The sequence below is a fragment of the Atractosteus spatula genome, chromosome 14, assembly GCF_055471065.1.
Source record: "Atractosteus spatula isolate fAtrSpa1 chromosome 14, fAtrSpa1.hap1, whole genome shotgun sequence".
NCBI classification, from domain to species: domain Eukaryota; kingdom Metazoa; phylum Chordata; class Actinopteri; order Semionotiformes; family Lepisosteidae; genus Atractosteus; species Atractosteus spatula.
Window position 1 is genome coordinate 17,947,485 of NC_142719.1, and position 260,554 is coordinate 18,208,038.

Sequence of the window (260,554 nt, forward strand, 5' to 3'; positions counted from 1 at the left end):
CCCTCATGCTCCGCTAGGCCCTGCCGAACGGCCGCTCAGGACTGTGGTGGGCCCCAAGCCCGAGCCGGCTTTCCAGCTGACGAGCACAGCGAGGCAATTCCCACCTTCAGTGCCTGGGTCCTCCCTGTCAAGCGACGGCAACGGCTGTCTCAAGTGTCCACGGCCATCGGAGGGGATGACTGCAGTCAATACCTGGGAGAATAATCACACTGCATGCAATCAGGACATGCACAACTGAAATAACTACTGTCCACCATGATTAACCCATTATAAGGAAGACTGTCAAAAAATAGGTTTCTTTAACATTCTTTTACCAAACTTACAACTAAAATTATTTTAAACATCTAATATGCTTCAATCGTTTGAGAACAGAAGTCCCCTTTATCGATTAACATCACTAATTTAATCAATCTGTTGCAAGGAGTCCCAGCAGAAACAGGAGATGCTTAGTGGAAAGGCTCTCTAATGGAGAGCTGCCTAAAAGTGTGTTTTTTGCATGGAAAGATAACCAACAAAAATGTAGAGGCAGAAATTTAAAGCACCTGAACAATTAGATTTGCACAGGTTTTATTAGCAGTCAGCTTCAGGAACTAATCGTGAAACCTGTATTTTAGGTATCTATACATTCAGAGGCCTGTTAAAAAAACAGCCTTGTAATGGAGCTTTAATGGTGAGACAACACCTTACAAACCCAAATGTGCACACAATTATCTGCTACCTTACCTTTCAACATCATACAGAGTCCAAGATACAGTGAACGCCTGTTCTAGTGTCTGTGTACACAACAGGCTTTAAGTGATGAAAAGAATACACTTCACAAACAGAAAGAGGTCTCGGGGTCTAGATAGAGAAATCTCTGTCACACACACATTTGCAGTAACTCCTCCCCTCAGTCCTTCTGATGAAACATTTCTGTTCAAGGATTTTCCAGTCCTGGTCCTGGAGAGCCAGTGTGTCTACAGCTCATCTCTTAACAAGCTACGCCAGCTGCTTCTAGGTTTAACTGAACTCACATCTAACAGTGTCTCCCAGTTCCTCAGGTGCCGTTGGTTCATGGAGACCTAGAAAATGGAAATAATTAATAAATGATAATTCACCATTGGGCTGCTGGGCTTCATTTCCGTGACAGGGTGTGGAGCTCAGCCCTCCAGGAGGACCTTGGAGTAGAGTCTCTGCTCCTCTGGATCGAGAGCACCCAGTGGAGGTGGTTCGGGCATCTGTTGACCCCCAAGCATCTCCTGCTGGAGGTGTATGGGGTATGTCCCACTGGGAAGAGACCCCAGAGCAGACCCAGAACATGCTGGGGGGATTATATCTACACTCACTCTGCAGGCCTGGACCAACCTGGTCTATACAGGTGAACCCCACACCTGAAATCGCTGTCCATCAGTTTTTAATTCACATTGTGCTCACCGTGCAGGTATTAATCTTTCTCCAACAAAATAGTTAACCTTCAGATAGCTAAATACATTTCTGAAGGCTCAATGAAAAAACAAAGAGGCTCTGTAATTTTCACTCCCGTTTTCGAACTTAATAAATTTATTACATCAAAACGATACTCATTTTTGGAGGAAATACACTTCATAAAGGACCTAAATTACTGCATTAATACTGGTATTTATTTTTAAAACTGCAAGATTTTGCCTTGTTTTATTAGAACGCAATATAATACCTTTGCATTTAAGAGGAAACACTACCCATAGTAAGACACAAAATGTCTAATGAATTGTCCTGATAATACGTCAGTTCGAGAGAATGTAAAAATAAATGCAGAACATGAAATACTCGTTATTTACAAGTGAAACGGTGAAATCATGGCGGCAATTTTAATTTACCCTTGGTATAGCATGATAATGCAATGTTTGTCTTAACGGAAGCTTAGAAAAGGCGGGAACCTACCGAAGTGACGTTACCGAGATGACAAGGCTGGTGTCAAAATAATTTGCCCATTGAAATTTTGGTTCGTGGCGAGACAAATATTTTTCATAAAATTCTGAAATTCAAAAGGACTGGTATGATACTTTGAGGTCAGGAAACGGTCTTTTTTGTTTTTGAAATATTCCAGTTGAACTCCTGATAATATGGCGTCCTCGCAAGGCATTGTGGACCATTTTTCCTACTCACAACACCACCAAAAGGAGAAGCTTTTGTTGTGTCGACTCAATATTTCACTAAAATATCTATTTTTTAAAAAAACTCCAGATACTGAGACAATTATAATATTTAGGTTTTGAGGGTACTTTTCGATTACCGTCTGATTAAGACTTGAAAAAACAGCGGATTTGATGTTTTGGTCACATAATTAATGTAGTTCTAACAAAAGTTCGAGAGATTAAGGCAGCCGAACTAATTAAGCTCTACAACCACAACTCACAACTAATCCCGACATAATTACCTCAGTGCACCCTCTCCTCTTCCTCGCTCGTTTTGTATCCTCCCTCCAGCTGAAGAGTTAGCCCTCAGCCAAGCGAGTTAAGACAAAGATTTCACTAAACCCAATGAACGCTTCTACTCTCCCACAATCTTAAACAATTGACCACAATTGTACAGGTCACCATTAGGATTTGGAAGATGATCTATTGAATAGATTATCTGTGGAATTAAATAATTATTAAGTCTTTTACATCCACACCCAAGTACCCTTCGGCTTAAATAAATGCCGGTCACTCGGAGGTGAGTGCGGTCTTTAAACGTGCGGTCTTTTAAAGTGAGCGATGAAGCCCTGTTACTGGTGATGGCTTTTTCCTGAACGTTGGCAATAATAATCAGTGATTGTAACAAGAATATCACAACAAGGTCAACAACGTTAATAACTTCATATATTAAAATACCAATGGTATGCCAACAGTGCAGTGTTGAGCGCTGTTGGCGTCTTATCTCTCACCGAACTGGATCAGTCTTCACGGGCGCCGAGCGCGGGGTCAGGTGTGGTGGAAGCAATGCGCACAGCGTGCTAATGACTCGTTCCGAAAATTAATAACGCCGTTATCACTCCTGGAGAATTCCTCGTGATACCTCATGTGACCCGAAAGTCAAGCATCCTTCGTTGTTTTGAACAAATGGTGAGAACGTGATGCAATTGATTATGATGATGAACCCAGTTCAGCTCTGAGGCTGGTTGATCGCATTATGAATTACATTACTCGTACAGCTTTGCTTTAAACCATTCTACAAATTGTTTGTAACTCTGGATAAAGAAACCATATAAGAAATTGCTTTTATATTTGACTCTAATTCTCTCTATTGGAACACCACACCAATTCGTTTTTAAATGAATGTGCTTTATTTAACAAGACCTTATATTCATATAAGACCTATATTTCGTAGTCCTTTGACACACGTCTTAAGAACAAAGTCATCTTGAAGAACATTAAAATGTGCTTTGCGTTGGCATCGACACAACATGACAAACAATGCATTGCATTTTCTTAACATTTCAAGTACATTGCCAAAACATACAGACGGAACTCAAATTCGGTACATTTTATATGCAACGCTAAGAGCCTACACAGGGGGGCTCTACAGTTACGCTTTCATAGAACCACACACAGGAAAAACGCACAGTATTACACCTTAAGCTATTAAGGCACTCCATTAAAGTTCACAGCTTATCTCCATCAAGCTGCAAGTCATGAGATCATTAAAACATACTGGATAAAATATCCATTGTCAGTACAACTTTAGACAGCACCTAACATAAAACACATTTAAGACAACAATTCCGAGAACCTACTCGAGCAGGATCAAACGCACGGACGGTCAAAGCGTTAAGGTACAGAATGAAACACAGTCAAAAGTGGACACCTGTTAGCCGTGTCGCTGGACTTCAGTTTGAAATGAATTTGCTCGGAGCAGTTCGGGGCTGTTGACTGTTGATAACAGGAGCCTTTCCTCCCTGCGGCACAAGCGCGCGTCGCCGAAGCCGTCTAGTGCAGGAGGTGAGGGGTCCCGAGTGACGTCACGCCGTCGTCCGCGCTGCGGGTCTCGCACCTGCACTCCTCCACCTGGAGCACGCGCCGCTCCCGCTGGGCGACCGCCCCCAGGCACCGCAGCGGCACGAGCACCAGCCGGCTCTTCGCGGGGCCGCAGCGCGAGCAGGCCGCCGAGAGGGGGCCCGTCCCCGCCGCCTCCCCCCCTGGCGGGACGTACAGCGAGGTGCACTGGCCGAAGCACAGCTGGTTGCGCACGGTGACGGTCTCGCATCCGGCAGCTGTCACCCGCTGGCAAGAGTAACGGTTCAGACATACAGTACCATCACTTACAATCCTAAACACAGATCGTTTTTACCCGTTTGCTTTCATCTTTAAGGTATGGATTGTGAAATTTCAAGCCCCCACTTCTGTTTAGAGCGCTTCATATCCATCCATAACTGTATTTCTGCGGTATGACCATTGCTGTAACCCATTCGCCAAAATAGTCTAAGGTTTTGCAGCACAAAACGTTTTTAATCTAATTTTGGGGGGTCTTTTTGAATTTAATTTTAAACTGAACACTTATCCGAATTTAGCCCACTCGTGCATTTCTATAGGAACTATATTTCACTTTTTACAGCACAGCGTGACTGAGCTTGACCTATAACATTCGTCTCAATAATAAATATTGAGAAATAAAAATTACATTTTAGCCTTTCACCTCTTCAGCCATTTACTAATCTAACGACAAGGACCCCCCATACCTCATGAATTACTGTTTGCAGAAGCACGATTACAAAATAATTTAGTCACTGTTTTCCTTTTAATCAGTCAATCTATTCCTAATAGGGGACTATCAACAAGCACTGTGCCTTATGAAATTCAATTCGAAAACAAAGACGTTCCCATGATAGGTCCGTGTAAACACCGCTATTTCCACATTGGGAGCAGGCTTGGTGTTCAAGACCAGCGGTTACCTGAGTGAAGGGCACGGCGGCGCAGCTCTGCTTGGTGGGCTCCTTCAGGTTCACAGGCAGCGCCAAAGTCTCCTTCGCGCTGTCGCCCTTCTCGATGGCCGCTCTCCACATGAGGAGCCCCTGCTTCTTCCTGTCGTCCGCTTCCGCGCTGACGCCGGTGCGGGGCCGGGGACCCGGAAGAGCGCCCGGGCCGGGGGGGACAGCGGGCCCCGGCCGGCCCAGCGCCAGGAACGGAGGCAAGGCGCCCCTGGCGTGGGACCCCCTGCGGAAGAACTCCGACTGCCGGAGGAGCTGGGGACTGACCTTCACCACTCTAACGGTCCCGCGAACGGCCCCGTCTAAGCCCGGGCCGTTTCCCGACGACTCCGGTTCTCCCTCCCGGGCCAGGAGGCTTTCCAGCGCGTTCGGGGGGAACCCGCCGGCCGCAGCGATCAGGGAGGCGCAGAGCAGAAAGTCAGCGAAACCAACCATGTCTGTCTTATTATATTTCCCGCGTATTCTCGGGTTCACCCTGTCTTTACACAAATAGATTCTCTTTTAAAGCGTAGGAAACGCTAAACCGTTTTTTTTTTAAATATTAAATAAAAAGCTTTTTGTAATATATGCTCTAAGATGTACGGGTTCAAGGTTACGTCAGGAGGTAACCCTGCTGTCGGCTCTGGCAGAGACGCGGCCCAAGGCGTTTATATACAGTCCCGCTCAGGAACTTCACCTGACTTGTCATCCGGGGTGTCGATTTTCCCATCCTTACAGCTCAGGCGGTAGCAGGGACTTCACAGGCGACACCTGCTTAACAGGTAGACATGAAGCCGATCAAAAGATTTTATATTTTAAAGCCCATTCTTTATGATTGTTGGTTTTTTTTATGGGAGACAGATTTAAGCGCCTGGTCTCTGACAGCTAGATCACAGTAAATATTGTACCGAAAACGTTGACCAAACGATACGGGCATTTTGCGTGGCAGCTGTACATTTTTTACATTTTTTGCCCTGTATTAGGCTTGGCAGTTGTCTCCGATTTCACTGTGCCTACTAACGGTTGAAACCCGGTTTCAGCGCGTCAAAACACGACTTTCATATCGATGCGATAGATCATAACTGAAATAATCTGTGCTGACTTGTAAATTAGATTTCCCTCTGTGCCATTTCAGGCCTTCGCTATGATGAGTGATTCTTGCTGAACAAGAATTGTAAATGAACGTCGAAATCGCAAGGAAGCGACATCTTATTTTGAGGAATATATGAAACACGCTGAAATACCTGGAAAAATTGTAATCATGATCAGTTTAGTTTACAGAGAAGCGAAACGGGCAATAACGGAACGCGTTGTTGTCATTAGTCACAAAAAGAATTAATTTTTATGCTAAAAGTTAAAAAAAAAATAAGCCAGGAAATTGTAAAAAAAGACCAGTTGCGAAATTTAAAACAACCTGGAGAGAGTGTAAATGAAGTCAGTCCTAAATACTGACGGTGACGCTTGTTCCAATACGACATGACAGAGCAACGGCAATTATTTGCTCGCTTAACTGCCTCAGAAATACGAATGTCACATTTTCTTTCATGAGGCGATTTTCAATCTGCTTTTCCTGTTTTCTGAGGCCGCAGGACAAGTTTAAAGACCCAAATCGAAGGCGAGGGAGATGGGAGAGAGAGAGAAAAATGTCATTTTTCCTCCGACTGAAATAGACCCGAGTTGATTTGTAGACGGAATAACGTGCAGCGCAAAGGAGGAAGGGAGAGGCGTGAGAGAGCGAAGAGGACAATGAAAATTTAAAATCTTAATTTGAACATGTCCCGTATTCTTAAATTACTCAAACAAGACTTAGGCCTCCTTGTTTCGAAACAGAAAGCTACAGAAACGAGAGAGAATGTATGAAACATGAGAGAATTCAGGATCCCCACATACACAAGTAGCTACAGCAGGTGTCTCAAACTCCCTTCCTGGAGAGCCCAGTTATCTTCTAGGTTTTCAGCTTGATGGCTCAATAAAACAGTCCTCCAAATTCCTTAGTCAGGACTTTCCTTAAGGTTTAGAGTTGATGAATAAAACGACATTCACGTGTCTTCATTACGATTAAAACACCTCGGAGCCCAGTGAGAAGAATTGGAGTTCTGTAGTTAGTTAATTAGATTGGCTGGGAAACAGCTCTCAGTCGGAATAAATCTCATAAGACGGTGGGCCTGAGAGAAAATGAGTTTGATATCTCTGCCCTAGAGTTGTTTTTGTTTATTTTCTAATCGCAGAGCTTAGATTTCCTTTGTTTAGAAACATGACAGTAATGTTAGGGTGATTGTTTTTTATCCGAAATGTGCATTAGATAGAAGAACTGACGGGGTGGGAAGCTCATCACTTCTCAAACTTGCCCTCAACTAGCTGTGTGCAGTGCAAGGATTTAACACAGAAATTACATTTTTCACTTCAGCACAATTACAATTTGGGGGGGGGGTTAAAATGGCTTATTTTGAGTAAGAAACAACAGGACAGCTTTTGTCCCAGAGCAACGCGGCTTTGAAACGGGTCCTGCTAGCCCTGCACTTTCTGTTTGATTCTGTGCTTCTGCAGGGGTACAGAGGTACACAGCCCTTCAGCATCAGAAACAACCCAGTGGCGAGAAGGTGGGAGCACTGCCCTCCCTGCTGGAGTTTCCCAAGCTCAGGGTGCTGGTCCCGCAGGTGTCTGGACACCTGTCAGTCCCACGAGGGTGTTAGATTTAGAGATTCTCTCTACTGTACGTCTGTTCCCAGGCTCTTCTGAGCTCCGGGTCCGCGTGGTGCCGACGGGACTCCGGACCCCTGTATTCCGCACTCCGAGGCGACTCCCCGGAGGAGTGCCAGTCTCCCGAGGGCACCCCCGCCCCAGAACCAGAGCGCCCTGGGACAGTTTCACCAGCCGGGCAGTGACTGGCGCAGCTCGGACCCCGGGCAGGTGTGGGCATTGAGCAAAGAGCAGCGCGAACCAGGAATAAACTGGTGGCAGTCAACAAATAAAGGGAGCACAAGCCCCCTGCCTGTAACTTGTTTTCTTTTTAACCCCCCATCCTCACAAACTGAGGGAAGGGGGTCATTTGCAACCCTCTGACTGTACCAAAAGCAACGCTAAATTTTGGGGTGCCGTTTCAGATGAGAACCTTCGTGATTTTGCGCTCGCAAGACCCAGCTGCCAGAGCGAGAGCACCAAGGCGACCCAGGCTGTGCCCAGAAGAGGCCCAGAATGCAACAGCGATGATGCATCTCGTGGCCGTATTGGTGAGACAGAAGGGAGGAGCGACCAATGAACGGTCCCTCACCCAGCAAACCGACCCTCACAATCAGGGTTGTGCAGAGGCCTGGTCTTGGAAATGAAAGCTGTGATCCAGCCGGAATGGAGAATATTGGGAAACAGGACGGTCAATTTGTCTGGCACAGCTAATTATGAAAAGGAACAAGAAGGGCCTACCATAGCAGGGCGGAGCGGTGGCTCTGTGGCTAAGGATCTGTGCCTGTGGCTGGAGGGTTGCCTGTTTAAATCCCGCAGCCAGTAGAGGAATCCTACTCCATTGGGCCCCTGAGCAAGGCCCTTAACCTCAGCTGCTCCAGGGGCACCGTATAAATGGCTGACCCTGCGCTCTGACCCCAAGCTTCTCTCCCTGTCTGTGTATCTCATGGAGAGCAAGCTGGGGTATGTGAAAAGACAAATTCCTAATACAAGAAATTGTATATGGCCAACAGCTCCCTGAGGGACTCACTCACTCACAGCTGAGGTCAGGCTGAAAATTCACAGCCTTGCAGGAGCCACGTCTGATCAGAACTGCGAGCTGATATTGGAATAAACATTATTCAGATCATTAAAGCTCGAACTGGAATGTGTGGTATTTGAACTGGTGACAGATGCTCATTTTATTATTCCTTTGTCTTACCAGAAAAAGTCATGGAAATTTGAAATTCTAATGAGGACCTGTAGACCCATTTGTACAACAATGTGTTCACAAGAGTGGACTGAGAAAAGTACCTGCCTCAAGGATACCACGGCAGTGACCCATCTGGGATTCGAACCCGAGACTATCCTAATCAGACCCTAACTGCTGCTCCCCTGATCAGTTACCCATGTCTGATGTAGGAATAATATATTTCACATGTCTGTCTGAGCAGTTTGTTTTATCTTATTCCTGTGAGAAAAAAAGGGACAATTTGCACTTCTCAAACTGTCACTGCACATTGTAAAACTTAGACATTGTGACTAATTATGCTTATATAAGTAAAAAAAATGTTTCCTACTACTTATAACACAGTTTCTGTACAATTTTTGTGTCACCTTACGGAGGTTAGACAAAAATCATATAGGAAATCATAATATACTATCAAATACCCTGAAGTAGCAATATTATTTCGGGTGAAACAGTTGACTATTAGTCTGCAAACAAATAATGCACTTTATCACTCTCAGCAAAGCATGGGACTTTTTATAACTATCCCTGACAGGATTAGGTTTCGTATGGCTTTCAGGACAAGCGGGGGTGTGTGACAAAGACACTTCAGAGGAAAACAGTTTTATGGTGCAAACCATTACGAGCCCTGATGAGTCTTTAGAACTCACACACCCAGAGAGTGAGAGCGTCGTTAGAAAAGAGCGAGACACCTGGTCCAGAGGAGCGTAGGTGTTTTACAATCTGATTGAAATGGTAATGATTCAGAATTGTCTTAAACTACACATTGTTTCCACGGAATTTACCACACTTCCTATTTTACACTTCAGCCCATGAAATCAAGGCATTCCACTTGCTTTAAGGTGGATTACCATGTACATGGGAATACTACTGCAGTTCAGGGGCAGCATAGCGTATCTAGTGGGTTGTGGGTTTGAGTCCTCACTGCAGGCACTGCTGAGGTATCTCTGTACTTCCACCCCAGTTGCTCCAGTTCACCCAGCTGTATCAGTGGCAATCTGTATTGCTGGGGGTTTCTTCCATGTGACAGACAAGCGTCCTGTGCAGAGGGTGAGAGGGGGGGATAGTCACATGCTCTCTTGAGAATCAGGATGAGCTCTGGCCCAGTGAGCCGGTGAGGCTCAGATATGGATCACATCACCTCCACCTTGTCCCCCTTTCCCCATGGGCCTTGATGGCCTGAAAAGGGACCTACCTACCTATCAGTGCAGCCCTATTAGTATTACTAGAGTTATAGTGGTTAAGTGCCAATAATATGACGTTCACCTCTGTGTGTTTTATGTATACCTTATACCACAGTTTGTATTTCAAGACTTCAAACAATGTAATAATAATTAATACAAAATAAAAATACTTTTCAATTCTGTATTTCAATAATGAAACGCAGGCATCTGACTAGTAACCTATCGTTGATATCGTAGGACCTAGGCCTGTCGTGTCACATGACCTTGTAAAGATGGCGGCCTCCGTGCTGGGCAGGAGGACAGCTTCGTTATGGGGTGTGTTTCGAAGCATTTCGTCCCAAAATACCCTAACACCTGAGCTCTCTAGATGTGGGTCCTTCTTGCAGGTCGCCGCCTATAACCCCAAGCCCCTAAAACTCAACTTGAAGGACCCATACATTCCGGATCGAGACAGCGACAAGACTCCGGAGTGGCAGAAATCCGAGAAGTATGACCGCAAGCTGTTCGCCCGCTACGGGTCGGCTTCGGGGGTCGACGCGGCGAAGTTGTGGCCGAGCCCCGAAAAGCTGAAGGAGATAATAGCCGAGGAGCAGGAGTGGAACCCGTCGCTGCAGGAGATGCTGAACAACATCGCCAGCAGAGAGAAGGAGAGAGCTAAGATACTCCAGGCGAGGTGAGCGGGGAATCGAGTCGCTAGTATTAGTAACTGGGAGGTCTCAATTTTCTAGCGTGTCGCGTACGAAAAAGATCAATACACTACAACAAAGTTGTACGCAAGAGCATACATAAAGTAGCTTCTTTAATCGATCACTTCATGTTAAAAAGATAATAAATTGTCTTCTTTCTATGTTTAGAGTAAGGCTTGCGTAGATCGTTTTTACAACAGGTTTCCGGACAGAACTGTAGGTATGAGAGATCATATTCTTTTTTTTTTATTAAACGTATAAATAATTTACAAATACACCTACAACCAGAGGATCAGAAACAGGTACAAGAGAAAAAAACACAAACAGAAAAAAACATTTAACCGCCAGAGGTAATGAAGTAAATTCTGTGATCAAATTGTATTTTTTACATATATCATATGTTTTCCTTGCTTTATTATTTCTCAGTTTTTTATAGAATTTAAACAGTGTTTCAGGTCCACCTCAAAAGTACTAAAAAGGGGAGTATTATTAGACCATTTTGATTTATGAATGTGAAATTTACCCAGAATGACTAATAAATTTACTAAATAAATGCTCTTTTCCCAGATTTTCTATTAAACAGTACAATAAAATATCAAAATCCTGAAATCTAAAAAACACCTTTAACTGCCTGAAAACAAAACTCTGCAAGTCCGTCCAAAACAACTTCACAAACCTACACCTAACAGATAAATGCCTCAAAGATTCCCTTTCAGCCTGACAAAAAACACACAGATCATCCTGCTCATGCTTAAATTTAGAGAGCACTAATTTAACTGGATAAAACTTATGAACAATTTTAAACTATCTCTTTAACTTTATTTGTAATACAAAATCTATCGGGAGTTATCCAAACTAACTTCCAGTTTATATTTTCAAACATTGCATTCCAAAAAGATAAACAAGGAGGGATAAGATGGGGTTTACAAAGATTCCTTATATGAGTATTGTTACATTTCTTATCCTTTATTTCCACGCCATCCAAGAATAAGTCAGTTGTAAGACCAGAAAGGAAGTCAGTCCTTATAGCGCTTTGATTTGCTTTTAACAAGTTCACTACACCTTCCGGATTGGCATCAAAAACTTGCATATTCCTTAGAGGTGAAAGGGAGCTGAAATCTCTCTAGGAATTCAGGATAAGTAAACAATCTACCATCTTGATTCAACAGTTGAGCCACTAAATAAATTTTGTTGTTATACCAAGTCTGTAAAAAAAAAACTTTTATTTTTAAACTTAATGTTTTTATTATTCCAAATATAATATGTATGTGGTGAAAAATTGTGTTTGTATAATAAAGTCCAGTATCATAATACTTGCTTATGAAAATTAGATAACTTAATTGGGATTTTTTTATATCAAAGTTACATTTTAACAAAAAGTCAAGATCCCCAACATTCAAATTATGTTTGGAATAAAATTCCAAATATTCTATTTATTATGAATATATTTCTTATCCAATTAATTTTAAATGTTATATTTGACATATAAAAGTCTATAACGTTCCTGCTACCTTGATTTTTTGGTTTACTCAGAAGGTGTTTTCTAATATAGTGAGGTTTATTCTTCCAAATAAAGTTATATAATAGTTTGTCAAACTCATCAATAAGATGCGAAGGACCATTCAGTGAAAGCGAAGCGTACACAAAGCTTTCGACAGTAGAACCCGACCTGCCAACGATAGGTCTCTCATTAACCAAGACTGGAATCTTTTTTTAGTTTTATCTAAAATAGGTGTAAAGTTCAATTTACATCTTTCATCTTGGTCTTTACAGACTATAATACCCAGATAACAAACCACTTTCTTCACAGGTATATTCACCATCGCATCTAAATTAGAATCCTTAAGTGAAAACAGTTCACACTTGTCAACATACACTAAGACAATCCTGAGACTGATGAGAACACATTTAAAACCTCAGTTGCTTTAGAGACCTCTTTACTATTCTCAAGAAAAACAGTAGTATCGTCCGCTAGTTGACAAATCTTAATTTCTCTTCCCAAGATACTAATGCCTTCCATAATGCTATTATTAATATGAAGAGCCAAAGACTGAGTTACTAATAAAAAAGAAAAGGAGATATGGACATCCCTGCCTAATACCTCTGCCAATTTCAAATCTCGGAGATGTCCTGTTATGCAATGTGACTGAGCTATTACACCCATTATAAAGAGTCTTAACAACATTCTGAAAATATTTGCCTAAACCAAAAAATTCTAAACACTTAAAACTAACTCTACTGTATCAAAAGCTTTATTGAAGTCCAAAATAAAATATAACTATCATCTTCTATAAGATCACTATAATCTATCACTTTACCTCCCACCTCATATTCGATTGCTCATTCCAAGTGACACCTGGAGGTGCTGTGCAAGAGGTCAATTCGAATGCGCTTCTTGTTTATTGGGTACGAAGAACCGCAATGCAAAACGGAACGGCATTTCAGACCTAAATAGTAAAAACACCTTCATTCAAGGTTCATTTTTAACCGTCATGAAGTATTTCATTTTTACTAGCCATTAAGTATTTGGTGAACTTGTTGCTAAATACGGTTTTGAAAACGTGATTTCCCCCCTTAATTTCATGGCCACTTATTTTACATTCAAAAACATTACTTTTCTTGGAATACTTGTGGCAAATTAAAATAAGGATCCTTTAGCTGTTTCATTGTGTTTTGTGATTGGAAAACGTAAGAGGTGTGACAATCGTAAAATTAGCACATTCGACAGCCTTTAGTAAGATAATTAAATACAAACTCCGTAAAAGAAGAAGTTGCCAGCTTGGTGTAGAAAATTGAAGGTTGGTTTAGCAATACTTACACCATCTTTTAAATGAACATCATTTAATAATTATAATAATAATTGCTGACACTTACATAGCGCTTTTCTGGACACTCCACTCAAAGCTCTTTACAGGTAATGGGGACTCCCTTCCACCACCACCAGTGTGCAGCCCCACCTGGATGATGTGACAGCAGCCATAGTGCGCCAGTACGCTCACCACACACCAGCTATCAGTGGGGAGGAAAGCAGAGTGATGAAGCCAGTTCATAGATGGGGGGTTATTAGGAGGCCATGATTGGTAAAGGCCAGGGGCAATTTTGGCCAGAACGCCGGGTGTTACACCCCTACTCTTTTCGAGAAACACCCTGGGATTTTTAATGACCACAGAGAGTCAGGACCTCGGTTTTCCGTCTCATCTAAAGGACGGCGCCTGTTTACAGTACAGTGTCCCCGTCACTATACTGGGGCATTAGGACCCACATGGGCCGCAGGGTGAGCGACACCTGCTGGCCCCACTAACACCTCTTCCAGTAGCAACCTTAGTTTTTCCCAGGTGGTCTCCCATCCAGGTACTGACCAGGCTCACACTGCTGAGCTCCAGTGGGCTGCCACCTGTGCATTGTGGGGTGATATGGCTGCTGGCTTATTTACAGAGTTGTACCTTTTTACTTCGCTTTGTTAGAGAGAAGCTCATCGCCGCCAACATGGCCAAGATGCCGCAGATGGTGGCGGACTGGCGGCGGGACGTGCGGACGCTGAAACAGAAGCAGCGGGAAGACAAGGCCCGGCGGGACCGGCTGCTGGCGGAGGCGAGGGAGCGGTTCGGCTACGCGCTCGACCCCCGCAGCCCCAAGTTTCAGGAGATGGTGAAAGAGATTGAGAAGGAGGAGAAGAAGAAGAAAAAACTGCTGAAAAGGAGGAAAAAAGAGGAAGACGCGCGAGCGACGGAGGCTTCAGGAGCTGCCGAGCCCGCCTGAATTTTGGCCTGATGCTCAAAGCGGACTTGAGGGTTTTTTTTAATGAGCTAAAGCTTTGAGAACACAACTTAATCAAATGAGGCGCAAACAAGGACATTTTCTGAGAAGTTCAGTTTCACTTACCAGTTTTCACCCCATCACTCTTGTATAGAACATTTTGCTGCGACACATTAAGGCTGCTGTATACAAACAGCACTAACATAAGGTAGAAAAAAAACAAATAAAATAATATTGAATACTTTCTTTAGACTCTGTATTTTATTTTATTTACCCGGTTGCGTCTTTGCTAGCTTATGCGTTTTTATAAAACCCATATGTACCCCCCAGCTGTGAAAAACCTGACCTCTTGAAAATTTGGATAATGTCCAAAGACTAACCAAAGATTTATATACAAACAAGTAGTTAAAAACTCTCTCTTGTGTGGCTGAGTCTTTAACAAATGATGGTGAGATTCTGTGGTATAAATAACTCCTCTGTATGTGTAGGAAAGAACTTTAGGAAAATAATGCATGAGAAGGAAGTATACTTTCAGAGAAATGTTCGCATTCCAAAATGTAATAATGTCAATGCAGCAGGATCTCTGTCACATAAACCAGCTGAAGGCTTCAGATAAGGCTTCACCCTTTATTTAAGTGCCATAAAAAAGCCACAATGCCACAAATTTAAATTTAATTGACTTTAAGAGTATAGCAATGTTTTTTGGTGTAAAAAAAGAAAGATCTTTTAAAACACAAAATATGTACAGGATATTTTACGGTTTAAATATTAGCATTTTAATTAAAGCAATTTATCTTCACTTTGTTGTAAATCACTTCCATTGATACAGAGTTCTTAAAAAAAAAACCAGTGTAAACGCTTGAGTCTGATCACAGCCCCGGGTCTGGTTACACGAAGCACTGATTTGGAGGGGTCTTACTGCCACTCCAAGTCCCAAGCTCTCACTGCTGCACAGCACTGGGAGCCAAGCGGTACACGCAGGATCTTGTTCGGGTGGGAACGTCCGACTCGCACAGTGAAAGATCTCGGGCGAGCGCTCGGGCTCGTCAGATGTGTCGGCTGCGACACCACAGTTAATGGCGTTGAACAAGTTTACCTTTCCTGCCCCAGGATCCCACACCCACTCTTTCACTCACAGTAATTTAGCACTGAGGTGGTGTTTTTGCTTAACACTTCAAACTCTCTCTCGTATTTCCTTGGCTTCTTGGCTTTGATAACACCCCCCATCCGCCAAAACAAGGATGGGCACAAGGGCTTTGGTTTTTATTCCATCTGTCCTTGGCCATGCATTCCAAACTGTAATCCAGAGCTGGCACAGCAAAACGTTTAATCTAAACCGAATACAAGCCAGAATGATCATGATGCTCTTTGAGTTACTAAACAGCACCTGACATGCAGACTACCTGACATGCAGAAAAACTGTTTATGCGAGCCAGACTTGTAAAACGTTGGGTTTACAAGCAAACGCTGTTCACTTCATCACTAAAACAGAAAGCATTCACCTACCACATGCCCCAGATACAGGTGACACCCACAGAATATAATGTAGTGTGACATGAGCTGCAGAAGACCCAGAGCTCTGAGCCACCCCAAAAACATGAAACATGTAAACACTGCAAAAACTTTAAAAAAGTCAGGCTCTTAGCACGTTCTGCAGGGGGAGCTGACATTTTTTCCTCCACTAGCCTGTAGGAAAAGGAGGCTCTGCAGACTTGGGAGTTCAGGTGAATCAATCTCCTGTTACAGCTGCTGGGAACAGAATCCATATTGGCATATCTAAAGTCTGGAACTGAAGACTGGAAGGAATACTGACCCAACTCGGCTAAGCAAACAAGAGCTCTGTTCTTAAAACCAGAACCTGTGCAACCTGAAGAAATGGTGCCATCAAGCGATGTAGAAATGAGACAGGAGACCTGCAAGAAGGTGCTCAATGAATGAAGACTATCCACACTAAAGGAACAAGTAATAGGTTTATTCCATGCCGAAACATTGTGTTTTCTTTCTGCTCTTTTCAGCATGGAACAAACCTATTACTTGTTCCTTTGCAGCCTACACATCCTGACGCAGCTACCCACCTGAACTACCTATCCACCCTAAATTCTACCATCCTTGCCACCTCTGTACTCCATTCTAAGGATATCATACAGGTTTTCCACACTGTACAATACCAGTGATACAAACTGTAAACATGAGATGCATAAATGTGCAACAGACAATAAGGAAGATCTGTCAGAGTAAATCACTAAGGAAGAGGAAAGAGAGCCTGTAAAACACAGGGCTGAGGTGTGAGGTGAGGTGTGGTGTGGAGAGCTGTCACTCGCAGGCAGGCCTTTCATTTGCTGACCAATCAAAAGACTTCAGAAGGCAGCTCCCACCCACTAAAAGAGGTTAACCAGGCTCTCCTTGGATATCTGGTCTGCTGTATCTCTGGTCAGGGAGCCACTTCTGTCCATCAGAGCTCAGTGACCTCATCCACATCGTTGGCTTTTAGTTTGGAGAGAGCAGCGTGAATCCTGAACTGCGTCCGGGATTCCATGGAATACTCCTTGTAGTTGTTTCTGCACAAGAGCCACAGAACAAAATGATCAAAAAATAAGGATGGGCATTGGGGATTTGCAAAGTGGCCTCACAAAGTTAGATAAAGAAATAGCTCATCTGGGACGGTACTATTAGTTTCAAAAGAAAAACAGGATAAAAAAATCCACTTAAAATGGTATTATTAATGAATAGGTGAACAGGAGCATTGTAGGCAGCAAGTTGTAATTCCAAATGTGTCCAGCAGGGGGAGACGCACTGAGACTCACTTGGCACGCTGCAGAAGTTTGATAGCTCCCTCCTTGCGGCCTACGTCAATATACAGCAAGCTGAGCTCCAGCATGGCGTTGGGAACCAAGTAGTGGTCATATTTGATCTTCTTCTCACTGCAGGAACATGGAAGACAGATGTTCTATGAGACAAAATTCTCTTTGTCTCTGTATTCCTTCTCGTTTTGGAGATGTAATTCTTTAATGTTGTATAAACACACATACTAGCAGGCATATTATAAAAGATTACAAATCGTACTGCAAAATCAAATTTAAATGTAAAGAAATGGAGACCAAAGTTATGATACTGTTTTTAGAAAAATACTAGCAGGTAATAAACAATTTTTCAGATTAGGTACTAGATCTAGTAAAAGACCTTAGTCAGGGGGGTAGATCAACAGTTTAGATTAAGAATGAATCTACAACTTGATTTCACCCAGCCAGTTTTACTTATCTAATTCCCCCTGTTGCTTCATAGACAATAATAAGATTGTTACAGCGATTGAGCAGCGTGGAGACATGGCATTTAGTGCTGATGCATCACAGCTCTTGGAGACATTCGATTCTGGACTGGAGAGCCTAACCTTCTGTGTGGAGTTTGCATTTTATCTCAGTACTTGTGTGGGCTCCACTGTCTTTCCATGTTCCAGAGACATGCCAGCAAGGCTAATTAGTGGGCTGTGTGTGATACATGTGTGTGCGCTACGAGTGGTATGTACTGCGTGCTGTGTGCTGTGAGTAGTGTGTGCGTGTGTGTGCTGTGATGGACAACCAGGTCTTCTAGGATGCAGATCCAGTTGCACATCATGCTTTCACGAGAGGTGCTGGTTTGTCATGACCCATGCCAGTAAGTGTCCTTCCCAGGATGGATAGATGGCTGGAGGCAGCAGTTAAGGTACCGGTTGTGTTAAAGGTACCGCAGGGCAGCAGATTACAAGGCTGGCCAGGTTGCACACCCTTGTTTGCAGTGATACGGTGGGTGCCGGAAGGGTGGCAGTCACCCAGAGCCCAGGAGGAGCAGGATTACCTCTTGCAGACCTGAGAGAAGCATTCCTCCGCTGCCTCCGTATGGCCCTGGTTCTTCAGACACAGTCCCTTCAACAACAGGATCACAGACCTGTCGTCCACCGTGTACTCGTTCACTGGACACAGAGAGAAGCAGAGGGCCTTGGTCATGAACTATTTCCTGCTTGGCACAGTATGTTAATGAAGGCTTGTGTTGACATTTTTTGCTTCCCCCCCAAAAAAATATTTGGACCTGTCGGAGCCTTTTATATCAGCATTCAGTCAAATCTCAGTCATGCTTTTGAACTACATTGGAGGTGTACAGAGTTGCTGTCCTCCCAGAATAATTATAAAATGTAGCCAGGCATGGTCATAAAATAGTTTAATGAATAACACCTGGACGGAGAAAGAAAGACAGGGTAATATCACAAGGATTCTTTTAGATTCAAGTACAAAATGCAACATGTAACATGAAAATTATGCTGATGACTCCACAGCAAGGAAAGTCAAATGTTCTCAAATAAAACAATGTGCCATTTTATTTCAACTTTATTTTCTAATACTGGCCTGCTGGCATTCAGTACACTCACTGAGATTTGTGGATACTGAGGCCTAAGCAAGCTGACATTTTTGCATGCTGAGGCCTGAGCATGCTGGCATTGGTGTATCCTGGGGCCTGGTGTATGCTAAGGCCTGAACATGCTGGGATTGGTGCATGCTGAAGATGAGCATGCTGGGATTGGTGTATGATGAGGCTTGGAAAGTGCCTGTACCTGGTGCCTCCTGAAGAGTGCGCTCTGCTTCCAGGAGAGTCTCCATCATCCCTGCCGTCAGCTCCGGACGTTTCCTGATCATGGTGAAGCCGTTCCACATGTACATCATCTCCTGTAGACAAAAAGCACAGTACAGTATCTCCTGTACAGCAGACACCGTACACCCTACTCCACTTCTGCACATTTGTCTGGTTCTTGATACTTTCAGTTATATAATGATTACTAAACTTTGTCTTACAGCCAAAATCCAGCAGGTTTTGAACTCTGTGCAATTTCTGCCCCTTTGTGAAGTATTAAGCCTTATTTGACATCCCCCCTCAAGCCTTAAGATATTGATAAATTAAAAAATAACTAGAAATCCTGCTGGATTTTGGCCTTAAATTTGAATGTTCCCATTTCAAAGAGCTGCTGGTGACATCTACAAATACTTCCCCTGAAATGTTTGCATATATTTAAATGTTTTCTGAACATGGGCATTGATGCATCTGTTGGCTATACTGTATTCATATCTCAGCTACCGTTAAACAATGGGCTTAATTATGCAGCAATTTCACATAAACATGAACACTCGAAGACACCACCCAAAGCTGTCAAAAGTAATGGACTTGACTCTGTTTCAGTGATGATGCTTTCTAAGGATCACATAACTAATTATCTGCAATATCAGGGCTGTTGTGTTCATTGTTTTGGCTCTTTTCACCCTCAAGGTATCTCAGTCTTACCAACACAGGAACGGGCAGCCGTACGGGGTTGCTGGCCTTGTAGCGTCTTGCCTTGCGGATGGCGAACTTCTCTGTGGGGGGGGATTTGCCTGCAATCTTCTGCTTGAATGAGGGCACCTGTCTGAGATATAGTCAGGGACAAACAGAGACCAAGACGTGTCAAGTTCTGGTTCCTTGGAACAACTGGACAGACACACATATTTCTAGGTTACTTAAAGCAGAGGTGAAAATACTGAAGGAGAAGCATCATGGATTCCCCAAAAAACTAGACACAAAAAACACCAAAACAAAACCAATTTAATTTGCTATACTAAAATAGTCCAATATATCTCAATGTGTCAGTGTGTTGGTGTAGAGTTCAGTATATCTCAAGAGTGACACAGTGTGCAGGAGTCGTGTTCAGTATATCTCAACGTGGCAGCGTGTAGGTGTAGTATTCAGTATATCTTAATGTGGCACAGTGTGCAGGAGTCGTGTTCAGTATATCTCAATGTGGCAGCGTGGAGGTGTAGTGTTCAGTATATCTTAATGTGGCACAGTGTGCAGCGGTAGTATCTCAATGTGGCACAGTCTATACAGTTAATTCAGTGCTGTAAGTGGATGGGAAAGTCTGCAGTCTTCCTACCTGAAGAGCTCCACTTCATTGTCCCCAAAGGGCCTGGCTTCATCCCGGGGCAGCATGCTGAGGTAGGCAGCTTTCATGTACACATACATGGCCTGCAAAGACACAGTGGAGTCAGTTCCAACCTGCCAGCACACACTGGGAGGCTGAGCCCTGCTCAGAGAGATGCTGGGTCCCTTTTAGTAAAGCAGATTGCGTTTTCTTGAAGTGTGCTGAACCTGCAGACTTCAAATTGAAGTGTGCAGAATGAATGAATGAATGAATTCGAAGCATCAGGAAACATCAGAAAGGCTACAACCCAGAGGAGGCAATTTGGCCCATCTAGTCTTTTTTTAGTAGATAATGTATCCAAGAATCTCATCCAGCTGTTTCTTGAAAGAAACGTCCCTCAAACGCAACATCCGGTCAGATCCTCAACAGCATCCTCTTTTTTCACTTTATGGGCGGAATAAGTAATCGGGGACAAACTGCAAAGTAAGTTCAGCACACACAGTATTTCAGTCCTGTGCCTTTACTCCTCAAGTCACCCAGGAGCATTGTGGTTCTTGTGCTGACATTAACTCTACAAGCCACGGTAAGTAAGCTCACCTTTGACCAGCGGCTCTCCTTGCTCAGCAGGTCGGCAAAGAAGTAGGCCATCTTCCACACCCTCTTGTAGGCGTGGCACCACATCAGCTCCCAGTAGCACATGTGGTGGAACTGCTTCCAAGCCTGCTGGGCCTTGCAGCCCTCCTCAAACAGCTCCACTGCCTGGCGACACAGACACAGACCCCTCGGGTCAGGATGAATGAGAAAACACTTCACTGCCAGACACAGTTCTGAATCAGAAATCAGTAATCGGCATTCAAAATTACAGCAATTGTTACCTTTTTTTTATTTTGACTTAGATATCCCCATCTCCCATACATAAAAAAGACCCACCCACACCTGAACGTCAGAATAGAGTGTGCGTTCAGAAAACCCGTCCCTCAGGGCACCAAGACTCACCTCATCTATGTTCCCCTTGATCTCCTCAGTCCGGCCTGCAAAGAACAGGAAGATGGCACCCTAAGACATGTAGAAAGAGACACAAGATGGGAGATAGTGCTTTAAAAAGAACCCTTATGATCACAGCTCCCTAAGAAAAAATCGGTAGTGGTGTGAACAGAACATCATGAGAGAAAGGGCTAATGTAGTCCTTATTGGAGCCATAAGAATACTAGAAAAATTAGCCTTTTCTGCACTCTCTACTTAGCTTGTGAGGGAAGAACTCATGTGAATTTGTGTATTACAGACTTGTTCTTCTGACTTACCCGTGGGTACCGAAGCAGGAAAGGTTTCAGCAGCTTCTCAGCATCAGCTACCTCACCCTCCCCTGTACCTACATTAAGGTCAGAAAGAAAACACAGATTTCACACATAATGTCGAAACAGCCCTATCACGTACACACCATCCTTGCGCGTTCACCTAAAGTTACACAAAGACTAATGTGCTGTTGCAGCGTCTTCCCTCCAGGAAAAGAAGCACAAACCAAACAACACTCTCACCCGCTCCCCAGCAAACAAAATTCCCCACCCCAAAAGGGTTTATTTAAGTAGGAATCACCGGTAGCCTGTTTTGTTTGCTAATTTTCACGCCCAGCCACTTCAATCAGGAATCGGCCACTGTTTAGGACTTGACTTTAGAGCTGTTCCACGTGTGAGGAATGACGCCTGCAGACACGCCCACTTGTCAAACCCATTTGCCACGTGCATGCGTTTCAAGCCTGCAGTCTCCCAGGGTTCACCACTGCACTGCCAGGGGCCCATGGCATACTAACGAAACGCTGACCGGCGGCACCCAACCAGCTGTGCCCGCCCACCTGGGGTATCTAGCTATCACACTCAGGTACGACACGGCCTGGGCTGTAACCAGGCATGCCTGGACTGCGGGTCCCAACTGGCCTTCGATGGCTGAGCAGCAGAGGAAGCACTTCCGAGAGGCGACAGGTTACCGAGTATGAAGGTGAGGAAGGTGTAGTAGCAGAGCAGCAGCAAGGCGCACAGCATGGAGCGCAGGTTCAGAGAGGTGGCTCCCTCCTGCAGCTGGGTGAGGCCGTATTCCTGCAGAGAGACACCGCGAGTCAGACCCACACTCCGTTTCTGTCCCCGGACCGTCTTGCCCAAGGACTGCGTTCCTGCCCCAGTCTGTCCCCTGTAGGACCTCTCTCCCTTTCCCAGTCAGCGGCTTTCAGGCTTGGATGGGGCAACATCTGATCTTCTTTTACAGATTGAAATATTTTTTTTAAATCTGCAACATTTTTCTACAATAGACTCTGGGGGGCACTGTGCATGGCTCTTCTGTGGTTAGCTCACATTCTGACAGCTTGGGGCCCTGCTTCACCAGACAAACATCCTGTTCACTGGTGGTAACTTCACTTACTAGCAGAGTTAAAACAATCCACAGGGTCCCTGCCAATAAAAAGTCCCTATCCAACACCAAACATTTATTTAAGTAAATATACTTATTTCTATCAGTCATCAGGGCAAGACATTCCTTTAGACCCATAAGCACACTTGAGCTGATTGTAAGGAACATCTTGCCTTGGCTGCTGCGATGATTAAGATGATATTTTACTTGGTTTTGAGATGTGACTCAGGTTTCGAAGCTGACAATCCTCTGTTTGAATACACCTCCAAATTTTAAAAATGCGGCATCTGTACTGTGCTTCAGCAGTAAAGACATTCCAGTTGTGCCAGCCAGCCCAAAGTCACTACCTTGTCCCCAGAGAACCCAGCGAATTCCAGGAGCTTCAGAATCCGAGCAGGAAAGAGAGAGAGCGTCTGTGGGAGGCAGAAATAACATGGTAAAGGACAAGGATAACAAAACAGTCAGATATGAACAAACACAGTATTTTCCACAGCATGTGATGCAGCGTTCAAACCATCACCCCTGGAGCCTGGATCTTCTTTTACCAGCCTGCAAACTGCTTGCAAACAGCCAGAAGCACTAGAGGCAGCCCTGTGGCAATGGGTTCAAATCCCAAGTACAGTTGTTGTTATTAAGTGGTGCTCCATTCAGAATTACTTCAGCAGTTACCTGCTGTCTAAATAGGTAAATCAAGGTTGTTGTTGTAAATGAGAATTTGTCATTCACTGATGTATCTGGTTAATCACAGGCTTATTATTTTTACCGAACAGGCTAGATAGGTAACAAATGGGAGAAGGCCACTGGGCCTTTCTGAGGTTCTTTCCTTTTCTGTCATTGCACTACAATGTCACCCTAACTCTTCTGGATTCTGGACCACAAAGACTGCAGCATTTTCAGGTACTTTCAGACTTCAGCAGCCCTGACCAATACAGGACCTCCCCTGAACAGAGGTGAATTCCACACCGCAGAACAATTTGTCTCTGTCCAGCTTCCGAAGGGATTACTTAATCTTGTAACAGGAACACATCTGCATCTTGAAAACCAAGTCACATGATTAGAATCAGGTGACTTGTCAGACATACCAGATTGAAGGCACCGATCCCCAGTGACACTCCTCCTTCCAAATGGATGTGGCTGGGTCCCTTGGGGAAATTGTTTGCCTGGATGAAGCTATGGAGCTCCCTGGGGGAGAAGGAAATACGATTATTACACAATAAGAAGAGCGTATGATCACTTTTATCCAGTTTAAACTGGATATGAACAATTTTGCGTGTTTTCATCACCTTTGTTTCCTGCAAATCTAATAGCTGGTCTTGTTGCTGGGTCAGAGCAGTCTTTTTGTCAGTTTAGTAAAAATTATTATCTTAAGAAAATAAATTTTCTTTAAAAATTAATCTTCGCTTATCAAATTAAGAAAGAAAGTCTGAATAAATTTAGTATCTGATTGATTCTGACTGCCTCTTCCTTCAAAAGTAGTGAGCAATGTCATTATGCAAATATTTTGAATATCAAAGGCTGCTATGATGTATTAATTTGTTGTAGTGGTTCAAAGCCACTGGGCACTCATTGGACAACTTAAAACAATTTAACTCTCGAGTTAAAGGAGCTGGGAGGTAACAGACAACTCCAGCAACTCATTTTCCTCGTTTTCTAGTTTTAAAAGCATCACCTGCTTTGAACAGAAATATGGTAAGAACAAAAAGGGTTTCAGGGCCACTACAGAAAACTATCTGTATTGTCACAGTCTGTCTAATATCACACTGGTTCAAATAACTACCCTTATGAGCCACCCTGCAGCTCAAGATCACAACAGCAGTTCAAACACAGTAGACAATCAAGCAAGAAACATTTGGAGAGATGTAATCTTCAGACTTACTGCACTTACAGTACAGTGACGATGCACAGTCACTTGTATGGATTTACAGGGCGCTCTATCAATAAGGCGTCACGGTGGCGCAGTGGTTAGTACTGCTGCCTCGCAGGACCGAGGCCCTGGGTTCAATTCCAGACCTGGGGTGTTATCTGCATGGGGTTTGTATGTTCTCTCCATGTTCATGTGAGTTTGCTCTGGGTGCTCCAGTTTCCTCTCATAGTCATAGTCATACTGGTAGGTAAACTGGCTTCTAGATAGACTGGCCCAGGGGTGAGTGTGTGTGTGTATACTGTGTGTGTCTGTCTGCCCTCTAGTGGACAAGTGGCTCATCCTGGGTCTATCCTGCCTTGCACTTTTTGCTTGCTGGGACAGGCTCTGGCTTCCCTCAACCCTGTACTGGAAAAAGCCATTAGAAAATAGATGAAGGTTAATGACTAATGGGTACAACAAGAAGCCAATGTCACTGCACACTTACCTGTAAATCATGTAGCTGTTGCGCACCTTCATTCCTCCTTTGATAAAACTCACCATGTTCTCATCCTTTGAAGAAACAAAATACAAACTGATTTCTTCTTTCCTGTGTCAGCCTGCTTCAGTACAGCACCCATTTTAGTGATGCTTCACTTCAAAGGTTTATGTTGTAGTCAGCACAAAGCAAGTGCAAACCCCTCTCTGAAGTGAGGTAAAGATACATTGCCATCACAGATACCAACAGATACTCTCTGTTAATTAACCTTTTTAAACAATACATAAGTGCTAATTGTTATTCCTTTTATTCCCACATCTAATCAGGAGTCACCAGTTTATAATAAACCTCATTTCTCTACTGTGAGCCTTGCTTGCAGCAACATGGGAATAAGGTTGGAGAGCAGCTGAGGACTATGCACACAATCCCCCAGAATGTGTACTTGTCTGAGCCATCCACAGTTCTGCTCACTGGGAGCCCCATAGTTTGTATAGCTTTCATACTTTCCAGGTTTTCCGAAACATCAGTACCTGGATGGGAGACCTCCTGGGAAAAACAAAGGTTGCTGCTGGAAGAAGTGTTAGTGGGGCCAGCAGGGGGCGCTCACCCTGCGGTCCATGTGGGTCCTAATGCCCCATATAGTGAAGGGGACACTATACTGTAAACAGGCGCCGTCCTTCGGATGAGACGTAAAACCGAGGTCCTGACTCTCTGTGGTCACTAAAAATCCCAGGGCGTTTCTCGAAAAGAGTAGGGGTGTAACCCCGGTGTCCTGAGCAAATTTCCCATTGGCCTTTACCAATCATGGCCTCCTAATAATCCCCATCTATGAATTGGCTTCATCACTCTGCTCTCCTCCCCACTGATAGCTGGTGGGTGGTGAGCGTTCTGGTGCACTATGGCTGCTGTCACATCATCCAGGTGGGGCTGCACACTGGTGGTGTTGGAGGGGATCCCCATTACCTGTAAAGCACTTTGAGTGGAGTATCCAGAAAAGCGCTATATAAGTGTAAGCAATTATTATTATTATTATCAGTGTCTAATAACGACTTATGAAGAAGCACAGCAAGTTAAAATTGTGTTTCATGTGTATATGCAAAGCTACTCAAAACCTCCGTTTTAGGCTTAACAACCAGTCTGATGTTCATAAAACCTGAAGTGGAGTCAAATCCCAGTATTGCATAATTGAAGTGATTGGCCTTACCTGTAAGAAGGTTAGCGCAGCTCTCTGAAGCAAACACTCTGCGTAACAAGCCTCAGCATGGATCTCCTCTGGAAACACATACACACAAGGCACAGCTTTTAAAAGCTTCATGTCCATGCTGTTCTTTTTACAGGCTCAAATACATTACAACTGGGACAGAACACCAGGCACGAAAGGGACCGGGCACATACACACTTGTGGTGGTGGCTTAGACGTCTGCATCTCACTGATGCTTCCTGTCCTGCTACCCCAAACACACTCACCTTCCGTAAAGGCATCACCAGACGACTTGTTGACCAGACCTGTAATGGAGCCAACTACAGTGGACTTCTTCCGAAACCTGGGGAGGGGATGGAAAAGATTACTCTGCATTTCTGTTGTCTTTTGCATTGTTGAGTCTGCAATGCCTGTAGCATTGATTTCCACATGCAAAGGGCTTTTCCCATTTCTGAAACTTACAGCTCCAGCACTTCCTATCGCCCACTCAACAAGCCTACGATTAGCATGAATTGTTGCAAACTGTATCTGCATTAGGAGCTTTGTCAACGCTGCACTCCTCAAAGGGCCCACTGTAACAGGTGCGCTGCTAGAATCACACGCTGCTGAGCTGGGATGCAAATACATTCAAATCCCTCCAGTTGAACTGAGAGAACGAGTTTGCATGTAAATGTACTTATCTGCCTGAGATAATAGGGGTCAGAGAATTTAGAAGGGCTCAGCTGGAAATTCAATAAAACCCCAAGAAAAAAACCTTTTAACCATTCATTAAAATCCTGAAGGTTGTTCCACTGTTATTTTAAAATTCATTGCATCTTAATTTGCTTTCTGAGGCTTTTCCATCATCATTTTATAAGCAAACTAACTCTCCGCCACCCGTTACTACTGTAGTCTGATGACATTGCAAAAGATAAGGAAGTGATTCTCAGCAATGTATTGGCTAACTGCCTGATTGGCCACGTGAGCCCCAGACACAGGCTGCAGTTGGCCGTGTGGGTCCCAGACACAGGCCCTGATTGGCCGTGTGGATCCCAGACACAGGCCCCGATTGGCTGCGTGGGCCCCAGACACAGGCCCTTATTGGCTGACTGACTGCACTGTTTGCTGCCATGCACTCTGGGGCAATGTTCGTTTTATTTTTTATTTTTGACCAAAGTAAACGACTTTCTCCTGAAAAAAGTAAAAAAAGAAAACACCAAATCTTACACAGAAAAAATAGGAAATTTAAATGAGACTTTTTTTAATTATTTTGCAGGTGTGAGGCTACCAAGAAAACAAATAAGACTCCCCCTGTATGAAATAGCTGAGAGTCACTTTGGGGTTCACAAGTAGTAGGTCCTATCCAGCACTCAAGCCCTTCATGCTTGTTGCCTTATTTTGGGTACATTTGCATGTGTGCATGCAAAGGTGTTGCTGCACTAGTTCACACTGCATTTTGAATGAGAGCCAGCAGCTCTCAAAAACCTGAAATGTATCAGACTGTGCAATGGGAAGTCGTATCCGTTCCCTCATGGTTAGCATGGTAAGACCAGGGCCATTTGTTGATTGCCCATACCTCTGGCACACCTCCTGCGCGCTCTTCATGGTGCTGCCAGCGTTGACGATGTCCTCGTGCTCGAAGGTCATCATGGCCTGCATTTCCAGAATGGTGGCGTAGATTAGGGCATGGTACATGCTCTCTTTAAACCTGTAGACGACAGGCCACATGGGTCACACTGCAGGGGTGGAAACAGTGTGGGGAAGTTATATATATATGCAGTAGTACTTGGGGCTCTGGACTCATAACGGGATCGTTGTGGGTTCCCCAGTTGGGCAGCCACTGTGATAGCCTCGTGTAAGGTACTTCATTCAGATTGCTCCAGGAAAATTCCCAAATGCCATGTGCCCAGAAATTGGTATGTTGTGTCAGATAAAAACATCAGTCAAGCAAATAAGAAAGGTTACAAATGAGAAGTCACTCAGGCCATCAAGCCTGTTAGGTATCTGGTAGCCAGTTAATTAAAAGATCCCATCTAGCTGTTTCTTGAAAGGAACCACAGTATGGGCTTCATCACCAAGCCTGGGTAGCTTGTTCCACACTCCCACATCCCTTTGGGTAAAGAAATGCCTCCTGTTTGTGGCTTTAGATGCACTGGCACATGGTTTTCATTTGTGTGGTTTGTGTTAATGTATAATAGCTATTATTAATAACAGCCAATGGGTGTGGAAAAAATGGGCCAAATGGCTTTTTCTCATTATTTACTTTTCTTAGGTTGTGGCATGCTGCTCTGTGAGTTGTGTTTGTTGGAAAGAGCTGCAACAACCTAACTGCTGGCTTCCTTGCACTGCCCAACTGCCTGGCACCCAGGCAACTAGTCCATTATGCCATGGGCAGCTTCCAGGCCCAACACAACCAAAAAGGTTGTTGGGTCAGCCTGTCAGTTCAGTTCAAGAACAGGAAATTGTTTCATGCGTGTGTGTTGGAACTGTATTGCAAAATGTTTTGAATTTCTGGAACTTTTCCCCATTTGGTCGTGCCTTTTCATTTTAATTTGTAATAACTAATGAAAACCACCGCGTCACAGGTCAATATGTCCAGCCATCTGTCACCTTCTTACACAGATAGCCAGGTCCAGGTCTGTCACATAGCTTCAGAGACGACTGCGCTTGCTTGCTCATGTAATGTTAGAAGTAGCACACACCCATCTAAGAAAACAAAAAGGCGAAACTGCCCCATTCCACCCCCTCCCCAGCTCCACATTCACAACCCACAGTATAAATACCACCTGTTTGCGTGCACATCTGTGTCAGGCCCTGCGTGATTAACAAGGACAAACAACCGGATCTTCCGCGTCCATACAGCCTATATTCTGCGCTTAGCCTGTTTTTGCAAAGGCTATCCTACATTTCTGTACCAAGACATAAATACCAGTTTCCTCCAGGAGCATCTGCATCTGGCCCTGGTGATGAACAAGGACAAGTTAGCAGGTATGGACAGGAAAAACTATATATCCTTTTCTTTTTATCACGGAATAATACCATGTTTCAAAGGTATGATTAGCACACATATGAAATGAGCCACAGTACTTCTTGACATGCTGCCAACAAAAACCTGCTGGGCTGTGATGTCACTTAGAGCACACCTAAACCTGAACTGACTTACTGCTGTGAAAACAGGGTGGTGTTCGGTGTCTCTAATGTGGATACAACGCTTGTCATAGTGTCCATGTGTCCAAAAGCACCTACACGTTTTATAATCACTTTCTGGGGTGTTGGGCTGCCTCAGGTGACGTCCATGTTCTTGCCATCCAGTGTGATATGAATCATGATGATATGATGGCCACACCTCCAGTTCTAACTGAACTAATGATTTGCTTAAACTGACAAACTGAAGCCTTGTTCTTTAGAACCCACTCATTCTTGGCAAGAGTTACACCAGCCTGACGCCTATCCTGAATGCATAGGACAGAAGGTAGGACCATATCAAATTAAAGTTTATTTATCTGCATTTGATAAATAACTTTGATTTGATTTGATTTTGATCCGAGTCGGGACATAAGGCACAGCAGATCTAGGACTAATTGAGAGCCACTAATTAACTTAGGCAGCATGTTTTTGGAAAGTTGGAGAAGGCAAAAGCATCTGCAAAAAACCCATTGAGACAGGGGAGAACATGGGAACTCCACACAGAAAGAGGACCAGTGCAGAATCAAACCCAGGACCCATCAGCTGTGAAGGAGCGACACACACGGCCACTCCCATTGTTTGCCTCCGACAATGCAATTCAGGCTGAATCTATTAGGTTTACATGTAGAAACCACAATCACAAACATTCAGACACATAATCTACAATATAATCATATTGAATTCTGTGGACACAAACTGGTTAATGATCTGTCCTTTAATTAGTGAGAACTGTGACAACATTTTTCCCTACTCAAAACTGAAAAAACAATTACTGGAAGGATTGTGTAACCAAGAATAAATAGGAAGAAAACTAGAACAGGCTAATCTTGTGACATTATTAATAGTTATCTTTTCCTTTGTGAAGAAACTACAGAGTTTCATTAAATATCAAATCATATATATTCACACTGTAGTGTCCCCTGCTCTGCTATTTTATCATTAACCTTATTCACAGAGAACTTGAAATATTGGATGAAACTGACTATAAAAATCCATTACAAAGGGATTTTGGGAGTGAGAGGTACAGTAGTTGGTTTTTAATTGCTAACAAACCAGATCTGCTCACGTTTGAACCTTTGGCTTACGATTTAACCAGGTACAGTACTCACTTGTCAGGCAGAACAGCGGCTCGGTCGTTAGCACTGCTGACCTGTAGAGCTTTGGGCCGCTATCTGCGTAGAGTTTGCATGTTATCTCCCTGGCTACATGGGTTCCCCCCCACAGTCCAAACACATACTGGTTTATTGGTTCTGGGCAAACTGTGCATGCCTGTGTCCGCACGGACCCTGCGATGGACTGGCGGCCCATACAGGGGGTACCCGCCTTACACCCGTTGCTTGCTGGGATAGGCTCCAGCTCCCCCGGGACCCTGAATTGGATTAAATGGCTAGGAAATTATTGAATGGAAATCGCTTTTCCCGGGTCGGGAATGAGTGCCACCCCATGCGAGGTAGGGGAGCTGCCTGGTTCAGGGAGGCGATGATGTAAACAGGACACGCATGGGGCTTCCAGCCTGCCTGGGCAAAGGGCTGCCGAGCTCACGAAGCAGGGCACTGTCGCTAATCCACCCATGTTTGCCTCCTGCTCCGCGCAGAGTAAGCAGAGAGCTAATCTGTGCCGCTGGCCGGCACCCTGAGCAAACACTCCGCATCCTGGTGCCGGAGACACCTTCCCTCGAGACCTGCCACCCCACCTGACTCCCTGACACCAACAATTAAGCAGGCAAACACCTGGGCGACTGTGCAGCAGGACAGCGGAAAGGCAGCATGCACCCGGGATGTGGATTCAACCTTTCATCAGCTCTGCTCAAAACAAATGCTTCCAGCGTTGCAAACAGGCAAAAGATCCTGTGAGATCAAATTTACCACACAGGTGCCTTGCACAGAGATATTCATTTTCCAAGGAACAAGAAATTGTAATGCTAATGCATTTTGTAAGTTTTTCCCATTTTCCATGCACTATATTAGACTGCAATGATATTTTGTACAAATCTGAACGGTTTGTCTCACAAGTGATTGGGAGACTGCCTGTGTTTTGACTTTCTGCTGTTGTTCAGTAGCCATACAAATCAAGTGAATGTTTAAAATATTAAGAGGTTTGAAAACTACTAAGACCATAAATCAGAAAACCAGCATGAGCCTCCATCCACTCCAAAACCAGGTCAAACACCTCCTCTCTCCTTCTCCTTATGAAGTCCCGATTTATTGGTGCAGATCCCTGCTGCGTCACTCCAGCTCCTCTCCAGCTAATTGATCCTGAATAATTATATAATAATTTCATGTGGCTCTGCTTATCTGGTAAGCTATTGGAACACCCTAAGGGCTCAGATCCAACTAGTCAAAGCAGCAAAACCAGTCCTAATCCTGCAACCTAATCTGCGCAAGCCGGCCTGTAAATCTACACTGGACGACACAGTCATGGCTGTAGTGTGTTTCATTTAGGACATCAATACAATATTAAAATACGCATAACAAACCAGTTCATACTTAGCTTGTGACATATAATTGTTTCACAAGTAAAAATAAAAGTGCTACTGAAGTTTTCTAGAGCAGCCCAACATCACGTGCATAATGATCCCCGAAGGTGTGTATTACAGATGTGGGACAAAGGTAATTTCTAGTAAATACTTTATTACAACAAAAATAACCAATATCTTCATTCTAGAGTTTATCCACTTTTATAATAACATGTAAAGTAAAAAAATCCCACTTATTTGTATTCATTTATTTATCTGATGCTTTCATGCAAAGTGACACTTACAGTTGCACCCATTTAAATAGATGAGCTTCTCAATGGAGAGCTTTGAATGAAACACTTTGCTCCAGGATACAACAGTGAAGCTCCACCTGGGATCTGAACTCACAACCTTGCAGAAATAATTAGTTCAGAATTACTCTTCAAAAGTACTCAAAGACAGAGGAAGCAATGCAATATTCATCACTCATGGCCGTCAGTATTGTTGGCGAGCTTGAGGATGAGTCTTAAAGAGAGTATCAGCCATCAATACAGGCAACAACACAGAGCAATATTTCAACTTTGCGACCTTATTTTCAACATGGCCGGACACAAGAACCTTAAGACAATTACATGTAACACCTTTCTATTTTGCACAGAAGAGCCCAAACCTTTTAAAACCTGAAGTGTATCACAGTGCCAAGCAGCTGGATTCGCTTGTGTCCCTGAAAGCTGAAGATGATTGGGAAAGGAAATAATTTATCATCACCAGCTTATAGGCTGATTATAATCACTGAGCAGAATACTAAACTGACAGATAGTCAATTCCAGCAACAGCAAATATAATGACCCCATGCTTTCTCAGATACAGAGAAACATAATAGTACAGTACACAATGTAGACAGTTACACAATGTCGTTACCAAGGATGCACTCACCATCAGAGCACCAACTATGTCAGCACTAGGCCTAAATTGTCACTATGGTTGTGGTCCAACCTGGAAAACAGAGACTAAACTACAACTCTCATATGGACATGCATGGCCAGGCCTGGGAAAGACTGAACTGAACTGGCCGGGATACCTTTGACTTGCCAAGCAAGAGCACCTCCCGTGACCTTGGAGCTTCATGACCTTAGATCAAGCACCATTTCAGATCATAAATCAGTTGTCAGCAACCAACTTGCACTGTCCTGGGTCAAGTGAGACAGTGAAAGATTCAGGATCACACATAATAAAGTTCATATTTCATGTGTGATAGATCTACAACTGTTTTATGCTTTCTTTCTTTCTTTCTTACACAGCACAGTAGTTTTTACAAAGTTATTTGTGGAGAGGGGGGGCAGTTTTGGGTGTAAGTAATAATGCATCTATGCTTGAAAAGGTCTTCAGTTAAATATTCAGAACTGTTAAGCTTATACTGTAAATGTGTAATGACAGTGACACAAAAAAAGCATTTTGTATACTCATTGTATGATGTTACAGTAGTTCTATGTCCACAGTGCAGATAGGAAAGGCTAATTATTATAATAATTTATTATTAATTATTAGAATAATTTATAAGAAAATTCCCGGAACAAAGCAAACCATCAGACTCAAAATTGTTCTCTTTCTCTGGTTAAACTGCAACTGCAGTGCAAACACCTGAGCTCTGCCTACCCGTGTCGTGACCTCCAGGAATCGAACCTGCTCCCATGAGTGGGGAGAGAAGAGGACCCCACATGTACACTCAAGGAAGAGCAGGTCCAGATTGCCAGGCGGGGGAACAGGAGGGCAGGGGAGGAGAGAGGGGGTGTGGCCAGAGTAGGAAAGGTTGACCCCGCCTCTTGGTGGGAGGCGGGGCTATTCGTCAGGCTTTGCTCTGGTGCTCACCGTGGCCGCAACTTGTCCAGGCTTTCCGTGAACTTGTTGTTCAGGAACAGATTCAGGGCCTCCATGCACTCCTCCAGAGCTGTCTGCAGGCTGATCGGAGGAGAGCTGTGGGGAGAAAAGAGCACAAGCCAGCATGAGCAGGATACACACACTGGGAACAGCTGCAACAGGGGCACAGCAGCCGAGCAGCCGTTTTAAGCAGGCTGTTTTTGGAGGGAGAACATGTGGAGCACAAGGAGCTCAGATCTTCAACAGCTGAACCTTGTATCACCTGAAAACATCAGGATTTTGAAACCCCTAAAGGAATGCACGGAAGTCAAGAGGAGAGGCCAGAGCAAGACTGTTAGTGGCCTGTGGAGACACCAGAACTTACAAGTCAGCTCCTGCAAGGCCATGCAGAGTACCAGGAAAAAGAAAGTTCTGTGCACTTTGCTCACTTTCACCAACACAGAGCAGGAAAAGCTCACTGAAAAAGTCCTCTGTGGCAAACTCAGCTCTGCACACTCTTTCACAGTATAGCTGAGCCACAGCGAAACGTCCCCATCTCTCCTCCATCCCAAGCGCCTCTAACCACTCTCCAAAACACAGTACAGCTGTTCAAACTGTCGAGATTTCTCTTCATTCCGACACTCTCCAACACAGTCAGCAGCCTTCTCTCCTTTCATGTTTCTGTTTCATGGTTTATTGAGTTACCTGTCTCCCCCTCCAAAGGCATGAACAGCTCCTGCCTGGGGAGGTCTGCATCGAGCTGGAGGCTCTAGAATGTGGAAAGCCTACCAGCAGGTCTACCCTTCTGCCTTCATCATGATCAGGTCAAACATTTGTCTGTGCATACGCACACACCTACAGTATATTCCCTACTCAAGAACCGTGCTTGTTCATTCTGAATTCCTATCTGATTCCTGCGAGTGTCTCACGAGGGGGAGTCTACACATGAGAATTATAATGATCCTGTGGCTTGCACCCTTAGAAAGAGCTCTCTGTTCAGCCAGCTGTTATCTGCAGTGCTGCTCTGGTAAGAGAACTACCACTGCTGGGCCTACTGCAGAGAAGAGCAGAAGCCCATTTGACTATGAACACACACAGAACGGCACTTCAGAACGAGCTCGGCAGGAAGGGGTCAGCAGATCGCAACCGAGCCCTTTACTGCCCACACCAAGAAAAAGAAGAGAGATCAGGCACAACACCAACGGCTCCGGGAGACGGAATCCCTCAAGGTGTAGCTGGTAGCTAGTGAGGCTGCTCCCTGCTGAGAAACTGCAGACAGAAGCTGGAATTCCCCAGCGCCGAGACACACGCTGCATAGCGAGTGATCAGCTGTTAAAGTCACAGTGTCCAGACACAGCACAAGTGGCACCACAATGGGAGACCTGATCCTAAAACAGTACAGGGACATCAATGCATGTGGCCACTCACTTCCTCTCCCTCTCGCTCTTCCCATGATAAAAAGCAGCATTTCAAACAAGACACATTTATTTTCTTTGGAGAGAGAAAAAGCTGCAACCACAGAGCCACAGTTCGGTTATAGCTAGCAGCAGGGCTGCGTCCTCAACCCATCAAGCCTGCCACCAAGCCCAAAGGTATTTTACATTTAAAGGAATGACACAAAGTTATTCTTGTTTTTCATGGTGAGGGGGGTGAGAGATGGAGCGTAGGAACTTTTCTTTCGCCAGTGAATTCAACTTCCTTTTGTTCACATGGCTGAAAATGGAGGAAGGGTTTGTGACACTGGCTCCCGATCCGGGTCCTGGTGACCAGCCCACCTGTGGGCTTTTGTTCCAGCTGATCTCTCCCTAACACAATCAAACCCTTCATTGACTTCATAATACGATTAATGCGAACTCTCTGTTCCCGGATCTTAAATGCGTTGGAGCTTTAACTGCTGTGTTTTGTAAGTGAAATAAAATCCTAAACTTGTGACAGGAAACCAAATGCAGATTTTCCAATGAAGCAACTTCTTACATCGAGCGGGGCTTCAGTTATCTAAGATGGGATGGAATGAAAACCAGCAGGTGTATGGGTCACCAGGCCCAGGACTGGTTAATTATTAATTCTTTAAGTATTTTCATGCCTTTAACATGCTGGAAGTTTGCCTTCTTTTAACTAATGGATTTCACAAAGCCCCTAAAAATCTCCAACTTTTAAAGAGACAAAGACAAAACGCTCAATTAAGTAGAGAGGTCAGCAGATGAGCGGGCCTCCAGGACCACAGCTGGCTGAAACCCTTCAGGAAACTTCAGGAAGCAGCTGAAATGGTTCTGGCTTATGATATCGTTAATCCCTCCTAGTAACTTTTCTTCATCGTAGTATGTGGCTACAGGAGAACACGCAGGCTAGTCTTCATCTTGTTTTGATTCCAGTTCCAATTAGGTTAAATTCCAGAGCATCCTCTTACAGCACCTGTGAAGGGTTGCATGAGAAACAGTGCATTGAGCAAAGGATTTACCAACTGGCTCGTCAGAGCTGGAGAGCAGAACAGTGTCGTACTGTTGCTGAAAGACAAGAGTTGCCTGGTTTCTTGAATGCCACCTAGACTACCAGGTTTCTGCAGAAAGGAGCTCACACACATACATCCTGCGGTGTGAGTCCCTGCACTGATCTGCTCTCTCCGCTCTTTGGTTTGCCTTTTTAATGCAGAAACAGTTTCTGGGGCGAGAAAATTACTGACGATCACACATCAAGGACCAAAGTGAAGTATTAAATTACGATTTCAGTCAAGTGTTTACATAGGAAGGGAACAGACACAATGCCTCTTGCAGATTGAAAGATAAAGCTCCCTATTAAATATAAATATTTTAATAACAGACAGAAGTGTTACACAGTCTAGAACTAGGATACAAAGATCTCTGGGGCTTTAAGGTATTTTACCAATTATCAGCTGGACAAGCAGGTAGCAAAAAGACAAACATATAAAAATATAAATATATAAAATGTGAAACCGTTAAAGTGAGAGGCAACTTGTGAAAACGACTTGGGTGTCTATGTCAACACATCATGTACATCTTGTAGACACTGTGGGTTAGCACTTAAAAAGGCAAACAAAATGTAAGAATACAGGCTGCTCTGGAATCAGTCTGCAGGAGAGCAATCAGGTGTATTCTGGGGCTCGAAGGAATGTCCTACGCTGAAGGGATAAAACTATTCAAGCTTGTCTTGAACAGACAAAGACAACAATGGGTCCTGTTTCAAATATTCAAAATCCAGAAAGGCATTGATAAAGGTAACCCAGAGGACTTCGTCAGAGTGCAACTTGGACTAGAGGACATGAGTGGAAAGGACATGGAAGTGCATTTAAAACAAGAGGCACCTCTGTACACAAAGGGTTGTGGGGGTGTGCAACAAGCTGCTCAAGCCTGGCTTCTTTCCCAAAATGACATGAGATCCTGGGATCCAACAATTAACTGAAAAAAAACGAGAGTGGACTAAATGGGCGAATAGCCTTCTCTCGATTAGAACACATCTTATGTTGTCGGCAACACAGAATATTTCACACTGATACTAAGACCAATGTCTTACTATTCGTCGGCCTATTCAAAACTATTTCCAGCTTCTACATTACAGGCTCGCAATCACAAATGTCTGTTTCGACATTTACCAACAATGTTATTTGGAAAAGGCGCTTTTGACATTAGACGCAGACAAACATACATTTATTTCAGCCCCAAACTGAACTGTTAACTGTTGTCTCAGCCGCTCTGACTATAGAAAACACAGGGCTGTTTATAACTCCTGACCGTGACAGATGTCGTACTTACTCGTTGACAGGTGGTTCTTTCCCGTCGAGGGACATTTTCACTGGGCTGGTCACGGTCGTCCCGGGATGATGAATTTTGTTTCTGGAAACGAACACGCTTCAACAAAAGTCGGACGACAGGAATGGGGCAGCTGGCAACACCGAGGAAACTGTTAAAACCTCCGTCAGGCTATTAACCCTTCAGGACCGTCCATCAAACATCTCAGAGGAGAAAACGGAAAACTAAACTTGTGGAATCCGAACAAACCGCAGCACAGCCAGGCAAATCCAACTTCCTGCAGCGCGTAGGGACACAGAGCAGCGGAGCGTAATGGCTCCACCTTAGCAACCGCTCACGAGCGTGTACACACACACCCCCGTGAGCTTCCTCACCTGTATGGAAAAAGTCCATCGCGCTTCCCATGTCGTTACAGCCAATTGTACAGCCCATTAAGGACGAGAACTCGTCGAACCCGGCTAATTTCGCAAAAACTGCTCTCGTAGAACTCAAAAATATAAATAAATTCCGTTTGTCATCACAACTCCAGACGACAGAATTGATGTAATGCGTAACTTTCCGGTGTCCTTCTACGGCCTGAACCAGACCAAGATGTAAAATCTGCTCCCCTCCCGCTAACTTATTAATAAGGCATTCCCCCATATTTTTGGTCATTAGTTATAGCCTTTCTGGGCAGTGTGAACGTCATGCCGAAATCACTCATGTATTGGGGAGACTGAATGTTATTCTCACTCATCCTTTAAGATTGGAGGCTTTACAAAGTGTTTATCTTTTCAACAAAACACATATAGCACACATATAGCAGCCTGTATTCTTACATTTTGTTTGCCTTTTTAAGTGCTAACCCACAGTGTCTACAAGATGTACATGATGTGTTGACATAGACACCCAAGTCGTTTTCACAAGTTGCCAGAGGACACAGACCTTTACAAAAACAGGATAATAAAATTCAATATTTTCTACCCTTTAATAAGAAGGAGGTAAAGACTGAAATAGATTCATGGAGTTGGATCTTAAGGTACACTGCAGATAAATAAAGCATGAATATTGGGACAGTGAAGTGAAATTTGTCATTTTGTTGTGTACTAATGAAATTTGTATTTCATATCAAAAGATGAACATGAGACGAAAGTATAGAATTTCAGCTTTTGTTCTGGGTATTATTTTGCATACATTTTTAGTCATTGGCGATTAGGAATAAACACAAAAATTGATTTTTTTTCTGTGCATTTTTGTTAAAGACGTTGAGCGTGCTCAAATCCCTGTTGCAAATACCAGTGTGATTGGGCTCACCTTGCACCTACTGTACATCATCGGCTGATCAGTTGTGCTTGGGTTAGCCTGCTAATCACACAAGGCACTTACACACTCTCAACCAGAACACGAACATAGCTTTCTGGAGATACAGCCCAGGAATTCCACTCTGGTTACAATAATAATAATAATTGCTTACACTTATATAGCGCTTTTCTGGACACTCCACTCAAAGCACTTTACAGATAATGGGGTCTCCCCTCCACCACCACCAATGTGGAGCATCCACCTGGATGATGCGACAGCAGCCATAGTGCGCCAGAACGCTCACCACACATCAGCTCTTAGTGGGGAGGAGAGCAGAGAGTAATGAAGCCAGTTCATTTTTTTTACATCTCATCCAAAGGATGGCACCTGTTTACAGTATAGTGTCCCTGTCACTATACTGGGGCATTAGAACCCACGTGGACCACAGGGTGAGCGCCCCCTGCTGGCCCCACTAACACCTCTTCCAGCAGCAACCTTAGTTTTTCCCAGGAGGTCTCCCATCCAGGTACTGACCAGGCTCACACCTGCTTAGCTTCAGTGGCTTGTCAGTTGTGAGTTGCAGGGTGATGGCTGCTATGGTGATATGGTGATAACAATGCAACGGACACACTGTTTACATCTCTTTTCAAGAGATCACCCCATAAAAGAAGACATGCCAGAGGACTCCAGCATAAAGGTAGTTTTGCACACATGAATAGACACCTCATTTACAGGAGGAAAAGCCCACAAGTCAAACAGCAGTAAATTGTTGTTAGCTAGTGTCACAATTGCTTTGCTCCCTGCCCTGCACCCTTATGAAAAGCCTCTCCTTTTGCATGGGCAATCACATGCATTGTTTTTCTTAGAAGCAAGTTCCATTGCTGGGTGGCTTCCCGCAGTCCATCTAGCAGAACAATCAGAAAGATTCGACTGTTTTTCCTTTTATTTTGGTTGTATGCACAGAGCAGCTCTGCAAAGCTTTGGTTGGGACTCTGGACTCCAGTTGGTATTTGGTTCAATTCTCAGATGGGACACTTTACCCTTGAGCAAAGTGTTCATGCCTTTGGGATGAAATGCTCTTTGTAAATAAAAGGGATTACTGTTGGAATGAGTATATGATTCATTGTGTGTCCACACCCCTACTCTGAATGAACTACCTCCTCTCATTGGGTCTTTGAGTTTGTGGTGATGTCCCCCTCCTCTTCTCCAGTAAGGATCTCGCTTAGGCACCAGCACTACAGCTTGTGTTTGACTGCCACAGCCCTGACCTTCACATCCACAGCCTGGCCAAAAGAAAGCAAGCCTGCTCCTGGCATTGTTTTTTTTCAGGGCTGGGATAGTGAAAGCATCACAGTTAATATATAACCCAGAGACAGGATACACCCAGAACAGCTTGAGGAACCCCACATGAATAAGGGGAGAACATACAGACTCCACGCAGATAGCACCCCAGGAATTGAACCCAGGACCACAGTGGTGTGAGGCAGCAACGCTAACTGTGCCGCCCACCTATAAAGTCATCACTGACTTATTGAGGTGGGCATTATAACTAAAGCAATATCGAAAACAAAAAGCTTTAGAAGAGAATATTGGCTATTCGAAGTGGCTCAACAAAGAAAAGTATTTATTGTACAAGCAAAGTCTATAGTCTAGACGGTCCTGTGCGTTCTAGGCTATGCCATTAACCAGCTGAGACTGGGATAACTGGACAACTGTAATACATATGTACAAAGCAAAAAAAAATGGTAATTTAAACATTTTTTAAAAGTTAACCATTTTTGTTAACACAATAATGTGCACTCTTTTTGCAACATTATTCCAACTAAGCAGTGTGATTTATCAGTACTTTATATTTACATTCTCACTGCTTGCTCCTTCATATACCAGAACACCAGAAGGCTATTTTATGTTTTTAGCAATCTCTGATCAATACTTAGTTATAACCTCCCCCCCCCCCTTAAATATTTTAATCCATTCTTATAAGAGGCAGGAAGTTTACTGAGTGAAAAGTTAATGTGCTTTCAGGTGCCAGGTGTGTGATTACTGCTCTAACAATTAAATGTGAGAAGTGAGCAATTCTTGAGACTGGATCGACTGTGTGAAATACCACAGCACAAAGACCTGGTCTCAAGGACCTGTGACACACCCACTCCCTTTGCATTTGCTGTTACAGTTTAAAAATGTAAATGATTAAACCCAGCTACAGAATCTAAGTGCCATTTTATTGTTAAACATACTTGTGACTTCACAAATGTGTAATCATTTGTGCTGTTTCAGTGAGTCTCCTTTAGTGTTAGGAGCAGCTAGCAAAAGCTTATCGTGATACCTGGCATTTCAAAACCAGTCACTGTTCCTTGCTTCAATAATGCACTAATTATGCTCTTTTTAACCAAGAAACTGTTTTACTTTAATTTATCAGTCCAGACATTCATTGTGCGTTGCTTTGAACAGTTTGAATAGTTCAAAATCTCAGTTTGTTTGAATTGCTATCCCAAAAGGACTTGATCAAGCATTACAGTATAATGTCTACAACCAGTCTGCAGTCTTGTAAAATAATTCCCAGTGTTGTAAATAAAAATGAAGTAACTACAAATATTATTTTGGAAATGCATTTTTTAAATTAGCATTTAATCTACATATTGTAATTTTGTTAATAAGGTAATCACAGTTTCTCCTAGCTAGGGAACACAGAAACCACATAAGAACACAGTCTGAAATCTAGCTCATTTTTACAGTTACACCTGAAAAATCATTAAAAGCTAACTTTACTGTTTAGAGTCCAGCTCTTTTAAAGTTGTGATGTAAAAATTGTGGATGCCAGATTTAACATAATATAGAAACAAGTATATTTTGTAATATACATATAGTATCTATCCACCTACATTTTTAACAGTAATACTAAAATCGTTACAAGTGAGGTGGTTCAATAGTGTATACCTTATTATTTTAATAAGAGACTGCAAAAATATTGAAGTGCTCAAGCGAATTTTTAGTGACGAAAACTAAAAACTGCATATTAGAGAAGAAATGGGTGACGAACGCAATTACAAAAAAGTAACACTAGAGGGCAGTAGTGTCATATGTTTTGAGTAAGTTGTCATCCATTATTTTTGTAATGATTTCACACTGTAACACTTAAAAAGCAAATGAAAATTATGGAGGGCGTTGTAGAAATATAAGACCTCTAAAGTTAACTGCTATTATTTTGAATTATTACTGCAATGAATTTGAAAAAAATCATTGCAGAAGACTGGCATTATTTAGGACATGACTCATATTACCTGAGCTCAAGACTATTATTCTTCTGATTGTATCAGAATTTCTAGAATTTTGAATGGATTACTGAAAACCAAATACTGCTTTTTAAGATAACTGGTTATTAACAAAATAAACATAAGATTATCTAAACCAGACTAATAAAGATATGAAAAGATAATATCCACTAAACCTAAAAGGATGACGATGTGCTGTATATTATTTAGACAGATTATTTTTAATATTGTTTCAGAATTTCATTTAAATATAACAGTTAAAGAAAACCAGTAAATATATACTTTATACATATGATTTTCATATAAAAAAAACCTAGATCTCAAACTTTAATAGTCGTGAGACAAATACTAATTATTGTAAACAGATTTCAGGGCTGAGAAATCTGTAGACCCGAAATATATGTTATTAATGATGTAAGTAACCTCCATCTCCAGATTACAATATATTAAGGCTGTTTCTAAATGCACTGACTGTGCATCCAACCTGGCAGAGACATTTATAGATATATAAATCTAGGTGTTAATCAAATATAAAATGATAAAGTGAAATTTTAGAGACGTAAATCATTGTAGAACATCACCCATCAATTTTTCAAAGTTGTTTGGCAAAAGAATGTACTATTTATTGGAGGGGATACTTTTTATTTACATTTCAAATGTATTTAGAGATGCCTTCAGTGTTACAAGCACAACAGTGTTTTTTATTAATCACAAAAATGTAAAAAAGAAATGTTTTGTAGTGATACACTGAATATTGATACCCACAATTTTGCTTTGCATTCAAGGAATCGCAGTGTTGGTCTTCTAACCATTATTTTGAATTCCAAGCTTAACAAACAACACAACAGAAACAATCATGGCCACAAGCTGAAAGGAAAATGAAGAAAAGAACAAAAGTAATATATTAGCATCAATTCAAAAAACATATTGTGATTGTTTCCTAAATCACAAGGTTGCAAGAACGTTTTAAACCATTTGGCCACGCAGAGAATGCCTGAAATGCAAATTTCTCGCTTTTGTCCAATTTCAGGAGTTGTGAATTTCCATATTTTGAAAGTTGCTGGCAAATCATGTATATATAAACAGAGCAGTGTATTACATTTAACATATACTGAACTCCAGAAGGACTCTATCACTATATTTGCACTAAACTCAGAAAGTTATTATCAGGGAAATGTTTTATGTGCCAAATGCAATAACATTTCATTGAACAGACATGACACGAAAGCCATTGTTATACTAGCAGCATGAGGATGTGAGTTGTCGTGCTGGAATGGTCTCTCGGATCATGGCATATCATTGACAGACAGACGGCAACGTCTTGCCAGGTTAGAAATTCTTGGATTACCCCAGCACTGTGCTGACTTAGTCCAGCCTTCAATATTCCTGTGACATGAAGGTATTATTCTTGATAAGTGGGATATGTTGGTTTTCTTCTGTGTTATTCTTGATTTCTTGATTTTCACCAGTCTTGACATTTCATTTAAAGTCACTGTAATGTGATGATATAGCGCTTATGCAACAACTGAGGTATATCATGATCAGCCATTGACTCAACGTCTAAAATCTCTATACATTTTCTAATAATAATAAGTTTCTTTTGATACTCAGTATTTAGAATTTTATACCTAAATGAAAATAAGCATTTAAAAAATATTATTATTATATATTATTAATTATTATAACTTGTTTTGTAGTCCCAATTGACAACTTGCTGTGTTTAATTTTGTTGTGCAGTAATAAACTAAAGAATATATTAAAACAATCTTGACAAAAAGTAGAATGTGGGTATGTAAATGTTAATAGAGATCTTTATGCACTTCAGAACAATGTACAGTATTTAGTGCCAGTTTGTACCAGTTTATTGATGAAGTGTTTAGCTGAGAAACCATTTGTCTTTGCATGTCACAGGTCCTGGTTTCCCAAGCAAAACAGGAAAACAGACCAAAACCCAGAATTAGCCATGTTAATGCAGAACAACACAATAAGGTCCCTGCCTGAATCATCATTCTGCTAGACCTTTCACAACCCCTTATCTGTGAGTAAACCTCTATGCTTGTGTCCATATATGTTTTAGAGAGGTTCTCTTTTGTAGATGTCTTCAGTACTATGGAAACCTCTCTCACAGTTGTGGAAACAAGCTCTTGCAAATCATCTAGGATGTGAACACCTTCTGGTGAATGAGAGTGGAACCCATTGCAGGCCGGTTCTGTCTGAGTGAAACACTCCTAATCTAGGACCCACCTCTAATACACAAATGCCAGCAGCTGTTGATCCAATAATGACACTCTTTTCCTGAACCAGTGAGATCAACACTCGGAAACACCCCTAAAAAAGAGGACAGTGTAAACAGGGAAACCTGGCAAGAACAAGAACAGCCTGCTGAAGGAGATCCCTAGTGGATCCGAGTTCTGTCAGAGCTGAGCGAGTCGGACTCTGCTAGGGATTAATAGCCCTTAGCCCTTGCCTGGCCCTTGTGATGTAGTGCTGTCAGTGAGAGGTGCATCCCATATCTAATCCAGTGTTTTTCAACCTGTGTGCCTTGGAATTTTGGAAAAGCCATGTATAACAAATTTAAAACCAAATATGTTAAGCAGCTCATATATACTGATGGAAAAAAGAAACGCAACATCTCCTCCTCCACACTCTGGCCCTCCCGTCTGAGTGGAACAGGCTGAAGGGCGACTCATCCGTGAAGAGGACCTGATGGCACTGCTGACGAGTCCATCGCAGCCTCTGTCTGGCCCAAGCCAGTCGGGCGTGAGCAGAGGGCCTCTGACAGGTCACCTTGCTCTAAGACCAGCAGTATAGAGTCTCACTGTCCTGTCACTGATGCGGGCATTGTGTCTGCCGGCAGTTTCAGCAGCAGTACAGGTGGCAGATCTGAAACGATCTCTCAGATGGACCAGTCTGATGTGTTGGTCCTGCTCTGGTGTGGTCACTCGAGGGTGACCGGATCTTGGATGGTCATCTGTCCTGCCAATCTGCAGAAACCTTCTCTGCAGTCGGGACACAGTGGAGCAGCTTACTCCACACTGTCGGGCAACGCTGGCACATGACATGCCTGCCTGCAGCATGCCAATGGCCCTCTCCCTTGCTTCTGGTGACATTCGAGGAATAATGGAATTTACATAAAACTGACTAAGTGAGGCCTTTTTCTTGCAGTGCCATAAGCTTTGAATTAAGGCCTTTTTAAAGATGACCTGATCAGGCATTGTTCAACCTGGACCTTGTTGGGTAAAAGTGCACCAAACAAGCTTTTGTGTGATTGGCAAGTTGCGATGCCTCACTGTACAAGCTGTATTGCTGGTCAGAGGGCTTAAAACAAACAATTTTTTGTGAAAGTACATAAGCTATAAATATAGTATTCTCTTTCCAGAAAATGTTGGGTTTCTTTTTTCTATCTGTATATAAATATTTGTTTTGCCGAGAAAGCAAAATGTTGTGTTGTGCATTCAATGTATACAAGTGAAAAATGACTTAATATTTTTCTCGATTAACACTATAGATTGTGAAAGGAAATAATTATTCAACTGACCTAGAAATTCAGCCAGTCAACAATATTCACTAAGTTGTTTTTTGAAATAATAACATTTTAAATTAGACACATTTCTTCTATAAAACAATATCTAAAAAAATCACAAGTTTGCTAAATGTCCAAATGCATAGCCAGGGAGAGAGAAAGAATATTCCAGCAGGAGAGATAAATCACATCATGAATTGGACCATGTCAAGTATACTCTAATCAACAGAAGGAAAGCTCTACAGTAAAGCAGTAAAGTAAGATCTTTTAACGGCATGATCAGTCTCTGTTTATGAATCTAAATTCAACTTCTTAATTTGAAACGGACACTTCTACAAATTCAATTCCTGAAATAAGGCTGTATGGCCTTTGACAAAGACATTGGTATGAGGTGTCAGAACTCATCAACTTCTATTCCAGACAGTGTCTATTTACTTAATTCATTCTTTGTAAATAGGTGATTATTGAGCATTACATTCAATTGTATCATTAGCCTTCAAGGCCCATCCTTCCTATCACCTCCACCCCTCCAGGTAACAATTTGAACCCTGCAAGGCTAACTTAGCATTAGTGTGGACTGGTGTTTAGGACTTTGGATTCTAGGGGGTTATGACTTCAAATCCTAAATAGAGACACTGCTGCCGTAGCCTTGAGAAAGGTACCCAGATTGTATTAACTGTATATTTTTCATCTGCTTTTATCATATTTCATGAGCAGGTTTTAATTGTGATGGTTCTCCAATTGTCCATTTGTATGTCAAAAAGTGTAACCTCTGTTTTAGATAAATATGTCCGGACAGGAGCGCTTTTTTGGATAGGGCCAACAAATGTTGAGTTTTATTGATAGTTTGAAGTAGCTATAAATATCTCTTCCTAGCCAAGTCATTGGTTGTTAGTTAACAGACTAGAGTGCTAGTTACACATCTGGTGGAATGATGACATACGCAGTATGTTAAGTGGTGTGAAGTTTCATGGGCTGTGTTTTGTCATTTGAGTCTCAAGCAAATAAAAAAATAAGGTCCCTGCCTGAACCATCATTCTGCTAGATCTTTCACAACCCCTTATCTGTGAGTAAACCTCTATGTGTCCATGCATGTTTTAGAGAAGTTCTCTTTTGTAAATGTCTTCAGTACTATGGAAACTTTTCACACATCTGTAAAAACAAGCTCTTGCAAATCATCTAGTAGGTGAGTACCTTCTGGTGAATGAGAGTCTTGTTCATGTCCAACCCATTGCAGGCCGGTTCTGTCAGGACAGCACAGCAGCTCTTTGGATAAGACAGCCCTGTGTTCACACTGAACACGGAGCCAGAGAAGTCTGTGTAGTTGTCGAACCCACAACACTTAAACTGCAAAGCACAAGGAAAAAAAAAATCACTACTCATACAGGAGCACACCTGACTGAAAGGCTGCCCAAGCACCCAGCACTGCAAGATGAATTGAAAAAGTACACATCAGCTGAAGTTTCAGCAATAACTTTAATTAACATTTTACAAACTACTAATGCTTTGAGACCAGACACTTTTCTGAGATAAATCTTTGTCATCCTAGTTTATTTTCATTATCAAACTTCTCCTAATCCCCTTTATTTGGTATTGTATGTAATTTTTTCAATCATGTACAAGCTATGTGGCTGGATGTTTATTTCCTGGAGTGAGAGGTTGAACATGTCCTCTTCAATGGCATGACTGTTGGCTGATAACTTACCCCAATCATAATGGTGTTCCAAGCCTGGGACACTGTGTCTGAGGCTGCAGGACCCATATAGCCCTGCATCAGAGATTTCTTGCTAGTGTCACGTACAAGAGCCTCTACCTAAAACAACAAAATTATTTTTAAATGCTGTACTATGCATAACCAACCCAAACCTCCTTGTGAGTAAATTGCCCATCTGATTCTCTTACAGAACTCTAAAAGGGCTGTTTTACACAGGACTAAGGATTCATCTATTATTTCTTTATAATGTACTGTAACAAAAGAACTATCCATTTTTTGCACAGTACTTCTCTTAAAATAAAAAAAGTCCTTTTTCAGAAAAAAATTTAATGGTGGTTAAAATGTTTAGTACTAGACCAGTTTTAAACCAAACATGTTACAAAGATAAATAAAGCTGATATAGAATAAACATGACACTAAAGAAACAGTACATCGGTTTAGACTTCCTTAATGGGCTAACTGATGCCAAATGAAGATAATTTTTAAATTTTATTATAATTTTGATTTCTTTTTAGTTTTACTAAAATTATAGTATATAGTAGGATCCATCTATAATCTAAACCCTTTCATCAGAAGAGGAGATCTATTTCGGAATGCTAGGAAAATGAACAGCCACAAAAATATGCATAATGATGTGTATACACGCATGGTAAAAAGATCAGGCTTTAAAGCACCTAATAGGAATTTCTTTTAAAACTGGGTGGGGAGAAGTTTAGAAGCATGAAGAGAGCAGTCTCCTTACCACCGCCCTGTAAACAAGGACAAGAATGGCTCCAACAACCTCGGCCACGAAGATCAGTGTCACAATTGCAAAGAACTGTCAAGGAAAAACAATTCAGAGATTTAAATAAGAGATCTGTACACCGATCCACACACATCTTATGCACGAAAATAATGTAATTCACAGTATTCACTCGACATCAACAAATTTTAAAGAGTAATGGAGGTTTAAGGATAAGTTTACTTAAAACATGTCACAGATCTAACAGCATATTCCTAATTTTCAGAAGCACATCTATGTCATTGCAATGACATGTCCAGGGAAGACTCAGGTACAGCAACCGATTTCTCACATTAGCGAAGTTATTTAATTAAAAGCAATTGTTGGACATAATGCCTTGCAAAAACAGGTTCAAATCTCTAATTTCAGATATGGTTTGATGTAAAATACATTCTCAGAGCATCAAACTAACTGATAAATTATTAAAAGATGGGAACATAAGAATGCAAAACCCTTCTGTAGGTATGATGCGTTTGTTCTGTCAATGCTGTAATCTAAAAGCATTTAAAGTATTCAGTTAAACAGCTGTATATGCTTCATGCATTTCTGGGTGTGAAACAGAGCTGGACAAAAAGTAGCACCAAACAGCTCCACAATCCTCTTACCAACAAGAGAAGACATCTGTTCTCTTTCCAAGCTCCACAACATCCAAGGAAGCCAATCAGGGCCAGCACAGCTCCAGCGCCAATACAGATATAGCCAATATTGATGAGCTGGGCTGAGAACGGGCCCATGACCTGAACAAAGGATGCTGCCCCAAACTTGATCCACAGTCCCAATCCTAGAAGCACAAAGCCCCCGGTCTGAAAAAAAGATGGCCAAATGAAGTCATCCAGATCTTTTTATAATAATAATAATTGCTTACACTTATATAGCACTTTTCTGGACACTCCACTCAAAGCACTTTACAGGTAATGGGGACTCCCCTCCACCACTACCAATGTGTAGCATCCACCTGGGTAGCATCCCTTTTGCACTAATTTTGTGCTACATCAAGTAATTCAGTAACCTCCACCAAAAGGCTATTCATTCCGTATGCAGCATGGAGAAAGAAAACCAGGCTTGCATATTTCATTGTGTATTTGGAACAAGTTACCGAACCATATTGTTGAAGCCGGTACCTTGGCTTGTTTCAAGAAACAGCAGGATGTGGTTCTCAGGTCACTTCATTACTACAAACCAATTGAGCTACATATTGATTAGAAGTTCATACACTGTAACTTTCGTACTTAATTCTAAGTAATTTAAAAAATAAGAAGATTAGATTAGAAATTAATATAGAACACAACACTGTCAGAAATACCTTGAGAAACACAGCTAGAGATCATTGAAATGTGGGGAATCTAGCCCTTCCGAACACAAAAATAAAAATACATATACGAATTCGAAGTACTGGCATTCATGATTTAAAATTTGATATTATAACAACCTAATGCTGGAAGAGTGTTCAGTGAATTTAAAAGAGGCTGCAAAAAGGTAGGCATTTTCTAATTCAATCTAAAATTAATGAATATCCAACATTCATATCTTGTTGAAGGCTGCAGCTGAATATATGATGTAGCCTTACAATAAAAGAACTGTTCCTTATGTTGCGCGATTTTTGTAGTTTAATTATAGCGTTTTATATTTTTTCACTGCATAAATTTCCAGGCAGAGATGCATCCTGATCTATGGTGGTAATGTATCTTAATCACCACCCTGCATTCACTGGATTTTACAGCACCACCTATTTCAGCATGAGGTTTAAAGGTTTATTGTCCTGTGAAACTATACTTACGCAGATGATCCCATTAACGAAGAGCATCAGATACCGCAAGCAAGCATAAATCTTTTGAAGTCTGGCCATTCTGACTGTCCTCGATAAATCAAAAAACATTAACCTGTAGCTAGTACTGGACTGGTAGATATACAGGTTCGCTTATAAAAGTAGTGTTAACATTCAGATCTACCAAACAACCGATACAAAAGAGCATTAGAAAAATGTCATCTGTTTATGCACAATAGGCTATAGGCCTCCAGTTGTAGGACTTGTTTTCCATCAAAGCGACATTACGTTTTAGTAGCAATCGGCTACTTTCCAAATTCAAGGTTGTAAACCGCATATCTGTTGTTTCTTTGTGGTTTTTTTCTCGGGTTTTGTAAGGGCGGAAACATCTCAACATCTTTATATAGCGCCTTTAAAATCATCTTCTCAAAGCGATTTATGGGAAAAGTAAAGAAACGAAAACAGTACCATAGGAGATAAATTCAGCACAAAGAAACAGAAGGGATTAGAAATATAGTGGAAGATGCAAGACACTGACATCAATTACATAAAACTAGCCTTTCTGAAGAAGAAGGTTCACAGCTACGATGACAAAGACCATTTTATCTCCCGGTATATTTTTAAGTAAAAGGCACCCATTATAACAAAAGTATAATTTTAATAAAACTGTTCCTCTGTAATAAAAAAAATCACAATGCTAATTACATTTTCCTGATTTAATCAATTATCGTACGAGTCACTAGACCCATAGCTCCATTTTATTCATACTTACATTTAAGTTAAAACAATAAACCAAGCAGATTTAACTGACGTTATCAGTAAAGGGCTCAACCTTTATCCCTGACTAAACGGTTTTTGTTCTGTACCGCTCACCTTCATGTACCGTACATTTACTTAAGTTAATAAATGTTTATTTTAAGACACATGTCCGTATTTTCAAACGGGTCCGGCTCGAGCCCAAACGGCCGCTAACCGACTAGCACCCCGCACCCCCGCGGCCTCGAGCTTGGCCCGTTTCCCGGAGCAACACAACCAGTAGTCAAGGCCGACGAGTGGTAGTAATTAAATATACCATAATTAACAGAACAGTCTCGTTAAATATCAGAATATTACTACTATTTTAATAATATTCAGAGGTTTGAACCCACCCCCCAGAAATCTTAACACATTTCCATTATAAAACTGGATGGCTTAAAAACCATTAGCAAACGTGGACAATAGGCTTTGATAACATTTCTCAATTTGGTTAATTTCCAACCTATGTGGTATCCTGAGGCACTTCTAAAGGTAAAAGAGAGAGAATGGCAAATCACATATTGTACACATTGCCGACATCTTGTTACAATGATACAACTTTCAGTAGAACAGCTTTAAATACAAATAGTAGAAGCGGGTGGTGAGCTACACTTACAGAAAGTGTAACGCACCATTCTTTTTTGCATATCCGAGGGTTGGAAAAACCTGCAGTGTCGCCTCGCATCCAAACATAAATACCCTCACAGGCACAGTCAAGTCACACAGTGGTTCCCACCAAGAAAGGTCAACAACCATTTAACCACGTCTCTTTATTTTGGTAAAATAAATAGTAATTCAAAATTTATATAACAACTTTATAATCCCAAAAGAATTTTATGAAAATGGTATTGGACCCGATTTAAAAATCTTAAAACGCATTCGTTTTATAGAAGCTTGATGTCAAGTACATTCTGGAAGCGTTACTAAATGTTTTAAAGTGTTTTTAATTGTACAGCAAAGCCTTGGTGTATGACTTCAACACCACAATTTCCTTCATTTTCTACATAAACTCCGTAATAAAAAGCAATATTAGTATTTGACAAATTATAAAAAAAACAATTCTAATAACTAGTAGGAAAATTGAAACATCACGTTGTAATTCGAACATCACTCATAAGGTGGATCATTTAAAAGCAATAAACGTGGAAAACACAATTTATATAAAATTCTCCATTGCTTACTCTGTAATGATGTCTTTTATCGTCTAGTCACAACAAATACTTTTTTTAAAAAAATACACATCCCTGTGAGCCCGTCATGTATTCCTTGTGAATTCACCCAAATGGAATTGAACAGAATCTTCACAAAATCAAAAAAGTTTAAAACAAATTATAAAACTTTAGAATCGTAGTGCAATTTTTTTTTTAAAGTGAGAACAGTGCGATAACAATGATTCTCACTGTTGCGAATAGTTTATCTTCAGAATCCAGACGGACGTCCGGTAAGAAAAAAAGTTAAAACATGTAGAGGCGTTGTCTAAAGAAACGTTGACCCTTTTACAAAAGAAACACGACTGGCATCGGACTTCCAGCTCCGAGTTAGCAGGGTAAGATGACACAAAAGCAAATTTTACACATCCGAAAATCTATCTAAAGCAGGAAAAATGCCAAAGTACGACCAAACCTAAAGAGATGGGCCTGCCTTCCCAAGAGAGTACAGAGCTGCCAGCCAAAATAAAGCAACAAGAACACATTTCTCAGGAGATGCAGCATTTAATTGTAGGTACTTCTCATAAACGGTTAAATTGAGGGTGCCGGTCAAACTTAATTCGCTTTTTGGATTCCTGTGATGACTGTTACCCACCCCTCTCCATTTTTTGTTCTGTCGGGGATTTGGTTATTAGAGAGAAGAAGTCTTTGACTCGTTTTTTTCCCCCTGGCAATTGGTAATAGAATTGAAATGAAGTGCGAAGCGGTCATTCAGCAGTGCGGAGTGGGAGAGGAGAGGCGTAGCTTCATCCGAGCCTTTTTCCTGAAAAGGGTCTGTTCAGCCTAGCCCGCGCTGAGGAGGTGAAGAGTCAGTTCTGTGGTTCATTCTTGGGTGTGACAAGGGAATTTGGAGGCAGAGTCATGCCCGTGGACTCCCCCTCCTTCTCAACATCCCTACCGCCTTGTTACTTCGAGGATATTTTGCAGTACATGGTCATGGACGCCACCATAGCCGCAATCTGCAACAACAAAAGCCACGGGTTTGACTGGCTGTCTGTCTCTCGCTGTATCGCTGTTAAATCAAACCATCCCCTTAGAAGTACAATGTAACAGGAAACACCAAACACCAGTGCTGCTGCAGGTACTGGTAATCCCAAACAGAGTAATAAAATCATCACAGATGATCAAACAGCCAGGAAACATCATTCACCCTTCCCACCTCGCTTTGAGTTTTGTGAATAGTATAACATCAATAATGATCACTGAGCATTTCCTAAAACTATTTAAACACCTAACACGTATTGGCCCAGCGGACCAGCTTTTAAAACTGAGAGCTAGAGGGAGCAATTGAAGGCTGTTTTGTTTACACAAAGGGTTGTAGGGGTCGGGAACATAATGCCCAGACATATTCTTGAAACCAATTCTTTAAGATCCTTCCAGAAATGTCTGGACAAGATCTCTGGATTAATAAGATACTAGCAACTGAATGAGCAAGATGGGTCTGAATGAACTAACCACTTCTTATGTTTTTATAACAGAGGCTAAAAGATAAAATGTGGTTGATGCTGGAGAATATTTTAAATATATGCACAAATATCATGTGTTTTCTAGCCAAAAAAAGAAATTAGGTTTTATTTGCCCCCTCCACTGCATTATACCTGCAGAATAAAATGCCAAGATGGCACAGCAATTTCTACAAGATTTCAATTTGGTGTTCGCTTATACTCGGCGGGGACAACGCTGTTGTGTTTTCTGCCGTTTCTTTGCTTTGCCAGATTCGGAAACTTTCCATCCTCTCTTGAATAAGCCCTGGCTTATCAGTGGGCAGAAAACAAGCCGGCTCCCCAATTTCACCCGATTTCCTACAAAGCGAGAGTCTGAGCTCCGGAAGTGGGGAAGGCCGGCGCGCGTCTCCGTGGCAACGAGGCTCCTACCTCCAGAGCAGCGATGCCCAGGGCGACCGCCCCCAGGACGACAGCGTTCTTCTTCACAAACTCCACCAAAGCAGTGAAACACCCCTTCACGGCCTGGGGGCGCAGGGAGAGGTGGTCAGAGAGGTGGCCAAGTGGAGTGTGGGAGCGAGAGAGAGATGGAAAGAGACCAAGAGAGAGGGAGAGAGGGAGTGGTCTAAGTGTTGACAATGTCCCATGTGTATGACATTCCCTTGCAGTGTAAATATCCGTAGGTGTTGTGTCGATTGTATGCTCTTTGGCAACACTGTAATTCATCAGTCATGCCAATAAAGCTGGTTGAAATGAACTGAATCGAGAGAGAGAGTAACAGACCGAGTGAGGAGTGGGAAATCTGTACTCTGAACTCCGCTAGTCTCATTTATCTCCTCAACTTAAAATTAAACCAACTATGAGGCTTCGGAGCTTTGCAAAAAAAAAACTTGCACTGCTCTTCAGCACAATTTCTGCTTTTTTTCTGGTTTGCTCAACTAGATAACAGATTAAGTAGACAAATACTTAAGTTAATTAAAAATGAGTCTGTCGTGAAACTGCTTTCCGTTGCAGACTAGAATTTACTTGAGTGAATCTGGTCAAAGACAAAAGAGCGCGGTGGCAGAGAGGGCCGTGGGGGGGGCGTGTGTGAAGGAAGGAAAAACTGAGAATGAATTACCGAGCTGGACACGGTACTGCTGTCGCACGGCTGAGTTTCGCAGCACTGCTCCGGATACATTTTGTAGGCATTCACAAAGGAAGAGTTCGTGAAATCGGTGTAGTTATTGAATCCGCAGCACTTAAACTGAAGAAAGAAAAAAAGAACACTTAAGACTTTTTACTGCCTCTTTGGTAAAAAAAAAACCTTTAAAAAAATTGTTTCTTTCTAAGACTGCAGCCAAGCATCTAATCAATAGATCTATTCCAGAAAAAAAATATTTAGTCGGTAGTACTAATGTCTCTATATAAATACATGTTCAGTTTCTGGAGAAATTAGAGCCATATATTTTAAAAAAGGTGTTTTTACAATCTTTAACATGTCACTAAATTTTATTCGTCTATCCATCCTCTAACCGACTTATCCAATACAGCCTCAAAAGGGAACCAGAACCTGTCCCAGCAAGCAACGGGGCGCACCCTCAATGGGATGCCAGTACATTGCAGGGCACACACAGACACAGACACACCAGGGCCAGTTTTCAAGGAAGCCAGTTAACCTACCAGCGTGTCTTTGGACTGTGGGAGGAAACTGGAACAACTGGAGCAAACCCACGTAAACATGGGGGGAACATGCAAACTCCACACAAATCCAAGATCTCGAATTGACCCCAAGGTCCCAGCAATGAGGCAGCATCGCTAACCACTGTGCCACACTGCCCCCTCAAATTACCTTTCATTTATAGTCTTACTTGCATTTATAGGCACTAAATTCATTTTTATACTTGACTTAGCTGGAGAAGGTACTTAATAAGCAAGACTAATGAAGTTGCCATGGTCATTTATGAAGATATTAAAACTTAAATAGTTCCTTGGCCCTATCAGTACCTCTTTCATGGTGTTGTTCCAGATGGTGGTGATGTCCGACTGAAATCCATAGGTCTTCTTGAGATCCTTCACCACCTCTTCACCTCCCTTCCTTATCAGCTCCTCCGCCTGCCATCACAAAACACCACAAACAAGCCATTTTACTGTCATGGTAACAATCTCAATTTAAATTAAGAATGAATAACGAACCATTTCAATTAGTTCGAACTAGCGCTTTTCTTGAAAGGCTACAGGCACCCTTTGTGAACTCACTATGTTGTTTAAGTTTTAAGTTACTAAAGAATAAAGAGATTGACCGAACAATGGGACGGTCCAAAATGACTTCTTATCGAGACAATGAGGCTCCTACCTTCTTCCAGATATTTTGTTCTTCACCCTTTTTCTCAGATATTCCTCTCCCCCACAGCGAACAGTTCACTATAAACCCCAGACTGAAATCAGTAACTACTCGTAGTTGACTCACAGGCCAGCAGATTGGCCCGCAGGGCTGCCAGAGCTCTTTATTGGTGGGATGCAATTACAAATCTTGGGGGCACGCACATATTTGGGGCCCCCTTTGAGATCAGCAGTTCTCAGCTATGGCCCAGGGCAAGAGTCAAGTGTCCTGTGATTGAAATTCCAAATGACCTCTTACATAACTGGGCAGATTAAAACTCTTAACTAAACCTCTATTTCAAACTGAAGTGTTTTTTTCCCTGTTACATTACTTTGTGATCCTGATTACATTTTAAGTTCTGGTTGTGTTTGTCTTGTTAGTAATAAGGCACATCTCTCCTTTAGTCTCAATTTATGTGATAATTGAACCTTTTTACATCCGTGAGATACGCTCTACCTGCAATATTGGGCTGCAAAAAATGGAAAAATCTCAGTATGTTAGCATTAAAACCTTTATTAATTCTTTGTAGATAGTGAAATAAATCTTAGTGGAGTTGTAATACAAGTGGAAGGCTAAGTCTGTCCCTAAATCTGGGCATATTAAATGTTTCCAGGATATGAATAAAAAGTTTAAATATAACTATATAAGTGAGTTCTAGCTTTGATCATTTTTTTATTAAAATCCTTTCTCCTCTAGTTTCGGTTTATATTAAAATTGAGACTTTTTTAGTATGTTGAAATATTTCTATTAAAGGGCATGACATACGCTGTGTCTGCAATATTAGGCTGCAAAAAGATTAGACCAAAACAGAATTGAAACCCATCATTTAATTCCTTGCAAACAATGCATCTCGTTTGGGTTTAATCTAACCTTTTTACATCACTTAGTGAAAGTGCTAATGATGGGCATGATATACACTGTATCTGCAATACTGAGCTCCAAACAAAATGGAAAATACAGAGCCTGTTGGAGTTGTGTTTATTGCAGGAGTTTCAGATTTAGGGCTGTTTCCTAGTGTGTCTGGACTTAGTTACTGTTACCCTGCCAATTTACAGCCCTTATGAGGTGACCAAATAAAGTTAACCAGCTGATGAGTGACTGATCTGGGGTTTTTTTTCTAAAATTTCTGATTTAATAAAAAAACAACTTAAAGCACATTCCCAGAGGTCATGTGAAGAATCCTTCGATCTTCACCGGCTACGTTTGTCTGTCCACAGTCTAAGACTCCCTGTAGGCCTCCGATCTGGTATACAAGCCTGCGACAGGACCCATGAAGGACAGAGCAGGACCAGACGGCCGATCAGAAGACCACTCACCAGGGGGGAGAAGACGAGGACCACCACAGCGCCAGCCACCTCAGCAATGAAGATTATGAGGACAATGATGAAGAACTGGGGAGAGACGGGAGGGAACAGAGTGAGAACCGTTCCTGATATGTACTTATTTTTGTTACATTAAGTGTGCATAAATAAATGAGTGCAATTTTGGATGTTACACAGTGTCTTATAATATAAAGCACAACTTTAAAACCTGTGGGAAAACTGCATAGCCACATCTCAAGGCATATTTTTAAATGCTTATATATGGCCTGGCCACCACTTGAGCAATGCGCAGTACCTCTTAGTAAGGGGCGGTGCCAGAAGATGAGGGGTGGAGCCATGTGGGGGTAGGGGGCTGTGCCAGGAGACAGGAATAGGAGGGATGATGAAAGGGGCGGGGCTATGAGTTAACCGGCAGCAATAGGGAGTTAAGGGGTGAATTCAGGGGGCGGGGTCAGGTTTAAGGGGTGGGGCCAGTAGGTAAGGGCTTCCCCATACTCACCAGGAGTAGCATACACTTGCTCTCACGCACAGCTCCGCAGCACCCCAGGAAGCCCATGATTAGCAAGATGGCCCCCACCACGATCAGCAGGTAGCCCACATTGAGCAACTGGCTCAGGGGGGAGGAGCCGTTTCCTATGCGCTCCAGGATGCCACCCAGGGAGCTGCTGTCCACCTTCACCCATATCCCCACGCCCAGGATCACCGCGCCCGCCAGCTGAGGGATGACACCAGACAGAACAACACCATTTAACCCATCTCGTGGCAGCAGAGACACCTGCACCGGACCTGGCCCAGAGAGCCACTGCGGGTCTACAGATCATTCGGTGACTGGTACAGCGTGCTCTGGGGAGAATGTACTGATTAGGGGATGAGAGGCCTGACATTAATTAGGAATTCACTAATTAGGGATCAGGATCTGACATTAAAACAAAGGAAAGGTAGGAAGAGTTTGAGTGAGTCAAAATCCATGGAGTGGAAAGACTGAAAGCAGAAAGAGGAGATTCTGAACATCTAGAGCTGAAAAATGTCACAGAGGTTGGCATCGGGTCAGGAGGTAATCATCGTGGTTTTATAAACCCAGGACAAGGAAGAAGGAAGGAGGAAATGTGGAAAAAAGAACAGTGACCTTAAAACCATGGCAGCTGTGGGTTTTTTTGTTTTCTCCCCTTCTCACGGTTCACTGGCCGGTTCACTGACTCAGCTAGAGTCAACGCGTCACTGTGGACAACACAGGCACATACACACTCGCCCAGAACCGAGCCACGTTTCTGTTTGTGCTTTTCAGTTCTCAGAGAAGACCCCCCCCCGGTCCAATGTTCCCTCTAATTTCTAATGGCCTGAGTGCGCAAAAAAATTCACGTTGTGCAAATTTTTTCCCCAGTGACAAACACTTGTGTGCACTGAATTGAGTGGATGTAAAATTGTAAACCTGAAATTATTTTTTGTTAATATAGTCATCCTCATATAAGCATAGGGATCCAAAACACTGAGATAGAGATTCAACGAGCCCGGTCATTGAGACTGGGTGTCGAGTGACCATGAGGAGTGAGGTACGAGAAGACGAGAGCATAGATATCGATGATCGAGTAGAAGTAATAATGCCCACAGCCAAGTTGGGCCTCTCACAGCCAGTCTCATGTGGTCAATTGAGCATTTTTCAATTGACGACCGTGTTTGTTTTATTATCATTTATTTTTCATTTTTTGTGCGCAGTACAATTTCCTATGTGCGCTGATTTCATAACCTGTGTGCGCGCATTGGCTCTGTCCCCCACCTCAAGGGGAGAATGGGGATGTCCAGACAAGCTGGGGTTCGTCAACACAGGAGAGCTGGTGCCAATATGAGTGCATGAGAGGGGCTACAAACAAAAAGAAGCGATCTGCCTCATCCAACCTGTCTGGAAGTTCAATAGCTAATTGACCTGAGGATCTCATTCATCCTTTCTTGAAAATAAAAGGAAACCGGGTATCATCTTTAACAATATGATTCTGAAAAGTCCATTTGGTTGACTCCGTCAATGCTCTAAGGATCAGGTGCCCTCGTAGTCTCCTCTCTTCAAGACTAAAGAGACACAGCTCCTTAGTGCTGGACATTCCCATAAGTTCCAGTATGCAACTGGCTCCTCTTCATCTGGACTCCCTCCAGAGCAGAATGTGGTGCCCAAAACGGTAAAAGTATTCAAAACGAAGGAGTGGCCTGGCTCTCACTGACATCACTGCCAGTCTGGGGGTGTTCAGGAAGCTGCAGGGGTGACTAAGAGCTGCATTGTTGATCGTAAATGATCCTAGCGACTTCCTGTTTTTTTTTTCCCACACCAGCTAAGCCCCAAATCCGCTATCAGGATTGCTCATTTGGTTGATTTGCACACATTTACAGAAGAGAACACCTGACCGGCCTTATCTCTCCATCTTTCCAGGAACAGGAGAGAAAACCCAAGTTGCTTCCTGGAGACAGCCCTTTGTGGAGCAGTTAAACAGCTCAGGAGCACATTAACCTTGACTGGTGGTGATAACAGCGGGCACAAACACATGTTCCACAGCTTCTCCAGCCCAACCCTTTCCTTCCAGTCCCAGCTGATGTCATCTGCACGATTCCTGCTGTTAGAAAGTTTCTTTTCTTGTCCCTTATCTTTTATGAGAGTGGTTAAAAATAGCCCGGTATATCTGGAGAAGGAGGTCACAAGCAATGTCTACATTCATAGTGCATTTTAAGTGACCTTAAACGATAGCCAGGCCTCAAAATATTACTGCACTCCATCTAGTTCAAGTCACATTTATCTATATTTACAGAATATCACAAAATGTCTTTGGTAGTTTGTAGAATTGTATTTATTTCCTAGTAATCTCAGCAATTTGGCAACATACCATCACTGAGTCTTGGGTTTTTAAAGAGCCCTGGATCAGATCAATATATTTTAAGAACACATGTTGAAACTGATCTCTAGCATCTAAGCAATAGATAATAGATATTATCTGGGCAAGGAGAGAGGTTTTGCTCTGAAAGATGCAATTAGCGCTAAAACCTTGTACTACAGAAATGGGCTCCAAACTATGACAGCTCCTCGAAAAAACATTTCAAGGACCCTGACCAACTGCAATCTTTAAGTCCTTTTGGACATGGAAATCAAATAAGTCCAGTTTGTTTCCTTGCTTTAAAAAAACTAAGCATCTTTACTTAAAGGGGGAGCTGTGATTCATCTGACTTCTTGGAAGAATTGTTACTCTACAGAATCAATACAATGCCTCATAGGAGCTTCTGTATCGAGGAGCTTTGCAGTTTCAGAGAGAGGGTCTTATAAAGACCCGGGTCCAAGCTGTTCCACCAGAAATAAACACAGTGGGGCAGCTGACCACATCACTACAAAAACAAGAATCACAAAAAAAGTCTGAGTGCATTTGCATTGTCTTTGCATGAGAGAAATAAACAAGAGTACCTTTGTTATACTCGTTAAAACAAGTTTACACATATACTTCTGCTCTGGAAAGAAGTCAGAGAAAATGAAACAGAGTTTTTCTCCTCCACCTAATAGAAACGTCTGACTGTCAGGTTAAAAAACATCTCTCCAGGCTTGAGGACAGGAAAGTATAAAAGGAAATTGACTGAAATATTGTAAATCGTATATGGTTGGCCCCAAGCTCAGCAATGGGCAGTGCCAGCAGGATCACAGGCAGTATTAAAGAGAAGGGGTATTTAGGACTGAAAAGTGGAGGCACTTCATTACACAACAAGTGGCAGATGTCTGGATCGAGCCGTCTAGATAAACTGTAGATGCCACTGAGTCCGTGGACAATGTTATTCAAGAAGGTAAATGGATGAGACTGGAGGCTTGATTGGGATCGTTAAACTACTAGCAACCAAACTAGTGAAAGCTAAGAATTCCTTTCTCTGGGTCACTACCCTTCTAGTGTTGCGAGTTCTGGATGAATCAACTTAAAAGTAATCAGTTGATGTTTTTCCCATCTGAGGCTTGACAGAAATCCTCCATCTGTTTGCAGTGGCCTGTTTTACTATCAGAAGTGTTACAAATAATTGGAACTTAAAGATGAAAACATGGAGCTAGGCTTAAACAAGTGGAAGCACCCAGAATTAGAGAAGGAAGATCTGATCAGTGTAATAAAGGGACTGCCATATTGCTTACGCTATAATGCAAAACCAAGAACACTGCCCAGAAAAACCTTAACATTTTCACCACTTTCCTGTTCATTTAACCAACCTGGAACCTTATGTGAAATGTGGCCTGAGAGCTAACACTCCAGACATGGAAGATTCATGAGAGATTTAACTCCAGCTCCTTCTAGAAGTGACAATTTAACACAGCCAATCAATCTATAACCGTGGCTTTTGTAAGGTGTGAGACAGCGCAAATACCCAGAGGATACCCACATAAATATGTGAGAAACATGCAAACTCCACACAGAAGAAGCCTAAAATTACACCCAGGGCACAAGTAATAACACAGATGAACTCAGAGAAAATATTTCACATTAGCCCCCCTCACAAAAACAAACAAACAGACGTTTTGGGTTTCAAGGACTGGAAGATCCGATTGTCTGGCAAGGCTTAAAAATGTAAAACAATTCCAGGCTTACAAAAATGATGCCATTGAAGATGAACATCATGACCTTCAGGAACCCAAAGCAGCCCATCTTTCAGTCTCTTTCTCGTCCTTCCTAAAAAGGGAATAAAAAAACAAACAGGAGCTTAGTTTACCTCTTCCTAAAGACAGACACTAACGGAAAAAGTTCTGACCAACTCTCCAGGGAAGAAAACAGAGGCTCTATACATCCTTCAACCTTAGGAGTGGAACAGGGGGGAACCATTTGAGCGCTGGGCAGGCCTCTGTGCACAACATGCTGCAGAAGGGATGCAGACAAGTGTGCAACAGCAATTTGAGCCCCCCTCCACCTCACCCGCTGACCGACAGCTTCTCAAAAATGACTTTGAACGATCAGCATTTCGTTGTACTGTGAAAAAGAACTGATGCCCATTTAAGAACCCAGAGGGAATACAAAACTGGATCCCCACCTGATACAGTCGACATCCTGAAATATTTTAAACTGCGAGGTGGGGTTAATAAAGATGCTAGTATATACGAGAAGCACGTGACCAAGCTTTAAGGCACGTGTTCAGGTGGTATCGTCATTGCAAAGCTTCTGCTGTTGCTCCAAATGTCAGACCTGAATTTACATTGCATTCAACTCCATCAGCTTGTAAAAGAAGCAGACAGCAGCTGCCCTGTGGACACCCCTCCGACATACAAACTTAAAGCTTTTGGTCAAGGTCCATGAAGGTGGCATAGTGAGAGAAAGAATATGTGAATCATTAGCTCTGCCTTCCTAAGACTGATGCTCTTCCTACTTGGCCCACAACATCATCTCCCTGTGATCTATATACTGAAGCCTTGAAGTCACCCAGACATGACGCAGACCAGGGGTTCGCTATTAACCCAACACTGAGCAGCACAGCTGCTGTCAGCATTAATGTCTAACTGCCTTTCCAGCCGATAGATTTCTGAGGCTTATTTTTAGAGCATGCATGAGGAAACTGTCACTTTCACATTCTCTCATGAGTGTGTACACTTATTTTTTGCCTCGCTCATTTTTTTTTAAATTGTAGAGTATAAATGAAGGTCAAGCATTGATCTAATTGGCTGATCAGCGGGCAGCTTTTCCAAACTGGTCCACGGCAGACTTTGATACCCCCAAACTTTGATCCCTGTACTGATCCTGTTAAATATAAGTAATCAAAGATCTGGCTGCAGCAAACTTCTGCGGCAGACCGCATTGCTGAATCATAAATCTCTCTGCTTTATTAGAGATGTTTTGGGACTTGATGGTTGCCTTGCAATTCTAAAAAAACCATAAAGAAAATATTAGAAGCTGGGGCTACACAAAGCATAGGCAGTCAGTGAGTCACAAAGACCCCACACACATTATCACAATCACACACAGTGATTGGCAGGACCTTAAAAGACAATGTTTCATCACAAGCACACAAGGTATTTTCTCATTAATTAGTGATCGGTTAATGAGTGTTCTCCAACACTGCTTCCTGGCTGCATGCTACAGACTGTTGCCTGGCAACACCAAGCACAATGTTGCCAGGGGTGAATATGTCTGAAAACAACTGATGTTTAAGGCTCAGAGAAACGCACAGTACAACAACAGGGACTGAAGACCAGGGGAATGTAGGGCTGTCATTTATAGTATCAAGGTTGATGAACTGGGCTTTGTGTCCAATAAACTGAGTGTTAATAAAGCTTGTACCTTCAGGTATTACATACAAGTAGTAAAGGAACAAACTGTAATTTGCTTCACTATTAAAACTAAAGATGAGAATGAAATATAAATGTTTTCAGCAGCTTGATAAGTAGTTCATACTTGATTATGTATGAGAGAGAGGGAGGAAATGTTACAATAGTGAGCTGACAACACCAGGCACAAAAGGGAGGAGGCAGAAATACACAAGCTCCTTGCCTTAAGGCCTTGAAGGATCGTGCAGGGTCCATAAAAAGAGAGAGGTGGAGGGCTATTGTTTGTAGAACTGGTGTAAAAGTGCTGCCTGTAAACCACCGAAACCAAGAAACACTATGTACTGATACTAACAAAAGTGCAGCAACACAGACGTGAGCACTGAGCAAGATGACAACTTGGAAAGAACTGGGGATCATAAAACACAAAGCATGCAAATAAAAATGCAAAGCAATTCCAAAGTATAACAGGGAAATCACATTGACCCATGTATCACACAAACACCAACTACACATGCAACCTATATGTGCCCTGTAAAATTTCAGAGTGATAGCCCAGTCAAGGACACTCTGTCCTGACAACTTCATAGAGGGCCGGGGCACATTTATAGTCTTGCTACCTGCCACTGCGCAGTTTGTGTGTCAGTGTGCAGCTTGCAGTCTTGACAAAGAGAACCAGACACTAAAAAACTGTATCAGATGTCCAATTCCCCATGTCTCAGAACAGTGCGCTGTATCTGACCTGTCAGAATGTGAAATGGTGAATCTACAGGCTGTAGTTCCGGCCCTGATCCAAGAGAGCCCCAGTCCAGTAAGCCTTAGGTCACCTGTTTAAGCACGTTTGATCAATAACGGTAGAAGTCTGTCTATGAAAGTGAGTGTTAATAATCATGTTTAAGTATTGTACTTTGGCATGCAAGTAGTAAACTGACTTGAAAACTAAAGATGAGCAGTAAAGACTAAGCTGCTAAGCCTTGCCCCAGTGTATATCGTCCTTCTCCAAGCCGAACTAACGTCTCCTTGTTCCCATGGTTCAGTCACATTTTTATTCCAAATGGATTCTACACCTAGTTAGCAGAAACACGTGTTACAAATGCAAGGTGGGAGGTGATGAACTTGAAGGAGTGGAAGTACCCAGAACAAGATACTAACCACGCTGTCAAAGCACATTCCCTACCTCCCCGAGAAAAAAACATGGAAATCGATATTCTGTTAGTGTCCAGCTGTGTAAGACGGGCCACATGGGCTCCCAACATTTTTCATGTGCCAGGAAACTGCCTGCAGACACTTGACTTGGAATGAGAGCTGGGATCATGTTTTAAGGGGGGGGGGGGGGTTAGTCCTGTGATGCTCTGATGTTCTGTCCTGTCCAAGAGGCGTGTGTGTGGTTGGGGGGGTGGGGTTGACATACTCTGTCCACTTCATTTCAGCCGCAACCCAATTAGCTGCTGGTTCATCCGATGGGCTTACCCTCCTCTCCCTTATAAAGTCATTCTTTGTGGAGGCAGTGTGAGAGCACAGGGTTGTGCTGAAAGTTAAACAAACCAACCGAATTAGCTAACTGTTCAGACAAACCTGTGATTAATTGCCTTCTCCCCCACGCTCTTACATTCAGAGAGAGGGAGGTGGGGGTGGGGGGAGTGCAGCAGCTAAATAAGATAAGGAAAGGGCTTGTTTACATAAAGTCCCAGATAAAAAGTATTAGATTTTTTCATGATTGAGCTGTGCCTGGTCACCTGCTAGCATGGCTTGCCTCTAACACTGCCCAGTACAGATAAACCTCAACAAATAGCCTGTATTCAGACTTATTTACTGGCAACTGAGCTATTGTCTAATTTTGATCTTGATCTTAATCCTGTCAGCTGGGTTACTGATCTTCTCACAAGCTGTATTCTTCCACTGGTTCTCCCCAGGGATGTGCACTGTCTCCCTTAATCTTTGTTCTGTACACAAATGATTGTTATCACCACCCTAGACACAATTAAACTTGCAGACAACTCCCTTATTGTTAGTTTGGTGCAAGCAGATGAGTGGAGCCACAGGCCAGTTGTAGAGGAGTTTGTCACCTGGCCTGAACTATTTGAAGTTGAAACCAGAGACTCTCAAACCCACATTCAACCCTGCATCAGTGCTGAATCAGTGGAAATGGTAGATAAATGTAAGTATTTGAGACAGTTCTAGACTGCAAGTTACTTTTTAGGCAAATTTGGATTCTATTTTCAAAAAAGTGGTACAGTGTCCATTTTTCCTCAAGAAAGATTAAACATTTTAAGGTCAATAATTTGTTGCCGATCATCATCAGTCTTTTATTGAACCAACCTGAACTTCTACCCTGATTTGCTGGTTTGGGAGTCTGAATCTGAGGAGTAAGAACAAACTGGGGACAGCTGTCGAACTGTCAGAAAGTCACTGGTGCCGATCTTTCGGCTTGTCGTACATCTATCAGTTATGAGTCTTGTATAAAACACATTTCACTCAAGAGGAGCCTTCTCACCCCTTGTTTACTGAACAAGTGAAGTCAGTGAAAAAGTGCCATTTTTTAAACACTGGCCAATGTGCCCCAGAACCTGAGAGGGATCCATATTCCTCCTGTGTGTTAAACATGGGTGGTGCAACACTGATCAGCTGCCCTCCTCCTCACAAGTCATGTCTCCAGGGCATCCTTTTCACAAAGTGTCCCGAGCAATGGGGAATCATTTCACCTTCGCAACCGTTTTCAGTGGAATGGGCAGAAAAGCGTTATGTAACTGTAAGGAATAATAATAATACCTCTTTCTCCCAACTGGCTATCCTGTCGAATCCTGCACTGCGGCCGGTCACAAAACCTCTCCAGCAACAGCTTTATTAATCATTAACCAGCTTTCACACGGCCCTGCTCTCCAATCCCAGAGGTCTAGCACACAAGGAACATAGTACTAAGTCCCTCCTGTTATTTTATAAATACAGCTCCTTTCCCCTGACCATGACATTCATCTGTGTTTTAAATGTAGTTGCCTTTTGATGTACCAAAGGTAGAGCTTAAAAACTGTCCTGTACTTTTCCCTGGACTTCAGTAAGAAACACTGATACCTTATCTTTATCTAAGCAGATGACTTCAATTTTAAATACAATTGGTGTTTTAATTCCTTAACTGGTAGGGACTCAAGATAAAACAGCAGCACCTTTTCCCTTAACTTCACGCCAGTGTGTTAAACTGTCCTGTCACACCGGCTCACAATGGAAGATCGACCCACGATGCATTGCAAGTGCTACACAGATCTGAGCTTTGTGAAGACTCAGTTGTGTTAAAAGTGGGAGTGGAGGTGGGGTGGGGAGGATGCAAAAAATGCCCAAGTGCCTGGATCCCAAAACAGTTTATTCTGCCCCTTTTCAGGTTTTCTGTACTTTCCAAGAAACAAACAAGCTTTTAATGCTCACGCTGTCGGTAGGGTCTGCTAAATGGTCTTTACGATTTACGTGCAAATTAAGCAGTTGAACATTTGAATAAGAATAAAAAAAAGCAATGACTTTCACCTGCTGATGTAAACAGAAGCAACCTGTCTGAAATGCTCCTGCCTGAGCTCTTTTCAGCCCGTGGGCTAACTCAGGCAACCCCCAAGAACGTGGGCACAGCTGGTGAAGGGCTGTCCTTGGGGGTTGTGCCCCAGAGCAGATGTTGCCAGAAAAGCTCACCCTCCAATGGTGCCAAAGCGACAGTACAGCCCCACTACAAATAGCTCCCCCCAGACCCGACAAAATAAAGGGAGATCAATAATCACTTCATAATTGGTTATTCAGCAAATTATCAACAGGGGTATTAACACCTGCTGGTGCTGCAGGGGCACTGACAACAGCACCACAGGTCAGAGAAGGAATCAGTTGAGTTACACAGGCATTCCTAGGGGAACCAATTGGGAATCCCCTTATAACAGGGCCCGGAGGATGCTCAGATGCTAAAAAACACAGGGTTGAACCCATCAAATCAGAAGACCTGGACTAAGCGCACGTGGATACAACTAGCTGATGTGCTGAATGTCATTTTATGTAATGGCACAAATTAAAAAACTGAACAAATTTTTCAAAGAGTTCCCAAACACTGTGCTGCCAGAAACAATTTGGCTGATCTCGGCTGCCAAACAAACACTTTAAAAAAAAAACGGGCAAGATCTGAGAGATAACAAACTGGTTCACAAATTCATCAACACATGTCACTGAAGGCCTAATTCTGAAAGCGCACAGAGGAGGTACAAGCAATGGGCATCTGTCCCTCAACACTGAAGTAGAAGAAATCATCACCTCTTCAAGCCAGTTAGAAACCTTTTAACACACACACACACTCTGGATGCTGGGGAAATAAAGTAGCAAAGCAACATAACATTAGGAGCCATACATCCATGAGATTAAGTAACCCAGCAACTCCATCTCAAATAAAAAAAGTAAAATCAGTTTCCTAATCACTAGATTTCTACAAGATAAATGATTTCTCCCCTCCACCAACACCCAGACCCTACTCAACCTATTCCACCAAATCTGGTTCTCAAACACCAAAATCTCAAAGCTACCCTAAACTTCAACTGTCTTACCTCAGTTCAGATCAGGTGCAGGTGTAGCGCAGCTCTGTTTGTGCCCTTTCGGACAGGATCTCCTGATCTTGTATGCTCAGCTACCCACCCCCCCTCTCCCAGGAAAGGAGTGTCTGACTCCCACTTTGTCCCTCCCTGGCAGAGGCGGAGACGAGGGAGCAGGTAGCAGTGAGGTCATCTCCGAGACTCCATCACTGTGGAAATCACTCCCCCCTCTCCCAGCCCACCCCCCCCAGAGAACTGTGCAAACACACTCATTACCTGCGCTAGAGGAGCACTTAACCCATTCAGCCCCTTAAAGGCTCAAGATGAAGTGAATTTGTTGAACCTCAATTAATCCTAGCTTGCTTTCCAATCAGCCTTAGCTAATGGGTTTCCCTTGTACAGGATGCTGCAAATAAAAAAAAAAACAGTTTATTTAACATGAATAGCAAACTCTAATCAATACACAATCCCCCAAAAAATAAAAAGTGTTAATGACTATAATTCCTCACAGTTATATAGCTCTTTTCTGGACACTCCACTCAAAGGGCATTACAGGTAATGGGAACTCCCCTCCACCACCAATGTGTAGCCTTATCTGGTGTGACAGCAGCCATAGTGCGCCAGTACACTCACCACACACCAGCTATCAGTGGGGAGGAGAGCAGAGTAATGAAGCCAGTTCATAGATGGGGATTATTAGGAGGCAATGACTGGTAAAGGCCAGAGGGACATTTGACCAGGACGCCAGGATGACACCCCTACTCTTTTCGAGAAACACCCTGGGATTTTTAATGACCACAGTGAGTCAGGACATTGGTTTTACATCTTCTCCAAAGGACAGTGCCTTTTTACAGTACAGTGCCCCCCGCATTAGGACCCACACAGACCACAAGGTGAGCGCCCCCTACTGGCCCCACTAACACCACTTCCAGCAAGAACCTTAGTTTTTCCCAGGAGTCTCCCATCCAGGTACTGACCAGACTCACACCTGCTGAGCTTCAGTGGCTGTCAGTTGTGAGTTGCAGGGTGATATGGCTGCTGGCTGACTACATTAATTTCCTTACAGTTGTACACAGTAGCTTCTTTCATCTAGGAGGATCCCAAAACACATTCCATGGAGGAGGGGACCCACTGTATCTCCCACTAAAGTGTAGCCACCAACCTGGGTGACACACAGCAGCAGCAGTGCACGGCAGACCAGGTGGAGGAGTGAAAAACTGCAGTGATTGCACTGAAGAACTTTAGAAAGGCCAGATTGTAGAATCCCAGGGTGGAATTTAGCCAGGACTCCAGGGAAACACCCCTTATCTTGGGAAAAACAAATGGCATCCCCAAAACGAAAGGAAAAACGCAAGCGTCAGCATGACAATGAACAGATTCCATTGCTTCATCTCCATGTCCACAGACCCCCGGAGAGAGATCTTCAGGGATTTGAAAGTCAGTGTGTTTCTCTAATTATATGCAGTGTGGCCTGTGAGCTCTCCGGGAGTCAGGGAAGGCCAAGAGCCTGGGACCGCGTGGGCAAAGCCGTAACTAAAACAAGGGACTTCTCTGGCCAGACGAGCACAGCAAGAAACAAGGGGATGAGCCCCCCAGCTCATAATTTAAAACTTGACACAAAACCAAAAATCTACGTAACAAGTGGTTACAGCACACAAAACTGTGCACAAAGGCTTCTCTCACACTACATGGAAAATGTTAAAAAGTTCCTGAGAACCTCAACCTGAATCGTCAGTTAGACCAGTGGAAACAGGAGTGAAACTTTAAGACTCACCTTAAACTCAAGGAGAACAAATTAAAGGTTTGAAAGAGAAGGAAACAACGTTTTGGCTGTGGCGCCTTCTTCGAGTGTTAAACTCCAAGATACATCTTCCAGTCCCTGGTGACCCCAGTTCCTGCCAACCTGATTCAACCAAGCTCTAAACAGAATTATTTATTTGATTGATTAGGACTACTTTATACCCTTAAACAGCAATGAGTATAGATTAACTTGGAACTGCAACTCTTCAGCTGAAAATAAAAGTACAATTACACAATTAGTCCAGTTAAGAGTTTCGTTCACCTGCAGATACTGGAGCCTAGACTATCCCACTCCGAGGACAAAACGGCAAGTTTCAACACATCTGTGGCTGGAAACACTGCCACCTGGTGGCCATTGACACAACAACAAGAAACAGCACAGCAAAAACTGGCTTTATTCCATCTTGGGTGTATTCTGTACAGTTTTTTTTTTCTTTTCAATGTAATATTAATATATGTTACATATTTAGTATTAATATGATACAGTAAACAAAATCTGTAACTTTACAGCGCTTAGTTAGTGCATATGCCCCTTATGGACAAGCTTCCAAAGAGAAGATTGAAAGGAATAAAACAAAGGAGATGGTTTGGTCAAGCAGCAGCTCAAATCCACGCTTCCTGAGACAAGCACCCCAATTCAATTCGCTCCCGTCTGAAGTGTCCACATTCCGCTTAAACCACTGTTTAACTCCTCTCTCGTCACCCGCAAGGCCGCCTCAAACACTCGCTGTGCGAGAAGCGGCCCTTCGGAAACGGATCGCTCGCATCCGCGGTGCTCCGAAAAGACCAGATTTTTTTCACCTTTTTAAAAAGGACGGGAAAAAGTTCAGTCAGTTCGGCTCTGGTTTGCCCAGAAAAGTCCAGACATGGCAAAAAAAGCCAAGTCTTCAAAACGTCCTTCATAAAGTGCACATTTTCTACCAGCATAAAAAAAAGTATCTGACTGAGCCAGAATGTTAGGCCCTTTCAATCCCTTTCTCACTTCTTATCATGCGTTTGTGTCCTTGAACCCCCGAACCCCGGTTAACTCGGGATGTCCGCGCTGGCCCTGCACTAAAGCAGAAGACTCTGCAACAGGAGAGGACGTTGATGATGCCCTTGAACTGGAAGAAACACAAACTTGTCATTTAGGTGCTTCACTGCGATGCGATCGCGCTGAGCGCTGTTCCTGCCGAGCCCGAGCGAGCCGCTCATCGGTGCTGATCTGCGGGATGTCTGCACGTGGGGGTGACCATTTCTTTAATCGCAACCAAAAACCAGGCAGTATAGGTGCTCCCTCAGACTGGAGGTTGGCACCAAAATGTCACCTGCCTGCTACAATCAGGACTCTCCTGGTGGTGGTGGCGGCACAGCACAACTGGGAGCCCGAGTCAGCCAGGGTCCCCTCAGCTCCCAGTACCTGCAGGCTTTCCCAGAGACATGCACGCCTCCCCCGTGGACCGCCTGGAGAAATAACAGGCTCTGACAGGCCGCCTCTACAGATCCTCACCCCCCCTCAACTCTGTGCAGGAACCCGTGCCAGAAAGTTGAGCCCTAAAACAAATAGTCAGTATGCGTGTGGGGAACAGGGGGTATAAAGAGGGTAGGCAAAACTTAAAAACTCCAGTTAAGCTCAGATCTTAAAATATTAGATACATTTTTGCAGCTCCTTGAAAGAGGCCTTCTACTGATAAACTAACTTGGCCAAACTATAACGTTCGCCTCCCAGACCAGTTCACCTTTCCGTGATTAAAATCCAGATCACTCTCGAGTGCCCAAGGCGGGGATCCCAAAGTACAGGCTTCAGGAGCAGCACAGCAGTCAGTTTGGAAGGTGTTCTTTAAATCAGGGGTCTCCCATTCTGTTCAACCCAGCTCTTAATCACCTAAAATCAGCTCATTATTGGCTTCACTGGTCCTATGGAATAACTTCAGCCAGTTCTTCTGGTACTGGTGCTTTAAAAGAAGCAGGACACCTTGCAGGTACACAAGGCCTGGACTGAAGCCGCTGATTTAGTGAGGATTTGTACGAAACCTGCTGGATCAGCTATGCCTTTGAGAAGCAGACATGGGACGTCCTGGTCCAAGACATGTTGAGGAGAGCAATGCAGGTAAATGGGAAGTCTTCTCATCTCTGGCCCATTCCAATAAGGATTTGGGACTCTGGCAGGAGACCAGTTAGCATATGCTGAGTCCTGCTGTGTTAAAATGAGTCTTCTCGAATCATCAGTGAAATTGGTTGTCCTGGAGCACTTCTGCAAACATGATGTGCCTTCTGGAGCATCGATCTGCCTCGCTCCCTGATTGTCTGCTTTTACAGAAAGCAGAGCTACCACATGCCCCTCGGAAACTAACTAGAATTCCACGCCTGCGAACAATTTAAGATGGGCCAGTAATATTACAGCCTAGTTAGGCATCTGTGCATTAGTGCATCGGAAATTTCCATACGTTCTGTCTCAGGAATGAGATGCCTTTACCCCCACAAACAATCACTTCACCTCAAACCAAAAAAGGTCTCAAAACACATAAGAAGGACCCAGAACATGCTACCCTCTCCTGGGCGTAAAACCCAACATGTCACTGTGCCCTACACCACCATCCCCGGCCTGCTTCACTAGATGTTGTGTAAAAAAAAGCGTCCACAGATTTAAGCACTATGGGCTCTGGAGAGGACTTTCCAAAAGCACCGCCAGGAGAGGAAACGCACTGCGCAGGAAGATCGCCAGTGCCAGAGAGCAATCAGGCCCAGTCACCACAGAGCACCTCATTTTCAGGGCGCTGGCCGAGAACCTACAGGACACGGCTTCCTTGCTGGGGCGGGACAGGAAGTTCACCCCCTCCACGTTCATGCCGCCTGCTTCTCCGGGTGGCTCTTGAGCTTGTGGAACTTGACGCTCTCCAGCTTCTCGAACCTCTTGCCGCAGTGCTCGCAGGTGAAGTTGTACTGCACCTCGGGGGTGTGCTTCTTCATGTGCCAGTTGAGGGAGGCCCGCTGCCGGCACTGGTACCCGCAGATTTCACACCTGGGCGAGGGGGAGGGGGACAGAGCGAGCCGTCAGGGGTCATGGTCGCTACAAGGCGGAATGTGCTTTGTAATAACAGCTATATACGCTCAGATTTGAAACAAAAAACAAAAGTAAATAGATCATAATTATGTATAATTAATATACATACATTGATATGAAAAAATTGAAAAGTCCCAACTGCATAAGTATTCAAAACCTTTCCAGCTGACAGATCTGAAAGTTTTGAGAGCTTTGGGGGTACAGAGTTACCTTAATGAGCTACACTATAGGTGAAGTGACAACAGTCTGTGTGCAATAAGAGCAGCTCACATGGTTACAGACTAAATACAGCTCTCCCTGTAAGGTCAGGTAATGAGTTTCTCGTTAAGATTCCACCATGAAAACCAAACCTCCTGCGGGATATACTGGGACTCTCAGAACGGCTTCATCACTGTCAACAGAAGACCTGACTGGCATTCACAGTTTAAATATTTTTAGTGTACCACCTGAATGACCATATCCAAACTTCCATCACCTTATCATTTTTAACTGGAAGGAAGTTGCCTCACTCACATTTGTTCAATGGATCAGGAATATGATGCTGCTTCTTAAGTTGGAGAAAATCAGATTTTTAAAAGCTTTGCAAACATTACTGAAATATTTTGAGACTTTGAGCTTACCTTCTACACCCTAGATCTTAATCTGTCACTAACTGGCCACACAGATGATATCCGTTAGGACTGGCCTTCCACTTTTTTCACTTCCTAGAGAGTTAGTGTAATTAACTTGATTATGCTCTTTTTTCTTTTTTGGGTCTTCTGTCTCTTTCTCTTTTAGCTCAACTAAATGTGGAGGAATGTGGGAAGACGATGAGAATTCTGTATTTTTCTTTCTCATTAATTCTTCCTGGATAATACACTGTACCAACAATCTACATGACCTCTGACATTAGTTTAATATGCAACATGCAGCATGTATTTTCGCTGGTGTGAAAAACAATAATACGTGTACAAATTACTGGGATGACGATTTTTCCTGCTTTAAGATTTTTTTCATTGCAATTATTTTGCAGGCATACACAGAATAGAAGGTACACGGCCTTTTACAGAGAAGGTTTATGTCTGTTTCAGCTCAACTGGATAAAGTGGCTAACTGCAACAACTTTTACATTTAAAGACTGACAGGATATCAGCTGAAGCAGTCTTTCCGGGTTTTAAACTATGGAGTGTACATGCTGCCGGGTTTTCGGGAATTGAGGGATACTCACTGCAGCGGCGTCTCTCCAGTGTGTGTGCGGCGGTGAACCTCCAGGTGGTTTTTTCGCTTGAAGGACTTGCCACAGGTCTCACAGATGAAATCCCGCACACCTGGGGGTGGAGGAGGAGGACTGTTACCAGGTGCCACATGACCATAATCTGATTGTACTCTGGTCCTGGAGAGCCACAGTGTCTTCTGGCTTTTGTGCCAGCTCAGCTCTGATGTCAGTGACGTCATTGGATCGATGAGTTGCATTAATAAGAAGGAATTAACATGCTATACAGATCCTGCACTTGATGGGGAATTGCAGTCCCAATTTCTCAGACCAGTTAATAAATCTCAGTAACAAAATAAATTAATTGATAGTATAGAAAAAACCTAAGCATTTTGAATTATGCACGAAACCATGAACTTTGTGAAAGTACTGTATGACTGCCATTGCTGTCACAAACCCCTGGTCTCACCACGGGCAAAAGTGAGGGTGTGCGACAACTGTGACTTAAACCGGCCCTTCCTGCTCACTAGTCACTATAATGACTAATGTAATGGGATGAACAAGCAAATTAAGTACAGGTTGTGTACCAGTCATTTCACTGCAGAAAGTTTCCAACGTGATCTGTATGCAAGCTTGTTAGCTTGTTAACAAGTAGTATTTGCTGGCAAAACCATCCCAAAATCAAGAGTAATATTTGTATTGGCTTCAAAGAGATGGATTAACAAGCCTGCTTGTTTACAATGTAATAGAGCTGCATCATCTCACCGAATGTTTCATTGTCTCATTTCTGAATTTGCAGACAATTACAGCAATATGATGCTGTGCATACCTGGAAATTTGGTCTATTTTGCGATGGAAATTGGAGGTTTTACATGTTACTGTGTACATTTTACTTTTATTGAAGTTTGAAATGCACTCATCACTTCTGATTCTTTCTAACCCACAACGATTAAAATAGTGTTGCAGTTGCCCTTTTAGTTTACCCATAAAACCTGCAGGACTGTGTCTTTACAGTAACTCATAGTTCCTTGTGTAGTGCAGGTATACAAGACTTGATTTTAACATGGAATAGATCTTTGCATCTCATTCTTCTTTTCTTGTTTGTCCCCATTGATTGGCAACACCAAGAAGCTTGCCTAAGATCCGAACCACAAAAACAAAGGTTCAAAATAGGCTTGCGAGATTTGACATTTGAAAGATAACAATTTAGCCATCCAAGAATCTCATTAAGACTTCTTCAAAGTTCCACAGAAGTTAAACATCAAATCAATGAAGAAAAAGGATGGTTGTTCCTGGTCTTAAGGAAATGGCTGGAACTCTAGGCTGCACTGCTTGACTGGGAGAAACACCCACGTCGAGGGCACTGCAATGAATGCCTCTGTGCGCGTGCTCTTGGGGTTACCTGAGTGAATGATCATGTGGCGGTGCAGGTGATTGGAGAGGTAGAACTTCTTCCCACAGCCAGGGTGCGGGCAGACCTTCGTCCGGCCCTTCCTGTGGACCAGATTGACGTGGTTCTGAAAGGGAGGAGGGTACAGGAAGTGGGTCAGACGTCCAGTATGGTCACAAGAGGCTCTGGACACAAGAAAAAATACAAGGTCAACATATGGACACAAGAAGCTGCTTCTGGAGGGTCGGTCACTTATGAATGGGTGCCTGGGTGAAAGTTCTAGTTTTATATACAGTTCCTGTTGTTGGCAACGCAGTTCAGTGTAGTTTTTAAAACAGGTTTATTACTCAAAGCTCTCTAAAGAAATGAGCACGGAGGCACTAACATACCCTCAGCTCAATAGTGGATGTATTTGCTTTTATATGTTTGACACAGACTTTCAACATTCTTTTTTCTAAGGAAACTAAGCCATTTCAAGGTAGATAGAACCACCTCAACACTTTTCTACAAGTCTTTTATTGCAAGTGTTATTAACATACCGTCTCACATGCTGGTTTGGTAATATCAGTACCATTGATTGCAACAGGCTTAAAAAATGAGTCAAATTAAGTAACAAATTAATTGGGGGCAAATCAAATCGCCTTACAAACAGGAGATGGCAAAGAAAGCAATGTGTATTATGGAACAAGTAATAGGTTTATTCCATGCTGAAAAGAGAAGAAAGAAAACACAATGTTTCGGCTGTGGATCCTTCTTCGGGTCACACCCTCACACATTAGCCTATGCATGCTGACGCAGCTCCCCACCTGAACTACTTCAATGTGTATTATGGATTGTTTCTCACCCCCTTCACTGCGGGTTCACACTACTCCCATTTGGGAGACACCTCTGTGTCCCCAGGTGAAATACTAATAGACACAGGAAATCTTTCATCCCCAGTGCAATATCTCTTTCATACAATGGATCGTAACTGTCTTCTGCCTGATCCCAGTCCTATCCCAGAAGTGCTCAAACTCTCAAGCTGCTGCTTGTGGCATCCCGGTCAGGAATCTACCCGTGACATGAAGCTGGAACTAACGACAATGAGATTACAGGGCTCACCCTGCTCTCCCCCGCACCCTGCTCTCCTTCCTGCTGGAAGAGGTATTAGTGGGGCCAGCAGGGGGCGCTCACCCTACAGTCTGTGTGGGACCTAGTATAGTGGGAACCCCAGTATAGTGACGGGGACACAATAGTGTAAAAAAAAAAGCACCGTCCTTTGGATGAGACATAAAATTGAGGTCCTGACTCTCAGTGGTCATTTAAAATCGTATAGTGCTTCTTGAAAAGAGTAGGGTATTACACTGGTGTCCTGGCCAAATTTCCCCCTGGCCTTTACCAATCATGACCTCCTAATAATAACCATTACTCTGTTCTCCTCCCCAGTAATAGCGGGTGTGTGGCGAGAGGACTGGAGCACTATGGCTGCCCTCGCATCACCCAGGTGGGGGCTACACACTGGTGGTGGTAGAGTGGAGTACCTGTAAAGCACTTTTTTGTGGAGTGTCCAGAAAAGCCCTATATAAGTGTAAGGAATTATTATTAATTATAACCCCCATGAAACAATAAATTATAAACTGTTGTTTTGCATCACAGACATGTGCGTAAAATAAGGTTCCCCCTTACCCAGGGGGAGTGACAGGCAGCCCGATGGAAGTACATGCGCCTTCACTTTCCTCACCTGGAAGCTACTGATGGCCACGTACACCTGGCTGCAGCCCTCGTACGGACAGTGGAACATCTTCAGCATCCCGTCTGCCTCGATCACAGGCCCCCGCCGGCTCCTCTTGGACCTGCAGCAAACCACAAAGGGGACGAGGTCGTGCCACTTCCACAGGCCAAGACACACGCGCCACCAGAATCCCCTGTCTCCTGCCTGGCAATCCCAGCACCCTTGAACATTTCCATCAAGATGGCAGATAAAAAAAAATGCCCTGCCTTTGAAAAAGCTAAATAAGTCATATATTTATGTCAGACAAAAATCAAAGAGTAAGCAGAAGCCAGACTCCTTCTCTCTGGACTCAGATGGAGAAGTATAACAGCCCATTTAAAAAGCATGTCTTCTTCACTCCTGATCCCTGGCACAAGATTGCCCCGGCACTGTCTCTTAATTGATTTCCTGCACCCAGTCGATATCCCAGAGAGACATGCAGCCCTGAGCTGGGGTCACCCAGAGGCAAAGCCCCTGCCTTGTCGCTCATCTCTAAACTAGAAATATGGTTTGTTGGGGTGCCATTGGCGAAGCGATCTGAGGGTCTTTAACAACCAGCCACTTCTTGAAAGAAACCGGGGCATCGGTTTCATCCACATCAGAGAGACAGCCTGTTCCGGACATCGGCCCCCGTCAGCGTTACCCACCTCTGAAGCCCGCTCTGGATCTCCTTCTCCTCAGACGGCACGCCCAGGCCCTCCAGCTCCAGGTTACTGTGCACCGTCTGCCTGCTGCCGACAGCTGCAAGCGCCAAGGCCACATTTTTACTCCCCCCTCCGTCATAACCACACAAGTCGAGCAGCGTCTCCACAAAGATTTTGGAGTTTTGAGAAAAGGCCACAGACGGACAACTGTTTTCAGAAATTCATTAACTTGGGTTTGCTAAAAAATCAGATGTGAGGTAATGTAGTTAAAGGATGGGCACAGTTATGCAACCAAGGCATTGAAAGCTTTTTTTTGTTTTTAATTATTTGTTTGTCGCTTGAATATTGTGGGTTACGAGAACTAATTAAAGGTGAAAAAAGGTCTGAAATGATTTTGTCTTGATTTCAGCCTTTACATCAACAAAAGCTGAAATCTCAATAAGGGTGGGTAGACTGTTTTTATATCCTCTCTTTTAACCAGATTTTCCTCCAGGTTTGATAAAGAGAATCCACTAGCCAGATCTGTGCAGCAGGGATTATATAGTCTACAGACTACTCTAAGACCAGCTGTTGATAAAAAATTGCAGAATTTAGATCTGAACCCACCCATCACTAGGATAAATTAACAGCTCATATGATTTCTCCCAATACATTCATTGTTTGTTCACCTTTTCTGTATCCCATCATAGTTTTACTAATTCTATGTTCTTTCTGCCTAGGCTACTCACGTTAGCAGGTTGAACACCTTATTTAAAGAGAGAATTGCTCTTTGCACACTGGCCTTCAATACACAGACACTGTGAACTGAAACACCTGCAGCCAGATGCACAGGCAGCCAAGATAAAGATCTCATCTACATAAACACACAAAGGAGCTGCAAGGTGATGACCAGCAAAGACTGACCTCTAGCAGTGTCCAAGCTCTGGACGACCCCCCTGTGCCCGAGCCCAGAATCGCAGACCTGGTTGTACGCCACCCCCTCGATGACCGTGCAGGTCATCTCTTCCCCCACGCTCTCGCCCACGTTCAGCTGCAGGCCCTCTGTGGTCAGGGCCTCGTAGCTGGGGCCTGTGATGATGATCACCTGCCAGGAGAAACAAGGAAACTGACTGCAGGGTCACCACTCCCGCTCCCCGTAGAAACAGAATATTTAAACCCACTTGGAGGTGGGAGGGACAGATCAGCAGTCTAAGACTGGTACAAACAGTTACAAAACCCAGAAAAATACTGAGCTTAAACAGAAGGATATTTTAGGACCAACAGTGAATCAAGGAGACCACTGATTAAATTAAAGAACATAGGCTTATAGGCTTAAACAGGGATTATTATAGGAATCTGGGCAATATAAGATACCCAGTAGTGTTATTACAGCACATTGCTAGGGACCCTAGAAGAAAAGCCTGGATGAGATCCTCATATCAATCAGCAAACCAGAAATAGGTGGGCTAAAGCTCTCCTGTTTGCATCCTTCCTTACATTCCACAGCAGGCATGCAATCAGAAGAGGGAGCGAGCCAGTAAAGAAGATGTGTCGACTACGAGCTCCAGAACAAGAGGAGACCAAGATGTTTCGAGTTCCCTCGTTTCAGTGGATCCAGCTCTGATTGACGGAAATGGGAAGGCCCTGTGTGGGGGTCCTACCTGGGATCCCTCAATGGCACCCTGGGCGTCTGGGATCTGACAGCTGGCCACCACGGTCTGCAGAGTCTGCTGGTCGTACAGCTCCCCGCCGCCGGTGATGTGCATGGTGGCGGGGGGAGGAGGGGGCACAGGGTGGGACGGACCCCGCTCGGAGTCCTCCGCCACCTCAGCCCGCCCGTCTTTGACCGCCCTGTCTGTGAGGGCGGCCGTGACCACCATGCACTCGTAGTCCGTCTCAGCGGCCAGCGCGCCCCCTCCCTTCTCCTCCTCTGGCCCCGCCGCAGGCCGGCCCAGGGCTCCGGGATCCGATTCCAAAGATGCCCCCGCGTTTTCTGGCTGCCCAGGGGGCTCACCGGCCTTGTTGCCCTCCAGCACGGCCTCCCCCTCCTCCAAGACCACCTCCATGTTCCACAGAGACCGGGACGCCGGGGAGTCTGCATCGGCCTCGCCGGGATGGCCCGGCGGAGGCCCCTGACTGTCCTGCGCGATGGGCTCTGTTCTGGCCAGCTCGCCATCGCCGCCATGCAGGTCCTCCGACACCTCCTCGGCCGTCTCTGTGGCGTCTGCAGCAGGAGAGCAGGGAAAGAAACCGTCACGTTCACCCACGAAGGATGTACACGCAGAAATGTTGATTATTGTTGGCTTTTAGCATCGGCTATAACCAGTTCGGCCATTCACCCAGGTGGCACGCAGAGACCGTTTTCCTCCTGGTGCATGGTGCCACACTGTCGCATGGCGGCCTGTCAGGCTCGGGCTCGTTCTCCGACTCGCTGGCATCCTTGCTGGGAGAGACCAGGTGCTGCATGTAGCCGTGGCCGGCCTGGCACTGCCACACCGCCGTGGTGGAGAAGCCCAGCACAGGCTCAAGGGCGTGCAGCTGGGGCTCGTGGGGGCAGGACTTTTGGTGCTCCAGGTACCAGCTGACCAGACTGCTCAGACAGTTCACATTGCTCTTCTTCCCTGTGGGGACACAGGCACAGACAGTAAAGCACACGGCATCACTGTCAGTACCAGGTCTCTCTACTTCTTACCCACAAACACCTTTCATTAGCATGGTTCAATTCCTGGAGTGCTATCTGTGGGGAGTTGGTATGTTCTCTTTGTGTTTCCTCCAGGGACTCCGGTTTCCTCCCGCAATCCAAAGACACGCTGATTGGTTAATTGGCTTCCGGCAAAGTTGACCCTGGTTCAAGTGTGTGCTACTGTGTGCGCCCTGCGACGGACTGGTGTCTCGTCCAGGGTGTGCCCTGCCTTGCAACCAGAGCTTGCTGGGATAGGCTCCTGCTACTCTGTGATCCTGTATTGTATAAAGTGGTTAGAAAATGGATGGATAGATTAATGCTTCAAGAGTCACAAGATTAGATGCAGGGTGTTTTGAGGGCTTAAATCTTAAACAGCTTAAATATAGGTCTTTGTAGCTTATTTTAGATATTATTTTAAATAAGAGTGTCCTGATAATACTAAGAACAATGTGCAAATCATACAGGGCTTCTATTATTGTCTCACTTCAGCCAGTCTCATCATCTAAAAAGCTTCAAGACCATGTTACAAAAAAAGATGAACTATTTTAGCACTGAAATGTGCTCATTGAAAGCAGTTTGCTTTTACTTGGAAAAACAAGAGAAAAAATTTACTGAAAAGTACGGGATACATACAGACATCAAATTAAAACAGCAACAGGCTTTAGGACGCTTCTACAGTTCAACTACCTCGTTACCAACTGTTTTTACTAACCCCTTTTTGGTTTGACACAAAACTCCGCACTCAGCTTCTTTCTGAAAGACAAGAAGAGGGTTATGATACAGGCTGTGGTTTAGACAGCAGTAAGTAATTGAAATCATTCAAAGAGGTCATTGCATTTTCCTATCTCCTTGCTGTAAGGTCAGTAGGACATTTTTTTGACATCTGATGCATCAAAACAGCTAATCCGACTCCCACTACAGAGCAATTTAATCCAACCCATGTTTTATAAGATGCAAACACCTATACTAGTACCAGCTGTTGAATTCAAGCCTGTTACCTCATTCTTTGGAAATCTGAACAGACTAATGTGTTAAAATACCACAAGAAAACCCACACTGATCAGCAAGGCAAGATGAATAAGATTAAACTCAGTAAAATTAGAAATGGCTCAACGTGCAATGCAGTTTGGACATTAGTTAGCTCGCTCTAGCAATGTTTTACGGAACATTTATAGCTGTACTGCAGGAGTTACATATGCAGATATCAGTGAGCAATTTTTCCTGGGTGAGTCAAAATTCGGCAATCGTGAATAAGCGATTTAGGCGAAATATTTCAGTGCATTTGTAGGGAAATCTGGAAATCACTAGATTACGCTTCAGATCTAATCCATGCGTTTTGCAACATAACATCTGAGCCAAAACATCTACATAAATAAGACATCTACAGTAATAGCACAGATGGACAAAATACCACTGTCACAACAACTAAGGATAGATTAGAATTGACTGATTGCGAAGACTTCTCTATGCAGAAAAAAAGACTATACTGAGAAAATACTTATTGAAAAAATAAATTATCATATTGCTGGCAGCCAAAGTACCTGATCGAGAGAGCACCGGGTTATTAAACCGAATATTAGCTTTGCACTAGTTGTGGTCGTGTACCATTTAGTAAGCTAACCCTTAAATGAAGCATGTTCTGCTCACAGGAATAAAAATATATATTTTTTTGTCAAGGGCTTACCCGCCGTATTTCTGCTGGTACCTCTCGCCATAAATCGAGTCGAGCAGGATTAAATACTCGGCTAGTCCGGCGTCGCTTAAACTGGTCCGCTTCCGAAGTTCGCTCCACAGTTTGTGCGACTCCCCGAGGTACACTCGCCGCACGTCGTACTTTTTCCGGGACTCCAATCGCCTCTTAGCTCGGTCCGTGTCAGTGAGGCGAGGACGTCCTCGACAGCGGCGCAGAATCGCCGAAATTTGGTCTCCAGGCTCCTGGTCCAGAGACGTCTCTTCCTCGGCACTCATGTGCGCCATCTTGGTCAACAGCTGTGTGTATGTTTCTGACCTTACCGGAAATAGTCAAGGCATGCGACTTGACCTCACCGGAAACACTGCTTGCAGAAAAATGATTGGATAGCAACAATATCTTTATTCTCTTTACTTTATTTCACTACACATATTCAGTGTAATCACAAAATTGAAAGAACAGCATGGGACAAAACCAATACCTCTGGCGCTGTTTTTAAAAGTGGCAAAGGCCGAGAGCGCTACAATACTGTTGTAGGCCAGAGACTGTTTTTTCTTTTGATTAATCGAATCATTTCGCTCTAGAATTGCTGTAACAACGGTATTTCTCCTTGTAGCAGGTTAGGCTGTAACATTAGTTTCTTCTTCGACGTTTATCTTTATCGCAAGCACACATTAAGCGTAACAAAAAGTTCGAAACCGACTTTACTTATTATTAGACTTTTAAAGCAGTCTGTCTGGATAACTTTAAGTATTTAATGTCTTTCAACCCTAAGCAAGGAGCTACATTTAATCAAACCATAGAGATTCAACAGATCAACGAGATAACTGCATTTTTTTAATGTCAAAAATAGCTTGCACTTTAAAATCTCCGTTATCAAGGTGTCGTGGATACCTCTTCAAGCAAAAGGTGGTACGGTTTAACCCTACGTTTCTTTTATCCAATGGGAACTCAGGACACCTGACATACGCACATCTCGCCCTATAACAGCTCGGGGGCGGGGCCTGACACAGCGCGGGAAGAGTTCACGTGTGGGTTTGTTTTCGGACCGAGCGGAGACAGGAAGTTGCCCCCTTGGCGGCTTTGTTTCCATGGTAATGGCAATATGGCAGAACTCTTGACTCGGGTCTTCGACCGCTACAGTCCTCGGAGACGCGAGTCGTCTCCTTCTCTTTCTCCTCCCGAGGGAGAAACCCGCTCACTGTCTTGTATCCTGCTGGGGGACCGGGGTTGTGGCAAGACGTGCCTTCTGTTTCTAACAGCGGTGATGGCGGCTTCCGAACTGGGGCGGAAGGTCATCTTTCTGAGCCCCACTCCGATCCAGACCCTCCCTGCTCCGCTGCAGGAAGCGCGGGCAGGCTTGGATCCCGCTAGCCTGAAAGTAGGTACCGTGAACATGTCTGCGGGGGCATAAAACTTCACTTTGGCGCTGTGTAGTCAAGGATATTGAAATGATTAACACCGGCTCTTACCCACGTCTGTAACAGAACTCTCAAATTTATTTTGATTTTTACAGAATGTAGAACGGGTACTAAATACTGATAGACTGTGTCTATTAAATATTTTTTGTCTTCAGTCTGTTTTCAGTCTTCAGTGTATTAAGTATCTTGAAATCACTCGATATAGGTTTTTCTGTCTTCAGTCTATTAAATATTTTAATAGAAAAGCCGGTGGCATCAGTTTCCAGCCTCCTTGGAGCCACCCTGGAACTAAACAGATGAGAGCAGTCTCTGTCCTCTGGCGCCATAGCTCAGTCTCACCAAACGTACACGTCTGTGTCATCCATCCAGCCATTTTCTAACTGCTTACTCTAATTCAAGGTCGTGGGGGAGCCGGAGCCTCTCCAGGCAAGCAATAGGCACAAGGCAGGGTACACCCAGGACGGGACGCCAGTCTGTCTCAGGGCACACACAGACATAAACACAGATACACACTCACACCAGGGCCAGTTTTGCCAGAAGTCACTTAAACTATCAGTATGGTTTACGGGTCATTGTGCAAATCTGGACCCGCCATCCACTTGCAATGAATGATAATGGACACCTGACTGAGAAAGTTTTCATTTCATGTTAGTTTGTTAATTTGTTGGGATCTATACTTATTGTGAGATGTTTTCTTTGAAATAAAGTTTTGATAGAAAAAAAAATCAGTATGGTTTTGGACTGTGGGAGGAAACTGGAGCACCTGGAAGAAATCCACAGGAACACAGGGAGAACATGCAAGCTCCATACAGACAGCACCCCAGGTCCAGAATTGAAGCCAGGGCTTTATTGGCAGCAGTGTTCACCACTCTTCTACCGTGCTGACCTACATTTCCTAACCACAACAATAATAATTATTATTCTTATTATTACCATTATTATTTCTTACACTTATATAGCGCTTTCATCTCATGATGTCCCCTCATGTGTTTGCAGAAAATCAAGTTCGTGTACCCCCGGACAGTGGAGGAGCTTCTGCGGGACGTCGCGTGCCTGCACGAGGCAGCCGGAGCGCCGCCCTCCCTCCTCATCGTCGATGGCCTGGAGCGCTACCTGCGCTGGGGAGGGGAGGGCGAGCAGGCGCACCAGACAGCCGCGCGCCTCTCCGCCCTGCTGTGCGACACCGCCGCCTTCCTGAGCCGGGCCCGCGCCGGGGCCCCCGGAGACCCCCCCGCCGAGTGCCAGCTCATCGTGTCCTCGGATACCCACCCGGAACGCGGAGCCGAGGCGTCAGGTAGCGATTCGGTCCTCTCCATCTTCGAACGCTACTTCCCCGTCAGGTGCACGCTGGGAAGAGACGCCAGCTGTGCGGGGACAAGAGCATGCCGGATTTATTTCTCTGGTTTCCAGCAGATGGAAGGACGGGACTCTGGACTGAGACGCCAGTGGGAGCTGGTCTATACACCAAGCGGAGCTATGGAGTTTACCCCAATCTCAGAAAAGAGCCAGGAATGAGATTCCTCTCTCCCTTGTGGCTGGAAATGCACAAAACATTTATTCACTTACTTGTCTTAGAAGCTGAGCGGGTGGATTTTGGAGGAGGTTATGGGTTTTGTGTCCTGTTGGGTGTGGGCAGACTATTCAAACTGGGCAGTCGAGCACGAAAACAACAGACAAGGCTCAGAAGTCGGTTTATATGAAAAATCACTTTCCTCTCATCTTGTTCTCAGCCAGCACCTGATTGATCATTCCAAACTTTCCTGGCTGTTCTCTTCCATCACCTAAAAATAGAAGCCTATAATGGTTCACCTGCGCAGATTCCCAGGCTAGGAATTCTGGACCATAATCCTGGAAAAGCCACAGTATGAAATAACTGAGTCGTACATTCAGGCTGGGGAAGTTTCAGATCCATACGGGCCTAAAAGAACTCTTACAGTGTACTTGAGTCATCTGTTATTCACACAGAGGGGGTCAGGCTTCATTTCTTTACTTCTAACAGAACGATCGGTATAGATAGATACTTTATTGATCCCGTGAGGGAAATTGCAGTGCAACAGCTGCTTTACAGACAACACAGCCACAGTGTAACGAATGATACAATAATAATAATAGTACAATACATACAATACAATCAGTACAGTGAGGGGTGCACTAAAAGAGTTACTCACAGTCCAGAAACATAAAGAACAAACTAGAACAGAACAGTACGCAGAAAAATCGTATCACACATATGAATATAGATATAGATATAAATATAAATGTATTGCTTATACATAAATGTATGCACTCAGTGGGCGATGCCTCACCTGAAAGTTCTCTGTATTTCCTCAGCAATGTCCTCCCGAGTTTGTTGAATATGTTGGTCTGAAGAGCTACTACATCCTTGAACTTAAAGACAAAGGAAAATACAGTGTTAGTCAAAATGCGGTCAACAACTTTGATATTTACGCTTTCGTTTGAAACCTTTTTTGTCACAGTAACCCATGTAATTAATTTGTAATAAACGGTCAGAGTTTCTAACAGTTACCTTACAATCCTTCACCATCTGTGGAGGAGAAAACAAAACTTTAGTAAAACAATTGACATTTATACTCGTCTACAACATTTTGACTAACCCTGTATATATTATAGAACTTCACATACATCAGCGCGGTCTGACATCAGTCAGTCTCTGGAATCACGGCTTAACTCCATGACACCTGCATAAGCTCTGGCCCAGAGATTCATTGTGGTTCAAATAGAGAAATGAGCTAACAACTCAACATCCAGCGCATTCTTAAAACTCCCCTGCCATCGATTACTCGGCTCATTACAAGCTTCTCTTCTCTCTGAGTACTCTTCTGTACAGACCTCTCTGCCACCATCAGTGTGACTCTCTCTTTGATGATTAAGATACTGGATTATCCTGCTAGGGGTATTGAACAGATAATGTCATCATTTTTGAGACAGAGTTGCATATATTTAGTATTTACTCTCTACCAAGTCTTAAATATAATGCCACTACAGCAAGGCAATGTAATTGTTCCTTGCTAGATTAAGAGAGTGTCTTTGAAGAGAAGAAGCATAAGTTACAAAGTGTTGTTTAATGCATTTTTTTGGAGACAACACATCGGTGAATAACCTGGCAGCGGGCACAGAATTGCAGCCTTTCTGTCTGCAACTTTACTGTGCATTCGATGTTGAAATGGACCTGGGTCTCGACTGTGAGACGCCATTCTGCTTTTGTACTGAAATAACCAAGTGATGTGCAAAAATTGCAGAGCAATAAAAACAATGCATATTGCCTTAGAAGAAAGGGTTAGAAGGATGTCAAGATCCTTGCTTGGTCAAACCAGAAAGGACTCATTCATGCAGATGTGTCTGTGAGGTGTGTCCATCTTGTCCAGCAAGGCCTTATAAAGGCTTTGTCCACATAGATGGGAAAGCATTGAATAAAGACTGCTCGATTCGTCTTAGGTGCAGCAGTGGTTCTTTGGGAGGGTGGTTTCTGTCCCCATACGCTCGACTTGTGAGTGTTGTGCCACAGCACGCCGGCAGAGGGCGCCACAGTAGAGAAATTTGCTTTCTGAAGCTGTGTAGTCCTGACCTTGTTTTTCATTAAGGCACACTCCCTGGACTTACAGTATGCTCCCTCCCTCTCTTGCAGATAAGCCGGACATGGTCTCCTGCTTGCGCAACAGATACAGTTTTATCTTTCCAGAGAACACAACCGCACGCTCTTGTGCCAAGAGACTCTGTTAACTGAAACATCCTTATAACCTCCAGTTTAACAAGCATTAGAGCTCAGGTCTACAGTGTAGACATCTGGCACCAATAGCACACAAGGAGAGTATGAGCTTTTGAAAAGCTAATTGTTTCCATTCCATATAGAAGTTTCTATCTGTACAGTTTTAACAAATAGTCCCTCTAGGCAGTTATTTCACAGAAACTTTATTTCAAGTACAACCATTTTTTTATTTTTAGATATAAAAAAATAAAACATCTTGAATAGCCTGAGCCATGCAGTTTTGAACAGACATACAGGTACACTCCTGCTTTTGTTTGCAGAACGATTCATTTATTTACCCAAGTAACACCTGTTTGTGTTCAATGCAGTAGAGAATACAGAGACCTTACGAGTTTGAGGTCAGCAGTTTGTGAAAATTGAAAGGCTTGGCAGTGATCGTTTAGGGACAAACCCAGCAGAGCAGGAGATGAGAACGTATTGCTTTGGGAAGCTTAGAGATCTGGGAGATTTATCTGGGTTTCGGGTTGCGTTTTCATTGATCGGATTTGCCGTTTAGCCACAAGTAAAATTATAACACGTAGCCACAAGTTAAATTGTCTGTCTTGAGGCTAAGTATTAGCGGAGGCTATAAGGAATCCTCTGACAGTTTTACTAAGAATCTTTTTTTTTACTTTTTTTTAATCTGGCAAGTCCCTCTTTTTTTTCTGAACCCTTGGTGAGACCTACCAGATTAAAACGAACACAGCCCTCAGAGAAATCAGAAAGAGAGCCCTTTTCTCCCACATGACCTCCTTGTCATAAACAACCGCCATCTGCACCAGGTGCTGCATGTCTGGCACCACCAAGCTACAGCTGCAGGGGTTTGTGCCAGCTCTGTTTTGTGCTTGGTGTTGTTCTGTCCCCTTTGAATAATGTGTGAGTGCGATCATATCATGAGGAAAGGCACTGCTTTGCGAGGCGCCAAACAACATTGAAGGACTACACGTGATGATACAAAACAACCCTGCTGTGAATGTAAAAATAAAATGACAAAAAAAATAACATGATTTGTTATAAAAAAATAAAAACTCTCTATAACAGAAGGGATGAAGCTCACCTTCATCGATTTCCTTACAGTTCGTGTTTATCGTGTTTATCTTGTCAGAGTGGGTTTTGTAGCAGACAAACTGCCACTTGCAAATTCCTCAATCCCTAAATGAACTGCCCTCTTTTTGAAAGAGACTCGTGTCTTTGCTCCCACTGGAGCGAAGGCGTGGGTGCCCATCTCTCACGTCCGTCCATCTTCCATCTTGGTCTGTCCATCTGAGCTCAAAGCTCGAGACCAGCGGAGCAGTCTGGCTCCCTGTCCTATCCTTGTGCCCAAGCTGTCACGGACAGATTCTGGGCAGGGGAGCACTCTCGTGGATCACCCTGCATCGTCTTTGCACTGATCCGAGTGTCCTGTCCGCAGGTCAGCACCCGGCATGGACGGCGCTGTAGAGGCGGGGCAGCTGGTCTGTGGGCTGGCGGATGTCGTTGCGGTACAAGTTCGTGTACAGCCCCTCGGTGCTAGCCGAGCCCATGGGGACGTAGTCTATAAAGATGCCCGAGTCGGCCACCGTCAGGTAAGCATAGCTGGGGTTCTTGGGGGTCCAGGATTGGGGGAACAACAGGGCACTGCTGGGGTCGTACAGAGCGTAGTCGAAACTGGAGCCGGAAGACAGCCGGTCTCCGGATCGGGATTGGGAGCCGGAGCCGGAGCTGTGCCCAAGGGAGCCCCGGTCAGAGGAGGAAGTGGGGGCGCCGGTCTCAGAGGTGGCGAACAGGACCTGGAAGGGGGACTCCTCCTCTGAAACATCCCGCTGGGCGCTGTCCTGCGGGGGGTCCCCCTGAAGGAAGCTCGGGTTCAGGATCACGTAGGTGTCCTTTGACTCGGCGGGCCCCAGCTGATCCGTACGGGGTGCCGGGGACTCTGGGGAGCCCAAAAGCCAGAGGTCACACAGAGGAGCCCTCAAATGCTCTCCCGGCCCTGGCCGAGCCTCCCCTCGCCCCTGCCCCTCAGCACCCCCCTCCCACTTGTCCTCCTCCTGCGGGAGCAGGTGCCCAGCTCTAGGGGGCGCAGTGACGCCGCCGCTGGGGTGAGCGATGGGCTTGACCTCGGAGAGGACCTCCAGCGGGGAAGCCAGGTCCTCGATGTAGAAGAAGGCGGGGCTCCACCACAGGTTGGCGTTGCTCTGGCCGAGCCACTCCTGGAGAGCAGAATGGCGCAAGCCGAGACGCACAGGCGATGCTTTAGCAGGGGGCCACAAGGGGACCGCCACCGCAACGATAGAGCAGATCTGCTCCAGCAGTGGGGCCTCTGTGCCATCATTTAATCAACACACTACACTGCAAGCACAAGAAAAGCTTTAGTTTTTAAATGAATGTCAATTACCCAAGTGGAAAGCACAATCTGAGCTGTGCCTAAAAAAGACCCCCCCCCCCCGGCATCAGAAACTATAGCAGGGTGTCTGATCATGGGGGGCCGGGTGCATCCGCAGTGTGTCAAGGCCTGTGTAAAAGCAGCAGCACCTGCAGAGCTGGGACACCCAGGTATTTTGCCCAAGTTAAATCAGTCTAAACTCAGAGCTAAACTCTAAAATCAGAGCTAAACTGGAATAAAAACCTGCAGATACACTGGACTTCCAGGACCAGCATTGGACACTCCTGATTTAGAGTGAGCAAACCAAAAAAGGGTCAAATAAACAGAGCTTGATGTAATAAATAGCACAGGATACAATAGTAAAACCGTATTATAACCATGTTAAACTGTATACTATATTATAAATTCATTTTTTTTGGTACAGCTGGCTTATTCTCGACAGTAAAAACCTGCAGTCTGGTTTGTGTACACGTCTCCTGGTGATCTGTACCTGGAAATTTCCTTTGTAGACTGTGAACAGGCCAGGGAATCTGGTTTCTGGACTGGGAATGAGAGGCCACATTTTCTTCAGCAAGAACCTGGAGAAGAGAAGGATACAATCAGTGAGGAGGCAAAGTGGTTCTTCATTCCAGCCGTCACGTTGAAGATGGATGATGACCTTCCCTAATCGCGTCCCTGGATCTTGAAGTTAAATTGCACTGGGATAACTGCACATTCCAAATGTGTTCAGCCTTTTTACTCTATTTGGGGTGGCGGGGAAGATGGTCGGACTTGAAATGTACAATTTCATCTGACACAAAAGAGCAAGCCCTCTATTTCACTCTTAAAAGATGCACTCTAGCAAACTTCCACATTTACAGTTACAGCAGGGCCCTGCCTTCACCGAGCAGTACTGACTGAGACCTGGTCAAGCTCAGTGAAGAGCTTTTGAAATAAAGTCCTGCGCTCAGAAATTAAAGTCTGAGTGACCTGCCAATGAGACAAACACAAAGATTGCGAATCTTCAGCTTAAGAAAAAAAAGCTTTTCAGTACCAGATGTTTAACTTTCATTATTGCTATATGCATCCTTCTAAATTAAAAGAATTGGGCTCCCTCTAAGAACCAAGAACTGGTCAGGATTGATCTAGTTCTTAATCATTATCAGTTACCTCTGGGACCCTGAGATACAAGTGCTAACTGAGACCAGGGGCCACACCTTGGATGAGATCTTGAGATTCAGCATCTAATAGGAACCAACTGATATAGAAATGGCTGAAAGAGAGAGGAGCTCATTCAGCTCATCTAGAATAAGTTAGATGTAGTTCACTGAACCGAGGATCTCATCCAGAAACCAGGGTATCAGCTTCAGCAAAACAGCTGCTTGTTCCATGCTCCCACCGCCCTTTGCGAAAAGAAGCGACGCCTGCTCTTGGTTTAAAATGCACTTCCATGCTGTTTACACACAGATGGTACTCACAGCCTCTTCTCATTGAAAGCTCCTCTCTTCATGTGCTTAACTTTCCAGATTCTCAGTCTTATCACCCTTGTTTCCCATGACTAGAATCTGTAAGCACTGTAAGCACGTGTTAAACCGTCACCCCTAGGTGAGTGCTGGTAGCTGTAACCACACGATTCAGGCCCGGGGTGGGAGTTAAGATCACTTTATTAGCCGTATACAATTTCTTGCATTAGGAATTTGGAGAGGGACACTGACCTGCGGCTGGAGAGGAGGATGGGGAGAGACAGCAGGACGAGGATCAGAAAGATGATCAGGCAGAGGGAAAGGATGAGGGGGTCCACCTCTGGAGAGACAAGAGCACATATCGATTAAACAGTCACATCTGCCCCTCCCCTGGGTTTCGCCTGACCACAAATACCATACTTCATGCTGAGGCAGCAGTCCCCAAACTGTTTAACTGTGGCCCTAATCCACGTCCTACATCCGTCTGGACCTTAGGTACTGAGAAAGTGACACGACCCCGAAGAAAAAATGGCATTCCTTAGCGCGTTGGAATTGAGCTCGTGTTGCAGGAAGACAAAAGGCCCGTGCGGGTTTGGACCGGCTCACACCCGCCAGGCCTAACCTACCGGCGGGGGATGTTTCCGTGGCGACGGCATCAGACCAGGCGCTCCAGTAACCACTGTAGGTCTCGCCATCGGGCTTCACGCGGACGCGGACTTCGTACACTGTCCGCGGCCTCAGGCCCTTCAGCAGGTAGCTGGTCTGGACCTTCACGAGCTCCGTCTGCAAAGGAACACACAAGGGGTGAGCCTGGCACCGCGGCCTGGACATCGGGACTCTTGCACACAGAGCCGTTGGACAACGGCAGGGCGGACTCTCAAAATCCAGGCCTGCAGCCCTTCAGCTGAAGGATTCGCTGCTCCCTGCTAACCGACGGGACTTCAAATGCTTTTCTGTGCTTCTAAAACCCAGCGTCTTTTCTTCTTCGACATTTCTCAATAGGGAATTCGCCCTCTTATTAGGCCTTTTGAGTGGACACAGCATGTTGGGGCATCAAGGTGAAACACAGAACCAGCCATGCAGCCATGCAGCCGAGCGAATGCCTGATGGTCCTTTCATGCCTATAGACAATGGCACGTTTCTGCAGAGAAAAACCGGGCCCATTCGGGGGGGGGGGTTAGTCAAGGCAGGCCGTCACGAAGGAGAAGCTGCTGACCTTGCGCAGCCCGGAGCCGACTGCCGAGAAGCTGACCTCGTACATCAGGCTGTTCTCCATGTACTTGAGCTCCGGAGGGACCCAGCGCACGAGCAGCTGGCTGGGATTCTCCAGCCGGGAGAGGCTCAGGTTGGCTGGGGGATCCAGGAGAACTGGGGCAGAGGGAAAACGGGAAAAAAAAAACGGTCACTTCCGACACTGAAGAGAGACCTTTTACTTAGAGCGCCCACAACTGGCAGCTCCAGGCTCTTCAAATCATTCCGAATAGGGCTAATTGTGGGGCGAAGAAAATCCACATCACCTGCTTCTGTTTCTGAGGCCATAACTACCAGCCGCTGGTGGGAAAAGACAAGTAGGAACGCTGCCAGCCAGCTTGGCCTGGATCTGCCACTTGTTGAAATGAAAAGAAAGAGTGAAGCAGGGTCTCATGTACCCTTAGGAAGCAGCCGGAGACAGCCTTGCTCCTGGGGGGCCTTGCATTCCAGCTCAGCTCTTAACGAGCTCAATCAGCTCATTAGTGGCTTAATGGGACCAGTTTACTAGCCTCTCCTGGCTTGTCACATACCAACACTTGAGTCACGCTGGCCCCCACCCAGGACCAGGACTGCCCACCCTGAGGACCATAGTGGGGGGACCCCAGGAACCCTAAAACAAAATCACATGACCCTCCAAAACAACTGCACTGAGGTCACATTTACATAGCTTACAAAATACACCTGAACACCACCGAATGTAACACTGCTGGGTACAGTACCTTCCACAATCACACCCATCTCTTCTACTGGGGTCTCCAATCCTGCAGTCCAGCAGGTTTCACAGGAGCCCCTTAAATCATGGATATCTAAAAGCCTGGGGCAATACAGCTATGATCAATTAAACAAGCAGTGTTCAATGAAGTCATTTAGAGATTATTTTACGGGGAAAAAAAAATCAGTATACCCTTCAGGCGTCCGAGACCACTTTGCTTCATTAACACCTTACTTGCCAAACCGACTGATTGCTCCAACAGGCGCCCTGATCTTGAAAGAAGTGGGCGTGGCCCTGCAGGCCCAGGTACTCACAGACTTGGTCAATGAACAGGCTCCTGTTGTACAGCAGCAGCCCGCCGACGTGGACCCAGATGTCCAGGGTGGCGAAGTGATAGATGTCCGGAAGCTCACACATGTAGCGGGTCCTGTTGCCCTGTCTGTGTGAGGTCAGGCTGCAGCTCCTGCTCTTCCCGCTCCTGGGGGTGTTCGGTTAATGAAGCTTAGACACAGTACACACCCACACAGGCGCTGATTGTGGCAGTAAAGCAGGCGTCAGGACACTAATTCAATATGGCTTTCTGAATCGGGGGGAACCTCTCGTGGATTCCGCTGCCGAGATTCTGGGGCTCCTGGAGCTCTCCCAGATCTTTTTACCTGGCTCTGACAAAGAATACAATTTTCCACTATGGCCATTCCTCTATCGCCATTTTTAAAGTCACGAATCCATATAAAAAACTCCATGGTCTACACCGCAAACGTGGCTCTTCCTCCGAGTAGCCTTTGTTTGCGTCTGTTCTCACTATTTCAGGAAATCCCCTTGCCAAGACCTGGTGACACAGTCTTGACTTTAAATCCCCTTTTTGGGGGAGACCCTCTTTCTGGGTGATATGCAGGTGTCCCTTTGTACGGGCTGTTCGCATAGAGACAAACAAGGAACGTCGAGGTTAGCTCACGCTGCAAGGAAGTCTCTAGAGCCAAGCCAGCGAGAGAAACACAGAGGAACCCCAGAACACTCCCCAGACGCCCCGGAGCCACTCACTCGTATTGGTAGGTGAAGCCGTAAAGACCGGCTCCTCCACCGCCACTGTCTACATCCCAAAAGCAGGTGAGATCCTGCTTCGTCTCGGCGAAACACTTCGGATTTTCCGGTTCCGCCGTCAGCAACAGCGCCGCTGCAGGCCAGGGATTCAAACGACAGAAGTTTAAGGCGCTGGTAGCTGTTTACGGCATTAACCAGACAGATACGAGGACTTTTTTTTCTGGGGGGGGGGTCAGGTTGTATGAATCGGGTTTGTCCACCAACCCAGACGTATGAAAACACTTTTCGGAATTTGAAAGGGCTGACACCTTGTCTCGGTTAGGGGCTCAGAAAACGAATCGACCACTCCCCAGAAGCCTTGATGTATTTTTTTTTTGCTATAAATAGGCATCTGATCGTCCAGTGCATTTAAACTTTTTTTTCTGATTCGAGACCTAAAAGATACATCACATTTCATCCATACGTCAGTGAAGTTTTCTTTCAAATGGTAATGTTGCATTGCAATAAACACTAAGATTGTGGGGTTTATAACTCTGAACTGACACGGATTCTCCATCCTAAATCGGCTACTCTCGACAGTACGTATTCAGCAGTAGTGGTAAGTGGTAAGGCTAGCCTCCTAACTGTCGGGTTGTGAGGTACTGTATTCTAGTCGCTCCATTATGACGGACCGGAGTTACGCGTCTCTAGTCGGTTTAACGCTAAAGGAATCCAGGATGTACCGCTACGGCCCTGGTATATATTATTTAAAAACACAAAATAATCCAGACCTGAAACCTTACACACAACGGGCCAGACCATCATTACAGGTGTCTTTACTTCCCTCTGTGCATAGAAAACACATTAGAGGGAAAAAAAAGGAAAAAAAAGTATTTTAAAACAAAAAGAAAGAATTATTTGGTTTAAAAAACTCCGTTCCCAGATCCAGATTCCCCTCGTGTTAGTATGATGGACTGTGTTAGAGCGGTGGCCATGAACAGAGAGCAGAAGGCGCGACTCCAAAAACCCGGGAGGACAGAGAAGGGAGAGAGAGAGGGAGACTAGTGCTTTCCTACCTTTGGTATCGATATTCCGAGCGCTCACATCATGGGAAGCCGTTTTACCAAGAAGGAATAAAAGAAATACCACGTTTCTGAGGGTTTCAACTTGTTTCATTGCGCCAGTGAAGTGGGGCCACTTGTCAGTTCGCCTACCATAATCCGCGTCCAACCTGCTAGCCGGCCAGCTTCACTGCGAGATAGGCACGGGGGCGTGAGCCGCAGCAGATAAGACCGCCGACTTCGCACGCTGTGCAAAATAACGTTTTTTTTTCTTCCCCCTCTTACTACGAAGGAGTGGCTTTAAAAGCCCTACTGGGAGGGGTTAGTTTACTACTTGCGTGTTTTTTTTTTGTTTGTTTCACAAAATATAAGCCGGGGTTTTTATGGAAAAGTCTGAGCAACAACAGTGACAGAAATGTCTACAATCCTGTTTCACTCGCGGGGTCCAGCACGGTAGAAATACACGAGGCATCCTGTTTAACCACCTTTTCTGGTGGATAAGTGCGCTGGGTAAGGAAAGTTAGGATACTGGTGTACTTTGACCAATGTTCGTTATGAAATACTACATGAAACCGTACGGTGTATTCGTTTTTCCATCTCATTTTGCACTTGTTTTAGTTCAGAGAAAGATAGAGGGGCACTTCGGGCAGAATACTAGCTGTAGAGAAATTCAGTCTTGCTCATCTGCAGAACATACTGTAAACTAAAGAAACTTTTCTGCAGCTTCAGCTTAATAGAGCCGCCCGTGTTTGTGCCCCAAGAGAATTTGACATTCAAATTGAAACAGAGAGAGCAAGATTGCAAGCTGGCAGAGATAACATGAATAGCTGTAGGAGCCACAGATACACCAAGAGAGTCTAGGGGAAGAATTAAGATATTGATTCAGTTTATTATCCTTCCCCAGCCCACCTCCAGACCATCAGAGGACTCTCCTTGTTGAGATCAGCAGGAGCCCTGCACACACGCTCAAAGGTACAGGCTGTTCCAATACATGCCCATCTGTGTGTGTGGTGCGTTTGCCTGCGGCTGGGAGGTGATTTGACCCAAGGGGCTGGCCTTATCAGTGCTGCAGGGCCTGTTTTCAGCAACCCAGGCCCTTATCAGCCCTCGGTCCCCTCTGTGTTGCACGTTCTTCGATAAGCCAGGCTGAGAAAATGTTTTCTTTTTTTTTCCCGCCTTGTGAGCGCTAAATCCTGCTCATGCGTCTTTTTAAATTTAAAGCCTTGTATGTGTGTATGTGGGGTAGTTTTAATGGGACGAGAAGAGAAGGAGATCAGAGAAGATCAGGGAATGGCAAAGACAGTCTAGAAGACCACCAAACGCACAGCTTACTTCGTGATGAAGAAAACAGGCTCTGTTTAAATATTTTATGCTGGCACATTTCATGGGTCACCCAGAAATGACTAGTTTCTAAACCATAAGGTCAGATCACTTTATTGGCCATATACAATTTCTTGTATTTTCACATACCCCAACTTGCTCTCCATGAGACACACAGACAGGGAGAGAAGCTTGGGGTCAGAGCACAGGGTTAGCCATTTATATGGCACCCCTGGAGCAGTTGGGGTTAATCCTACGGAGTAGGATTCCTCTGCCGGCCGCGGGATACTAACCGGCAACCTTCCAGGCACAGATCCTTAGCCACAGAGCCACCGCACCATATTGTGATGTTTACAAAAACAAATGAGTTAATCACTTAGGTAGATGAGAGTGAATTTCAGATGAGAACACCCACAGCCTATAGCTCTGAAGGACCACAGCTGGTCTTCCCATCTTAACTGAATCAGAGGACTACATGGATCGACACTCGCATGACTTAACTTGTCTTATGTAATAGCAGCCCTCCATGGTTAGGTGTGGCCAACCCAATACTGCCTCTAACACTTCAAAAGCAACACCCCCCCCAAAAAAAAAACAAAAGCCAAGAAGCTGCACTACACAAGCCTACAGTAAAACACAACCCTCAGGGCGCTGTGTCCCATCAAACACCAGGCAACCAGGCTGATGATGTTGCTAGGTTACAAAACAGAACACCAGGAACTGCAGGGCCCTTAGTTATTGTTTACCAAGAAACAAATGGCTCTTGTGGTTATCTGGTTATCTGAAAATACCCCCTCAAACCCATACAAAAAAAGCAGGGGACCGGAGGTGTGAAACTATAAATCTTTCTATGGTACGACTAGGTGGAGCAAATCTCTTAAATACACAGATCAGGGTTTTACAAAAGAGAGAAGCTACTTCCTGACCTGCTCTAATCACCCTCCAGCAGGACCCTAGGTCTGAGGAAGAAGGGATCTGGATTGTAGTTGTAGCTGAAGCAGGTGGCACAGTGGTGAAGTGGAAAGCTTGCAAAGCTGGGGACTCTGGGTTCAATTCCTATCTGTGTGGAGCTTGTATGTTTGGAGAGGTTTCTTCTGGGTGCTCCAGTTTCCTCCCACAGTCACACAAATATTCTGATAGGTTATGTGAATTCTGATGAAACTTCGCCCCTGGCGTGTGTCTATGTGTGTGTGCCCTGTGAAGGACTGGCATCCCATCCAGAGTGTACCCTGCCATGCACCCGTTGCTTGCTGGGATAGGCTCCGGCTCCTGTGTAACCCCCGAATAGGAAGAGGCTGTAAGAAAATGGGCAGATGGATGTAGTTGAAGCACAACTTACTGGTCGATTAAACAACATTTCATCAGCTCTTACCACAGGAGATGTGATGCCCATGTTTACTGAACTGCAACATTGTATCATGCACAGTAAGCAGCCGCACAAAATTCTACAGAATAAAAGTCTATGTAATAACAAGAAAAGATGAAGAATATGAAGGAGACTCGCCCATGTCCTCTCCTGCAGGAGGCCAGACTGTGACTGCTGAGCCCAGGGGAGGTGAAGTCATACTCGGCCCAATGGGGGACGATCAGGCCTAGGGGTCCCCCACATAATTTGAGGTGTCCTGTCACCACGCTTTAACCAGGAAGACTTGAAGGAGGTCAGAATCTAAACCCATTCAGCTGCACTGCATTTGAAGCAGAATTGCACCTCTTTAATCTGTACTGAACATGTAGCACCTTAAAAAGCGAGGCTCCACGCATTTTTTTTTTCCCAACCCAACGTTAATAATAGAATAGAAATAAACACACAGGCCTTTCATGAATGCAATCTTTTATTTTTTAAACAAATCTTTCAATATATCTTTATGTATATGAATAGACACTTTTTTTCCCATCTCTTAAATGAACAGACATTCGTGACCTAAAACAGACAAATGACAAGACACAAGGAACCCAGTGTTGTAGTGTTCTTTTTTTTGGCATTCTCAAAAAAACAACAGAAACAAAATACGAAGGACACGAGCACATCAGACTGAACCCGACTTGTAAACTGTTCTGAACCTGAGGCCTCCAGGATCACAAGCTCTCCTCCTCCCCTCTTTCGCGGTGAGGAGCTCAAGAGACCAGTTAACTCCCCCTGTGGTGGCGAGGGAGGAGGTGGGGGGATTCAAAAATAATAGTCAATCTCGTTTTGTATGATTTTCAGATGGCGCAAACAAACCCTGAAACCTAAGTGTCTCCGATCTGTAAAAGCACTGGACGGTTTTTTTTTTCCTTTTTAAGAGTCTGGTAACTACATTTTACACTGTTAGCTTTCTTTCACTCCGTCGCTCCTTCGATTGTGTTACGCGTTACAACATCTGATTGCGATCGTGCTGCACTTCACTGGAAGAAATTATGTGGTCTTACTAAATCCTTGATGAACATGATGCATATCAGGAAATAGTCTGGTGTAGGAAAGTATGGAGGGGAATAAAAAAACAGCTGAAAGGCCTGATCTGCGATTGTTACTTTAGCCTTCAGTACGGTACAAGACATACAGTGTACATCAGGGCCAAACAGCCTGCCCCCCCCAGAGAAAGTGGGCAAAGCCCCCGCCAAGTGTTATTTATAGTGAAGCCAGTGCTCAAGAATACATTAGTCCCACCCAGTCATCTTAATATGGCCACTTCACAGACACCACTTAACAAGCATGGCCTTTCTCCCTTTACCATGCCACTGATGGATTACCAAGGCTGGAAAGGCAATACACACCCCATCGCATTGGGTTGACTTGCATCGGCTTCAAGCAACTTACAGACTCCGAAGCTAACCGGCCCTGCCTCGGGCATATAGTGTGGCTTGCAACAGAACGTTCTGCCTTGAACCCCCGAGTCTCCTGTATAACAGATTATTCTCAGGGGACAGAGCGTACAGCTCTGGCCGGCCAGGACAAGGACAGGGCCTATAGCTTATGCCGAGGCCGCCTCTATCAGAAATCCTCTTGTCGTAATAAACCGTCTATTGGGCACCCGCAGCGCACAGCTTGCGAGAACTCAGGGACGTCCGGAAGGCACGATCTACACCCAGGCTAGAGGAGGTGGGCTCTGACTAAACACCGTGGCCTCCTATGGCCGAGCACACCCACGATGAGACCACCGTGAAGCTGGAGGCTCCTGCAGGCGGGAAGGGCTGCGGCTGCAGTCCACACTCCGGCCAGCAGGGGGAGCCTCTAGCAGCCTGAGCACCGCCGGATTCCGCCAGCTGCCTGCCAGTGCAACAGCTGGAGGTCAGGAGCCTAAGAAAACACGAGGCTGAAGGGCACCAAGAAGACGCAGGCTTCCATCATTCTCCACCGAGGCAGCCAGGAGAGGACAGTTCTCCTGTTTACCGCCACTAAACCTCCATCCACAACGTTCATCCAACACGTTAAAGCTACTTCGCTCTCTTACAAGTACACAGCCATCATGGCAGAAGGTAGCACAAAACACTGAAATATACCCACTGTTAGGGACATAAATACTAGCACCCTGTTACCTTTAAACAAACGTATACACTAGATCATCTAATCTCCCTTTTGCGTGAGTGAAAACATACTGAGTATTTCTGATGAATACTTGGTTTAATAACCAATATCTTACATACTTCACAAATTAGTGAACTCACTGCTTACAGTACAGGATATCAACAGTAATGACTATTGATACTAACATCTGGATAACAGGATGGCCAAAGCCTCCGTTTCTTCATTGTATATTTCTGTTTATTAAAGAGAATTGGGGGGAACACACCTGGGGATAGTGACGTTTAAAAAACTCGTGGAGACTAAGTACTTGCACAAAAAATATTTAAATATTAAATCCTAAGTAGTACCAACTACTACTACAAACTGTTACAAAGAACCTCCAGGCACCCTGGACTAGGAAAGTACTGACCGACTCCAGGGCTGTAGTACTGCGTAACGGCCGCTGGGTGGCAATATCGCGCTGAGACAACTTCCGGATTAACAAACGCGACCTCCCGGCCTTTTGCAAAATTCAGGTTTACTTTAAAACATACAAACTACGCACGGACTTAAAAATATCGATGCACTTCTATAGACATTCGGACATGACCCGTGACATCTACAGTATCAATTAGGACTATATAGAAATTTACCCCCGTGCCGTTTTTTTAACACGGCTTGTTGGTCAAATTCATTAAAAATCTGGGCTTCTGGCCTGGCAGGCCTGCGGTCAAGTAACGAGACTGACTGCGGGATCGAGGCGCACGCTGGACAGAGGTGATCTCTCAATTCTGTGCCACTGAAAAGAAAACCATCACGGTCTCATTCAGGGTGTACTGTTTTTTTTTCCTTTTGAGTCACTGGAGCTAGATCATTATTCTATCTCTCCTCATCTTTGGAATACATATATAACTTAATTTTATGTATCTAATAAATTAATGCATGCACAGTTTGTATAACACAATCATTTGACGTCCTAATCACACTAGAATATTCTCCATGAGTACAGCGAGACCTGTCTAGACTCACAAGTCTGCTTGTAAATGCTGTACAGCAAGAAAAACAATAGCATTTCTCTCTCCAAGGAAACCTTCCTAAACAAAATAATGTGTATTTGTTTACAGAATATCACAGATTTAGGCCTTAAAGGGAGAAATGACTGGGGGGAGGGTTCAATGCTAAAGAATGAGATGCATATGAACCTGAAACAAGAAAGTTGAGAGGCGACTTCAACCCCTCCTGCGACCCCAGCTGTAACCCTGTGCTGGAAATGTCGAATCCCATCAGACACAGGCCAGACCCACACTTGCAGGCGTGACAGCACAGCCCTGCCAGACTCCGCAGCACAGATCTACAGTGCTCACACTCTGGTGTGAATTAAAACACGCCGCCCCCAAAGAACACAGGCGACAGGAGCAGCTGTGCCCCAGAGGGATCAGCCAGCCCTGGGGCACGGACCCCAGCCAGGCCCCCGGCATCCCTGCTGGCACAGCTCCCGTCAGCAGGACAGCAAAGAGCCGTCCTGGGCCGCCGGACCTTCGGAGTTGAGCCCTGCTTTCTTCCCATAACCGGGATGTAAAAAAAAAACCTGGGGCAGACAAGTCCTTCCAGAGATTCTTTTCCAAGGTCTTCATTCGCTGCCCTGATCCCAAATCGCACATCTCTGTTCTGAACTCAAACAAATGCAGCATTTTTACTAATACTGAGGTTCACAACTGCGCACCTAATCAGGTCCAACTGTGTATAATAAGGCCCCTGCCAGCCATGTGGCGCTGGAGAGAAAAGGCTTTGAGTGGGCAAACAGGAGAGGGGTGTTGCCGCTGCTCTCAGGGGAAATCTTTTACACATAACTGACCTTCAACCCCCCCAGTCCCACCACCTCAATCACATGTGAGAACTTCCACATGAAGCACAGAACACTGATATCAGCCATGGCACTGCCTGAGCACAGGAGTCCTGACCATCACCCCTAGACACACCACCTCTGTGCTCCTCCTGATCACTTCTCTGTCTGCATGGCTGTGAAGAGAAGCACCCCCACTCCGAAGCCCACAAACACTACGGTTTCCAAGCTGCAAAGTGTGAAGCAGCCTAAAACCAGGCACTAAGATGTTACAGTTAAGTGAAATTAAACAGCTACCCCCCCCCTCCCGCCCCCACCACCTCTAAAAAATGATAACATTTTCTAGTCAGAACTTCAGCTCCCTACAGAACTAAAAGCAGGTGTGGTTTGTACCTGCTCCGTTTTGTGCTTGGTGCTGTGTCACACTGTCTGCCTTGAGGCTCCTTATGAAAATACAGCAGGGCGTTGAGCAAGCACACTGCAAGCATGCAGCAGTAATCCCTCTGACTAACACAGCCATGCGGGGCGTTACTCAGTGAAAACAGAATAATACCTCTTAGAAGTAACACAAGGCACAACAGGCTATGATTTTCTTTTAGAATGGGGTTTCCTGCTTTACAGACAGAACTCTCGTTAAATGAGCCAATCAGCAGCCTGCGATGGTGAGATGTTGGTCAGCCACAGGCGAGTTTTAGTCACTGGCAACAGTTTAAGGCTAAAGCAAGCTTCGGAGTTCTCTCTTAGGTACAATAATTGCCAGCAACTGGGCAGTTTAACATGGAAGTGTGTGCATTGCTGTGAAGACTGTAAAGAGTAAAGACTCCCAGCACGTAGCAGCTTCAGGAGATACGTTCATGAACAAGCCGGAAAACAAGTTCTTTCAGCACTGAGGCCAGGTGTTTGCATATGCAGGTTCAACCACTATAAGGTCACACTTATTACGCGTCTTGCACCTGGTGCGGGCATTTCCATAAAGCCTGAAGCTTGTGGGAAATCTGTCTTGCTACACAACGGGGGGGGGGGGGGGGGGGTCTTTAATTTCAGTACTGACGTAGATGCAGAATGGATCGAAAACCTTTTTTCTTTTTTTTTTTAAAAGAAGGCAATTTGCCAGTGGGTTCTGGGGGTCAGTGATGGGGCACTTCAGAGTTATGGAACCTAAAATGCCAAAAATACATCTATTCTAATATTTGCAGCTATCAAAACACTTTAAACTTAGTAAACCACTCCTCATGCCAATTGCTTTAAGGTGCCCAGTGGCCCCAGGGCACATCAGCTATGCTTAAACCTGGATTGAGCGAAACAGTTCTAATTAACACGTATGTAAATGAGGGTATCCTGAACAGTAAAAGAGGATGAGGAAGGGATGTGGAGGGGGGGTTATAGAAGGCTAGGGCTGATGGGGAAATGTGTGGTGGGGGGTGAGACAAGGTGACTCAAAGGAAAGGTTTGCGTAGAGCACAGTAATACGAAGCAGGGAAGGGAGATGGTGAAGTATTGGCAACGTTTCCTTAAAACAGTAATACAGATGTGCACTGAGCTGAATACAGTGTTTTGGACTGGGGCAGAGGCACAGCAGAAGCTGCAGGAGGCGAAAGGGACTGCAGCACCTTGGCAGTACAAATGGCTCCACCGTTGTGCTGCAGTAACTGGCGCTGTTCAGTTCTCTTATGCAGGAGCCAAAAATAAAGCGCATAGTTCTTTTTTTTGTTTGCTGGAGCAGTATACTACAGGGGAGGAGGGCTGGCATGGAGGGGCAAATTAAGGCTCTTCTAATAGCATGATCATCTAAGGAGTGCTGTTTGAATAACTCTTCGTCTATGCACTCTGTTCTTAAAGGCCTTGCGCCAAAACTGTCCTGCGCGGTTCCGTTCCCCTGCTCTCTTTTCATACCCACCTCCCTCGGGAAGCCCTGCACTACGAAGTGTGATTTCCGCGCGGCTTCTATGAAAACGCACAAGGCACCAGCGCAGGGGCTCCATTCCGGAGCAGTGTGAGCACTGACAGACGCCGGCCCGACTTGTCACGCGACGTCTCGGGTGCCGTTCTACTTTGGGTGCCCCACAGTCGGGCCGACCGGGCAGGAGGAGAGACGGGAGCACCGAGGGGGGTGTTCCCTGCCGGCACTCTGGGCGAAGTGTCTGCTGCTCTGCTCTGCCTTGACATCGGCCACAACCCCGTCGGGGAACGTCAGGCTGGGGAACACTGTGGGGAAGGGGTCACGTCACACTTGAAGAGCAGAGCAGGGGCGGTAGGCGTGTCCACATTTACAGAGGGAGAAGGACAAGGAGCCTGTAAGGGCAGGCATTAGCTCCAGACCGTCTCGTAAGCAAGCACTGGCTGATCAACCCAATAAAGCCAATCTGGTACTGTTCGTAACGCAGCATGATTAATGCCTCTCGGGGCAGCTGTGGGCAAGGAAAGCTTCTCCAGATCACCACGAGGGGGACTGGGGAAAGGGGGTATGTGGTCTTGGAGCTTGGGGGACTTTTCGGTGGCTGAACCTGCAAACCTGATTGAGGACCAGCCAGTTGTCGCTCAGGAACAAGCGCGGGGACTGGGGGGGGTTCTGGTGAAGAGGGAGAAGGCGTGGGAGCGTGGATGTGATCGGGCGGCGAGGGGTCAAAGGGCACGCGGGGCCTAGCAGGCGCAGCCCCCCTGGCTGGACGGCGGGCTCTCCTGCAGCGTGGTGGCCTTGTGGTTGCCCAGCATGTTGGGGTCGCTGTCCATGCTCTCGTTCATCTTCTCGCAGATGATGTCCACCAGCCGCTCGAAGACCTGCTTGACGTTGATGTTGTCCTTGGCGCTGGCCTCAAAGAACTGGAAGCCTGTGGCGACATGATCAAACCTTTTATTGAGCTCCAGAGCGAGCTCATCTACCACCCCACCTGACCTTAAGAGATCCCCTCCCTCTCTCATTAATAGGACTCATTCATCAGTTGTTGCTTAAAATGGAGAAGTTCCCCAGCCTCTGCTCAGACTGAGAAAGGAATTGCCAGGCGATAAAATCAGCTGAAACTGAGCAATTATCTTTACTGCACAAAACTACTTTGTACAAATTAGAATCATGCAGAAGAAAACCAAGTTTACCTACAATGTACTGAAAAATTCACTTAACCTAAAACTCTTATTCAAACCAAACAGGCTAGATGGTCTCAGGATAAGAATGTTTGTTTGTTGTTTTCTTTACTTTCATTTCTTTGAAACTCAAAGTGCGGTTTTTACTCTGATGCCACAGAGTTAATTTGTGCTGACTGCAGTTCCTGTCTGATTGTGAGGGGTGGGGGGGGGTCTCCAGGCTTTCATTACACCTCTTGATGAGTAAATGGAATGCATGGACTTAAATGGAAGAAACACTACTGCTCCCAGGTCTGTAAAACCCCGTGAGGAACCGATCCACAGAAACTTAACGCTAAAAAGGATGAAACATGCCTAAACCTTCAGAAAAAAAATAACATAACCAAGTTGAATTTTCACCATATTTTTGAAAGGCATTGTTAGTTTTAGTGTGGTATTATTATGCTTACACAGCATATTTACCATTATTACCTTAATGCGTTTTGTAGTAAACTTTGGTAAATAGAGGGGTATGATACAGCCAACAATTCACTGTGCTTTCGTTATGGTTTAACTCCTTTCGATACTAATATATTCTAGTGTAAGATTACTAAAGACTAGGAAGATGGCCTTAACCTGCCACCTTGTAAACAAATCGGTCTGTTCCTGTATGTCAGGATTCGGGACAGGGAGTAGCTTGCTCTTTACATAAAGGGGCTGGTGGGAGTCTGGGGAAAAACTGATTCCAGAGGATCCTTCCGGAAGCTGTAGGGCAAGATCTGTGGGTCAGTGAGCTGGCAGTGACCCATTGAGAAACAGAAGCGGAATGGTTCCGACCGAGAGGAGACGTTTCTGACGTCCTTGGGCCTGGAGGCCTGGTGCCACCCGCTCACCTAGCTCGTCCGCCAGCCTGCGCCCCTCCTCCGTCGGGATGATCCGGTCGTCCTCCAGGTCGCACTTGTTGCCCACCAGGATGACCTGCGCGTTATCCCAGGAGTACGTCTTGATCTGCGTTGCCCTGTGGAGAGATTGGGGAGAGGGTGGAGGGTATCAGTGGGATGTGTCCCCAGGAGCAAGCGTCTCCCCAACTGGGGGGCAGATCTGCACACTGCCCCCTCTGGGCCCACGGCTGCTGACATACCACCTCTTTCCTGCTCTTGCGAAAGGTTTGCTGCTCCTACTTACTAATTACAGAACACGCCCCTGCTGCTGTTTATTTAGTGGCCTTTCCTACTCCATCTAGGTCTCCCTAAAAACATACACTAGGAAGTATCTCTATTTACCCAAGCCTGTTTTTGTAGAAAAGACGTGCAGCCGATGGATTTAGATTCCATGCTTTAATGATATTTTGATCACTCCACTTCACTCGAGCGAAGAACTAAATCGCTTCACCGGGCGTGAGAGCTGACTGGACACGGGCGATGAGTTGATTTTATCTGTTGAATGTCAAGCCGGGTGGAAATCAAGATAAGGAAAACGCTGCCAGCCTTCACGACACGAGTGCTTCAAAGGCTAAACGGAGTCGGCACACTGTCCTCCTCTAGGGAGTGCGCCGCCATCGATCTCCAAGCTGTCAGTGATGAGCCACAAGTCCAGGATCAATAGGGAGGTTTTAGAGTAACGGTCTGGCCAGGAGTGTCTAGCTGCTACAAAACTCCACTTACAGTGATTGGTGACAACCTGCCTGCAGAGTGCTATACCGATCAAGTTCTGGGTTCTCATCTGATGGCCCTTCTATGGGCTCAATACTGGGCGACAAAACTCCAGCAGGACAACACGCCTCTTCACAATGGCCATGAAACAACAGTTTTCTTCCTAGATGAGAATGTGACACTTTGTCATGGTTCCCTTATAAGCCTCATTGAACATTTATGGACTCAACTAGGAGGATGAGTCATCTAGGGCTCAGAGACCAGTGAACAGGCAGACACGCTTGCCCAGGCAGGGAACAGATTCCCAAGAGACAGCACCTGCAGCCTGTTGCAATGCCAGATGTGCAGCTTGTGATCTTCCAGCAAATGTGTCAGAGATCAATGTTAATCAGCCTAAGGAATTTACATCACCTGCTCAACAAAACGTCATCACGTGGTTTCAAGAGAGATTTTTCCCCAACATTGCACAAATTTCTAGTCATGGGATCCATTTTTGACGCTCAGTATATACATGTTCCAACCTCCCTCTGTTACTAATCACTCTTCTCCTCTTCTGCTGACCTCTCCGCTGCTCTGTGGCTGTTCTGACAGTCTCCCTCCCTCCCCCTGTCACTCACCAGTCCTGCACGGCATTGAAGGAGTCCTGGTTGGTGATGTCGTACATGAGCAGGAAGCCCATGGCTCCCCGGTAGTAGGCTGTGGTGATGGTCCGGTACCTCTCTTGGCCAGCCGTGTCCTGGAAAGGCACAGACGCACCCACATGAACACGCCCACACGGACACACTCCCCCAGAACTTATCAGGTCCAGCTCGTAAAATTCTTTTACGAAGGATGGCAAAACTTACGACTTAAATTAAGCACGGAATTGGAATATGTCCAGCCAGCCCCAGTGTGATCTTAAATGATGTCCAGTTGTGCAGGACCTTAAGAAAAACACTTTATGTGTTTTTAAATGAGGTTAATTGCCTAATTGTCAACTGAGACTGGAACAAAAGCAGACTCCTGTGCTCGGGAAGGGCGTTTATTCTGACTGATGCAAGAGGATCAGCAGTAGCCTGTGGAAAGAGAGTGTTATCTGGGATACAAGGCACGGCTCTAGAGCTAGAGGAGTTAAATTGAATTTGTTTTTGTCACTTGTGTTTGGTTTTCATTAGTCATCCCTAGACTGCCACGACACAAAAGGACAGAGAGGGAACGCGTACGTGCGCATCTGTCTCCCTCTGCTCGCATCCATTATTTTAATTAAGGGCAATGACGTCCGAGTGCTTTCTTTATCAACGCTCCCTGGCGCTCATAAAAAAAAAACGCATTAAAAAGATCAAACAGCCAAAAGTGGCGATGGAAGCCCGTCGGCATGGTGATCCGCCCTGTCTCCTGGTAACCGGGTCCGAGGCTCTGTGTTTAAAAATATAGGGGCATGACATCATAAAAGGTTGCCCGGGTAACAGAGGTGTGTGTGTGGGGTCACTGAAGTTTTCCAGGGGAGGATGCGCGCGTGTGACGCGAGACCTGACAATACCCGTCAGTTTTTCAAAACACACAAAAAAAAGTCACGGACCAAAATATATTCATGGCAATGGAACACTGAAGCTTTCATCCTTCTTCTGTGTTGGAGGCAGCACAAGTTTCAAACAACACTATTGCATGAATTGTGGGTAGGTTTGCACTAGATCAGGCCACCGAGTGCACAAGACCCCCCCCCCCCTCCCAGCAATGGCAACTGGATCCGTACAGGAGTTCAGTCAGGAGGTAACAGCACAGTCAGCGAGGGGATTGCAAACCTGCAAACACACTTGTTAGACACCAGGGAGAAGGCAGTCTCCACTTCTTTTCAAGATGAGATCCTTGCAAGTATGTAGCTTTGAACAGAAAACTGCTAGCTACCTCGCAGTTCCGCTTTTAAAGCCTTCGGCAGCTGTCGTCACCACGTCTCAGTGGCTCAGGCCCTGGTACTCCCAGCGCCCCTCAGAGCAATGCCCACCGGCTACAGACGTGGCATTCTGAGGCCACCTGACACACACACTCCAGCTCTCGGGCAGAGAGGTAGCCTTATTCCCCATGCAACACCCCCGCATCAACAACCCATCCCAGCAGAGGACATCAGAGTGGGCGGAGCTGAAGAGCAGCACTGTAACTGCATCTGCTTCTCGCACAAACCTGAGCCCCCCCAAAAAAATCACAAGCCCCATTTGCAAATCCTTCACCGTTAAAGCATTGCCTACGCTGTCATCTGCAGAAACTCAACACTATACATCCTTCACACCATCACACAAACTTCCACATAGCTTCCACTTGTGTCCTCTGGTTCATCATTCGCTGTTGCTTCTGGGACACGGGACAAGTTGACTTTGTCAAGGCCTTTGAGGACTTGGAATAAATCAAAATAGTTCATCAAAGCTGAACTGGGCCAGCGGTGAGTACAGTGCCGTTCAAAGGCTTGCAGAGAGAAGAGAAAAGTCAGAAGGGAGAGCGCTGATGTGCTCTTCTGTGCTCCAGTCACTTCAATCACCCATCTACTGGTAACAGAGCAGCAGCCCCTCCTGCAGATGTGGACGAGGACACGTGTTGCAAGAGAAAAGGACAGCCTATCTGCTCGTTGCTCCCCAGCTTGTCACATCGCTGGGAATTTGTGCAGGTTAATAATAATAATAATAATAATAATAATTTCTTACACTTATCTAGCGCTTTTCTGGGCACTCCACTCAAAGCGCTTTACAGGTAATGGGGACTCCCCTCCACCACCACCACTGCGCAGCCCCACCTGGATGATGTGACAGCAGCCATAGTGCACCAGTACACTCCCACACACCAGCTATCAGTGGGGAGGAGAGCAGAGTAATGTACCCAGTTCATAGATGGGGATTATTAGGAGGCCATGATTGGTTTTACGTCTCATCCAAAGGATGGCGCCTGTTTTACAGTATAGTGTCCCCATCACTATACTGGGGCATTAGGACCCACATGGACCGCAGGGTGAGCACCCCCTACTGGTCCCACTAACAGCTCTTCCAGCAGCAACCTTAGTTTTTCCCAGGAGTCTCCCATCCAGGTACTGACCAGGCTCACACCTGCTGAGCTTCAGTGGGTCGCCAGTTGTGAGCTGCAGAGTGATATGGCTGCTGGCTAAAGGTTAAAGCGTCTCTAGCCTCCACACGGGGTCCTGCCTTCTGTACGGACAGCGTAATTCCTGGGGAAAAAAGCGGCGCTGGCAAACAGGAGGAAGTAGTGGAGGGAGAAAGGGGCGGGGCTCTCTCACGGGACTCCGCCCCATCCTGCCCCACCCCCCTTCGCTCACGACTCCACCGAGCGACCGAGGCCTGCCCCCGCTCTTGCCCCCAGAGATTCAACAGCAGAGGGCGGGTAGCAACCAGCTGGACTGCCCTGCCCTGCCGGTTGATCATTAACTCCTGTGTCAACTGGGTCACTTTGCTAAGGGAGTCCCCCCAGCTAGAGGGCAGGATCTTTTCCCACACCAGCTTATTACACCTGGCGCAGAGCTCGAAAGGCAAGCACAATCAATCACATTCCTGCTGGGACAAAACCAAATCACCTAGATCCTGTGCAGCGAGTTCAGTTCAGCCACATAGAATTTAATAATATTAAACACTATTCATTCAATAATCACACCCATATAATAACATGTTCACTTTAGTTTTATTTCATCTTTAGAGCTTCTGTGTGCGTAATAATACTGAGGTGTTATGCTGTACCCTCTCATTTTCACCAGGAAATACAATAATTCTACTAAAAAACTAAACTGATCTTTCAGTAGATGAAACATGGCGAGATTAAACATCAGGGCTTTCAAATCCCAGCTGTAGTCAAGTTAGTATCTGAAGGCTCTCAAATCTACTATTATGTCACTGAGTCTTTAATGAACTGTTATTATTGTTATTAAATAACTGTTTTACTATTATATAAAACTACTACTAGTGGTTTCAGATCCTAAAGTACTACGGTTCAGGTTAAATGTTTTATTTAGTCCAAAATCTGCAACTTTATATTAAACGGAAATGACAAATATCTAAAACAGTTTTGAATGGGTATAATTAAGTAGAGAAGAGCTTAGAAGGACAAAAACAAGGAATCCTGATGAAGCTCAAGTGCTTGTACAAGCTTTCTCTAGCAGCCCAATGAACAGACATTTCCTGCACACCACAACACCCTCCCTGATGTGACATGCAGGTTGTCCAAAAGCACTGTAAAAGCCTAGATGCTCATTGTCTGTGGTTGTGCCACACACTGCTACATTTCCAAATGGCAAATGACTAACAAGTCTCTCTTTTCCAAAACTCAAACTGGCAGTGCTTTTAAGAATCTGTTCTCCACAATCACGTCCTCCACACATACTCTGCTGAAACGCCCACATGCAGAGTTGCTTCAGCGTCAGATAAGCTCCATGGTGCCCAACAGGTGAGGTAGTGACAACTGGAGGAATGGTGAGTCCCTCACTGACATCACCGCACACCTGCAGGGCCTGGCTCGGCACAGGAGACACTGTCTACTAGCAAGCCAAGCGAGTGCCCTGTTGTTCTACAAACTCCCCCCACCATCCTTTTTAAAGCTCCTCCAGCAGGACTGAAGCAGCTTTAATTGAAGAATCCGCCGTTTCCACCTTAAACAAAGAAGTGCCCACTCAACCTCTGGTCAGGCCGTAAGCTCAACTACCAGGCGCCCAAGTTACTGTATTTTTTATGTCAGGAGCACAAACAATATACTGAACACGAGAACGGTCCCAGCTGCCAGCCCCCTCCCACCCCAGGGACCCCACGCTCACCCAGATCTGCAGCTTGACCCTCTTGTCGTTGCGGTAGACGGTCTTGACCTTGAAGTCGATGCCCACGGTGCTGACGAAGGCGGAGGTGAAGGAGTCGTCGGCGTAGCGGAAGAGGAAGGAGGTCTTGCCCACGCTGCTGTTCCCGATGATGAGCAGCTTGAACATGTAGTCGAAGTTCTGGTCGGCCGCATCCTTCTGGGACTGCCGGGAGTCGTTCGCCGACGCCATCTGGTGGTGGGAGGACAGATCAAAGAGAGAGAAAGGAGAGGGGGGCAGAGGACAGAAGGAGGAGAAGAAAACAGAAGGATACAAGAGTCAGGGGAGAGAAAGTCATCCAACCGGTCGTAGTAGCACAGTCAGCCAAGAAACCCATCAAAGCCATTAAATGTTTCCCCACACAAACATGCGGTTTGCTGCGGGCACCTGCCACTCTTTGTGTAATCGGGATCCTCCAGCTCTGCCCTAACCCCAGCTCCAGCCTTGGCCTTAAGTGTCGAATTTATTAAAAAGGTCTGGTTCATGTCCAGCCAGCCCTTGCAGAATGGTTACACCTCTGGTTCTTAAAGCCTTTGCGCAACTCTGCGAGACAGGGTAGGAGCTGGCTCAGACGTCTCTTGAAGTTGGACCCCAATGGAGCTTTTAACCCAAAGAACAGACAACATGGATCCATCTTTAAAAAGGAGAGATTTTGAGTGTCTGTTATTGGAAGGTTCTTGTTAGAAAGGGATGCGGTAGGTTTTTGATTGCCATTATTGGCATTTTAAAACAGTATCCTGATCCGGGGGGAGTGGGGGTGGCTACCTTTAACTTCTCTTTTGTTGTATCAACACTCCCCCCCCCCTTCCCCTCCAGGCTCTGGGGCCATGCAGACGCATCAAAACGGCTCCTCGCTCTCTCAGACGAGCCGCCGAAGCCCGTCGTCGTGGAAACCAGCCCAGCAGCTTCTCCCTGTCCATTAGCGAGAAAGCCGACTGAAACTGCTGAGTGTGTGTTCTGCTGGGCTGACTTTATTCGTTTTTTTTTTTTTAAAAAGACTGCTGCAGTCATCTTCCCAAATTGATTTCCCACCCTCCCTTAACACCACAGCCAAAGTACAGAGCTATTTTTCCTGCAGGGGAGCTGGGGGGGGGGGGATTGCTTTGAAAGGTTCTCTGCCCTCATATAGATGGGAACATCAGTGCCTGCAGTAGTTACTGCTGTCCATGTTGAGAGCACTCAGTCACAGCATCCTCGACTCCTTCATTCTTTATTCCAGCTTTGTGTTTTAGAGACAGATGCAACAGATCGCCAACAATGGGCCATCATTGACAACATAAAAAACTTTGCAAATTCATTTTCAAACGCCCTACTAAGGATCCCAAAAAGCACAGCACTAACCCGCCACCCCGCCATTTTTCGTGTTAAGTCAATTTGAACTCAGCGGCTCACAGCCGAAACACGCCAAGATCGAAAGAATGAAGGTTAGGCGCTGATCCGATTAAATAAACTGACTCACTGGCGCATCGCTGAATCAGAAGAACACAAAGGCAACTCTGTGATGAAACGTGGGCCATTCTGCCTATCTGGGTTTGCCCTTCTCCCAGGTAAACAGCAGAGCTGGGGGGCAGCTCCAATCTCGAAGGAACGGACAAGAAGAAACACGCTGCCTGCTCAGATCTTTTTCACTTCTGTGCGGCGATCAGGAAGGGAAGAGGTGATCAGACCCATGGGGCCAGGCTGATGTGTCCATCTGTGGGTCTCTGGATCACATCAGCGGTCAGGCAGAGGCAAGAGGCCCTAAGAAATGCCACATCGGAGGTGACCCCAACCCCACGCTGGACAAGGGTGCCAGTTCACCCACTTTTAATAATAATAATAATAATAATAATAATAATTCCTTACACTTATATAGCACTTTTCTGGACACTCCACTCAAAGCGCTTAACAGGTAATGGGGATCCCCTCCACCAACACCAGTGTGCAACCCCACTGGATGATGCGACGGCATCCACAGTGCGCCAGAACGCTCACCACACACCAGCTATCGGTGGGGAGGAGAACAGAGTGATGAAGCCAGTTCTTAGATGGGGATTATTAGGAGGCTTTTAGCCAGGAACGCGCTCCCCAGCCTAGCCATGCCGAAACTGGGGGAGGGAGGCATAAATACATCAGAAACAATGAAACTGGAAAAAAATACAAGCTACCGGCTTCACTTGATTACAATTGATTTTAGGCAAAGGGCAAGCGGCCCACTCCTGCAGAAAGAGGAGTAATGAAACTGCAGCTGTGGAAGACTCCAGTCTGATCTGCTCTCTCTCACCGTGCTAAGGGTCCATCCATCACTTCTGTTGTTGTGTTTTTCAGCTTCTCTGGCCCAGTGCCTTGTAAATTGGAACGAGACAGTCGTGAGGATGGATTGTGCGGCGGGTGACAGCGCACGACTGTCTGTTTGGGTTTCCTCGGACCCAGCCCAGGCGGAAACGGGTCCTGGCGGAACCGGGACGGCCCAGAGCTGACCTTTTTAAATGGGCCTCCCCACATGCTAGCCAACGGCCCGGGATTTGGGCTGGCCCTGTATTGCTTTAATTTCTCCCAACACTTCTTTCATCGATGAATTTAACTCTTGCATTGCGCCAAAGAGGGGCGCCCCAAGAAACGGACTTGGAAAAAGTCAGGAAGAGGTTTTAGACTCCCGGTGCGTGGCAGCCAGATCTATTTTGTGTTTTATAAGCTGCAGAGATCTCGCAAAAAAAGCCCAGTCATGTTGCACTGCCTTGTTTTGACATGGAAACCATTTCAGCTCCACATGTATTTGTGTCTGCACACTTACTCAAAGTAGGAAGCAGGAAAGCCACAGCAGCTAGTGAGGGCTTGTGACCCAGAACCTGCTCTGGGCAAAACCCGGCGTGGCTTAGGACTCAGGGCTCAGGTCTGCATTCCTTCCTCCCCAGCAGTTACTCAGCAGAACATTGCAGAAGCACAGGGAACCACAACCGGCCCGACTGTAAACGAGCATCATTTCACAATTAACAAGGAGACACTTAACTCCCATCTGCGAGGAACCTAACAAATAACAGTGTGTGTGTGTGTGACAAAACACCAAAAACAAAACATCTGTATCTGCTAAGTCAGTCTAGGTGTGCAGCCTAATGCTGCTTTTATTTAATCAGAAACAGCCCTGTGTATGTGTCAGACCAAATCTTATAAGACTATGTGAAGAAGCTTTCCTCTCTCTCCAGGTCAGTCTTTTCGACTGGGGAACAATCAGCTGTCCCTGCAGGGGGGGCAGATCCCCTCCCTCACTGTCCCCCAATTTTCTCACATAGCTATCAAATGCAAAAGGACAATAAATATTAGGCTTTATCCCCAGTAAAAGTGTAGGACTCAAATCCAAATCAAAGAGCATTATGTTAATTGATAAACCCAAACGGGTCATTTCAGTCGGTGTTGCAAAGATTTGCTGCAGTGGAATTAATTAAAAAATGGTTAATTTTGTTAAGAAAAAAAAATCAGCTGATGCTTTCAAGAGAGGGGCGGTGGTGCAGGAGTTAGTTACCGCCTGACAGCACTGGGGCCCTGGTCCAATTCTTGACCTGGCTTGCTGTCTGCGTGGAGTTTGCATGTTCTCCCCATGCTTGTGTGGGTTTCCTCTGGGTGCTCCAGTTTCCTCCCACAGTCCAAAGACATGGAAAAACTGGCCCCGGTGTGAGTGAGTCTGTGTGTCTGTCTGCCCTATAATGGACTGGCATCCTATCATGGGCATATCCTGCCTTGTGCCCATGATGCTTGCCAGGATAGGCTCTGGCCCCCACGCAGCCCTGGGCTGAATAAAGAGCTTAGAAAATGGGTGGATGGATGATGCATTTGAGCTGGAAGAGTTTCAAGTACACCCCTCCCCCTTCTTCTCCAGTTCTCCTCCTGCTAAACAGAGGCTGTCATCGGTATTTAATTGTTCATAAAACATGGGGAGAGATCGTTCCATGCAGAGCCACAAATGCATTTTTAAAACCATAGATCTGATGTTGCTGCAAGACAATGCATTCCACTCTGCAAAGCGTCTTCCCCACTGACAAGTTTAAAAGGCTGCCGGACAGCAGCGTTTTGCTTTTTAGAACCAGCATGAATCAGGATCTCTCTCTTGGAGTAGCTCATCTTATTACAAGCATAATCAGTGAGGGAGCTGTCCGATTACATACATTACTGCCTCAAGACCTCCTGCGAAAAAAATAAGGCTGCTGCAGGAAGAGGTGTTAGTGGGGTCAGCAGGGGGCACTCACCCTGTGGTCTGTGTGGGTCCTAATGCCCCAGTATAGTGACGGGGACAACCGTCCTTTGTTTGAGACATAAAATTGAGGTCCTGACTCTCTGTGGTCATTAAAAATCCCCAAGTGCTTCTTGAAACGAGTAGGGGTGTAACCCCGGCGTTCTGGCCAAAATTACCCCTGGCCTTTACCAATCATGGCCTCCTACTAACCCCCATCTATGAATTGGCTTCATCACTCTGCTCTCCTCCCCACTGATAGCTGGTTTGTGGTGAGTGTACTGGCGCACTATGGCTGCTGTCACATCATCCAGGTGGGGCTGCACACTGGTGGTGGTGGAGGGGATTCCCCATTACCTGTAAAGCGCTTTGAGTGGAGTGCCCAGAAAAGCGCTATATAAGTGTAACGAGTATTATTATTATCAAGACAACTTTAGCATTACACCCTGATAACCCCCCCCATTATAAATGAAAGTAGTTCACCCTGACTGGAACACCATGACTTAATATCAATATACACGTTTTAACTCACAAGGGGACCCACTTCATCTTCCACCAAGCTGGGGCCCCTACCTGGGTGACGCACAGCAGATCGGGCAGCAGAAGTGAGCAACCGCTCCGCCGACTGAAGCAAGGGGGATGTTTTGGGAGGCTAAGCTGTGCAAGCCCCAAGTGGAAATTTAACCAGGACACTTGGGAGAACTGTTGAGTTCCAAGGGCCCGCAGACAGTTTGTGATGACAGAAGCCATAACTGTTTATTCTCTAATCTTGTTCAACCTACCAGGCCCACAAAAACAGCGCCGGTCTAAGAAGCACCAGCATGGCCGGCCTAAAGGAAAGATTTGTCCTGCTACGCCACAACCTGACTGTCGATCAACCTCTGTAGGACGTCATTACCAATAGGGGTGACAAGACGCTATATGCTGTTAATTGACCCAGGTCGATGAGACAACACGCAATACCAAGACTCCTCGCTGTTACCTTAGACAGTGCAGAAGACTAACAGGCCTGTTTCATTTCATGGTGTACAGAAACCTCAGCTGACCAGGCACCATGCTGAGTTTCAATGTTTGATTTAAAGGTGGTGCTCTTGTACTGGGAGGAGAATCTGTTTACCCAATGAGTGAGAAAGGCATTTTTTCCGACGTTCCAAGACAGGCTTGGGATCCGTATTACAAACAGCCACGAGAAAACCACAAAACCATCCAGCTTTCCAACAGGACTGCTGCGCTGTAGCATAAACTGCACGTTTCTCCACCAGGGAGCTCACAGAGTACACCCAGGACATGCTCTCACGTGGGACGTGTTAGGGTGTGCTCCATTTTGTGCCAGGTGTTGGACCACAGTTGTAGATTCTCCAAAACCTACAAGGGATCCAGGCCTTAAGAGGATACGGAAGTGCAGGATTACAGACTGGCAGATCGCAAGCTCCTTTTGCTGGAGATCGAGCCGAAAAGGTCAAAAATGAAACAAGCTACCAGACTCATTTGCCAATTGTCAGCATACAATCACTTGCTCACTTTATCAAGATTAAACATAAAACAGATGCCATCCTACTGACAGGCCATGTGACAGCTGGCAATAAAACAATGTCAACAGGAGCTACACTTTGGCTTTACCTAGAAGCTTCCCCCATTATCTGCTTTTCATTAAACTTGTTAGCACTTTGAGGGACCCTTTCCACAGTATTTCATCACCATAGAAGCCACTGTGGCAAAAACCCAGAATTCCTCACAAACATCATCAGATAAACAGCCTAAGCATATAACGGAAACAACCAAGTGCTGCTGCATGGCTTAACCACGAAAAGTTTCATAAAAGAGCCAAAGAATCTCTGTGTACCACACAGAGATCTCCCATCTGTGTACAATAATTATATGTGGGTATTTTTTATAAAAGCACAGACCAATTTCCCACACCATAAGATCTTTCTTCTGACAGCAGAAACCAACAGTTTTAAAACCATATCACAGGCTACAGAGTCTACAGAGTTGAAGGTAAGGTTTGCTATGCAGGTTAATTTTACAAGTTGCTTTCCAAGGGCTACTTAACACAGACTGTAAAGGGCAGTACAAACTGACTTCCAAAGGGTTTAATGCCAACTTGACTATAGTCAGAATAGTCATGGGAGACGCACTAAAATGCAAATCAGCCGCATTTAGATTAAAACATAATGAGCAACTAGCATCGACTGAGGCAATTTAAAACAAAAATAACAGTGTCATCTACTCCTGAACGTCAAAGGTGTCGAAGAACTTCAGCTCTGTTTGGTGCCGCAGGGAATTCGTGGACGTCAAAGATAAATTGCTGGGCTTCAAAAAAAAATCCAAAAGCTGTTTAACATTTTGGGTTTTAACACGACATCACCACAATATATCGCTGAAAACCGTTTTCAGGTCTCTTGAGTTTAAATATTCTTATTGGACAATATTATATCCGGTTCTTCCGAACGGGGTTAAAAAAGAGTCGAGTTGCTGTTAGGAGGGAAAAAAACTACCAAGAGTATCAGTATAATTAATCTCTCCCACACGGTAACGGATTTCTGTAAGAGTTTGTGGCGCTAATCACCTCAAAACAAAAGAGTTTCAGGGTGGGAAAAAACAGCAGAGATTTGTGAAAAATGACTGCTCTGGCGAAGAAAAAAAAGCCGGCTCTGGACTGCCGTTTCATCATACTACGGGAAGTTTGGGCAACACAAAAGGACGGTGCAATCATTCATCCTGTATGTACAGTACTGACGATGCAGGAGTCGTGTCTTTTCCCCTCGCCCACAGCTAAAATTAAATTACACACCTGTTATTTTTTTTAAATAACCGCCCACAGGCACAACAGGCTGGGTGTGTTTGTCTCTTTGTAGAGAGTTGACTGAATTTGTTTTAATGCAGGGCGATGGATCATCAGAGCAGACTTACCGCCAGCTCCCCGAAGAAGACAGCTGTACCTACGCCCAACCAGGCCAGAAATTACCCGGTCTACCGTCCGTTTCACCTTAACTTTGCACTGACAGAACCAACTCTTTTCTTATTATATTTTCGAACTACACTCATACGTCGCTATATTCACAACTACGCCCTTATCATCTTATATTTCTTTTTCAACAAAACAATCTTAAACGATAGTAATGTAGTTGGGGCGTCGTCATCTAAATGGATTTACAGCTATAATCCTATGACCCAAGGGCAGAGGTACGATACGAGGATGAAGAGGGGTATATTCGTTCCGTTTCCTCGAACTGAAATTCGGCCAAGCTGTAGTTTAAGGAAAGAAGGGGGGGGGGAGACTGTACTTAGTCAACACTGCAACAACATTTTATAGGACCGACACCCGATTGCATCCAGGTAGGACGCGTTCTCATTAGATCTAGCGAGGCACGTCTGCCTTGCTACACAGCAGCCCAGCTCGTCAAAAAACAAATTCATTTTCTCCTGCGCCAGCTTCTGGGCTGCACAATACCACCAGTGTCCCATCCAGTAACATCTCGCATATCTCAGAGCGTTCATAATACTGGTAAGAAATTAACAAATGTCATCATCACACGCACACTGCAGTGCTTGGCGTCTCCACGGTTACCATATGAGCTCCACCACTGACTCCCTGGAAATACAAACAATTGACGACACACCGCTTTGAAAAAAAAAGTTTTTCCCCCCTACTAATCCGTTTTCCATTCTTTGACGATATTCAAGTTACTGGACAAATGTTTACAACATACATCATCCGGCATAAACGCTATTGTATGTATATATATTTGAAAGCTGTCAAATAATTACTTTTAGGGTTTTTCGAACACGTTTCCTTGTATCCACTGGGTAGAAAACGTGATATGAAAAACATTGCTAGTTTCCTGTACCACCTAATTTCAAGACACATGGCGATTAGATTTAACCCTCGACAGTCTATTTCAACCTCTTATTGTAAAACTTTATTTAAAAATATTTTATTATTGCGAGAACTCCGTAATATATTCATATCTACAGTATGTGCACGGTGGCGACATCAACCGTTTGCATTGAAATAACTACTAAGAACTAATCCAAAACGCAAAGGCGAGACATATAACTGAAAGGAAGTTTGCACATATATGCCTATTATGAACGTCTCGAGCCAATATAACATACTTGCTAAGAACCGCAAGAAGTTGTTTTTAGACAGAGCATTTCCTAACACGTCACTTTTAGATTAGCAATCAGGAAAATAATGGCAATTTTTCAGATTCCCGGGTTGTAATGACCTTTTAATCCGTTTGCGCGGATAAAACTGTTAATGCCGGGTGCGATTTTAATAGCGGATCGACGACCTGGGCGCAAAGTTGTGATTTTTCCACCTTAACCCACTCAAAATACGTGGATCTTGCCTAGCAGCCTAGAGCGTCCAGATGTTACAGAGTAGCACTCCGGACAGGATGGGAATAAAGCAGGAAATATAAACGGAGTGCAAATCGCAGGAAAAGGGTTTTTTACACGACAGGAAAGCCCCCAAACTTCACAGTGAATCCCAGTCGCACCCTTTCCATATGCAATCATCGCTATAATCCAGAGGAAACCCAAACGCAGTACGACTTCTACGCCCAGCTGGAAAGAAGATAACATCGGAAGCTCCTACCTTGTTTTCGCCTGTTAACGCTCTCAAGACCTCCTGCTTCGCTGCACTGTGTGTTGTCTTTTTCTTACGGCTTTTTAACCGACTTGAGTTACTTTCGGGGAGAGAGCTCTTTCTCTCCCTCCCAACCGGCCAGCACGGTGTTTTCGGTCTCCTGCTCCGCCGCCCTCTCGCCACCCGGATCCAGGAGCTCCCTTTGCAGCCGCGACGGTTCAAGGAAACCAGCGGAAAAGCCGTGCAGCGCCTGGAGGTCCGGATTGTGAAAGACACACCTTCTGCGGCTGCTTTTCTTTTTTGACTTGGCCTGCTTCCCTTTCACAGACCTTAACAATCAACAGCCCGCCTCATTCGCCGAGGATGGCTGGTGCGCACCCCTGCCAAACACACACGGTTACCGAAAGCGGGTGTGTGCGCGGCGGGGAGTAACTCACCTCAGGACGTTATTTTACTCGCCGGTTTTAAAGGGCGTTAACTGTGAACAATATTTCATGTCCAACACCCCCCCCCTCCTTTTAATTTTTTTTTTCACTGCCCAACCACTTTCGGAGCTTTCCCCGTGAGGTCACTTATAACAGGACGAGCCGGGAAACGCAGCTGTTTTGCAAGTCAATGGTTAACCCCGCTGGCATCGGGAGCAGGAGAGAATGTTTTTTATATAAAAAATTAAATTGTGAGGTAAATGGCATCAAAATCAACAGACACACACAATATGACATACACCAACCCAGACTGTGTCTAAGCGGGTTTCAGCACTAACAGGACCGGGGTGAAGTGAGCTTTTCTCAGATCAAGGGAAAGAATTATATATAAACCCTTGTCAGAGGAACTCGCCTTTAAAACAAACCTGCACTGCAGGCCTTCTGCCTTAATTTGCACAGAACAACACCCCAGTATCTGATGAAACAACAAGTGGTGGTTACTATAATAGTAAAAATATTAAATAATACCCAGTTGTGCCCCCCTCCATGTGTATTGACTCCATTAAATATCCATAATTCTACTTTTTGCCTGAAAAAACAGTAGGCTAGGGTTACCTAATCAGTTATGCTTAGCCTTTGAGCTGGACCATTGTATGGGAATATCTGCAAACCAGCTTTAACTATCTACTAGACTTACTGCACCTGTTTGCCCCCCCCACTCCAGAGTGATCCTGCGATTTGTAAATGTATCAAATAAAAAACATCAAGCTGGCCAGTGATCCTGCAGGCTACAGTAAGCAAACTGCTTCTAATGGGCTCCTCTAGGTTTTTGGACGCAGAATTTCATCTGCCCCGACCAAACCCATCAATACCACAGTGCAGGGGGCTCCATCTTGTATCAGCAGGCTCGGCAGCGCCTATGTATATTTCAGACTCTCTTGTCCTGAAGGAAACAAAGATGTGTATTTGCACAGAGGCCTTGTCACTTTAAAATCATTATTAATCATCTTTGCTCACACAGACACCCCCCCCCCCACAAAGCATAAAGAGACAGCTGGACTGTATCTGGTAGCACAGTCTGCTGCCGCACATCCAGGCCCTAATCCAGAACAATACAGTATTTATACATAGCTGTGGAATATGATAGTTAACGGATTCCCTGTCTGTAATGGATTCACACCCTGTTCAAATGGCTTTCAGACAGAATCAAGACTGATTCATTCAGCTCAAGCACCCCAGAGCCTGATCTTCTCAGCCTTCAAAGACGCCAGCCCTGAAGCGTCTGGTAAAATCCAGGTGAAACTGTGCTGTGCGCATAGCAGCTGGCTCAGATGTGACTGGAGGGTTTCACTTCGGTGAATGGCTGAATATTGCCATCATTAGACACTTTGGACAGTGTTGGCACGTGCATTGGAATAATATGGAGAATATAGAATAATGTAGAAACAGAACTAAGAAAAAACACTGCACATATTTGTCCTCTGCTTGTTCTTCCTCAGCCTGAGGAGTCCCAAATACAACAACCAATCTGCTCATGGGTTGACTGCTTTTTTAACTGCTGTACCTCACGATAGGTGCATCGCAATGTCTTAGCTTGCCCGTCTCTCTGAAAGGAAAAGGACAGAACCTGTTACTGCACACTCTCATACCTCCCTTCCCGTCTCATTCTCTCCCTCGCAAAGACCTGCGGTGATCATCAAGTTGATGCGTCACCGTTAATGCGAAAGGCTGGCTATGCCACCTGTTCTTATTTTACGAGACTTTTCCTCTTGTTTAATATCCTGTTCGACACACCTGCAGCTCCCACAAGTTGCACCAGACGCTTTCCTCTTCCACTGGGGGCCGGAGTGTTTGCTCTTTCTTAATGGTGCCTTTGCCAACTATTAAGTCTCCCACTGCAAGAAAGCGGTCTTAAGCAAATAATGTAATCCAAGTGGAAAGGATGACCTATAATGCACAAAAGAGGCAGCACAGCATTAAAAAAAAAAGTCATGATGCAGTTTTAGGCAGTTTCTGGAAGGGAGTTTACTTTTCTGCTGTGACACTACACAGTCATAAGCTGAAGACACATTGATCCAGAACAAGAGGTCCCCACTGGGCTGTAAATTTCTTCACTGGCCAATCTGAGCAAGAGTAATGTAGTAATAGAACAGTGATTTAAAGGGGAACAGCAGTCCCTCTTTCTCAAACCGCTTATTAAATCTTAGCAACAAAATAAATTGACAGGATTGTGAAATGTTACAAATTCTGAATTTGAAGCAGGAAATCCCAATCTTTGTGAAAGTCTAGTCGGCGTGTTGTCACGGCCTGCTGGTCCCATCATGGGGGAGAGCTGGTGTTCTGGAGAACTGGAACGTAAACCGGCCCCGTTCTGCTCACTAGTCACTGTAAAGACCAAATTACAGCCATGTACGAGAGTATGTACAGATTGTGCAGCAGACATTTCACCTCAAAAATATTTCAATATGATCTGCATGCAGTTAGCAAGTAATATGACACTGCTCATACCTGGAAATTTAGTCTATTTTGTGATATAAATTGAAGGTTTTACAAGTTGCTGTCTACATCTTTCTTTCACTGTGGTCTGAAATGCACTCATTAATGCCAATTCTTTCTATCCCCAGAATATAAAAATAGTGCAGGAGTTCCCCTTTAACACCCCTATTCAGCCCAAATTAGCGAGACTCGGCAGCACCACAGCAAAGAGATCTGTGGTTGGATCACGTCTTTTCTTCAGTGTGGGATAAAGTGGGTCCTCTTCTCCTAAATAAAGTGCTTTGAGATGGAAAACGTTATACAAACACAGTATAATGATATTAACTCAGAAACATGGGATTAGTTAAACATCAGTGTGTAAAGACCATTCCTCATTTTTCCCCCCAAGTCAGAAATGGGAAGTTTCAGAATTGGGATACCCTGCCTGTCACTTTGTTTTGTCCACCCCCACCACAGACCATGCACACCGAGTGGGTTAGATTCTTCCCCCAGGTCAGCTGAAAGAAAATACTTCCAGTGCTGCCATCTGCTAAGTACAAAGGCTGGAAATCTGACATCTGGGGAACAGTGCTTATTGTTCATTTCCTCCACAAATCCTGTTTTTACCTGAAAGATCACTGCCCAGGGCGAGAACACATGGGGTTATCTGCCAAGATGAGGGAGATGCAAGATCACAGATATTTTGTCAGGACTCCCTGGCTGGAGGAAAGTACTTTTCAAACTGCACTGAAACCACTTTTACTGCAATGGGGAAAATACAAACTCATACAGAAGAGCCAGGCGAGGTGAAGTCTGTGCTGAAAAAACAGACGTGGAGCCTTCTTCAGCTCCAGAGAGGCCACCCGACCCATATAGATTGTTGGGGAGTTCGTTGTTTACCTACCCACGGATCTCACCCTGCTGTTCCTTGAAAGGGTATCGACTTCATCAGCATGGCTGGGTGGCTTGTTCCACACTCCCACACCCCTTTGTGTAAAGGAGTGCCAACTGTTCTTAGTTATAAAAGTAGTGGCATAGTTTCCATTTGAGTTTTCATTTGTTTGTGTTTCACTGCTCATTTTCAAGACGTCCTCTAGGTTTACTTACGTTAGTAAACTAAGGTTTATTTTGAAAACTCGAATGCTTGTTTGTGGTCCCTATTCAATTGTCTAGGATGTTATATACATCCTGTACAGATGTTTTGGATACTTCTCTTTTAATGGATTTAATCTGAATTTTTTCCTAGATTGATACAAAACAAATAAATCAGGATATATTTGCAATGCTGTTCTCCATCATATTGAGGTGCTGACTGATTAGGAACGCATCTAAATGCCTGAAACACCCTATGAATGAGGAGGCCAGTGGGCTAGACGAGCAGTAAAAGGTTGAATCAGCTATAAATGGTCACTGCAGCACCTTGACATAACTTGAATGGGATGGGGGACATTTGAGAGCCAGGAGGAAAAAACAGAGGGATGTGTTGAATGAGGCTCATGGAAAGTTTTGAAGTCATGGGGCACAAAATTCCTGGAGAACCACGAACACCAACACAGAAACACCAAGGTGCAGGACGGAAATCCATTTTAACTTTGAAACAAACCACTTAAGTTCCGCTACTGGCGGTGAAAACGAGCATTTTACACCAAGAAAGAACACCGCGAGAGGTTACAAATGAGAGGAGGCAATTCGGCCGGTCTGACTCATGTGGTTGCTCCATTTAATAACCATTAAGAAATAAGAAAATGTAATCTCAGCTCTGGTCAGTCCACGTGCGCGAGTCCCGGCGCAGGGCCGAAGGAGAGCCGGGCAGGATCGTTGGCGTCCCACAGCTCCTCGAACTCCCGCAGGAAGGGCCGGACGAAGGCGGCGTCCTCGGTGACCAGGACGTTCTCCTTGTTGCCCTGCACCGCCGTGGCCGTCCAGTTCAGGGAGCCGGTGATCAGCAGCCGCCGGTCCGCCACGGCGAACTTGTGGTGCATGTGAAAGCCCCCCGTCTCGTGCCTCACGGCGATCCCTGAGACACGAAGACATGCCAGAGGGTCAGAGCAGTAAGCCATATCACCCCACAACGCACAGCTGGCAGCCCACTGAAGCTCAGCAGGTGTGAGCCTGGTCAGTACCTGGACGGGAGACTCCTGGGAAAAACTAAGGTTGCTGCTGGAAGAGGTGTTAGTGGGACCAGTAGAAAGCACTCATCCTGCGGTGTGTGTGCATCCTAATGCCTCACTGTAGTGACAGGGACACTGTACTGTAAAAAGGTGCTGTTTGGATCAGATGTAAAACCAAGGTCCTGACTCTTCGTGGTCATTAAAAATCCCAAGGCGTTTCTTGAAAAGATTAGGAGAGTTACCCCGGCATCCTGGCCAAATTTCCCCCTGGCCTTTACCCATCATGGCCTCCTAATAATCCCCATCTCTGAATTGGCGTCATCACTCTGTTCTCCTCCCCACTGACAGCGGGGAGTGTACTGGTGCACTATGGCTGCTGTTGCATCATCCAGATGGGGCTGCAGATTGGTGGTGGTGGTGGAGTGTTCAGAAAAGCACTATATAAGTGTAAGGATTATTATAAAGAGCTGCGAGCTTTACTCCCCGAGATCAGAATGCTCTGGCGCGGGGCAACTGCAGCCAATCCCGTTACAGAAGCCACGTCGCCCTTGCTGAAACACTGTAGGACTCTCTTGTGCACCCCAGTCATGGGGTGTTGGGTGTTGCTCCGAGCCTGACCGAATCCTGGCTGGGCACGGCAGAGCACAGCTACGGCCTGTTACAATGGCACTCGACAAAAAAAAAAAAAACACACCGTGATGCTGATGGTTTACACATCCACCACACCGCAGGGATTAAGGGTCTACAGTTTGTCTTAGTTCAAACAGGGAGTTGTGTCAGTATGTGTAGGCCACAAACGAACAAGAAAGGCTTATTCCATGCTGAAAAGAGAAGAAACACAAATTCTTCGTGTGTCACACACACCTAAAGAAGGCTCCACAGACGAAACGTTTCTTTTCTTCTCTTTTCAGCACAGAATAAACCTCTGCTTGTTCCTTTACTGTTTGGCATTACTGGTAGTGGGCATGCAAAAAGATCCAAGACCTTCACTTATCCAAAACGGCTTGGCTGAGGGGGCCAAAGTCTGCCCACGTGGATAAAGTGGAGGGACACACACATGCACAGATTGAAGAGGCCTAAGGGTAGAAGCTTTTGCTTACAGCTGGGATATCCCAAGTCTGGTTTGAGGGCTGCTTGTCTTTCCTAAACTACAGTTTCTAAATTCCATGTACTAAAGCAGAGACGTGCAATTCCACTCCAGGAGGGCCAGAAGGTTGCTCGCTTTCTATCCATCCGAGCCCTTGATCACCTAATCAAACTCATGATTTGCTTCACTGGACAAGCTGAAGCCTTTCCTTGTTCTCTAAAAGCCGGACATTTACAATGACCAAGAAAACCTGCTTTAACGCTGGCCCTCCTGGACCAGGACTGGACATGCCTTGCGCCCGGGGCCAGAGCTGGCTCATCTCTTCTGTTTGCACTCAGCTGGGAGTGGAATTTTCCAGCCCTAGGAAAGGGAGGTAGGCTGTTCTCTATGGGCCTGGTCATCCCCTCGATTGATGACTCTGGCGTCAAAAGGCCGGTGGGTATCCAATCACTGAAGTTTCAATAACGTCACAAGGCAGGACTCTCAAGGTTGCAGAACTCACAAGCATCAGCCAAAGCTCTGTCTCTCTCCCGCCGAGATTGAATTACTGCCTTGTGTTCTGTCCAGCTGTCCATTAGTGCTGATTTTATATCCTTAATTAAACAGAGAGCAGGACAGAACAGCATCCAGCATCTTCATTTCCTATTCTCAGAGCTTGTCAGCATGTATTTAGCATCAAGACATTTTTGTAATACACTCATGCAGCTAGTCCATTAACCCTAAGACTTCCTAGAACTTGTGTCTGATTAAGCCCACTGGAAAATAAATGGCTTTACTGCAGTGACATCTATCACTTGTGTTTGAATCAATTTCACTATAGCTAATGCCCTTAGCCTTGGAAGAAGGACAATATGCTGAAGAACAGGACCCCACAGTATCTATCTCAGGATTCACTATACTAAAATGGACCTATTGATTTCCCCTTTTATAACAATACCCTGGTCCTATTGTACCCCCTCTCTGCCGTCTCTCCTGGTTATACTTAAACTGAGCTCTTAACCAGTAAAGCTGACTGGCTGCTTTAATTATCTCCTTTTTAATGTATCTGCACTCCATTATTGGGTTCATGATCATCCTGCTGCAGGTGTACTGTTGTACACAGAACACTTTTCAGTCTCTTCTCAGCTTGCTTTCCTAATGACTTCTGCCTTATCACTGTCTGAACAGCTCTCAACAATGTGCAGGCACAGGCCAGAGTAACAGCGACACTCCGACATTAAGCATTCATTGATGGGCATGTTTCCAGTTCGCATTCCAGACACCTGAACGAAAGAAGTTCTGAAACCCACAAACCAGTACAGGCTTGACACATAATTATGTTTTCTTTTTTTTAGAGCTGAAAACATTCTGGGGGAAAAAAAACATCTTGGCAAGTTCAGTAGAGATCACATCATGCAAAACAGAAGAGACTTATGAAAAGCACAGTGATGGCCAACTGTGACCTTGGGTACCGCAGCCAATGGAATCCAATTTGCTGAGTATATTCAGTGGGTGCAGGTCAACTAGAGCTCCCCCAGTTTACAGTGCAGCAGTGACCCCTGAGGCCTGCCAGACACTTGTGAGGCTGCACCTGTCCTCCAGCTGATGCCTGACCTCTGCCAGTGATATTCTGGGACTTCCAGAGGAAAAACCTAAGGAGTTGCCCTGCCTGCACACATTGTACAAGTTGCCTTGATCCGTTTTGTGCCAGGAGGTGGGGCAAGCCGAGAAAATGAAGGATTGCCTGCTACAATTTACACACCTCAGAGCCAGCGCCAGCGCCAGCTATTACGCCAAACAGCCAGACCGAGGGGTTACCTGCTTTGCGGAGGGAGCCGATCTGGGAGCCATCGATAGCCATGTAGTCCTTGTCTGTCAGCACGCGGACCACTACCCCTTGCCGGTGCAGCAGCAGCACGGCGCGGCACAGCTCCTGGCTGGAGAAGGCGAAGATGCAGAGGTCCAAGGTGAAGCGGGTAGACAGCAGGTGGCGCAGCAGGCGGGTGAAGGGTGTCTCCAGGCCATGGGGCAGTCGGCAGAGGCAAGGGGAGACCCTGGGATGGGGCTGAAAGAGGTGCTCAATGCAGGCGACTGTGGTGGGGAAAAACAGGACTTCTTTCAGGGGACGCCCAGAGCAACGTTGGCGCAGGCGGAAGTAGAGCCAGTTCAAGCCTTCCAGGCTCAGGATGGCAACCAATATCCCAATTCCCAACAGCTTCACAGAGTGAATCACAGACATCCTTACACTCCTTCTTACAGCAGTGCCTGGCAAGACTGTGAGGAACCTGGGGAACACAGTAGGACACCAGTGAGGTTAACTGTGAGGAACTTGGGGAACAGTGCAGTAGGACACCAGTGAGGCTGACCATGAGGAACCTGGGAACGGTGCAGTAGGACACCACTGAGGCTGACCATGAGGAACCTGGGAACGGTGCAGTAGGACACCACTGAGGCTGACCATGAGGAACCTGGGAACGGTGCAGTAGGACACCACTGAGGCTGACCATGAGGAACCTGGGAACAGCGCAGTAGGACACCAGTGAAGTTAACAATGAGGAACATGGGAACGGTGCAGTAGGACACCAGTGAGGATGATTGTGAGATCTCACACATACTGGAAAGTAACGATGAAACAGGCAAGAGCTATAAAGGAAGAGAAAACAAAACGTTTTAATCCAAACTCATAAAATCTTTTGTATACAGAAAACACCCCCAACTCTTTGATCCTGCTTTCATGTCCAGCCTGGGAACCTTTCTGTGTGGAGTGTGCATATTCCCTGCAACTGCATTTTCTCTCACAATGCACCATTTTCAGTTGGTAAAGTAGCACAGTGGTCAGCATCGCTGCCTCGCAGGACTGGGGCCCTGGGCTCAATTCTGTACCTGGGGTGCTGTCTGTGTGGAGTTTGTATGTTCTCCCTGTGTTCAATGTTCGCTCGGTTTCCAAGTGCTCTGCGTCGTCCCTCCCACAGTCCAAAGACGTACTGGTAGGTGAACATGGCCCTGGTGTGAGTGTGTGCATGCCTGTGTCTGTGACGGACTGGTGTCCCGGCTGGTATATGTGTGCTTGTTGCTTGCTAGAACAGGCTCCCCTGCAACCCTGTATTGGATAAAGGTTAGAAATTGGAGGGATGGATTCACTGTTTGAAGGAAGGTTCCACAAGCTGTCAAGGTTGACTGGCATTTTAGGACTGATGCTGTATGCCAGTGTGCCTGCTGTGTACCCTGTGATGGACAGGCGGCTCGTTCAGGGTGTGCTCATACCTTGTGTCCTGAGCTGACCCCGACCAGGAATGAGCAGCCTCTCTGATGATGATAATACTGTTTAGTTTAGTGGAGCATGAAGAAGTCACAGTAAAAGTTAAAATACCTGTAACAGAACAGGCTGTCTGTCAGCAGGACCACCTAACCAACGTACAAAGCTCGTACAGAAGTGCTCGACACTTGGGTCCCAAAATTATCATCTTAAATTTGGAGTTATTAAAAAATTTAAAAGCGCAACGAAGGTACGATTAACAGTTGGAATTCATTTGCACAACACAGTGCTCCCCCCAAAAAAATATTTTATGGCGTAACTTTTACAAGGGCAGTCGAGCATTGTACATCCGAGATATCCTGAAATCGCCTCCTCCAAACTGCGCGCGAATCAGATTTTCACGTCAACAGGGGGACCCAAAACGAACGAACAGGACGAAAACTATCAAAACATGTTGGAAAGGCAGATTACGGGTGAATATCGTCCTTTTCCTGGTCAAAATAATTTAGACTACAACGCGAAATAAGAAGCTTTGACAAACCTCGATCGTATCCAACACGCGTTTCACGCAACACTGAGCGAACGGTTCATCCTCTCGCGAGAGAACGAGGAAAATCTCGTCTAGCGAAGACGCACCTTTTGTTCTCAAATAATAGAGGGTTTATGAAAGACGTAAAAATGCTTGAGAACACGTGCTGTAGATGCCAAAATCAAACCCCTTCGTGCAAATTAATAAGACATAACGCCATTAATTTCGTTTGAAGTCGATTTTTTCACAGCAGTACATGTGTATTGTTTATGAGGTTTCTTTATATTGTCTGCTAAGGCAAAACGGTAACACATTTTCTCAATTGAAACAGGTTTTCCAAGCCCCAAAACTAACACTTTATTCAACAAAATGTGAGTGGCGAGATTACAATTTAAATACCTTTCATAACACCTACATGCCTAAATACTAAACGTAATCAAGTAATGACATTCTTCATATCTATTTATATTGACATTTTTCCTCAAAACTATTCTGAATACTCACCAAATCTTTCTTTGACGAAGTTACCGAAATACACAATGTGGATAAGAATCGTCGTTTTTAAATGTTAATGTATACTTTTAAATTACGTGATACCCCTTTAAATGCACCATACACCGATTCTGTTTCCCAAATAAAAACTACAGAAAATGCAAAATACGAGCTGTGTTTCACTTCGCTAATGTTACGACCGTCGGAGCGTTTTTGCCTCACTTGTTCGTCATTCGGAGCCCACAGGTGATGCCGATTGCTAAAACCCCAGCGCCCGTTTTTAACTCGCATTTCAGGCCCTCTGCTGCATACTTCAGCCCGGATTGTCATTTTATCTAGATTGCTGGTTTATTCGGCCCCAGCAGTTAAGATGAGACGTCGGGTCCAGGAGGTATTTCAACAAAATGGAGAAGTAATGTAGCATACAGCAATCACCAGTGTACTGCTCCAAATCAGTACAGTTCACAACGATAAAAGACCATTCTGAACTCAGAAGGCAATGAATCCTTTTCACTAAAGGTTCGGCTACTACTTGGCAAGTGTTAGTGGAACTTTTCTTGGCTGCTACTTGGTAACCATCATCAGAAAGCCCTAGTCCTGGTCATGTAAGGGTGTCCAATCCTGGTTCAGAGTTAATCCAGTTCCATTACAACTCTTAACGAGCCAAATCAGCTGGTCACTAGTTTAACCAGACCAATTTAACAGCTTCTCCCAGCTCTGCAGGAGCTTAAAGAGACCTTGAATGGCTGCAGACACACCGGCCCTCCAGGACCAAGGCTGTAGATCACATAACTTGTGATCAAAACATAACTTGTGATAAAACATAATAACCAGCAGCCATATCTCCCTGCAACTCACAACTGGCAACCCACTGAAGCTAAGCAGGTGTGACCCTGGTCAGTACCTGAATGGGAGACCTTCTGGGAAAAACTGAGGTTGCTGCTGGAAGAGGTGTTAGTGAGGCCAGCAGGGGGCGCTCACCCTGCGGTCCATGTGGGTCCTAATGCCCCAGTATAGTGACGGGGACACTATACTGTAAAAACTGAGGTCCTGACTCTCTGTGGTCATTAAAAATCCCAGGGTGCTTCTTGAAAAGAGTAGGGGTGTAACCCCAGTGTCCTGGCTTCCCATTGGCTGTTACCAATCATGGTCTCCTAATAATCCCCCTCTATGAATTGGCTACATTACTCTGCTCTCCTCCCCACTGATAGCTGATGTGTGGTGAGCGTTCTGGCGCACTATGGCTGCCGTCGCATCATCCAGGTGGGGCTGCACATTGGTGGTGGTGGAGGGGATCCCCACTACCTGTGAAGAGCTTTGAGTGGAGTATCCAGAAAAGCGCTATATAAGTGTAAGCAATTATTAATTATAATTATTATAACTTAACTATCACCAGAAGCTGGGTAGCCCCACTGCCTGATGGCTTTCTCTCCAGTTGAATTCTTACTTAATTTTACCATATTTGAACTAGAAAGAATTTCAGTTACTAAAAAAACAGTGGCAGAATTTAAGATGCTTATAAAACATCAGATTGAACTTGATATCCTTAATGGTTTAAAAGCTGAAACCCATGTATGTTTGGTTAAGCAAGTAAGTTTGATTTAGTAACAGAGCTGCGCTAGAATGAAGACAGATTCTGGGGTGAGCACTCCTGGTCCTGGAGAGCCTGAACCAGCTTGATGGCACCAAGTTCACAGCTTCTCCCACTGCTGAGGCTTTGGAGAGACCTAGGAAACCTGCTGATACCTGTGGCACAACTGGGGACTCCTGCTTTAGATAAGCCACCTTAATGAAACACCACACGAGAAGTAGAAACAGCTTAGCGTGTTTATTGGAGAAAACAAAAATCTCCTCTTTCAAAAACACATGGCTCCTGTGTGGCAAACACAATAAAACACAAACACTTTGCCACAGAAATTAAAACCCTGCTTTTAACGAGGGGGCTAGGATTAAAAGCAATTCAAATGTAAAACCCAGACTGTGCCTATAAGAAACTAATCAGTGCATCCCATAAAATGCTCATTCCAAACCTTTAGATCAGAAACATGTAAAATGTTAAATCCATTGTAGAACAGACCATTTCATACTACATCAAAGAAAAAAAAGACTTACTGAATATGTATATATACACATAGTACACATGCAACATCCAAGTCAATGGACCAATGCAGCAACATTGTAACTCTATATTTCTCTTTTAAACTAGACATCTAGCTGTTTTCTACTCCACTTATTCAGTAGAGGGTCACGGGGGTTAGCCAGAGCCTATTCCAGTAAACAACGAGGTGTAAGGCAGGACACACCCTGGATGGGACACCAGTTCATTGCAAGGCACACAATTTCCCACAAGCCGATTCACTGTCAGAAGTGGGACTCGAACCCACGCTTCCAGGGCAGACTGAGACCTAAACGCAGCGCCTTAGACTGCTCTGCCATTCTGATTCGGTTTTGACAAGGCAGAGCAAGAAACAAGGGACTTAACTGGGGAAGTGGGGGGTGTTTTAGCTAGAGAGCAAGGGAGCTAAAACCGCTTCCTGCTGGGGCGGGTACTGACTGGATTGGACCTGCTGTCCCTCAGAAACCAAGGACTGTGGAGCGTGAGGAACACTCTCATCCAGCCCAACACAGAGTGGGAGCAAGGGATCTTTACAAACCTCAGAGGCAGAAGGAAGGGAGGCATAGCCAGGTGGGGTTCCTCCATGGCAAAGGATTGTGGGCCATGGACACCCGTCCCTTTGCGCTCCTGCCGAAAACTGGACTAACAGTTTCAGAGCCGGGACAGGTATTTGGAGACATGGAATGGGCTGCAACAAGTGGGAACACTCAGGAGGTTTGGAGGGACTTTGTACCGCGAATCCAGTCTTAACGACCACTTGCCCAACAAAATGTTTGATGAAGAACATCCCTTTTTAAATGTTATTAGAATTGTGTTCTTTGTAAGACTTGTATACTTTGCTGTAATAAATTATATTTTCATAAAATACACAGTATGTCTTTGGACTGTGGGAAGAAACTGGTGCAGCCGGAGGAAACCCCAGCAACACTAGGAGAACATACATACTCCACACCGATAGCACTCCAGGAATTGAACATGGGGCCCCATCCTAGGCAACAATGCCACCCCTCTGTTAAACTACAATCAGAGACGTACCTAAAAGCACAACAGCAGGACAGAGAGTATCTTTAATTTTGATGGAAATCTGCATCATCGCCCTCACCTGCCCTCCTTTGAGCCCCAGTCCAGCTCCCCTCGTCCCAGGATCGACTGCTCATAACATAAAATGGACCACGCCGATATGCAAACAAGGTTCTATTCATTTCCTTTAAAAGGCACTTCTGCAGGACTATGGTCCTTCATAATCAAGGTGACCTTTGCTTTTCTAGCTCAAGTCCTTACAAAATGTTGCAGTATCTTAATAATGCAATAGATCATTGATTGCTTAATTGAACCTTCAATGGAAGATCCTACCCCAGGGTCTATAAAAGGGGGGAGGGGTTGACCCTGATTCTCAAGTGCCACATTTGTTTGCTGGTTTTCTTTCCATCTGGAATGTTAATGACATTATTGCACCCAATCAGATAGTGTTTTACAGGTCTTAACGAGCTGCTTCATTGGAAGGTGCCTCTGAACTCAGGCTGGAGGAGCAGGGCTGGCCCCCTCCCGGGTCTCCGGGGTCTCAGATGGTGCGGAGGTTGAGGGCCGTGTAGCAGAGGTTGATCCCGGTGCACAGCAGGCCCAGCAGGTTGCAGAGGGAGGAGAGCCCGTGGTAGCGGAAGAAGGAGGTCCTGAGGTTCTTGTACTTGGGGTCCTGCTCGCGCAGCTTGCTGTAGGCCTCCCTGTTGGAGCGCACGCCCACCTCGGCCCCCAGCCCGTGCTCCCGCTCCACCTCCTGCATCTGCAGCATCAGCTCGGCCACAGCCGGGCTGAACCACTGAGCATTGAGGCCCGCCAGCACCACGGCACCGAAGAACAGGCCCATCTGGAGAGACAACCAACAGGACACAGTGCGCATTGGCAAATCGCCCAGCTCAGGGGTAGCATAGAACAAGCTAACATGGCTGGACTGTATCCTCCAGTCAGGACAGAAGTCACTTCTTACACCAAGGGTTGTGGGAGTATGGAACACACTGCCCAGCTATGAAGCCAGCAGCATCAACATCACTTACAAAACAGGCTCCTCTTGTTTCTAATTGTTCTTATGTGGCCCAGCCTGCATCTAAAAATCCATGCAGGGCTTAACCGGTCAGAATAATTCTTTGTATCAGATAAATGTATAAGATGCATTGATCACAGGATCTAGTAACAGCAACATAGCCTCTAATTTGATAATGAATTATTATTCACTTAAGCAAATTACTGGGAATTGCATTGAAAGTCAGCAATTTGTTTACAGATATTTGCCTGAAAACATAATGTGGCTCATTCGGTTGTTAGTAGCTATTTGATCAAATACCAGTCACCCCATGTTGCGGTGACAGGATTTGATAAAGTTAAAAAGTTGGATGGCGAAATTGATGTAGAGAGAGTTGACCTATACAAACTGCTGTTTAGGTTTTCAAAGCAGCTCAACTGGTAGGTTTAGATCACTCTGATCAGAGACTTTCTGAACTGCAGTTCATACCTAATGTGGCAAGATCCAACTCCCACTACTTGAGATGAGGTTTTATCTATACCATATCACGTGACTATTAGAAGAGTAGCAGTCAAGAGCTGTTGTTAAGGACATCCGGCTCTGCACGGTTAGAAATACAGGAGCTCTACATACAGAATGCATCCAGATGAAGTACCAAAAAAAAAAAATCTTGGAAGTCTCAACCTATGTAGCCTCAAGGCTGGAAAAAAAAGGACCTGCAGGTAAATTATTAACTTAAATAGCCACCATGCGATATCTTTGGGAACAGCATGACTGACCTTGGACAGTCACAGCTTGTTTTGTGGATTTAAAACACTTCAGATGTTTTTTTTAAAGAGTGTGTACACCTGTACAAAAGCACGCCAGTACTTGAAAGAAAACAGGCATGTTCAGATGAGATCAACTACATATTTCTACAATGTGTTTAAAAAGACACACTCCGTGAAACTCATCAATAACCTGTTCCTGGCTGCTTTTGTCAAAGCCCAGCAGTCCAACCCCAGTGGGAGAAGGGCCGTTAGAAAGTTAAGGACTGGTAACCGAGATGGAAGACAGAATTTTCCCAGCTGATAAAAAAAAAAATCAGATGAGATCTTAAAAACAAAAGAATGTAAATGCCCAGCCTTTTTCATATGTTTCAGTAATGTTGTAGTTGATCTTTTGGCACATCAGGGCTATACAGTTTCCTTTTAAAAGGCTCTAAAAGGGAACACACAGCTGCCCTGCCTTTAATTAGCTAAGTAGCTGAAGAACCGTCTCTCCAGGGAGGTCTGCCTGACTGTGGCCAGGAGGAACTTTCTCACTGCACAGGGCAATCCGTCAGTTACACAAAGCCAATGAGACATGGCACTCTGGGTAATCACAGTAGCTAAATAAGGGCAGGACAGCTATCCCATGCCCCCTTTCTCACCTGCACAGCCTCGTGGGTATCCAGCAGTTCCCGGGGGTGGTAGACAGCATACACAGCAAGGTTGAGGAAGGAAGATCCAAGCAGGCCGTAGAAGTAGAAGGGGAAGAGTTTGCTCTGAACTAGGCCGAAGGTGTGCCGGGACACTCCTGCTGCCAGGACAAACCCTGCACAGAGACCGATCGAGATCAAGCATTTCAGCCGCCACCTTGGTTTCTCGCATTCAGTTTTTTTCTGCAGGAGGGCTACTCTGCTTTCACCCGAAAGCTCAGGCAGGGAACCAGGGAGACGCAGGAACGGAAACGCTGGAAAGAAACCAGTGACGCTGGGTGCCAGCCTGAAGAGGACATCTTGAAGGTGTCATGTATAAGATCAGAGGAAAACGAGGCCACGTTTGATGAAAGAAGTGAAAAGGCAACCAAAGAAAATAAAGCACTGATCCTCTGTAACCAGTGACCTGAAACTGGTCTGTTTAACGGTCAGTCGAACCATACATGCTGTACCCCCAACCCTGGTCCTGGAGAGCCCCAGTTCAGCTAGAACAAAGTTAGCTGAAAGTTAATTCACCGACTGAGGGCACTGGAATGCCCCACAGAATGCTGCCCCACTTTTTTTACTTTGAAACTGCGGATTTTCATAATGCAGTCAGATTTTTTGTCGGCACCACAAAATGTCACCAAAAATTCAAAGCAGACTTTTAAAAACTCTCCTCAGATCACCCTGGCCAAGGGCGTAATGCTGTTTGCACATTACACTTGATAATGAAGCTATTATTCCAAACACGTGCTTAATAACATTTACTTTAAGATAATGACTGGATATTTGCTTGTGTGTCAAATGTATGAATTTGTGCGAGACTGATAAATTAAAAAATGTATCAAAATACAATGATTATAGGCTGGCAGCCATATCACCCTGCAGCTCTCAACTGGCTACCCACTGAAGCTAAGCAGGGTTGAGCCTGGTCAGTATGAGACCTCCTGGGAAGCTATGGTTGCTGCTGGAAGTGGTGTTAGTGGGACCAACAGGGGGCACCCACCCTGTGGTCTGTGCGAGTCCTAATGCCCCAGTATAGTGGTGGGGACACTATACTGTAGTGGACGCCGTCTTTCAAATGAAAACCGAGGTCCTGACTCTCAGTGGTCATTAAAGATCCCTGGGAATTTCTCGATAAGGGTAGGGAGTTATCCCAGTGTCCTGGCCAAAGTTCTCCCTTCGGCCTTTACCGTGGCATCCAAATTGTCCCCATGTATGATTGGCTTGCACTTGCCCTGTGATGGACTGGCGTCCCGTCCAGGGTGTACCCTGCCTTGCGCTCATTGCTTGCCAGGTAGGCTCCGGCTTCCCGCGACACCATATGGTATAATGCGGTTTAGCAAATGACATGTCAATGATTATAATACAGTATTTATTGTATCTTAACCCTGTTATTATACCTCAGCAGATTGATTCATACATTCCATGATAAGGCAAAACAAGAGTAAATACGTTTTATTTTGCATTAATAAAATTGTGTATTTTATTCTTGTAATCTGCAGTCAGCTTGTCCACATATTGCCATTTGTTCCAACTGGCAGATTCTGATCTCTCAATTACTTACTTGAACACTTTCTGGGAGTCCTGTGTCAGTAACATCCCAAAGACACTTATTTTGTGGCATTAGGGAATAATCAGCTGAAAACAAGGACTTAGATCCCGGAGGGCTCTCCCCATCCCAAGGAAAGAGTGTGTATAGTGCGGAAGCCTTTTCATTTATAAGCAGGAAAAGACCGATGTAAAGTTCAGCGAGTTCACATTTTCTATGACAAACCTTGCAGATACTGCGCCTCTCATCAAAGTACAACAACACAATGTCAAAAAAAGAGAAACAATATATTCAATTTTCAGACAATAACAGCACACTGAACTGTACTCCAAGTGGGAATGTTAAATAGCTTGGGCTTTTCCACCATGTTAGAAAGTGGCTGCTTGACTTAACTTAGCAGAAATAGTCCTTTTATCTGGTTCTGCTTTCTAGAACTGTGAAACAGCCAGAGATATACAACATTCATGTAGCCCATAACACATACTGTAGCAGCTTCTACTTACTCCTAAACTACTATTTACAGAGTAGTTCTCACAATTGGGATAACTATTCCAATATGGGCTCATCCCAGCGCATCACTATTTGTCCCCAGCTCTGTGCTGCAACACAAAAGTAAAAGACGCAGCAGCATGGAGTCCAGCGCAGCTCTCCCACACCCAGCCCCTCGCCCTACCGGACTCACCTGCGACGAAGGTGACCCAGATCTGCATGCCCCAGGACACAGACAAGACCAGCAGGTGGAAGACTTTCACCAGCTCCGTGGGCTCCCCCTCAGTCGCCATGGCCGTCGTCCCTGCGGACCGGGACGAGAGCACACCTGGTCCATCACAGCGGCGGGTGTCCCGCGGAGCGCCATTCCCAGCCCTGCTGCCGGAGGCTCCCCCGCCTGCAGCCCCTCACGGCCTAACTGAAGCCTCAGTGGAACTTCATCGGAAGATTCGACTTTTTGTCTACTCCAAGACTTTACTTAAGACACGCAGTTGCTGCAAGGCAACCTCCAAGATGTTCAAGAGAAAATATTAATCCTGTCATTAAGGCCATCAAAGGGGAACTGCAGTCCCAATTTCTCAGACCAGTTATTAAATCTTGGTAACAAAATAAATCCATTAATGTTACAGAAAAATGACACAAATTTCAGATTAAGCACAAAATTGTGAGTTTTGTGAAAGGTCTGCAAGTTGTCATGTTGTCACAAACTTGCTTTGAGTTCCTATGGATTGCGACGTGATGCAGCCCTTCCCGCTCACTAGTCACTGTATGATGTAATGTGATGTACTGTGTGCAGCAGACATTTCACGGAAGAAATGTTCCAATGTGATCTGCATCCAGAGGTAACAAGTAGTATTTTTTAGCAAAACCGTCTCGAAGTCAAGAGCAATATTTCGACTGGATTAAAAGAGATTTATTCACAAGCCTGCTTGTTTACAGTGTGATAGGACTGCTTCACTTCACCGGAGGTTTTGATGCCTCATTCTGAATCACAGAACATGGCACTGTGCATACCTGGACACTTCATCTATTTCGTGATGTAAATTGGAGGTTTAACATGTTACTGTGTACATTTTACTTTTATTGTCATTTGAAATGCACTCATCAATGCCGATTCTTAATAAAAAGAATTAATTAATTAAAGAATTATATTTTTTAATTATAAAAATAGCCCCGCAGTTCCCCTTTAAGCATTCAGTTGTGGAACTGAGAGCTGGGCTGGAGCAAAGACCAGCACGTGTGGGCATCCAACATTAGAATTAAACAGGGGCGCTGTAAAGCAGGAGATTTTTAATGGCCACATCCGAAGGTATGAGCCCCAGCTAGCTTGCATGGCAGACGATGCCCAAGGGCCTGCCTTTCCCAGGAGAATCTCAGGCAATCTGCTCCAACAAACAGCACTTCGGAGGAATGTTACAAACAAGGAGAGCCCCGTCTGGTAGTTAGCAGCTAATTGTTCAGAGGAGCACATCCAGCTGTTTCTTGTAAGAAGCCAGAGCTTTGTCTTCAACAACAGCCTGTTCCATAATCCCACCACACTCTGTGTGCGGCTCCTGTTCTCAGATTGAATGCACTGCTACCCAGCTCTCTCTTATGACTGTCTAGTGTGTCCTCCCTGCCAATACTGAACAAGTCTGCTGGGCTGATGTTGTCAGCATCTTTGAGGATCTTTCATACTTGGATCAGGTCCACCCACTTGTTCCGTTTTCTGTTCCCAGACTAAAACCGTTCGGGTCTTTCCCCAACCCGAGTAAGAGGTTCCCTTGAGCCTGGGAAAGTGGCTGGGCAGTGTGTTCCAAACCTCACCTCCCACCTCTTCCCATTACCTTGCCATGATTCGCCATAGAAATAAAAGGGCGGTGTGGTGGCTCTGTGGCTAAGGTTCTGTGCCTGTGGCTGGAAGGTTGCTGGTTCAAATCCCATGACCGGCAGAGGAATCCTACTACCTTGGGCCCCTGAGCAAGGTCCTTAACCCCAGCTGCTCCAGGGGCACCGTATAAATGGCTGACCCTGCGCTCTGACCCCCAGCTTCTCTCCCTGTCTGTGTATCTCATGGAGAGCAAGCTGGGGTATGTGAAAAGACAAATTCCTAAGGCAAGAAATTGTATATGGCCAATAAAGTGATCTTATCACCCTCACTTTCCGGTTCAAGTCGCAGAATTTGAGGCACCTCACATTCTCAGTCTCTCCCTGCTGGTGTGTTTGTGTGCCTCTCCGGCTGACACACGCCACACACACATGCCAGCCCTATCTGAAGGGGACACACGGGGCAGCAGTGCTGCAAGGCTCAAGCACACCTGACAGCTCCTGATTACAGCCATTTCTGCAGGGAGAGAGCCATGAAGGAGAGCCTGACCTCCCGGAGATAAGAAACTCAGTTTCTCCCGTGATCACGGCCAGCACAGCGCCTGGGGTTGCGGACCACAGAAACAGCCGTGCCGGGTGTGCGATGTGAACAGGTACCATTCTCTTAAGGCGCAGCCTTGACTAAGGTGGCCTTAATAACATGGGACAAAACCAGCTGTCTTCTGTATTCAGCACTGGCTGAATGGAAGAACCGAGCAGAGAAGACTACATGGAATTCAGAGTACAAGAATTCAGAATCCTCTAAGCACAGTCAGTGCAGGACTTCTTCTGAATGAACAGCCAAGCACACGAGTGAAAGCTACAGGGAAGAGCATTAAAAGCTGAGAGCAAGCAGCAACAATTTACACAAAGGGTGGTAGGAGAGTGGAACAAGCTACCCAGCCATTTTGCTGGAGCCGGTGTGCTCATTTCCTCATTTATTTCAAGAAACAGCTGGATGAGATCCTGCATGAATTAGCTATGAACCACCACACAGGCTAGATGCACTGACTGGCCTCCTCTCGCTTGTAATCGATCCGAATAACTGTTTCAACTCTTTGTTGAAAGGTGCACGTGTATTTTCGCTGTCGAACCTTTACCATCTTCTAAAGGAAAACGACAGTTTGAATGGGTGTCTATTCGCCTTTCAAAAGGAAAACTCCGTCAGCCCAGACCCAAACAGAGCGCAATGTTTATTAAAACGATGTTTATTAGTAAAGGCAATGAATGCAACGTCTACGTGAAACCGACCGTCGCAAAGATGAGTCAGCACGGCACCGTTGTAGAGACTGCAATTTTTTTAATGTGGTTTCTCTTCAATAACAGAAACGGATTAAGTTATGCTTAGTGATTTAACAACAGCAACAAAAATCATTCTCCTGCCCATTGTCTCGTGTCAAAATCCTAACAACAACACTACAGAGAGGTCGCAGTTATCCGTCGCTTTAAAAAACTCCGTTCAACAGGCTCAGGTATACAGTTTTTGTGCTGTGGCCAATATTACTGGTTGGACGCCTGCCTTACGTTTGGTTTGGAAGAACTAAGGGTCAGTATGGACTTTGAGTTCCGTGAACTAGATCACAAATTGTTTGGTGTCATTCGAATCTCATGTTTACAGCGTCAGCTGGTCATTTCTTAAGTACTGGCTACAAAGTTTCGCGTACACTCTACAGTACGTCAAATTATTGGCAAGGCATACGTGATCTGTCGTTATATAATACGGCGCCTATCCCGACAGCTAATGACAACCAAGTCCCTCGGATAGGAGTAAAATTAAAATCAGAAACGAAACTTTGCAATACACCCGCGTCTAATTCCTCTTGGACACACTGCCCCAAACTACAATATTTTTATTAAAAAAAAACATTTTTAAAAACGTGACACAATTTAAGCCAACCGTAAAATAAAGGAGCAACTGAGTTTAACAGAATACTTACTAGTCCTTTGTAAACTTAGAAAAATGTATTTCTTTCGTCGGCAGAAGTCCTGTGAAGATATCAATTGGACATTAAACTGCAGGAGTCGTGCCCGCGCACCCTCACCTACTTCACCAATGAGACCCTTGCCCCCCCTTCTAACATTAACCAATCAAATCTCTTTATATTGAATATTAAACAGAACCGTTCTTCACAGGAGCCAATCATACACGTAAACAAACGTATTAATATACATAAACATGCCCCTTCAGGTATGCCATACGGTGGCTCGTAGGACTCAAACTTCCTCTTTTTCAAAACGTTTTTTTCTTTGGCTTTGTTTCCAGAACTATGCCAATTCACTATTCTTGCTTCTCCACACTTTGTTTAATTTAAGTGTCGTCTAGCTCCGGTCCTGGAGAATCTGTCTATGTACGTTAATACAGCAACCCCTGGAGAGCGGGAAGAAGTTGCTAAACTGGTTAAATTAAACTGGTAACGAGGTGGGATGACCAGTACGTGACTGAGCCGCACTGACCCGAGACTAAGAAAACATTTCAGTCAGCTGAGCCCTTACTCGCGGAGTGATGCAGCACTACCTGCATCACAAAATGTATTTGGATCAAACTGCCCCATCCACGATGGCGAAGCAGATTCAAGGGGATCGTCTCTGCGGACGAGAGCCTTGGATTCATAAATTAGCGCAACCCAGTGAACGAGATGGATCTGAATGGTCTCCTCTCTCTGCAACGTTTGTCTACCAACTTCTGTTCTTACCATCGTTTAATAGCGATGGATTTGTTAGGGCGCTCCTTACAATCCTGCTGATAAATTAGAACGGTTTGTTTGTTGACTCTGTGCTCCAATATACAGGACATACTAACGCTTGAATAATTATTTTTAAAAATGCTACAGCCTCATATGCTGTGCTACAAAACAAATAAGAAACCCTTTACTGGAATGATTATTAATACTGTTCCGCGGCACAAGTGACAAACTCTATTGTACAGCAAAGCGACATTTTTAAGCTGGAGCAATGCCCTGGAGGCAATAGTTTTACTTTCAACAAGTCTAAAAAAGCGTATTCTTGTTGTGCACGCCGTGTTTCCCAGGCATAATATGCATCGTGGATGAAGCAAACATCTGGATAATGTGCAGCCCATAAGCGAGACCACCTGAGTGCTTCTTTTATACATCCCAGACACACTGAGCAAGCTCACCGTTAACAAGCCACGGCTATCACCCACATGAACACTTGAGGTCGCAGTCGGCTCTCAAAACCAGCCGCGCGAAGGTTTTCATTGGAAAACAAAAAGGGAAGAGGAATCCAAAATAATCGGCAGGTCGAAGCGCCAATCAGAACACAGATGGTCTTACCAAGGTGACCAATCAGATTAAAGGTTTGGCGAAGACTTCCGGAATCAGATGTAGTTTCCTTTTTGTGGGGGCTGCGTGTGTTCGGCAAGATTAGGTAGACGTGATAAGGTAATCACTTTTTTTAATTACGTTAATTGTTTTTAAAAAATGGCTGTCGTCGACCACGGCATTTAATTAAAGAGCGAAAAAGTGCAAATAGCTAAACTAGGGAAGGAGGGTGAGTAATACGTGATCCCCAAAGAATCGCAGCTGGGGACTTCACGACGAGATAAAAAACACCATGTGAGCGGTTTTAGATGGTGAGCTTTAGCAATTAATTGTTGAGTGAAATTATCAATTCAATTGTTTCCTTATTCATCGGTAAGTAATGCGATGGCTCAAATTATTCGACATGTTCGTTAGGTCGCACAGCTCCTGTGGAAAGTGCTGAAATGTTTAAAGAATGAGTTACTGCAGTTTAATCTTTGAAATGAGCGCAATTTACAAGGCTTTTCTTCCGTTGTGGTTGCCTAGCAGACACTTAAAGGCGAAAGTCGGGCGATTACATAAAGCGTAGAAACATTAAGACACAATAAATACGTCGTTACATTCTTTGTCATATCCGGACAACTGTTTTTTTTCCTGTTGGGTTCAGTCGGATTTCGTTTTTCGCTTTTGGGGTTCGTGGAGTATCGGTTGCAACAGCACGAACCGTATCTTACTGTGTTGAGGCAGAACGAGTTTCGCCCTGTTTTGTAGGTAGTAGAGGACACGCTTTTCAAGTTGTGCTCCACAGTTCTGGATACAGGGTGTACCCACGCGTCACAGATCTCCTAGATGATCTCCTCTCTTTCAAAACATCGTGGGGGAAAATACTCAAACTAGGATGTAATGGATAAAGAGGTATTGAAGAGTGCAATAGTTTTATAATGGGCCCAGAGAAAACTGGAGTTCATCTATGCCTTGACGTATAGGCGAATCATTTGATAAATTTCTCTGTTCTCAGAAAAAAAAAACGTGGGAGACCACTTATCTCGCCTACCATTAATGTATTGTGTTGTGTTAATGGGGTTGACAAATGGGGAGTTTAGGAACCCCGATATTGTCGTTGGTAAGGAACGTTTCAAGCTGGTGGGGTTCCTGCCTTTGCTGTATAAAAATTGCCCAACTGATATTCGGCTCTTCTCAAGCCTAAATCGTGGCTCCCAGCTTATTTCCAGTTACTAAATTCGCCCCCTATTAATTCTTTACCTGCAGTGCTTCTGACTGGGCTCTGATCTGTTTTGCGGGAACTGTTTCTTTACTGAAGTCTTTTAAGCATCCAGCTGTTAAAAAGACGTATTTTTTTCAATAAAGAAAACAAGCCTTAAGTAAAATAAGCTTAGACTAAATTGTAGACAAAGTCAAAGTAAGAAACCAGGTTAAACGCCTGATGGACTTGGGACAAAAGCCCGAAGGTGCTGAGATTCTGTGGACTGGCCTTGCCTCGCTCCCCGCTGTCCCCGAGTGGGACTTCCTGTGCTCAGCCTCGCACGGTGATTGTCTTTTCCGCCCCCCCAGTTAGAAAATGGGCCGCCGCAAGTCGAAGAGAAAGCCCCCCCCCAAGAAGAAGATGACTGGAAACCTGGACACTCAGTTCACCTGCCCCTTCTGCAACCACGAGAAGTCCTGCGATGTGAAAATGTAAGGATCCGCGTTACTGCCGGGGGCCGAACCCTAGAGTGTCTTAGACAGGGTCCCTGAGCGAATGACTTGTCAGCAAGAGGAATCATTAACACGAGGGCACTTTTTAGAGCAGGTATTTATTATGCTTCATTCACAAACCATCCCTTTTTCGGGTGCAGCCTGGAGGGAAGGCAGGAAAGTTGTACTTGCGTGCAGCTTTGGAAAAGTTATGTGGACATATAACAGGGGAGCAACTTGGCAAGACGTTTTGAAAGTCTTCTCGCTCACAAGTCAGGATACTACAATCCAAGGGGGTGCCCTTGACTGAGAGACAGTCAGTAATTTACGTTGATGGATCTCAGATGCCAAAGAGTGTAATAGTGTACTAGCGCGTCCTCGTAGAGAAGAACAGTGTCTTAATTGGAGATGTACAGACATGTCTTCTCAGAGGGCCTGTCTATGTTCATGCTTCTGGATATCTGTATTTTTTTTCTCTCTGTCGCAGGGAACGAAGTAGAAACACCGGGATCATATCCTGTACAGTTTGTTTAGAAGAGTTCCAGACCCCTATAACCTGTATCCTTTACAAACACCTGCATCTGTCTGTTCTGTGCTCTACAGGAGCTGGATAGTCTCTTTTGCCGGTCTGCACGGGATATATCAGGGCAGAGAAACTCCGCCACCTTTCAGATCCAGCTTGAGTTAGAGTAGATGGGGGTTCTCCTATCCTGAACAGCAGGATGACGGAGGTTGTAGCATCATGACTGAATCAGAGATCGAAGCTAGGAGACTAGGTGGCACCTTGAGTAAGGAGAAGTACAAGCTGCAGCTCTAACACAAACCTTGCTGTGTGTCAAACTGCCAAGCCTCCTTGTACTCTTCCTTCACATGAGAAACAGATCAGGTTAGAAGGGACTTTAAAAGAGTAGGTGCTGATGTACAGTTTGTCCCTTAATTTCATTCATGCTCCGTGTGCAGTCTATGTTCTCTGAGGTTTGGGCCTGCGTCATGTCACTAACTGTGACTGGGTCTCCAGTCCTCTCGACGCTAAAGGTAGGATCAGTAGGACAGGGACTCCTGCCTCCTTTCCTTTTAAACAAAATGTTAAAAATACAAAAACCACAACTATACCATGATGGTGTTCAACAAGAAATAGTAGGCTACCTGACTGGCATCCATCCAGTATCAGATATTCCTTAAGAGGGTTGCATTAGACCTTAATTAACTCAACGAGCTTATCTTCTGGGGCGAGAGAAGGCTGTGAGCCATCAGTCAGTTCCTGTTTTCTTACCAGATTTCTACATCTGGAATGGGAGGGGGAATAAAAGCAGTCCATTTCTTTAACGATGTCATCAGATCTCTCGGAACCTGTGGATGTGTACAGCGATTGGATAGACGCCTGCGAAGCAGCCAATCAGTAGCAGGCCCTGGACGAGGGTGTGTGGCCTGAAAAGAGGAACTGTTGCAGAGCTCTGAATTTCAGTCTGGGAGAGAGATTCACAGATGATTATAAAACTGAACTTGTCAACTGGGGTTAATAACTTGCCCCTGACCTTCAGTTGTTACTGTAAATTCCGCTCTTGCCTGTGGCTCTGCAGGACTGGATTCAGCCAGTAGCAAACTAAAAAGAGTTTTGAGGAAACCATGGCTTAACAGCCACTTACTGTAGGCAAGCCTTGCAATTTAGAATGTTTTTACAAAGTTCAAATTCTATATTTTCTGTAAATGAGGTGTTTTTGATTTTTGGTAATTCCGTAAAAATCAGCCAAATTGTGTAATCATTAGTTTCTCTTCAATCTTAAACAAAATGCATTACTTATACATTTCTTTTGTATCTCTGAATTACCTGTGAGTGAATGGTCCATTTTCATTTTTTTAAAGATGCCTTTTGTCTAGAGAGGCTCATGCAGACTCAGTGGTGGCATTTTCCATTACCATCAACTTAAGTGCAGAAAGTGAAATATGATTTTTCTTTGTGTGATAAACAAATGTTGAATAAATTATCTTCGCAATACGAAACAACCGATTGTCAGATCATGATGTTGAATAGTCTTGTACCTACTGCTTTTGCATACATGAATGATCAGCGCTGCTGGACTGTGATGTTAAACTATGGAAACAAATCTAGGACTATTCCAAATTTAAAAATCCACAGCTGACTTTGTCCAGAAGTTATGTGATTAAAGGGGATTGGAGTTTTTAGCTTATGACTCGGTTGTGACAGATATGAAATTTTACCAGCCTCTGCCTATGACGACAATTAGCAGATCTAAAAGCTGCTAGAGCTCATACCATGAACAGGTAGTGTGTATGCCACCTACTTCTCAATTATTAAACCCCAGAGTTTGTAATCAGTGAATTAACAAGCTCAGGAACACAGGACACACCATTGGTTGAACTGGGCCAGGGCTATCCAGTACACAGTACCAGCATGGACTAATAACTCTGCTGTTTACAATTTTAATCAAGTCAGGTGTCAGAATCCACCTGAGTTTAATCTGTAACACTGAACACCATCCCGTTTTAATAAGGTATGGTGAGTTCGTGCTCAGCACACTACAATTTCCAGAACACAGCCTGGCCAGTTAATAATGTAACAGATGTGCAAAGTTTCAGACCACGAATTATACACTCAAATAATCTGGATTGTTACATTTTTGAATGAATTCCACATTAATGCAAACGATCAGTCTTATGGATATATTTAATCCTGTAATTTAATGTTGTGAATTGAGAAATTTCTTCAACAGGCTTTCCCATCAAATTAATCTGATGAAATTTTTTTAACCTTTCCCCAGAGTACGGAGATCAGTTTCTCCAACAGTCCCCTCTTAACAGCCCATCATCAAAATAGGACTTGGATACAGATACTTAACATTTTACTAATAAACAGGCCTGTTTCCAGCAAATATTTAGCCAACACTTTTTTCCCCACCGCAAAGTTCATCAGGGCCGCTGCTCCACACCGGTGCTTTGCGTTGAGAATTGTGTAGGGAAATGAAGTCGACCTGCACCTGCGGGCTCGAACGCCACTCACCAGGATCGCCACGGCAACAGTGCCGCTAGGCTGACGCTGGTGACCGATAGACCAGTCCAGGTTGTGGACCTGAGGACGCGTTTGTCTGTATCGAGAGGCTCTACAGGGTGGATCAACCGGCACTGCCAGTAGGGCTCCCTTTCTTAGCTTTTAGTAGGTCATCACATTCCCTCATGCCCCTTGTTTATAATTTGCCACTGTCCTTGAGCTCCTTTTCACTGGATGACTAAGTGTCAGGTCAGTGCCAAATATTTATCGCTAAGCACCATTAGCTCTCGAGGCCTCGTTCCTCTGTCCTGTTTGGCGATGAGTAACAACCAAGTGAGCACTCAGCACCCCAATTGTTGAGCACCCACCTTTATAGACTGGGACACAGGTAAAATTGCCTAGTGAGGCAGATTAAAATCCATGAATAATTTAATCCTCTCTAGGGCCTTCTAGCTACAGGCTGTTTCTCCTGAGCTTTGTACAACAAATGCCAAATATTCCCGACTTTACTTCCTAAAAATCACTTCACGGACCACAAAGTTGGATCAAAGAGCTAACACACAAAAGATGACCAGTTATCACTTTAAAGAGCAATGGTCACCCCTTGTCCGAGATGAGAGCACTGGGCGCGTGACGAATGGACAAGAACAAAATGTTGGGCTCTGAAGACAGGAGGAAGAATTATTCCAACAAAGAAAATCGAGAAAAAAAAGCCAAAACAAATGCAGGAATTTAAAAAGTGTTTATTAACATTTAACATTCTCATTCCTGGTGAAATACAAGGACCACCTATTCTGAAAACTGACCAAATGTCATCGCAGCAACAGCTGTCAACTTCTATATTAAGACTTTCAAGGTTGGTTGAATCATCATTGTGGAATTTCGGTTTTAAACTGCTACACATATTATTAGTGCTCTGCTTATGTGGTGCTACTGGGTTTTGTCAGCTCAAGAAATCCTGTGCTGTGATCAGTCACAAAGCTGTATGGATAAAAAGAATTTTGACTAGAGAAAGTTGAAAGGAAATGGTCACCATTACAAAGCTACTAATAAAGATGGCAAACATTAGAGCTGGAAATCCTGTCCTTCTATACTGCCTGTTTCCCAGGCAACCAATTCAGATAACATGTGTGCTCCCCCACTCATCAGTACAACAGCTTTGATTTAGAAATGTCTGTAATGTTAACAAGATGCACATGAAATAACCAATGCAATAGGATACTGTGATAACAACTTGTCAAGGCAAGTTCACACCTTTTTGAAGGTGCTTCTTTACAGTGCTTGCTGATGGCGCGGGGGGGGGGGTGTAGCTTAGAGTTTGGAGGTCATCTTCAGAATTAGCAGTCATGGAGTGGGGATTCAGCAATGGTAAAAATCAAATGACTTTGGATAGCACAGCTGATCAGAAGCCACCATATCTCCAATTCACAACACTTCCCTTCAGCCCAGTGCATTGGCACTGTAGGGAATGGAGCGCCCTCTAAAGACCAAACAAGGCATCTCCTGCTGGGCAAAATCACACTGTCCACTTGGACAGAACTGTGTTGAAGAAGAGTGTGAGCCTAGGAGCAACTTTTTGAAGGGGCAGACTTTTGGGGGGCAGAAAGTATTAGTACTTGATTTTTTTGTCTGCTCTTTACCAGTGCAGCCAAATCAAATAGTTTTGCAGAATGTTGCAAGGGGCGGGATTACAGAATGATTTTGAGTCAGCATGCAACAGAACAGAATTAAGAGATGCAGGCTTCTATTGCATTGGTCTCCAAATAGTACAGTGTCACAGTACACTACTGCAGCAGCCTCTTGGATAAGAACATGCAAAGCCATAACACGAGTTTCAATGACACTGCAAAACAGTGATTCATTAACACATGAAATGAATACATGAATCTCATTCTTGTGGATGGCTTGATGGGTTACAACAGCTGAAAATAGTAGGATAGACACAGAAAGCCTAGCTTTTTGCTGTAAAAGCTGTCTAGCCCACAAAATAAATAACCACACCGTCTGAATTACAAGTTCTACAAGGGACATAGACTTTTCAGCCAGTCTAGTCTGACCAGATGTGCCTGGCCATATTGAAGCAGGAGTTCAGATAGTACATTTTCACAACTTTCCCACCCACTCCAGGTGATAGCTTTGTGTACTTTGCAAATTTGGATGGATAGACCTCTATAGACATTCAGAACTACTCAATGCACGTTAGGAATTCCCCCTTTTCCAGCACCAAACCAGCAAAACGGTTTCAGACACTAGGTGGCAGCCTTGGGCTGCTTTAGGGAAATGAACAGTTGTTTTAACACAGCAGAAATGTACACACAGATTTCCCCCCGTGTAAAAAAATAAAAAATCACATTTTAGAATGCAGATTTCAGAGGATCTCAAGGAGCTCTGTGAAAGAAAGGAACTCTGACTTCACCATCACCGTTTGCACCAATGCACCACGTTTACATGGGAACCATCTACATTTTAACCTGACCTGAGCTACAAAGTTGATTTCAACAAACTAATGGCACACTGGTCTGTTGTATTTAGTTTAAAAGAACACGTGGCTAAATTCTACAATTATTATTAAAGCAGATTACTGTAACTGGGATTAGTTAAAGCACATTCTGTCACCCTCTTTTAAGTCACCAGAATATTCATGAAAATGTGACTTTATGCTTCAAATCCAGACCTTCGCACTTAACAGTCTGCACAGATGCATGGGAAGACACACAAAACCTGGCATCTATCTGCGAGTGATGTCAGATTGTCATCACTGTGACAGGATAACTGCTGCATACAGGGACCTCTCTCTAAATTTGTCACTGTACGAACACCCGAAGACAGCAGATCTGCCCTGTCAGTGTCAGTGATGTGCAAGTTAAAGCTAATCAATAGCTGTAATTGTGTCCGGTTCCTGCCTACAATTCTAGGTATAGGGTGTTATTGCCTAAAAATGGGCACTGTTTTGCACAGGACGCAGTACCATCTCCAGATACTGGGTCAGTTCAGGCCAGAAAATGCAGTTGGATTCTCTGTGCTCCTTCCAGGCAGATTTATAGAATTCCACCCACTCAGTACAAACATCATGCTCATCACTAAGACCCCTAGGAGCTGAGGTCAAAGGTCAATGTATTTGTGGGAGAAAACATGGTTTGGGGGAATGTCTGGAACACAGAAGTCCAACTCACTTCCAGGAAGGTCTTTGGTTTTTGATTCGTGTTCCAACCCAATGTAAATTAAAATAATTTGTATAATTATTTTCTTACTGAGATGCACATAGGGGGTTTTCTTAAGATCTTTTACAGCTGATCACTCAAAACATTCACTTCAGTGAAAGTTACCCAATAGAAAATTTTGGAAATACTACATCTTTGCAATTAAACGATCAGAGGCACTGTGTACGTCCGAGATCTTGGGTGGGAAAAAAAAAAGCAAGTAGTGTCTGAACTAATACAGGCTGTTACAGAAACCCTGTAGAATGCAAGGCACATGAGCCATTTTGGTATGGTGACCTCAGCTTGAGTGAAATTGACTTCTTTTGGAGGTAAAGGATGGGGCAGATCTTATATTATCCGGCCCCTGTTTTGGATTAAAGAGATCAAGATCCCTATTGCTGAAGTTCTTACGGGTGGATTGCATGTTCTACAAAAGATGAGGTCTGCTAACAGCACAGCAATGCCTTAAATTGCTAGATCTCCGCACCTAAGAAAAGCCAGGTTGGTATTTTAGAAATCCGAGGACAAAGCATTTGTTGGGGGTAACGCAGAAGCAATTCCATTAGGATGTTCCCACACCACTGAGCCCTCCACCAACACAATCAACAAGGCTGGGGATGAATCTACTGTACTCCAGACAGGGCTCCAATAATCACAGTAAAATCTGGGTTTTAAAAATTACAATACTTGGCAAGTATGGATTATTTTTTGGTCACTTTTAAAAATCTTTCAATACTTTAAAACAAAGTTAAAATCACCTACTGACAAGAGCCAGAACTAGAAATGCAGGGAGGAGCTGGGAAGGAGAGAGGAAGGGATACTCGCCCTAGTGCCCACGCCAGTATGAAAGGCGGGGCAGGGCAGGTCGGATCGGGCTGGGTCCGACGCCCACGCACCGCTCTAGTCAGAGTAGTTCTGGTAGCTGGAGTCGTGGTCGTAGGCGTTCTCGCCGTCATCAAGGTAATCCGGGGAGACGCAGTACTTTCTGTCGAAGACCTGACGCGGGAGCCCGTAGACGGTCATGCCCTGCTGCGATGCCATCTTGTTGGTGCCCATCTGCAGCGAGACAGTGCTGGTGTCGCACTTCTCCATGCCCAGCTTCTGGTCAAAGATCTGCCGCTTCGTGCCCGGGGCGGTCATGCCAGACTGCAGGGGGCAGAGACAGGAAAGCATCACTTTTGACCCGAGGGGCCACTTCCTGTCTGCACTCTATCCCTCCTCCACCCTTGCCCCTAGCCCTGCCTCTCGCACTCCTAGTCTGCTCTCCTTCTGTTGCTGCCCGAGCTTGTGGGAACTCAAATCTTCCTGTTCAGAATTTCCCATGTTTCGCCCTGAAGCACCCACCCAATAGGTTTTCGCATGGAGGGCAGCATCCAAGCTTGTGAAGCACCGCGCTCGCCCGCCTGCCCCTCATAGCCCTTCATCTGACAACATCACAAGCTCAGTGGAGCATCTCATTGACATCACCTCCAGCCTGTGGAACCCTGGGAGTTTCAGGAATTGCTGGTGTTCAACCGGCTGGTGTAGACTCGCTAAATCAAACCCATTCCCTACAGCAGCATGAGGCCAAGCCGATAACAGAATACAAGGCTCACAGTGGCCACAGATGGGTAAAGACTCGAGGCAAGTGGGTTACTGTTGTGTTTGTGCTCACCTGGTTTGCTCCCTTGTTGGTGCCCATCTGCAGGCTGATGGTGCACTGGTCCATGGGCTTCTCCACACCAGTCTTGGGGTCATAAAGGTGACGCCGAGTTCCGTACGAGGTCATGCCTTTTTGGCTGGCAAACTTATTGGTGCCCATCTAGAAAGAAGGTTGGGGTCGGGGGGGGGAGGGGGGGGCAAAGGAAAACTGTCATTCTCCATGCATAAGCAGAATGCTGGAAGCTGGGTGAAGGTCTCGTGAAATTAAGGAAGAGAGTCACAGTTAACAGGAGGTTCCTTGCTCAAGTCCTGGCTCTGTCACCGACTCACCCCGTGCCACCCTGAATGATCTGCCAGACCTCCTCATGCCCCCGTGCTTTGGGCAGGTTGAAACCAAAAGCGTTCCCGCTAAGGCAACACTCTGGCTATGGGCATTGATGGAGGGTTGATCCACAAGTCTTTACAAGTCCCCTCTGGACAACAGAACAGGCTGAAAGATTAGAACCACCTTCTCTAGAGGTTTGATTCCCACCCTTCCCTATCATTCCCTTACACAACTTCACAAATGCATCACACACATCTATCAGACAGTCCTTCTTTTCCCCAGTCCAGACAGGGCTCTGACCTGCAGGCCGATGACATTGCGCCCCTCCTTCAGCTTCTCAGAGTTGAAGCGGCGCTGCTGTTTCTCCGCGTATTTCACCCCCATGTCGTGCTTCGTGTGGAAGCCCTTGGTCTTGGCCTGATGGAGTGGAAGAGCACAAGTCACGCCAGCAGCTTCAGTCTGCCCTCTGGTGCCCACAAAGGTTATTGCATGCAAGTCTGGAGACAGGCTGTGCCTACAAAACTTCCACGACAAATGGTCAGGAGCTGACTAGCTACAGGTTAAATCTAATGAATTGTGTTGGTACAGGGGTGAAATCAAGACGATTCATGGCACCTTTGCAGTAATTATTACCCACTGATTGGATACATTCTTTGTATCTCCCTGAACACAGCTGTTGAGCTGTCCAAGGAAAAAGAACATGAAGATTGCAGTTTATTAGAGAGAGATCCACCTATCTCTCCTTTTCCAGGAAGTGGTTATCCACAAAGGGGCATGCTGTGTCAGAGTAAAGGGTCACAAGGCAGGGCACACTTGCATTCACGGGGCAATTTTGAAATGGAACAAGTAATCCAGACAGCATGAAACCTGAGCACCCAGCAAAAAAAAAAATGCATGTGAAGGCAGGGAAACCGTGCAAACTCCACACAGAAAGCACTCAAGAACTGAACCCAGGACCCCAGAGCTGTGGGGCTACTACACTCACTACTAACTCACTGCACCACCCCTCATCGAGGCATTTAAAAAATCTGTACTATTTTAACAATAAGCCTAATCCCTCAGTTTGTGGTCTTCTGATATCCCAATCTGTTCACTGTCCTATGCGTGCAGATTAAAAGAGCCAAGTGTTTTTGAACAGAGGAGATCACAGCAGGATTGGATACAGTATTCAAAATGTTGGAAAGAAGGGGCAGACAAAGAAAGAAGTCAATTTTGTTACCCCAACTGAGAAACTTTGGACAAAAAAGGAAAAAAAAATTGATGTTTGAAATTTGAAAATTGACATCCCTCAACTACGCCTTGGAAATCTTTGAGGCCATTTCTTTCAGTCAAAGGTTAATAGCGCATGAAATCAAAGCCACCAAACGGCCAGCCAGAGAAACAGTATTTTGTCCGTCTTACCACTCCAGCCAGGGCGATGAGCGTGCTCTGGACCTGCGTGTAGTTGAAGTTCTCGAACAGGTCGTTGGCTTCGAAGATGTCGTGCTGCTTCACACCGTAGTCCGTGATGGCTTTGATGAAGTTCCCGATGTTCTCGAGCTGTGCAGGAAAAGAGAAACACACTCATCATATATCATCTTTGGACAAATAAATTAAAAAGCCAACAAAAGGAGGCTCTCCATCCTTGGTTCTTTTAAAGCCACAGGGTATTTGGCTCACATTCCAGCAAATACAAAACACAACAAATTGGAGCTGAGCGTAAAAGTAAAAGTAAAAGTAAAAGCATGATCGTCACACAAAACGCCCTAATACATGCACACACAGATTAAAAGGCACAACAAAGACATGCCCAGGTTTGTAATTTGCTCAGTTTAAGACTTCAAAATCCTTGCAGATAGCGATAAATAAATTGCTTCACCACCAGTAATGTCGAACAGGGAACAGAGGACAAACAGTACAGTTAGTGATGACTGAGGAAGACTTTCATTTCATTAATGAGGCACATCTCTACACAAAGGGTGGAAAGGGTATGGAACAAGCTATCCAGCCATGTTGCCACATGGGAGTTCTTCAAGAAATGGCTCATCCAATAATCCCATCCAATTAGCTGCTGGCAGTCTAATGAGCTTGGATCTGATAGCCCTCCACCAAATACAATACTCTTCTACATCACCTCCTCCTGTTTGTATCCTTTCTCATGTTTGAAAGATAAGATCTCTGACCAGGACGCTACAGATCCAGGACTGCAGGGCTCTGCTGTGGGAGAAGCAGGAAGGAGCTCATGGAGAAACACACCTGATGCCAGTTCTGGGGAGAGTTGTTGATCTTTTTAACCGATCCTGGCTGAAGCTTGTTGATCAACCTGTGAAAAACAGAGTCTTGATCAAGTACTGGTCAGTCAATACAGGAGCCATTACAACCAATTCCAGCCAAGGAGCTGGGGACAGCAAACCAATCTAGCCAAGCCAACTAAGACAAGCCAACTAAATAGTTGATGGATTATTAATGTATTTAGCTATGCAATGGAACAGCAGACTGTACCAAAGGCCTGCTCTGGACTGGGTAAGACCATCCTGCATGTAGATTCCTCTGGATTTAATATTATTGAAGTAGTGTCTGGGTCCCTGACACACTGTATTGTCCAAACAAATGTGCAAAGCAGGGTGATGAATGACATAAGAAGCAAATCAGTCATTTTTTGTTTTTACATGAGCATGGCCTTTATCTGCTCAGCTAGTATTCTAAATACTAAATTAGAAATTCTAAATGTCTTTCTTCTTTTTTTCCAGCATGGAATAAACCTATTACTTGTTCCTTAGTATTCTAAATATCCAACAAAACAAACCTAAGCCTGATTAAGTTTCAAGTCTAACCATTTATCGACCATTAACTGAATATGAATAAAAAACATAAACCAATGGCAGGCACCTTAAGTTTCTGAAGTCCTCCAGCATTTTATAGTTTTTCTCACTACATAATAGGTTGTCAGTTATGTAGTGGGGTCTCATTGACACCCAACTGTGATGCCTCTCCCATGACTGTGTGGTGTTTTATAGGTCACTGTACCTTTAGAACAGTGAGTATTTTGAGTAGTCAGGATTTTTCCATGAGGGTTTTTTTACATCAGACTACAAAAACAATTTGATTCAATGGACTGCTTGGGTTACAGAACACCCTAGGTTCAACAGGAACCGAGTTTGAGATTGCTGTGCTACACAAGGTATACTAGCATCATGCTAAAGTTAGTCTGAATTTCCAGCGTTCTTAGATACCAATTCATGAGTGATTAACCTGCTTCAGGAATTAGACCACTTTTTAAAGTTACTTTTTCCTAATCAAGAACTGTTGGAGATTTTACAATCATTCATAAATAGTTGTAATTTTTTTTTGAAGCAGACACCAAATAAAGGTTTTGTCGGTCAAGCTATTTGTTCAGCCCCTGAGAATCCAGCTGACACAGGAGCAGGGCTAGGAAGAGCTGCAGTGAGCTGCTGTCCTGTTGTGCTTTTGCCAATTCACAACTCTGCTCCCGAACCTCTGGCTGGAGGTGCGCAGGCGAGGCTTTCTCTGGGAGCAATGGGAGACACCGACTTTAAGCTCATGGCATTTTTTGCTTTTGATTTGGCAAGACATAATGCAGAGAGGAGGGGAAAAAAACGGGTTCAGCTGCAGCAGTATAGGAGAATCACAATGCGTGGCCAGCTAGCTTACTACAAATACCTGCCAATAAAAGGACTTCTCCATTTGAACAAAAAAAACAGCTCAACTGGAACTAGAGAAAGATCAGACAAACCAGACAGAACCACAAATGGCTCTGTTTGGTGATCAGGAAATCCAGTTGGCTTCTTGCAGGTGAAAACCCCCTGCTTTCACTTTTTTTTGCGTTAAGTACAGCTGTTGCAACCCAAATAGCACTCACAATGCTGATTCCCCAGGTGGGTGTACGATTGTGCAATCGGAAAAAAATATCTAGGCCGCCTCAAAGCCTATTACTTAACTTCCAGGATTTCAATGTCACCTTGCAACAATTACGAGCCTCTGTTTGGAATTTTTCTAAGGTCTGACACCATTGGTAACCAGCAGCAGAAAGCTCCCCTCAGCTACACCTGAACTTAGACATTCCCTACCATTTTCTGAAGTCAGATTTCACTGCTGCTACTCGTCCTACGAACTTACTGCAATCCCCTCCTTTTCTCCATTTAATTAACACAACCTCCCATTCTGCTGGAATGTTCTCTATTTATTACTCTTTAGGAGCAAATTTTGCATTCCCCCACACCGTCTTGGAAAGTAACACTCCAGGGGTATTTGGTATAAAATGGCCCTTAACAAACAAACTAACCATTTGTTTGTGCGGTTTTGAGGTACACCAGTCTCCCCTACTCACTCGCACAAGATGACTCCCTCCTTCAGGCTTTCCATGAAGTTGTCCCCGATCCTCCGACCCGTCACCTCCTCGATCCACAGGCGCAGCTCCTCCTCCTTCTGGGGGTCATACTTCTGGGCCAGCTGGGGTGACAAAGGTCAAGGGTCAAAGGGAATTCAGGAATAAAATCCACAGAGTGCCCTGTGCAGTTTATCAAAACAAAATTCAACTTGGTGCCAGAACCTTTTTCTTTTGCAAGATGCTGGTGACCAAACAAGATGTCAAAATTCATAACTATAATCCTCTTTTCCCAGGTAGGTTTAAATCTAAAACACATCATTCTTGCTCCTCCTTCTGAGTTAACAACCTTGCCTGGGAGGCTGAGCTACTGTGAATGACCAGGGATGTAATCCTGTATCATCACTGGGCTTTAGATCAGTGCTTCCCAGCTCTGCTCCTGGAGGAACAGTCTGCTGGGTTTCATTCCACCCAGGAACTACATCTGCAAAATTATTTAAATAGTTATTTCAGGCTAAGCAGCTCTTACTGGTTGATCAATTGATTGAGAAATGGGTTGGAATGACACCCATAATGAGAAGTTTTTATGTCTGCTGTTGTGCAATTGGTTACATTTCAGGTAACACCCCTGATTGAGGGCAGTGCTGAAACTCAGAAATCAGCACAAGGTTTATACCAATTACAAGCCCCATCTGACCTCTGGAGAGCTGAAAACCAACATGCAAATCTGCCCCAAACACACAGATGAAATAAATTAGCCCGTGATGAACTCAGCTGGAGCAAAAACTAGAATAGTGTTCCTTCGGGATCCAGGCTTTGGATAACAGAACCTGGAATCAGCTCTGGCCCTGAGAGACCCTAAACCTTATTGAGGACTTCTTCTTCATCTCCTTGTGCTTCACAGATCACCTAACAAACTCTTGAAAAGCGAGTGCCCAGCGAGTGGAGCACAGGCTCGGAGCACTGTGGTCCAGACTGTCCGGATCCAGGCTGGGCGAGGTCATTAACCAGCTGGTATCAGGAACCCCCGGCTGCCTAGTGCTGCTGGGATAGGCTGGGCTGCTTGATGAGGGGGAACCTCAGTTCGCCCTGCCACAGTGACCCTGAAGCCCTCCACAGTGGACAGTGGGGTAACGCCCTGCTGGTGCCACCTCACCCGAAAGGCACTGAGGAGCTGACCTCCCATCCGATCGCAGGTGGGCAAACAGTGGGCACAGGGTGGCAAACAGTCTTCATCCTGCTGGTGCCGATTCAGAGCGAGTGCACCTATCCCAAACTGGTAAGTTCAGGATATCCCCCCCAAAAAATGGCAGTTCTTATTGATACAAATAAAAATCTGAAAACGCAACAAAGAGAACGAAACACCCTGTGACATTCGCTCAGCATTAAGCGTGGTCTGGTCTTCCTCGTTGGTGCACGAGACCCCCATTATTATTTTGAAGTCGGCAGTCACCCCCCAGCCCCTCCTCCCTCCAGTGATGCTTTTAAAATTCCTCCCTTTTTTTTTCTTCTGACGGGGGAAGAGCACAGCCAACACAAACAGGTAGTCCAAAATCCCAACTGCACAATCCAACACACCAAACTTGGGAGAAACAGCTCCCGGCTGCAGCCTGGCTCGTCGAAAACCTGGCCTTTTACAGCTAAACAAGAACCCCGAGCTCCCCACCGCTGCCAAGCGCGTCTGCTGTTGTAATCTGCACTCACAACCGACAGAGTTTTTCCAGTTACAACCAAGGAGGGGGGGGGGGGGCTTTCACGGTCAGAGAAATTCAATCAGATTCCTTTGATCCAGCGTCTTTGAAGCAGATGGGCTCGGAAAACACCCCTCCCCTTCCTATTCCAGCCATCTTTTAAAAGAGCAGATGTATTTTTTTTTTTTACTTGATAAAAAAACCCCAAACACAATCCTGTAACGACTGCCATTGGTTATACGGCCCAGAGCACCACCCCGTCCTTAATACATTTGGCTGTGAGTGGGCCCAAGACTTAATTGCCATTCACTCATTTCTTGTGTTGTTTAACCACGAAGGAAACAAGTATTTGACCTCAAGTGGTTTGTTACCTTACGACAGAGCAGGTCTGCAGGACTGTTTCGTACAACATGGTCCGGGACGTCCTAACTCGTGCTGGTCTGTGCTCCAGTCCAGCTCTCGGCTGCACAATTAAACCCTTAATTGACTTAATAGGTTTCATGACCGTTTCCAGCTCTTACAACATGTTGGTGTTGTATTTATTTTTTCTGCATTTCCTAAGCAAATAAAAATGTAAACCCTGCAAATAATCCAATCAATTAACTCATTGCTTCAATTAAGTAATTAGGTTCGGCTGGAATGGAAATCCGCAAAGCAGGTGTTCTTCTGGGACCAGAACTGGGAGTCTCCAATGTTGTGTGCGCGCTCTGGGAAGGAAATGAAAAGGTCCGATGGTGACAATGTATGGCCAAGCAAATGATACAAGAGCTATATTTGAACATTAGACTGAAGAATACCCAGTTCACATTAGATCTGCAGATAGGAAGTGATGGGTGGGGGCACATTTCCAGCTCCCTCATCTCTGCTGAGCCAGGTAAAGGGGTCTGATCTATGATCGACGCCCACAATCCACAGTCCTTCTGCAACACCGAGTGTTCAATCTCAATCAAGGGGGAATTCCAGGCTCCAGCATGTTCTAAACTGTTTACACCAGGTCACAGCTTAAAAGCCTCAGCCGAGCGCGCCGATTCCTTATAAGGCGCCCGATGGGGCCGAGCACCTGCTGGCCTGGGACCCATCAGAGAGACAGCGGGATGCAGCCAGCTGGCTTCCTAGGGGGAGAGAGACTCGGCACGGATGCGGGGGTGTCCGTGGAGCCCGTCGCTGGACGGGACCTGGGTTCTTTAGTCGCCGATGTTGCTTTACCAGCAAGGACAAAGATGACAAAAAAAAAAAGGTGCCATGCCAAAGACTACAGACTCTTCGTTTTGATGTTTCCCTTACTCCTTCCTACCAAAGGTAATGGGTGGGAGGGATCATTAAAGGACAAATGCTGCTGGAAAAGGCAGAGGTCAGAGGCCGAGAACTGGAATTCCTAGTATGAATAGAATATAAAACTATGAATGATAACTCTGATGCTGCTAAGGCACAAGGATCTGGGTCTAGCAGGGCTGGATCCTGCAGGGATTAATATAGGGGGGCTCAGACTGTCAGGACCTGGATAGCCTGGAATCCTCGGATATCTCATATCCGATTTACTTCATCACCATAGCTGTGATGTGTCTATCCTGGCTTGGAGGGTTTTTAATGAAATGAAAAATTGATTATGCCCTGTAAATAATACATTTATATAGCGCCATTAAAAAATGGCTTCGCAAAGTTCTTTACAGAAAAAAAGATACATAATGAGAGGAGACGGTAGAATTACAGTTACAATTAGGGTTTGGGATACAGTGGGAAAGTAACAGGGCAGACAGAACCAGTTACATAAAAGCCCTTCTAAAGAAGTTGGTTTTGAGTATTGATAAACTTTCAGAGCTTTAGGGCATAGCAGGAGAAGGCCCTGGCACCCACAGAGTGTAGACAGACTTGGGGGACATATAGGAGTCCAGAATTAGAAGAATGAAGGTTGTGAAGTGGGGAATAGGATGATACTAACAAACAGGTACTAGACAAGAGCCTTATAGGTAGACATGAGGATTTTGAAGCTGATCTGTAATCTGACGGGAAGCCAGTGCAAACACTCTAGGATAGGAGTAACATGATCACTTGCACCAGACCTGGTCAGGATTCTGGCTGCTGAATTCCGGACATACTATAGCTTGTTCACTGTGGATTTAAAAACCTTGGCGAGTAGGGAGCTACAGTAACCATTTCCAGAGAAGATGAAAGCGTTGACCAGCCTTTCAGCAACAGTTAGCAACAATAAAGGATGAAGTCCGGCGATATCCCACCTTAGAATAGCTATAAATTACCTTAAGAAAAATCCTATACATATCAAACTAAGAAAACTAAAACTAAAAAAAAGAAATGCACTAGGACCTCTAGGAATTAAATCTGAGATGTCCGTTTTATAGATTTTTAACCCATCATTTACATGTGACAAGTGTTTCAAATAAATACAAATTCAGTGTGCAAAACAGGCCATGGGCCCTTGAGAAGGAGATGCTTGGAGGTCTTGATCCAATGGTATGGATGATGGCAAACATCTTTTACATATTGAATTAGTCCTGGGCAGCATGCTGCAGTGCAGCCTCACAGCTTTCAGGTCCTGGCTGCGATTCCAGGGGGCCTTCTGTTTGAGGTCTGCATAATCTACTCTCACTTTCCAAAGGTTTTCACCAGAGGGTTCTTAATTGTCACCTTCATTGTGGTCTTCTGATGGACTGATACCCCCCTGATGTCAGTGTACAAGAGTTCATTCTCTCAGTTCTGCCTTGTCCCCTGTGCTTCAGGGATCAGTGTATCTGCCTTTATCCAGCATCACCTGTAGAGACCAGTCAGTACAGAACAGCTCACAAAAATGGATTTTAAGTCTTATCTGAAGGATGCAGCTCAAGAAGGCTTGAGAACTTGCCAAGGGTCAATGGACAGAACCCAAGTCTAGGCTCTTTCAGCTCTCAGTGACCCCCACCTCCTCCCAGGTGCCTGCAGGAATGCAGTGCTTTCAGAGATGGACTCTCTTCCAATGAGCAGTGGTCCTCCGTCACCGGGCGGGGCCGCCTGTGACATGCTCATTGGCGAGTGGCTCCAAGGTGGGCAGATACAAGAGTCTGCCTACACTTCCTACCCTGCGAGGTCATGGGGACCATAATTATGAGTCAAGATGTGAAACACACCCCATTTGGCTCTTCCAGGTGTGCATAAAGAAAATTTAAAAGATGAATCCCATGATCAGAAATGGTTATCTAGAAAGCATCTGCCCAACAGGCACCTTCCAGTTAAAAGCAACAGCACAGAGCATTTGCAAGGGCCCTGTGCAACTCTGGTAGAATAACTCATCTTTCATGTTATAGCAAGGGCTATTTTAAAAGCTCTAGCTGAGCAGACCAGATTCTTAAAGTAAAGAGATTCTTAAAGTACTTAACAGATGGCTACATACCACAACACACCAACCAGGAGAGACAGGTTAGAGTCAACGGGTGATGATGTAAGAGATGAAGGGCTTCAGGAAGTCAGCTTCTGTGATGGTGTTCACAGAATCTGTAGCTATGCAGATAGGACAAGATGGCCAGTGTGTTCGAGGACTGTAGCTTACTCTATCAATGGATTCTTACTTGTTAATATTTGTGATAAACAACCTTATGCAATTAAGATGCTGCTATGTTGTAATACCCCCTATCCCATCCATGTTTTGAATTTGTTTGAGAAGCTCCCTGCAATTAAATTGATAATTACTGCAGCAAGACACAAGCATCACCCATATCTCTGAGGTAGTGGTGCATGTATAGAGGGGACCCCAACATCCTCAATCTCCTGGAGGATCTGTGCTAGGGCACACCCTAAAATGCATTAATTTGTCTTTATTCCAACTTTCCTGCTTCTTAATTCTTAATTTGTCTGAAATTTGCAAAAAAAAAACCCAACATCATTGTTCCAAAAAAAATGAACATTTCTAAATGCTACTCCAATAATACTGTGGGTAAAGATGATAAAAAAGTTAGTTTGAAAGAGAAATTGTTTACCTTCCATTCACCTGTAATGAAAGTGTAATATGCCCCCGCCCCCCAAGGTGGCAAAAAACAAAACAAAAAAAATCAAGAAAAGGTCAGGCCACCCGATGAACATCCCATCCCAGATATTGCCGACTGTTTCCAGTATCAATCCGAGCACGTTCTTGCCATTCATTCCTTCACCACTGCACGCCTGGTCCTGGACCAGTGGCACTGGTAGATACTGCCTGGGGACTGGACCCTACACCCCAGAGCTACAGTCACTCGACCCCAGACCTCAAGACTCGTGTTCCAACAGTGCCTGTGCTCTCTCATCCTTCAGCTACTCTTACACTGTACTGCACAGACGGTTTCAAATCTCAACCTGGCGATGCAACGTTAATTGTGCTTCTTCACCATGAGCATAAAGTACGTACTTGACAATGTGGATACCATGTAGTAATGGGAACACCCTGCTTCATGTTTTTATTTTACTTTTTGTACCACTATACCCTTGTTCTTACACATAATAGACATGTTCTGCACTGCATGTTCACCAGAGTAAAAGCATGTACTAGGTAATTAAATGATTAAATAGGATTGTGCTGGCCAGTATTGCATTTCTGATTTAAAATTGGACTATTGAGTTGAGCGTCTGTTGAGACAAGTCCAATAATGTAGTGTTTTACCATCTAATGTAAATGGGCCTTGATAAAGGCAATTTCTCAGCACACAAAAAATCTCTCTTGGCTGTTCTTTGTCCTGGGGAATCCATTCCCCCCTCCAAAACTTATTTTCGGTTACACAACCTCACAACTAATTGGTAGAAGAACATGGCCTTTAAGTAGAAAGCAAATCAAAGGTAGTAGATTTATAAAATGTTCAGAATATAGAAAGGTCAAGTTCCTACTGCTGGATCAAACATGCAGGTCAGGGGTGCCCAACCACTAACCCAGAGGCCCAGAGCAGACGCCGGATTCCACTGCCGTTGGGTTCTTAATGACCCGAATCAGCTCGTTAGCATCTTAATTGGGCCAATTGAACAGCTTCTCCCAGCTCTTCAGGCACTGCCAATTTAACCAGCCCTAGAAGACCAGCTGACATGCTGGCCACCATTTCCCCAGAGGGCCTTCATAATAACTGTGGAATTGGGAGAACTGCTAAAAATCAGTTGAAACTTTCCAGACACCTTTATAAGGAAGATGGGGAAATTCAGAACCATCTGACCGTCCAGCACGTGTCACGCTTGTATTTCTAGTTCTAGGAGTATTTCCAGCCAATTTTGAATCCAATCATTTATTCCCAACAGCTGCTGGGCCCGAGACAGGGCTGCGTGGACAATGTCTGATTATACCGACTCTTCCACCTTCTGAGGAAATTAAATTCCTCCTGTTGATGTCAACAGATCCACAGCAATTAAAATGGGGGCACTTCTCGATTTTAAGGAAGTAATTTACCCTGTATCTTCCTTTCGTTACCATCTTCGTCGGGACATTCTCAAGTCTGTGCACCGATACTTGACCGTACAGAAGCAGTTAGCGTTAGTCCTGTGCATGAGTCTCAGTGAGAGATCGGTCGGGATTCTACTTTGGTCTATTCTAGCCATCCCAGTGGATACCTCTCATCTGGGGCTCACTTTACACAGAAAAGGAGAGAGCTGTGAGCCGTTAAACTGTGAAAACTTCAAGATAAAGTGAACGTCCAATGCCTTCCTCATTGGTTAATTAAGACCCGAGACTCTTTAGGCCCAGCGTACTGCGGAGAAAGCAAAGCTTGTCCAAGTATCAAAGAGAGTTTCTATCAGACGTCTAAAAAAAAAATCGGTTCCCCTCGTTGTTATCTCAAACAGAGGGCGAAGCTATTTTTCTATCCCACTTGGAAATGTAATCTCAGCTGTCGGTCTTGAAATAACTGTTAAATACTTTATAAAGTACGTCTCCCAGCACCGAATTATCGCACTGTGAGCGTGTGGCGAAAGAGCGATCACCGACTGTACATCAAAGAACCGTCACTCGACATCAGCATCACCTGAGTCGCTTACTAATCGAGCTATAAACAAAAACATCGCTTGAAAACAACAGGGTTTCTTTAAACAAGCAGTTCGAATCCTTGTTTCCCTGTATTCTGACCATGTGGTATACGGGTCGTTGTAGGTGCATTAAGTTAATGAGGGGAGCTCTACAATCGCCAGTATGCGCGCTTCTTTAAACGGCGGTATACACCAGCCCATGTTAACAGGTGTCTTTAGATCACGTTGGGGTTATTTTAACCCGTCAAAATCCAAGGTTTTTTGGTGGGGTCTTTCCCCCTCCCAGCTAAGTTGTGCATGAGCAATAAAAATAGATTTAGAACCGATGTTACTGGTTTATTTATTTATGCGCTCTGTGCCGTGTGCATGACAAGCTACCGCTAATCTAAATTTTGACAGAATCGCAGTGGACTGGGGTTGTCTCCCTTATTCTATTAAACGTTTCTAGAGAACAGGCTGTTTGTGATGTGAAATATCCACTCAGAGCAACATGTATATAAATCCTACCTTGTTTTTCACTTCGGCCGAAAGTCCATACGCAGGTCCTCTGACGAAATGTCCTGACATGTTTCGTTCACAGTCGAATTAAAAAAAAAAGGAGAAATGGAACAGATTTTGAACAGCAAAATTACAAAACCGTCCGCTCTGCCGCAGTGAAGCTTCACGGGGGTGCGTGGAAGACTTCCTCGTCTCGGTCGCTGTCGTTTTCCCCACTTTAGTTCCCTTTGGAAAAGTTTTGGACCACTTTCCAAAACCTTTCTTTCTGTTTTAAACTCTTCCCATCTGTGTGTCTGCGGGCCTCGCTCCGATTGGCCCAGGACTTGTCCAATCGCAGCGGCCTGCTGCTTCTCAGTGATGTCAGCGGGATGGCATTAGGACGGAATCGTGTCACGTTTTCCACCTATGGGGGACTTTGAAGATGCTATCGTTCTGTAGTACATTCATTGTAATACCCCTCTACGGTTTAGCAAAACTATTTTTGGAACGATCGTCAACACAAATAAGGCAATCGGTGGCAAATCACAAAACAATACAATCATTTGTGACCTTTAAGATAGGATCATCAGAGCGCATTCACTAAACATTCAGCATCAGGCTAAGTTAATCTTCCTCTCGAATGAGAAATAAGCAGTTGCCATACACCTTTTAAAGAAGAGGATCTTTTAATTCAGTAGCTCCCGACTGGCAAGTAACAGATTGCGATAAATGGAAAACAGGTTGGGGAAGAGTTTTCCCCTTCTCCCCAGAATCATTATTTTCAGAATGTGTGGTCAAACCGAGAGAATAAGGTGCTTTTTCAATATGCCCAAGGTACAAGTGCACAAACAGGTCCTCAAATTCTTTCCAATATTGTTATTCCTTACCATAGAGCGCTAACAAGGGCTCTCCGTCATGAAAGAATGCTAAACCACTTTATCACTTTACCACTGTATTCATCACTGAAGTGCAACTTCCTCCTGGGTGATGTGTCCTACTGTCCAGAACAGTGTTGTGGGGTCTTTAAAGCCCAAGGGCCTCAACTGCACGGCACGTCCTATAACACTCCTATATAGTGTCCTGCCGCCATACTGGGGCGTTGTATGGGATTTCTGATCCGGGGGAAGACTGCCCCTGCTGGCCCACCAGCACTTACAGTGGAACCCGAGTTTCCATTACAGGGCTCTGCCCCTTGTACTTGCTGAGCTTTCAAGGTCCGACAGCCTCCTGGTTAGAAGGCGTTGATGCTACCGTCACGAGATTCTCACTATGGTAATACCTCACTCACTCAAGGACAAACCACACAGGTTCTTAGATGGCGTCAGCATTGGGGGGCATTTTAAACAGATCACAGAGCATTTCTTACATGCTAGGGCTCAGATTAACAAGGGTACCAGGAGTAAAAGATAACCATTGGGTTAATTAAACCAACACCACTGTTTCATTGCAATGGCTCATCTAATTAAAATCAATCCATTGACCTTGCCAGGCCATTTCCCCAATAAACTATTCCTTTGCTTTTCTTTCGGCATTCCCTTCTGCTATGGAACGAAGAGCATTCATAAAGCTTAAAAAAATCCCAGACAAATAAAGATTTTTTTAATTTCACCTCATGTAGGCAATGATCTGAATTAGCAACGTACGTTTTGTTCAAATATTTTAACTCCTGCACTTAAAACTCAACTCTCCAATAATAGGGCACTACAAGGACTTGTGAAGCCAGAGAGATCACATCATGTCCTGCTCACCGGTCTAGTTGAACAAATTTAGATCTGAAGTCTGGCCTTGAGAAGGACTGTTTGAACTTGTACAGGTGGGTCCCAGCAGTCAGACACTGGAGTCCTGCATTGGGACCGGACAGCCCTGCAGTCTGGCACGATAGGTCTCTTTTCTTCGCGTCACACAACTACAAATGTATAAATCTTTGGCTCAACATGAAAACTAAATGTGTTCAAGAGACCAAAATTAAATGCCTATACATTGCTACTACTGTATTACTAAACGTAATACAGTACTTTAGTATAGTTCAATCATATCCAACAGTGACCCCTGGAACTCAGTGCTGTCTCTCCTTTCATAACCACCAAGTATTTTTCATCAGTCTGATTTTTTTGATAAACCTAGATTTGAAGACATTGCACCAATCAGAACATCACTGCAAAGATGTCCACAGATGTCTTAAAACCCACCAGAAAGGAAACACTGGCATGATAAGACGGTTACGAAGGAGCTGTATAACTATCGCCAAGTAGAAACTGAAACTGAGGATGGCTTTACACAAAGAGTTGCAGCTGGATGGAACCAATAACAGTCCTGTTGTCAAAGCCAGCTTGCTTCTTTGACAGGATGCTGGGAACAATTAGCTAATTGCATCCAAGACTGAGAAACAGGGGGAGGGAGTGGAGATTCTTCTTAAAAGGAGCCTTGTAAAACTAAGCGATTTCTACTTGGCAGGCACAGCACCTCCAGAACCCCAGGCTGGTCCACCTTCTAGATGGGGGGGTTCAGTGCTGTGGCTCCAGTGCAGAACTAGCACTGGTTTGTAAACCGCTCACTGGGGACAAAGCACAGCTTCCAGCCCAGGCTTAGCTGCCAGATCCAGCAATTCCACATGATGTCACGGGGTTGGGAACAATGAACTCGTTTTCCTATTTTACACACGTGTGTCGTTCTGGAAGCCCGGGAAATGGAATGTTAAGTGATGGGCCCTGCGAGAAGCTCACAGAGGCATGAATCACTGTCAGATTTTTTATGCGGGAATCATCTGGATACAATGTACTCTGCAGACAGGCCATGTTTTCTGGAATCAGGAACAAACAAAAAGCACTTTTATTTTTAAATGGACTGTTAATTGGAAGATTGAATGAATTTCAAGTTTTAGAACAGCCATATTTATAAATGAGAATGCAGAGGTATAATTAAGGGCAACTCACCATAAGAAATAGTTTGCGAGCACAGAGAAGGTGGGTAGGCGAAGAGGTGGGAGAAAGAAGTACAGTGCCTTCCATTTTTACAAAGATGCACCATCAGGATCAGAAGAACCAGGAACCTGACAATAGGATCCATTTCAGGGGTTTGTAGAGTCTCTCCACACCATCACCACCAGGGGGCAGCCTTCATGGGTCACAATTCACCATCATCACTGATGTATGAAGACCCAGAGCTACTGTTGGATTTTGATGTATCCAGTATTGGGTTAAGAAATCTATCAGGGCATGTCCAGTCTCAGGATGCTACAAGGCATCAGTTATAAAGGCTTGCTTGCCAAATGCCCCCTTAATATCTTTGCTTAACCCATTACCTGCTCAGGAACTCAATGGCTCCACATCCCTATGGAGCTGACGGATTTGGGGGTGGTCCTGCGACAGCTGCTAAAATGGGGATCCAGGCAGGGCACCCCAATCTTACACTGCTAAGCCCAGGGGTCAACATTATACAACTCTGCTCAGTCACCAGGAGGAAAGTTAAAAAAAAAGCCCAACATCACCAGGAAAGATCCCCATAGCTCCTGAAAGTACAGGAGAATGCCGCACTGGAAGAGTGAAATGAATGGAACCATAGTGTAATGTGTGTTCAGTATTATGATGTATTAAGAGCTCCATGTTATTAGAACTCACAGGAAGGACAGAGGGGAACAGTGGTGACATCACAGCACTGGGATCAATTCTGGACCTGCAGTGCCATCTGTGTGGAGTTTGTATGTTCTGTGTTCACATGGGTTTCCTCCAGGTGCTTCAGTTTCCTCCCACAGTCCAAAACCATACTAGTAGGTTAATTGGCTTCTGGGGAAAGTGGCCCTGGTGTGAGTGTGCATTTGTGTCGGTGTGCGCCATGCGTGGGACTAGTGTCTTGTCCAGGGTCCTGCCTTTTGCCTGTTGCTTGCTGGGATAGGCTCTAGTTCCCCCACACAGTGTAGCGGATAAATCACCACAAAGAGATTGAAGGATTCCCTCAGTGTGACCACGAGTTAGGGGCAGATCTGTGACTACAGGACAAAGGACTGTCTGAACTTCAGTGGCAGACACCAGCTCAGTGCACAAAGCCAGCCCATCCTAGGCAAACACGACCGCTAACTGCAATGCAATTGAGGGCTTTTGAAGTCAATTGGCGAGAGCTGTGTTTACTGTACTTGGCTTATGAGTTTACAGAGATGGGAAGTGGGTGGGTTTTTTTTTTTTTTTAAGAGGCTTCTCCGTTTTAAATTAAAACTAACAATGGTGGGATTTTTTTATTAGCTTCTGCGGGAACAGGCTGGGTTTATTGGTTACACAGATCACTACCCTGCCAATATTGTCTGGCTGTGTAAAAGAGCAATTCTAATTCCAGTCCTGAAAGCATCAGGTCAGAATTTCCACTTGCCTGCGTTTCCCTGTTGAGCTTGGATGCAGCTCCTCGCGTGGGTCTTTTTTTACCTTTTCAAACTCTGGAACTGAACCTCATAGGCAGGTTCTTCTTTTCAAGACTAAAGAGATTTTGCCGCTTTATTCTGTGTGTATGTGTGGGGGCAGTCAGAGCCCCCCCGCGTGTGTAAGATCTCCATTTGGACTGGACTGAGTCAGTCCAGCTGATCTAAAATCAAAGGTGTGTGAACTCCAACACAATGTGCCAAACTGCTGTAAGTGCTTTAGTCATCACCCGTTTTTCAGACCGAAAAAATGCGATACGTCATGCAAGTAGTGCGTCAATTAAGCAATTAAGTGCTCAGCTGGCATCAGCGGACCCCGCCGCCCTCAGATACCGAGAGCAGGGCATCCTGGTTCTCAAGCGGCGACACCACATGATCGGTAAAGACTTTGCGGAATTCTCGGAAGTTCGAGGGCACAAATAAAAGGTTTTGGTTTTCCAGTCTGTGTCATTTTAAGTTTACCAGTTGTCCTCCTTTCCCAAAATTGCACATGAGCAAAAAAAAAAAGTTACCAAGTCGGGTTTTATAAATCATCGGAGAACTATAGCTACATCACACTTGGCCCTGCTGAAAGTAACTGTCTATTTATAGGAAGAGTCAGACTAAGCTGCTATATGAACTGGGTTATCTCATAGCGGGTGAAGGTGGAACTCGGAATGTAATATTTGCGTGTTGAAATGGATCCTGTCGTGCGCTCTCCGTGCTGTAGCTTTAATAAAAACATGGTTTAAGCTCTCAGTGAGTGGCGTTACTGGGTCGGCTTTACTTTCGCATTCTTTTGGGGCAGAAAAAGCGGCACAGACGCGGTCGTAGCTTTGCCTTATAAGTCCGCCTGGGATAACTTCAGCGCGCACTGACAACAAAGTGATTCCCTACTTTATATAATAAAACCCGGCAAAAGGGGAGCGATTTCATCTCCGGGGTGGATATTGTGCCGTTTTACTCAAGAGAGAGACAGGGGGAGGGAGGGAGCGCGAGAAAGAGCAAGCGGAGGTCTTGTAAACATTTTGGAAAATGCCAAACAAGAGGAATGCGGAGGCTTTATTTGGGCATGTGGGGTACTTGCAGCCAAATAACGCTGCCTGCAAGAGCGCTTGGATCGCAATGTCGTCTCGGCTGCCAATAAGAAATATTCCAGACAGAGGGAAGATTCGCGCACCTTCTACGAGCAGAAAGGTGCGACATCTCTGTGCTTTAACGCTCTCGGGCACTTCTACTACTGACCGTTTTATGTTTCATGCAATTTTAACTGTTCATTCAGACTTCCAAATTAGGTCTATACTATACGTAGTATAAAAACACACTCTAGAACATACAATAGATACTGTATGACGTGTTGTCACACTTTATTTACCGTTCAGAAACCGCTTTGATGTGTCATTTACAGGCATCAGCTAATTCAAACTAGATATACAGCGATATTGCTGTTAATCTGCAAGAACTGTACAGGTCTGAGAAGATACTGTGAAAATTCGTGTTTTATACTGCGACAAGTCAGTTAAAATTTCTTCCCTGCCCGCAAACGAGCCACGAGAAGGATTTCAATATGACGAAGACCTGTTATACACTATACAGTAGATACTCTGTATTCAGGAGGTACGTATCGGTATTTTGGAAACAGTAGGAAAACGGTATTCAAGTCACATCAGACTACGAGCCAAACGAAAAGAAAGATGAAGCACATGACCAGCTGCAGTTGGATAGGTATAGGCTGTGCTCATATGCCTTGCACCACCACCGGTTTTGTAGAGCGCTGAACAGGTCAAAGGGTTTCGTACGGCCAGCGCACAAGTCACGCGGACCGCCGAATCCGCAGCAGTGCTAATTAATGACAGAGCTAATTAGGCAGTGATGCGAGGACCTGCTTTGACGAGTCAGCAATAATTTATCCAAGAATGACTACAACAATTCCCCAGGGCCGCTGTCAGATCGGAGTACCCCAAATCAGAGAGTTTTAAAACTGTTTCAGGCTGACGGGATGCCGTTTTGTGACGAACTGTGTATTAAAGCGCCCGAGTCATTTTTACAACAGGATAAAAGCGGTTATTGTTATCAGGGCGGTAGGCGGGGCAGCCCTATTTTTAACCGCCGTGTTTAGACCCACACGAGTCCTAGACATTCTGCACAGAGCAGTGTTTAAAGCGTTTCAAAGGTGCGTTATTAAATAACTATATCACACCGTCTGTAATTAACACGCAGAGTGGACGAAAACGTGGTATGGGCTCGGAGATGCATGTCATGTCTCGCTCTTGACACCCACACCCGTGTGCAAAGACGTGCCACACCATCTGTACCGAGAAGGGTCGTAGTTCCTCTCCCACCTCCATACTTCCCGTCATGCCTCACCGTTGACCCGGAAGAAGTCCACTGGACTTGTCCGCAAGGATGTAGAAAACCTGTTTCATGCACACTTATACTGAATTAGGTACATAAAAGTTAATTAAGAATTACTTAACGATACAATACCAAGGTTAATTACTATTAATAAAACTTTATATAGTGCCTTTAAATAGCACTATCAATATTCAGTTCCTTTGACATTTGAGCTGGTCCTTCCTTTAAGCCACTGGTTCTGAGTCCTGGTGACCCCCACCCATGCTGCTTTGTGCTCCAGCTGTGCCCTCAGTTACACAATCAACCCCTTCATTGACTATTAAGGTTAATGTGAACGGTTTTAAAGCTCCACCATATTTGTTCCCAGCTCTCACCCACCGTATTTTCAAAGTGAAATAAAATCCAAAGGAACAAAAAGCACATTTTAATTAAAGCAACTTCTTCACTCAAGCAAGGCTTCGGGTATCTAACAAAGGTGGGATGGTATGAACACCAGCAGGTGTGGGGGGGTCACCAGGAACAGGCCTGGGCACCACTGCTTTAAGCACAAGAATGTACTCCTGCTCTTCAGTAGACTGATTCCAGTGCAGCTGTCTTCCTTCTGCAATGCAGTTACCAGTGACTCCAAATGAGGCCTTACTAGGGCACTGTAACATTTTAACAGAACATCCCTTCATTTAAGTGAGTGGTTCCCAATCCTGGTCCTACAGTCTCACACACCTGCTGGTTTCGTTCCATCTAAGCTCTCCATTCAACAATGAAACCCCTAATGGGGCTTAATAATCGGATTAATTTAAAGTGTTTGACCGCTTTCAGCTTTTAAACACATTGGAGGTTGCCTCTCATTTCATATGTAAAATAAGATCCCAAACTTCTTGGAACACAAAAAATCCTTGCACATATTCCAGTCAAGCAACATATTAGTTCAATTAAGGCTGGAATGAAAAAACACCTGTGTGGGTCTCAAGGATAAGGATTGGGAAGTCCTGATTTAAAATAAGGCTAATCTTTTCTTTTGCCTTCCCTATTGCTTTCTCACATTTGCTAGAAGAGAAAATGTAACAAAAAAAAACACATTTTGTATATAGCTCAGTGCCTAATATTGGTCATAGTTTACTCTATCGACCCTATTCTTCTTGTCTTCATCTAAATGAAATATCTGCCCTTTTGTTGTCCAATCCTGAATATTTCAGATCAACTTCAACAAAATCACATTTAAGCAACATTTGCAAATCTGGCAAATTTATTAGAAATGTAATCTTCTCTATTCTAAAAACAGCTTAGATACATTACACATACAGTATATATATATACACACACACTTCCAACAGAGCAGATGGGGTCCAGGATGCACAGCAATTCACCAGCAATGCTTTATTCAATAAAATAGGTGAACAAATCTTATTTCTATTTGCAATTTTCTTCATCAAAAGGAATGCTGAAACATTATCCCATCTTTATTCTTTCTGCCTTAGAAAGCCCAAAATGGTACAATTTGCAAGCAAAATGTGATCATCTATACTGAAAATTTCCCTCATCCCTGGACAAAAAAGAAAAACAACTGCCTTTTGTTACCATTGTGTGCTACACAACTAAGGCTGGTATCTGGTGTCCTCTTTGCAACTTGCGCTCAGTAAAACCCAGTAAATGTTTCTCTACCAGCCAAGATTAAAGCACGCAGATGTGGTGTAAACAGCTTCTTTGACCACATTGTGTAAAACAATGGCTTTGTAGGGGCATCATAATAGCACAGTGCTGGGGCCTTGGGTTCAATTCCAGACCCTGGGTGCTAGCTGTGGGGAGTTTGCATGTTCTCCCCCAGGATCGCATGGGTTTCCTCCCACAGTCCAAAGACATACTGCTAGGTCAACTGGCTTCTGAGGAAACTGGCCTGGGAGTGGGTGTGAGTGTGAGTGTGTGCGCCCAGCGATGGACTGGCATCCCACCCGCCTTGTGCCCGTTGCTTGCTCCAACTCCCCTATGACCCTGAATTGGAAGAAGTGGTTAGAAAATAGACGCACAAATATACTTTGCAGTAGGTCACCTTTGAGTTCCTTCAACTGGACAACACAGACAGTGATGTGTGCCAACTAAGGGAGAAATAAATACATAAATACGTTGGAACAAGTGAGCTCACACCTGAAGAAGACTCCACAGCCAAAAAGCTGCGTTTTCTTTCTTCTCTTTTCAGCATGGAATAAACCTATTACTTGTTCCTTTGCAGCCTACGCACGCTGACGCAGCTCCCCACCTGAACTACATAAATACATTGGTCTGATAATGTCCAATTTCTCTGTTGAAAGATAATTTTACCATAATTTGGTTTCATCCTGTACAACAGGGAGAAAAAATAATATTGGAGGTGGTCTTGATTGTCCACTGTGAAAACCAGCTTCAACAGCCTAAGTCCTAGGACTCAAAATCAGACTGCAACCAATCGGTGAAACGCTTTGACAAGAACCAGGCGGTGCAGAATCATCCTCACACACACACTGGCAAGATATTAGCCTAATTCTACAATAAACAAATACCATGCTCGTAAGATCACACAGCAGTGCAGGAGTGACCGAATCACTTAAGATTCAACATTCAACTGCTCAGAGAAAGTTGCGAGGGGGAGGGAAACAGCATTATGAAGTGTCATAACTCCCTGATTGCCATTTTTAGAAGTTCCTTTGTGTGGTCTCTCCCCTTTCTGCGATCTGATCCGAGACAGTGACTAAAGCGCTGAAGGATTCGCGTTTCTAAACAATTCTCGGCTGCCGGCAGCTCGTTCTGCCTTGGCGCTGTAGTGGTCCCCCCAGTGTCACCGCGGCCACAGAATTCCGAATAATCCAACCCCGCAGGTCTTAGGAAGAGAGGGGCAAGACGCACAGATCCGAAATCAAGCATCCTAGACCAGGCCAAGCTGGCTAGGTCATTCCTGCTGTCAGAGTGGTAGCAACTACCTATGGCACAAATTATATGGAACGTTAAGTTGTAGGCATTGTACAAGCACAGGGAACAGGAGCAAGTAGGAGTTTCTTTTCCAGGGAATACAAAGAAGCCGATATTTTCTCCCACTTTTAAAGGAACTGGCCATTTGGCTATCGCCTCGTCACGAAAGTGATACTTTCCCCACCACTCCATTAAAAACTAAAGCACCCAAATATTCCAGGCTGAGATCGCCTGGGTTGAGCCCCCGTCATTTCAGCTGCAGAGCTCTGAATGATTAAAGAGAAAAGGCCCGAGAGTCACAGGCTAAACGGGCCATGCATTCGAGATAAAAAATAAAAGTGGGCCACGACTAGCAAACAGGGAGAAAAGAAAGAGGGAAAACTCACAAATAAATGCACATTTAAAAAGTAGTTAAGATTTCCAAATCACACGAGGAAAGGAGAAGTGTGTGGGCACACAGATCACACAGTCTCCTTTATGACACTTTGAAAACTGTGGGGAGAACACATGGAAATCGTTTATGGATTTTACAGAAATATACCCCCTAGAACTTTAAAAAGTGGCAAAAATGCACAAAAATATTTGAGGACCAAAAAAGAAAAAATAGGCAGCCTTTTTACTGCTTATCTTCTAGAAACTGTTTAATTTGTACTTATGCTAAGGGAACCCACTACATACACGTACATAAGTCCAGCCAGTGCTGGATGATATTTGACTTGAGCTAAGACTGCGTTTTGCTTTATTCTACTGGAAGAGTTCAGCACAGAGGTCTGACATTCACTTTCTAGACAGCAGCGCTGTCCTTCGGCTCTTGAATCTCTGACATTGCTCCAGCTGGTTTTAGATTACCAAGAGGTCGGGTCTGAGCACGCCGTGTTGGTCATCGAACGCAAAATAAATTAAAAAAAAATTCAGCAAATTGGAAAAACAAATGAGATCAAACAGATTCATGGACATGGCCCGAGTCCAACTCTTCCCCCCTTCTGTTCTGGAGAGCGAGAGCGCGTTTCTATGTGGGCACTGGGCGGTTCAGCCCCTGCCCGCACAATACCGGCCTGCTTGGCTATTTATGGAAGAAGGTTTCCTATCCGCAGAGGCAGGGAAGAATGTGGGAGCTTTTGGCTGGAAAGCCCTAGCGATGTGCGTGGAAATAAAGGGAGGGGGAGGAGGAAGGAGTTGACTGGTAGCAATTTTTAAGCATCTTCTTAGAAAATAGTTCGGTAGCCGTTTCGAAGTGCTCGATTTCTAAAAGTAATCCGTTTCAAAATCGCACGCTATTAAAAATTAATAGCTTCTGATCAATGCCTTTCTGATCCCTTTGTTAACATTGCATTATCCACGGAGTACATGGGCACAGAGATTCTGTAATAATTCAATAGACTACAGAATCCTTTCCTTTTGTGTGCTGCAGGAGTTTATTGTGAAAAAACGTGAACGAGTCACCTTAACAGTTTAACAAACTGTTAAGAAGAGAAGATCATTAGAACATAAAGGGTTCAGAGGAATGGGATAATTGCAAGCGATTTAATGAGCCCAGAGTCCCATTAAACTTCTTCCCAAAAAAAGCCTTCGTTACAGACACCATCAACTCTCTGTGTAAGAATGCCTCGTGTCTCTTTGCTCTGAATGCTCGGAGAACTCCTTTCCACGCGTGTTCCCTACAGTACGTGCGTGTGTTTGTCGATTTCAAAGATGTCCCGAAAAACCTAGTTGACAACCGTCTCTGTGCCTGGCTCCTTCAACCCGACCGAGACGCTCCCGGCGTTTTCTTAAAGTTCCCGCATGCAAACGCACCCCAGCAGTACAGAACTACAATTAACAAACTGGGCTTTAGATCACCGAAACCCAGGAACTCCAGCCTCTAAGAGCTAAGACGTTTAAGGACCTTCAAACGCGTTTTCATTCACTGTTTAATCATATTAAGTTGTTTCGGGCTTTTCCACGACAAGGGTAAAGAGTTGTAAGATGCAATACCTTTAAAAAAAAATAATTAACTTTGTAAGTTTAAAAAATAGCCCGACTGAAACTGATTGACAGTTTGTGTTGTGCAGAGGAAAGAGATTCCACCTACAAAGATAAATAGAAGCATCGCAAGAATGATGGGTGCAGGAGACGTATTTTAGGAAGCATGCAGACAGCGATTCACATAGATTAAACAGTTCTTCAACACAGAGAGGCAGCAGTCGCTGTAACACGCGGAGTACGCCGCTTTTACAAAGGCGAGCCGGAGCTATTCTTCACAGGCTACATTACTCTGTCAGGCGATGAAAATATCACGGGCTTCTTCCGCTGGCCGCGTTCCCGAACAGTAAGGTTGTGAGCAGTCTTTTTTTTTTTAAATCAGTGTCCTTGTGTTTGTGAGGGAGGGATGAATGCCTGCACCTCGGCGAGCCTGCTTGACCATTTTTGGTAAAAAGCGAGGAAAGCGCTCACTCACCCGAGCTCCCGGCGGCGGCGGCGGACTGGAATCAATCAAGGGAAGTGGCCCCCGCAGGTTCCGTGCCTTTTCAGAGCTGGCAGCCCGCCGATAGCTCAAACCCGCCACCCGGCTGCGCCTCTGACGAGGCACGCCGGCCAGTCACCCGCGGACAGCGAGAAGCCACCATTGTCGACCAGCCAAAAGGCAGCTGGTCGGAAACCGCGAGTTAAAGCGACACTACAGGAGCCACAAGATGGGAGGCGCGGTGCACAGGTGCGCTGCTCTTCCACGCCGTAACAGGCAGTGGCGAGATGAATTAGCAATTTGACGTATCCGATGAAGTCGTGGCGTTTCTTAGTTTCAAAGAGGGAACAACCGATTAAAAACCGACACCTGGCAACACTTATCCGTCTGTGCGCAAGAGAACACATCTAAATGTCATTCGTTGCCAAACGATAAAAATCCATAAGGAAGGCCGAGGCGTTTGGAGAACAAAATACAGTAAAAGAACAGCTGGTCCAATTAAGCCTTAATTGAGCTAATTGAACCTTCATTCTGAGGCCTTTTTGCCTTAATGCGGCGGTGCCCAGTTCTCCTGGTGGCCCACACACTTGCCGGTTTTCATCTCGTCCCTCCTTCATTAGAGTGAAGCCGCACTTGAGCGGGGAAGTTGCTTCATTTAGATATTTGCATTTTGTTTCTTGTCACAAGTTCGGGATTTTATCGCACGTGCAGAATACAAACAGTTAGAGCTGGGAACAAACCGTTCACCTTAATCGCCTTATGATTTAGTCAATGGAGGGTTTGATCGTGTAACTGAGGGCTCGGCTGGGGGGGGCACCAGGGCTGGGAATCGCTGCTTTAAGGCCTACAAACGTCTGCTGGTTCACTGCCCCCCCCACCCCCAAAAAAAAGAGCAGACACGGGACTCAGGTGGAAGAAACCTCATCTTGTCAGTTTAGGGAAGAGACAGTTAATGAGATAATCGGTTGGGGGGTCTCAGACGTTAGAAGGGAAACGGACAAAGCCAGTCCTATTTGTACAAATCAATAATCTAAAAGACAGGGAGAGTGGGCCCCCATGGCGGTGACACCATCACTAAGTGTCGGTGGAGGGGAAAAGGCCGGCTCTGACAGGCGAAATGGCTAAATGGCCTGATCCCCCCACTGACTTTTCCTGGTCCTGATTTTGGAGGGTTTTTTGATACCCCAGAACAAACGGAGGGCATCACTACTTTCGCTTTTAAAGGGTTTAATCTTAAGCTCCGCTCGGGTCTACCCATTGTGCAGCCGAGCGTGCTCGTCGAACCATGAAACGCGAGCAATACCCTGCAGAAACAGCGCCCCCTGCTGGGACTGATCTGTCCACAACGTCGCAGCTAAATCCAGGGCCCTTAACCTCTCTTCCTCAGCCAGGGTTCTCGCACGGTGTTCAAATTCCTCATAGGAACACGGGTACGAAACCGATTCAGAAAGAAAAATGGCGGAGCCCATACCCCGGATTTTTTTCCAGGAGCAGCTGGAGGAGATCCTCAGATCAATTAGCTACTAGAAACCACATGAGCTGCTTCTCCTTGGCAGACTGCCTTATGACACAATTGTTTGGCGTCCTTCCCAGTTTTCAGATTTATTTAGTTCCAATCAAGGAACCTCCTCTCTCACACCTCTTAAATTGGACTAATAGGATATAAGTGGTCGAAAGGTAGTTCTGGACCCCGGCACCGTGATAAATAAATAAAAAAAGATCTGTGGTTATTTGTACAATGAAATAAAAGACGACCGTCGCTGACGAGAATAAACAGCACTGCGTTCAAGAACAGAGAGAAACAAAAACGAACACAACGTCACCAGGGGAATCCAATCGATCTTCTTGATAACGAAATATCTTACACTGGAGGGGGGAAAAAAAAGAGAGCGATTGCTTTTCTGTAAAGCGGTCGTGAAGTCGCCACCGCTAACGCCCCGCACCGGTCGGGCCAGGCCGCGCACCTGCGAAATCGCATCCCGGGAATTTCACGCCGTGAGCGGAAAATTAATTTCACGGTCCGAGTCGGTGGCGCATGTCCGCCCCTGCTCTCCGTTCGTCTCGCTTGGTGGAAATCCCGGTGAAAGTTCGCCACAGGCCCTCATGGGTGTGAAATCCAATCGTTTCCCCACGTTCATTCCCACACGTCTCTCTGCTTTACTGTCATTTTACCGTGTCGTCTCCGCGCTGTACTACGCGCTATTCTGCTTCTAGGAGGGTCCGCTACAGTCAGTGCTGTAACACAATCACAAGTGTCGGCGGAGGGGAAAAAAACCCGTCCAGGACAAATATTAAAATCCCCTCAGTGAGAAATCGCGGGCCTCGGGGACAGCAGGAACACGGGGGTACGGGATGTGGACCCACATTCCGCCAAGGTTGTGGAAATCAACACTTAAAACTGATTCCGTGGCAGAGAGGCATGGTAGCTACGTGGTAAGCATGGCCACCCCTGGGTTGCCTGCTGGACCTGGGGTGCTGTTTGTGTGGAATCCGTATGTACCCCCCCCCACCACCATGTTCATGTGGGATCCTCCGGGTGCTCCGGTTTCCTTCCAGGGTCCAAAGACATACTGGTAGCTTTATTGCACTCTGGAAAAGACTGGCCCCGGTGCGAGAGTGTGCATGTCTGTGTATATACCTGTGCGCATTTTGCATATATTCTATTGTTTTACAGTGACCATTAGCATAATTTTCACACACCTAACTCTTACTTTATTTTGTATGGCTGTTCTTATTTTAATTTTTCGTCTGTTCTGATGTCTGTTTTTGCTTGTCTTGGGCTGGGCTCGACTTCCCTTCGGGATCAATAAAGTCTGATCCATCTATGTCTGTGTCAGTGTGTGCCCTGTGAGAGACTGCTGGCCCTGCCTTGTGCCGCTGCTTGCTGGGATAGGCTCCGGCTCCCCCCTGACCCTGCCCTGGGTACAGCAGTTAGAAGACGGATGGATGGATGACTCCATCTGCCCCGTGTCTTTCGTGGAGGACAGCCTCGTGTGGAGGGTGCGACGAGGGGAATCGAATTCCACCTGCTTTCCACGAGGTTGTGAGACCCAGGTGGGCCTGGCCAGGGCAGGCGAGGGAAACCTGCCTCCCATGAAACTCAGGTGTCGGACCGGCCCCGAGAGGGCCTACCCACTGGCCTGCTGGCTGATGGGAAGACTCTTCTCTTTTGACCAGTGAGTGGGCAAGAGGACATCTCCACAGATTCATACGTTCCCAGTATTATCAAATCAGGACAAAGATGCACAACTGAGAAGAGAGGCTGTTTGGGGTTTCTCGCTATTTCGATCCGATTTTAATAAGCAACAGTTCATTTTCACCCGCTGCACCCCGATTTCCAACTGCCAACTGTTAGTTTTAAGCTTTCCTGTGCCCGTCCCCACAGGAGTGACTCTGACATGACCCTTTTGCTTGAGCCTGCAGTAGCCCACGATGGCATTCGTTTGTGATGTGTCACTTTGCATCTCTGATCTCAGCCCGTGACGACTTCATCAGCCTGCTTCGCCTGCTGTAGCGCGAGTCACCAGTGAGCGCACCCACAGCAAGGAGGCAGCTTTAAAGCCAGTCACCGGCCTCACTGATCAGGCTCTGGCCCTTCACAGCTTGGTACCAACAACACGGTTCCTTTGTTCAAGCAAGAGCCGTCCACATCCTTGGACTGCTTTTGTTCGAAAACGCAAAACTCCAAGGCATCCAGCTGCCTGGTTTCATCTGGCTTAAAATGGGAATAAGTAAGATTGGGGGAAAAGTAAAAGCAAACTTCACTGGAAACTAGGAGCCTGTTCATTCCAGCGTCCTTTATTTCCGCATCAAAACTCCCACCTGGCTTGCGGTACACACGGATACCTCATGAGACCAGAAATTCGGAAATTGCTTCATCCACGGGAGAAATGTAATAAATGCCATCGGATAATATACTCCCATTCTCTCAACATGCCAACAAACACCAAAATCACACTCAACCTGATGTACTTTTCACTCACAACCAGAGGTTGCATTGATGTGCAGGGGTTTGTAATTTAGGACTGGCAGGTATGCTGGGAGTTTGATGTGTTCGGGATTCTAAGTCACATCAAGCCAACTGCATGGGGTCTGGAGAATCCAGAAAGAAAATCAAGCCCTGGCAGAAAACTCCAGCTGCTTCGTACCTAGAATATCGGAAATGACGACAGGCTGACGTCAGTGTTTTGCATTTATGAAGATACTGAGTCACCTTTCTCGGGGTGCCTGTGCCTTTTCCCCAGGTGCTTTCACCTGAAAAATCAACAGAGGGTGCTGTCTAAAGGCTCAAAACAAAAAAAATCTTGTACCAATGTTTTCCAACACTGACACACAACTGGAAGCCACTGACCACTCCATACTTGGGAAAGAAAGGAGTGGTGGAAGAGGGCTTATCATTGAGAAATCCTGCTAACCAATAAAACAACACCAGGGTGGGAGGAGAGGGATGATTTCTGTACAAGGGCGCTGAGTCCAAGGAATTCACATTCCCTCTGGAACCTACAAGGAACAGGCGACTAGATTTGGCAGTGTTTGAGCCTGCTCCGTTTCGTGCCCGGTGTTGTTTCGGCATTTCCATCTCTACGTTCAGTGATGAGAGTGAGGTATTCCTGATCTTCCTGAAAACACGAGGGGAGAACGGGGAGGGGCACCTGCCTGTCCAGAACAGTGGCAGTGAGGTGACAGGAACCCTGGGACAGGTAGGCAGGCAGCTCAGTGTCTAAACAGGGGGTTGGACGCCTGTGTGCGAGATCCACTTAGCAGCTGTTGTGCCCAGCTCTCGAGGCAGGTTTGAGGAGTGCTGAAACGAGGTGTGGGGGGTGAGGGTGGACCAGTGGGATGAGGGGTGCCCCAAAATAAAAAGACTCTCGCTGCATGGTGTGTTTAACCCATGTCAGGTTTTCTACAGCAGCAGTTTTCTGGCACGACACCAGGCACAGATGCCAACAGGTAAAAAGGGGTATATTTCACATTTTAACCCCCCCACTCTAACCTTCCTATTCAGACTTCCTCTTGGTATAGTACAAAATCCTGAGAAATGTTCAGAAAGATGCTGCAGGGTCACGGGCGAGACTCCTGATGCGGATCAAACGGCCAGGGTGGCAGGGATCTGAGGTGTCCTGAGGTGGAGGGGTAAGAGGGGCGGGCTGTCCTTAGTCTCTGTGGTTGTTAGAGACATCGGCCGGCAGTTTGGCTTTCCTGCGGCTGCCCGTCAGTACGCGGTAGCACCCCCGCAAGATCCGGTACATCCAGATGGCGTTAAGGATGTCCAGGCTGACGCTGGACAGGATCCAGGCCACCTGCGCCCCCAGGCCCAGGCGCTCGAAGGCCGGCGTGCCCACGGTGGAGAGGACCCGGCTGTAGTACGAGGGGATGACGGCGATCCTCACCAGGAAGAACACAACGGACATGGCCACCCCATTCAGCACCACACGCCGGTCGGAGCGCGGGTACGAGAGGGCCTCGAAAAACCACCTAGGGGGGGAGACAGAGAGCAGAAACATCAACTTTAAGACCCGAGGCGTCCCTTCTGGTCTGGCATTTTCCCCCAATTTTCACCGGGAACTGTGACAGATAAAATAGGAAACTGCCCAGCAGCGGTACCGAGACTGCCGGTGTTCTGTGATCGCACAAACACAATACGACATGACACTGGCACAAACACAATCACAGACAACAACGCAAGATAGAACACAGCTTGTCACGGACAACAAAACAGACACAAACAATACCCCACAACAAGAGGAAAAGCTCTACTCACCTCTGGTTGACAAAGGGGGTGGACAGCTCAGAGAGGAGACGGAAATTGGCAAAATATGGCAGAAGTCCTCGGCTCTGGAACAGGAGAGCTGGCATCAGAGCAGAGGGGTGGGCACAGTCGCTGTCCCAGTCTCGCCAGCCCAAACCCAGTACATAATCGTTGTGTTTATAACAAAGAATACTTAGTGCTTCTCCCACACTAGAGATTCCAGGACAGTGCTGCTTATCCTCCAGTATTAAAATGTGAGGTATACGATTAATCAATCGAGGTGATCTGATCAGTAGGTGCTTTTCTCTTTCCTTACCAGCACATATCCATAGGCATAGAGCGCTGCCAAGTGGTGGCACACGAAAAAGCTGTCTCCTATGGTGTTCCAGTTGCACGCCAACAGCACCAGATCTGCAACAGGAAAAAAGCAATGTTAGTGATGGCCAAAAAATCCACAGCCCAACAGGGTCTGACTAAAATACATTCTGCAGCACAAGAGTGCAGAGAAAGGTTCCTGAGAAACTGATTGGCAGTTTCTCAAGAGCCACAGGGCGCTTCTGTTTTCTATCTGTGCCTGCAGCTTCTTAACCGAATGAACTCTTAGATCAATTGGCTGTCTTGTAGTCTTTTAACAACTGAGGGGTGTAAAGGTATCTGGAAAACCTGCAGACCTGTGAATTTCCAGGACTGGACTTTGCCACTCTGGAGCTAGTTTTCACTAAGGCATCGGTCTCCCTCTGGTGGACAATGCACAAAACTGCATGGCAATAAATCATTTTTTTTTTTGGGGAGCGCTTGTATTTTCCGCCTTGATCCACTTCACACCGGATCGCACGTCTGTATACAGATACATGCATTTGCAAGCTTTGGTACAACACAGGCAGGCACCTGGAATCAGAAGCCAGGCAGTACTCTAACTCATGGGGTGTAACTATTCTTTGCTCAGCCTAATGCAACCGTCAGTGTATGTACATGCATTAAAAATCTCTTCTCCAGATGAGAGTTAGCTGACTGGTTTAACTTTCGCTTTCCCCTCTCTTGGCAATAATCGGCCTGAAAAAGGCTAAAAACTGAAAAAGTTGTTTCTCAATGCCCTTTGATCACAGAATGCTCAAACTGGTTTTTCGGCTGTGGGATTGGAGGTGAGATAAGGCAGGGCTTGCGATCGGATTTGGCTTTTCAAACAAAGGATGAAGGCAATGCCCAACGGGCTTGCGTCAGGGCAAAGGGTCATGGGAAGGGATACATAGCAGGGTGAGGAGAAAGCCAGGAGCGGAAACACGGCTTTAATCCTGTTAGGACCACGGGGGAAGGCAGGGGTGTCTCATGCATGCGGTTTGTGAGGACGCAGTCCCAGATCCGTAACGGGAAACGCTCCCTTCCCATTCCTGAGGGGTTGGCGTGGACGAACAGAGCACAGCTCACCGTACAAGAGGTAGCCACAGGTTATCCCCACGTTGAGCTTCACAAGTCTGGGATCCCCCCTGGAGGAGACAAGGCAACACAAACAGTTGAGGGTGAGGAAGTGCGCGGTCATACGGTACACTCTATGGTACAAGGGGCAGCCCCTACACATTGCACAAGTTTGCAGTCTGTAATCAGAAGGCTGGCTATCTAATCGGCGCAAGGCTGCACCTTCCCCGTGATAAAGCACATCTCCCAGCTCCACTGCCTCCTGCTCTTTCTACTCCAACGCTGAAAGTTAGATAAACCAGCCCCTCAGCTCCCCACCTCGGTTCTCGCCCTCAGTAATTTGATAGCGATCGTTCACTGACTCATCTCCTTCCCCTATAATACAACACTTTTCTCTATTTCTTTGCACTTTCTCTGCACGATATACACAGCTACAGTATTTCTACTGACTACAGCTATGACACCCTGCAGTCTGGCCTGGGCTGAAATTAGCTTTAAGCCTTTTGGGGCTTTGGATGGAAGACCGTGTGTGTGTAGTGGGGCTGGGGTTCCAGGAAGAGGCACAAAGAGTGGTGGGAGTCTGTAACAAGCTTGCCGTTATTGTTGAAGTCCAGAGATTCCTGAATAACTGGATGTGCAAGATCCTCGGTTCAATGATCTGATCAGCAACCAAACGAACAAGATGAGTTGAACAATCTCCTGTTGTTTGCAACCTCTTATGTTTTTCAAGTTTCCCCAACGGGGGAAAAGCACCTGCAGAATCTTCTAAGGTAGCTGATGCTACAGCCATAGTTTCTCGATCCTCTATGACAGGTGTGTCCAGTCCTTGTCCTGGAGGGCCGGTTTCCTAGGCCTTTTAAAGCGCCAGTGCTGGGAGACTTCCTGGAGGAAGTTAAGCACGTCCCAATAACCCAAGCATCAAGAGCTGAGCTGGAATTAAAAAAAAAACAGCCTTCGGACACTGGAGCCCCCCAGGATCACGACAGGTGACCCGTCAAGCACTGCCAACGACCACAGATGCTGAACTCCAGACCCTCGAAGAACAAGAATCCAGATTTTCTAGATCCCTTTCAAGCATCAACAACCAAAGCCCCTAGGATAAGTGCTACTGTAAATCCGTCCAAGTCATCTAAGCAGCAGCTCAGTCGGCTCAGTAAGAGCAGAACATGTGGCCCTACAGGACCGGCCATTCAATCTGCCGAGCGTAAAAACATGAGTTTTGCAATCACACGATCATCAAAAGCAGAAGGGGTTGGGGGTTTGGGCTAATTAGCACTGGATTTAAGGGGGGGAAAAAGCCGCTTATGAGATTGTGGATTCCATCCCCCATTTGTAACCGCGTTGTTCCCGTATTTTTTTCCCACTCAAGTCCCAGCAAGACGCGGAGTGCCCGTTTCTTAATGGCACCATCGCGCTGAAGCAGTTTATCCGCCAGGTTTAAGGCTAAGCCCTTGGAGGTGACGCCCGGGGACCCTGGCACGACCCTCGCTGGCAGAAGAGGAGTTCCGGGCGGGCTATAAGCAGCAACAGAACAGGAGGAAAGGGAAAAAAACCAGGAAAACAGGCAGGCAGAAGCCTTGGAGGAAAGAACAGACAAGTGGAGTGGCCATGGAGGCAATGGGGCACAGAGAGAGAGATGGAGAAGGAGAGAGGAGAGAAAGTGATTATCAACTCCCTCCCCCCCCAAGGGAGGAAGGAACAATAGCAGATCTGCACTAATCCGAGCTTGAAGGGGCAGGGGGGGGGGGGGTGTCACATGGGGGTGGGCGTCTGAGCTCTTAAAGGGCTGTTTGTTTCCCCATGAAAGAGGCCTTGTTCTTCAGGGAGGGTGGGGGGGGTGACAGAGGGAGAGAGAGAGAGAGAGAGGAGCCCCAGAATTGCAATGTGTTCCTAAGAGGCCTAGAGCCACGCAGTGAAGGAAACAATCTGTCTTTCTGCAAGAGCTCCATACTGACACAAACTGCATGTGCTAACTGGCTCTGCTACAGAGATTCTGTGCACACCATGAATTGCAGGTGCCATGTGCACAAAGTGGAAAATCCACCTGCTGTGCAAGAATCTGACAGGCATCATATCCAAGTTTAGGGTTCGTGTTAGCAGCTAGTTTCAGGTTTGGCCATTGACTGAAAACATGGTTTGTTGGTGTATCATATGGTGCAGTTCTTATCTGTGCTGTCTCCTAAATGGAGCTGGCCATAAGAGAGAGAGACAAACTCCGGCCACTCGTGTTCACAAACAGCTAACGTGGTGGTCAGACCTGTGAATTTTCTCGAAGGAATCAGGGGTCACACTATAGAATGGGGCAGTCCAGAGCAGCCGATCAAACCTTACAATAGACACAGCTCAGAGCAGCCAATCAAACCTAGTGGCCAGTCCAGAGCAGCCGATCAAACCTTACAATAGACACAGCTCAGAGCAGCCAATCAAACCTAGTGGCCAGTCCAGCACAGCCGATCAAACCTTACAATAGACACAGCTCAGAGCAGCCAATCAAACCTAGTGGCCAGTCCAGAGCAGCCAATCAAACCAAGGGGGGAGGAGACCAGACCTTGTTTAAACTTGATCCTTGTAAAATACACAAGAGACCAACTCCTCTGCCCAGCAGGCAGTTAGCATTCTGATCGAACTGTGTCACAGATGCCCTTTTACAGGAAATGGACAGGGGAACATGGACAAGTGGGTACGGCAAGATGAATAAAATGCCAACAAGCACACACACAGAGCAACACACTGACAAAAGAAAAGTTAGAGAGGGCGCAGGGCAGTAAAAACCCTACAGGCCTGTGCACCTTCTTTATGGCTAGTAAGTTGAACCAGAGAGTCAGAAATCGTAGTGGAAAGCAATGCAAGAGTTAACAGGAAGTAGTGGAAAGCTGGGAGGTCACAGGTAGCGGTGCAGCCGGCTTCACTGCCGCCCACTTCACTCTCACGCTGCGAGCAGACTCCACACACAATCAATCAATCGATTTGCTGTAGCAGCCTGCACAACAGTTTGCCCCAGAGCTCTTTTACAGGATTATACAGCAACATTATTGCCGTAGATTCAATAGTGAAGTAATGCAATTGCAATGTTGTACAGCAATAACTCACCATGTGGACACAGGGGAGAGGAAAAGAAACCCCCCAGCTGAAGGAAAGAAACCTATAGTCCGATAGTTGCCCCCCCCTCCAGGCAATGAGTCCATGGTGCATTAATTATAATAACCCCTGGCCAATCTCTGCGACCCCCTTCACGGGCTGGGACCCTGCTGTCCTGAGGTGTTCCTGCCTGCGCCGCACTGACCTGTCCGTATCACGCGTTGGCCTCTATCCCACACGGCAGGACTCAGGACACAGCGGAACAGCTAGCTGCAAATTCAGGGTTTCTCCGCCCGTCTCATCACCGCACCCCCCCCCCCCCCCAAACTCTTTCCCTTTTGTCACTCTTAGTCTTCCAGTCTGCCCTCCCCAGCACGTTTCGCAAACGTCATGACAAGAACAGTACACGCAGCCCATCAGCGCAACAGTGTTTTTATACTCCCGGTCCCAGTGAAGACCCTGATCCGGGTTTCTCCACTCCCAGTCCCTCTGCGGACCCTGATCCAGGCTTCCCACTCCCAGTCCCTCTGCTGACCCTGCTCCAGGCTTCCCAATCCCAGTCCCTCTGAAGACCCTGCTCCAGGCTTCCCAATCCCAGTCCCTCTGAAGACCCTGGTCCAGGCTTCCCAATCCCAGTCCCTCTGCGGACCCTGGTCCAGGCTTCCCAATCCCAGTCCCTCTGCGGACCCTGCTCCAGGCTTCCCAATCCCAGTCCCTCTGCGGGTCCTGCTCCAGGCTTCCCAATCCCAGTCCCTCTGAAGACCCTGATCCAGGCTTTCCACTCCCAGTCCCTCTGCTGACCCTGGTCCAGTCTTCCCACACCGTCCTTCTGCTGACCCTGATCCAGGCTTCCCAATCCCAGTCCCTCTGCTGACCCTGATCCAAGCTTCCCAACCCCAGTCCCTCTGCGGACCCTGCTCCAGGCTTCCCAATCCCAGTCCCTCTGCTGACCCTGATCCAGGCTTCCCAATCCCAGTCCCTCTGAAGACCCTGATTTGATCCAGGATCAGGGTCTTCCTGACCCTTCTCATCCCTTTGAAGACCCTGATCCAGGATTCTCAAACCGGGTCCCTCTGAAGACCCTGATCTGGAAATTGTTACCCCAGATCCCCACAGCCCGTTCCAGATCCCACATATGTGACCCCACAAATGACGCCAGATCCATGCTTCTTAATCTGGTTCCCAATAACCCCAGACCTGGGAAATGTATTATGTGCTGAACAGCTATTTTATTGTTTCAAGTGCAAAGCATGCAGGGAAGGATGTTAAATGAAATAAATGAAAAAAATAATATTGATGAAAAGAATGCTGCAATAAAGAAGACATTTTCAGATGGGAAGGTAACTTCTGATTCCTGTACCCAGAATCCAGCGATTCTGTATTTCACACTCTCACAAAGATAATGCTACAAGCAGTTGTGCCCTGCTCCTTTCATCACATGAGGTGCCAAAATCTAAAATCCCAGCTGGATCAAGGCATAATATTCCCTGAGTCTGATCCCAGATACCCTCACAGATAGCTATTTTCACATTTCTAAATGAGGATTTAGTTCTCACATTCTGCAACAACAACAACAAGTGGTCGCTGACAGGGAAACATGTTCCAGCCCTGGCTGTGCTGGCCCTCACGTTGTGAGAATCTGCTCCCAAGGCAAATACCAACAAGAAGTGATTCATTACAGTGCAGTGAAACTTTCTGATTTGCTCTAAAAATCTAGAGATTTTTCCTGGAGGTGAATAAATACACACGCAACTATAGAAAATAGTTTGCCTTTCAATTATTCTGATTTTCAAGCGGTACGTATGCTCCACTCCCCTCCCTCAATTCAGCCCTAATGATGCATCTGACGTCAAGCTAAAAGCCACTCAAAAAAACAAAACAGGAGGAAGTGCTAACAACCCCTGGCTTGACCGATTTCCCCATCTGGCTGAATCCAAAGACCAGATGCTGTTTAAAGAAAGTTTACAATATCGTTCGGAGACCTCTGGCTGCCTGTGCAGAATAGAGACTAAAGAGGATGTGCCGTTTTCCCATCTCCTGAACAGACACCTCGTTCAGCAGCTCCGCCGACCGGCTGACTCCGGCAGGCATGGAAATGCTGTTTCCGATAAAAAGTATTATTCCATCAGGTGAGATGGTCCTGTCTATGCATTTTCCACCCAAACCGTTCCTTACACACACACACACCCCGATTCCCACAGCTTGTAAACATCTCCATGTTTTCTTACAAGGGGGGTGAGAGGTAAGATCTCAACTCACTGTCTCCTTGCCAACTGATGGGAAGGCTTAAACACAGGGGGAAGCAGGAGAGGGGGTCTCTCTTACCAGACAGGGTCTTCATTGACAGCATCATCAAACCAGAGGATGTACAGGCAGAAGAAGCCCACAACCAGAGCGTGGACTGTGGACACCAGCCTAAAAACACACACATATACACATGAACAGCTCAATGCACTGAAATTGGCCATAATTTAAAATAGGAACAAGAAGAGATTTATTTCATGCTGAAAAGAGAAGAAAAGAAACGTAATGTTTTGGCTGTGGAGAAATGTGTGCTTCTTTTCTTCTCTTTTCAGCATGGAATTAACCTTTGCTTGTTCCTTTGCAGCCTACACACGCTGACGCAGGTCCCTCCTTGAAATATTTTTTCAAGACTAAAGAGATTTATCTGCTTTAACCCGTGTGTAGCATACCATTTGAATAACATCTCCCAGGGTAATTCCAGGATGACTGAGGTCACATTCTCCAAAACCCTAAGCCGAAAGGCGATTGCTCCTGGCAAGGGACGCAGAAACTTGTAGTCTGTCCAGGGTGAACAGGGCAGGTGGGACGGGGCTCCCAAGACCCTGGAGGGGAAGCTAGCCTGTTGTCAGGCACATGTCTATGCATGATTTAGAGACACCGGTTCACCTGGCCTGCCTGTCTTTGGGAGGAAACCAGAACACCTGGGGAAAATTCACAGAGACACTGAGAGAACATGCAAACTCCACACAGAAGGCACCCATGTTGGGAATTAAACCCAGGAAACCAAAAACTGTGAGGCTGCTGCTGTATCCCACATGCCCCCCCACCCCATGCTGCTCCTTTCAAGAAGCCAAGAACATTTAATCTGTGTGGCTGACAGAGCAATCTCTGAACTCCCTGCGTCACGTCTTCCCGCCTTTGATATCTGGCTCTACGAGACCTCTGGACTCTCTATCTGTTTTAAGAGAAGAGCCCAGCCCGAGAGCTCTGGCTCTTATCAGAACACAACCGGATAGAAGCCTCAGCAAACACCATTAGTAATGTTTGCCTGAGAAGCCCTTGTGTACGAGAGAGAAGAACTGCGAGGATCCTGTCAGGATCCGCCACATCAGGGTAAAGGTGGAAAGGGAATTGTTTTAGCCATGAGAAAACAGAAATGAGAAGGGGCTTGTGGATTTTCTGGTGGCCTCATTAAAGGTGCCCTTTCAGAGCCATGGAACCAGCACTGGTTGTAGCCCTGGGCCAGTATCAGTGGTTTGTTAAGAGCCACTGGGCAGGGGGTAAAGCTGGTAGGAGAGTCCTCATCTGGCCTTACAATCCCAGTGCGCCGAGGCCAGCCGGCCAGGCGCCTGTGTGCCCGCAGCTTTATTGGGGAAGGCGCCACCGCCAGTCCTGCGAAGCCGTGGGCTTCCGAGCGCGAAGGAGCAGCAGGACGGCCCGAGAAGAGCACGCCGCACAGGCTGGGCCGGGCCGAGCTGAGATGGAACCAGGGCAACCAGAAGAAAAGCTAACTATTAGTTACCGAACTCCTTCTTCTGTATTTTTCATTTTATACCCACTTCAAGCGCCTTCCTGGGTGTTGATGTTGGCGAGGGACGTGCCAGTTGCCAGTCAATTTAACCTTCCTGTTAGGCGCTAAGGGGCCTAGCGGTGTTTTAGAAAAGGCAGACACGCTTCTCCGTCCTGCTCGCCAGCTGAACCACATCCGCCTCCTCGTGCGCCTTACAGGAGGGCGAACACTGGCTGGCACCTGGCCCTTTCCTCACTGGCATCAATGCCTAGGAAGTCGCAGCGGTAGCTGATAAGAACCGAGAGAGCCCTGACCAGCTAACCCCAACTCTACCCCTGGCAGTGCCAGGTCAATGATGTGCCCGGAGAGCCCAGAATCTAGTCGCCAGCGGGCTCAGACACGCGACATCTGAGACACAGAGATCCGCCTGTGCTTGAAGTGATCTCGGGCTGACTGGAAACGCAGCAGACTAAGAGACGCTAATAGATGCTTGGCTTCAAAACAACGAAATGCTGCTGGAGAGCTGAGCATCTTCAGAGCAAAAAAATACCCTTTTGTGTCCTCTATGGCGAAGGAGGGGAAGCATACAGAATTCCTGTGGTGTACACACACAGGAGAGATTTGCCTGTGGTTACACAACACCTTCTCTCTCCTACATCAATGAACTTCAGAAGGAAACTCTTTTGATCAGTGGCTGGTCTTGCTGACAATGTCAGTAACGGACAACAACAGAGGTTTGTGCAGGATAACAGGATTTCCAGGCAGTAATGAATGAACATGACAGTAAAGCACTTAAATAGAGCAAACTCCTCTATAAAATGATTGATTAGAAAAAGTGGTACATTAAAAACTGTTCAAGCTTGAAGTACTGTAGGAGGTGTGCAATTTTTTTGTCAGCACTCATACCACAGGCCGGTATAACATTGTCCTTGGCGCAAGGCGATTATGCTGGGACACTAACTGCACCTGGCCATCAGTATGCAAATTCCATTTGTGTGTGACTCGAGCTCGAACACTAAAAAAAACCATGGAAAAAATGCGTCTCGTAGCACAGGGAATTCCAGCCCTTTCCAGTTAGACTGCCGTTCCCAAGCCAGGACAAGCTGGAAGACCAGTCGCCTTTGCACAGGTGCAATTACACGAGCCCCTGTCCGGAATGGGAAGGATCCCGAAATGTAGGGCACAAAAGAGCAGACAACTGCAAAGTGGGCTTTGAGCTTTTTGTGTTGGTGGACCAGTAGGAGGCGCTCTCTCTCCTCTCGATCAGAATTTCTAAATTAAGGCTGTAGTGTGGCGAGTGAAGGAGCTGGAGGTGGAGCCAGACTTCCAGACAAGATCTTAAACTGAGGACCTGCCTGCGTGGTCATTAAAGATCCCACGGCACTATTCCTAAGAGAAATAATAATAAGAAGAAAAATAATAATAATTAATAAGAATTGCTTACACTTATATAGCTTTTTTTTCTGGACACTCCACTCAAAGCCCTTAACAGGTAATGGGGACTCCCCTCAACCACCACCAATGTGCAGCATCCACCTGGATTATGTTCCTGTTCCTAAGAGTAGGGGGTTTAAACCTTTGTGTCCAGACTAAATCCCACTCTCGTCTTGAAGGAGGAATTTCACATTTCTCCACCTGATAAGCTGTGCAGTGACAGAACCAGAGTCATGTTTTATTATTACATAGGGGTCATAAATATGTTTTGGTACCTACAAATACAGTACAGAGCCTCAGAGTCTGGCTTCACTGGAGTAATTAAAATAGAGCACCTTGCTCCTGATATATCAACAGCATGCCTCCCCCAGGATCCTCCAGCCGGGAGTTCTGACCCCTGACCCCTGACCCCTGCCACCCGGTTACATACAAAGCAGAGGCTCGATAACCACGCGGGGCTCCACCTCCCTCCTTCTGTACCTGGAGTTCCACTCGGTGTGTCTGTGAGCTGGCACATGTCGATACCCCGGGCACAGCGCCTCTGACAGGCGGGGGCTGGCCACCTTGAACAGGAGCTGGAAGGTTGTGAAGCTGCTGGCCACCACGGTCAACTCTGCCATCTCCATCTCTCCCTGGGGGGACAGAGAGGGAAAAAAAGGAGTGAGGAAGACAGAAGAGGCGACAGAAAGAGAGAGAGAGAGGATGACGGGCAGGGGGAGAGAAACATAAATACAGGTACATAATATAAACCAGATATTGCACTGTGCAGAACGACTGTTTACGAGCAGAGTTCCAATTTTTGAATGCACATCAGAATACTTAGTTACATATGATCCTTTTCATGTAACTGCTATCATGTAACATTAGAACGGGCAATCCTCAATAACATGGCTGGGGAGCTTGTTCCAGGCTCCCACCACTCTTTGAGTAAACAGGTTGCTCTTGTTCTTGGTTTCTTGGTCCTTTGATTCACATTTCATTGTCAATGCCCTTGAGGACTGTGAAACTTATCAGGTCCCCCACATTATCTTTGCTGCTCAAGACTAAAAAGGCTTGGTTCCTTTGAACTGCCATTCCCTTAAGCTCCAGAATGTATCTGCTTGCTCTTCTCTGGATTGATGGCAGAGCAGCAATATCTTTTCTACAACATGTAGACCAAAACCGCTCACAATATTGTAAATGAGGCCTTACTAGTGCCTTGCACAATATTGACATATCAACCCGTGATGCGGATTCTGGATTCAAACACAGTGATCAAGATTAGAGAGAGGAAGGAATGTGGAGGTTCCATATAAAGTGGCAGCATTTTTAATCTGACCAAACCAGTTTCTGGCGTGGTGAATGGCTAAAATCCAAATGATATGTTAGCAACGGGGCTGTTGGTCTAACAGCTTGTACAAACTATCGCTTTTTCGCCATTTTGCACTCAAAATGAAACAAAAGTAAAAGACTGATTCTGAGCTGGATCACATCAACTAGTGCAGACTGTGTTTGACAAATTCTGCCTGTTCCCCCCCTCCCTCACGGATCCAATCCGATTTTTAGTCTTTAGCTCTCTCAGGTTTAGTTAGTTGAGGGGCATTTGTGTCACGTGAAAATGCAAAAAAAAAAACCCAAATCATTCGGAAAGAGTTCAGCCAAGGGACTGGAAAGGGTTTGGGATAAAGGGAAGAGAGCCCTGCTCCAGTCCCAGGCACCCGCAGCCCCTGGGACAGTGATCCCTGGATCACTGAACTCCCGGGACGGTCAACGACCCAGCGCGACCTGCAGGCTACTCCAGCTAGGGTGTCTGCTCAGCAGATACCACAGCTGCCCGTCCGAGACCTGAGACACTGGGAACTTCCACAGACCCGGGAAGGGGCAGACGGCAAACCGGATTAGCTTTCATGCCGTCTTTTATCGCAAAGATCCATTTCCTGCCTAGCGTCGCTAACCCCGCCAGAGATCAGGTCCAGAACAAACCTCCCACACTCAGGAGGTTACGTTAAGTGACTCATGACTGTCATTCAGCCATTTCTCGCAGGATCCCTCTCAATGAAATAACTGAACCCTGCACAGACATAATAATAGCCTACATCTGAGCTCTAATTGTTTCGGAACATGTAGGGGGTGGCCCTTTTTAACCATTCTGGTTTTGTAAGTATCTTCTAATCTCTAACCTTTGAGCGGAAAAGGCAGGGCTCACGAAGGCTCCAACCAAGCAAGCTGCAGGTTCGATGAAGGATTCTTCCAATACTGGCTCATTTAAGCGCTGCACAGTGCTCAAGACCAGCCTGGAATCGCCCGAGTTCAGAGGATGTTGTTCTGCTTTAAAGAGACAGACACGGGACCAGGATGGGACAGCCCTGCCTTGTCTGCCTGCCGAACATTCCTTCAATGCCAGGGGGAAAGACATACCCCTTTACAAGACAAGTCATTCGGGAGACGTTTCCCACTCCTGGGCTGTCTATACTCCAACCTCACCCCTTCGGATTCATGTAAATGCTGCTGACTTTTGCTGACGGGTTTTGCGATTCCTATAGTTTGCTGGGACCATCTGGGTCACGGCCCTTACTCAAGCAGGGTCTCACAGGGGATTTGAACCCGCACCCTGCCAGTGACGAGCTCGGAACCCTGACCTCTGACCCACGCTGCCGCCCACCACATCCTATCCGAGGATAAAAGCCCCCCACTCTTCCTCACAGTGGGGGCAACTCCTCCATCCACAAAGCCTACCTGCCATCATGTCTCTCGGACGTCAGGACACTGCGGACAGCTCGGGCTTTCCCAGCGAGCGCGCCGAAGGCACCAGACTATTTAAAACCGCTACACGACCCTCGCTTGAAGACACTTCATACACTGATATTTCCTTTTTTAAAGTTACCTAGAAAAAAAGCATCCTGGAAAATCAATCGCAGGTTGCAGAGGTGCAAGCGGATATTCTGAGAAGCAGATCTTCGCTGCTTGTTCAGAGTACCTGCCCTGCGATCCCGCAGTGCACTGAACGCACGGTTTCTTTAACGCGCAGGTGGCAATACACATCTCACCTGGAATAACACCACCCAAGAACTAAGCGGACTGAAAAGATGATGTAGTGTTTTTGTCCAAATTTGGTTTAACCCGCTTGGCTGAGGGCTGACCTCCTGGCCAGAGGACGAGGGGGCTGGGACCCCCAGGCAGAGTGAGGAGTGACCCGGGGGCCGCTGTACGCGAGGGAGAGAAGCGGATCACGTACAGAATGTGTCATGTTTTAGACAAGGAAATGACATCAGGAGTGGTAACGAAAAACTGACAGTTGAGTCGAGTTGAACCTGGTCGTCGTCATCCCTCCCGAAATGTCGTTATAAACTCCGTTAACGTGAGAGGGCCTGCAAAGAGAAGAACGCTCTTTCGCGCAACAAAAAAAGCATGTTCACAAATTCCTACCTGTCTATAACTGTCTCATGTGTTGAATTATTTAGCCGTCGTCAGTAACGTCTGCACTACATCGCACCTGATTTCTAAGGCAAAGACACCTCCCCCTTGTGTTAAACTATCTGCTAACGGCTTTTCTGCGCTTTGCACTCTAGTGAGTTAGGTGACAGCACCTGGGTGCGAACGGGCATTAATTTCGCTGTTCTGCCCCCCCCCCAAAAAACCAATACAAATATACAACGAAATGGAAACGAACGTGTTAAGAAGTATTCACTGAGACCAAACTGACGAATTGGAGAATCGGGGCCGTTGAAGTGATCCTTCAGCATTTTTTTACAGTAAGGCTTCTTTCGGGTGGTCTGGGTCGCTCCTACAGCACAGGGACATTCAGGTAACCGGTGTAACGGATCTCGTCCTTTCGGAGAAAACACGAAGCGTTGAGTCGCAGTCCGTTCTAAAAACACGTCGCCATGGTCGTTAACTGTAATTTTTTCATCCAAATACAATGCATTTCCTTATTAGCTGTATAGTAAAATGACTTTTTTTTCCCGCGGCTCGCTCTGAATAACAAGTGCAAACCTTCTGTCAGGAGCATCCTCTATAAACAAAGCGCATTCTTTTCCCTTTGCAGATTCCCACAAAGCAGCTTGCCCGCTTCTAATTAATATTCCTCCCGCAGCCCCTGGGTATCGTACAGCGAATACTTAAAAGTTAGCTTTGCCCGGAATTACGAGGCATGACAATGCAGTACAAAGCCACAGATACAGATCTGGAATGAGTCCTTCTGGGATTCTTCTTAAAGGAAAAGATTTCGCCGATCTTTCTTGTTTTTTCGTGTCAAAAATCGCACGCAAGGATTTTAATAAGCCCACCGGGGCATGGCATCGCCTCCGCGGTTTCGGGGAGTGATTCCTGAGGAGGGCGGTAGGGCAGGGGGGGAGGAAGCATCGGGCCGGGACAGCACAGCCGAGCGAAAGGGGAATGTGGGGTGCAGGAAAAGAGGAGTGGGGTTACAGAAGGGGTGAAGCGCGAGGCTACTCCTGCCCCCCCGGCTCCGCTGGCGCGCGCTTACCCGCAGCTCCAGTGCGCGCCCGTGCAGCTCGCGCCGCTACCGCACGCCGTCCCGGGACGCAGGAGCCAGTGAGTGAGGACGGGTACGCGTGCACACACTTCGCAAGGGACAAGTTGCACAAGAAGACAACATCAAAACACCGCCACGTCAGATTTGCACAGCGGCGCTCAAACGGATAAGCCAAGGAAAGCTCTGAAATAAGTACTTTTTAAAAAAAAAATTAGCTTCGTTTTAAAAACCACAGATACCTGATAGACGTCGCATAAGTCTGCGTGCACGGACTGCTGACTCCCGCGCTCCCTTTCTCCGTTTCTGTGAACTACCTTTGCTTTATGCTCCCGAGGTCCGAGGACATATATCGGCTCCTGGCGAAGGATTTTGTATCCCGCATCCGGATCTAAAAGGCAGGAGGCTTTGCCTCTCCGTTTTCCCCCTGTCGCGGTCTTGAGGTGAAAACTGGGTTCCAAAAGTTTTCCTCACTCAGCTTCAACTTTTTCTTGTTCTACGCGTCTCGTTTTGGAATTGACAGCTCACAATACATGACGTCAGGGCGAGGCCCCTCCCCCTCGGCGGATACGCCTCCATTCCACGCCCCTTCACGTACACGCGCCCCAGAGCTGAAAGCCAGCGCGCGGCCGTCGCCATAGCAACCGAGTTGAAAAATTAAGCCTGTCACATAATTAACTTTGCATCCGCTTCCATTATTATTATGAAACTTTATTAAGCAGTATACTTTAAAAATTAATCATTACATTGCCTAGCCTAAAAACGCACTGTTTTTGCACAATGTTACCAGTCTTCTTGAGGGCAGGAGAAGGGCAGGATGAAACTAAGATTTTTTTTATTCACGGAAACCTGAAACAGCAATGGGTTTTCTCACTAGCTGGGTGTGTTGAGGCAATGTTTATGAGCCCTTTATGGCGTGCCAGCTGTAAGGGGCACGGCGAGATTCTATTTCTGGAGCATGAAGACATCAAAACAGAGGGTCATAGCGCTGAAAGAAGAACATGATTTTTAAAATAATATAGTATTTATAATATATAAATTATTTTCTTTTTAACATTAAAAAGAAATCAACAATTATCCTGGATAAGGACGATATAGTTGTACAGATCTACAATTTATCTGTTTAAAGCCTAACCCTAAACAAACTTACTATACAAACGAACACGTCATAGGTTTATTCAACGCTGAAAAAAAGAAGAAAGAAAACAACGTTTTGGCCGTGGAGCCTTCTTCAGGTGTGTTTTCTTTTTTCTCCAGCATGGAATAATAAACCTATTACTTGTCCCTTTGGAGTCTACGCATGCTGACGCAGCTCCCCACCTGAATTATTATACAAAGAACAACTTAAACAGGTGTACATTGACATCATGTCACATACTGTATATCATCATATTGTAGCGTTTTCGGGTTTACGTGGGTATGCGCCCTCGCTGCTACCGCCTCAGGTCGCCCCCCCCACCGCTGGGGACTCGAACCCGGGCCTCCGGCATCACTCAACAGGAACCCAGACAGTTGAACTAAAGGGAGATCGCCCGTCATAGGGAAGGGCGGTGACGTCACCGCGCTGGTAAGCCGGCTCGCACAACCTCTAATGTGGGCTGTATGTGTTACAATATATTCTGTAAATATATATGTTGCAGAATTGCACTTTATCCAGTCGGGTCCAAGCAGAATGTGTACAGTTCTGGGAGTAACGTAGATATAAATTAATGTCCTCAAAATCAAGGGGTTTCTCAATCCTGGCCATGCGGACACACACCTGCACAGGTTTTAGTTGAAGTCTGTCGTTTTCAGTTCCTAAACACGCAGGACGTGGCCTTTCAGCTGTTGTGTTTCATAGTGAGCTTAAAATGCCCAACCTTTGAACAGAACAATCAGCTTGCCGAGGTCCTACAGAGCATCCTGTGGGTGCAGTTAAGAGCTCAGCTGCAATGACAGCCAACTCGGGCGGGTTTTCCCAGGACCAGGATCAAGGAAGTAAGCTGTAAGGTAGGAAATCTAATAGGATCGAAGATGCTACTCTTTTGGCTTCTATCTGAGACAGATCACACGTGGCCTAGGTGGTGGGGAAAATGCTTTGTCTCTTTCAGGCGAGACCAGTAATGAGGATTTTGCTCTCTGCAACTAACAGGACAATGATCTGATCGGCCCCCTCCTTTACCTAATGGCTCTGCTGCGTGTCCACACCAGGAACTTCGGAAGATCTTGAAATTCCAGTTTCTCACATGAGATGCCGCAGCCGTAACGCTTCCCGGGGGAGCCGTGTGTTCCGTCTCACTGCGCCCCCAAATCTCATTCTTTCTCTTTCTCGCAGGCCCAGAGCACCACCTGTCGGAAGACTCTTAAAAATCATTTTTCACCAGATGAAGTCCGCCCGGGGACCTCCCCACGCCATACCGCTCTTCTACAGCGTTGTCGCCAATGTGCGTTGCTTAGCATGAACCTGACTTGGTTCAAGAAAATGGGAGACGGGTAGGAAAAAAAAAGTCAAAATGCGACACGTAGGCGATGAATCAGCACCCAATCAACACCGTATAGCCTGACAGAAGGATATAATTATAACAAGCGTATTAAAGAGCCGACATAATCACCACAGTAGTAACTAGAAACATTTTAACTGTATTTATTTTACATTTTAGCTTTGAACATTGCTATGCATAGAGACTATAAGCACCACGACCCACCCACCTACTCTAGCTTGTAATCTTTCTTACGTTCTTTCACCTTATTGAGCACAGAGTTTCATGATATCGGCACTCTTCAGGTTTACGGATTGGATAGATATTAATAAACAGACCACTATAAATGCGACAGATTATGAACACAAGAAATATTAACAGCAGGTATCCTTAAAAGAGCGAGCACTGAGTAATCTACCGTCTTTAAAAAAAGATTGGCTCGTTACCTGTAGCGTGTATTTTCGCTCCGTCACGCACCCACTCACACGGGAGACAGATCTCCCGCATTGGCGCGAGGCACCACTGGAGAGATTGTGATTTTTCATCTTTTGGGAAAATCGAATAAACTAGAACTATATAGAAAAACAACCCAGCATTTGCACGGTGTATTTTTAACGATAATTATTTACGATTAATGTAACATTTCATTGTTTCTAAATAGGCTTAGAGTTCCCCCTCCAATGACCTGTAGGTAGCTAAAAGCTAAATTTCTTAATTGATTACACACTGAACAAAACAAAACATGTTGCAAATGTGTTACAAGTATGTTACGAAACGCGAGCTTAACTGAATGTTCATTTGAATGTTATTTGTGATACTTGAAATAAAGTACGATTTTACTTTGTACCTACAATCACAGACCGTAGGAGGAAGCCTACAGAAATTGCAATGTTTTAAGTGTGGGAGTTGAAACGGCACCTGTCACGAATCAGCGAGAGAAAACCACGCCGAACCAGAGCCGGAGTTTGTCAGCGCCTGTAATTGGCCGAGAACGAGTCTCTGTCCCCCTCTCTCACATACAGTACACACACAACGTGCGACAGCTCCATTATCGAGCAGCGATAATGAACTAAAGTCTCGGCTTCTACAACGTTAATGCTAATGAAACGCGCCAGAGCTGCATCTCAGACACCCAAATAGACGGGGCCGTACTAATTGAACTGTAAAAGCACGAAACTCCTTTCAAGTCACGTTTTAACAATCTCCGTGAGAATATCAGAGGACACAAAAACAACCTAACAGAAGCCAGGCTGAGCCATTGTAGTCACAGTGCCTAGGGTCTACGAAGGAGGGAAACACGAGCGACTAACGAAAAACGAGCTGAAACAACATGCTTGCGATCGACTCTAGGTGCTCCAAATCAATAATCACACGCTAGCGGCTGTTCTAGAAACTAGAAGTATCGAAGCGATGTTCGCTCGACTTGCTCCATCAGTCGCGCGGTTTAGCGTGATTCAAGTGGCGTTTACCCCTATTTTTGCACATTTCGGAGTGAAAGTGCCCAGGGCCTACGAACACCAAAATCCGGCTCTGGTTTGAGCAACATCATTTTCTGGTAAAAAACCCCAACATATATAGCACGTCAAACACGCACAAAAAAATCTTAAAACGCACATAAAAACAGCGGTTACCTTTTTTCATTATAAGAAACCGCACCTCATATCAGAAAATGAATACTGGAAAAGCTCCAAAGAATTACACTTTTTTAACAAAAATGTTAAAACCCGTGAACAAACGATAAACGAGGACAACCATCTATAACCTGGATGGGAAGGAAGTTGCACTTATTAGCTATTTCCGGTCACAGGTAAATAATTAAAACAGGACAAAAACACAGTACATGAATTCATGGAGTTGACGTGCCATACTCACTACTAACACAAGAGGGCGATGTTTTCATTCTTTCCTGGATCAGCAGCATGTGTGGGATCTGGCTTCGAGTACCATACTGTTGGAAGGCAGTCAGGGAGAGCAAATCTTAAAACAGAAGGACATAGGGGACACCACATAAGATGATAATTCTCTCCAAGTTATTATTACTTATACAACTGCTTACTCTAGTAAGCCAAACACTTTTAATTAGTCCGATTATTACATAATGCCCAACCACATATATGCATGTTCCATAGGAACTAACCATTTCATGCATTCCAGTGGGAACAGTCATCAACAGCCCATCATGTGCCAATCCTAATAATTTTTGAGTACTGCAAAGTAGTAGCAGACCAGACCAGTTCCTCTGTGTGCTGTGCCGTACGGAAAAAAGTCAGATGCAATAGACCTTACAAGAAACACCTCTGGTGAAATGCTGCAAGCAACAGCAGACCTGGCTAATGTGTCGATCTGGATAGACTCAGGGGTTACCAGGCAGTGGTTGATGGGTAAAACAGACACACAGGCACACAAGTAGCAAGCTCAGTTAAGGCCCTCAAGAAGGAGCTACAGATTCTCCTTTCACAGGTTATATACCTGTGTTCGAGGTTCGAGGTTCTGGTGGGGAGCTGTGTCAATGTGCATTGGCTGCAAAGGAGCAAGTAGAGGATAATTCCACGCTGAAAAGTCGACAGAATAAATATGTTTCAGAGGTTGAGCTCTCTTCAGGGAAGAGGGTTAGAGCTATAAAGGTGTGGGAATATGAAGCACGGGAGCTTGATATATATAAATACAGTAAATACATACAGTATAATACATAAACACACCCAAAGAAGGCTCCACAGCCGAAACGTTGTGTTTCTTTTCTTCTCTTTTCAGCTTGGAATAATCCTTTACTTGTTCATTATATATAAATATATTTGCTTGACATCACCACAAATGTTCTATAGGCAGTAAAGTGCTTATATTTAGGTGCTTTTTCCAGGGAATAAATGGTTTTGACTACAGATTCATAAATGTCCATGGTGTTTGGAGGAAGCACTAGTGACAACTCCCCTTGCACTTCACTCTGGGTGAAAGACATGCAGTGAGTTTTTTCTGGCCAGGCTGTCCTTGTGTAAGCAAGGTGTGGAGCTGTTCAGTCTGACTCTGTGGGGGAGCCGGCTGCAGGTGTTTCTTATACAGTCACATTGGGCACCTGTTATCATAGTTTTCATGCCTGCAAGCACAGAAAGCTGGGTTCGCTCTGCATCCTCACTTGACATACAGGATTGAAGGAACGCAGGCGTCTGCTAGTCTCCTTTCCTACAGCTACAGGGAGCTCTTCTCATCCGCTACAGGAGGCTCAGCTGGAGCAGCCTGGGAACAGAGGGTGAAAACTCGGCTCAGGCGGTCTCTGCCTAGCCTAGATCCAGAACAGTGTGAGCAATGAGAACAGACAAATTCATTACAGATTGCCATATATTTTTAAAAACTCCAACAACAGTCCTATGTCCTTTAAGACACAGTTATCAGTCTTGATGTGCACATGTGCATCACATGTAGCCCTCATTAACTGCAGCAGCCAGGCATTTTTTCCATCCTTTCAAACTGATCTTAGGGACATTTGTCATAATCAGCACGACCAAGCTGGCGGCGCAGTAGCGCAGGCCGGTTTGTAACTTCGTTAGAGGCCGCGGCGTGCTCCTTGTGGGTTCTGCGTTGGAGCCGCCTCTGTGTGCCTGTTGCGGCGCACGTGGGTGAGAGAGCGCGTGGGTGGGAGAGGAGGCGAGCGAACATCAGCAGGGGGGCTGGGAGCCTTCGTGCGCTCTCCTGTCTGCAGCACAAAACTGAGAAAGAGACGGACCACGCTCCTTTCTCACGGCTGGCACGGCCGGCGTTTTCTTGACCCCAGCCTCGTTTCGTTGAGCTTGTTGTGTTTTTTTTCAGGGTCAGGGGTTCGAGGTCCTGATCTGCCAGGCCTCCTACTGCACCTGCAGGATCTGTCTGCCCACCTCATCTCCCTGCCGCCACCCACATCCCAGTCAGTGGCACTGAGGATCAGTGGGTGTCCTCCTCTTCGTTACCGCACTGCTGACGACTAACTCTCTCTGCCTCCCCCTCTGAGAAGAGAAACCTAAAAAAAGGAGCATCTCCCCCCCCTCATTTGTACCCCACTGTATTTTCTAACAGAACATCTTTTTACTGATGCGTTCCTTCTGGGTCGTTTCATTAGCATCTTTTTGCAGCGTGACTCTCTTGGCAGGAAAATTAAATAACACTGTTTTTATAGAAAACGAGAGAGGCACTTGAAGATATGTATTTACTGTGTGCATGTGTTAGCTCAATATAAAGGCTAGGGAGATCTTTCTAGTGAATCAAATGCCCCCAAAAGACTAGGAACTGGTCCACCAAGGCAGGCCCACCATGGTGTTTTTTGCAAGAGCAGCTACACAAGTTGTGCTAGAAGCTCGAATTTGCATTAAACCAGCCCGATTTGGAATTGACAATCGGTTCTTTAATTGTTGTCTCACAGCAGCATCCCCTGTACTGAATCGGGAGAACAGGGCACAGGCAGATGAGCTCGTCTGAGCTGCCCAGCCAGCATCGCCATTCACGCGTTTGACTTGGTGCCCGCAGCTCCACGGTGCCGTACAGGAGAGCTCAGGCCGATTTGAGGAGCAACGCCCTCTCCCCACTGACATCACAGCACACCCGCAGGATTCTGGGTAGCTGTCACGACATAATCTCTCCTCTTAAGGGCGCTCCGGCCCTTTCGTATTTTAGTTGAGTACATGCACCTGCCCCCCGTTTTGTCTCCTTATTTCAGCCTGGCACTCTTGCTATTCCTGGCTCTGCATTGGAAGACAGACACCCGGAAACCCACCTACCAGCAGGTCCAGGGGAGACCCGACGGCTTCGGCTTCATCACGGTGTCCTGCCCTGCTGAGTCCGGGGCTCAGGGCGCCTGGACTCGTCACTGTTTTCATCCTCCTGGTTCCCTGCCCCTGTTCCTGTTCCGGATCCCGTTCCGGTTTTAATCTTGTCTGTCTCGGATTGGATCTCCCGGCTCCTGGACCCTGGACTGCGCCCCGGTTTCCCCTTTGGAGTACCTCAGGACTTGTTCGCCTGCGCCACGCCCCCCCGCCCCCCCCTGAGCACCAGATCCCAGCCATCACGCCACCCTGTCTGTCATCCCGTCCTGCTCCTGCTGTGTTTCCCTCGAAGTCTCATTCCAGTCACTTCCGGATTAGACCGTCTGCACAGGGTCCTGAACTAGGCTTCGCGGGAGCGTGGACCGGCTCCCTTGCCAGTAGCGGCAGGAGTCATTGCCAAGGTCGGTGCCCAACAGATTCCTCCCAGGCTGCCACAGAGCGGGTGTCACAGCAGCTGGTGTGGCCCCCCATTCAGGTGCCTGGCCACTGCGGTTGGCACCTCTGCTTAAGGGGAAGAGGAGGCAGATGACCCCTGATTGCACGCCCTTGACGACACAAGCAGACGCTCAGATTCTTTCCAACGTCAGCCCGAGACGCGATATCGGCGAGCTGAGCCGATCGCCAGCAGCCGATTCCAAACGAAAGACGTTTGCAAGGGAAAAAGAACTGAGGAAACTGCAAAGAAAAAAACGGAAGTCACAAATTGTGTCTGCCATGACTTTGGAGTTTTAGCTGTGAGGAACACCCCCCACCCCCCTCCCCCCAAACCTGCTTTTATCAGACAGCAGTTGCTGGGAAACAGGAATCAGTCCATTGCAAATTGAATAACGGGGTGTGCGCGGGGAGGGCCCTCTCGGGGGTGGGGGGGCAGGCCTCTCAGATTGCCATGGGCGCTGTCGTCTTCAGACTTCCCAGACTCCAGCCTCGTGTCTCATGCCACGCAGGAAGCCCCAGCGATGGGGACTTTGCATTTCGTCCACAAGGCTCGCTCGAGCATCTGGAATCCGCGATGCTTCCGTGTGGAGCAGAGGTCGGATCCCTGCAGCTGGACGTCCTTTCTCGGGGAGTGGGGTAGTGGACTCATGACCGGGAAAGCCCAATCCCAGACTTGAACACCCTGAAATCTGCTGGTCGAAGCAGAGGTAGTAAGCTTGGTGTCGTCCATCCATCCCCTTTCCAGGACAGGGTTTTGATCCCATGAGGACTGATACAAGAGCTGGTCCTTAGTGTCACGCCCTCTGCAGCCAGAGGGTGCTCCTACGCTGTCCTGTCCCTAGTTTCCTGTGCTTTGCTCTCCTTCCGGTGTCTCTCTGTCTGGGGCTATATATTTCCGGGTCACTGATTCACCTTCGCTCAGCATTGACGTTCGGATGTCCTGAGACCCGCCTAGCACCAGGTCACCCCACGTCCGCTGCCTGAGGGCATTGGTTTCTATACGACTCCTGAACTGCTGAGCCTGGGCTAATCCCCCGTTCCACCGCTACGTACTGTATATGGGTCTTTTTCCGCTCTCCTGCCATTCCATGGTTCGTCCCTTCCGACATCCGTGACACTTAGATCCTGTGATGGGTTTGCAGGGCGTCCTGTCCAGGGTGTATCTCTCCTTGCTGGGATGGACTCCAGCCCCCCCGACCCTGAATTGGATGATGCTGTTTGACAATGGATGATTTAAGATTTTTTCAAAACTGAACATGAATTGCTTAATTGGTCAGCGTGGGGGTGCGGCACTTAATGCAGCTGCCTAACAGCTCTTGGGTCCCGGGTTCAACTCTGGGCTGGAGGTCCATCTGTGTGAAGTCTGCATGTTCTCTAGGTGCCCTGCCTCCCCATCCCACCTCTGAAAGACACATCTTTTGACTGGCAATTCGCTTGTTTGACTGGCTAAACAGAACGATTCCTTTCCGCGAGCAGCAGGAGAGGAGTCCTTTCTTCATTTACACACCTTGTCTGGAGTAGCACTGCTGCGGTGCCGGTGCCAAAGTAGCTGGAATGAAGGTGCTGATGAAGCAGAAGAAAAATGTCTTAATCAATCTGTAAATGTTTGGTACAGCATTAATGGTTTAATAAAACCTGCTGCAGCAGATCACTTTACAATTGAAGGGATTGCTGCAACTCAGACTTGTGAAATCAGACAGATTGCAGACCACAAGGCTTAAAAACCGAGGGCTGGAGGCACTTTTTACACAAAGAGTGGTGGGAGCGTGGAGCAGCCTACCCAGCCGATGTTCTTGAAGCCGAAACCCTGGTTTATTTCAAGATACGGCTGAATGAGCCGGGCTAATTAACTACTAGCGACGGCCAGACGTACGGAGGTTTTACTTAGAGGAACTGTCTGCGCCTGCAGGCTTTGAGCGCTGGGTTTTGAAAAAGATACAGAAGTAGTTGCCAACGCCAGAAAGAGAAGAGGGGGCAGATGAACCTACTGAGACAGACCGGAGCAATGTGACCGCTGGACGTAGCAGACAGAAGCGCTCCCTCGCTCTCTGTCTCCATTAAGCCAGTCGGCATGTAGTCCTGAAGTCGCCACCCAACCGCCGCTGTCATCCTCTGATGAATAGCCAGGCTAATTACGCAGATTACAGGGCAATTAGCGGCCGATTAATCAGCACGGCGCCGCGGTTATTAATTTATAGGGAGGAAAAGAAACAGAAGACCATTCTCTTTCTCCTTAGCGCACCAACGAATGCTGCTAGACACCTTCTTAAGGCCAGCCGGTTATAAAACGTGAACATAAAACTGGTGTCTAAGACTGTCTGTCCTGTTCTCGGTTGAAGTGTGGATCAATTCATTCCGTTTTTTTCATGCCGTTTTTTTAAAAAATATTTTAGACAGCGATGTTTTAGGGTCATCTCTACGCATTTCACATAATCCCAGTAAAACAAGTTGATGAGTAAAATGCAGGAATCAAGTATCGGCAAAACATGAGAGCAAACGAAATGTACTCTATCTGTCACCAGTAAAAGATGGAACTAAAGAATACTAGCAAAAATAGCCGGGACCCTGAATTGGGGGATTTGAAAAGCGATGAGACGAATGAAGCATCGGAATTTAGCTGTTGGAAAATGTCTAAGGAGTCGAGTCGAGATAAGATACAGAGACCCTCTATATGCGAAACCCCGGTGAACCCCTTTGAATTTTTCTTAATGGATACTTCTACTATATTACTTACTGTCCTTAACTACGGACAATTTATTGATTAAGTGAAAGTTTATCAATAATCAATACAAATATTGATTATTAATAAACTTTCTAACAGCAAGAATACACTGCACCAGAAAGAGAATGGCAATATATAGACAATCGTTGCTTTTAAACTAATTAACAAGGTTTCTGGTTGAACTGTGTTTTAATTAAAGCCACTCAATTAGTCCAATCTAAGTAGCCGACGTTTGGACTCCCAGATGTTGAATTGTATACATTAGCGATGCCACGCGTTCTTGCTGCGCAAAGACTCCACCACTAATTTTGGAGGAAAAAAACAACTACATACAACTGCACTGCAAAGAAATCCGGGGCTTAATTCCTCCAATTTCATTTGACTCACGTAGCGCGCCGAAGACGAAGAAGAAGGTAAAAAAGTCAGGGCGCTTTCATTTTCTCTTGAAGGTACCGGCGAAGACAGATCGCGGCTAATTTAGGCTGATATCCCCCTACGCAAAGGTCACTTTATTAAACTGCCTAACGACAGCTCCCTCGCGGCAGACGAGCTCGTTAGCTTTGCGCCGTAACCACCAGCAACCAGGCTTGGACTCCCAGAGCTGGTATTTAACCGCTATGCGAGATCTTGCACGCCGAGATGTAACTTACTGCGCGGAGCCGGGATCAGAGGTGATAACTATTTGATCACAACATGCAAATATATTGGTTTAACGAGCGTACGAGACTTTTTTTTTTAATGCGTGGTATTTAAATTAGCCCGCAGGTAAATGATTAAAAAAAAAGCACCATCCTCGCATTTGGCCTTTTATTTCATCTTCTCGCTTGTTTCGGTGGTCTCCTGGGGCTTGTGTGCGCGATTCTCTGAAGGGTTTTTGTTTTTTCTACGTGGTCAGGCTAATCCAGCAAATTCCGCAGAGAATTTAGCGAAGGTGCTCCAAATTAGAAAAGTGAGTGCTGCCAAAGTAACTTTTAACTGGTCTCTAAAATGACCCACACATCTTTGCTTTGGGCACTGAGTTGTTCGCTCTCCATTAAAATTGGGGGTATTTTTGAGTGGACTGGACACCTGTAATACTGCGCTTGTCCACTAGGGTGCACAATTCTTTTGACATGAAGCGGAGAGGGAACACTGGGGCCCGGTTTGCTATGATACTCTTCCCTCCTATCGTTTCCTGTTTGGATCCCCGTATTATTAAACGAGGACGTGGAAAACACTCCAGAGGAGCCAACTTAACACAGAGCAGAACCGGTGTGACTAGGACTCGAACTTCTAACTCCTTCCTTAAACCACAATTTGCTGCTGTGTGACCATGTCTGTTGGATAATGGAGACGAGACTATTGATTGTCCTCGGCACATGATTTCATCAAGAAATTGGAGTTTGACCATCATGCTTGTGATCAGCAAGCAGTCCCCTGCAGCAACGTGTAAGCACAGCAAATAATAAAAACTGGAGGATAAATTCTTCAACTGGGGGTCGAAGAACAACATTTGAGTAACACAAGTCCACAAAAGAGGAATCGGTTTCATCTGTCAGCTGTGGAAGAGAAAGTGGAAGAGAGTTTGTGGCCCAAACAAGACACCAGGTGAACAGCCCTTGTCCACAAATTGTAGTTTTATAAAGTCGCTAAAGCCCCAAACTCCAAAGGGATATGATTAAAATGTAGAATAAACACAAGCCTGGAAAAACGTTGACATTGCAGGTCCAAAATCAAAATGAGCTCCTCGCAAAGGACCAATACAATCTCAGACACACTGTTATAACTGGAATCCGATTGAAAATAATATGAACATCGCCTTGGTCATTGACGTAATTATTATACCTGCACGTTATTATGTACATAAAATTAAATGGTCTGGGGAGACATCCATGTTTAAACGGTTTAAAACGGACGTAATGGCGGTAGCGTGCAATTGTACTACAGTATGTACCGCCTGAGAAGGTTATATGTACTCTTGTTAGTATTGTATACGTTTTCGTTGCTGCAATCAAAAAACAGGTACAACCGGGAAAACTGTGAGCGGAAGTGACAGCTGACCTTCAGCGGCGAATTGCAATGCGTTGCCTCGGGAGATAGGGCGGGGCCTTTAAGCACATGGCACCGCCCACGGGAGGAGCATAATCAGTGAGAAACAGTACCAGGTGTGGCGATTGCGCTTCGGTGCTGAATGATTTGTAGTGCTGAGGGCGTTCGACCACCGATAGTGCGGGGTGGCGTGACATTTAACGTCTGCCAAACGCAAAGGGTGAGCCATAGCAACCCGACCGGCTTGGCTCATGGGCCGAAGCGTCAAGTCATCAATCAAGCTGCTCCAGCACCACCAACGCGAAGATTAATTACGTAATGAACACATCATTCCCTTGCTAATTATTAAAGATTGGCTAATAATAACGGAAAACTAGAGCTGGCCTAGGAGCCTATGCCAGTAGTTATGGGCTTTTGCCGGCTCTGCATCCTAATAAATACTGAACCCACAGAAGAGCCCTATATATGAGCTGAGGTAACCCAGCACCATTGGCGATACAGAACAGCTTTATACATTTTGACAATAGAGAATGGTAACAAAACGGGTAAATACCTTTACTAAACTGGCATGGTCCATGATAAAACTACTTGTCTAAAAGAGAAATATCTTGAGGTGCTCTTGCTACTAAAGTGTAAGCAAGTCTCTTATTTTGGGGGCGGCCGTGGTGAGGGGGGCAGATCGTTCCCTGTGACCGGGTTCTCTTGATTAACCCCTGCTGCTGACTTGGTGACGAGGCTGGACGAGACTCGTTTGCGGCTGGTATCTTTGGTTTTGCACTGCGGAATGTGAGCTGGGAGCGGGGGGGGTGTTGGTCTGAGAGCGAGATCGGGAAGCGGGCAGGTGTTTTTGCCATTTTGTTTGCCCGCTGGGGTTAAGCGGGTCTTAAAGTGAGCTGGTTGTGGAGATAAGAAACCCCTGTTGTCTCCCGAATCTTGCCCCTCCCAGCTCAGGTCCTGTAAATGGTGCGATTGTCCCTCTTTATTCTGCTTCACGGGTTTTCATATGGTTTTAAGGAGAAAACGCACAATCTTGCACTTCAAATATCAGTCCTCGAAGTTTATGTATGATATTTAAAGTAGGTTTTAGGTTTTATTTGGCATGCGATGGGAAGATTTGAGCGAGATTTACTGGGCTGATTTATTATTGCAGAAAAATCGACTGCTTTCACCTTGTAAGACCTGAGTGGTATTTGATCACGCGTGGTTTTCTTGGTAAACCGTAGTGAAGCAACCGGCATGACGCGACTAGAACTATTTTGCTTCGGTATAATGTGAATAAAATAAGCTATTTTGGTGCCCTGTCTAAATTATCATAGGCCCTACACATTAAAAGAACGTGGTCTGTAATGTAAGAAGTCCCTCATCAATTTCCCTTCGGGATCAATAAAGTCTTATCTATCTCACCTATATGAAGGGTGGCGCTGTGGGATTACAACAGGTATACAGTGCCTATAGAAAGTCTACAGCCCCCCTTGGACTTTTTCACATTTTATTGTGTTACAGCATGGAACCATGATGTGTTTAACTGAGAATGTTTGCCACTCATCAACACAAAGTACTCTGTAACCCCAATTACAGCTGTGAGTCTCTATCAGTGTTGCACATCTTGACACTGGACCTTTTGCCCATTCTTCTTGGTACAATTGCTCAAGCTGCATCGAGCAATTTCTGAATCATTCCACAGATGCTCAATTGGGTTGAGGTCTGGGATTTGGCTGGGCCACTCCAGGACATTAACCTTTTTGGTTTTAAGCCACTCCAGTGTGGCGTTTGCTGTATGTTTTCGGCTCATTGTCCTGTTGGAAGATGAATCATCTTCCCAGTCCCAGTGCTCTTGCGGATTGCAGCATGTTTTCCTTCAGGATTCTTCTGCACTTAGCTCCATCCATGTTTCCTTCTATCTTTATGAGCTTTCCAGTCCCTGCCGCAGAGAAGCATCCCCAAAGCGTGATGCTGCCACCACCATGCTTCACTGTAGGGATGGTGTTCCCAGTGTGATGTGCTGTGTCAGGTTTGCGCCCAACATAAAGTTTAATTTTGGTCTCATCGGACCGTGACCTCTTCCTCTAAATTGTTGAGTTTCTCAAATGCCTTTGGGAAAAATCCAGTGGAGACTTGATAAGAGTTTTTTTTCCAACAAAGGCTTTCTTCTTGCCACCCTTCCATACAAGCCAGGTTTATGAAGTGTGCACGCTATTGTTGTCTCGCGCACAGTTTCTCCCATCTCTGGGAGTTCTCCCAACTCGTTTAAAATTGCTGTAGGCCTCTTGGTGGCCTCCCGTACTACGGCTCTTCTTGCCCGGACACTCAGTTTTGCAGGACGGCCAGTTCTGAGCTGATTCACAGTTGTTCCATATTTTCTCACCTTTTTAATGACGGATTTCACTGTGCTTCGAGGTATATTCAATGCCTTGGAAATGTTCTTATATCCTTGCCCTGACTGGTATTTGTGAAGAGCCTTGTCTCGGATCTGCTTGGAAAGTTCCTTGGTCTTCAGGGTGTAGTGTTTCCTTGGAAATGCACTAAGTGGGGAAGCTCCCAGACACAGGTGTATTTATCCTGAAATTAGGTGAAACACCTCAACTGCACACAAGTGGACTCCAGTCAAGTAATTATGGGACTTGGAGAAGAGAGGTGGTTACTTCAGGGGTAATTGAGGTGTGTCAAAGCAAGGGGGTGTGAATACTTATACATCCAATTATTTTCTGTTTTTTATTCTTGATTAATTTAGTAGAATGTCTGGATTTATTTTTTTCACTTTGACATGACAGAGTGCTTTGTGTTGATGAGTGGCAAACATTCTCAGTTAAATGCATCATGGTTCCATGCTGTAACATAATCAAATGTGAAAAAGACTAAGGGGGGCTGTAGACTTTCTAAAAGGCACTGTACGTGCAGCAATTAATGAGGGGGTTCCCTGCGCTGGATAGCAATAGCAAGCAGTGAATTTAGGGGTCAATAACTGATGTAACTGGTGTAGGATGAAGTACCCTCCTTACACAGGCACTGTATGATTGTTTCTGTCTCCCACCTATGAAACCACACAGCGCAGCTCGCAGCACTATTGTCACCCAGCACACAGCACGTCCGTGTCCGGTCTGGGGCCGCAACCCCCTTCGATTCGCTCGAGTCCCGTTGGCTACATCTCGTTTGCAACAAGGAGGTTTTGAAAACCCAGAGCTGGGGGGCAGAAAGAGGTCGAAAGGTCCAATCAAGCGAGCAGGCCCATTAGAAGGTTCGATGAACTTAATTAACGGAAAACCCGGGGGGAACCTAATCGGGAAGCCGCGGGAGAAGGCCGGGAGCAGGGCTGGGAACAAGTGTGCCGAAGGGTCCTGTGTCACATCGGCCCAGGGAACCGTGGAGAGACAGGAACCGGCTCAGCAGAGGCAGGGGACAGGAAGAAGAGTGCGCCTTCTGCCTCGCCCCCCACCACAAAAAAGAATGGGTCGATACAGCCAACATGGCCAGAGTGAAAAAGAAAGGAGGAGATAATGGGAAGGCTGGGAGGAATAAGGACAAAGTGGATTATTTTGCTGTGGGTGGCAGTAAACCAGCCAGGGCCGCGTGTCTCCTACTGCGGGTGTGACTACTCTGTGGTGAGCATATTCAACCTCCCCATTGCCTTCCCACACTCCTGCCGGCCGCGAGTGCTACAGGCTGAGGACTGGAGGAGCTCTGTGGACTTGGGGAGCCGGGGAACATGGTGGGAGGTAGTGTTGGGGGGGGAATGGTGTGGTTGTTGAAGACAAAAATGGAAAATGATTACTGTTGTTTTCATCTCGGCCTCCCCCCCCCCCCACCCCCCCGGCCCTTGTACTAGGAGGGGTCAAGTGTGATTTCTCAACCCGGAGAGAAGCATCGCTGTCACAGCTGCCAATCAACGCGCACATTCCGCAGCAACCCCGTTGCCAGGCAACCGAGGGATTCTGTTGCTAGGCACCCAGAGCTACGAGGAGTGCAATTTATTTATATACTTACTCGTATACCTATATATTATAATTGTTTTATTTATTATGCACTTGGATCGGGATTTTATTCCAAGGTGGCTTCCAGAATATACATGCACAGAATAGATGCACGCAAACAAATTCAGCTTCTATAGATGTGCAACCACAGACTGATCTTTTGACGTTTTTCTTAACTGAACGGCCGTGTCTGGAAACTGAAAGGCGGCTCAGTGGATGAAGTGGATGAAGCGGATTAACCTGTCGAGGGCACCCAGGTTGGGGTCTAATTAAGCCCCCCCAGGATTTCTGATGAGGCCTCATCTTTCAGAGCAAGAAAAGGTGGGGGCAGTAATATTTTTGCGTCGGTCTGAAGGCTTATTTATCCTTCCCCGTAAGATCTGCTGCCTGGTTCTTGACAGGTGTTGAACAGGCCTCCTCTGATTATTTCAGTGCTACAGGGCCCAGGCTGAGGGTGCCAGTTGGACAGGAACATGCTGTCGTTCGCACTTGTCTAAGCTGTGGCCTGTTCAAAACATTGCTCTGTTGTGTAAAGCCTGCCGGACACTACAACAGGGGGTCTCGCAGTCTGGGCCTTCCTGCAGCCTACAGAACTCTGGTTCCTCGGGCCTGAGCGCCGGTTAGGATCGAGAGCAGCTGGGTCCGCTGTCTCCATTCTGCAGCACAGCTGAATTTGAATGCAATGCATTGCACTGCTAGACCGCCAAGCATTCCTTCAACGATGCCGTCTGGCTCCGAGAGTCTTGCGACAACCGATTGGAAAGCAGGCGCTGTTTTGGTGTTTGCAGATCTGTTGCGCTGCATTGGATGAAACGCCGCTGGTCAAGCTGCTACTGGTCTATTGCACCAGCAGGGCAGGCCGCAAGCAACAGAGCTCAGGGGGCGAGTGCTGCCGTTTCTGTGTTGTTGTGGCAAGTGGCTGCCCCTCTAATGGGAAACGCGAACCAATTGCGTTTGAAGATTTGTAAGGGGGGAGGGCAGCGGCCTCCACGTGTCACCCCTCAGCAGCGGGCCTCCGAACGCTGTGCAACGCAAAATTCGCTCCCCCCTGCTCAGCACCTGTTTTTGCAGTCAGTTGTCGCGAGACTCTCGGAGCCAGAAAGCATCGTTGAAGGAATGGTCGGCAGTCTAGATAGGAAAGGGAGAGGACTGCGCCAAGCAGGAGGGAAAAGGAAAGGAACCACAAGAGCCATTTCTCCTGTGAGAGCTGGCCAGTGTCCCTGACTGCTCGGCCGCACATCAGCTCCACCTCCACTGGTCACAAAGCCCTGATTCTCCAACGCAAAACTCCGTCCCTCCAACAAACGGCATGGGAATCTCCACCCCAACCTTCTTTGACTTCCCCGAGCCCCCAAACAATTTTCCCACTTTGGCATTCCAAGCCATGGAAATCACTGATCAGAAAGATCTGGAAGAGCCCAGAGATGGGGATAGTGCAATACTGCCAAATAGGAAGCTTTTATTAATCTCGGCGTAATGGGCTTTCAAGATTTTTTCTAACTATTGAAAAACGGAGACTGGAGATCCTTATACTTGCACTCTCAAATACAGTCACACCCACACACAGAGCCTATCTGCGCCCTGTTTAAGTGGAAAAAAACCTCTGGCAGGCAGAGAGCCGGTATTACAATGTACTAACAGGGATGTGTGGCGAATTGATTTTCCTGGGCTTTCAAGGTTAGTGAGGAAATGCTATCAAAGGCTACATAAATGAATTATATATCCTCCCACTGTGAAAGGTGGATTTACATAAGCCTGTTAAGCTCCATTAAAAAAAGTCTGTCAAAAAATAAATGCTTTGAACCCCCCTCCCCTCTGTTTGTAAATCTGTGTAAGAACTTCTCCGAGTTGTCACTTAAGAAGAAATCACATCTGGATGGCTACTGGTTTTTTCACAGCATTGCTATAGCCAACCCCCTTCTTTAATACTTTCTTCACCGATGCCCTTGCACAGTCAGTGTGAGTGTCAGCAGCATTGTCCCGACTTCCCAGGTGTCCATGGGGCAAGAGGGATATTGCACAAGGTACACACTGATCTGGAACCAGTGCAGTTTTGCACAACAGGGTGCCCTTTATGGTGGAAACATGGCGGCGTTCAGCAGGTCACTGTGAAGTCATGGTAACAGCACTGTAAACCTCAGGAGTGTACTACTGAGTCCGATTCCAGCTGCAGCACACCCCAGGAAGGTAACGTCCTTGACAGCGAGCAATAAAATGAAACTGTGAAACCTGTCGTGTTAATGCACCAAACCTTTATCCACTCCGGCACTCTGCGTTTACTTGTAATGGATTGTCGAAGTTTGCACCACAATTCACCATACGTGTCTGTTGCATGAGTGTTTCTAAGGCTGTCCGAAATATGCTTGCTTGTAAAAGGTACTGGATCAGACCCTTTGCATGCTTCAGCTTGATTTCATACTATTGTATTGCACTGTACCCTGCCTTTACCATAATACGCAGTGGTAAGTGTTACTAAGGCTGTTCGGAATAAGCTTGCTCATTAATTGTATTGGATCGGACTCTTTGCCTTTTTCCCCCTGATGCTGCCTTATTTCCTGACATGTCCATCCAGAGATACTCGCTTCGTGTTCACCGTTCAGCCCCACAGCGATCAACCAGTTTCTGCGGAGATGATGGGCGGGAGGGGAAAACAGTTTTACTGTATGCTAACGGTTATTGCTTTTTACACTGTAATTTGTCTGTCTTACCAATAAACCTCCTTGAGTTTGAAGTGAAAGAGAGCACATGTCATTTATTTCTCCAGCTTGCCTGTACATGGGGAGCTTTCTCTTTTTCGGAAAAGGCAGATCTCCTGAAGTAGCTGTGTGGCTTAAAACTTAAAATGGACTATTTTATGTAACATCAACGCATGGATGTAAGGGGAAACGTGTGCATTTTTTTCATTTCACTTGACACTGGAGACCCTTTCAAAGCTCCAAATCCCTCTGAGCCTACACCTACTTTATCACTTTTACAATAGCCTGCTATAGCAAAAGTGCTGTGAAGTACAGTAAACAGCCATGAAAACACAAGGTGAAGCATTCCATTCTGCCTGCAAATGACAGCTCACTCAACTACCCAAGGTGTAAGGATGGTACAAACCTAGATCCAGGCAGATTAACCACAGCGTGATTCCTTAAGAGATGCAATGGGTTTGGCTGCCTCAAAGAAAACACCCTGCCTTTGGATCTCAAGGTATACAACCTTAATGCAGAAAGCCAAACACACAGAATAAATCATTACAAAACACTCAATATCTCTGCACAAAAGAGTGATGCATTTTTAATATTTCCCAGATGTCCAAACGTACAGAAATGTAGTCGAGCCTGGTGTCAGGGTTTTTATGGATGATATGGTACAAGTCGACAAATCTGAAAGAGAAGCCAGTCCTCTCCTTCCTGTCTTAAAACCGATGAGGTCAAAACACCCCAGATAGACAGCTGCCTGCTCTATGCCAATATACACCCAGCAGATGATTACAGAGTCATATGCCATGTATAATACATAGGCTGAAGGAAGTTGATGCTGGGCACTTTTACTAGTGTCTTAAGGGGGCAGTTTGCTGACCAATTTAACCCTCCAAAGCATCATCATTCAGGAAGCTCTTGAGATAAGGAACACAATACTGAAGGGCTCAATGCACCGACATTTGTAGCCCATGTCCCTCTTTTTTGTTGTAAAGGAAAAGCACTTATGTTTTAGCTCACCATTTCTATACACATGCAGGGACGGGACACTCAGATCATTAAAAGAAGTAACAGTTAACAGTTCTTAGAGGTTTTGGTTAAAGTCATTCACTAGACTAAGTGACTCACAGGTGATTTTATCCAGATAATCCAGAATGGAGAACTCTCATTGCTCTGGTCAACAGGGCATCCTTATCCTCTGTCCATCACAGCTTGACCACACCCCTCTACTCCCAAAGAATGATGTCATCTACTTATCATCTCCTTAGCTGGGCTGACTGGAGTAATCGGAGTACAGTACCCTGCCCTGCGTAAAGATCTACATTTGTTCTCACATCTCTCTGATAATGGTTCCAGGGCCCAGAAGCACAAAACGCCTTATGTATCAAGTATGGGTTTCATTCCACTTCACCAAGACATTGATTTCGAAGTGCTGAGTTACTTAATACAATACCTTTAAGATCCAAAATCACTGAAAAGGAACACAGAGCAGGGGAATTGAACCAAAGCAGTTTTATGCAACTAGCCTCTGAGCTCTGGGGAACGTCTGGGGTGCCACAGTGTCCTGCACCCAGCTGTACAACGGGAAGCCATCATCAATATTTGCACCATGCCTTGAAAGCAGGGACTGTTACTTATTCTGGGAAACCAACATATTATGTTAAAAAGGGGGGTTGTGGGGGGCACTGACGGAGAAAAACTACAAATCCAGGAGCCCCTAGAGAGAAATAAGAACTACAGCAAAGTGCCTGGCACAACAAGAGCAGGCACCAACCCAGCAGGGTGTAAGTGCTCAGGCGTAAAGCAGGTGCCTCTTAAAAAACAGACGTGTTGTGTGGCAGTCTGCTATTGTTTTGAGGAGAGAGCTCATTTCAATCTAGCATGGTTCTTCTAATGCATGCATTGAGCTAAACAGGCTTGGATCCTGCCCCTCCCCTCCTGCTTCCTGTGACCTCTGGACTCATTTCTGTCCGCCACTGAGCTGTCTCGCCGGGAACAGACGCAGACGCAGATCCCAGCCTCCGTCCGACAGTAAGGGCTACTGACATTTCGGCGCAGGCCTGCTCTGCTGTCCTGTTACCCCTTCCCTGGCAAAGACTCGTCTGACGACACTGAACAAACGAAACCAGCCCCCCCCCACCCCTCTCCCAACATTCCCCAAGGATTTGGCCGAGGGGACACCTGGTTGACGCTTAGCTGAACACAAGTGGTGTGGGATATATAAGGGGGAAAGAAACAAGCACCCACCGGCACTGGCGGGCCGATCGCAGGCCCCCTGCCTGGTTGTCCTCTGGCGGTGTTCGGCTCGGGCTGAGGAGGAGGTGGGGCTTGTCGCAGGGACTCCGCCCAGCTACGCGTATTCTCAAGCAATAACAACGACATCCGTATTATCTACCCAAGAATACCCGTGGCTGAGATGGAGCAGGTGGCGTAGCCTCCCACTCCCCCGCCGCCTCCATTCTGCCAGGACCCCCTGCTCCTGTGCTGGGACTGGTCCGACAGCGAGGGGGGCGGGGGGGGAGGGAGGGCGTGGCTGGGCTCAGGTTGAGGTTTCCGAAGAGGGAGCTCCACAGGGGTTGAAGCCGCAACAAGCTGGAAAGGAGACGAAGGCAAAATGTCATTTTCTGGGGACGTATACAGTACATGTTCCCCCAGCAGTGGAGGTCTAGGGAAGTCCTGAAGGGTCAATGGATCTGGCACTGAGTCAGATTCCCGGGTTGAACAGAGTGACGTGTGGATTCTGTATGGATTTTCTGGGAAACAGAGGTGATGGAAGATCAGAAAGATATGGGCTGCATAGCAATAGTCAGGACACACAGACACAGAAGGAGAGGACGAGAGAGTCTCATTTGGAAATGACAATTACTTGTTTCCCCAACCTAGTTGGGAATTTCCAATTGCTTTTGGCACCTGGCTATCTAGCAAAGATTGCCATCCTGCCTGGGAGAGACTGAGACACGCCCACCTGCAGGACTCCCTTGTCATGTGACATGCTGCAGTCTCCACAGCCCCTGACAGGTGAGTGAGTGCAGATTGGAGGAGCGGCACGGCGTGCAGTGACATCACTGCCAATCCGCATGGGCTAGCCAGGTCTTAGGAGTCGCTGTTTGTCCTGGAAAGCAACGTCATTTCCATAGACATGTTTGGAGTGCTCACGGAAAAAGTGAAAGGAGATTAAGGATCAACTCCCAGAAGGGCCCAACAGAGTTGTGATTGTCTACCATCTCTAAATAGATATTACAGCAGATCCAGCGGCTCCATATCACCAGTGCTGAAATGCATGGACAATCTTAGGTCTGAATGATGGGATATTTTATTATTTTTCCAATTTGCTTGTACAGGGGAATGCATCTCTTTCAAACAGAAAAGGTTTGGCAATTAGAACACACCTATATAGACCTAAATGTTAAAAGAGGAGGATGAAATGTGCATTGCTAAAGCATGCTGAGTCATCCCAGAAGCGCCAGCTGAGTGACCACATCACAGTCAGCCAGTGAGATGACCGATGGTCTAATCCTGTCCTCACTTTGCTAGTGGGGGGGTGGTGTTGGTTATCTAGCTGATACATCATCCATCCATTTTCTAACCTCATCATCCACTACAGGGTCAGCTATAATGGCAAGCAACAGGTGACAGGTGGGGCACACCCTGGACTGGATTCAGGTCTATCGCAGGACATACATATAGACACAGACACATTCACGCACACACTCACACCAGGGCCAACTTTCCCAGAATCCAATTAACCAGTATGTCTTATATCAGAACATACAAACTCCACACAGATAGCCTCCTAGAGATCAAACCCAGAACCCCAGCACTGAGGGGCAAGAAGGCAAACCACTGCGCAACTGCACTGCCCCCAGCTGGCATAAAACTGCAACGGAAGAGAAACAGCTTTTTCAGCATGGTCTCCCCTCACCAAATTTGTGATTTTGAAAAACCTTCTATACTGTATATATCACCCTGCAACTCACAACTGGAAGCCTACTGAAGCTCAGCAGGTGTGAGCCTGGTCAGTACCTGGATGGGAGACTCCTGGGAAAAAAAACTAAGGTTCCTGCTTAAAGAGGTGCTAGTGGAACCAGTAGGGGGCGCTCACCCTGCGATCTGTGTGGGTCAATGTTCCAGTTTAAGGATGGGGGGACACTATACTTTAAAAAGGCGCCTTACTTCAGACGAGACGTAAAACTGAGGTCCTGACTCTCTGTGGTCATTAAAAATCCCAGGGCGTCTCTCGAAAAGAGTAGGGCTGTTACCCCTGTGTCCTGGCCAAATCTCCCCCTGGCCTTTATCAGTCATGGCCTCCTAATAATTCCCATCTCTGAACTGGCTTCATCACTCTGTTCTCCTCCCCACTGAGAGCTGGTGTGTGGTGAGCGTACTGGTGCTCTATGGCTTCTGACACATCATCCAGGTGGGGAAGCAAATTGGTGGTGGTGAAGGGGAGTCCCCATTACCTGATTTGGGACTTGATTTTCAACTCTCCCTTCCCCCCACTTGGAAAATGAAGGTCACAATCTGCTAGTGCTGTCACCCAGGTTCAAACCAGTGACATCAGGACCAGAGAACTCAATCTGCACTGTAAGTGAGCCCCCCAGGAGTACCCATTGCAGCACATCCACTGCAGTTCAGTGTAGGTTCAGTATCTCAGTATGTACATTTGGACTCAGAGACTAATAGAAGTACTTATTGACCTTATGATTACTAAAAAAAATTCTGCTGTTTGAACACATGCAAGAAACATCAGGATTTATTTCTACACAGTACACGTACAGTCAACTAGCAGCCACAGATGTGTTGGTGCCTGCTCCATTTTAGACTTGGTGTTGTGTCTCACCTAGGTTATCTCTGCCTGGGCTGCTGGGTTTAATACGGCAGGGTTCTGTGTGATGAGAACGACTGCTACAGCTGCTGATTCTGCCGTCGGTACTTATCCCAGAAGACTGCAGCGAAGCCACGCCAAGCTTTGGAAGCATGACAAAAGACATCCCACAGACAGGAGGTGAAGGTGTCCAGCCCCGCAGACAGGGCTTGTTAAACAGCAGGAGAAATCCTTTGGTACTCGTGCTTGGCGCACATGTTCTGCCTCCAGCTGCTTGTGTTCTGCATGGTTTTGTTTTTTTTTACCTGTCTCAGGGAGCCAGGCTTGTGTGCTCTGTGCAAGCGCATCTAAGTACACAGTCTTCAGCACCTCCCTCCTATAAAAACAAGAGGGTTTGGTCCATTTTAAATTCGTGAAAGGAGGCTGGGGGGGGGGTGCATGCTTTTTTTCAACAGGACCTCTTGGACCCGAGATCTGCCAATAACCCTGCTTTGCTTTAGGTTTGTCCTTGCAATAAGGAACCACTTGCAGAACCAGGGAAAAAACACAGACAAGAGCGCAATTATTCAGTCCTAAGTGCATCCCAGGGTGCAAAATACACAAACAGTGTGGTTTGCTCAAGTGGTTTTGCTATGCTACACAGAAACCTTTCTAACAAAACATATTGCATTTACATATGTATACAGACAATAGTTGAATATCATTTTTCCTCTGTTATTCTGTTTCTATTTCCTTACCCATTGTGTATTGACTACTGTTTGAATAATTGTCCAGCTTTAAATGCCTTTTGCCATGCCAACTAACTATTCCACCAAAAATGGCTTCTGTATAGAGAGCTGATCTTGGGATATAATGCGATACTGGGCACCAGTGTAATATTTCTCTCTGCACACAAGCTGAAATACTTAGTGGTCACTAAAATGTTTGAAAAAATGAAAGTGCAATTATAAATGAAAGTGCAATTATAAGAAATAAAGCTTCAATTCCATGCAAAGCATTAAAGCATATTTTGCTTTGAGGGCAGATCCAGGAGAGAGGAATATTGATGCAGGAATCTAGATGCAGGGTGTCAAGTCTGCTCTGTTCCTAAGACTTCTCAGCACCTTGGTAAAGAACTGCAGATTTACCAACCACAGCAATCAGAAAGCACATGGCAAGCAGAAAGGAGCCCTTCAGCTCCAGGTATCTACTATTCTATTTTCTGGGTGGGGCAAGGGGGGGTCTCTCCACAACTGTTTTGCTTTCAGGGAAGGGGAGGACTGTCTGGGCTCAACACATGCTGTCCACATGTGTCTCTAAGACCTGAGACGTGGGACCCTGGGCAGCCCTGTTAGTGCGCTGTGACAGGGCAGGTTGTACACAGACCCATGGCACGGGCTCCTGGCTGGAGATCTGCTCAACAAAGAGAAGATCAGATGTACTGCACAGGAACCAAATCTGGGGCGTCCCACCTGTAATGTCAGCACATAGCGTTCGTTTGTGTTTACGACGCTGTCGTGCGTTTGGGGATACAGCGCTACAGCACTTAGGTGCCTTGGTGGCTTTTCGCCATTCTCTGTCAGCTCTAAGACATGCACAATAAAGAACAGACAGGTTTGGGAAACGCTGACAAAACACCACCCTGGTCTTGGTCCTGGTGGGCCGGTGCGTCAGTGGGTATCCATTCCAGCTCATGTTTTACCAAGCTGAACCAGCTGGTTTGCTGGTTTGACTGGGCCAGCTGAACAGCTGCCGCTTGAGAGACTTTGACAGCCTGCAGACACACCAGGCCTCTGGGAGCCGGAGCAGACAGCCCTGATGTAAACGTTCAGAGTGATGATGTAATTGCCATTAATAAGAGGCCACCAGCCTCGCCTCTCCTAGAACTCTTCTGCCTTCACCTTCCCCCTTATTACATACTACGCCCCGTTTATCAGTCTGCTGTCGTCTGAGACTCACTTTCCTTCCAACCTCCTAAGAGCTTACAAGCGAGATGCCATCCAACGTAACATGCCTACTTCTTCTGCAGCAGCTCCTTGATCCCTGAACCTTATCCTGCTGCTTCTTGGAGGATCCGAGAGAAATCAAATTGAACAAAATCCTGCATTTCTGGGACACCCACATTTAAAACACTGCATCCTGTGCTCAGCTCTGAAAAGACCTCTCTGTGTGCTGGTTTCCTTATTTCACTGCTCAGGAACTAGTTGGCTTTGACAGTAACTTTAAAGATTTTGGGTGCTTGCTTTTCATTATCTCCTCCATGATTTTCATCATCTCCTCCATGGCAGAGACTCAGTTCCTTTAACATATCAGTGTATGACATTCTTTTTAGACCTGGAATTATTTTAGTTGCTCTAAACCCCAAAACCTGTATAATCATCTGCAGCTAAAGCCATCTTAAAGTCAATTTAACTCTTAAATTAAGTATAGATTAATGTACTTAAATACAATTTTTGTATCAAAGCAGGAATAATATCTTGGAGTTTGTGTCTCTCTCTCTCATTTTTCTAATTAAGACACCAGGGATAGTCAAACGAGTGCCCAATATTTTATCTGAATATATCAATCAATCTGAATTTGTGCACCACATTACTAATTTGAGTGATGCAGTCAATCTCTGTGTTCCAAGGCCCGCAAAAGCGCATCTTACAAAATGGTGAGGAAAATGGCACAACATTTACAGGAAGTGCATTTGAAACTGAGAACAGGTGGCACACTACCTTACACAAAGGGTGGTGGGAGGGTGGAACAAGCCATGCCTAACCATGTTGTTGAGGGTGATACCTGGGCTTTTTTCAAGAAACAGCCGGATGTGATCCTCAGATCAATTGGCTACAAGATACCAGATGAGCTGAATGGTCCTCGTTTCGTAACTGTTCTCATACTCTCACAGCAGCACTATTCTACGAACTTCCAAACGAGCTACGTGGGCGGAACAGGCGCTTGTTGTTTGTATCTTTTCTGGTATTCTTACTGTATTGGATTGTACTGTGCTGTTGAGCCTTAAAGATTTCATCCCCACAGCAATGGATTACCAAAGGCAGTAGAAATGGTAACACTTCACATTACGAATCTAGAATTACAGAGTACTTACAAATTATTTTTTCAGACCTGACAATGATATAATGGCAAAAGGCACAGGCCACAAACTGCTTTGGAATGATGCCTCCTAACTTTGTAATTGTGTATACATTCATGTGTAATTACTGTAGAATTGTACATTGTATGGCAAGCGTGAGATTATTCTTGATGAGGGTGTTCTCGAAAAGACTGCATTTTAGTGGACCATGTTACTGGGATTGTATGACAGGGAGACGCTCTGGAGTATCTCAATCACTGGAGTATAATAGCAGGAGGCGAAACAGGATGTAGCCCAGATCCCAAGATAATGTTGCAGAAAACACTGCAAGCCTAGGACAGAAAGCGTGTGGTGATGCAGATTTGAAGACTCCAAGGAGTGGTGTCAAAATATTGCAGTGCTGTTTAACAAAGCATAGCTTCTGTGTTCAACTGTCAGTCTGGAATTTTAGTAACATCTTAAAAACTTGATAAGGCGTCATCATGTAACACGTGCACTCTGTATGTCACTACAATGAGGCTACAACTTTATGACTGGGTGTCTGCCATAAGTACTCTACCCTTCTTTCAGTAATCTGGAATAACATAACCAAACCAAAATGTTCTAGTTACATTTGGACACAGCGTTACAGTGCTAGCCTCTCTGTATGGATCACCAGAAGCGAAAGAATAATCCTATTTCATGTCTCTGGAACATTTTCTTTCATGCTGAGAGCTAATTTGCAAAGTTCTCGCAGGAAGGAAAAATACAAATCTGATTGCCACTTCAGTTTCTCTTTGAGAGTTTGAGAGTGAATTAAAAAAAAAGAAATTAAAAGGAATCTTTTTTGTGGCGTTGCTCACCGCGGACTAACAATCTCCTGGATACTAAGAAATGTGTGAAATCAGACATCATGACTTCTGTGGAAGCAAAGGTCTGAGAACGCCATTGAATCACAGACTGCACAGGGAACGAATTCATTTACGGATTTACAGCAAACCCTTCAGAAGGATACAAGGCATTAAAATGCATTAAAGAGACTTTTTTCTCTCCCAGGAAGCTCAACCTTACCTTCCTCTTGTGAGACGATTCTGGCTTTTACAGCTCAGTCATCTAAAACACAATACTAGAGAATGGGCATTACTCTATTACATAATTGTGCATTAGTCATTAAGATTTAATAGGTTTGCCACACATTAAGAGAGAAGCAATAAAAGAAACCTTTCAAACTATGTTGACAAAGCTTTGCTTTGTAACACATTTTTAAAAGCTTGTAGAACTGAGCTGATTGAGATAAGGGTGGGGCCAGTTGGGCAGGTTGAATAAATGAAGCAAAGATCCCTTCAAATCCCTATAAATACCATCAACAATAGCATCCAATTGACACTGAGCCCTAGTGCTTACTGCATCCATCTCTGGCTCAATTGAAATAACTACTGTTTGTGCAACATAGTGGCCTCAGCAATCCTATCATTGTACTGTGAAAAGATACTGTAGTTACCATGTAACAGAAGCACCAATTTCATAGCACAAAGATGGACGTTCACATCTTCAATCCAAGCTGACATTACCTTGCCTAGAAAACAGACCATGCTCCCAAGCTTCAGAACATGAATTTTCTAGAACTATCAGCTTATTTAACTTTCAAAACAACTGTACCGAACTCAATATTTCTTTTTCGGGAATAAAAAGACACCGTAGTCACTTAAAGAAATAAAATAAAAAAACAGACGTCTGATTTAGAAAATATATTTGCAGTATACATTTAGGTTGAATGATTGGTTTAATGTTTTGCAGAGGTTTTGACAAAACAGAAACTACAGTCTGAAAAACATTACATATTCAAGCTGTAGGGCCCACGGTATTAGTCTTTTTTAAAATAACATAATGAATATGAATACATAAACAATCATGATTAAATTTATATTGATGTGTACCACACCACAGCGGTCGAGAGCTGTGATTGGTCAGACTTTTCTTGCTGCAGAGGCAGAGGGCTGGAACATAACAGAACAGGCTCTGCAGAGGCCGGTCAGGTCTATACTGTACCTCCTGAGTCACCATCTTTACACAAAGAGTTACGGGGGTATGGAACAAGCTACCCAGCCGTGATGTTGAAGCTGTTACTGAGGCTGCTTTCAAGAAGGAGCTGGATCAGCTAACCACTAACTACCCAACAGGTTGGATGGCTGAATGTCTCGTCTGGAGTTTCTTATGTTTCTTGATAGGTGCCAGGGGTGGGACAATGCTCGGAGAAGCCATGTCTGATACTAACTTTGGCATCTTTTCATTTTGACAGTACGCAACATTTCATAGTGAAACATTGTGATACATCTATGGTTCTGTTCACAATTTCTGTGAATCTGTTTCATTTATCAAACAGATTTCCAGTTTATGAAATATGATTTTTAATTTAATGCCATTCGTGTAATTTACATTTAATAGTTTTTATTAAATCCGTTAGACCTGTCTGTTGAATTCCTTTTGAGCATCAAGATATGTATCTCATGAACCATTTTTGTTAGATCTAGAGCTATAGTGTGGCCATTTTAAGTGAGGTATTTTTTTTACAATTTAAAAAACGCGTTTAAAGGATGCCTTTTCAATATTTAGAATACCTATGAAACCAAGACGTTTATTGCAATATCCCTTTTACTTTATACATATGGTATAATTCAATCAATGCATCTCATGATAATATTGTTCTTCTGTCATCACATATTTCAGTTAACAGTGCAAACAAGGCAGGTCACAAGATATTAGCATTTCAATAATAAACTCAGGTATTCGTCGTTTGGAAAAAATGAGAGAAGCCGAGCGTCTCGGACTCACAAAAAACAAGACCAGGCAAGTTGGAGTCAGACACAGGGTGCGTCTCCATTCTCCCTCCTCATTAAACTCCCAGGTTTCACGACGAGCTGGTATTTAGCAACAATGCAGACAGGAAGCGAGGCTCCAATTATCGAGCAGATGTCAATCTATCGGTTACAATACCGTGGGGAACGCAGAGAGCCCAATTATGAAACAGATGTTTTTTTCCCCCCTCTCTCCGTCCCGTCGAGTGTATTATTGAGAAAGGGGTTGGGACTGCTCTCTCAAATTATCTGGCCCGAGACGTCAATCTGGGATAAAGCAGTAAGAGGGGAGGGGGGGCGGGGGCGCGTGTCAGCACCGCGGACAGCTCTCTCCCGAGTGCCGCGCGTGCTCTTGCTCCTGGTCTCGTTTAATTATAAGACGCGCTGTTAAAATCAAAGATAGTATTTCCCTGGCATGCTGTAGTGCCCGCTCGTGTGACACTGTGACAAGACTTTCAAAATCACCCCCCTCCCCTCATACAACCATGGCTGTCCTTTAGAATCGAATAATTAAAATACTTTTTTTTTAACGGCAGGACAAGCGCTGAATGAAAACCCAATGATAAGAATATAAAAATTTTCTGCCTGACATTCAACATGGCAGAAAATACGGCTTTTAAAATAACCAGGTACCAAAAACAAGGGGCAGAAAGATTTATATAGGTTTAAGAATGTAAAAAAAAGACTTAAATCATTTCTATTTTTTTTATTTAAACGTCTGTAGCCTAATTCTCAAAACAATTCGCTTCTTAAATCTATTTAAACTTTGAAATACTTTACACCACAAGTCCTTACTGAACCACAGACCACCTGCTCGTTGCCATTTTACACTTTCACTACAATCTCGATTCCTCCAGCGTGTTCTGAACCTTCTACACCGGAATCCTGCAGACAGCTGGTATCCAAATGACCAACCAAACGTGTAGAGTCCGCGCACGACTGTCTTGTCTTAATTGGAGATCCTGTGCGCTTCAAAACCCGGCTCCAAAAAGCGTTGAACGCAAACCCAATTAGTTGAAAATCTCACATGAGAGCCAGTGAAGAGGTCTTGCTTACTTAGGAAAAGAATCATGAGTTATCAAGGCGAAAATAATTTTATAGAGATGGCATTCGGTTGTCATAAAATCACATTCACATACTAACTCGCAGGGAACAAATTCCTGCGTATGAGGAAAACGAGCGGCATTTCAGGTCTGATGGGCTGGTCCGTAGTTCAGCAGAAAACAGAAATTCAGATTCAATTAATTTTCTTCTCACAATTTGGAAATACACAGTCCACGCTAACAAAGTTGAAACCCCACCAAACGTATGGCGTACGTGGAAATGAAAAATCCAAAGATCTCGAGAGAAATCTGATCATGAATCCAAGATTAATTCGGAAACTGGAAGTAAGAATTAGGTTTCGATAGCTACTGTTCCTGAATAATAATCTTTAAAATGAGGGAAGTGTGAAGATGGGGCAGGCATAATGAACTACAACCCTCACCCGAAACCTCTCTTGAACCAGAAACAAATTTCGGTTGTGTCTCGTCAGGGACAAAAAAAATCGTGATTTTTATTTTGCAAACCTTCGATATTATTTTTGGTTTCAACTAAAATGCACGATCGTGTTAAAGGTGGGCGTCTGTACAAACGGCCCCCTCTCTCCCAGGCACATAGGGAATATGTACGCGCTCTACGAGTACGTGTTTGAACATTCCTGGATTCAGTTCCGGTACACATGACACATCAGTTTTGGGTACAGACCACAGCGCGGAATTCGACGTCGACTGGTCTCGGGGCGTAATCACTCTCATTACCGCCCTCAGATTCAACATTTATCATGACTGTTTTGGGGATTACTGGGAGGGCCTGACGCTCTGCAAACTAAAAATGAGTCCCCTGGAGTGAAAAAAAAATTAAAATGACATCAAGGTCACAAGGTAATAATAATAATAATCTATTACATATAGAGAACATACAGTATATATTATTAACTACATATTTTGAAACAGACACACAACATATTGTTTTCAGTATTATTAAAGGACCTCAGTTCTTAAAAGGTAAACCAATAAATCAATTCTCAATAACAATTCTCAATTACTCTTTAGCTTGCTGTATGTGCAATGACAAACTAACAGGTAAATAATCGCATATGTGAATATTCGCCTCTTTCACGGAAAGGCCTCTAGTAACTGAACAGTACCTGAATAACGATGCAATCTCGGAGCATACAGCATATAGTATATAGAATATAGAGTAGTATATAGTCTTCACCGCCTTAAAGCTCTCGAAATCAATAGAAAAAGTATTTTGTACTATCCGAATAATGAGGTGAATCGTGTGTTCGCTCTTAACACAATCTCTCTTTATACCCACCCAGCGAGACAAGAGAACAGGTCTTTTAGTGAGACGTTGTCACTGAAGTTTACTGCTGCTTCTGCCGTCTCCGATAGAGCACGGACGCCCCACACCCGATCACTGCGTTCGATCAGTCGACATTTACCGACAACTGCCCCAGCCCAAAAAGAAAACCCAACAACAACTTATATATCTTAAAAAGCCAGTGATATCGGAAGGCAATCGGGGCGTTAATTAAACACCCCCTCTTATTAATTTCACCAACAGAGGCTATGCTGCCGCTGCCTGAACTTAAAGATACAACTCGATATTATAAAAGACGTGGGTGTCGGGGTGCCTAAGATCTGCTGTCAGAGGGGAAACGGGGAAACTTCAAAAGGGACGAGACAGCCAACATCACGCCTATGCTATCTGTTGAAATGCAGATGCGTTAAAGCGGAGGCAGTAGAAGCTTTCTGTTCGTATAATGGGAAAGCGCTGATGTACATCAGCGACGACTGGAAGAGCTGAAGACTATCTTTTGTTACATTAAACCATAAGACTCCTCTCCACTTGCATAAAACACCCATTCCTAGCAAGGCCAGAGCACACACCAGTCTGTAAATTACACATATATCGGTATCTATTCCGCATTGATGAAGGATTTGTAAAAAAAAGAGAACTATTTCTTCCGCACATCAATTTGACTACTTATTCAGACACAGTCTACCTTCTGTATTGACAACCAGTTACGCAACAAAACAGAATGAAAAACATATGGACATTATAGATGCCGAATATTTATATAGAAACTCACCCGAGTCCGCTCATTGCTGCCATTGTCTGGGATCATAGAGTCAAGTCAGGCAGCACAATTCTGTATCATATTTGGGGGGGGGGAAATATTACGGGGAAACGCCCCCACCCTCCCTCGTACTCACTCCTCCTTCTTCGGAAAAAAAAGAGAATCGAAAGCGCATCCCGGTTTATTCCCGAGGAGAGAAAAAAAATCCAGCTGCCATCCTCAGATTTTCCAAGCTACCACACACCCTTCTCTATCTGTGCCTTTATTCCGCCCTCCATCCCACACACACACACACTCCCTCCCTCTCTCTTCCACACACACACACACTTCCATTGCACCCCCCCCCCGTCTTACAGCCCCTGTCGTTTCGGCGTGAAGAGCAGGGAGGACCAAGGGGGCGCGAGAGAGTCGGTTTTCCCGGCGTTTCAGTCGGCGCGGGGAGGGACAGGACTTCATACGCCCAGCGCGATCAATCCTGAACCGAGCACGAATGCGCGTAGTGGGAACGGTGCGGTGTTGAAGTCGTGCCGAGCTGCGATGCAGTGGGTGTTCCGGAGAAGGCAGGCTGTAGGGCAGCGTCCGTTCCGCGAGCGAGGGTGTGTTCCGGAGCAGTCCGCAGGACCCCTCGTCGGACGCGAATTTGCCAATTGTCCAGTTTGTGTGTCATTTTTGTTTCCCGTGAAAAAAAACAAAACATAATTAAAAATCTCAAATTCTGACACTGGCGTGTAAGGTTCGGGGCATATTTTCAACTGTTTTTTTCCTTAAGATATCTAAATATTAAAAATCCCACGAAGGGAAAAAAAGTAAAAATATTAGTGGGAAAATAACTTGTTTTGAAGGACGGACAGTGCACTTCTTGCTGTCAATTTTAAACACCCCCCCAGCCTAGCCGCGTGACACAGCTGTGTTAATTATGTTTGTATAAAACACGTTTTATTAGAAAAATCTACGGCAGACTTGTCTACAGAGCCGAATACAAACGCCGAACTCCCCATTTCCGCACAATTTGTAATAAATTACATGTTGCAGTTTCAAGACCGTCTCCTCTCTTCACTTAACAGCTGTTGGCAACGGTCTCTGATCTTGTTTGGCTTCTCCCGAAAGTAGCACCGAGTTACAATTATTTCTGCGGGCCAGCGAGGCCCAGTTAATTGGAACAGAGAATTTTGGGACTGAAAGCTCTGGGGGTGGTTTTTAAAAGCTCACTAATCTTGATTTTTATATTTAAGATGTATCAGGATATGCACACCAAGCACTTAGCTAAATTATTCCTGAGAAAAAAAAGGGAGGAGGGGTAGGTGAGATTAAGATTGCAATAGGAAAAACATTCACAAAAGTATCAGCGCTGTTGGCAGGACTGCATTCCAGAGGTCCTCTTGAATAATTGTACAAAACACATAAAGATAACAACGTGCAGTGTTCCTTCATCATGACAAAAGTCTCACAAAACACCTGCTGTAAAGAACTGTGTGCTGTGTACACCTCACCTTATTGGTGAGACTCAAAACCTCCTTCTTTAGAAGAGCCTTTACTTAACTGGTTCCATTCTTTACCCCTCTGCTCCTACTGTACTATACTTAGTACCACCATCCACGGTCTCCTCTGTATATTGTAATTGTGTTTTATCTTGTGTATTCTTTTTATTTATTGTTGTTGTCATTCTGCAAAGCGCTTTGAGAAGTCACCTTTAAAGGCGCTATATAAAATGAAGTTTATTATTATTATTGCAGACCAAGGCTGTCATCTCCCCTGGTGTAAAGGCAGTGAGATGGTGATTCCTGCTGGTTCGATCTGAGAGGCCTTCTCAGGGCTGCAGAAGGCACCCAGACCTTGCAGAGGGTGTCACAAGAAAAGAAGACATTTCGGACTTGAATAGCTAATTAATGCAAGGATCTCCTCCAGCCACTTTAAGTGAAGCCTGGGTATCAACTCAGACAACATTAATGGATAACTTGCTCCATACCCCCAGCACCCTTTGTGTAAAGAGCTACCTATTCTACGTTTTAAAAAAAAACTTTTGTGGGCAGTGACTGGTATGAAGCTGGCAAAGGACTTACTATCCGTCACGTAACTCCAAGATTAAGAAGTCTGTTAGTTGGAACTGGGTCACTGAGAGTCACTGACAGTCAGCAGGAAGCCCTGGACATTGATTTTCTGGCTCATGCGCTCCCAGCTACTTCCAATTATGCAAACAAATGACAAAGTACATTTTTAAATTGAAATGCTGAAGATTTGGGGTTGAACGGCCATCTTTGTCACCTAAGCAGCTTCTCCTTTTGTCTCTTTCAAATAACAGTTGTGTGCAGGTCAGCTGTCTGGGATGGTGCGTTTCCAAGGCTCTGCCTGGATCGCAGCAGCTCAGGTAAGGAACACCTGGAAGGAGAGGCTGTGCTCAGGTAAGCAGTGGTCTCTCACTCGAGTAACACAGTCAAGCAAGGTCAAGTCCGGCTCTGAAAGCTTATTGGAGCTTGCAATTTTTTGCTCCACGCAATCTTGTGCCCGTCTGACTGATTATCTAGGACAACAGAATTCCGTTACAACCTTTCCCAAAGCTAAGGCTAAAGAAATGATTTTAAATGAGGATGGGAGGAGTTCCAATCCTCTAGGGTCACAGGTTCTTCGGCTTCCTCATTCCATATCTGTTTTCAATGACCTAATTGAATTAATCATTTGGATCTGAAGTCAAATCACTTGCTGGTATTTCTCTTAACTGGAGCTATATCAAAAGGACTGCCCATCAGTGGCTAGTAGAATGTGCTGGACTATGGCTCTGAGTAATAATAATTCCTTACATTTATATGCATCCCAGGAACACACAGTGCAGGACTGGACAGAGAGAGAGCACCTGACTGCTCTCCGCGGGGAAGGGACACCAGTCTCTTTGTAGGGTCAGGAAGAAGGGACACAGCCAAGCATCCCTGACCTGCATGTCTTGAGGTCAAAGGGCAGGGCACTTGACAAAAACACACAGTAGAACAATGGGGGGAACACACAAACTCCACACAGAAGGTCCCTCTCTCCCCACTCAAACCCAGGACCAGAAGCTGTGAGGCAGCAGAGCTACCCACCATGCCACTGTGCTGCCCGAGTTGGAATGTGATACACAAAAAAGCACAGGATATGAATGCTGCTAAGAAAATGGAGTGGTCAGCGTTTATGATATAGTGCTCAGCAGCTGCTCTGTCTGAAAGTGTTCTGGAGACATGGCTCTAGGTGGTATTCCTAACCGAGGTCCATGTGACAGTTTCTAGCTCACTTTAAACCAACGGAAAGGGGTCTGATTAAGAATTAACTGAGCCATTTAATGCCATGCTACAAGTCACAAGATGCTGATGGTTTAGAGTGGGAATGCAGGCAGGCTTTCAAAATCCAGGACAGGGACTCTCCACAACACAGTACTCACCCTTCCAGAGCACGTGTCCCAGACACTGCTGGGAAACTCGAGAAGCCCATGCATTTACAACACAGCCCTGGAAAGAGATAAAGAAATAGACAATATTAGACAAGCTCATCCCTAATTACCATCAGTGCAGACATAAAGAACAGCCTATAGATTAGAGGAGGACATCAGATCCATTGAACCCGTTTTGTTGCTAGAAGGTAATTGATCCCAGGATCTCATCAGTCACTTCACTGTAACTGGGCATAGAGGAAAAGGAAGAAGCAAATTAAATCTAATCAGGAAAACAGGTCAGGGTTCTGTGTGTTTCAGTGACACTGAGGTTGAATACCCTGCACTGACATGGAACAGACTTGGATAACCTGGGGAGAAGGATAAGGGCAGAATGCAAACCATTGCTCTGGTGCAGAGGGGAGTGGCTGGCCCCAGGGGAGCCAGTTTAAAACAAAAGAATCACCCAGCACAAGCGAATGTAGATATACGTGTCTGCTCTAAAACAATCACCGAGTGTAAACTGCTACCCAGTTGTGAGACCCTAACATACCTAATTGTGAGTCCATTTACCGCAATGATAGACTGTTAAACCACTAGGGGAGGAAAATAAAATGCTAGGACAATGCATTCTGGTCCATGTAGGAACATTAAGGGGACATATTCGCTTCTGCAAAAAGCTGAACTGCACATCTTTGAATAGAGGTGAAGGAATGGTTCAACCCACTTGACCTTTTCCTATAAAAGCTAAAGGAATGGTTCAGCCCTCACGGCATCCTCCAATTAAAGCTGAAGGAATGGTTCAGCCCACATGGCATCCTCCAATTAAAGCTGAAGGAATGGTTCAGCCCACATGGCATCCCCCAATTAAAGCTGAAGGAATGGTTCAGTCCTCATGAGCTAGAACTGTGTATGCACCTGATGTGCGTTATAAATGACCTTCATTGTGAGTTCAGCAAAACAAATACAGAAAAGGGAAAGAAAAGAGAAATTCTGCTACAAAACCAAAGACATGAAATACTGTTCATGAAAAAAAGTGCTGGAAAGTTAAATATAGCTGGTTGTAAGTATAAGGCCCACACACACAAAAATCTAATTAAGCACCTGGCCAGCTGTCATATCTGAGGTTATTAAACTGAATCATTTTTTAAGCTTATTGAAAGTTACAGGAAAGAAAAAGTTTTTTCTTTAAATGTATATTTCGAGTTACTCTGAAGTGCTGTACCAAGTTTTAACTGCACACCTCTACTGCCAAATAAGAATAGAAAACAATTCACAAAAAGTTAATTTTTTGGTTAATTCTTTTTCCTCCTCAAAGCATCTCTTGAAATAGGGAATATGATTCAGATCTTTGCTCCATGCCCTTATCCATAGCACAGCATCTTCTGACAGTGCTGTACTGAATTCAGTCCAGAGGACAACCTTTAACACTAGAATTTTATTTTTTGCATCCGAAAAGACTAGGCAAAATATCCTATAATCCTGGATACAGAGGAAATCTTTTTTCTCCGAGTACAGAAATGTGTTCCAGAGCACTGCCATTCACCCCCTTGTGACCTAGTGAGAAACTGATAAAGCCCCCATTGCGTAGCAGCTCTGAGCCAGGCCAGGTTTTATAACCTGCTGCCTCTCGTTCAGTGACAACCATCGCTCATGCTAGTCTCTTTCCTGCATGAACATTTGTCTGGAGAAGTTAAGTACTATAAACGTATGAATAACATAACAGTGTGTTGCATTCATGGTTCCTCAGTGCATCTACTGCTGTTCCTAAAACCCCCAAATCAATCAATATTTGTTTCTATGCCTGATTATTTCACAGTACTACATCTTCCAAGGATGCAATCACAAAGGCCTGTTAGTTCTAATCTGGCATGTTATTGCTCCTGTGCCGACACTTTCACTTGTGAATCACCTCTTGCTCTGCAGTTACTATCCCTAAGCTGGGAGAACGGGAGTCCTCAGAGAGAAGCACTGGCAGCCCAGTCACTCGCTCTGGACCCATGACTCAGCAAGGATCGGCCATGCAGACACTTGACGCAAGTATTACCTCCACCCCATGACTCAGCATGTCTGTGCCTGGACAGGGCTGCGGTCTAGCCAGCCAGGGCTGATGATCTCAGTCACACCATGTGTCGGGATGGTGCTGCATGGCATCAGGTGGCAAGGGGGGCACCACCAAGATTTAATATCACTCATATTTTGCCGGCACTCTTACTTGAGACAAGCCCCCATATGAATGCATGGGAGAGAAGACAACGGCTAACTTGCAAAGTACTGAGAAACAAATATTCCTTCCAGTTGCTTTCATGGGCATTAAACCACAATTCAATTTACCTGCATATAGTACAATGTTAAATGATAAGTGGACGACATACTAATGCCTTGTAATTCAAGCTTTATTTTCCTTTCGTAATTTTAATGGGCCATGCACAAATAAAAGCCTTTGGGAGCGTTTACATTTTCAAATGACTTTTTTTTTTTACGAGGGCAGAGCTCAGAGCTGGTAGTGCAGTTCGAATAGCATGCCCAGTCATAAAAAGGGAAAGAAGCAGCTTGATGAGGAAATTAGGAGCTGGTCAGAGATTTGTCACTTGCCTTCTGCATGCTGTAACCTCTAAAAGGCCCTGGGCTTAACCTTCCCACAGCATATCAGGAGAAATATTTAAAGAGCCCTAGCGCTCCTAGCCCTCCTATTAGTTTGGAACACAGAATCAGGACTTGGGGGCATCTTAGTAGGCAAATTGCAGATAAGAGAGCAGAGACTAATGGGATCAGAGACTTAATTATCTCCTTATCCTTTAAAAACCGATAACAACAACATGGGTGAGGCAGTCTAGTGAACATTGCAAGGCTCCCTGCTCATGGCATAAACTCTCGAAACAGACACAGACACAGGCAGAATTATTGCACTGCTGGATATTATTATAAAGGCCTGGAAGCCATAGCTGGCCATCGCAGATCATTTTGTAGACGGCCAACGAGATCATCTAAGGCTCCCGAGTCAGTCTCTGAAATTAGAGAGCACATATGACCCAAAACAGGGCCAGACTGGCCTTCCTTCACCTGGACTGAGTGTCTGACAGCACCTGGAGAAAATCAACATCCTTTGTTTAGACCTGTATCCACATGCTGGTTTTCTTTTTGAAATTCTGAGAATCACACCAATTATTTTCCTATCTTCAATTCAGATCTGACAATATGTTTTTGTGATCGTTTCATTTTTCAGGGCGGGGGCATCAGAAGATCATAACGATACGATAACGGAATAAACAGAAGACATTTTCAGCTGTGGGTGACGCGCCCCAACCTCTCTGTCTCTCCATTGCACAACCCCCCCTGTAGTGCCCACCCTTCCCCTTCCCCATGACAGAGGACCTCGGAAATGCTCAGACTGCAGGATTTAGAGGCAGAGGTCAACAAGGCCTAGACAGCGTCCACAGTCTACCCCCCAGCCCCCATGGTCCAGCAATAATGGTGTGCTCCATATGGCTGGCATCAATTAGAGGGCTCTCTCATGCCACGCCAGGGATGGCAATGCCACAGGTTGTCAGCGCTACACAAATATCTTTTTAGCAGTAGTACTTGGACATAATACATAATACATAATACTCTACTTGGACATAATATATTGCATACACCCTGGACACATAGCAGCTCTATTTATACTGAGTTTTGTCTGAGTTTATTTTATTCAATTTCTATTGCATTATTATCTATTATTATGCAACCTTATTTTGTAACCTTAATTTTGTGATTTTTATCCCTCCCCCACAGTAGAAAAGACATTTCATTGCCAGGAACTACAGCTGCATGCTGTATTGTTGTGCATTTGATCAATAAACTTTGATTGATCGATTGATAGTAATGCCATCCAGAAAGAATGACCGATTACTAATCAACAAGGTTGACCGTCACCACTGTGTTTCAATCCAAGAATACAGTAGTGAGGCGTTTCTACGTGACGGGTGGTGGAGGTATGGAACAACCCAGCCCTGCGGTTGAAGCCAATACCCTGTCTTCTTTCAAGAGTGGCAGGATGTGATCCTGGGATTGATGAGGTGATGATTACCAGGCGGTCTAAATGGGCTCCTCTCACTAGTCACTGCTCTTATGCTTGTACCGCACTGGGGACGCACCGGCAAGAGGAGCAGCCTGGCTCGCACTTGACAGTATCCCAAAGCTCACTGGCGTCCCGCAAACTGCGGGGAGTGCTCCTGGACCGTGAGCCCGGGACACGCTGGTCGGCTCAGCCCATCAAACTGCCTGGGGAATTCAGGTCACAACACAGCGCAGACCCGAGCAGGAGGCATGTGAGCTGTTATCTTACTGATTGAGCATCCTTGCCCTACTAAACCTAGAGGAGAAACAACTGTTAGCACTGTTAGACACCGGCTCAACAGTGTGGCCAACACTAGGAGATATAACTCTAATACTTATACTGTTAGGACATCAGCAGTTAGGAACGGGTGAAAAAAGAGCTAAGAGGAGATTACGAAGCAAGCTGCATTTTTTCAGATCATGGGAGACTGCAGGTTTGATTGCTGAGAGCTTATTGTTTCAGAGAGTGTCATCTTTAAAGCTCCCCAAGAATAAGGCTCTTAGCTTGTTCCTGATTCCTATAACCCCTTGTGTGAAGTCATGGCTCCTGTCCTCTGTCATCAACGGACATCCCCCTCATTTCCCACAGAACGTATCATTGTACAAAGGGCAGTCAGCCTATAAGCTTTGTTTTCATTGATCATTGCAGTACACATAAAGACATTTATTAGCAAGAATAAAAAAAAAACAAAATTTCCATCATTCAGATGCTCCAAGCAAAAAAAGTACAAATGACCCCACACCCTCCTACACCAATATCTCCCAACCCACTGCTTCACTGGGGGGGGAGGTGGTCTCCGACAAGGAGCACCGATCTTGTTCTGCAACTCACAATACCCCTTGCTGAAAAGAAAAAAGACAAAAAACTTTTGCTCTTGTAAAAAAAGCAAACTGATTTACAGAGCCACACCGAGCGAAACCAGGCTCATAAATCTGGGGGCCGCAGTGCTTCATCCTGTCATCCACTCCTGAGAGGCATCCAGCTCGAGTCAGTACAGATTACTTATAGAAATTAAGCACGTTGGTAATCAATTTACACTGATTAGTTAATCTGGTTAGGTGTCCTGCTGCAATAAGGATAATCTGGTTATGCTAATGGCCTGGATATGTAAATAGCCTTAAAATATATGGAGATCTCCTTCTCTCTTTCTCTGTGGATTTGTCAGTGGCAGACTGGTGTCGGAAGCAGGGAGGGAGGGTGTTTGCCTGGCGGTGGAAGAGAACAGCAGGCCTGAGCCACACCAGGGAGGACGGGAAAGGATCTTTGCCTATGAAGGACGCAAACGCCCGAGATCACGGCTGTGGCAGCTACATGCAAGCAAGTATGTCAAGAGTCACCTGAAACAGCTGAACCTGAGATGTTCTTCATCCGCGTGCATCCTTGTTTAAGCCTGGTCTTGTAGCAGGGGCACAGGGTCTGTTTCAAAGAGCCGAACTCTTGTATTTCCTTAGATATTTGACTGTCTCTGACGTAGAGAGACATGCAGAGCCCAGAAGACCGAGGTGGAGGGACCCCCACAGTCATGGAATCAGCAATTTATTTTTCCCCAGAAAGATCAAACACTGTTCTGTCATTAACGCCCGTTCTTCCTAATCATGCACTCATCAGGCATACTTATTTCCAATACATAAACCATTTCAACAAAGGTACTTGAAATATCGCACGTATTTCTAGTCAAATAAAAATGTTTGTGTCTCTTGGTGAAATGAATTGAAATCCGATATTGAAATCTTTGAATCCCAATATTTATCCCGGGTCCGACAATTCCTCGATAGCACATGGCTTAGTGTTCTCCTGCATCACAAACATCTGACCAGAGCAAATCGACGTCCGAGGTGGTTTTACATTCTCGGCATCCACAGCGCCACTGCTTGCAAAAGCCGAAGCATAAACAAGGATCGCCGGGGCCCAAAGCTGCATCTCGACTGATCAGTGATGGCTTTGTCTTCTCAAACAGCCCAATATAAATGTCAGAGCCAGACCCTGCAAGACGGAAGATTTAATAGTGCAGCAGAGAACGTGATAAGACAGGGAGAGAGAGGAGGTTGATGACTCTGTAACTGGTCGCAAGTGCGGGGAGGAATATGGTACCTACAGGTCGGCTGCATTCTGAGAGTGGATTTCAGCCTTGTTCTTTGACACGGCCTTGAAAATAGGAGTGAAATCTGAAGAAAAATCCTTCTTTCACAGCAGAGAAGCCTTATGAGGAGGCACACAAGACGCACTCTTAACGAAAGAAAAGAGATTGGAAAATGAAACCAGGAAAGGGGGTGGGGCAAATGAGTGTGTGTGTGTGTGTGGGGGGGGGAAGACATCATCCAGAATTTAATATCGCTTCAGGATCTTATTGATCAGAGCCGGGTCTGACAGGGACTGATGAGCAGACTGAGGGGAGGTGTGTGCGTGTGGAGGTGCCAGAGAGGGAGTAAGCTGTGAGCTGAGAGGAGAAGTGTGGTGGGGAGGGGCAGGTGACTGACCCTCCTCAATCTGTCTCAGGGAGGGGGGGTGGGGGGTGGGTAGGCGTTCCCTGCCTCTGCTTTGCTCTCAGAGCCGGTAATGGCTCGATAATTGCGAGAGATGGGCTGTTTATGGCAATCAGGGGACAGTGCAAAGCACCACCGAGAAATATTTATAATTTATAACACTGAGCACTTTGGCTTTATTACTGGTGGTGTGTGTGTGTAGGGGGGGTGATGAGAGGATGGGGCTCTGGCACTTAACACACAGATATAAAGGCATCCATTGCTATTTGTTGTTACTTTTCTACCAGACATGCCCCAAACAAGGAAGAATTCCATCTTCTCTCTATAACCACATCCTCCCTCTGAAATCCTGCAAGAGTGAGGGGGGCCCGGCTCTTAAGGGGCTCAATATTGGAGAGGAGAGGGGTGGTCTGCCTGATGTGGATTGCAGGTTTGAATCCCAGTCTGGCTTTTTCCAACGGATGACAGCTGGTTTGGAAAACAAATCGACTTTGTTTTGTTTTACGGGAGGTGGTGTCCTGCTGGCAGAGCACTGCCAGGGTCCTCTCGCCCTGTGGGGGTAACGGCGACTCCTGCGACTCTGACAGAATCCCTGCAGGCCTGCGGTGAACTCAGCGAGAGACGCAGCTCTCCGGCTGTCAGGCAGGAGCTGGCAAACCTGTGGCCCACCGAAAGAGGAATTGCTTGGGGTGGGTGTGTCGGGCAGAGCACGCCCACAGATTCCCATTTTCTCCTGAGTGGGAATGGGGAGATGTCTTGTTGGGTGGGGGGCGCACAAGAAAAAGAAATAATTGGCGATTCCAATTTTTTTTAAGGAAACTGTTTCCTAATCTGGCGGCTTCCCATGAGCCCCTGCCCGCTCGGAACCGCCAGCTCTGACTTGGCCTGGCGGAGCGACCCCCGTGGGTCGTGGGAGACCGATGTGCGCTGCTCAGTCTGTTCCCCTCTGGGAAAGATCTGAGGAACCACACCGAGCACACATGTGGCCGCCCCTCCCAACAACGGATCTCGGGATCGGCGCGGTGCAGCGGCTCAGTGAGAGGAGAAGCGGGCTCGCGATCAGGCCTGGCGCCGGATCAGCCGAATCTCCCAGCTGGCGCCCCCCCCCCCGAGCTCTGGACCAAAGCCTCTACTAGCTGGGCTCCCCCACAGTGGGAAAGAAGCAAAGCAGAAACACACAGACAACACGCGTGTCAGACTCCCAGTTCGCTCTCTGGTCTGCATCATCTGTGGATCGTACTGTATGTGGCCGCTAGAATGTATTCTTAAACCCTAATCCTGATGTCATTTCCTGCAGGGGAATACAAATTCAGCCAAGGAAATGACTGTAGAGCACTTGGTCATTGATAGCTAGGATAGCCCCCTCCTCTCCTCTCCTAGGCAGAAATCCAAGGCACTTTCTGTGCTCCAGTCCTTAAACTATATGGATGTCCTGTAAGTATTTCAAGATTAGCGCCCATCAATAAAAGTTTGCCTTTGAGAGAGAAGTACACCGGTGGGTTTCTGAAGAAATTAGCATGGACTCTCACTTTTCAGTCCAAGCACATGGACTTTGCCATCTGTTGAGTCGCAGTGCCCCTGGCACAGAGCTCGACAGAGCGCCCTCTTCCCATGAGCCTTTGCGTCCACACCGCATTTAAAGGCGCGCCCGGGACCTGCTGGCTCGGAGCTTCGCGAGTCAGCCGAGATGGGCTGGAGAGGATAAGATCTATAAGGCAGAAGACAAACAGCATCGGGTTTTCAACCGCCGTCTGCTTTCATCTTCTCCAAAACGAACAGCTTCGAGCGGAATGTTTTCTTTCAGGCGCCTACTCTGTCCCCTCACGGGCAGAGAAAGAACAAAAAATAACTATTGGCAGCCTCACTTAACCCATTGGCTGGACAATCGAAGTTTTTTTTTTGCTTTGTACGTTTCGGATTTAGGTGAAAGATCTTGTAGTCTAATAATAAATAATTTACATTTTAATTGTGGCGCCGCAAATGTGAGACGGTAGATCTGAAGACAGTCGAAATGTCACTGCCAGCAAAGTCCATCTTAAACGGTGTAAATAAATAAGAAGGACGCACGTTTCAGTACGGAGGAAGAGAATCTCGTAGCTGAACGAACTGTGTTGCCTGAATTATTTTAAAAGGTCTTCTCCACACATACCCAAGACGCAGGAAAATTGACATCCGCCGGGAGATTGAAGATGCAATTGCGGGGCCTTTTTTTCCATCTCATTTTCTGAAGTGGCAGCTCTGTGATTCCGGCAGGAAACGTGCATGGGCGTGTAACTCCATCTCCATCGGCCACAGTCTGGGGGCTCCGGGGCGCTGGCAGTGACGTCGCTGGCCTCTCGTGACGTTACAGCGCCTCTCACCCGGCCGCCCGTCGTCGTCAGGCCCACTCCCCCTGGTCAAGACCCTCCTCGGTATTCGTTCTTTAAAAACGATCCCAGACCCAGTCCGTATTTCAGATCACCAGGGGCGGCTGATATTTTAGTATTGATCTTTGAGGTTTTGCAGAAAAGGGAGGTTGCACGAGCTTTAATGTATTATTTGAACCCCGTCCAAACCAAGCCCCGTTTCCTGAATTGATCTGGTCCCTTATTCGAAAGCCCAGCCTTGCCCTAGATCTCCAGTTACACACCCATGTAAAAATGTTGACCCTTTAATGCACTGCGGACTTGTACAGATGTAGAATTATGATACAAAATAAATTAAAATGAATTCTAATTATTTCCCTTTTGCAGATCTACAGTACACAGGAACCCCACTGAAATCAGCCCTGGAATGTCATTAATATTCATGCCCCAGAACTGCATTCTGTAATGGCTTTGTGTGAGATGATGCCATTCTCGGCCTTTTATAAAGCAGTTAGGCTTCGGTTCGATCTGTTGCTTGTCACACAGATTATTACTTCTGTGCTTCATGCGTTCGTGTTGTTTCTTCTGCTCGAACGATTTGCTGTGTTAATGAACTATTCCAAACAGAAAAAGAAACCAGTAGCGTGCCTGCTAAGAAAGAAACAGGTGGGTGGCTCTCACTACAGACGCCCCCAGTCGGTCCCTAAAGAAAAGAAATCACACTCCCTTCAGTATTGTATTGTAATCAAATCACCAGCAGTTAGGAAACAATATGCCTAAGTAACTGCTCTGATGCATCTTCAAATGAAATACCGATACCTGATGCAGTTACAAAGGATTATCTTGACTTAAATTAATTCAGCGTTAGCAACCTGACCTCCTCAGTAAAAGCCACATCCATGATACACCTGGCAGAGCACATCTGAGACTGTGGCTGGCCATCCCTGCCTGATGAGCTACTCCAGCAAAGCAAGCAAACAGAGCAGCTCACGGAAAGAACGTTTCCTGAAGGGGGCAACGCCTTATTCCTTCCCCCCACGCACTTCCTGGTGGCAAAAAAATGCCATATTAATTCCTGAAAGAAGCAGCTTTTGCCGGAACGGGCTGATTCAAAGGGCGGAGCATAATCGGAGCAGGACAAATCCGGGGGGGATCAGAGCAGTCCCATGCCGAGACACGCTGGCTCCCGGCCAGAACGTGAGATGAGAGCTGAAGGCCTGTGGAACTGTTCCGCCCCGTAAGCGCCTAATCGACACCTTCCAATCGCTTGTGCTGAAGCACCGTCCTGGGCAGACCTGTCCTGTGCTGTTGGCAGCAGGTGTCACCCCCCCCCCAGCTCGTCTCTAGCCCATCTAGTTCGGGCTCCCTGGAAGTGATTAGGCAGGTGGAAATATGCGCTCTGGAGGGCAGGGAACAAGGGGGTGTTCAAAGACATCGAGCTTCCAGTCAAGGGAGCAGGAAGCCTGGCCCTGTCCGTTATTAAAGACCTCTGTTACCTCAGAGATCTGTGGAGAGTAGGGAAGGATGAAGCAGAAAATCTGTGGAAAATTAGAGGGCACGGGACTGTGTCTCAAAACCTTGTGATGTTAAAAATCATGTGAGGAAAAATTGTCTTTTTCATGCAAATCGGCATCAACTAAGGTTGTGTTTGGAAATGATTCAGAGTGGCATGTGAGGTAATGCACCTGAGCAAACGCATTTCTGTTGGCTTTGTAATCTGCTTGAGATGGAGGTATACTGTATATAATACTGTAAAGTATTCCTTTTTTGCGTTATTCTATATTTATCGGTGAAAAGAAAATAAAGCTCTTAAAAATCGAATGTGGCCAAGTTGCGGACTGGTAATGTTGCTTGGCAACAGTGCCGAGAAAACTAAGACGGAGTTGAGGGCAGCCCCCCCCCCCCGGCCGTCTCACGGGCATGTCTCCCGCCTCTGTCCTGCCCCGCCAGCGCCAGCGCCCCCTCTCGCAAGGGCGGTGTTACGACGCACCAGCCAAAAACGTTTAAGGCTCCTAAGCGGAGTTGAGAGACAGACAGGTTGAGGGAGAAAGGAAGCCAGGTTCACCAAAGAGGTCGCAGAAGGAGAGAATGCTAGGTTTAGAAGACGGGGTAGGAGCTCTCAAGAGGAGAAACTAATACCGGGCCCAGAGCGGTGTGAAGTGAGGGTTTAAGTATGCGGTGAACTGCTGATGAGATCATGAAGAAAAGCAGGAGCTGATTGGTTAACTCGTGCAGCGGCGTTGGGTGTAATTAGGCAATCTCTGAAGCTGAACTCATTGTACGGGTAGGGCTCCGATGAGTGGTGCTCGTGACAGGCGGGATTGCAGGCCCCCAGTCTGCCCAATTAAAAATGCCCCCCAGGAGTCCCCGAATTCGGCCAGATCCCAGGCACCTGGTTTCATGCCATTAGCGTGAGGGCCATGGTAAGGAATGAGGTCAGGGCTCTGTGTACAGAAGGTACGACTAGAGTCTGAATAAAGCTTCCATCCTATTTCAGGTGCTCTTTCAGTCATCTTTTTTTACTGCGCCTGTTTCGTTGCATCGAGTGTCCGTAGGGCGTGTCCAGGGAGACTGGCAGTCTAAGCTGCTGAATAGAAGAAATGCATTGTGGGTGGGGAAGGGTTTCAGTGTTGCGCAGGCCTGATTCCACGGTCTCTCTTCCTTAGGCTTCGCCGCAGTGCACGACAGTGATTTGTGTTTTCCTCAGGACACCTCCTTCCCCACGTACTTGTTAGAATAACAACCTGGCAGGACGTGGAGTTATTAAATCATAGCAACAGCAGCACAGACGTCATCAGCCCATTTTGGCAGCAGAAGCAACAGCTGATGCAGAGTTTGCTCGCTTGCTTGATATTTACCAATAACCCAACACACATGGCTGAGGTTGAAATAAACTGTTGACTTACCTTGTTTTTTCCCCTGCAGCAGGGCAAAACAGTCGCTGTAGTCCTTCCCTGTCCTTACAACATCAGCCAGCCAGCGACAAACAAAAAGGTCCCCCTTTCACAGCTTTCCTCCGCGACGGTCCCCCAGAGCCGCTGCTCGCAGACAAGGGGGCGTCGCTCTTCCCTGTCGCTGAGGGACGTCTCTGTCTGGGTTCGGCCCCTCGACAGTAAGACTGGCGACAGGGCTGGGGCGGCAGGTGCGTCTCCTTTCTTTCACCTCCGGCAGGTGAAAGCCTGCGGGGAGCTCATTAGCGCCCAGGGGCGCCCGGGTCGCGACTGGCGACAGACTGGCGACCCGCGGAGAGATCAAAGGCGCCGCGTGGGCGCCTGAAGAACCCCACCCCACCCCCCGTCCCACTCGTGAGCCCCCGATCCACGCGTGGGCTTGTTTCTTGCCTTAGCTGCGCGCCCAGAGAGGCCTCTGAGGTCAGCTCTGATCTGGCTGCCCCGCCCGCGGCAGACGGCGAGAGCCTGTCACACGATATTCCCTGGGCACCCTGCGGAGCATCGGGAGCCCCAGTGGAATTCAGTTGAGAATAAACACCATGGCATGGCATTTTGTACCTGCTGCTTCCTGCGGATGAGGACACCCGCTGCTGAAAAACCACCCCAGTTGCCTAAAGCACAGACCAGATACTTATTATCTGCAGGAACCTGGGTACTTTTTGGACACACCTGGATAGATGCACTTTGCACAGCTTGGTCTTCCAGTCTGCAGGAAGGGGTGATGCAATCGTATTGATTGTACCATCTGAAGCCACCGTGGCCGGGGTATGATCTCACCACTGGGAGAGAGGGAGAGAGGCGTTTTGGGGGAGAAGCAGTCATCGCCGCCGTCATGCTTTGCCATCAGCTTTTGAAAGCAATTAAGGGGGGGGCAAATGCACAAGTGTCATCAGGCATCCAGTGCCGAACAGGAGGGCTGCTGGGAGGCTGATTGAGAGCACTGATTACGAAGCAGGAGCTCTGCAAGCACCCCTGATCACCCCCTTGTCTATTCCTGTAAAAGCCTCGGGGCGTGCAGTGCTGACCGGGGAACGAGACCTGCCATCTGGGCACCAGGGCTCTTGTCCTGGCAGGGCAGGAGGAAGGGCTGGAGCCAGGCTCGGCCAGAGGGGACAGCGTCTGCGGGAAACCGGTCAGCTCCAAACTGGGGTCTCACAAGGCAGGAAACATCCCTCCCTTTCACTCCCAAAACAAAAAGCTTGCCGTACTCATGAAGCCAAGTGCTTGAAGGCAGGCTGCGAAAGGGGTCAAGACCAGCAGAGAGCTGCTGGCGGAAGCGACCGGTGTGCATGGGGCGGCACGGCTCTCTGTGGCGAGGCAGAACAGAGAGGCGCTGACGATTAGCCCCCGCTGCTCCCTATTAGTCTCGTTAGCTCAGCTCGTTTCCTGGAACAGGCTGTCCGAATTGGATTTGCAGCCTGTCTCTGTTCGTGCCCCCCCTTAAAAAAATCCCTGTCTCACTCCTCCTTTTTTCTTTCTCCCTCTCTCCTCAAGTCTTCCCGTCTGTCTAATTCTTCCCTGTCTCTCACCCCCCCCGTTACCTTGACGAGGCACCGTTACAGAAAGCACAATAACCACAATAATAAAGCACAATGGCACTGATGAGTCTGTCAGTCGGCAGGGTCTGTGCGCTCTGCCTGTAATTACGATTGCCATCATCACAACAGCCTGATGGGATCTATGCAGTATGTCTCTCTGGAGTGTCAGGTTAAGTCAGGCTCTTTTGACTTAAAGCCTTTTACAGCTCATTCACTGCAATAATAATAACAATAATAATAATAATAATAATAATAATAGAGAAATGTCACATTTGCTTAATCTTCTTCCCTATAATTATGGCTTCCATCATTAGAAGAGCCTGATGCGACACAGTCTACCTGTCCATCTGTTTGTCTCTCTCACAGAGGCAGGGTGAGACAGGTCTGTCTGTCCCTCTCTGACAGAGGCAGGGTGAGACAGAGTCAGTCTGTCCCTCTCTCACAGAGGCAGGGTGAGACAGGGTCTGTCTCTCTCACAGGGGCAGGGTGAGACAGGTCTGTCTGTCTCTCTCACAGAAGCATGGTGAGACAGGTCTATCTGTCTCTCTCACAGAAGCAGGGTGAGACAGGGCTGCTTGTCCCTCTCTCACAGAGGCAGGGTGAGACAGGTCCGTCTGTCCCTCTCTCACAGAGACAGGGTGAGACAGGGTCTGTCTGTCTCTCTCACAGAGGAAGAGTGAGACAGTGTCTGTTTGTCTCTCACAGAGGCAGGGTGAGACAGGGTCTGTCTGTCTCTCTCACAGGGGCAGGGTGAGACAAGTCTGTCTGTCCCTCTCTCACAGAGGCAGGGTGAGACAGAGTCAGTCTGTCCCTCTCTCACAGAGGCAGGGTGAGACAGGGTCTGTCTGTCTCTCTCACAGGGGCAGGGTGAGACAGGCTACTGTACTGCAAGACCCTGAGGGGGCTCAGGGTGTGACAGTGCTGTCTGTGAAGATGGATGTGTGGAGAGGAGTGTAATTGGTGTAAAATGCAAATAACATGATCTGCTTTTTCAGAGGGTAAGGAGGTGGGGTCAGTGTGTGCGTGGCTGTGTGGGGGGGAGGGGGGCTGTACAGCAGAGGAAGGGGGGGAGGTGCAAAGCTAATGGTTTTTTAAAAAGGTTACAGCATGTCGCTGTTTTTAATGGGACTGACAGCAATGTAATGCAATTTCCAGGAACATAATGGTGAATTGGGCTGTGTTTATAGGGCTGGCTAATCACATTTGGGCTTCTTTGGGGATCGATGGAGGGATCTTGAAGGATTAGTCTTGATGGATTCCCCAGGGTCTGTGTGCCGGACCCAGAGGACATTAATAAAAGAAAGGAGAAAAGTCAGAATATTCTCAAGCGATTACTACATCACCACCTCTCTCTCCAGCTCTCTGGACAGCTCCGAATTGTCTGCTGCAGTCTTTTCATTTTAAGCAGATTATAATTTTTTTTTATCATTTCTGTAATTACAATATTTTTTTGTGTTCTGCAGTGTAATGAGGTGGCCCTTGTTAATTTCCCTTTGAGCAGCGGCAATACTTAATGTTAATTGGAATGAACAAGAATGAATTCAGCAAAAGGGGAGCCGAATTAATCCAAATTCATTCTTTATCTAAAACTCGAGCAAAGCATATTCCATATGTACAGAGAACAGAGATCGGAGTGCAAGGCAGACAAGCTCAGAATTCCACTGGCAGGGTTTCCTCACTGTCTACTGCTATTTCTTACATATGAATTCTTCATTATCTATTTAAATACCAGATCTTTTTTTTAAAAAAAATTAATGGTTAAAATAGATTTGATTGAAATTGTCTTCAGCTCTGCAGTTGCACAGATGCGCAAATACACCTAAAAATAATCAAAAGAATTGTGATGCACGCGGCCTCTGAGTAGCAGTAAATGATTGAAAAGGTCCAATCAATTGCTTTGTCAGTTCAATTATAAGAGATCAATTAAGCAGCCAAAAGTCCAGCTAGAATGGAAATTGGTGAACTTTAAGGGCACAAGGTCGAGGACTAGTAAGCTCTGGATTATTTGATTAGCCTTTTTCTGTCATTTAACTTTTGCTGGAACACCATAATGCTTACTGCAAATGAATTGATTAAGCATTGCATAGTCACTTGTGCTTCCGTGTTTCTGAGACTAGAGGGCACTTCCAGCATGTGGTCATGAGTTCCCTTAGGCTTACTGGTCTCCAGCACCTGGAGTGTTTGGCAACAGAGCTATCTGATGTCGCTCAAGTCCTGCTTTAGTCATCCTGCAGAAGACGAAGCACAAACAATGAACAGGGCTTTCCAGAGCGCGGGGACTCGGCTGTTGGAGTGCGCTTAGCACAAACAGCTGCACCAGCAGTGGCTTCTGGGGCCTCCCTCTTCGAGACCACTGTCATGTGGACACACTGCCTTTCCCAAAAGAAATACTCAATACCTCTAACAGCAGGGCAGCAACAAGACCACTCACACAACCACAGCTGATGCAGTTCCAGAACATCCCACATGTGCCCCAGTCTCCTGGATTGCAAATCCCTGAGGCTGTCTGAATTGACATGTGAGCCATGTCTGCTGTTGCCTTCAGTAATACACCAGAGGCACGTTTTGTGCACGAGCGTCCTTTCTCCATAGTGTAAGACACTGAGGAATATGCCTGGTTTACTAGTTTGATACTCAACAGGAGTGACCTTCCTTCCTCAAAACCACTGTCATATGCACACACTCCAAAATGAACTCTAATAGCAGGTGGCCTGTCTGAGGAGCTACGACAGCACACACACACAACCACTGCTGATGCAGTGCTAGAACGTGTGTGTAGAACCTGGTCGGACCTGGGTTTATCCTTGACCTGCACTGAGTATGTGACAGGTCGGGAATAACTGACAGGCAGGGATATCCTTAAAATAGCCATTGTGTCCTGTGTGGAAATATTTTGTATAGCTCTAATGCATATGCAGTAGTTACTTATGAACACCCATTCATGGTAATAACAGAGTGAGACTGAAGCTGTACTCAGGCTATAAACCTTTGAGAAAAACTGCTTGGATTCAGTGCACCAAGAAGGATACACCTTGCGTGCGTCTTCCTGGGTGTTCTCTGGAAAGTGGCATCAATTGTCACAAATGAAAACCTGGACTACACTCTGCTGTGATTTCTTGCATTCTCTCCATCTGCTTCAGTCCCATGGATTGTGAACTCTCGAGGCTGTCTGAATTGACATGTGAGCCAGGTCTGCTGCTGCCTTCAGTAATGCACCAGGGGCACAAACTTACATGCATACACCTTGCGCACAATCCTTCTTTCTCCATACTGCAGCACAGTGAGGAAAAAACCCTGGGTCTACTGCTTTACAGTAATCAGAAATCCCATACAATTCACTGGGCCATTCCCAATAATTTGGATAGGGCTGGACACTCTCATGGAATATACCATTCTCTAATATTAGGGCAGGGCACTGCATAGGATGTCTATTTTCCCCAAACCAGTCTTTTAAACCTTTATTTTTTAAAATTAATTTCACAAATATGACAGTTAGTATACTCTAACTAGTATACCCATTAATTTTTCAGAAGTGACTCTGGTTTTAGAAGAGTGAGAAAGATCTAGCATTCAAACACCACTTCCTCGAGCTTTCAGGACCGCTGCTCTGCTGCCTCTGCTCCCAGGCAGTAGGTGTGCACATCCCTCCCCAGATGCTGGAGCTGGGATCCGGAGTGGCTCTGCCAGCGAAGGCACTGGACAGAATGGGAGCCCATGTTGAGCTCTCTAGTCCTGATGTCACAAGGCTGAGTCTGGCCGATGACATCATCTGGCAGGGCCTGTGACTGCCAACCCCACTGCAAGCTGACACCTGCCCAAACTGGGGCACTGAGATAGAAGCTGCAATGTGACCAAATAGGTTGATTGTTGGAAAGCATGGGTGGTCAGAAACTGCCCAATACGCTATAGAAACAGGGAGTTCTTACCCTCAAGAGGGGCTTTAAAGACAAGGGAAAGGGGTAACTTCTCTTGGGCTCAGACCACTGTGGTCAAACACCAGGTGTCCTTTTTGTGATCTCTTCTCTATCCACATCATATATTCTCAGAGTCCAATTTGCTGTTTCACACTTATGGACACACTTTGAGCGATTTGCCTACCATCCACATTCTTAGAAACCAAACACTGTCTACTCATTCTGTGACAGTAAATAACTGTTTAAAATGCTTACGTGCAGTTGATTTAAAATGTTTTTTAAAAAACCAAACCAGATATCAGAGTTAAAAAAAACCTTTTGTGATCCAAATATGCACACCCTCTTCATCTTGAAGGATGCTTTGGGTGGGCCTCCTCTCCTGTTAATTTCTCAGATACCAATGACCAAGTCAGGTGTCTCTACCTGTACGTATCAGCACAGCAGTGCTACCTGCTCTTGGGAAGAGAAGTAATGAGATTCCCGGTGCTCTAACGTGGTTTTATAAAACAGAACATTCATTATCCAGTGAATGGTCACACATGAAGTGTACTTCCTCATACTTTAAGAATGCTCCTAATTGCATATCTCTTTTTCATGAATATTTTAGCATACTTCGTGAGTGAACAATGGCCCATCGCATTTGTTTTCTTTTTCTTTATTTTCTCTCGCCATCCTCATTTCAATGATACACAGGCTGCAACCAGAAACAAGATGTGTCTGTTCTGTCACACTCAAATTCATTCGAAAAAGAAAGGAAAATTATCTTAGCACGCAAGGGAATTAACGGCAAAAGCTGCAAAAGCATTGAACTATTACATAAACAGTGCAAGGTCAGAAAGCGTTGCTTCTATATAATTTGAACAGCCCACGAAAACAAGCGAAAACCATAAAAATTGAGAAAACTATGCACACACTGCCATCTACTGGAAAGACATTACTATTCCGCCTGTTTGTTTTTGTAGTATTTAAGTGGGGGAACGGTACTATTCGACAATGGTCACATTGAACACAAAACAGCAATCTTAATTTACACTTGTTTCCAGACTCGAGGCACTTTCCGCGTTCTTGTCGGAATCAAATGTATTCCTTTAAAGGAAGCAATCTCATTAAAGCGGATCGCTATTTGAATGATCCTTTTTTTTCTAGAAAGATGGACCTGCATTTCAAAGCCCTTTGCTTTGTCGTCTTCAACTGTTGAAAAAATGCCCGTTTTTCCGTCGTAGTCGCGACTACTTAAGCTGCTACACGCTGCCAGCAACAATCAGACGACAGAAAACGCAGACGTTGAAAAGTCAGAATTAATTAGAAAACGGAAAAGAATCAATTCTGTAAAAAATTGTACCGCTGTGCCTAAAATTAATCGCAATGCCCATTTCATCAGATTCGCGTGCTCAGTTGAGCCCATGTTATGATACTCAGGCCGCTAGAGGGCAGTACGAGTCCTCTACACCTTCGCCGTGCGCTTCTTGTCACAATACCTTAAACGGTTAATCAAATGTAAAAAAGACGGCGATATGAATTTCACGCCCAAACTCCTATGGATGACTCTAAACGGCTGATAATATTCGCCACGGTTTCGCTTCAGACTTCGATTTTCCAAAATACGTTCTTGAGTACCCGCATAAAATTGTAACGATAGCGATAAGTGAAGCGTCGAAAAAAGCTAATTGAATAGAAATTAGTCTGGATTGAACTCACTGTGTTAAAGCCAGCGTGATGTCAGTTTTACCGTCTCTCTCTTCTCTCAGACACTACTAAGAAATGTCAGAGCGTCGCCATCAAGATTCCCCAAATCGTTATCTTGCAGATTTGCCCCTAGGCTTGTGATCTTGGTGACATCTCAAACAACTTTATTAAACACCGTTTCAAATGTTACATACAAAACTGCTTTTGAAAACAAAAACTACATTGAGCATAAAAGAAGGGGTGGGAGAGGGGACACATGTAAGTGTTGCACAGGTCACAGTGCAGAGCCAATAGGTGAGGTGGATGGGTGGGAGTGGGGACACATTTAAGCGTTGCACAGGTCACAGTGCTTCTGTGGAGTTCTGGAAGTCATTCCAGGATCATTTTCCAGGACAGTTTTTGGACATGGTTTTGCATGACACGTATTTGCGTATTTGCAAGAGTGCAGGTGGTCAATCTAGCACGTACAGCTCTCGTTGTGCTGTGGGGACAGTGCAGCCGATCAGAGGAGGCATGGGCTGAAGGGGCCTCTTCCTCCCTTGTCTGAACAATATCCTCCTCCTCTTCCTCCTGTCCCCAGTGCTTTTGTTCTACTTGTTGGCTCGCTGCGCAGGTCCGATATGCCATCCAGCTCAGTCATTCTCCCAGTACAGATCTTTCCAGCACTGTTTATTTTAAGCACCCATATATTGTTAATTTCCCCCCACATATCTGAATCTGTGACTGAACTCAACTTACTTTCCAGACCAAGTAAGAATTTCAGCTCAGTGATGGGGATTATGGGCCTGGACAGTTTGCTTGCTGTGCCATGTTGGCGATAACAGCCTTCTTCCACACTGGGACCAGAGCGGCTCATCGTGCCAGAGCTGTGGCTCTTAAATGAACAAGAAAGCAAATATCTCTCACCCCCAATCACCAACTGGCAAGGGGAAGTTAACATACGAGGGAATCCACTGGAAAAGTTCCACAGAATATGAAAAAGAGGGGGAAGAGTGAGAATGGGAGAACAGGTAAGAGCTCTGCAGGTATACGTGTGTCAGTGAAAGAAGTTTTCAAGCCAGACATTTAGGCAACTTTACCTTCTTATTGGCAAACCACAGTGGAGCAGTGGACATCCTGAATGAGTTATAGCCAGTAGCCATATCACCCTGCAACTCACAGCTGGCAGCCCACTGAAGCTCAGCAGGTGTGAGCCTGGTCAGTACCTGGATGGGAGACCTCCTGGGAAAAACAAAGGTTGCTGCTGGAAGAAGTGTTAGTGGGGCCAGCAGGGGGCGCTCACTCCATGGTCCATGTAGGTCCTAATGCCCCAGTATGGTGACGGGGACACTGTACTGTAAACAGGCGCCGTCCTTCAGATGAGACGTAAAACCGAGGTCCTGACTCTCTGTGGTCATTAAGAATCCCAGGGTGTTTCTTGAAAAGAGTAGGGGTGTAACCCTGGTGTTCTGGCCAAATTTCCCATTGGCCCTTACCAATCATGGCCTCCTAATAATCCCCATCTATGAATTGGCTTCATTACTCTGCTCTCCTCCCCACTGATAGCTGGTGTGTGGTGAGTGTTCTGGCGCAGTATGGCTGCTGTCACATCATCCAGGTGGGGATGGATGATGCAGGGATTGGAGGGGATTCCTCACTACCTGTAAAGCGCTTGGAGTGGAGTGCCCAGAAAAGCGCTATTTAAGTGCAATTACTATTCGGCAAATACCTTTTAGCTTTCTTTATATTCTCAACAGTTTTCTGATTAATGTATGAATTGCTAGATTGAATGGTTGTTTATTACACACCCATCCCACTCTGGAATCACCAAATCGTCTCAGCTCAGGGGTTCCAGCGCTGATCAGGAGGAGGACACACCTGTCGCCGGAGTCGCGGCCGGCACCTGGGAAACAGCGAGACGCACGGCTTGCTGAAAATCTGAAAGAGATGTGTCTGATCCATCCCAGCTAGACCCTCTGCTCGGATAATCATAGGCCATCACTAGGGGACCCTCAGCCAGGAAGTGAAACGCGACCCAGTGTCTTCTGTGTTGAGTCAGCCTGGATCCCACCATGACCAGCAGTTTACGAGCTGAGGACAAACATTAAATCAGTCCAATTGATCCTCTCTTAGCACTGTTCTGTGAACTTGACAGAGATGGCATTCGATATGTTGGATTGCAATCTCGGAAGAGATTAAAGTTGGGGACCTTAATGACGTTGAACAACACCCCTCCCCCCTCAGATTTCAAAACAAGAAAGAACAAAAGCCGAGCCGATGCAATCATTTATTGCAATACTGATTTTTTTTATTGTACGACAAACCTTTACAAAACAGAAGGGTACATTATAACACGAAAAACAGTGTCACCTTCAGAGCACATACGAACCCATGGTGCTACTTTTTCCATTCCCCCCCCCCCCCCCCCACAGTTTAAAAAGTGTTGGCTAACAAAAAAAGAGCCGTACAGCACCATCATGAAGATCGGCCAAACCGGCATTCTGATCAGACACCTGTTGGGTCCTCAGGCTGCCCATACCAATATTAGTGTACGATCACACAGCGTGCATCAGAAAATACTCTCTGGTAAGCAGTGCAGGTGCAGTAAGAATGTAAAAGCCAAAGAGAAGTTTAAAAAAAACCAGAATGGTACGATTGGAACATGAAACTGTTTAGACCAGAAGAGGTTTTAAAAACTTGCAGAGGTAAACCCGTCATAGCCATTCCACTGAGAGGAAAACAACTAAAGTAATAATCCTCCGTCTGAAAAGGTCAGGAGGGACCTAAAGGTAGCCAGTTGCGTTCAGCATTAACTGAGCTCACCTTCTGTTTATCCAGCGGCAATTTCCAAACCGAAAAGAAGAGAGGACGTGTTTTGCAAATCAAAATCTAAACGTTTTTTTTTTTTCCTGTTCTTGATCGCCCCTCCCAAAGAAAATTAGGGTTCAGCATGCATGGGTGGTGCGGTGCCAATTACAAGGAAGAAAATATGAGAAGCAGTACAGCAGGCTGGCAGAGCAGAGGGGAGGCACTGTGGCTAAGGATCTGCACCAGTGACTGGAAGGTTACTGGTTCAAATCCTGTGGCTGGCCCCTTAATCCCTCAACACCAGTTGTTCCAGGGGTGCTGTATAAATGGCTGACCCTGTGCTCTGACCCCAAGCTTTTCTCCCTGGCTGTGTGTCTCGTGGAGAGCAAGTTGGGGAATGCGAAACGACAAATTCCTAATACAAGAGATTGCATATGGCCAATAAAGTGATCTGATCTTATCTTACAGAATGCCCTTCCAGGCGGGCTCATATTTTGCCTCTTCAGGGACTGATCCTCGCACCGTGAAGAGATGGAAAAGGCCACCGGAGAGCGATCTGGAGAAACAGCACCAGCTTGCCGTTCCGTGGGCCAGACTGCTCCAGATGGAGCTCAGGGTGGGTTTTGACTGGAGAGAGTAAACCATGTACTGCTTACAGCCTTACAGGTGGGCACAGGTGTGGAAGAGTCAGTGGGGAAATACAGCATTGTGACTCATTCCCAGCACAAAGGTCAGGTGTCTGGGACTGTGACGACCCTATCAAAGCCATTTAAAAGCCAGGGAAAGGTGGCGAGGGTGCCAAAGACCTCAGATGCAAGGCAGGAGAAATTGTAAGAGAAATTTACAATTGTAGAAATTGTAACGCTGTAAGAGCGTGTCCGATTTCCAGTCTTAACGTGGGAAAAGAGCTATAGGACGTGACTGCACCAAAACAGTTTTCAGACGCTGACACGTCGGCTTGTCACACATCTGGAACACCTGGGCTGAAAACACAACCACCCAGATGTGAATTTGGCACCCTTTGATCTTTGGAAATAAAAGAACAGTTCTGTGCACTGCCGATGTGAATCTAGCATATGCTGTCACTACAAAGGAAACATTAAAAAAAACAAATTCTACAGAACTGTACAGACTGGAATCTAGGACATGCATGTCAATTCCACCACATCACGCTGGAATCAGTTCCACCCACATTCTGGAAAGCCTAACAACAGCATGTTTGGTTTACAGTCTTCCCTTCTTCAATAGGTGACTACAGGCAATGTGCTCTCCACTGCTCGCCTTGTCAATTGTATAAACCTATTTACAAGCGATTTTCTGTTCAGCACAGACAAGTCCTATATGCGAAAATTAAAAAAAAAAAAGGGCAAAGTGAAATGTCCAGGCAATTTGGGGAAACGTACCCTTTAGAAAAGCAGGAGAAGAAGGATGGAGGAGTGAGAAAAAAGATCCAGAAAAATTACAGCTGTGAAGGCTACATACAGTAATTAAATTAAATACTTCACTTTGGAATAAATATATAAACAATATATAAAGTCTCTCCCCCCCCCCTTACAGAAAACACAAATCCTCCTTGTAATTTAATGTGGTTCATTAACTCTTATCCCTCGTTTTTTGCACATGATCGTTTTCTCCTTTATTACAGGCGTACCTACAATTAGGTTTGGGAGAACTTAGAAAAGACTTAAAGTCACTTGATTTCCTTCCTGCTTTTCTCCCTCTAAGCAATAAAAAGAAACTTTGTTTCAATTCAGCAGACTATTGCAGCAGGTGCCCACCTGGTCCATAATTTTTCCAAGTCTGATCCCACCGCCGAGGATTTAACCAGGAACACACATCAGGGATCGACAGAATCCCGATCGGAAAAGCTCAAAGCTCCATGAAGCTATTGCGATACACTGTCAGATGCTACTGTGCAACCCTGACTAGGCAGACCAATACTAGGCACATTGCACTGATCATGTGAATATAAGCCGAGAAGAATCGAATCACAAATGCAATACTGAAGCCTCCAGTGTTCATCTGTGGCGTGTTTAATGTCTCTGCAGTGTATATAAGTGCCTACCATTATAGAAACAGATCACCTTGTATCTGAGACAATGTCATTCATTAATTCCTCAAGCACAAGAAGTATTCATTTATACCACAGTTGTAAGAACATGACTCCACTTATTTGTATTGTTGTAAGACGGCCCAACACTCATTCATCCCAGGAGCTGGGAGATAAAGGGTGTCTGAGCATGACAGCAACAGTGGCACAGTGGTTGGTATTGCTGACCTGCAGCACTGGGGCCCTGGGTTTGGTTCCAGACCTGGGGTGCTGTCTGTGTGGAGTCTGTATGTTCTCCCTGTGTTTGTGTGGGTTTCCTGCACTGTCCAAATACATACTGGTAGTTTAATTGGTTTCGGGGAGAACTGGCCCTGGTGTGAGCATATCTTTGTATTTATGTCTGTGCGTGTCCTCCAATGGGCTGGCATCCTGTCCAGGCTGTACCCTGTCTTGGCCCCGCTGCTTGCTGGGATAGGCTCTGGCTCCCCAGCAACCCTGTACTGAATAAAGTGGTTAGGAAATGGAGGGATGGGTAGGTGAGAAAACTACAATTTACCTTTGTCGTCAGATTTTTTAAGGGTTACATTTGTGTGATTCATGTTTTCCCCTTTCTAAAAGCTGAAATAAGTGCATTGCATTTCTGTCCTTCCCCACATGTTTGTGACGTGCAGTGTCACAACAGATGTGTTTCAACATCTGGCCAGTGAAACGCTGCCTGCTCACTATCTATCCATGCATTTTGTGGTTAAAATACAAAGGCAGATCTGGATTTCTTTGCTTTTAATTGACCTTTGCTTCACTCTTTCACTGTACTTTACCACAGCAGAGTACGAAAATAGTCTGATCCGCCACAGCACACAGTATGCACAAAAAGTAGCATTGCAGTTTCCTTAGAAACATCTCGCGTATGAAAAATAAATAGGGTATTGTCGTAGTCTTGTGCAGTGTTGTGATGCACAGTGAAAGCTTGGTGGAACTATGGGGAAGCAAGGTAAATCAGTTGACACTTGTTGCCATGGTAAAAGCTCCTTGGAGACCGTACTTCACCACAGTTAGCTGTAGAGCACAGGCTCCTCCCTCACAAAGGTCCGCCCCCCATGATCCACTGACTAATAGGAAGAATGCCCAAGTGCCACTGTGCTGAAGGACCAAGCACCAGATGCAGATGTTAAAGATGTGGTACGCCAGATTATTAATAATGGGCTGACTGCAAATGAGTAGTGTCTTTCCATTGTTCCATTGATACCTTCACCACTATGACTGAGCAGATAAGACAGCTTGAGGAACTGAAACAGCAGTGTACATCCCAACACATCAATTAATCCGAGTATCGACAGCCGCTCCCTGGCTCGATTACAAAGCCAACCACAATAACAGCATTGTTAGCTGAATTTACAAGTACAAATACAGAGATACCGTAGCCTGTAGTTAAATTACAACTAGTAGAGTTATGTGAGGCGCTCAGTTAAATAAGTAATCCACACAATATACGGATGTACACAGGTGTATCTAGGATTAAAACAAACATGGGAAAATATGTATAGGAAAGAAAAGCCGAACTGAGCTACAGCTGATAACTTCCAAGTGCGAGAGGTATAATTACAGTGACTCAAGATGGGCCGAGGTTGAGTGGGAGCTCTGGTTGAGGAACACTGGCATTGTCTGGGCTTCGCAGTGTCTGCTCTGGGGGAGCAGGAGTGCGGGGTTCTCCTTCTTTGAGGGCCAACGGGGGCCGGGGGGGGCGGTTGCCCAACAAGACGCATGGCGTAGGGATAGGAAACGCTGGCTTGCACTGATGCTTGCAGAAGGACCGGCGAGGGCTCAGCCGCTGCAGGCGGGAGGGAACGCTTTCCACTGCGGGTCAGCGGGGCCGAGAGGCTTTGATCGGCGTCAGGCTGTTAATGACACGTGGGGACGGGCGACAAGTCCAGATGCTTCCGAACTGCTTGTGATACAGAACGCACTGGAGATGGCTCGCAATGTAAGCTTGTGTGCAGCAGCATTGCGGTACAGCTTGTCTGTGTACGGTGCTCTAGGAGTTCCAAGCAGTCACTGGGGATGTGGTGGGTGGGAAGGAACAACACACTTGCCGGGCAAAATATTAGAACCTCCCTCAAAACGGAACAACGTATGAGCTGTATGAGCGACGAAGCACAACTGGAACGGGATGGGGGTCATGCACAGCCCAGATTTCGGAATAACTGTGGCCCAATCCCATCCCATTCTTAAATTCTAGCAGGGCCTTCCTTGCCCGAGGCTGGGATGGGGGTAACAGCGTGTGGGACTGAGCTGTACAATCTTACTTTTTCACAGGCTTCCCCATAAGACAGAGATCTGAGGATTGGTCTTGCCAGGGAAGGTTATGGACACAAGCCTCGCGTTCCCCAGAGCCCAACATGCCTTGGTACTGGGAGATAATACTCATTTGGCTGGGCGCTTCCTAATATTGGTGTCAGTGCTGTCTCAGAGGCATTAGAAAGACACCATGAAGGTGAGCACCCAAGAAACCACACTGTCCCTCAGTCCGGAAGACGTGTGGGCCAGAGTCTCAGTCAAAATGGTCTGAAAATGGAAATAACTAAGTTAAGCAAGACCCAAGAGTGCCATACTTTGATGGTGCAAACCCAAATCATGGACACCTCTAAGTTTCGACATGATGCGCTTTGATTTTCATTCCAAGTGCAGTATTTTAGACTTCAGGGACCACTTGTCGGCTTGCCCATTGGCAGTGTCTCTGAAGGTAAACCTGCAACATGCCTTCAGCAAGGTGTCAGCATTTACAAAGTGTGCAGGAATGGTGTCTAAATTGGAAAACGTATGACAGATCAGTCTCTCTAGTTGCTCCTTAGAAACGACCGATAGACAGATGTGATGGCAAAGCTCGATGGACAGCCCCGATGGGCCAGGCCAGAAGACCTGGGAAGCCCCTCTCTCTGGGGATAGAGGAAGAAAGGCGCACTCCCCAGGATGAAATCCGGCATCAGATTCCAAGCAGAAA

The 260,554-nt window shown here is 45.6% G+C and overlaps 14 protein-coding genes across 24 annotated transcripts; 3 read left to right on the forward strand and 11 right to left on the reverse strand.

Annotated features, from left to right (window-relative positions):
- Positions 1–3,926: 3,926 nt before the first annotated feature.
- Positions 3,927–5,359, reverse strand: dand5 (DAN domain BMP antagonist family member 5). Its single transcript, XM_088933251.1, has 2 exons — positions 4,889–5,359; positions 3,927–4,220 (listed from the first exon to the last, which is right to left on the reverse strand). Exons 1-2 carry the CDS (start codon positions 5,357–5,359, stop codon positions 3,927–3,929), a joined length of 765 nt encoding a protein of 254 aa, XP_088789377.1.
- A 4,892-nt stretch (positions 5,360–10,251) lies between these two features.
- Positions 10,252–14,678, forward strand: gadd45gip1 (growth arrest and DNA-damage-inducible, gamma interacting protein 1). The gene is made up of 2 exons (XM_088933369.1): positions 10,252–10,667; positions 14,145–14,678. The coding sequence occupies exons 1-2, from the start codon at positions 10,267–10,269 to the stop codon at positions 14,437–14,439; spliced, it is 696 nt and encodes a 231-aa protein (XP_088789495.1). The 5' UTR covers positions 10,252–10,266; the 3' UTR covers positions 14,440–14,678.
- Positions 14,679–14,927: 249 nt separating this feature from the next.
- Positions 14,928–37,795, reverse strand: LOC148820815 (tetratricopeptide repeat protein 39A). Its single transcript, XM_088932589.1, has 18 exons — positions 37,535–37,795; positions 33,780–33,884; positions 27,846–27,977; positions 26,557–26,633; positions 26,294–26,361; positions 25,099–25,163; positions 23,833–23,932; positions 23,098–23,163; positions 22,335–22,443; positions 21,655–21,722; positions 21,350–21,409; positions 20,951–21,112; positions 20,366–20,457; positions 19,741–19,861; positions 19,019–19,130; positions 18,268–18,382; positions 17,241–17,357; positions 14,928–16,994 (listed from the first exon to the last, which is right to left on the reverse strand). Exons 1-18 carry the CDS (start codon positions 37,567–37,569, stop codon positions 16,889–16,891), a joined length of 1,710 nt encoding a protein of 569 aa, XP_088788715.1. The 5' UTR covers positions 37,570–37,795; the 3' UTR covers positions 14,928–16,888.
- Positions 37,796–42,711: 4,916 nt separating this feature from the next.
- LOC148820816 (tetraspanin-1-like) lies at positions 42,712–50,746 on the reverse strand. Its single transcript, XM_088933400.1, has 7 exons — positions 50,741–50,746; positions 48,708–48,905; positions 48,064–48,138; positions 47,313–47,420; positions 46,802–46,954; positions 44,329–44,412; positions 42,712–42,951 (listed from the first exon to the last, which is right to left on the reverse strand). Exons 1-7 carry the CDS (start codon positions 50,744–50,746, stop codon positions 42,889–42,891), a joined length of 687 nt encoding a protein of 228 aa, XP_088789526.1. The 3' UTR covers positions 42,712–42,888.
- A 671-nt stretch (positions 50,747–51,417) lies between these two features.
- Positions 51,418–67,871, reverse strand: LOC148820817 (tetraspanin-1-like). Its single transcript, XM_088932742.1, has 8 exons — positions 67,809–67,871; positions 61,586–61,666; positions 57,496–57,711; positions 56,991–57,065; positions 55,299–55,406; positions 54,433–54,558; positions 53,745–53,837; positions 51,418–52,829 (listed from the first exon to the last, which is right to left on the reverse strand). Exons 2-8 carry the CDS (start codon positions 61,640–61,642, stop codon positions 52,776–52,778), a joined length of 729 nt encoding a protein of 242 aa, XP_088788868.1. The 5' UTR covers positions 61,643–61,666; positions 67,809–67,871; the 3' UTR covers positions 51,418–52,775.
- A 2,101-nt stretch (positions 67,872–69,972) lies between these two features.
- On the reverse strand, positions 69,973–82,263 carry znf653 (zinc finger protein 653). The gene is made up of 10 exons (XM_088933326.1): positions 81,959–82,263; positions 80,987–81,027; positions 79,931–80,212; positions 79,253–79,815; positions 78,516–78,696; positions 77,616–77,709; positions 76,939–77,050; positions 75,231–75,345; positions 73,844–73,943; positions 69,973–72,594 (listed from the first exon to the last, which is right to left on the reverse strand). Exons 1-10 carry the CDS (start codon positions 82,249–82,251, stop codon positions 72,417–72,419), a joined length of 1,959 nt encoding a protein of 652 aa, XP_088789452.1. The 5' UTR covers positions 82,252–82,263; the 3' UTR covers positions 69,973–72,416.
- An 806-nt stretch (positions 82,264–83,069) lies between these two features.
- On the forward strand, positions 83,070–84,952 carry swsap1 (SWIM-type zinc finger 7 associated protein 1). Its single transcript, XM_088931561.1, has 2 exons — positions 83,070–83,345; positions 84,382–84,952. The coding sequence occupies exons 1-2, from the start codon at positions 83,070–83,072 to the stop codon at positions 84,898–84,900; spliced, it is 795 nt and encodes a 264-aa protein (XP_088787687.1). The 3' UTR covers positions 84,901–84,952.
- A 164-nt stretch (positions 84,953–85,116) lies between these two features.
- epor (erythropoietin receptor) lies at positions 85,117–95,252 on the reverse strand. Of its 4 annotated transcripts, XR_016094097.1 has the most exons (10): positions 95,015–95,252; positions 93,960–94,092; positions 93,233–93,396; positions 92,172–92,323; positions 91,582–91,738; positions 91,208–91,295; positions 90,004–90,091; positions 88,209–89,340; positions 85,692–85,773; positions 85,117–85,166 (listed from the first exon to the last, which is right to left on the reverse strand). XR_016094097.1 is itself a non-coding variant. In XM_088931558.1 (8 exons), the coding sequence occupies exons 1-8, from the start codon at positions 95,112–95,114 to the stop codon at positions 88,564–88,566; spliced, it is 1,659 nt and encodes a 552-aa protein (XP_088787684.1). In that variant the 5' UTR covers positions 95,115–95,252; the 3' UTR covers positions 87,300–88,563. The 4 variants fall into 4 exon arrangements, 2 of the variants coding, with proteins under 2 accessions (XP_088787684.1, XP_088787686.1); XR_016094096.1 differs by lacking the exon at positions 85,117–85,166 and having other exon boundaries at positions 85,514–85,773; XM_088931558.1 differs by lacking the exons at positions 85,117–85,166; positions 85,692–85,773 and having other exon boundaries at positions 87,300–89,340.
- A 2,881-nt stretch (positions 95,253–98,133) lies between these two features.
- Positions 98,134–120,384, reverse strand: rab3db (RAB3D, member RAS oncogene family, b). The gene is made up of 5 exons (XM_088931562.1): positions 119,976–120,384; positions 111,133–111,360; positions 106,973–107,091; positions 105,597–105,721; positions 98,134–104,474 (listed from the first exon to the last, which is right to left on the reverse strand). Exons 2-5 carry the CDS (start codon positions 111,358–111,360, stop codon positions 104,287–104,289), a joined length of 660 nt encoding a protein of 219 aa, XP_088787688.1. The 5' UTR covers positions 119,976–120,384; the 3' UTR covers positions 98,134–104,286.
- A 4,185-nt stretch (positions 120,385–124,569) lies between these two features.
- pld6 (phospholipase D family, member 6) lies at positions 124,570–129,128 on the reverse strand. Its single transcript, XM_088931563.1, has 3 exons — positions 128,659–129,128; positions 127,862–128,328; positions 124,570–124,883 (listed from the first exon to the last, which is right to left on the reverse strand). Exons 1-3 carry the CDS (start codon positions 129,063–129,065, stop codon positions 124,630–124,632), a joined length of 1,128 nt encoding a protein of 375 aa, XP_088787689.1. The 5' UTR covers positions 129,066–129,128; the 3' UTR covers positions 124,570–124,629.
- Positions 129,129–132,129: 3,001 nt separating this feature from the next.
- Positions 132,130–141,839, reverse strand: tmem205 (transmembrane protein 205). 2 transcript variants are annotated; one of them, XM_088931564.1, is made up of 4 exons: positions 141,718–141,839; positions 138,129–138,239; positions 135,865–136,028; positions 132,130–134,300 (listed from the first exon to the last, which is right to left on the reverse strand). In XM_088931564.1, exons 2-4 carry the CDS (start codon positions 138,226–138,228, stop codon positions 133,998–134,000), a joined length of 567 nt encoding a protein of 188 aa, XP_088787690.1. In that variant the 5' UTR covers positions 138,229–138,239; positions 141,718–141,839; the 3' UTR covers positions 132,130–133,997. The 2 variants fall into 2 exon arrangements, with proteins under 2 accessions (XP_088787690.1, XP_088787691.1); XM_088931565.1 differs by having other exon boundaries at positions 138,129–138,441; positions 141,718–141,795.
- A 1,262-nt stretch (positions 141,840–143,101) lies between these two features.
- elof1 (elongation factor 1) lies at positions 143,102–146,736 on the forward strand. 3 transcript variants are annotated; one of them, XM_088932097.1, is made up of 4 exons: positions 143,102–143,181; positions 144,613–144,735; positions 145,223–145,293; positions 146,074–146,736. In XM_088932097.1, the coding sequence occupies exons 2-4, from the start codon at positions 144,620–144,622 to the stop codon at positions 146,136–146,138; spliced, it is 252 nt and encodes an 83-aa protein (XP_088788223.1). In that variant the 5' UTR covers positions 143,102–143,181; positions 144,613–144,619; the 3' UTR covers positions 146,139–146,736. The 3 variants fall into 3 exon arrangements, with proteins under 3 accessions (XP_088788223.1, XP_088788224.1, XP_088788225.1); XM_088932098.1 differs by having other exon boundaries at positions 143,142–143,372; XM_088932099.1 differs by lacking the exon at positions 143,102–143,181 and adding an exon at positions 143,416–143,955.
- Positions 146,737–148,469: 1,733 nt separating this feature from the next.
- cnn1b (calponin 1, basic, smooth muscle, b) lies at positions 148,470–165,629 on the reverse strand. The gene is made up of 7 exons (XM_088932100.1): positions 165,392–165,629; positions 157,236–157,357; positions 155,144–155,210; positions 154,310–154,447; positions 153,209–153,325; positions 152,597–152,743; positions 148,470–152,088 (listed from the first exon to the last, which is right to left on the reverse strand). The coding sequence occupies exons 1-7, from the start codon at positions 165,449–165,451 to the stop codon at positions 151,843–151,845; spliced, it is 897 nt and encodes a 298-aa protein (XP_088788226.1). The 5' UTR covers positions 165,452–165,629; the 3' UTR covers positions 148,470–151,842.
- Positions 165,630–181,257: 15,628 nt separating this feature from the next.
- tlcd4b (TLC domain containing 4b) lies at positions 181,258–201,581 on the reverse strand. Of its 5 annotated transcripts, XM_088932681.1 has the most exons (9): positions 201,470–201,581; positions 200,285–200,410; positions 199,541–199,707; positions 193,389–193,540; positions 190,046–190,135; positions 184,655–184,713; positions 183,546–183,640; positions 183,242–183,315; positions 181,258–182,955 (listed from the first exon to the last, which is right to left on the reverse strand). In XM_088932681.1, exons 4-9 carry the CDS (start codon positions 193,532–193,534, stop codon positions 182,634–182,636), a joined length of 786 nt encoding a protein of 261 aa, XP_088788807.1. In that variant the 5' UTR covers positions 193,535–193,540; positions 199,541–199,707; positions 200,285–200,410; positions 201,470–201,581; the 3' UTR covers positions 181,258–182,633. The 5 variants fall into 5 exon arrangements, with proteins under 5 accessions (XP_088788807.1, XP_088788808.1, XP_088788806.1 ...); XM_088932682.1 differs by lacking the exon at positions 200,285–200,410; XM_088932680.1 differs by lacking the exons at positions 199,541–199,707; positions 200,285–200,410; positions 201,470–201,581 and adding an exon at positions 197,622–197,921.
- Between the last annotated feature and the right edge of the window lie 58,973 nt (positions 201,582–260,554).

Coding starts and splice junctions, on each gene's coding strand:
- rab3db (XM_088931562.1), bottom strand. CDS start 111,360: ATGGCGTCGGCGAACGACTCCCGGCAGTCCCAGAAGGATGCGGCCGAC. Junction 107,092..111,132: donor GGGTCAAGCTGCAGATCTGG/GTGAGCGTGGGG, acceptor GTGCCTTTCCAG/GACACGGCTGGCCAAGAGAG. Junction 104,475..105,596: donor CAGGCTGGCGGACGAGCTAG/GTGAGCGGGTGG, acceptor ATGTCGCCACAG/GCTTCCAGTTCTTTGAGGCC.
- LOC148820815 (XM_088932589.1), bottom strand. CDS start 37,569: ATGTCCCTCGACGGGAAAGAACCACCTGTCAACGA. Junction 21,723..22,334: donor CTTCCTCACCTTCATACTCG/GTAACCTGTCGC, acceptor ACCTTAATGTAG/GTACAGGGGAGGGTGAGGTA. Junction 19,862..20,365: donor AATGAAGTGGAGCTCTTCAG/GTAGGAAGACTG, acceptor ACTATATCTCAG/ACAGGTGCCCTCATTCAAGC.
- tmem205 (XM_088931564.1), bottom strand. CDS start 138,228: ATGGCGACTGAGGGGGAGCCCACGGAGCTGGTGAAAGTCTTCCACCTG. Junction 136,029..138,128: donor CTGGGTCACCTTCGTCGCAG/GTGAGTCCGGTA, acceptor GTCTCTGTGCAG/GGTTTGTCCTGGCAGCAGGA. Junction 134,301..135,864: donor ATACCCACGAGGCTGTGCAG/GTGAGAAAGGGG, acceptor TTGTCTCTCCAG/ATGGGCCTGTTCTTCGGTGC.
- LOC148820816 (XM_088933400.1), bottom strand. Junction 48,139..48,707: donor ACAGATGTCTTCTCTTGTTG/GTAAGAGGATTG, acceptor TTTCCTTGACAG/TTCTTTGCAATTGTGACACT. Junction 42,952..44,328: donor CTGGCATTTGTGTATTAGAG/GTGGGTCCTAGA, acceptor TTTTCCTTTCAG/CTTGTGGCCATGATTGTTTC.
- dand5 (XM_088933251.1), bottom strand. CDS start 5,359: ATGGTTGGTTTCGCTGACTTTCTGCTCTGCGCCTCCCTGATCGCTGCG. Junction 4,221..4,888: donor CCGCCGTGCCCTTCACTCAG/GTAACCGCTGGT, acceptor TACTCTTGCCAG/CGGGTGACAGCTGCCGGATG.
- epor (XM_088931558.1), bottom strand. CDS start 95,114: ATGAAACAAGTTGAAACCCTCAGAAACGTGGTATTTCTTTTATTCCTT. Junction 91,739..92,171: donor TCGGCTCCGGGCTGCGCAAG/GTCAGCAGCTTC, acceptor GTTCCTTTGCAG/ACGGAGCTCGTGAAGGTCCA. Junction 90,092..91,207: donor ATCCTCCTCTCCAGCCGCAG/GTCAGTGTCCCT, acceptor TCTCTTCTCCAG/GTTCTTGCTGAAGAAAATGT.
- swsap1 (XM_088931561.1), top strand. CDS start 83,070: ATGGCAGAACTCTTGACTCGGGTCTTCGACCGCTACAGTCCTCGGAGA. Junction 83,346..84,381: donor TGGATCCCGCTAGCCTGAAA/GTAGGTACCGTG, acceptor ATGTGTTTGCAG/AAAATCAAGTTCGTGTACCC.
- cnn1b (XM_088932100.1), bottom strand. CDS start 165,451: ATGTCAGGACATTTCGTCAGAGGACCTGCGTATGGACTTTCGGCCGAA. Junction 157,358..165,391: donor CGGCCGAAGTGAAAAACAAG/GTAGGATTTATA, acceptor TTGTCACCCCAG/CTGGCCCAGAAGTATGACCC. Junction 152,089..152,596: donor CCAACAAGGGAGCAAACCAG/GTGAGCACAAAC, acceptor TGCCCCCTGCAG/TCTGGCATGACCGCCCCGGG.
- gadd45gip1 (XM_088933369.1), top strand. CDS start 10,267: ATGGCGGCCTCCGTGCTGGGCAGGAGGACAGCTTCGTTATGGGGTGTG. Junction 10,668..14,144: donor GCTAAGATACTCCAGGCGAG/GTGAGCGGGGAA, acceptor TCGCTTTGTTAG/AGAGAAGCTCATCGCCGCCA.
- elof1 (XM_088932097.1), top strand. CDS start 144,620: ATGGGCCGCCGCAAGTCGAAGAGAAAGCCCCCCCCCAAGAAGAAGATG. Junction 144,736..145,222: donor AAGTCCTGCGATGTGAAAAT/GTAAGGATCCGC, acceptor TCTCTGTCGCAG/GGAACGAAGTAGAAACACCG. Junction 145,294..146,073: donor GTTCCAGACCCCTATAACCT/GTATCCTTTACA, acceptor CGATGTCATCAG/ATCTCTCGGAACCTGTGGAT.
- pld6 (XM_088931563.1), bottom strand. CDS start 129,065: ATGCACACACTCACACCAGGGCCATGTTCACCTACCAGTACGTCTTTG. Junction 128,329..128,658: donor TGTTTCATCGTTACTTTCCA/GTATGTGTGAGA, acceptor TGTGTTCCCCAG/GTTCCTCACAGTCTTGCCAG. Junction 124,884..127,861: donor CGGCTCCCTCCGCAAAGCAG/GTAACCCCTCGG, acceptor TTCGTGTCTCAG/GGATCGCCGTGAGGCACGAG.
- tlcd4b (XM_088932682.1), bottom strand. CDS start 193,534: ATGGAGATGGCAGAGTTGACCGTGGTGGCCAGCAGCTTCACAACCTTC. Junction 183,641..184,654: donor CTGTGGCTACCTCTTGTACG/GTGAGCTGTGCT, acceptor TTCCTGTTGCAG/ATCTGGTGCTGTTGGCGTGC. Junction 183,316..183,545: donor ATGCCTATGGATATGTGCTG/GTAAGGAAAGAG, acceptor CTCCTGTTCCAG/AGCCGAGGACTTCTGCCATA.
- znf653 (XM_088933326.1), bottom strand. CDS start 82,251: ATGGCGCACATGAGTGCCGAGGAAGAGACGTCTCTGGACCAGGAGCCT. Junction 81,028..81,958: donor TACCAGCAGAAATACGGCGG/GTAAGCCCTTGA, acceptor CTTGTCTTTCAG/AAAGAAGCTGAGTGCGGAGT. Junction 78,697..79,252: donor GTGCCATTGAGGGATCCCAG/GTAGGACCCCCA, acceptor TTCTCCTGGCAG/GTGATCATCATCACAGGCCC.
- LOC148820817 (XM_088932742.1), bottom strand. CDS start 61,642: ATGGGCTGCTTTGGGTTCCTGAAGGTCATGATGTTCATCTTCAATGGC. Junction 57,712..61,585: donor TCTTCAATGGCATCATTTTT/GTAAGCCTGGAA, acceptor GTCATCCCTCAG/CTGGCGGGCGCGGTGATCCT. Junction 54,559..55,298: donor GGAACAACACCATGAAAGAG/GTACTGATAGGG, acceptor TTCTTTCTTCAG/TTTAAGTGCTGCGGATTCAA.